Source organism: Saccopteryx leptura, chromosome 2 (assembly GCF_036850995.1).
Source record: "Saccopteryx leptura isolate mSacLep1 chromosome 2, mSacLep1_pri_phased_curated, whole genome shotgun sequence".
NCBI classification, from domain to species: domain Eukaryota; kingdom Metazoa; phylum Chordata; class Mammalia; order Chiroptera; family Emballonuridae; genus Saccopteryx; species Saccopteryx leptura.
Window position 1 is genome coordinate 149,091,128 of NC_089504.1, and position 288,358 is coordinate 149,379,485.

A 288,358-nucleotide genomic window follows, 5' to 3' on the forward strand; every position below is an offset into this window, starting at 1 on the left:
GTTTAGCCTCCAAGTTCGTGGCTGAGCGCGCAGAAACGAAACCAACCAAATTGCTAACTGCGCCATCAGCTCTGCTGCCGGAAAAAGTGGAAGTTGCCATTTCCACATTCCTTGCCAGGGCTCAATGCCCCACCCCAGCCTCTCAGATGCCATTTTCCCCAACATGTATTCCTGCTGCAGACCCATGGGCCAGCCTATACGCCCCATGCACCTTTTTTCTTTCTTTCTGTTTGTCTTGTCTATTTTTTTGTATCTCTCGCTCTCTCTCTCTCTCTCGCCCCTCTCTCTGAAATGACACTGGTAGGACCCAGCCACAGCTCAGTGGCAGGGATCACACCCTCTTCTAATGCAAGGGAGAGGTTATACTTATGTTTTTCAGCCAATTTGGATCCCAGGAATCCCCCAACCTGCTTGACAGGGTTTCTTGGACACCCACTAAGTGGTTCAGTCTTCACTCGTCCAAAGCCAAAGCCCTGGCCTCCACACCGACTACGCCTGAGGGGAAGAGGTCCTCAGTGCTCCAGAAGACGACCTCTCAGCCAGCGTGCGTGCCCCATTACCTTGGAAGATGTGGAGGCTTTGGCGGGACGGGCCCCCAGGCCCTAGTGCTCTGTTCTTGCTTATGTGTGCTATAGTAACTGCTGACTCCCAGACGCAGGCGGCAGCAGCCCGGGGCTTGAGCCCGGCAGTGTGAGCTGGTGTTTTCAATTCATCTTTGGAGGATGAGGAGAATTGGGCTGGAGTTGCGATTCGCAGACTCCAGAAGGTAAACGGTGGCAGCTGTGGCGGGAAGATGAATGAAAGCCAGGCTTGCATCATGGAGTGGCCGCTGGAATGGCAGGGAGTGCCTGCTAAACCGCTGGTGGGTTCATTGACATTTTGGGACATAGGGGTGGATGCTATCATGCTCTCCAGAGCAGAGATGGAAATGCTGACTGCCATTGCCACGTGCTCCTCTTTGGGACAGTGTAAGACCTGCCAGGATGGCAGGAATGAGGGAGGTGGCTGATGCCCCATGTGCATGGACTGATTTCCTGGACTACGACCCGAGTGAGCACTGGCTCCTTTGTTGGATGGACTTCAGCCCATGGCAAGCCACCCTTGCTGTGTTTGGATGCTGGGAACTTTGTGGGAAGGGGGCGTGCATGGACCTACATTCATTTTTTACAATCAAAATGGAACTGTGTTTAACGGCACCTAGAAGGTAACACAATGGGAGGGAAATGACATTCCCAACCCCTAGGAGGAGTCCCCTGTTTAAGACCCCCATTCTATTTCCTAACTAGTCAAACATTACAGAAGCTTGCCTCATTGTTTAATCCAGCTAATCTATTAGCATATAGTATAATAGGTATTATAGTTGTTTTAGTTCTACTAGGGTTCCGTTGCATAATGCGTAGCATTCAGAAGCTACAACAGCAAGCTGTCATTCATCAAGTCCAATTGGCTTTAATTAAAAGAAAAAGGGGAGATGTGGGTGGAGCGCAGAGTGCATTCCTAGCAGCTGTGGCTGATGCAATGCTGTGAGAATACTCCAGCTCCCAGAAGCCTCCTGGGCATATGGAAGCTCGCCCGCTATAAGGAAGTGACTTAGTGCCAACCATGCAGCTCCCTGATCTTTTCAGCCATTGGCTATGAAGGACACACTATAACACCCTATAGGCTGAACCTGTGTATATAAGCTAACTTACTTCCTGAATAAAGTGGATCTGCATCACTGAACCTGGTTCCCGGAGTCGGGTCTTTGTGTCTCTGTCCTCACCCCCAGCAGGACTTGTCCACAGGCATTCAATACAAACATATGAGTAAAAAAAAAGAAAAGGCCCTGGCCGGTTGGCTCAGCGGTAGAGCGTCGGCCTGGCGTGCGGGGGACCCGGGTTCAATTCCCGACCAGGGCACATAGGAGAAGCGCCCATTTGCTTCTCCACCCCCCCTTCTTCCTCTCTGTCTCTCTCTTCCCCTCCCGCAGCCAAGGCTCCATTGGAGCAAAGATGGCCCGGGCGCTGGGGATGGCTCCTTGGCCTCTGCCCCAGGCGCTAGAGTGGCTCTGGTCGCGGCAGAGCGATGCCCCAGAGGGGCAGAGCATCACTCCCTGGTGGGCAGAGTGTCGCCCCTGGTGGGTGTGCCGGGTGGATCCCGGTCGGGCGCATGCGGGAGTCTGTCTGACTGTCTCTCCCCGTTTCCAGCTTCAGAAAATTACAAAAAAAAATAAAATAAAATAAATAAAATAATAATAATAATTTCAATGTGATTAAGCCCTCTAAGACATACATATTCATACATGTGGAAAAGTTTACATTCAAGAATAAGTTACATAGCAAACAAATCATAGCATTTATTCAATAAGGAATATTAAAATAATTGCAGTTAATAGAAAATAAAATAGCTTCAACCATATATAATTTTATCAAGTACATACTCAAAAACCTCCAGAATTTAAATAGGAAGTTTAAAGAACCTCTTTTCAAAATATGTCTTCGGAAAACCAACTAAAACAAATTCTACATTAACTTAGGAAAATGTGCATGCAAATCCTTATTTGACCTATATGTAAAAATTGGATGAAATACAGAGGAAAATAAAGGTTACCAGTTTGCAAAATTTCTGAAATGCAGTATTAGTATTAAGTAAAAACACTTACCTGCAAAATAAAAACAGCTTGAGGTATTTCCATGATCACATGTAAAAACATATCATAGTAAGATGGGGTTCCTGACTGCAACACCCTAACCCAATGGAAAGAGGACTTTTAAACTCTCCTACCTGAGGCTTACCATCTCTTCAGACATGAGCATTAAATCCTACGCTAGACAAGTAAGATTTCAAAGGTAAAATCAAATGTAAGGTTAACAAAGAACTGTACTGGATAAATTAAATTAATTACGTCACCAAAGATGATACTTTAAACCTTTACATACAACATATGAAAAGGATGAAATCTTTTATTTAGATTTGGTCTTTCTTTATCTTTTCGTAACTCTGAATCCTGAAAGGTAGCAAGTCACTATGCTCATACATCTTGTAATCTCTCTCTTCACACAATAAGCACACATAAACAGCATATATGTCAATATAATATTATCAACACGGCATAAACATTGAAGCAGTAGATACATTTTACATGATAAAGGCTCTGTGCATCATATGGCCTGTCCCAACAAAAAGCAAACATTAGAATGCCGTTTCAGCAGTTACAGTGCTGACATGATCAATGTAGCTAATTTGGTTTATACCCGTCATATATTTTCATAGTCATCCATAAGGAAGAAGCAAAAAACAAAGACTGTGTTTTATTTATTTTTTATTTTTTTATTTTTTTCCATTTTTTTTTTTTTCTTAAGCTGGAAACAGGGAGAGACAGTCAGACAGACTCCCGCATGCGCCCGACCGGGATCCACCCGGCACGCCCACCAGGGGCGACGCTCTGCCCACCAGGGGGCGATGCTCTGCCCATCCTGGGCGTCGCCATATTGCGACCAGAGCCACTGTAGCGCCTGAGGCAGAGGCCACAGAGCCATCCCCAGCGCCCGGGCCATCTTTGCTCCAATGGAGCCTTGGCTGCGGAAGGGGAAGAGAGAGACAGAGAGGAAAGCGCGGCGGAGGGGTGGAGAAGCAAATGGGCGCTTCTCCTGTGTGCCCTGGCCGGGAATCGAACCCGGGTCCTCCGCACGCTAGGCCGACGGTCTACCGCTGAGCCAACCAGCCAGGGCTCTTAGTTTCACTTTTATGTCCCACCTACGTATGGAATAATGCAGTTCCTGTTTTTTTCTGATTTACTTATTTCGCTTCGTATCATGTTATCAAGATCCCACCATTTTGCTGTAAATGTTGCGATGTCATCATTTCTTATGGCTGAGTAGTATTCCATAGTGTATATGTGCCACATCTTCTTTATCCAGTCATCCATTGACGGGCTTTTTGGTTGTTTCCATGTCCTGGCCACTGTGAACAATTATGCAATAAACATGGGGCTGCATGTGTCTTTACGTATCAATGTTTCTGAGTTTTGGGGGTATATACCCAGTAGAGGGATTGCTGGGTCATAAGGTAGTTCTATTTTCAGTTTTTTGAGGAACCACCATACTTTCTTCCATAATGGTTGTACTACTTTACATTCCCACCAACAGTGTATGAGGGTTCCTTTTTCTCCACAGCCTCTCCAACATTTACTATTACCTGTCTTGCTAATAATAGCTAATCGAACAGGTGTGAGGTGGTATCTCATTGCCGTTTTGATTTGCATTTCTCTAATAGCTAAAGAAGATGAGTATCTTTTCATATATCTGTTGGCCATTTGTATTTCTTCCTGGGAGAAGTGTCTGTTCATATCCTCTTCCCATTTTTTTATTGGATTGTTTGTTTGTTTGTTGTTGAGTTTTATGAGTTCTTTGTATATTTTGGATATTAGGCCCTTATCTGAGCTGTTGTTTGAAAATATCATTTCCCATTTAGTTGGCTTTCTGTTTATTTTGCTATCAGTTTCTCTTGCTGAGCAAAAACTTCTTAGTCTGATGTAGTCCCATTCATTAATTTTTGCCTTCACTTAGTCAAATTCATAAAATGCTCTTTAAAACCCAGGTCCATGAGTTGAGTACCTATGTCTTCTTCTATGTACTTAATTGTTTCAGGTCTTATGTTCAGATCATTGATCCATTTTGAGTTAATTTTTGTACAGGGGGACAAACTGTAGTCCAGTTTCATTCTTTTGCATGTGGCTTTCCAGTTTTCCCAGCACCATTTATTGAAGAGGCTTTCTTTTCTCCATTGTGTGTTGTTGGCCCCTTTATCAAAAATTATTTGACTATATATATGTGGTTTTATTTCTGGACTTTCTATTCTGTTCCATTGGTTTGAGTGTCTATTTTTCTGCCAATACCATGCTGTTTTGATTGTCGTGGCCCTATAATAGAGTTTGAAGTCAGGTATTGTAATGCCCCCAGCTTCATTCTTTTTCTTTAGGATTGCTTTGGCTATTCGGGGTTTTTTATAGTTCCATATAAATCTGATGATTTTTTGCTCTATTTCTTTAAAAAACATCATTGGAAGTTTGATGGGAATTGCATTAAATTTGTATATTGCTTTGGGTAATATGGCCATTTTGATTATATTTATCCTTCCTATCCAAGAACGAAGAATATTTTTCCATCTCATTGTATCTTTTTTGATTTTCCTTAACAATGCTTTGTAGTTTTCGTTATATAGGTCCTTCCTTTACATTCTTTGTTATGTTTATTCCTAGGTATTTTATTGTTTTTGTTGCAATCGTGAAGGGGATTATTTTTTTCAGTTCATTCTCAAATGTTTCATTGTTGGCATATAGAAAGGCTATGGACTTTTGTATGTTAATTTTGTATCCTGCAACCCTACTGTATTGGCTTACTGTTTCTAGTAATCTTTTTGTGGAGTCTTTGGGGTTTTCGATGTATAGGATCATATCATCTGCAAAAAGTGGTATCTTTACTTCTTCTTTCCCGATATGGATGCCTTTTATTTCTTTCTCTTGTCTGATTGCTCTGGCCAGATCTTCTAGTACCACGTTAAATAAGAGTGGGGGCAGTGAACAACCCTGTCTTGTTCCTGATTTAAGTTGGAAAGTCCTCAGTTTTATGCCATTTAATATGATGTTGACTGATGGTTTATCATATATGGCCTTTATCATGTTGAGATATTTTCCTTCTATACCCATTTCGTTGAATGTCTTAAACATAAAATTGTGTTGTATTTTATTGAATGCCTTTTCTGCATCTTTTGATAAGATCATGTGGTTTTTGTTCTTTGTTTTGTTGATATGGTGTATTACGTTAACCGTTTTACATATGTTGAACCATCCTTGAGATTCTGGGATGAATCCCACTTGATCATGATATATTATTTTTTTAATATATTGTATTCGATTTGCCAGTATTTTGTTTAGTATTTCAGCATCTGTATTCATTAGAGTTATTGGTCTGTAGTTTTCTTTTTTTGTGCCGTCCTTGCCAGGTTTCGGTATGAGGGTTATGTTGGCCTCATAAAATGTGTTTGGAAGTATTGCTTCTTCTTCAATTTTTTGGAAGACTTTGAGTAGAATAGGAACCAAGTCTTCTTTGAATGTTTGATAAAATTCGCTGGTATAGCCGTCAGGGCCTGGACTGTTATTTTTGGGGAGGTTTTTAATGGTTTTTTCTATTTCTTCTCTACTGATAGGTCTGTTTAGGCTTTCTGCTTCTTCTTGACTCAGTCTAGGAAGGTTGTATTGTTCTAGGAATTTATCCATTTCTTCTAGGTTGTTGAATTTAGTGGCATAAAGTTTTTGATAGTATTCTACAATAATTCTTTGTATATCTACAGTGTCCGTGGTGATTTCTCCTCTTTCATTTTGGATTTTGTTTATATGAGTTCTTTCTCTTTTTTCCTTGGTAAGTCTTGCCAAGGGTTTGTCAATTTTGTTGATCTTTTCAAAGAACCAGCTCCTTGTTCTATTAATTTTTTCTTTAGTTTTTCTGTTCTCTAATTCATTTATTTCTGCTCTGATTTTTATTATCTCCTTTCTTCGGCTGGTTTTGGGTTTTCTTTGTTCTTCTTTTTCTAGTTTCTTAAGGTGGGAAGTTAAGTGGTTCACTTGGGCTCTCTCTTGTTTGTTCATATATGCCTTAAGTGATATGAACTTCCCTCTTATCACTGCTTTTGCTGCATCCCATAGATTCTGATATGTCGTATTGTCATTTTCATTAGTCTGTATATATCTTTTGATCTCTGCACTTATTTCTTCTTTGACCCATTCATTTTTTAAAAGTATGTTGTTTAGTTTCCACATTTTTGTGGGTTTTTCCCCCTCTTTTTTGCAGTTGAATTCTAGTTTCAAGGCTTTATGATCAGAAAATATGCTTGGTACAACTTCAATTTTTCTGAATTTGCTGATGTTGTTTTTGTGGCCCAACATATGGTCAATTCTTGAGAATGTTCCATGTACACTGGAGAAAAATGTATACTCAGTCACTTTGGGATGAAATGTCCTGTAGATGTCTATCATATCCAGGTGCTCTAGTGTTTTGTTTAAGGCCACTATGTCTTTGTTGATTCTCTGTTTGGATGACCGATCTAGAGCTGTCAGCGGTTTATTGAGGTCTCCAAGTATGATTGTATTTTTGTCAGTTTTTGTTTTAAGGTCAATAAGTAGCTGTCTTATATATTTTGGTGCTCCTTGGTTTGGTGCATATATATTAAGAATTGTTATGTCTTCTTGATTCAGTGTCCCCTTAGCCATTATGAAATGGCCATTTTTGTCTCTGAGTACTTTTCCTGTCTTGTAGTCAGCATTATCCGATATGAGTATTGCTACACCTGCTTTTTTTTGGATGTTATTTGCTTGGAGTATTGTTTTCCAGCCTTTCACTTTGAATTTGTTTTTATCCTTGTTACTTAGATGAGTTTCCTGTAGGCAGCATACAGTTGGATTTTCTTTTTTAATCCATTCTGTTACTCTGTGCCTTTTTATTGGTGAGTTTAATCCGTTTACATTTAGTGTAATTATTGATACTTGTGAGTTCCCTATTGCCATTTTCTATCTTGCTTTCTGTTAGTTTTGTGTCTTGTTTGATCCTTCTCTTTCGTTTTTCTATCTTTTGTTTTTATTTGGTTGTATTCCATACATCTTTCCTCTGTTGCTATCTTTTTTATCTCATGTGCTTCTGTGGTGGTTTTTTCAATGGTGGATAACTTTGAGTAATGAAAAGGGTCCCTACCCTGTTCATTGTAGCAAAGTATTTTGTGAGTACTTTTGCACTCCATCATCCTTTGCTACTGTTAATCTCCATCTTCTCCCCCTCTTTCTTTTTGTTGTTGTCACAGTTTAAATTTGGTTTTATTGTGTTCTTCTTGGAGCTTTTAGTTGTGGCTCTGTTTTTTTTTTGTTCTTTGTATCTGATTGGAGAACCCCCTTTAGTAATTCCTGGAGTGGGGGTTTTCTGATGATAAATTCCCTCATCTTTTCTGTATCTGTGAATGTTTTTATTTCTCCTTCATATTTGAAGGATAGCTTTGATGGGTATAGTATTCGTGGCTGAAAGTTCCTCTCTTTCAGGACTTTAAATATTGGGGTCCACTCTCTTCTAGCTTGTAGAGTTTCTGCTGAGAAATCTGATGATAATCTAATGGGCCTTCCTTTATATGTTGTATTCTTCTTTTCCCTGGCTGCCTTGAGAATTTTTTCTTTGCTGTTGGTTTGTGTCAATTTCATTATGATATGCCTTGGAGTAGGTTTGTTGGGGTTAAGAGAACTCGGAGTTCTGTTTGCTTCTTGAACTTGAGGCTTTAGTTCTTTCCACAGGCTTGGGAAGTTCTCATCTATTATTTGTTTGAGTATGTTCTCCATTCCATTTTCTCTCTCTTCTCCCTCTGATATACCTATTATTCTTATGTTATTCTTTTTGATGGAGTCAGATAATTCTTGTAGGGCTATCTCATTTTTTTTTAATTTTTGAGTCTCTTTCTTCTTCTCTCTGTTGTGCCTCAAGTTGCTTGTCTTCTATTTCACTAATCCTCTCTTCTATCTGACCTGTTCTATTAGCTAAGCTTGTTACTTCGTTTTTCAGCTCGTGAATTGAGTTTTTCATCTCTGTTTGATTTGTTTTTATAGTTTCAATTTCCTTGGACATATATTCTTTGTGTTTATTGAGTTGTTTTCTGAGCTCCCTAAATTGCCTTTCTGTGTTTTCTTGTATATCTCGGAGGATTTTTAGGATTTCTATCTTGAATTCTCTGTCATTTAGCTCCAAGTTTTCCAATATATTAAATTTTTTCTCCATAGATTTTTCCTCATCTAGCTGTTACCTCTCTTTTTTTGTATCCATGATATTTGATTTTCTCTTCCTTAATGGCATCTGAGGGTGGTTTTGTTGATAGTATTAATGAGATTTAATAAAGAATAAAAAGTTAAAAATATATAAAAAAATAAATCGAAAAGAGTTTTTTTAAAAATTAATAATGAAATAAAGAAAAATAAAATAAAATACAAATTTTAAAAAAAGGAAATTATTCCCCCCTCCTTTTTTCCTCTCCTCTCCTCTCCCCTCTTTCTTGAGAAAATCTTGTGGTGAACTGTGAATTATAACAAACAATGCCTGTGATGGAGGGCCTGAATTGGCAAAAAGTAATAAAGGGGCAAAAAAAAAGAAAAAAAAAAGGAAAAAAAAAAAAGAAAATAAAGAGGGGGGTATGGACTCACAAAAAGCAAATAAGGAAAAAATTATGTCAAGAATAAAATGATTTGCTTTTAGGTGTTTGTTGTCTAAGAGTTATGATGAGAGGAATAAGAGGAAAACAGAAAAATGGGGGGACAAATTAAAAAATTACTATTGTATTTAGTGGAACAAGAACTAGATAAAATGGAGAGCCAGGGATGGGAGCACTGCTAGTGAGTTAAAAAGGTGAAGTAAAAGCCCCCCAAAATGCCACAAACATAAGTTTGAGTCCCAGATAAGATAATTTGTTTGTTATTGAGGTTTGAATGAGAGGAGATGTAAAGGAGAAAGGAAGAAACTAATATAGAGGGAGAAAAGAAAGAGAGAGAAAAAAAGAGGGAACCACTAAAAGAAGAAAAAAGAAAGGAGAGAGAGAGAGAGAGAGAGTTAAGGGTTTTGGAGTGCAACCCTCATAGAGAGAAAGGAAGAAGAGAGAAAAGATAATGGGAGATGTAACACTTATGGGTAGTGTAGTTCAAGGAGAGGAGAGAGTAAGACCGGCAGAGAGTTAATCGGCCAAATTGGAGGAGGAAAAAAAGTATCAAGAATGAAGATAAGAGAAACAGACGAACAAATATAATAAAATGGGATAGGTTATAAGGTCTGCAGATTATTCTTGATTTTGAGAGGTTATCTTCTTGCTTTTTCTTTTCTCTCCCTCTTCCTGGTCGGTGACTCTGTACCCCAGGTTCTGCCCCTTTGGCATGCTCAGGTAGAGGCTTGCAGTTGATAAGTCTCTATGGCAATGTCATGTATTGTGCTTTAGTCTCGTTGGCAGTCGAGGCTCATTAGCATTTATAGGCTCCGACAGTGAGAGAGTCTGTGTTCCTGGAGCCTTTCTCCTAGTCTTTCCTTCCTCAATTAGTAGCCTGATAATCCAGCTATGGGGTTGCTGCTGCCTCTGCCTGGATAGTAAGAGGCTCAAAGAGCTGGCAACTCCCCACTCTATTTCCACTCAGCACAGGGCTCTGGGTAAGGCTCAGTCAGTCAGAGCTGCTAGCATAATCAGGCGGTCTTTCCGCCCACTCAAAGACCTCTGGCTCTGCCACTCTGTCCAGTAACACGGGCGGGCACCCACTTCTGGGGCGCTTGGAGGAAACTCTCGCTATCTGCGTGTGCAGACCAGGATATCTGGCCAGCAGTCTCACGCTCTGAGTGAAACCCCCAACCGCATGGAAAAGTTGCAGCGTTGGAGTTGGCTCTCGCTCCGTCCCCGTGCACGGCTTTTGCAAGGTGCTGGGGCGGCCCGAGATTCCGCTTTGGCCCACACAAAGGCCCCTGACTCTGCCCCTCTGTGCGATAACACGGGCGCGCACTGCCGAGGCACTCGGAGGAATCACTCACTATCTGCGCGCGCAGACCAGGATATGAGGCCGGCCGCGTTTCCCTCTGAGTGAAACCCCCACCAGCATGGAAAATTTCCACCGTTGGAATCAGTTCTCGCTCCCTCCCGTGCGCGGCCCTCTCAGGGCGCTGGAGCTGCCCAGAGACTCTGCTCTCGGCCCACAGAAAGGCCTCCGACTCTGCCTCTCTGTGGGACAACACGGGCACCCACTCCCAGAGCTTAGGAAGAAATCCCTCGCCCACCAACTGCGCACCGACCAGGAGATTGGGTAAAATGGCTGCTCCGCTTGTCTTTCTTTGTTTGGGTTTGGCGCGAGTGTTAGCTTGTATTGCCCGGGTTGCCACAGGATGAGTTTTTTCTCGGCTTGGATCTCCGTGCCACAGCCTGGTTCGGCCGTTTGTGCCGCGGCCTGGATCTATTCACCCCCTTTGCCCGCCTCAGTTTCTATATTCACAGTTACCAGAGAAAGCCGCCCTGTTTAGGTTAGTGAGGAAGGCAGAGCATTTCTTACTCCCTATTTCCTTCGGGGTTTGGTTATATATTTAGCCAATTTTTCACTCGACCATACCTTTGGGTGTATTGTGAAGCATCTGGAGGCTCCAAGTATAAGTTTTTCTGTTTCTGGTTGAAGATCTTGTTGAGTTTTGGGGGAGATTTATCGGTATCGCTTCCTACCCCGCCATTACTCTGACATCATCTTTTTCGCATATATTTTTAATACTTGTTTCAGAATCTGCCTCAGAGAAATGTGGGAATAAGGGTAGAATAAGGCCACCGATTTCTCTAGGATTGACAGATTCAGCAAATAAAAATATAGGATGCCTAGCTAAATTGGAGTTTTATATAAACCATTAATGTTTTAGAGTAAGTATGCCCTATGATGCAATATTTAGGGAATACTAAAAAATTATTTGGTGTTTATGTAGAATCAAACTTATCTGGCAATCCTGCATTCTATCTGGCAATTCCATTCCTGCCATACCTGCTTGTTCATTTCTAGTCTCACGGCTACCATCTAGGGGCTCTTATTTCCTCGAGCTGGGGTACCTGCCTCTGCCTGGGTGGCCTTCCCAATGCTATTCTCCTTTTCTTATCTATCCCATAGTCTACTTACTACACACTAAAATTTTTTTTAAATGATATTTTCATTGTTTCTCTTTCACACAAGTGATGGTGGTTCCTATTGCTTTCTACATGATTTCAATCTGTATAGCTGTATACCAAATTTTTGTGTGTATGTGTGTCTATGTATTTTCCGTGGAGGATTTTTTTTTAATCAGAATCTTGAGGAAGTATTGTCAAGAACCGTGACTTAAAGTGGGGAAATTTAGAAAAATGCAACTCACCTCAATCATGACTTTTGCTTTAGACACCAGCAGCTCAAAATCCCCTTTATTGTATCATTCGACCTCACCAGCATTTTGCAGACTAGACAAGACAGGTATTATTACTTTCATTTCAAAGGTAAGGTAACTAAGTCCCAGAGACATGAATTATAAAGTCATACACGACTGTCACATAGATAGCATAGCTGTAGTTTGAGTAGAAACTGGCCTGTTACAAATTTCTCTCTTCACTTTTATGACAGCCAGCTTTAAAAAATATAAAATCAACATACGTACAATACTTCAAACAATACTTTTTAAACTGCTTTGTATCTATTTGAGCCTCACAAAGATTTCTCTCCATCTTTAAGTGAGATGTCCTCATTCTTATCTGTCTGGTGGACCTTGTCACTCAGCTAGCTATACTTTACACACCACCACTATTGGGTGTCTGGCCATTTGATCCATGGCTTTTCAGTGTGGTCATAGAGGCAGAACACAGCTGAATTCCAGTGCTGCTATTCCTCAGATATTTAGATACTATCTTTTACAGTAAGTTTCAGAGTCAATTCATAAGTCATAAAATCTCCCCCCCCCCATTTTTTTCTGTATTTTTTGAAGTTGGAAACGGGGAGGCAGTCAGACAGACTCCCGCATGCACCTGATTGGGGTCCATCCAGCATGCCCACCAGGGGGCGATGCTCTGCCCATCTGGGGCGTCACTCTGTTGCAACCAGAGCCATTCTAGCGCCTGAGGCAGAGGCCACGGAGCCATCCTCAGCCCCCGGGCCATCTTTGCTCCAATGGAGCCTTGGCTGCCGGAGGGGAAGAGAGAGAAAGGAAGGAGAGGGGGAGGGGTGGAGAAGCAGATGGGCGCTTCTCCTGTGTGCCCTGGCTGGGAATCGAACCCGGGATTCCTGCATGCAAGGCTGACACTCTACCACTGAGCCAACCGGCCAAGGCCAAGTCATAAAATCTTTTTAAATATTTTGTTTACTCCTTTAAAAGCATAAAAGTATAACTTAATTTGGTTATTCAACTACAGTATTGTTTTCTATTTTTTTTGTCTTTTTCCATAAAATAAACATATTTATAAAACAAAACAAAAGCTTCAGTTGCCTTCTAGAGTTCATACTTGCCTGATTTTCCTCCTATCTCTGTAGCCTCACTTTCTTAATGGCCTTTGCTATCCGCCCCCCCCCCCCCCGCCTTAGTCAATCCATGGACTTCTCATGACTTAAATATCTGCTCTCTGCAGCACAGACATGCAATTTCATATTTATTTGTCCAGATGAATAATATCTTGTGTGTCTAAAAGCCATTTCAAATTTAACATGTCCAGGACTGAGCTGCTAATATTACTACCCATCACCTGCTGCTGTCATCTCTCTCAGGAAATGGCAATTCTGTAGTCCTCAGGCAAAAGAAAAGAACAAACAATAAAAAGCATAGAGACATCCTTAACCTTTTTTTCACACCCTCCATTTAATGTCAATAAATATGGCCTGATCTGTGGTGGCGCAGTGGATAAAGTGTCGACCTGGAAATGCTGAGGTCGCCGGTTCAAAACCCTGGACTTGCCTGGTCAAGGCGCATATGGGAGTTGATGCTTCCAGCTCCTCCCCCACTTCTCTCTCTCTGTCTCTCCTCTCTCTCTCCTCTCTAAAAATGAATAAATAAAAAAAATTTAAATATGTGTGCTCTCCTTCCAATCTGATCACCTTCCACCACCTTGTTGCTTTGTTCCCGCTCCAGAACAGCATTATGTCTCACCTGGATAACTTCAAGAATTGCCTAACTGGTCTCCCCTCTGTCTCTGTACTCCTGAACAGAACGGCCAGATTATTCTGTTAAATTTAAATCAGATCATGTCGCTCTTCTGCCTAAAACCCTGTTATAGCTTCCCATCTCACAATAAATGCCAAAGTCCTTATAATGGCCCATGTTTGTCACTTGGACTACATCTTTTAATGTGCCTCCCACTGCCTCCTGACAACCTCAGCTCCCCACCCCAGCCTCCGGACTGGTCCCACTGGCAGGCCTGCCTCTGCCTTGGGCGTGGCCTTTTCTCTTGCTGTTCCTCCTCTCCCAGATACCAGCAGGGCTTCCTTGTTTCATGTCTCTAATGTTTGAGCATCCTTCTCTGCCTTCTTTCTTTTTTTTTTTCTGCCTTATTTCTTTTATTAGCAATTATTATTCTAACATACTACATGTTTTACTGGCTTATTTATTGTTTCTCCAGCACACAATCATTCAGTAAATATGTGTTAAATGAATGAACACAAAGATGATTTCCCTGTGTTTAAGATATTTTTAAAAATTGCATTATATATTTTGATAGCAATTTTAAAGTGGCCTTCACAAATGGTTTGAATAATCATATATTGTATATCCTCTTAATATGATAGCTTTCAGAAAATTGAAACACATGTATAAAAATATAATTACCATGAATAATCTTGGGTATAAATATAAAAAAATAAATCTACTAAGAGGTGATTATAAATACAAATGTAGAACTCTGAGCTGTGAAGAGAAATTGTGAGTCATTTCAGACAAAAAAATCATATCAAAAAAGGCTTAAAGGCAAAGAATGGCTTTGTGGTGACTGAAAGTTGGTAAACAATGATAAAAGTTCATATTAGTACTATATTGGTATTTAATAAGGATTTATCATTTGCTAGCATAGTGCTAAGCCTGCTGAGTGGCAGGTACCTTTATTTTTCCATTTTACAGAGAAGAAAGAAGAGCAAGGCTTAGAGAAGTTAAGTAACTTGTTCCACAAGCTTTAATGGTGGAGCCAGTGGTGGGATTCAAATAATTTAACAACCGTTCTCTGCCCTAATGACTATTTTAAGTATAAAAAACCAATATATCTAAAGGTAGTTTATTTCACACATTTAATACTTAAATAAGAACAATAAAAGAGGTACACAAAACTAGATTGTTATAAGAAAGAGTTTTAAAGTATTAATGAAAAAATATTAAATAATACCTAACAAAAAACCCCAATAAAACTTATTTAAGATATTTTTGTGTGTGTGTGTGTGTGTGTATTTTTCTGAAGTTGGAAACGAGGAGGCAGACAGACTCCCGCATGCGCCCGACCGGAATCCACCTGGCATGCCCACCAGGGGGCGATGCTCTGCCCATCTGGGTGTCGCTCTGTTGCAACCAGAGCCATTCTAGCGCTTGAGGCAGAGGCCATGGAGTCATCCTCACTGCCCGGGCCAACTTCACTCCAATGGAGCCTCGGCTGCAGGAGGGGAAGAGAGAGACAGAGAGGAAGGAGAGGGGGAGATGTGGAGAAGCAGATGGGCGCTTCTCCTTTGTGCCCTGGCTGGGAATCGAACCCGGGACTCCTGCACGCCAGGATGACACTCTATCACTGAGCCAACCTGCCAGGGCCTAAGATATTTTCATATTGCTTTATGATTGGCATCCTCACTTGTAATTTTTTTCACCTATGGAGAGAACAAACATTACTACGGGCGCTTAGAATATGCTATTGCACAGATGAACGTTTAAAAAAGAGTAAGGAATGTGAATTTGTGATTTCCACATTGGGCTGCTGCCCAGGTGCCCACCTTAGAGAGAACCGTGATTAAAAGTGTCATTTTTTTTTTTTTTTTTTTTTTTTTTTTTTTTCTTTTTTTTTTTTTTCCATTTTTCTGAAGCTGGAAACAGGGAGAGACAGTCAGACAGACTCCCGCATGCGCCCAACCGGGATCCACCCGGCACGCCCACCAGGGGCGGTGCTCTGCCCCCCAGGGGGCGATGCTCTGCCCATCCTGGGCGTCGCCATATTGCGACCAGAGCCACTCTAGCGCCTGAGGCAGAGGCCACAGAGCCATGCCCAGCGCCCGGGCCATCTTTGCTCCAATGGAGCCTTGGCTGCGGGAGGGGAAGAGAGAGACAGAGAGGAAAGCGCGGCGGAGGGGTGGAGAAGCAAATGGGCGCTTCTCCTATGTGCCCTGGCCGGGAATCGAACCCGGGTCCTCCGCACGCTAGGCCGACGCTCTACCGCTGAGCCAACCGGCCAGGGCTAAAAGTGTCATTTTAACAACTGGTTTGCCGAACTCAACAAAAATTTGGTATCAGTTTTGCCAAACTGGTGCGAACCCGCTGAGTCCTACCACTGGGTAGAGGTCATGCTTGAACCTAGATCTGTCTGACGCCAAAGCCCAAGTCGCTGACTGCGGGGTGAAGCTGTATCTAGCTTACTCTGAGATCTGGCTCTTACAGTAGCTTCCAGAGTGAAAAATTAGGCAGAGGTGAAAATACTGATGAAAATCCTGTAAGAAGGCACCATTTTGGGGAGCAGTATACCATTTCCCAACAAGCCCAGCACAGCCAGGGGCTCCTCTACTACTGGATCAGATCGTAACCACTTTGTAAACTAAACAAGAAGGAGCTGTTTGCAGTTCCAGACAAGTTATGTGAAAAATACACACCTTTAAACAACGGACACACACACCATGGGGAGAACTGCTTCCTGTATTTAGGAAGCACTGAGGAACAGACTGAGTGGAAGAGTAGAATCAAGTCTCCTATCAGAATCTTTCTATATACGACTTGGAAAGTTTATTCTCGCCCCTCCTCCTCCTCCTCTTTCTTATTCTGTGTATGCAGTTGATTTTGCATATACCACTTCATGTGATGCAATTTTGTCAAAAGCCAAACAGCTTTGCGAGTCTAGAGAGGGTTGCTTAATTCTCTACAAAAATTCTCTGAAAAATCTTGTTAAATATTTACTACTTGTACATACTTGCAGCTAAAGCTGGTAGACTCAGGCAGTGCATCAATCATGGGAACACATACTTCAAATCTCTCCAGAATTAATCAACAAGAGGAATGGGCTTCAACTGTGTAAAAAACATTTATTTTAATATCATCTGAGATGCAGGCAAACCATTTTACCATGAATGGAAAGTAAATACTCACTTAATTCAGTCTTCAGTATTTGTTTAGGGGTCCCACTTGATGTAATGGTGTCGAGTCCTTGACATTTTCTAAGTTTTTTTTGTTTTGTTTTGTTTTTTTACAGAGACAGAGAGAGAGTCAGAGACAGGAACGGAGAGATGAGAAGCATCAATCATTAGTCTTTCGTTGTGCACTGTAACGCCTTAGTTGTTCATCGATTGCCCCCTCACATGTGCCTTGACCGCGGGCCTACAGCAGACTGAATAACCCCTTGCTCGAGCCAGCACCTTGGGTGCAAGCTGGTGAGCCTTGCTCAAACCAGACGAGCCCATGCTCAAGCTGGCGACCTCGGGGTCTCGAACCTGGGTCCTCAGCATCCCAGTCCTACGCTCTATCCACTGTGCCACCGCTTGGTCAGGCGAGTCCTTGACATTTTAGTGCATTTGATGACTGGGGGGCTTAAAGAGTGTCATGGATCAGAATCTGAGAGAAAATGTCAGGTGTCTCCCTTAGCCAATCAACACTGACTTGGTTTCCCTCATGTTGCTGAGAAAGTAGTTTCCAACTCTCTTCCCACCCCAGCACACTGGGGCATGGAACCCACTTCCATCAGTATAAAACAGTGTTCTCAGCAGTGGTGAGCAAGGCAACATTGTACTTCCCAGGACAGGAAAATTGAATTTTGGGAGATTGGATTGAGTGTAGTTTGAAAAATTTCCTTCTGGAGAACCTGTTATATCCTCATAAGAGGTAATTCCCTTACTCTCTAATTGATCATTATTGGTTTAGAAAATGGCAATTGATAAATATTCATTAAGTACCAACTTAGGGGTTTGTCACTATGACTGGGGGTTCTGGAATAGTATCTAGTCCTAATGTGTCCATGCTCTTGTTTGCAGTTGTTGGCATCCTCAGGGGATGTGGAGTGGGGAGTATCCCAAGCTTTGTGTAGTGGATGTCGGGATGTTATTAAGGAGCTGGGAATCTCTGTCAGAGATTATAGCTTGCATGCCTGTCCTGCTTATAGATTCCCTTTGAAAAACTGACCCTAAAAAGGTAGAACTACAGCCTACTATTTTTAAGCATAGGTGACCATGTTGTGTAACATGTGAACCTTTCATCCTAGCCACAGTTGAAGAAGTAGGCCAGGACACTAGCTGCTCAGTGGCTTATGAGATAGTTTCATGCAAGAACCTTTTGAGGGACAGTGGTGATGGAGTCCAATTTTCCCCTTGGGGCTACAGAGAAATGGCAGCTGGTAGTGGGAGAAGAAGTGGAAAAGGCTGTGGTTGTGCAACCTGAATTATTGCTGTGTTGAGACATTTCACTAGGACCTGGGGGAGTGGTGTGCTGGGCTCGTGTCAGATAGGCCCGAGAGCTGGCTGTGTGCATCTCTTCAGAGAATCAGTTTGGTGTATTGACATCACATAAATCGTTTTCTGTTACAATTCAGGTGTCTCTCCTACAGATCTAGTTGTTAAATATTTATTTACTGGCACACCACTAGGTTGGGGGATGGGTGGTATATAGACAGCAGGGAAAGAAGTTAACCTAATCTGTGTCCTTTGTCTTAAAAATAAACAATATTTAAGGTAATATGTTAACATGATTAATACTGTAATAAAAAAAGAGTAGAGAAAACATTGTGGGACATATGATTTAAATATCAATGGTTAAATTACAGAATTACAGAATTCACAGGAATGTGGTGAGAGGATAGAAAGGATAGAACCTTTCCTGTTCCTGGTACCTATCAACGACGCAGATCCTACCCCACCCCTGGCCCACTAAAGATGACCTGACAAGCCGGTTTCTTTACCCCTATTACTTGAGGTAACCCGAGTGCATACCAGTTACTTAAAACCACAAGAGCCCAATGAATACAGTTTTTGAATGCCACATTTTTTTTTTAATTGCAGAGAAAATGGGACAGATCAGTATGGTAAAAAAGTAAAATTAGTACGAACTTTGAATGAGGTTTGAATTCCAACACTACTTCACCACTTCCTATTAGCACAGTTTACTTACCTATGCCTCTGTCTCCTTACCTGTAAAAGAGGGATAAAAAATAAGCTCAGAGGTATCTGTAAGGATTAAATGAAATATCACGTGTAAAACATGTAACACAATGCCTGGCACTTATTATGCACCCAGTAAGTTTAGTTTTCTCCTCTCCTTAACATATGTATTTGAACCTTTAGAACAGCAGCTGGTATTGATGACTGTCAAGTCTGCAGAGTTGATCCAATTAATTAATTCAGTTGAATTAACATGAATTAGGTTGTGTTGATATTGCATTCTTTATTACAAAGTTTACTTTTGTACTTAAGGTCAACTAAAATATTTTAAATATAGCCATAATTATTACAATCATTTGAAACAAGCTTTTCTTTATATTTAGGAAGCTCTTATCTGCTGATCTACAAATGACGTGCTTATTTTACTATTGTTTTAAAATAATTAGACTATGGGCAAAGAACTATGCTAGGTGTTGTGCAGAAAGTAAGGAAAAGAGATGTTTATGTTTATATGATACATGGTTAAATATACAAAAAAAAGAGGAAAGGGAAGTAACTCTCAAGAGTTTCCTGAGTATTCCCATCCCAGCTTCTCCGTACCTAAATTGAATAATAATAATACTCTGTCTTTTAAATCCCTTATTTACTGTATTAGTTTATTTACTGTTAGTTTACTTGGGTCATCTACCCTTAGTCCCATCATTACTCCTAGTATAGTAAGGGTCAACTCTGTCTCCTTGCCAGGGATGTGGTGGGATGTGGTGTTTCTCAGTACCAGATGATTTAAGAGGAGATACTTGTAAATGGACTGGTTTTTGGCATATGGGCCTTAATACTTTGCCAAAATTGAAATTGTTTTGAAATAAAGTTTCTGATTTTCAAATACATACAGCACTTTCAAACAGTGTGATGTACAAATTACCATACTTTAGTTCATGTTAGAATAATCCACACTCTAAATCTGTTTGACATTTACCCCTTAAGTATTTTGCATCAATAAATCATTTCTGTAGCATCTTAAAATGTTCATAAGTAATTACATAACATCCTACATCCCCAGGGCCAGTCCCATGAGTGTGAGTAAAAATAAATAAATTACAGTAATTAAGACTGTCTTGAAAAACTAAGGGTCATTTGGACTTGATTCCTGGAGGAGTTATCAGTGCCAAAGACAAGTCAAGGAACTACTGGCTTAGGCCTATCTGGGACTGAGATTTTGATCATCAGAGGTAGTACCTTTTGAGTAAATTTCAACATTGCCCTTTAGACAAGCTACAATAAATACAGAACTATTGTGACGGGGATGAAGAGAGTTTGGACATAGAAAGAATGACAGAAACATGAGCATTTAGGTAGTGTGAAAAACTATATTGTTACTCAGCCTGCCTCGAATATAAGTTTGGGAAGAGCTCCTTTCTAATTTAGGCTAAGAAAACACACACACCACACATCTGGTGTATAGGGGCCGACTCACCTGGAATGCAGGAGGGTGCCTTATGTATTATAATGCCTGCTTGTTGTGTACTGCATGGCTCGCGTGAGCGTGTGCATAACTGGAAGTGTGGCTCCAGTCTCATCCTCCCACACTTAGAGAAGTATTTGTCAGATCTTTTTATCTCCTTACTACCAAAGCTCACAACTGATTAGGGGTAGCCCAAGAGTCTCCCCAAACCCCATAATCATTTCCCCACAGGTCCCTGGCTTGCTGTCCGGCCTCCTAATGGTGGCTTCTCTCTTTCTTACCCCTTCACGGGGTCTCAGGTGAGACCCGTGGGAGGGATGCTCGGCTCCGCGCTTAGGCCTCCCTGTTGGAAAGGCGTACCCCTGGCTGAGGGCTTCCCTGTCGGGGTCGAGCCAGCGGCCTGGTGCGGCTATGGGGAAGGAGGAGGGAGTTGGCGGCCGCCGAGGCCGGGCAGCGGGCCCCGTCCGCGGCGGGCGCGCTCCGCCGGCCTCCCTCGCTCCTCTCATATGCTCATATTTGGACTCGGCTGCCCGTGCCCAGGAATTTCCCGTCATGCCTCCCGCCGCCCCGTCCGTCGCCCGGAGCTGGGGAGGGAGGAAGAGAGGCTCGGACAGCGGCGGCGGCTCCCGGGTTCTTCCATGAGCCCGCGGCGGACCCTCCCGCGCCCCCTCTCGCTTTGCCTCTGCCTCTGTCTGGCCGCGGCCGCGGCGCGAGGAGCCGCGCACCCGGGTAAGTTTGGGCTCCCTCTCGGCTACCCGTCACCCCTCCCACCCGGACCCTGCTGAGTTGAAGCGGGACCGCGACCCCGATCCCCCGCGAGCGGCGGCTGCGCCCCCCTCAGCTCCTCGGGGACCCCCCACCCCACCCCCACCCCGGAGCCGAGGAGGGGCGCGGAAGGGCAGCGCCCCGCGCGGGCTGTGAGGGGAGGCTGGAACGAGGTCAGGGCTGGCTTCGCCCCCGCCGACGGGAGGCGCCTGGCCGCCGCGCTGACACCTTATCCCGTCCTCGGAGCGAACCTGAGCCGGGCAAGCTCTCGCCCGGCGGGGCCCCGAGAGAGGGGCCTGGCGGGCAGCCGGCCGGAGGCGGGGCAGGGCACACGTCCCCTGTTCCGGAGGGCGCGCGGCGCGCGGCTCGCGGCGGGGCCCCCGGAGCCCCTTGCCCTGAGGCAGGGTGGCCCCACCGAGGTGGCCGCTCGTATAACGGGCCCGGTCGCGTGGGAACGTGCCAGCCAGGCCCGCTCCTCCTGTTGCGCGTCGGGAACGGGCGTGGGGCGCCGGCGGCTCGGGGGGCAGCGCCGGACTGCGGGCAGGAGCCGAGCAGGGGCGCACCCAGGGGCGCACCCACCGCCTGTCCGCCGCGGCTACCGCGCGGCCGGTTCAAGCTCCCGCGGGCCCGGCTGGTGTTTTAATAGGCCAGAACTGAACAAAACCCCGAGTTTGCCAGGTACTAGTTTTGTTTTGTTTTTAAGCGGAAAAAAGCAACCAAGTTTGTTTTAAAGTTTTACACGGCACTATTTCAAGTCAAACAATATGAATGAAAGATGTCATTCTATTATTTGGTTTCGGAATATAGGCTATCAAGCAGGGCAATTTTTAATTATTAAAATGATTTTTAAGTATAGTTTTCTTTAAATCATGGAAAACATCAGTAGAGAAAATTTAAATATAAGGTAATTATAAAAATTAATTATTTTAAAGTACAAATATAGAATTTAAGGTTAATGTGAAATTTCGTCAACTTTTATATTTTGTGATCAGTATATAACTAGTCATCAAAGCTTCTCAGTTCTTTTATCTAGCATAGAGGAACAGAAGTTACAATTCCTGAGTTGAGATTTCTTAGGGATTTTAGTTTGCTTTTGTTATTGCCACCAATAGATCAAACTGTTGAAAATAAGATAATGCTAACGAATAGGACTCATAAATTAGTTGAAAGCTGACTCTGTTAAACTTCAATTATATGTATTCAGCACTCTCTGGCTCTCTCTTCATATTTTCATTTGCAGCATTGTTAACAAAATAGATTTTATTTATTTATTTGTTTATTTAGAGAGACAGGGACAGGGACAGACGGATGGGAAGGGAGAGATGAGAAGCATCAACTCATAGTTGCAGCACCTTATTTGTTCATTGATTGCTTTCTCATATGTGCCTTGGGGGTGGGGGGAAAGAACCTCCAGCCTAGCCAGTGACCCCTTGCTCAAGCCAGCAACCTTGGGCTTCAAGCCAGTAAGTGGCCTTTGGGCTCAAGCCAGCGACTATGGGCTCCTGTCTATGATCCCACGCTCAAACCGGGGACCCTTGGGGTTTCCAACCTGGGTCCTCAGCCTTCCAGGCCCGTGCTCTATCCACCGTGCCACCACTTGGTCAGGTGAGAAAATAGATTTTAAAAGTTAGTTTTTTTTGTTAAAAAAATCTTCAAGATTTATGTTACTTAAAAAACTGTCAATTCAGATTAATGGGAAATTATTAAAATATTTAAGTTTTATTAAGTGTGCAGTTTATAAATATCAATTTAAGTAATGATATCAATTTCATATTTATTTCTGGTTAATATTTTTTTCCAAAAGACTTGCTTTTTTTGTTCAAAAAGATCTACTTTTTATGAATTCCCATTTTAGGAGTAAATTTAATAGCACTTCTTTGGAAACACAAATTCTAACTTCACGTTTTATCATTGGCCTTCTAGAAAATACAAACAATGGATTGTACAGGGAATAAATGTATGTTTTTTGTTTTTTTGTTTTTCTCTCAGTGATGTGTTGACTTAATACTGTGGTAAAGCAGTCCTTGAAGACCAAATCCACCATACTGTGGACTCTTGCCAGCAGTTTTTGAACAAGTTTATATATTTAGATCATTGAAACATTTATTCTTTTAATTTTGTTTCCAGCTGATATATAAGTCTAATTTCCAGTGACTTTTATTAGACCCTTATGTGAATATCTAGAATTTTTTTAATATTAAAATAACTATCAGCCATTTAGAATTTTGTCATAGTGCCTAACCTCCCTGTCTGCCAAGGTTGCAAGCATGCGACAGACATCATGACATCACCACCCATTTTCTTTTTATTTTACTACTATTATTATTTTTTGCTTTTAAAGGTGATTGTTCTAATATCTTAACTAAAATGTTAATCAATTGGTTAGAAATTTTTACTGTTTTGCTAAAATCAAGTAGCAAAATTAAAAAAAATCCCAAAGTAGTTTCTACAAATTTTCTAATACATTTATTCCTTTTTAAATTAAAAATAAAATTTTAATCATTTAAGAGCAACTTTAGGAAATAAAGTTGAAATAAAGAACCAAATGCTTTTTGGTTCTGTCATCATCTGGTCACAATCTTTATGACTTTTATCTCACCTGTGTTACTCAGTATAGTTATGGATTTGGTTGATGAATTTGGTCCTGATGTTTGATTTCTCTGTAAAATGAAGAAGTTGAACATAGTCCTCAAGTCCCTGCTAACATTAGGATCTTATAATATTGTTTTTGTGTCTGTAATCCTGCAGTCACCCACTACACTGATTCAAGTGTCTGATTGTGACTTGTTATACATGTTAAACTGGTCTACTTGTAGTCAGGTCTGATGGGAGTGGATCCAGCTTCAGGGAGCCTGGATCTGCCTCAGAAACATCTTGGTACTTGGCACATGCACACTCCTGGACAGAGGGCCATAATATTAAGCTTCTGTAAATGTCTTCCCCTTACCTGATACCAGAAAGTTCTAGTTACATCATAGGGTTAATGCCTAATCACTCTTTGGGGATAGATAAGCACAGGCCCTAAGATGGCTTGGTACTCAGTTTTGGAATTTGGGTCTCAGGGATACTGCTGGAGAGTGCCAAAACCTTTCTGTGGTTGGGAGAACTGGGGCTAGTTATTTGTGGGCATTCCAGATGAAATGCCCGATATGGGTTTCCACTTTTTGATTATACCTCAGAGAAGAATGAATTGGTCCTACCCATCTGGTTTATTCAGAATTAAATTGGCTTTCAATAGAGGGGTAATCAGATAGCTATTTATTTAATTTGCTAGTTGTTAGCATCTATGATTGCATATCTGATATCTCAAGGTTTTTTCTTAAATATTTTTATGTTTTCTCCTTCGTGGGCATGATGGGTTTGTCTTTTAAAATTCTCAGCACAATCCTGGGTCTCTGTTCATATAGTTGTTTCCATGGGCTACCACAGTCATATTTATGGATTTTGAGGAAATACAAATAAAGAGGAAAGTATAGAAAAGGTGGACCACTAATGTATCAACCAGTTGACCTTATGGAGGATTTTGGTTATTTCCTCATTTAAGCTTCTGCTTCAAGTAAGAGAAATGAACTTGAACTAGCTCTAGGAAAAAGAAAGAAAGTACTTTGACAGAAGCCAAATGCAGACAAAGCCTTATTAGGGACCAGGGACTGGAAAACCTGCAACTTTACCAGTCTCTCTAGTCTTTGCCTTTCTTTGCTTCATTGTTCTCTATTTGCTGATCATTTTATTTCTGCTTTCTTGTACTCATGGTTGAGTGTGGCTTCTCAAAGCCTCCTGAGTATTTACAGAGAGGCTTAATCATTCAGCCTTGATCCTAAACTGATAGAACCTGATAGACACAGTTTGGGTCTCTTCTAATTCTAGAGTTCTTTATAGATGTAGTACAGACATTTTCGTGGTTTTTACATTATCACCTTTTCTATTATGGGGTTATTAGTCCTTAAAATGTTTTTTTCCTCTTTTTTTATGAACTTTTTAAAAAAATTGTTTTATTTTTTATTTATTTTTTTACAGAGAGAGAGAGTCAGAGAGAAGGATAGACAGGGACAGACAGACAGGAACGGAGAGATGAGAAGCATCAATCATTAGTTTTTCGTTGCGCGTTGCAGCACCTTAGTTGTTCATTGATTGCTTTCTCATATGTGCCTTGACCGTGGGCCTTCAGCAGACCAAGTAACCCCTTGCTGGAGCCAGCGACCTTGGGCTCAAGCTGCTGAGCTTTTGCTCAAACCAGATGAGCCCGTGCTCAAGCTGTCAACCTCGGGGTCTCGAACCTGGGTCTTCTGCATCCCAGTCTGATATTCTGTCCATTGCACCACCTCCTGGTCAGGCTGTTTTTTTCCTCTTGATTTCAATGTGTGTGTAAAAGAGTGTGATACCCTCAGTGGGATCCTAGGACGTTAGATCAGTTCATTCATACTGGTACATCAGTGCTGAAGAGAGGGCCTGTAGGGAATAAAATGAGTATAGCACCACATGCAGGAATTACAATGGAGCTTGGGAAAATCCTGTTTAATAACAACTTACCCATCCTCCAGATAATCATCTTCATGGAAGAAGATGATTTTCTGGAATTCACTGAATTAAAATGCTGAGCTCAAAAAGATCTTAAGAGTATATAAACTCATTAGATTTGGTCAAGGTGGCGGCATAGAAAACATGGTACTTGCGTCCTCCCACAACCACATCAAAAGTACAACTGAACTACAGAACAGTGATCCCCCTGAAATCTAGTTGAGTGGAAGTCCTATAACTAAAGATATATAGAAAAAACCACATCGAGACTTGTAGGAGGGAAAGAGATGCAGAATGAGCTGGTCCTATATCCACGTGTGGCAGATAAAAATCAGGAGAGATATCGTGTCTGTGGAGGTTCCCCTTGATGAGTGAAGGGTCTGGGCCCCACATTAGGCACCCCAGCCCAGGGTTCCAGTGCTGGGAAGAGAAATTCCCATAACTTCTGGCTGTAAAAATCAGCAGGGATTGTGGCTGAGTGAGGTGGAGGGCTGCTGGAGTGTCTGGTGTTCCTATTAAAGGGCCCATGCACAGACTTATTCAAACTCATTCCCTCTGAGTTCCAGTGGCCAGTGCTGGGGCTGCAGCTTGAAAAACACCAGGACCATATGAGAAGGAACTGAACTGTTTGGCATCAGACTGAGAACTGGAGGGGCAGCTTTCTCTCAGAGAGAGTGCTGGAAGAGGCCATTGTTCCTTTGCTGAGACCTTCCCCCACAGAGCTACTGAGCACCATCACTGAGTCTCCATCAACCTGGCTATCACTGTTTTCTTCACCCTGGGGATTCCTGAGACCCAGCTTGTAGGCTCACCCAAGTGACTTTTCTATATGAATGACTTGACTGGGCTCATGCTTCAAACTTTCTTAAAATCTCTCAAACAAGCAGCATCTGGCCTCAATGTGACCTATACCTCTTACTAATTTGCCCCAGGCCTGGCATTAGCAGCAGCCAGCCTTGGTTCACAGCTTGTCCTCTCCTGGGCACCTCCAAGCTTGGCACAAGTAGGAGCCATCTGAAGATCATTTTGTAGCTCATTCCAGGAGGCCCCAGGCAGAACATAGGTGGCAGCTGACCTTGACCTGCACTTCCTAGGAGGCCCCAGAACCATTCATTACACTTGGTGGACAACTTCAGACCACTTTGAAGTACCTCTCAACCACCTCCATAAATGACACACTTAAGGGACAGACTCAGTGGGCACCAGAGCCTCACCAAAGTAAGTTCTGCTCCATGGGCAGTCACCAACATAACTGATCCTCCAAGATGGTAGAAGCCTCTCCTCACAGCTGATAGGCCCAGGGGTAAATCCTTTCCGTTGATATGCCAACAGCAATCAAGGCTCAACTACAACAGGAGGGTGTACCTCAAGTGCCCAGCTTGAGTGATTGGGGAGCCTGTGCCATTGGACGCAGCGGGACATCTCCATTAGGCCACTCTACCAAGGTTAGGAGATGTAGCAGCTCTACCTGATACACAGAGTCAGACACGAGGATGCTGCCAAAATAATGAGACAAAGAAACATGTGCCAAATGAAAGAACAAAATAAAACTTTAGGGAAAAACTAAACAAAAAGCCAACGAGTAATCTGTTAGATGCAGAGTTCAAAACACTGGTTATAAAGATGCTCCATGAACTTAGTGAGAACTTTAACAACATAAAAAAGGACATGGAAACAATAAAAAAGAACCAGCCAGGAATGAGGTAATCACTAAGTGATATGGAGAATAATTTATAGGGAATCAATAGTAGAGTAGATCAAGCCAAGAATCAAATCAGTGATTTGAAATATAAGGAAGCATAAAACATCCAATCAGAACAGCAAAGAAAAAGAGTTCAAAAAAATGAAGATAGCATGAGGAGTCTCTGGGACAACTTCAAGTACAGCAATATTCACATTTTGGGGGTGCCAGAAGGAAAAGAGAGAGAGCAAGAAATTAATAACTTATTTGAAAAAATAATGACAGAACACTATCCTAACCTGGTAAAGGAAATAAACATACAAGTCTAAGAAGCACAGAATCCCAAACAAGATGAACCCAAAGAGGCTTACACAAGACACATCATAATTAAAATGCAAAAGGTTAAAGGCAAAGAGAATCTTTTTTTTGGGGGGGGGGGGTATTTTTCTGAAGCTGGAAACCGGGAGGCAGCCAGACAGACCCCCACATGCGCCCGACCGGGATCCACCCGGCACGCCCACCAGGGGGCGATGCTCTGCCCCTCTGGGGCGTCGCTCTGTCCCAACCAGAGCCACTCTAGCGCCTGGGGCAGAGGCCAAGGAGCCATCCCCAGCGCCCGGGCCATAAGAGAGAATCTTAAAAGTAGCAAGACAAAAGCAGTTAGTTACCTATAAGACTGTCACTTGGTTTCTCAATAGAAACTTTGGAGGCCAGAAGGTATTGGTAAGACATATTCAAAGTAATGAAAACCAAGGACCTATGACCAAACTATCATTTAGAATTAAAGGACAGATAAAGAGCTTCCCAGGCAGTAAAAATCTAAAGAAGTTCATCACCGCCAAACCAATGTTACATGAAATGTTAAAGCAGGGGTCCCCAAACTACATGCGGCCCCCTGAGGCCATTTATCCGGCCCCCACCGCACTTTCGAAAGGGGCACCTCTTTCATTGGTGGTCAGTGAGGGGAGCTCATTGACCATCTCATTAGCCAAAAGCAGGCCCATAGTTCCCATTGAAATACTGGTCAGTTTGTTGATTTAAATTTACTTGTTCTTTATTTTACATATTGTATTTGTTCCCATTTTGTTTTTTTACTTTAAAATAAGATATATGCAGTGTGCATAGGGATTTGTTCATAGTTTTTTTTATAGTCCGGCCCTCCAACAGTCTGAGGGACAGTGAACTGGCCCCCTGTGTAAAAAGTTTGGGGACCCCTGTGTTAAAGGGTCGTCTTCAAGAAAAGGAAAACATAAGATTAAAAGTGTGAACAACAACAACAAAAATGTCAATAAATATATATCTATCAACAATTGAGTCTAAGAAACAAAATAAATGAGCAAGCAGATGAGAAACAGACCAACAGAGAACATTTTGTTGGTTGCCAGATGGAAGAGGGGTCGGAGGGATGGGTGAGAAAGGTGAAGGGATTAAGAAGTACAATTAATAGTTACAGAAGTTTTACAGATAAAAAGGACAGCATAGGGACTACATTCAGTAATAAGTATTCTAATTACTATGTATGGTGTCAGATGAGCATGAGATATCTCAGGATAATTACTTAGTAAGTTATATTATGTCTAATCACTGGGGTGTGCACCTGAAACTACAGTAATATTGTATGTCAACTATAATCGCAAAATAAAAAATGAGAGGAGATTGGAGGGAGGTAGGAGATGGTAAAGGGGGAGAAATGGTGATGGAAGGAAACTTGACTTGGGGTGGTGACAATACAATATACAGATGAGGTATTATAGAATTGTACACCTGAAACATAATTTTATTAACCAGTGCCACCTGAATAAATTCAATAAAAAAGAAAAAAGAAAAAAAATTTAAAAAAAGTAAATTTAGTAAAACTTCACATGAAAGATACATTCAAATTAGTAATAGTTTAAGGACAAAAGTTCATCATTTATTTTTCTATTTTGCTCACATGTCTAGCATTTCCACCTCTGCCTTTCTTTTACACTATTTCTGCTGCTTGGAATAATTTTCTCTCACAACCTACAAAATCCTTTAGGCCTCTGTCACATGGTATTTGTAAAGTGTTCTAAGATAACTCTTAGAATTTGTCCTTCCCTTGTTCTTCTAAGACATTTTGTACCTTGATTGGAGCACTATTTTATCATCTTGCATTGTGAAGACCATATGTATCCATCTTTTTTACTACACTGTAAGTTCTATTTGACCAATGAGTTATTGAGAAGAATTCTGATAGGCTGTTAGGATCCACTGTCCCAGGTATAATGATTTCAGCTTTTCCAAATGATCTGAAGCTTTTATGGCATCCTGCTTTGTTGTCACCTTCTTCTTTTGACGTTGGAGCTCAGTCACACCACTCTTCTTTTTCAGTCCTTGTCTATTTCCTAGATTTTATAGGCTTTTCCATGAATATTCTGATTTCTTGTGTGAGGGTCAAATACATAGAACGATAGCATATTTTCCTGAAAAGATGGCTTGGGGAAGGAGAGTATAGCAAACTCATGTGGAAGGAAGTCAACTTTTGTTGAGCACCCAGTATTTACCAGATCATATAGGAGGGTAGGTAAAGAAGAAAAAATGGAGCATATATGAAGGGGAATAGTGTGAACACAAAGTATAAAGATGGAAAGTTAGGTTTGGCTTAGACCATGGAACACTTTTAATTCTTGGCTAAGAACTTTAGACTGGGTTAGTAAGCTATGAGATTGGAATTTTGGGGTCCTTGAAATGTCATAAGTAGAGTCAAATTATATGATTTATTATCTACTTAATTCAGAGAATGAATTGAATTGGGAAAGAAAGCATTGGACCAATATGGAAGGGTTCTAAGAGTTTTTCAGAGAATGAAGACCTGAACTAGAGTAGTGGCCACAGGGTTGGAGATGTGTTACTGGGGTAGATCAGACATAAAAAACCAATTAATTGGATATGGGGAAAGAGGGAATAAAGAAAAGATGATGTTAAGGCTGGGCAATTGATACCTTTATTTATTCATTTTAGAGATAGAGAGAATGAGGGAAGGAGCAGGAAGCATCAACTTCCATAAGTGCCTTGACCAGGCAAGCCCAGGGTTTCAAACTGGTGACCTCAGTGTTCCAGGTTGATGGCAATAGATAGAATGTGAACTCAGAGCAGAGTTGTGGGTGGGGGTAAAAAAGTATAATATAAATGTTTATATTTAGTGCAATTGAGGAGCTAGTAGAACATTCATGTGAAGATTTATAGTAGACTCAGAAATGTGAGACTAACTTGGAGAGATCAGGGCTGGAGATACACATGTGTGAGTAAGGAAGGTTAAAAATAAAGGGAAGAAGAAAACCTGTTGAACTGGGGTAGGGGAAGGGCACAGGAAATGCATCAAAAAGAAGGCAGTTAGATCTGGCTTTAAAAAATGCCCACTCAGTGGTTGGCATTTTGTCTCTGAACTTTCCTTGTTTAGGGAACATCACATTTACTCATTCCAGTACATGGAAAACATTGAACAAAGGATACTGTAGCCAGAATAACCTTCCTAAACTGCAAAATTGTTGCTGCTACTTCAGTGCTTAACATCCTTCAGTGGCTTCCTATCTTTCTTAAGATGAAGGACTACCATCTTAAATGTCTTCATCATCATCAAGCCTTGCTCTCCTTGGCACTTCCAGCTTCCTAGAAGTTGTTCAGTTGGTCTTGAACATACACATTCTGCTCAGTCTCCTCCCCATTCTTCCCTTCACCTTCCCCAAGAATGTGAAGCAGATGTGATTCCCACCAGATGGAGTCTTCGGCATTTTTTTTTCTGTCATTTATGGGCACATTTTATTACCATGACCAGGCTTTTATCCTCTTATCCCTTCAAGTTCTACCTGCAAGATTCCTATACACTTGAGCTGACCACCAGCCACCTGTACCCAGACCTTTGGCACTGCCTGGGGCAGCATTGGTACCTGACGTTTGTATGATTGGGTTACCCAGCTGTGTGCTGATTTGAGAACAGTGGGACATATGTGCACAGACTGTAGAGGTTTGCAAAACATGGAGCTGAAATAGAGGAAGAATGCTGGTGTAGGAAATGAGTTCTCAGGGCCCGGCTTCCTGACCAACAGTAAAGTTCTGATTCTAAGTTTCTAAGAATAATACATTGTTAATAAAATGTCCAAAGAGACAGATTTATATGTAGTATACAGGATTAAGAGTAATTTCCAACTCAGTTTTAAAAAAACTGATCCTCCTCTGTGCTACTTTTCCTCTTTTTAGCTGTGGACTAAGAAAATACATAATAGCAAAAAGCCACTATAACATTTGAAATGGTTTTTTTAAAAATATAAAAGCATTCTCTTATCTTTGGAAATGGAAAGAAAACATATGTGGAAATTATGATTTAACAGAGTTTGTAGACAATACTTGATTTCTTGCTTTGTGGATACTCAGGGACTTTATGCTCCCAAATTTCAGCTGCTCATTGTGGTCTCACTTTTATTTAAAAATTTGAGCCATAACTGAATGACAGGAAAACTCCTCAAGACTCTCTTACATCATTTGCTTGTTTTATGCCAGGCATGTGCTTTATGCCAAGACTGAGCTATCAAACTATCTCACAGATCAGTATATAAATATAAATATTTTTTAAATTATATTTTCAAATATATGAGCATCATTCTTAGGGTTATTATACTGTTTTAAAGGTGGAATTTAGTAGATGTCTTGCATACAGGTATATACCTACAGAAGTCTCATTTTAGCCATGGCATAACTGCCTTTTATTACTATAAATTGCACAATGAATCTTTGTGGTGTCTTGAGTCCACTATTTTATTTAAAGACAAAAACAAACAAACAAAAAACCTCAAAACAAACAAAAACTCCAACCAATCCTTTAGGAAGTAAGTATCTTAAATTTAAGGCAAAATTGAAAATAAGCCTGTGCTACATGTTAGAGTTTTTAAAACAATATCAGGACAGCCCTGGATTTTATGTTTGTTCTGTCGTTTCTCCTGTTTATGCATTGTGTTTGGTTGTCACAGGATCTGGGTGTGGTTGGCATTGGGAGAGATCTATAGTGACTACTACAGATAGATACTTATTTGATCTCAGATTAGTGGTGTGTGAGTAAGGAAGGGTTGGCCATATCTCTCTGTATGGAGTCTAAGGGATTAGTTAGATAGATAATGAGTGGGGTGCCACAATCCGTCAGGGCCTCACAGTAATTGAGAATGAAAAAGAAGTGCATGTGTTGTATGTAGTCTTTGCCCCTGGCTTCTTAGTATGTGAATATGCCTTCTAGTCAGACCACGTTAGGGTCCCGGGAAGAGGATAGGTTGAAGGCAGAAGATGTTTAACTGTGGGCAGAACCATTTGAAAAATTGCATATGCATGAGCATATTTGCATTCTTGTGTATATATTCATGTTGCAAGGGAATCAGTGTACTGTGCTGAAAAGAACATTGGAAGACTGGGTTTTCCTAGTCGAGTTCTTGCTTAAGGCAGTTAAGCTCTTTGTGCCTCAGTTTTCACATCTGCAAAGTGAACACATTGGCTGGGTAATACCTGATGTTGCTTTTGCTTTAAAATTTCTGTAGTTTACAAGTTGTCTAAAGTCTTCAAGTAGCTTTCATAATTTTTAATGGATACCTGGTTAATAAATTCTACAAGATTATGTCTTCTCTTGTTATGTGGGATTCAAGTTGTCTATTTCGTGACACCAAATAGAAGTGTTCTTCTGTGACGAAGATCTTATGTTTGATGAAGATCTTATGTTTGTAGGCTAGTGTGCCCAGTAATTTGATCCATAAGCAAAGTTACATAACCTAAAGATTTAGTATTTATTTAGAGGCTAGATTACAATGCTTTAGAAGCATCATATTAACTATCCCATCAGAAGTAATGTCATTAAGCACTAGATATTATGTCAGTTCTAAAGGTACAGCTAAGAGTTGCTTTTTTAGGCTTGATGATATATTTAAGATGGGGAAAGTTCTCTTTTATTAGGGTACACTGCTAGTAAAATATGCCGTTGACATTGTAGAAATATATTTAACTCTTAAAACTAGTTTTATTATTAATGAAGATTTTCTCATTGAATTTTAAGGCTAAAAAAACCTTTAATTGATATGTTAAAAAAACATATCTTCTTTCTCTTTAAGTATTTTCTTTTGCCTTTAAAATGTATTCGTTTTTGCCCCTTTATTTTAAAATACTTCACACAGAGATTATGTAATATCTACATAAGATATAAATAATAATTTTTAAAAATCTGGGTACCCCCTCAGCAGAAATGAAACAGTGAAGTTGCCTGTCTGACCTCTACCAGCCTCATCTCTCCTTTGCTCACAGGTCTCGACAGTCATGCATTTTTTATTATACTTAATACAAATGATAACTGATAAACTCCTTTCTTTATAGTTTTATCATTGATATACCTCCCTATATTTTATTGTTTATTGTATGTTTTGGAACTTTCCTTTTTCTTTTAGGTGAGAGGAAGGGAGACAGTGAGACAGACTCCTGTATGCGCCCTAACCGGGCTCCACCGGGTAAACCCTGTCTGGGGCCTTTGTTGAATCAACCGAGCTATCCTCAGTGCCTGGGGCCACACTCGAACTAGTCAAGCTACTAGCTTCAGGAGGTGAAGAGGGAGATAAGGGGGAGAAAGAGGTAGGGAGAAGCAGATAGTCACTTCTCTTGTGTGCCCTGACTGGGAATTGATCCCAGGACGTCCGTACACCAGGCCAATGCTCTATCCACTGAGCCCCCAGCCAGGGCCTTGGAACTTCCTGTAAATGGTATCATCTGCTGGGTAACTTCCGTGATTTGCTTTTCGCCCCCCTTGACATTATGTTCATGTAATCCATACTGGGGTATTTAACTCGTTTTTAAAATATTGGCTTTTTAAAAATTATCTGTGTGTTTTTCTACTTTTAATTTATTTCTGCTCCTTGCACATTAGAGTTCTTGTGTTTTCCTGTGGAGTCAAATTTTTGTGTTGTTTCCCATTGCTTTTAGCTTCCTCATCCAAATATCAAATAATAATAATGATACTCCTAATAATAATAGCAAATACTCACATACAGATCTTCCTATGAGCCAGGCACTACTATAAATATTTATTATTTACACATATTATTTAATGCTCATGACAACTTTATCAAGAAGGTACAATAGTGTCATGATAACTCATATATTAAGCCTAGGGCCTGAAGTACAGAGTCATTTAGTAATTTGTATGACTATTGTTTAAATCTAAGCAGTCTGGCTCCAGAGTCTATGCAGTCTTTTCTTTTAATTACTTTTTCCCCATTTAACTTTTGAAGATACTAAATGTTTCTGTCACATTCAAAAAGGAATGACCCTAGTGTGATGTTCAAATTGGTTTTCCTGTACAATAGCAATTGTTTAATGTCATGCCACAGTTCAATTTGCTTCATGGTTAGACTATGACTTTCTTATACAGGTTTCCCTCCTACCCCCAATTCTCTAGGATTTACTATTGCTTTTTATTTCTAATTAGAAGGGAAAACTGCCTGACCAGGCAGTGGTGCTGTGGATAGAGTGTTGATCTGACATGCTGAGGATCCGGGTTTGAAACTCGAGGTTGCCGCCTGGAGTACAGGCTCATCCAGCTTGAGCACAGATTACCAGTTTAAGCCCAAGGTTGCAAGGGGTCACTGGTTCAGCTAGAGCCCCTGGTCAAGGCACATATGAGAAAGCAATCAATGAACAACTAAGGTGCCATATCTATGAGTTGATGCTTCTCATCTCTCTCTCTCTCTCTTCCTGTCTGTCCCTCTCTCTTTCTCTTGCAAAAGAAAAAAAAAGGAAGGGAAAACCAAAACTGTGCCTTCTTCATTATCATTCTAAAGTTTTTCAATTTTTTTACTTTTGGTCCATGGTTTGGAATTGCTTTCATTAATTTCCTATGCTAATTTAACCAGTTTTTTCATATTAAGAAAATGAAATCCTCTTTTAAAAAATATTTATGTGGCCTGACCTGTGGTGGCGTAGTGGATAAAGCGTCGACCTGGAAATGCTGAGGTTGCCGGTTCGAAACCCTGGGCTTGCCTGGTCAAGGTACATATGGGAGTTGATGCTTCCTGCTCCTCCCCCCTTCTCTCTCTGTCTCTCTCCTCTCTCCCTCTCTCTCTCCTTTCTAAAAAATGAATAAATTAAAAAAAAAAATTAAAAAAAAAATATTTATGTGGCTTTATATGAATCTTTTAATCTTTTTGAGCCTTGGATTCTCCAAATAAGATGTATTTGTTTAGTATAATTATTTTACTAAGCAGACATATGTAATTGCGAATCTGAACTCCCTTTCAGTGTTAAATTACCAAAGGAGATCATGAGGGAAAAAAATAAAGAGAAGTTCTTGATGGTGGTTGGAAACTACTGATTTTCTCTAACCTCTCAAATTATAGAATCAAAAGATCTTGTATATAGAGATAAAATTCCTTTGTATCATAACCTCCTTATATAGCTTTATTTTTTCCCCTAAATTGATTAATTTTCTAATTGATTAATTTTTTCTTTTACATTCTGTGACTTTATGATGTCTTCAAGTTTTCCCAAGGTCTTGGGTAATCTCCTTATATCGCTTATTTAAACATACTTACATTTCTCTCACCTTACAAAACAAATAGCCCTGGCTGGTTGTCTTGGTGGATAGAGTGTTGGTCTTGCATGTGGACGTCCCAGGTTCAATCCCCAATCAGGGCACACATGAGAAGTGACCATCTGCTTCTCTTTCCCTTCTTTGCCCCCTTCTCTCTCTCTTACCCTCTCATAGCCAGTGGCTTGATTGGTTCAAGTGTTGGTCCCGAGCGCTGAGGATAGCTCAGTTGATTTGAGCATTGGCCCCAGACGGAGGTTGCCAGGTGGATCCCAGTCAGAACACATGTGGGGAGTCTGTTTCACTATCTCCCCTCCTCTCACTTAAAAACAAACAAACAAACAACTCCCATAAAAAACCCAAACAACAACAACAAACAAAAAGCCTATTTTTTTTTTTACAGTTTTGCTGTCTCTCTTTCTCTGTCATCATCCATCCAAAAATATGTATCATATTAAACTTATATTACATGTCATGTACTAATTAATCTCTGGGGATACAGTATGAAATAGAGAGACTAGGGACGTTCATTTTCATTTTGGAACCAGGACAACCTCTTATAGTAAGAGTGAGAACACCATTTTGTGGTTGGAGCAAGAGGGAAAATGGTTAGAGTTGAGGGCAAAGAGGAGAGCCAGATCATACAGGGCTCTTAGACCAGTATAAGAGTGTAGATATAATTCTGTGTGGTGGAGCTATTAGGGGAATTAGGCAGGCAGTGTCAAGATTTAATTTACATTTTAAAATAATGACTCTGGGCCCTGGCCGACTGGCTCAGTGTTAGAGCGTCGGGCCAGCATGTGGATGTCCCAGGTTCGATTCCCAGTCAGGGCACACAGGAGAAGCGACTATCTGCTTCTCCACTCCTCCCCCTCTTCCTTCTTTTACTCTCTTTCTCTCTCTTCCCCTCCTGCAGCCATGGCTCAGTTGGAGCGAGTTGACACCAAGCGCTGAGGATGGCTGAATGGACTGGGCACTAAAATAGCTCGGTTGCCAAGCAATGGAGCAGCTGCCACAGATGGGCAGAGCATTGCCCCATGGGGAGCTTGCCAGGTGGATCTAGGTCAGGGTACATGCGGGAGTCTGTCTCTCTGCCTCCCTGCTTCTCACTTAAGAAAAATTAAGCAATATATATATATATAGTAAAATAAAAATAATGACTCTGGTCACTGTGTGGAGAGAATGGATTGTGTGTGTGTATGTGTGTGGGGGTTCAAATATGGAAGCAGGTAAACCATTTATGGATAGTTCACTGGTCCCAGTAAGAGTTGATAATAGTTTGGATCACAGTGATGGATTGCTGATGGATTGGATTCAGGGACTAAAAACAAGAAGAACCGTCCACAGTATTCCACTAAAACTGCTCTGATTGGAGCCACTAATGGTGTTCGTTTCATTAAACCCAAAGGACTCAATTTGGTCCTTGTTTTTTCAACTTCAGAGCATTTGATACATTGGCCACTCACTCCTAGAAATTAGTCACTCTCTCTCTTTTTAAAAATTTTATTGATTTCAGAGAGAGAGGAAGGGATAGAGAGAGACAGAGACAGGAACATTGATCAAACTGGTAACTTCTGCGCTTCGGGATGATGCTCTAACCCAGTGGTCCCCAACCTTTTTTGGGCCACGGACCGGTTTAATGTCAGAAAATATTTTCATGGACCGGCCTTTAGGGTGGGGTGGATAAATGTATCACGTGACTGAGACAAGCATCAGGAGTGAGTCTTAGATGGATGTAACAGAGGGAATCTGGTCATTTTAAAAAAATAAAACGTCATTCAGACTTAAATATAAATAAAACGGAAATAATGTAAGTTATTTATTCTTTCTCTGCTGACCGGTACCAAATGGCCCATGGACCGGTACCTGTCCGCGGCCCGGGGGTTGGGGACCACTGCTCTAACCAACCGAGCTATCCAGCCAGGGAAGAAATAGTGTTTTCTCTTGGTTTCTAACACTGTTTTGTTAGATTTGTCATCTTAGGCAAAATTAATTAAATTATCAATGCTCGGTTTCTTCACTTGTAGATAGTATTGTTCCTATTGCATAGGTTGTTGAAATCATTAAATGAGATAATATATCTTAGTTACTTAGCACAGTTTCTTCTGTGGAATTTATTTATGGTAAATGTTTGGTAGTAACATCGTCATCATCAGCCTAGTCGTCATCATCATTGTCATTCTGAAACAACACTTTGCTATCCCTCTCCCTTCTCTGGCTACTGCTCCTTCTTGCTATTTCTTATTTGCTAGTTCTTTTTTCTACAGGTCACCTCTAAGAGTTGAAGTTCCTCAGGCCTCTGACATTGTCTTTACTCATTTTACACATTTTATTAGGCAATCTTATTTGCTCCATGGCTTAAATTCTGTCTGTATAAAATTAGCTCCCCCTAAGTCTACCTGTATACCCAGTTTTGTTTCCTAAGCCACAGTTTAATATACCCACCTGCTCCTATATCATCTCCATTTGGATCGCTGCATCTTCAACATGTCAAAAACGGAGCTTTTTTTTTTTTTTTTTTGGCCCAAGCTTAAGTTTCCCGCCTTGTTCCCTTAGCTTAGTATATAGTATTACCATTTGTGCAGATGCCTGAGCCAAAACTGGAGTCCTCCTAAATTGTCTTTCTACTTTGTTCTCTATATCAATCTTTTCCCTAGATTTCTGCAGTAGCTTCGTAATTAGTCTCACTATCTATGGTCTTATGCCACCCTCATTCATTTCCCACCTTTCAGTTATGGTAATCTTCTAAATTTGCATATGTGATCGTTTACTGTACTTTGCTTAGGTTATTTCCCTTTCTTTTTAGGATGAGGTCCCAAATTCATATATGTGTGTACCTCCATCGGGCTGCCTTGTCAGCCTCCCCCTTTCTTCTTCACACCTTCCAGCCACACTGCTCTTCCTTCCTAACCTTCACTGGGCTATCCTCACTCTAATCTCAGGGCCGATGCTCATCTTTTAATTTGTCTGGAACACTTTTTTCTTAATTTCTTAATCTGGGCAACACAATTCTTAGTTGATTCTTAGTTTAAATGTTAAATACTACCTCCAGGCACACGTTTTTATGCTTCCTAAACTAGACAGCTTTGCTGTTATTTTATTCCTTCTTTGTCTCTCTGTGATCTGTATTGCACTTGCTAATAATGCTTTTCCCACTAATATGTAAGCTTCATGGTGGCAGGGACCAACCACGGCATCTTGTGTCTCACTTCATCCTCAGTATGTTTGTTAAATAGAGTAGGAGATGCTCGTGACATGGGTTTGCCTGGCTTGGTGAATAAGAAGTCTTCCTTGTGGTGTGTTTTTCTTAACCTTTCAGTGTGATAAAGGGGAGAAGAGAAGAGTTTAGGTTTACTGTAGTTTAAATTTCAGACAGCAGTGGCCTCAGGGTAGAGAGGAGGGAAGCAGCATCAATCTAAGGAAAAAGAGGTCAGTGCCCCCTATATAAATAGTCAGGTATTGCATATTTTAAAAATTCTTTTGACACCCCAGTGTGCTGCGGCACACGTATTGAAAATCACTGTGCTAGACAATCACCTCATTCTTACTCTGTTCAAAACTAAACTAAACTCTATTGACACACACATCCATCTCTCATTCTCTAGCTCTATATCTGCATGATATCTCAGACCTCTTCTTACTTTTCCTTCTCAGTTAAGGAAGTAAAATTCACTGAACAGTCTGCTTGTTACTTTCGGTAACGTTATTTCATTTAATTCTTCCAAAACTTAACGAAGTAAGTGTTATGTTCTATATTATGCAGGTAAGAAACCATAATCAGAGAAAGTAACAAGTTAGCTCAAGATATATCAGCTGGTTAAGTGATGGAGTCACAATTTGAACCCAGTTCTGACTCTTTCCTGCATACAGCATACGTAGACTATAGGACTCTAGTCCTGTGGGAATGGACATTATGCACAGAGATAGGGGAAACAGAGGGAGTAACTTGAGTTCAGCTCTATGAAAACATTTGTTGATCCTTTATTTTACAGAGGTGAATGTCACTGACCACTCTCAATGAGTTTATAAGAGAAGCATATATAAACCTAAAATTCTAACATGCAATGATAGATTATAATATAATAGAGGTACCAAGGTAGGAAGTATAGAGAAAGAACTCACTCATTTTTTAATGGAAGAGATAAGGAGAGGGAAAGGTGAGGGAATAGCTCTGAGGAAAAGTTTCTCATGGGAAAAGTTATTTCAACTGGGTCTTGAAAGTTAAAAATGAAGAGTTTATATAATATGGAGTATCTGCGTTTTATGGTGAAGGTAAAAAAAGTGTGTGGGAAGTGATCAATAGTTGGCTATTATCAGAAGAGAATATTTATGTACTCATTCAACAAGTAGTTACTGAGTGCCTACCAAGAGTCAGGCACTGTGTGAGGTACTAGAGATATAGTAAAGAACAAGAGAGTTCACAGAGCATGTCAGGTACCAGAGAGTGTTGGGGACTGATGTAATAATACAGGTAGGGGAAAAAAGCAACCTAACAAGTCTTGGTGCTGAGATAGATTGGCTGAATTTTCCCTTGTAGTTGCTAATGTGTCATGAAAGCACTGGAAGCAGGGTTATGACATGGTCAGAGCCAGTACACAGTGCTTTTGCAGCAGTATAGAGCTGGGGTTGGGAACCTATGGCTCGTGAGCCAGATGTGGCTCTTTTGATGGCTGCACCTGGCTCACAGACAAATCTTTAATAAAAAAATAATAACGTTAAAAATATAAAACATTCTCATGTATTACAATCCATTCATTTCCTACCGCTCATGTTCATGGTTGCGGGTGGCTGAAGCCAATCACAGCTGTCCTCCGGGACAACACCAAAGTTTTATTAGATAATGCATAACGTACACGGGTCGTTGTATGGCTCTCATGGAATTACATTTTAAAATATGTGGTGTTCATGGCTCTCTCAAAAAGGTTCCCAACCCCTGTGGGATAGTTGTGAGACACATCAGAATAGGGACTGGAAGACCAGTATGAGGCCATCACTATATTCTAGATGAGAGATGAAAAGGGTGTGTTTGAGCAATGTCTTGGAAATGAAATGGACAGTGCTGAGTGTTGATTGCCTATGGATGATTAAAATAGAAAACAATTGAGAGGGGACTCCCAGGTTTGAGGTGTAGTGGCTGGGTAGATGTGAGTACTTTTTAACAGGATTGGGAATAGAGAATGAATAACAAATTGATGAGGAAAGAAACAAACTGAGTTTTGAATATGATAAATAGTTTTGAATATAATAAATTACCTACATTCATAAAGAAAATCATTGTAGGACAAAGTAGATGGAATATTTTGCAAATTATTTTATTTCTTCATTTTATAATTTTATTCAGGGCTTTTCCACCCTTCCAAGTTCGACATGGTGTGAAAGGATAGTTGATAGAGGCCATTAAGATTTAACTTCCAGTGGATTAGAAGGAGTCCATTTTCATACCACAGTGTGTCCGTAAAGTCATAGTGCACTTTTGACCGGTCACAGGAAAGCAACAAAAGATGATAGAAATGTGAAATCTGCACCAAATAAAAGGAAAACCCTCCTAGTTTCTGTAGGATGATGTGGCAGCATGTGCGCATGCGCAGATGATGACGTAACACCGTGTATACAGCAGAGCAGCCCACAGCCATGCCAGTCGAGATGTGGACGGTACAGAGGAAAGTTCAGTGTGTTCTGTGGCTCGCTAAATTCAAATCCATGACCAAAGTGCAACGTGAATATTGGTGCATTTATAATGAAGCGCCACCACATAGGAATAACATTATTCGGTGGGATAAGCAGTTGAAGGAAACCGGCAGTTTGGTGGAGAAACCCTGTTCTGGTAGGCCATCAGTCAGTGACGAGTCTGTAGAGGCTATACGGGATAGCTACCTAAGGAGCCCTAAAAAATCTGTGCATGAGCCCACATCGAACTTTACTGAATAGGTATGAAACTGGGAGGGTTTTCCTTTTATTTGGTGCAGATTTCACATTTCTATCGTCTTTTGTTGCTTTCCTGTGACCGGTCAAAAGCGCACCGTGACTTTATGGACACACTGTATGTCTCCTTTATCTGCTATATCAAACACAAGCCACAATGCATACCATCATGAGAATTTTATTTTATAATTTTCTTACTTTTTGTAGCAGAAAGTAAACTTGGAGAGGAGGGATGCTAAACTTTTGATACAAGAGCAAATATTTATTTGCAGTTACAGTGCTGAAATTTTCTATTCCTGGAATGGTGGCAAAGTTCTAATCTGTGTTCTAGTAAGAATACATATTTTTATGGCTCATTAAAAATAGTTTTTAGTGATATAGATACTGTAGTTTATAGTTCAAGGCATAGGATTTAGTCAGCCTGCATTAGCATTTCTTTAGATGAAAGAATTTCAGACAGTATTCAGTTATGAAAAATAAGGATTTATCTGCTCTCTCTTCTCTGTTCTGTTTACTATTGTTTACTGTTTTATTGATTTTTCAATTGCTATGTCATTTATTTTTCTACATTACATATTTGCTTGTCAACTTTGATAGGCGATATGCCAAGCTGTTGTGACAAAAAAGATTCCAAGTAGAGTGACTTACATATGTAGTTTGTCTCCCCTATAATAGCCTAAGGTGGCTAATAGCCCAAGCTTGGATTGGAAGTACAATTGTAACTTTGCTTCATGACCTATTAAGTCTGCCTTCCTCATCAAGTAGCTTTCATCTCAGGGTCCAAGTGTGCTACCACAGTTGTTGACGTTTTCTAGGAGGAAAAAGTCTAAAGCAAGTGACTGTTTTGTGTGTGTGTGTGTGTGTGTGTGTGTGTGTGTAAGAGAGAGAGAGAGAGAGGTAGGGATATACAGGAAGGGAGAGAGATGAGAAGCATCAACTTGTAGTTGTGTCAGTTTAGTTGCTCATTGATTGCTTCTCATATGCGCCTTGACAGGGGCTTCAGCCAAGCCAGTGAGTGACCCCTTGCTCAAATCAGTAACCTTTGGCTCCAGGCCAGTGGCAACCCCTTGCTCAAGCTGGCGAGCCTGCGCTCAAGCTGGCAACCTTGAGGCTTTGAACCTGGGACCTCAGCATCTCAGGTTGACACTCTATCCACTCCACCACCACTGTTAGGCGTGACTCTGTCTTTGAAGGAGCTGACCTAAAAGGTCAAGCATGATATTAACTTGTATTCCATTGGCCAAAAAACTTAGTATCATGTTCACAACACAGCAAGGGAGGCTGACAAATGTGGCTATCTGTTCAGGTATTTCAGAGGGTTCTATTATTAAGACAAAAAAGGAAGAATGGATTCTAAAGATCAATTAGAATTTTCTAATCTAGTCAGTATCTCCTAACTCTCTACTTTAGAAGGTGGAGATCCTGATACTCTCACCATTTCCTCTGCCTTTCTTTCTGGCCTTCTTTACATTTTACTATATATATACATTTTTTTGTTTTAAATTATGACCTTACAGTGATAAAGTTTTAAATTATGAAGAGATACACAATGCACACACACATACATAATGAATACTTACAGGTCAAGAAAGTGGACTGTTATTACAGTTCCTTCTCCTTAGGTCCAGGGTCATGATCATATTTATAGATTGATTATTATTTATTTATTTATTTATTTATTATTATTATTATTACTATTATTGAGAGGTGGGTAAACAGTGAGACAGACTCACGCATGTGCCCTGACCAGAATCCACCCAGCAAGCCCTAGGAGGAGAAGGGGGGGGAGGGGGGAGGAGCAGAGAAGCAGATGGTCGCTTCTCCTGTGTGCTCTGACCAGGAATCGAACCCAGGATTTCCATACACTGGGCTGACACTCTACTGCTGAGCCAACCAGCCAGGGCCTATAGATGAATTAAAACAAAGATGCTTTGGCCTTGGCTGGGTAGCTCAGTTAGAGCATCATCCAGATATGCCAAGGTTGAGAGTTTGATTCCTTACATGAAGGAATCAAACAAAGAATGCATAAATAAATGGAACAACAAATTTTCTTGCTCTCTCTGTCTCACTTTAAAATCAATAATTAAAACTTAAAAAGAAAAAAACAGGATACTTTATTTCTAAGGTCAGCATCGGGGTACTGACTTATTAGATTAGTAAGAGAAGATGCAGTGAATGTTGTTAGTTTCCAGGGAGCTTTCAGTCACTTCAGGAAATGAGACCTTTGTATTCAGTCATTGGATTGTGACCAAGAGCTACTCAGTCAGTTTTACAGCTGAGTGAAACTTTAGTTCTTGAAGGGCTTGGGCCAGTTTGTAAGTTTCAGTGACACAAGGTAAAGTAGTTCTCTCCTAGCCTTTGCTGTCTGAATATGAGAGGAGAGCCATGTCTTTAGACGATGGTAAGAATTTCTTTGGAATATTTAGAAATAGAAGGCATGACTATTGAGAGACTGGGCTTTTCAAGGTGATCTTATTGTTTTTGCATTGGAGTTCTCATCATTTCAGACCCTGTTGTTTTCCCCAAAGAGATCAGCCATCTGGGGTACAAGAGTTCCTGTCCTTGAGGGATTTTTAATGTAGAAAAGATGAAAATAGACTTCCGTTCAAATTCCAACTCGGTCATCTGCTGGTCAGATGACCTCAAGCAAGCTACTCTATGAACCTTAGTTTCTGCTGGAACACATAAGCCCCAAATACTAGTTGTTTAAAACACGGGAAGTTTATTTCTTGCATGTGATATATGTTCATTGTTGGTTAGATGGAAACTGCTCCATGTCTCCTTACTCTGAGATCACAGGTAATGGAACAGCCACCATCTAATTATAGAACATTGCTGGACACGGTTGGAGTGGGAGAGGAAGTCCTGGAGAGTCTCACACCAACAACTTCAAGTGCTCAGGCTTAGACGTGGTACATAGAATCATTTCTGTTCACAACTTATTGTCCAGAACTAGTGACATAGCCTTACTCAGCCACAGGGGCTGGCCAGGAAATGCATTCCTACCATGTGCTTGTAAAATGGAGAGCCAGAAATATTGGGCAAATAGCACTAATGACTACCACATATAGGAATGCCTAGCTCAGGGTTGATGCCAGGATTAATAATATATACATACATACATAGTCAACCTAGTGTGGATGCTCAGAATTATCATTAGCAACAATATCATTATAGTAAGATGTACACATGCAAAATATTTGAATAGCAATATTAATTGGGACTAAGGCTTCTTTCTTAAAGTTGTATAAGACTATATCACAATGCATATAAAAGTGCCTTGTAAATTAGTCCATAGTGTGCAAATGCAAGTTGATATTATTAATATCCAATAAACACTAGAAGATATCGTATTGGAACTTGGTTCAATGTTACAGCTAGATATTTGCAGTTGTCTATCAAGAAATGATAGTTGAAGTTGTAAGAATAGGCGAGCTCTGCAAGAAAGAGATTAAATAGTGAGAAATACAGAGGATACCAAAGGGGTAGCTCTGGAGCATAATCACTATTTGGAAAACAGAAGGAAGTGTCATAAGAGATAGAGAAGCAATTTCTGGAAAGGAAGGAAGAAAATAATACTTTGTAGTGTCATAGAAAAGTCAAGTGAAGAATGCTTTCAAAAGGAGAATCAACCAGGTTTGAGCTCTGGTCAGGGCTCATATAAGAAGCAAACAATGGCACAACTAAGTGTCTGTAAGAAGCTTTGAGTTTCAGTTCTATGAGTTCTGTGGGAAGTTTTAACATAATCAATAGGAAATGTTATTTAAGGAAGAAATAGTAGAATTGCCCTGGCACAGTGGATAGAGCTTGGCCTAGAGTGCCTGGGTCACCATGAGCCTGGAGTGCTGAGGTTGCCAGTTCGATCCCAGGGTCACTGGGTAGATCCTGAGGGCGCTGGCTCAATCCTGAAGGTGCTGGCTGGGCCCTGTGACCAGGACACATAAAAGAAGCAATTAGTGACACAACTAAGTGGAACAAGGAGTTGATGCTTCTCTCTCCCCCTCACCCTGGGAGAAAAAAAAGAAATAGTATTATTTTAGATGCGTCAGGTCTCCTCTAGTAGCAGTTTAGTGAGGAAACTATTATAAATTCCTCATTGATAGATGAGACTTTCAAAGCTCAGAGTAAAATGTGGCAAATGAAATCTAACTAACTATAGAGTTGTTGAGAAAGTTTCAATTTGAAGTCAAGTATAAGAAAAACCAAACCAAACTAACTGTACTATACAAATACAATAAAACAAAAGAATAAAAACAAAAAAACCTGAAAAATTATGCAGGAATTCTTTGAGTTGTCAAAAATAATTTGTCTAAGTGGGGCTTGCTGGGTTTTTTTTTAGAACTTTTTAAATATTGAGAAAATGAAACACATAATGTAGAAGATATGAATTGTGAAATCAATGTACATTTTAGAAGAATAAGATTTGTTTTATATTGGTGTATGGCCAGTAGTTGCTGTCGTCATGGCCATGCACATGCAGGTTCTCATTAGATTCAGGCAGATGGTAAAGAAATAGTGGCCAAAAAATGGTGGGTCATTCCTTTATTAAAGTCTCTCACTGGCTGATGAACAAACACACAGGGAAAACACTTCCCTCTTCATTCATTCAGAGCTCACAAAGCCCTGACACATTATCCGGTTCTACAACGAGAAGAATCTTCTCCAGTTCCTCCTAGAATCCAAGACCCCACCAGTTTCAGCGGAGCTCGCAAAAGCCCCTCACCTCTGGTCCCCATCTGCACACCTTTATTCTCTCTATTCTCTGCACAAATTCTGCAGTAACACCGCTTCCTCCCTTCTCTTTTCAATATTTTCTGGCAAGAAAACCTCTCCTCCAGCTAATATTAGCAAGGCAATAGCCCTTCCCAAGCAGGAAGGTAATTTGCAATTTCACAAATCACATACCTAGCACTGCCCAGCACCATTTTTAACACTAAAAGTGAGCACACTAAAAAAATACAAATTTTACAAACTCATTTGCCCAACAATTGGTGATAGAAGTTTTAAAATATCAATGTGAGAATGAATAAATCCCTGTATTTAACTTTACAAAGCAGGAATCCTGAAAAACATAGCATTTAATAGCATTATAATTAGCACTAGAAGAAGATGTACTTTTGTTCATATACTATTTTAATTATATTGGTGTACCTTATGAACAGACACAGTTGAACACATGCACTGTCAATATTAGGTACAACTCCTTTTGCCCCGTTCTTACTTTATGTGAACCGAATCAGAAAGGAAACGTAGATGCTGCAACATGTAGACAAGAGGGAAGTTAGCCTAATATTTTCTCCAAATGTCTGTCTGACCTCTGATTAATCTCTTTATTTCTGTTTTGTTATTTATAAAACAAGAGGTGTTTATTTTATTCATTCAGTTCATTGTTTCTCCCACTTTTTTTCCCACTGAGCTAGACATAATGGATAATATTTTATGAGCAACATGCTCACATAGTCATACACAGATTATGATTATAGACTGAGGAACAGGTGATCTAGGCTGCACATTTCTGGTGCTAGTTCTGTCTAACTCCACCCTTTTATATCCCACTCCAGAAAATAGGTAAATGAAGGTGACATTGTTAAAGAGATAATTTGAAATACATCCTCGTTGTTTTCTTAAAAAAAGAAACTTACTCTCAAACTTTGGCATCTAAGGACAGTTTCCTTAAAAGCAAACCCAGGAAGTGCTACATTAGCACCAAAAAGTAGAGCAACTGAAGTGATCAGTAACTTTTAGAACAGTATATATAGTCTTTTTACCCTGAAGAATACAAAAAGCGTGATTTGTCGCAGTGTTCTCTATTCTAAAATTTTACAAAGCATACATGTTATAGGTTAGGATTTGAAATAACTCTAAATATTTTAGTGCTTTAACCCTAATTATAGTGAAAAAGCAGCTATTTCTGTAAAATTTATGCAAAGTGACATTACTTAAACACTATTCTAAAAATATGTAGCTGCTATTTCTAAATGGTTGGGAAGATTGACTGAAGATTCCAAATAGCCAGTTTCTGTTATTTCTTATAACAAATACAAAAAGATCTCTGCCTAATAAAATGGATGCCCAATTCAAGCTAATAGCCAGTTCTAGGTAATGGCCTGTTGATTTCAACAAGCAAGGAGTGATTGCTGAATTCATTCAACAAACATTAGTTGAACACAAATGGTGCCAGGCACTGTGCTGATAAGCACAAAAATGTTTTTATAGAACTTTGTAGTAAATAATTAGATTAGTGGTTCACAAATGTTGGCCCATGATGAAGTTTCTTCTTTAATAATGAAATGAGAAAAATGTCAACAGTAAAAAATTTTTCCTTAAAAAGGAACATTCAAAAGAATGTTTTTTAGCTATTATGATGAAATTAGGGTTTGGGGCTTTTGTTTTTTATCCTGTTTTTACTTGACAAAATTCAAATTTGTCAATTCTCTTTTGACCCCTGTAGTTTGTGGGGGGAACATTTTAGCAGCTTGTGAAAAACCACTGATGAAGACATTTCTTTGTCATTTATTGGAAAGGGATTTGACTTTTAGCTTTGACCCTTTAAATCTACTAGCACAATCAGTTCATTTATTCTGGAGCTAATTATCAACTTTGTAAGTTCCTTGGATTCCCTGTTTATACCATCTTTCTTTGGCAGTTTATCGTTCAGTTGTAAGGAGGAAAAAGTAAAAGGAAGTAAAAATAAACCCAACTCGCCTGCAGGTGGTAGCGTAATGGATAGAGCATCGGACTGGGATGCAGAGGACCCAGGTTTGAAACCCCGAGGTCGCCAGCTTGAGTGCAGGCTCATCTGATTTAAGCACAGCTCATCAGCTTGAACCCAAGGTCTCTGCCTTGAGCAAGGGGTCACTCGGTCTGCTGTATCCCCCCCCCCCCCATCAAGGCACATATGAGAAAGCAATCAATGAACAACTAAGGTGCTGCAATGAAGAATTGATGCTTCTCATCTCTCTCCCTTCCTGTCTGTCTGTCCCTCTCTGTGTCTCTCTCTCTGTCTCTGTCACCAAAAAACAAACAAACTAAAAACACCAACTCCAAAACTAACTTTAGTCAAAATTTTGGATGTCAGAGACCTGGGGTAGGAGGATGGGGAAGATGGAATAGAATTAAAAATTGTTGACCAAAATAAGACATTCATATTATCTTGAATCTCAAGTCAGATTCCATTTTCAACCTCTCACCTTCAGAGAAACTGCTAATTCCTATGTAGGGACTAACTGGTTGTAATTCAAATGGTTACCTTTAAGCACCAATAGCAGTTGAGATGGCAGCAGAACAGGGTGGGAAATGATGCACCTGAACAATCAATTCCATAGAATCAGTCATTTGCATAATCATTTTTTTTTTTAAACTTAGTAAATGGTGCCAGGTACTGGAATACAAAGGTGAAAAAGACACCATTCCTGCACTTAAGACATTTATAATCTAGAAGAGGGAGTCAGATATATAAGCAAATCAGTGCTCTGAAACTTGTTATAGGAGATGTAATAGCATGCTTGGTGCTTCAGTGGGCACCCTATTGGAGAGGTTAGGAGTGGTGGGTGGTGGGAGTGGTGACAAGGAGGGTGAGGATATGGAGTGAAGAAAGATAAGGAGGTGAAAGTGAAAAACAGCAGATCTATTTGGGGGGAAGTTATGAGGGTATTGGTAAGGCAGGAGCGTGGCATGGGGTGGGATGTGGTTATGGCAAGAGAAAGGCTGAAGAGTTAGTCAGCAGCTGGATTTAGAACTTTAGTCGCTTTGTTTAAAAATTTTGACTTTATCCAAAAGATTTACCAGAATGTGTTCTGTGGGCTGGTGATAGGAAAGGACTTCTGTATGGTCAGAACTATTTGAGAGGCCCCAACTGAGACACAGTGAAGTAGGTGTGTTTACTGCAAAGCGTCTCAGACCCTTTATATTGGGTGGCATTTCCACAATTACTTGACTACTAACCTTGCTTATAAGGATATTTCATGTTTCTCAGAACATGGGTTAGGAAACCCTGCAGTATGGAGTGGGGAATCATTAAAAACTGTAGAGCAGGCAATTATAGATAATCATATAATTTAATTCTATTCTCAACACATGGTGTGATACTGCTCATTAGAATTGTTCAACCAGTATTTTTCAACAAATATTTTCAAAGTGATGTGCTATATATTCTGGGAAATTAGAAAGATGCATAAGTTATGTGTCTGACCAAAATAAACAAACAAACAAAAAACACATATGGAGCCTGACCAGGCAGTAGTGCAGTGGATAGAGTGTTGGCCTTCGAGGACCCAGGTTCAAAACCCTGAGGTTGCCGGCTTGAGTGCAGGCTCATAGACATGACTCCATGGTCTCTGGCTTGAGCCCAAAGGTCGCTGGCTTGAAGCCCAAGGTCACTGGCTTGAGCCCAAGGTCGCTGGCTTGAGCATGGGGGCACCAGCTTAGCTGGAGTCCCCTTGCTTCCTGTCAAGTCACATACGAGCAAGCAATCAATAAACAAATAAGGTGCCACAACAAAGAGTTGATGCTTCTCATCTCTCTCCCTTGTCTGTCCCTGTCTGTCCCTCTTTCTGTCTCTCTCTCTCTTGCTAAGAAAAAGAAAAAAATATGTTTATTATCAATGTTACTCATCTATTCAATTATTTGAGTCAAAGGGAATACAAAAGTGAGGAAGTTGAGGATAAACTTGAATTAGAGATGTTTTGGGTGACCCTTACTTAGTGCTCATTTCTACAGGGTATTTAATGCTAATTCTTTCACCAACTACTGTCACCACTTAGAAGCAGGAGTTTCTTTTGCTTCTTTTTAGACTAGGATTGTTTCTGGCTAGGGTCCTCACCCAGTCACTTCAGGGAGCACAGTGAGAAGAAAGCTAACAAATTGAAACTTAAATATTTTTGGCAGGGAGAGAGACTATAAGTTTGGCCCTCAAAAGTACCATATCATCAACATATTGAAGCTTTGGTAGATTCAAGTGGAGTCTTTAGGATCATAAAGGTGTATCCAAGGAGTTTGGGGAAAATTTTGAAGGTCAAAGAGAAAGGGAAGTTGCATCTGCTGGAAACAGAAAGATCAAATCTAGAAATCTGAGTATGTCTTAAACTTTTTACTTAACTCCCTACTTTTTTCACTCAGTGCCAAGGGAGAGAATCTTTGAATAATCTTGAATTAGTTGAATCCTTATTAAGTGTTTATTATCAGCCACAACTTCAGGCTTTTAATCAGCAATTGTGTAGGGGTCAAGAACACTGGCTTGGAGCTAGGTGGCCTAGGTTCAAATCTACATATTAAAACATTCAGTCCAGCTTTTTAAGGGACCTGCTCCTTACTAGCTGTAAGATTTTAGGCAAATTATTTAACCTCCCTCTATCTCTCTCTCTTTATCTAAAAATGGGAAAACAATAATATGTATCTCATAAGGCCATAAAAATTAAAAGAGCTAATAAATGTGAAGTGCTTAGTATAGTGCCTGCCACATGCCAAGGGTTTCATCAGCTGTTATTTTGGGGATATTTCTATCTTACTGTTTTTATTAGGATAATTCACTATGGAAATCCATCAAAGAGTAGTTAGTTTTCTGGCCTAAATAGGATTCTGTCTTTGGAGAATGAACTGCTAATTCTAAATAAGATTTGGTATACCCAATTTATAAATGGATTGTTAGAAATATTTAATTTTGTAATTTTACAATATAACCAAATTTGCACACCGGTTGCTGAACCTATACTATGTGTCAAGATTTGTTCCAAGTCCATTTTACCTACTAACTTATTTTAGAGTTGAGGAAACTGAGTCATTGAGAGGGTAAATGCCTTGCCTAAAGTAATACAACTAGTTAGGAGCAATGTTGGATTCAAACCCAGGCCATCTGACCCCAGAGCTCACACACATCCATTATAATAACGCATCTTTCATGCAAATGCATTCTGTGTTTTAGATCGCTTTGCCAAAGTATTTCATTTCATTTACTGCAAATAAATTAAGTGCAAAATACTAGTGAAAAATTAATGTTGTTAAATCATTTCAGCGAAAAAAGATGTCTTTCTCTGTTCTAGAGCTGAGTTGCTTTTGGTGTCACACGTTAGAGCCATTTTAACTCTGATTCTTTTGTTCTTTGGAAGTAGAAGATTATGAGTTTGATTTCATCAGGACATCCAGATGCAAACATCCATTCCTGAGAACTGTTTTTCACTTTACATTTCAGCTACAAATTTTTAGAACAGTGTGTAAGTAATGTCATTTTGCATGCAGTTTGCAGAAATAGCTCCTCTTTTTTTTTTTTTACAGTAATTAGGGTTAAAGCATTTAAAAATTAGGGTTCTATCAAAGTCTTACCTATGAAATGCATCCTTTGAAGGATTTGAAAATGAAGAACATTGTTACAGATCATGCATTTTGTATCCTTCAGTGTAAAATGACTTTACTGTTCTAAAAGTTATTGATTATTTCAGTTGCTCTACTTGATTGGTGCTAATGTAGCTAGCACTTTCTAGGTTTGCTTTGAAAGAAAACTGGGCAAAACTTATTTGCCACTAGATGGAGCCCTGGCTATTTGGGTAAAAATAAATGCACCAGTCAGAACATTAAATCATGCAGTCATGTCTTGCTGGAGGCCCCCAGCATTTGAGGCCCTCAGCTTTTAATTGTAGAATGCATCTTTGTTCTTTGCCTGACCTGCGGAATGACATCACTCCCTTTCTTCCTGTGCGCTGGCTTTGACACTAGCCAGATGGCTGCAGCCATAGGTAGGTGCACAGGCTGCCTGGTACCACAGTCGATGGAACAGAATAGGAAGACGTTTTATGATCAGCTGTGGGAGCACAATGAGGCTGCGGCTTTGCTAAGTAATTACATTTACCGTGCACACTTTATTCCTCACAGAGAAGGTCACAAGGAAAAAATACATTTTTATTTATAGTGTTGTGAGGTATAGACCTTTGATCTTTTATTAGTCAGTAGTCTGCTCCAAAGGAATGCTCTCTTTTCCCTGCTCTGCAATCACTCGTGAAAATGGCATGTTTATTTACATTTAATGGTTCTTTCAGGCTGTGCATTGTGATACTTACCTTCCCTCTTCCTCCCTTTTGTCTCCAGTTAGTCACACAAAAATGTTTTAAGTTCTGTAGTTAAGTTTAGTTTGGAGAAGTCAGAGTTCAGGCATGTTAATACAAGCAGATTTCTGTCAGATATACTCCAGAGTGATTTGGTAAAATATATTACTGTTTATTATGTGTTTGTTCTTCAAGGAGGTCAGAAGAGACCAGGAACAGAATTTTATTTTAGGGGGGGTGGTGAGGCTCAGGAAATGAACTAGACATTAATTTTATATCCATTTTTGAACATTTAGTGGTTAAGGTCACTTACAGTGCTAATTTTAAATAAAAATTAGAAGTTAATATTAATCTATTATTTTCCATCTTCATTTGAAGTTAATCTTTACCAACTGAAAGGTTGTACAAAACTTGAAAAAAAATACTAACTTTTCTCTGAAGTTTATCACTCACATAATTTTGAGATTCTTCCACATGGCTCAATTCTAAAAACTTTTAAAAATACTTTACCATTTTTAAGACTAGCTTGTGAATATTATTGACCTAGAAATTATAAACTGTAAAATCAAATGAAAAATTCATATTTGCTATACTTTGTTCAAACTTAACACTGTTTCTAAAGTGAAGTCTCTTAGTAGTCCCTAGGTTATTTGGCTCTCTAGTAATAAAAAATGAAACTCTAATAAAAGAAATCTCTTAATCTTACAATATTTTACATTCTTCTCCAGGGAGGGCGATTTGCAAAAGTTGTTGGAAGAAAGCAGTGTGGTGTAAGGAAAGAACATGGCTTTGCAGCAGATATAACAGGGTTTTTTAATCCTTTTTCACTGGTTATTTGCTTTTTGCCCTTGGACCTTTGAGCCTCGTTTTCCTCACATATTTATTGGAGGATAAAACCTACCTCCTGCCTGACCGGGAGGTGGCGCAGTGGCTAGAGCATTGGACTAGGATGCAGAAGACCCAGGTTCGAGACCCCAAGGTTGCCAGCTTGAGCGAGGGCTCATTTGGTTTGAGCAAAAACTCACCAGCTTGTGCCCAAGGTCGCTGGCTCGAGCAAGGGGTCACTCAGTCTGCTGAAGGCCCATGCTCAAGGCACGTATGAGAAGGCAATCAATGAACAATTAAGGTGTTGCAATGCACAAGGAAAAACTAATGATTGATGCTTCTCATCTCTCTCCATTCCTGTCTGTCTGTCTGTCCCTGTCTATCCTTCTCTCTGACTCTCTGTAAAAAAAAAACAAAGACAAAAACTACCTACCTCCTAGGTTTATTGCAAGAATGAAATGATACAATATGTTTATTAGGCCCCAGACCAGGGGTCCCCAAACTATGGCCTGTGGGCCCCATGTGGCCCCCTGAGGCCATTTATCCACCCCTGCTGCACTTCCAGAAGGGGCACCTCTTTCATTGGTGGTCAGTGAGAGGAGCATAGTTCCCATTGAAATACTGGTCAGTTTGTTGATTTAAATTTACTTGTTCTTTATTTTAAATATTGTATTCCTGTTTTGTTTTTTTACTTTAAAATAAGATGTGCAGTGTGCATAGGGATTTGTTCATAGTTTTTTTTATAGTCTGGCCCTCCAATGGTCTGTGGGACAGTGAACTGGCCCCCTGTGTAAAAAGTTTGGGGACCCCTGCCCCAGACAGTTCCTGCCACATGGTACGAATTTAGTAAATGCTAATTCCTTTCAACTGTTTTAAAAAGTTTGTCTCTTTTCTGAACTGCTTGCAAAATATAGTCATAGATTATACTATCATTATGTATATTTTATTCGTAAAATATAAATAATCTTGCAGTGCAAGTAAGCTCGCCAGGTGGAAAATCGGTATTTGAAATTTATTAGCTTTGTGTATGAGTGTTCAGTTCCAGATAAAACTATAACCTTCAATTGTGCAATGAATGTCTTTAACATTTGTGATGTTTTAATTTTTTTTCTTTTTTCTCCTACTCAGCTCTTGCCCCTCTTCTTTGCCTCTCGTTTTGTTGAAGATATCACAGTGATGTCTGCATTCAACCTGCTGCATTTGGTGACAAAGAGCCAGCCAGTGGCCCTTCGAGCCTGTGGGCTTCCCTCAGGTGGCTGCTTCTTGTACTGTACCTAGTGAGGGCACTGATCTGGGTGGGTGTTTCTGCTGCAGGAAATGATACACCGTAATACTTTGCTAAATTTAATTTTTTTACTTGGGCCCTAATTTGAAGATGGAAATTGGTTATAAATCACCATTCTACTTTGAGTAATACTCATTTCCACAATCCTTACAACCTTTGGAAACATTGTGCAGTTTCCTAGCTTAGTATATAATTGTCACTAATATTTCATGATATCTTCTTGTTATTTAATGCACACTGCACATCTGAAAATCATAATATTGTTCATAAGAGGCTGGTAGTCTTGATAAGAAACTGCCCCAAATCACACAAAATAGGACATTCATCTTGTTAAAGGATAATTAAATGCTTTTCATTCTACATACAACCACGTAGAAAAATTAAAATGAACAACTTTAGTAAAGTCAGTTAGTTATTATAGTTAAACAGAAAAAAATCTACTTAACAGTGACCAAATCAACAGAACTAATATAGCATGTATCAACTGGTTCTTAAATTAGAACCACTACACTTTTAAAAAAATGTATTTTATGCTTTTAAACAAGTATAGCAGGAAATTCTAAAATTTCATTATGTGTATAATATAAGTTTAATATTTTATTATGAAAATCACAATGGTCAGATATTTTCTGTGAACATTATTGTCAATATTATTTATATTTTCTATTAACATACCTACCTCTATTACTATTTTGGATAGGGAATTTAATTCCGACTCATCAAACATTCATTGAGTGCCAGGCATTGTGTGAAGCAATGAGGATACAGTGATAAACAAGATCAAGCCAATTGCTCTAACTAGTACAAGATGGAGATGGAGCTGTTGAGAACCATTGAACCACACGGTGCTAAGACTAGTCTCAGGGTATTTATATGCTGGGGACTTGAGGGGAATCCAGATGAGGAGGGTACTAGCTCTTTGCTTAAGGGAAGAAATTTTGGAAGGGAAGGAAGGTCTCTGAATTTAAAGAGGACCTCATAGAGGATATGAAGTTTGAGCTGAATCTCAATCTACGAGTAACAGTCAGCCAGATGTCCAAAGATGGGGAAGGATATTTCTAATATATGAAGTAGCATGGGCAAAACATCAAGGTATGCCTGAAAGAGCAAGGTATGCATGCTCAGAGCCAGGCCAGCTTGGGTGGGTGAGGCAAGTGGAAGAGATGAGGAAGAAAGGCTACCAGATGGGGAAGCACCTTAGGTGACGTTTTAAGGAATTTAAATCTTGGGAAGGGATGAAGGGAGACTGGCATGACTTGATTTGCATTTTATGATTATTGAATTAGTATGGTGGAAGGTCAGTGCTGGTTTCAGATGTTTCTGTAAGGCTGGGATGGCAACTTGACTAAAAGGGAGGATAGGGCATTTCTCTTAAAGTTGTCTTTGAATAGTAAATATCTGTTTGTTTGTTTGTTTTTAAGTAGATGTTATATTTGTTAGTGGTGACATGAGAAGCTAAGGAAGCTTAACGCATGGGGGCCCCAATCACTCCTCTCAGTCCCTTTGCCTCCCCCACCAGCCACGCCCTGCATTGCCCTCATAGAGTATATTGGAGGACTTTGAGACTGGAGGGACTCAGAAAGTGCTGAGAGCCTTAACAATGGTCATTACAGTTGGTTTGGAAAGAAGAAGGTTGGATTAGAGAGAGATTCAGGTAGTAAAACTGACAAGGTCTGTCTGTTGAGTTGTATATAAGTTTGAGGGAGAACATTAACCAATGTAGTCCCTGTGCCATGTGGAACTTTCCACAATGATATATTACTCATAATAATTGGAGTATGAAAGTTAATTAACTTATACATAGCTTTGTTCTCCACTGAAAAAACCCTAACGTGAGAGCACCAGCATAGATCTTGTTTTTTTTTGTTTTTTTTTATTCAGTGAGAGGAGGAGAGGCAGGGACAGACTCCCGGGGGGCCCAGACCAGGATCCACCCAGCAAGCCCACTAGAGGCTGATGCCGTGCCCATCTGGGGCATTGCTCAGTTGCTCAGCAACTGAGCTCTTCTTAGCACCCGAGGCAGAGGCCATGGAGCCATCCTCAGTGCCCAGGACCAACTCACTCCAATCGAGCCATGACTGCAGGGGGAGGAGAGAGAGAGATTGGGAGAGGTGGGTGGGGGAGAAGCAGATGGGTGCTTCTCCTGTATGGTGTGACCAGGAGTTGAACCTAGGACATCCAGACGCCGGGCCGACACTCTACCACTGAGCTAACAGGCCAGGGCCTCAGCACAGCTCTTATAACATGAGTATGTTATACACAGAGGAGGCTAAGTATTTACAGAAACAATTTATTATTTAATGGGGTATTCCTTGAAATATGACAATCATGGAATTAAAGAGTTTCATAATGAAATTCTTTAATTGAGATATAAGTGTCTTTAAATTTTGATATCAAAACAATTCAAATATAAATTCAACAAAGCTGATAATTCTTAAGAAGTAATCATAATAATGTAGTGCTTAAGCACATAAATTCTGAAGTTTGACTGGATTTAAAATCTGGCTTTGCCAGTTAACTAGCTGTATGTCTTGGCTTTCTTATTTCTATTGTTATTAGAACAATAATAGTACTCACTGGAAAGGGTTGCTGAGGGAATGAAATAAATTACAGTGTGAAAACCACTTAAAACAGTGGCTGGCATCTAGCAAGCAACATATATAACTGTTCACTAAGTTTACAATACATATCTATAGTTATATATATTTTTGTAATTTTCTAGTACAATTGACATTTTAAATCATTTAAATTAGTCCCATTTTTCACTTAACTATTTTTATTATAATAGGAACCACAAATACACTTTATGTTTGAGAAACAACCATCTCATTATGTTATTTTAACCTCTTTATATTACTTATATATCCTGTGCTGAACCAGAATTCAAGTCCTATAAATAAACAACACATTTCTTTTATTGTTACCCTGTACAGATGGAAGCTCAAAGAAAATCTCTTTTTGGCCTGAAAACCCATTTTACTTTGATAAATGAATTGGCTAGAATAGTATTCCATAATTCCTTAGCCATTTAAGCACCACTTACTTTTTAAAGTGTTATGAAACTCAGTCTTTCAATATTTTCATTATATTGAATATTAGCAAAATCTTTATCATTGATTTCTCAAACAGAATTTTACTTGTAGAAATATATAAATGTTGAAGAAATTATGTTCAATGATAATGAATCAAACTATTAAAATTTTGAAAAATAAAAATAAAATCTCAGTGGGAATTCTAGTCCTTATAGTAGGGAGGGAAGAGGTCAAAATAGGAGATATAGGAAATTAAGGTGAAAGTTTGAAGTCTTGCTTTAATTTACTGTTCCCCAGTCAAAACACATTACAACAAAAATCTCTGTAAATCAAAAAGATTTCTGCTCCTTAGCCAGTACCCTACTAATTTCAGGTATTATTCAATATGAAATAATTCTAGAACTAAAAAATAATTGGAACAGGCTCTTAAAGTTGATTATAACCGTATTGACCTATATTAAGGCCATATCCCAGAAGAGTGATCTATCATTTTTCAGCTTTGACTTCCTTTACTTCTTATTTTTTAATAAAGCATAATTTTAACTTAGAGCTTATTAAGTGCCTCTGAGTTATGGTTTGCTCATGTTTATAATTAAAGGTAATTTTTCTCTCTCAGAATTTCTTCTTAATTTCCTATAACAGTTTCTTTTATGTATTAAAAAGAGCACTGGAATTAGAGTCAGAAAATTCTAACTACAGCTCTGTAATTAACTTCTGTGACCTTGATCATAAGAGTAAACCTTTCCAGATCTTAGTCTCTTTATCTTTAAAACTAGAAATTCAAGTTAGATAATCTATTAGATTCTGAAATTCTGTGATTTTTATTAACTGTCATTTGTTTTTATTTTTGGCTTTGGCTAAAGTAAATCTTAAAACTCAGCACTAATCAGTGGCTGAGAATTTACAGAAAAGTCTGCTAGGTTGTGGCGGAATGACAGGAATATGTTCCATGTTTGAACACTGGAATTCCTTACCTCTAAATCAAGACCAAAGTATTATTTGAGGAGGGATTAAGAGGCACAATATTATACATAGTCTCAATGTTTGATAAAAATTAAGTCTAATTGTAGTTTAGCCTAGCAATCATGCTAGCTTTCAGCCAAGTGAGAGTATTTGTCTAAATAGTACTAATTACAATGATAAGTTATACTCTTCTGTAACATCATACATGTAATATATGGTTGTTACTCTTACTTGACTTTAGTGGCAGTTTGTTCTAATGTAGAAAGTAGAGGTCTTAAAAAGAAATAACCTTGCAAATAGTGTTTGTAAGTCATAGAATATAATCTATATAACTAGAACTCTCTATGAATCAGGGACTTGTGGCTTCAGAGCTTAGCACAGTGCCTGGCACTTAATAAATATTGTTAGATGAATGAATAAACATTTGGAAAGTTTGCATGTAGGTGAAGTGATAGCTGTAACAGAGATACAAATTTATTTGAGAGTCTTTATATGGGAAGAGTCAAAGTAAAGTTGATAGTTTGGTTGCCTTTTGAGTGAAAAACAATGTCTCTTTTCTCACTTTATGGTATTAATATATTGTAGTAGATATTTTAGGTCTGAATCACATTGAAACTAAACAAATAACACAGATTCAATGTGTGTTATACAGATTTGGTTTTACATTTTCTTTCAGTTTGAGTTTTGGTGAAGGGAATAAGTGCATATTATAATTATGAGAATTAAGAATTCTGGCTCTTTTTGATCACTTTTTTCTGGAGCAAATTAATATTGTTTGTTGTGTTTTAAATTCTCCATTTATAAAGAGGAAATGCTGGTAAAAATATATGTACCAAAGCAACATCCATAAATAAGTACTACCTACTATTCTAGTTTGAGTTGGGAGTTGTTCATTACTGGCATCTGACATTATATTTATCTTTTAAAAAGTAATTGAAGTCACCAGTGTGTTTTTTACCTACTGAATAATTGGCTATTTTAGTTTTTAGAAACCTTTTTGGGTCATGCAAAGATGAACTATCTTCATGGTTATTTGATAAAAATTATGACTTCTTTAGAAAAACATATGTATACCTACACACAGTATTTCATATAATTTCAAGTATTTTTGTTGCCCATAGGTTCAGAACCTATGTTTTAAAAGAAACCAAACTGAAACTAAACTGATCAGAACACAATATTTCTGATTTCTCTATTGATACCACCTATGGAATTCTCTTCCACGTGTTTAGATTAATGCCCTCTCTTCTACAGTATCACCATTCTTACATGTTCATCTTACTGTATTTAATTATATTAAAAATCCTTTGGGGTAAGATTTTTTTGGGAATAAAAGAAAATTTGTTTTTTTAAAAAGAGACATGCAAATTTCAACTCACATGATTCAAAAAATAATTTGCAATTAATTGATTGAATAGAATCCACCTTTTCCAGTAGATGGCACTAGATTTACATTCTTTCACAGCATGAAAGGGTATTGATACTAGCACACAGGTGCATTGTGAAAACTTAAACAAAAGTATGTAAAGAATATGCAGTTAGGACCACATGGATTTACAAAGCACAAATTTTTCTGCTTATATTAATGTTCAAACAATATTTGTGGAGTGCAAAACCTTTTTCCATTTTCAGTAGGATTCCAACTCCCTTATGCTTGGACATCTCATTGAAATTGTCTTTCATGTGAAGGCTTTCTATAAACTAAAACAAGCTTTCATAAATTAACTTATCTTGAATCCAAATAGCTGATTTAACAATAACTTATAGTTTTATATGCAGCTAAATTTTCTTCAGCAGACCACCCATGAATTGAAGAAAACTTCACATTTTGTTTTGCTATGTTTTGAATTTTTATAGAATCTTGAAAATGTTACTAGTTTAACACGTTGACTGTTAAGCATGAATTGGTTTTTTTTTCTGCATGAATTAAAATATTTTTGGAAATTAAGAAAATTTATATTTAAAATTGTGATTAATAAGTACTCTGATGTATATGTGTTTTCTAAAACAAAATGTTTTAGAAACTCTATAATATAATAAAGTTTTAGTTAATGTTGAAAACTTGCTATGCAGCATCTAATTACTCCATGAGTTTATAAAATTATTTGTTCACAATGCTAAATATTATAGAACATTGCATTTGTACAAATAATGTGTTGGGCATATGGTTTGTTAAGTGTGGATTTTGTTAATATTTTGTTAACAATGAAATATTTTCATATTATATTTTAATCACAGCATCATAGATAAAATGGACATAAACTAAACATAAAATAAATATTAGTTTTGTTTGAAAAATTCGCTAGTTAACAATGACTGTAAATGTGAAACATGTATGTGTTCTAAAAACAAATGATAATTCTACAGGGTTACATTATCTAGACAATATGGACTTTTCGAGGAATTATATAGATGTTTGTTTATCTAAATATGTTCACAATAATGTTATCTAACAGATCATAGAAGGAGTTATTAAAACAAGACTGAGCCACCTTTGACCCTCTACAAACATGTGCTTAATGAAGGAATGAGGCATGAATGACAAGTCACAAAAAATCACATATAGAGGCTAGATACTTGAGAAATTTTCATTATCAGTTTTTTCTAGTGTATAGCTTCATCCTAAACATTTTATTTAGAGATTAAATTTCTCATGGTTGCTTTTGCTAGATACATTTTAATTTTAAATGTTTTAAATAAATTTTACTGCAATGCAGCTGCAAATCCTTATCTCATTTATTTCACCTTATTTTTTCATATTTAGTAAATTTGCACTTGTATTAGTCACATAAAAATGCATGTTCTGAAAAATATACCATGAGATGATAAAGATATCGGTTATTTAGGTGACTTGTAAGAGCTATACATTTATAGAATTTAAATTTAAAAAACAAAAGAAAAAATAAATTTACTCAATAACTACTATGATAAGCATTTCTTTCAATACTATATATATTTATTATATTCAGCCACATAATTATAAAGAATGGAATGCTAATTTAAATCATTAGATTATTTGAATTTTAAGCAAGCAAAGAAAATTTAAAATTTTATAGTTATATGTTTTAAGATTTTGTTTTGTTGCAGAAATGTATGTTAGCTCCCAGAATGATACAGCTCTTCATATTCTATTCCATTTTGATTAATATTTTTATATATCTTATGCAAATTTTAGATAACATCATAAGTTTCAGAGCTTGCAATTATATTATTGGTATTGATGAAGAAACAGATTGGAAGGCTTAATTTGTATGCAATGGTTTGTTTCTACCACCAACCTGTTTTTTTGACCCTTAGACTCTGTTTTGTACCTTTTATTCCTATTCTTCATCTGTAAACTGAGAATGAAATAACATTCTTGTTAAATTTTTCACAATTAGATATTAGCCTCAGGTGTTAACATTATCTGACATTTCCCAGCAATCTATTCTGTGCAACTTTAATCTCTGGCTGTATGGAACAATAACTAGAAAAAAATTATTTTTCAAAAAAGAGGGTGTGATACATGAAATTAGTCTGGCGAAGATGATGGGTTTAATCAGTTGAAATCTCTTCCTAATACATACAGGAAAACCCTTGCTTACTGCAAAGTAGCTTCAGAAAGACTGTTTATTTGTCTGTCTTTGGTCTATTTAGTTCACTACTACATCTCAGCAACTAGAATTGTGTCTATCATTTAATAGGTGTTCAATACATATTTGTTGAATCAATGAATGGGTGTGAATAAGTAGCACCATTGTATGTATCAAAATAATGCCACATGGTAGATAATGTGATCTCTGTTTTTAAGGAATGTACATTCTGGTGAGAAAGATGGACATTTGGGTCCAAGTTTTGTTATCTATAGGATGAAGGAAGTTATATACTTGATGGTTTTGTGAATCTATATAGAAGCACCTCCTTTTTTGCTTTACTACGGAGGGGGAAGTAGAAGAAATGAGAAGCATTGTGCTTCTGCTCAGAGTGGCATAGGATAGGATTTGAACCAATGACAGTTCTTCTGAAGGACGTTGAAGGAATGTATAGATGTAATTAGCAGGAGTTGTGGGGGTCGGGTGGCCGCATGGGGGTGGGAATGGAATGTGGGCACATGGGTTAGTAAAAGATCGGCATGTTAAAGCACAACAAAGCAGGAGTTCAAGAGAGAAATGTAATGAATGAATAAATTAAGAGAGGAAAACTGCAGACAAGAGAACCTGGCTCTCATTAACCAGGTGTGTGACCATGTCAAGTAACTTCTTTGGGTTTTGGCTTCCTCATGTGGGATTTGGACTAGAAGTTCATCATTTTCTAAATTCTATTCTGAAGGAGCATGAGATCTTGCTCCCCAGCATATGTTGTCAGTTTGGCTCAAATAAACTCATAAAAATTCAAAAAATAACTATGATCTGAGGAACACTAGTTCTATTACTACTCTGTACATCAGACCCCATCATCAAACTGAGAAACTGCATATTACCAAATTTTATAAATTCCGAGATGCACTGCTTTTACATTTTATTTTAGTAATCAGAATGCAGCTTAAAAAATCATTGTGATAATAAAGCATTGTGTCATAGTTTGATTGGCAACTCTTTTTGTATTTTCTGGTAGAGCATAAAATAATGGTGTGTCAAAACACCACATTTTTAATAATACACATCAGAATAAGAGGTCTTAGTTAAGAAATTTATGTGAACTAGATTTCCCTAATCTGTTTTGACTATGGAAGCTCTCCCCCACACCCAAGAGGAATGACTTTAGCATTTATTTTCAGAGCTAGTATACCTTTTGGGGAACGCTGGACTAGGAAATCTCATAATCTTAAATCTAGAGGGTTAATAGAATATTAGTCATAAAAGATTTGAATATGGAACACTGGAGTGGTAATAAAGGACTCAGAGTAGTAGTAGAGGGGAAAAGATTAATCTATCATTTATTCTTTTTACAATTTCACTGATTTATTAAGCAAATATTGTTGCAGTTTTTAAACTAAATTCTAAGAAACATCATTTAGAAAATATCTTTTAGGAAGAGAATTTAAATAGCAATAATTAAAATGTAGAGTTGAATAAATATTTAAATGCAACATGTATTTATTTAGCGCTTATTCTTGCCCAGGCACTCTGCAAGTTGTTGGGCATGCAAAAATGACTGAAATAGACACCTGCACTGTCCCTCCAGGAGACAGTGAATAATTCAAGAGAATCCTATGCATTTTCTTTAATAATCTGGGTGATACAGTTGTAATATTTTTTACTTTTTTTCTCCAGAATCGACTAGATTTTTTTAGAATGTATAGACTAAGATTTAGCTCTCTCATTGATTAACTTGTTTTCTGCTCATTGTGGTTAATTAGATTTTAAATTCTATTTAAATTTACAAAGCCGAGCTTTTGGACAACATAAATTTTATTTTTTTCTAATGAATACTTAATGTTACATTTAAATAAAATTCTGCATAACAATATGAGTGGGGGCTCCTTTCCTTCCTTTATGTGGCTGGTTACCTCTCATCTCCCTAGCAGTCTGTGTTCCCAAAGGGACAAGGGAGGATGGGAGAGAAAGCTGGTTTTTTGCAAGTCTTTTTGATTGCATGTGAAATGCAGAATGGAAATGAACCTGTCTGTTTTTAATTTTTTTTCTCTGTATGGGCTGTGATATTCTAGTGAAGACCCATACTGGGGAAAAAAAAAAATTAAAAACAGGGAACTCCAACTTTGTCAGACGTTTCACATGCAATCAGATAGACTTGAAGTTAAATGACTTTCTCTTCCACTACTGTCATTTGATAATGGAAGTGCCTTTAAAAATTCTCTTTTTACTCAAATGCCTTGCAAGACAAATATTTTCTTAAATACTAGGCTTTATCGTCCACGTTAGTATAAAAAATCATTGCTCTTGGAATTTGCATGACACTTTGAAGAGTTGATGCGTGCTCTAGTTCTTTTTGATACTTAAAGAAAGAATAGCTGATAAAATGACCACTACACATGAACTTAAAAATCTGTAACACAAATAAATGTAAAATGTGGTTTCTATCTTATAGCATCATTCAGGTGAACGTTTCATCAGGATGAATGTAGAAGCAAAGCTCTCCATTGTCTCCTCTCGAGAAAATCATGCCTTTTCACAAATGAGAACTTATTAAAGGCTAGAATTCTAAGTCATTAATGGGCATTAGTTGTGTGAAATATATTTACTCCTATTGATTTACAGTGAGAAAATGTTTGCACATTTACCCCTTATTTTTAAAAACTGCCTTATTGTCTTAATTCCTCATCTAAGAAATCTGAATCTATGTTTTATCCTGTTTTTTTTTTTTTTTTTTTTTTTTTGCTTTGTTAGGTTAGCTGATTGATACCACTTATACAAAAGACTCTGAATTCCTTTAATCAGGATAAGATACTTACCACCTTGACATTGTACACATTTGATTACACTACATCTTTCAGCTTGTGTAGATGGAATTTTCTTCCCTATTTGAATCTCCTCTGGCCCTCTGACCCCATAGATGCTGTTTCTACAAATTATGTGAGTTTTCCACGTCGTAATTGTAACTGGACAGAGTCAATCTAGGTGGGCAAAAAATGTCTTCTTTGTTAAAACTCTCTTTACATAAAATTTTGCATATTCTTTTACTCTAAGACTGCACATTGTGTTGATTGTTTTTCTCATCTTCCTGCTAGAATACTTACTCTTCTAGGGCAGAAACCTTGACTTACTCGTTTTTAACTTTTCAGTGTTCATCATACTTCTCGATTCACTGTTGATGTTTGATAAGTAGTTGTAGAAAGTGTGAATTAATATTAGGCTCAACAGTTTGTATCTTCAAAGAATATAAAGCAGAAATAACTGAGGGCATTTGAGAATAATTGCAAAATGCTCTAGCCTGTGTAAATAGTACCTTGCAGAGTAAATACACTAATACTGAGGGTATCCAGATGAAAGGAGTGAACAGAATAGGGGTGAATTTTTCAGAGTATTTACTTGGAAAAAAAACTTGCTTGAAAATGTTTTTTAGTTTATCTATTTCAGTATGGAACCAGAAGACCTATGTTATCATTCAACTATGCACCACAAAACGTAGGGTCTTGTTTAATTCAAGAAGTTTAAGATGGAAGGTTGCCTTGGCATGCTTATAATGTTCTTTGATGTTAATTAGAACTCTGTGCATGCATCAGTAGAATATAACTGAAACTGATCTATAGAACTGTTTTAGGTGAACTGATAGAAAAACAGCAAAGAGGCATAAAATGTGATTATTTATGACATAAAAATATTATTTTTCTCACATATAGAAAGCAAAAATCCTTATCATAAAAAGGAATAGTTGTCTGCTTTCTGACTCCTAAGATCTGGTGTTTTATTTCTTTGTGTTATATTTCAGACTTGGAGGACAGATAAAATTAAACTGAATATGATTGTGAAAAAATTAAGAATGTTTTTTAAAAGTTGAGGTTCTAATTTTATGCTTTCTTTAGTTATACATGTTCCCTGACATTACCTGCAAGATTACCCTGAAGGGGAGAGTTATTGAAGTGGTTCTGAAGGGTAAGAGCATTGTTTGGCTAAAGGATTTTGCTGTCTAGGTCCATCAGAAATTCAACACGTGGAACATCTATTGAGTATCCTCTTACGCGTGACTCCAGATTGGAAATGATGATCTTCTAGAGTCTGAAAGGGAGTCAATTAGCAAAGCCTGCACTCTGATTTCTGTTTAAAAGTTTAGCTGGATATATACTCTCTGAGAACTACATATTTTGAGTATAGCACTTGGCTAAAAAGATATACACTAAGATTTCTCTTGGAAGTAAAAAAAAAAACTCATATGAGACACTGTAGTTTTCCTGGTTTAAGTGCATATTCTTTGCATGTTTAAATTGTTGCTTATCTACCCCATTCATATTCAGGTTTCATACTTGTGTTGTGGTTACATGTTTCTGTCTCTACTGCTCGAGTGTGAAATTCTTAGTGTATTCATCTCTTGCATTGGCCATTTCCAATGTGTGTTCAGAAAGCACTTCCTTCAGATATCAGCACAGCTGACTTTCTCTCTTCCTTTAGGCTTTGCTCAGATGTCACCTTCTCAGTGAGACCTACCTTGACCACTCTATTTAAGAAGACAGCTCTTATTTCTAGCATGCCCAGTCCTCTTTGCTACTTAGTTTTGCTCTTTTCCTTCATATGCTTATTACCTTCTAACAGACTGTATAATTCACTTATATTTTTTATTATGTTTTAGCTGTCTATATTTACTCCTGCTGCCTTTTAAGGGAGCTTCACAAAAGTAGTATCTTAATTTTGTTCACTGGTATATCCTAAGTACTTAGAATAATGCCAGCATATAGTAAGTGCTCAATAAATAATTATTGAATGAATGAATGAGTATATTTTACTTAGTGTAGTGCCTGGCACTCCGTAAACACTCAATATTTTTTATGACCTAAAAAAAAAAGTAAGAAAAATGTTGGATCAATGGTCTTCAAAGTAAGTCCTGTAACTCTAGTTTCATGGAAACTAGAGTAAGCAAAAGTATCATGACATCTTAGATTGTGTGTTAATCTTAGGAATGTTTTTTCTATATAGTTCTACTTTGAGAAAAAAGAAGAATTGGTTATGCTTCTACAAGCATGGGTTTTTCTTCCCTGTACTTTGCATTTTTTTTCTTAAACCCCCTATTGAATTACTGGCATGTAAAACAAATAAACACACAAAAAAATGGTTTATGGAATATATTTTACATTCTATTTTTAAAATGGACTAGATATGGCTTTATAAATGCCCACTTATTTAGAAATTCCTAATACTAGTATATTAGGAATAAAATTTTATTCAGACTTACAAATTGACAAATGAATAACCAGCTGAAAATAAAAAAGTATTTTTGCAAATTAAAGTATATTATTTTTAATTATAGTAGCAAGATATTTTAACATGAATTTTACTGTTTTAACCTAGTAAACCTGAAGCAAAACAAGATAGTCTTATCTCTTATTTGCTTATTATCTTGGGAGAATATTTAATAGTTTTATTTTCTTTTTCTGATACTAGGAGCAAAATTAAAGTTATGGAATCTTTAGGTTTTGTTTTGATTTTTCACACTGAAATATAAGATTTATGACTTAAAAGTGCTTTAAGATTTAGGTAACAGATCTGATTAACTTCTTAACAGGAAGTTAAAAAGCCTTTCAACGTTTTATAGGCTTTGTGAGAATCCTGTTTGAACCTTGTCACTGACCCTATGCTGAAGGAATGAGCACAGGGAAAACAGACGTTAGCTAATAGACAAATGTATTTATTTTTTCTGGATGTCTGTAGCAATTATAATTTTTCTCCCTTATTATCTTAAGTTGTTAGTGATAGTTTTTAAGCTGAAAGTTATTGCATAATTAAAAAGGTAAATTGCAACTTATTTTTTCCTCACAGGAAAATATAATGACCATAGACTTTGCAGTCTGAAAGCTCTGGGTTTGAGTTAATATACCTATTTGCTTTTTGTCTTTACTGACTTATATTAAACCTATGAGCCTCAGTTTCTATATCTGTAAAATAGGCATGACAGTTACCTCTTAGAATTATTGAGATAATTAAATGTGGTTATTTATTTATTTATTTATTTATTTTTTGTATTTTTCTGAAGCTGGAAACGGGGAGAGACAGTCAGACAGACTCCCGCATGCGCCCGACCGGGATCCACCTGGCACGCCCACCAGGGGCGACACTCTGCCCACCAGGGGGCGATGCTCTGCCCCTCCGGGGCGTCGCTCTGCCGCGACCAGAGCCACTCTAGTGCCTGGGGCAGAGGCCAAGGAGCCATCCCCAGCGCCCGGGCCATCTTTGGTCCAATGGAGCCTTGGCTGCGGGAGGGGAAGAGAGAGACAGAGAGGAAGGAGGGCGGGGTGGAGAAGCAAATGGGTGCTTCTCTTATGTGCCCTGGCCGGGAATCGAACCCGGGTCCCCTGCACGCCAGGCCGACGCTCTACCGCTGAGCCAACCGGCCCTTAAATATGGTTATTTAAAAGTGCCTAGAAATGTGCCTGGCATATAGTAGGCACTAAATTTTAGTTTTCTTCTTTCAATTCCTACTTTAATCATTTTTACTGTTCTGAGGGAATTATTATAGAAAAATAATTACTAGTGCAATATTGCAGCACAATGAAATATCTGACCTGGCTACCTTTTAAAATACAGTTTTAACTTCAGAATTTACTGTACTCAGAATTATAATGTAATGTTATATTTATTCAGACAGTATTTACTAAGTGATCATTGCAGTGATCCTTAGAGAAGACCTGTGGATGTGTCAGTGCAAAGTCAGACTGCCTTGCCTGAGATCACATGCAGTGGTGGTATTTATATAATTTAACAAATGGTTCTCTGCCCTAAGGATCATTTTCAATATAAAACACCAATATATCGAAAGGTAGTTTATTATTTCATGTATTTAATACTTAAATAAGAACAATAAGAGAGGTACACAAAACTAGATTATAAGAAAGAGTTTTAAAATATTAATGAAAAAATATTAAATATTTGACAAAAAACAACAAAACTATAATTTAAGATATTTCCATACTGCTTCTTGATTGGCATCCTCACTTGCAAATTTTTCACCTATGGACAGAATGAACACTACTATGGGTGCTTAGAATATGCTGTTGCACAGATGAGCATTAAAAGAGAGGAAGGAATATAATTTGTGATTTCCATATTGGATGGCTACCCAGCTGCCTACCTTAGAACACTGATCTCAAGTGCTATTTTAACAACTGGTTCGCTGAACTCAACAAAAAATTAGGTATCAGTTCTGCTTAACCAGTGTGAACCAGCTGAATCTCATCACTGGTCACATGACTGGGAAGCAGAAGAGACAAAACATGGACTCTTGCTGTAAGTTTATTACTACTTAGTTCAAAAGTTTCTCATTGGAGCTTCAAGACAAGACTGCTTTTGAGGTAATAACATGGAACAAGTCTTAATATAAAAAGAGACTTTGGGCATAGTTCAGTAAATAAGTACCCTTGGTTTGGGGCCAAGATGGATCTTATCTACAACCACATTACTGTTAGGGAATGGTGCTGTGATTAGATACCAAAGTGGCAGTGTTGCCCTTCAAGTATACTTTGTGTTGCGCGCGCGCACACACACACACACACATACTCCCTTCTTCCTTCAAAGTCCTCTGTTAAACATTTAAATAAAGGGAAAAAATCTTTCCGTAACATACTTCTAAGCCAATTTAGAGGTCATTGAACAGATGTTATATAATACTAATGTTAAATTACCCTGTGTAATAAGAAAATTATAGTACCTAAGTGAAGATAGTAAAGGGAAACCATCCAATGAATTATTCTAGAATTTCAAAATGAAATGATTTCTTCAAAATTAACAGTGGCACCATATGACTTTAGAAAAGTGAGTCTGATAGGAAGAGGGGAAATCAGAGACAAAAGTGAAGCCTTTCTGTGTTTATACGCGGTGGGGCAAAAGTAGGTTCACAATTGTCTGAATGGAAAGTAATACAATAATTCATAAATAATACAAGAACAAACTCTTTCACATACTCCCAATGGTAAACCTACTTTTGCCCCACACTGTATATCCTAATTTTTGGTTATGATGCTAAAGAGCTAATGTTATAGTTTAGCTTTCAATTGTCCAGGAAGCATCTAATTATTAAACGGTGTGGCAAGAAATGTATTAAAATCTAACTTCTTATTGAGTTGTTTCATATAAAACCACAATAGTTGTTTCTAGTTGATACTTCCTTTTGCAATTAGGTACACTTTAAAAGCCTGATTATTTTGAGAACATAGTATGACCAAAGAATAAAAATGTATAAAATTGACAACTTTAAATAAGCACTAGCATTTCTTAAAGAACAAACCTCACTTACAGTTAGGAAACAATATTTATATTTAAGGTTGAAAAGCCAGGATGTAGGAAAATTTTGCTAATTTGGAAGATGACCTTTAAGTGCACCAAAACCAAATAATTTGTAGGCTATGACATAGGGCACATTCCTACAAAATTTGTGTGAATACTGCTTTAGTGGTTCTTGAAAGACAAACAAAGAAAGCTGGAATGAAATCTCTATCCCTCTCCCAAATAAGACGGAGACTAACAAAAGAGTACAGCAGCCCTCTATCAAAGCCTGCCATTAAAACGAGTTAATGAGATGGTTTGTAGTGGAAAATAATCTGTTTTTAAGATTGTTTAGATCAAAAGTAATTTCTAATCTATGAAATAAAGTCTCTTCAATACCCTTCATTCACCAGTAAAGCTTTTATGTTTGTATTTACTTCAATCAGATGTTTTCAATTTTACCTTTTCTCCTTACACAAATACTTGACATGGTTCGTCAATACTGACGAACCAGTTTTATTCTTTTTCTTCAGAAAAGAGAGGTTTTTGAGAGACGGAGAATGAAAAAGAGAGAAACATCTTTGCCTAAACGATTTGCAAGCATCTGTGCTTTAAGCTACTTTTTATGAACACTCCTTAGTAAATGACTCAAGGTAAAAAAGCAGAAAAGCATCCAATGTTAGGAAATTGCAATCCAATACCATGTAATTTAAACCTGCAGTTGCTTCTCTTGTACTAAATGACATACAGATGGGTAGCTTAGTTCTCTCAACTTTGGGAACACAATTGCTCTTTTTGTATGAATGAAAATGTATTAACAAAAATATTTTGGACAGAATTGTTTAATTTTAATTGTACAGATTTTAATTATCCATGCCATTGGGAAGAATAATTTTAACCTAGATATTTTATCGTGTAAAATTTGTAATTAATGATTTTTTGGAAACAAAATCAACAAAGATACAACCCTTCCAACAAATAAAGGAATAAAAACAAAAAATGACGTCTAAGAAGTCTATAGTGAATTGAATAGAATGGGGCCCATCACAGTCAACTGTTTATTTAAGAAAGATCAGTTCTGCATTCAAGCTGTGGAGAGGCTTGTTCTGAGAGGACAAACATTTCTCAGGGAAGCATTTCTGCCTACCTCTTCGAAAATATTAACAGTGTAAGTAGTAGGTGTTTGGATAAAGCCTAGTATAATATGGGGGGTGAGGGAGAGGTCCAGTGAGATGAGAGACCAACACGCCAGCTCTTCCTATGGCTCTTTCCAGGTCAAAGCAGGGCCAGCGTGGGTTGTGTAATGTCAGGAGAGGCGCTGTTTGACAACCCACAGGCCTACTCCAAGGTGCACTTCCTGCCTGCCTCTTGTTCACTCTTTTCCTGCCTTCATATTTTCTCCTAGAGGCTCAACCACTCTATCTTGGTGGCCCTGAATCTGGAAGCTGATATCCTCCTTCAATTCCTCCCTCAGGGTAACAGGTTAGTTAATTTTCTCCTAGTTTAATTCCAGTGAACTTCCATACTATGAACATTCAGTGCCTTAAAAGAAGTAGAAAGCATTTATACTCCTAAATAATATTTCTTTATATTTCAAAAGAAGCTGAGTTTAATATTGAGGAAACTAAGCAAGCTTCCTTTTAGTAATTTCAAAACATGACAAATTTTTGCAGGTAGGGCCATGTGCAAGCCTCTTTCCCCATGTGATGGATGGCAAAGAAAAGCGATTTTACTGCAGCCAGTAAGGTTGCCTTGTCCTGGAGTTATATTTCTTTTCACTCGTTTATGCAGGTAAAATAAAATGCTACATATAAACAGGTGTTGTCTGAACATTTTACTGTAGTTTGTATAGGTTGAAATAAAAGCTTCCATTGTTATTAGAATCACATTAAAATTATTTCACTGTTCAAATACACTTAATCAGTGAAGTGTTCCTAGATATTCTTTGCAAAAAGTAAATGTAGGTCTCTAAAATCACATTCACTTTCTTTCTTCTCTTTGTCTCTCCTCCTCCCTATCTTTATCACCCTTTCTTCAGAACTTCTTGAATCTGCATTAGTGTAAATGCCTTCTCCTGGAGTCTATTAAAAGTTTCTTGCTGCTTGTTTAACATGGTCAGATAATAGTCTTTAAAGAGACATTTGTTTTTAAAAACTCTACAGAACTCACTGAAGTGTCTGACAGAATCACAAAGAACAACAACTCCTAGTTGAGGAAAATAAATCTTTAGGGTTTTTTTTTTTTTAAAAAAAAGGATAGTGTTTAAATGACCCAGAATGCAAATTGAATGATGAAAGGTTCAAGCTACTCACTACTAAGGCCCAAAATTACTGAATGGAGAATTATTGTGTAACATAATATGCCCATCATCTTATTTATACAGTGTAAATTGAGTCATACTTTTAAAATTCATTTAAATAAAAGGATTTCAAGGCACTGGGGGGCACAAAGGATGTACTACCTTCTTGTGTATGTTCAGTGAGTGGTGCTCCCCTGCTGGCAGTTTAGGCTGCGGCACCTTGTCAGTGCTCCAACAAGCGCCTGAATCTTGAAGAACATGTTTTTTTGTGTTTTTAACCAAGAGAAATAATCAGCATCAGCTCAGGTAAGTTTGTGTGTTAGGAACTGATTTGGTCATTGACGAGTGGCTGCAGAAGCTGTGCTGTGGCGGCCAGCCAAAGCAATTATTTAGGATCCAAGCTAAAAGCCTCCTTCTCCCATATCCTTTCTCTTTCCAGGGTCATGTAGGGATAAAAAGAACTGTAAGGTGGTCTTTTCCCAGCAGGAGCTGAGGAAGCGGCTAACACCCCTGCAGTACCATGTCACTCAGGAGAAAGGAACCGAAAGGTAAGGTGAACTATAAGAAAAGTCATTAAGCAAGACTTCACTCCCTCACTGCCCTCTCTGCCTTTGAATCCTCTTCCTTGACATTTAATTTAAAGAATTCTATACTGATTTGCTAATGACTACAAATTAGGATCCTTGAAAAAGGTTTGAAAATGGTATTGTTTAGGTTAAGACTTATGTTTTATTTATTCTTTCCCTCATTTAATGAACACTCTATCTTATGTAAAGTCACAAGGCTTTTATTAAGGGCCTGTTTTTAGTTTACTACAAAATGTGTGGAAGTAATAGTGATTTAGGTACATTTTTTGGGAAGACATCACAGTAAGCAAAACCATGAGGGACATGGCGCTGTGCCAGGATGCTGAAATTTTGAAGGTGGCCATTTTAAGTATAGACGTTTTGGCTGCAAAAAGAAGGTAGCATAATTTAGTTCCTTTTTACCCCACTCCAATTTCTTTTTGAAGCACATGTGGAGAAAGTATTTATTGGCTCATTTGTGGTTGGAATGTCAAAAATTTTCAATAACTGCCCTCACATGGCTTTGGTCCTTGGAAGTTCGCCCTAAGTCCTGAAAAAAGAGTTTGTTCACTTCCAAGACTCTTTTTAGTGAATAAAGTCTCTCTCAGCTGATTCCAGCTCAAAGGTAACTTGCCAAGATCCAACCATTTTGTTGTCTAACTTATACCATGGAGCTTGGCATAAGGCCGTAACTTACCTCTGATCCAAATTTATTAATGATGTAACTTCTTGTTTTCACTCATGAACTGAAAGAGCTCTATACCACACATGGGGTTCTTGTTAATAAGCAACACTCTCTTCCTGTCACAGTGGATACTGTTTACTGAACTTACCAAGTGTTGAATCTCTGACAAAGTTCACCCTCACTACACAACGAGCGAGGGGTGGGCTTCAGTCTCAGCCTAGGAGGACTTCTCCCCGTCCTGTTGTGTACATGACTAGCAAAATGATTTAATGCACACAAACAACTAGAGATTAGGTCATTCTTAAAAATTCTGTTTATAAAAAAATTGGACCTCATAAAGAGGGTGAAAGGATAATAAAAACAAGCTGCAGAGCACATAGACTTTTTGTTGGGCTAGCACAGCTGATTTGTATTAGCTGAATGACCTCCTAGCCTTTAAGATTGTTAACTTAGGAAAATATTCCCTTAAAAGCTGCAATATTCCTTTTCAAACCAAAAAATAAGACTCTTTCCACTTGAAGTCGTTAGATCTTTTTGCATTTTCTGGTATACGCTCTTGGACTACTATAGAGTAGCAGAAATCTTATGTAATAATATATATATATATATATATATATATATATATATATATATATATATATATATATATTTTGTGAATCTGAACTACAGGCATTGTTTTCAAATAGAATTTTTCCCCTGAAGCATTATGTAACTACATGGCTTAATTTTTTTTTTTTTATTTAACCTGCTCTAGTTTGGAGTAGTTATATGCACATTTTATTTATATAGATTTGAAATATATTAGTAATGTTCAGATTTCCATATGTTTGGTCTGTTCTCATTATAGGGCAAAAAGCCCTTGAAAGATTTATTAGAGAAATAAGTTTTAAGCAAATATATTCTATAAGAAATAATGCTAACTTTACTTAATTTTATTTTTAATTCTCTGTTCATTGCTCATCAGTGCCTTCGAAGGAGAATATACACATCACAAAGATCCTGGGATATATAAATGTGTTGTTTGTGAAACTCCATTGTTCAAGTAAGTATGTTAAAAACCTATGGACATGGATATACCACAGATGTCAACAAACGAGTTATTGCTTGTTCATATTAGAATCTTTACATTATTAAATTTTCTTTTTTTTTTTTTGTATTTTTCTGAAGCTGGAAACGGGGAGAGACAGTCAGACAGACTCCCGCATGCGCCCGACCGGGATCCACCCAGCACGCCCACCAGGGGCGAGGCTCTGCCCACCAGGGGGCGATGCTCTGCCCCTCCGGGGCGTTGCTCTGCCACGACCAGAGCCACTCTAGCGCCTGGGGCAGAGGCCAAGGAGCCATCCCCAGCGCCCGGGCCATCTTTGCTCCAATGGAGTCCTGGCTGCGGGAGGGGAAGAGAGAGACAGAGAGGAAGGAGAGGGGGAGGGGTGGAGAAACAAATGGGCACTTCTCCTGTGTGCCCTGGCCGGGAATTGAACCCAGGTCCCCCGCACGCCAGGCCGACGCTCTACCGCTGAGCCAACCGGCCAGGGCCTAAATTTTCTTATTTATATTTCCCTCCCACAAAACAAAAGTAATTGTTGATTTTGCACTATTTGCATCTTTAAAATATCCAACATTAACTTGTTCATTGCAATAAACATGTTGCTTAACAGAGCTACAAAAGAGATTTTGGTAAGCATAAAAATATTTCTGTATTTATTGAATTTTCTATCAGCAAATGATGGTCCTAATTTTATTTATTGGACTATAATGAGAGTTATTCATATGCATCCTTCATATTGAATAATATCCACCAAGTTGGTTATTCTCACTTCGGCAATGAAGGGCAATACCTGTACCGAAAGTGACCTGGGGAATCCTAGCAGATACCTGTGTATCTGTGAGCAAATTACATAATATGAGTTTTAACAGTTTTTGCATTGGTCCAAAATCTTTTTTTTAAAGATCTCAATAGTTTACTATAAAACAGGCAGTGCATATTTTTCTACCAAAATAATTCAGACTGTGTATTCTGGAACTTATGAATCTTATTCAAGAATGGAAAATATTTACCAAAAATTTATCTATCTGGGTAGAGAAAATCCTAGAAGCTCTGTACTTCCCATGGGAATGCTGATTTGGGGGAATAAAAGACAGAAACCTTAATTGACAGTAAATGTCATATATTTAAAACAGAATTACAAATTTCCTAGGGGAAATGAACAAATAAGAATTTAATATATGTAGCATGTGCAACGTAATATCTCTTCATAAATGTTTCCCTTTGAAAACACTTAACACTTACAGATTTTTAAAAGAAATAGCAGGAAACAGTAGTTTCCTTAAAAGTGTTTTTTAAAGTTTAAAACCCTTCTTAACTGGAATAAACCTTTTTGCACATTAGTATTGTTTGAGAATCTGTTCTGATTTCTTAGGTACTTATTCTTCATGTTAAAAAACCAGCTCTTCAAATTGTTACCCATTTCCTTTCAGAAAACACACATCCTTTCTGTTTCAACACCTGTAGCTGGTGTCATAATAGTTGATATAACACTTAAGATAGTTGCTGCACCATGTAAAATTGTTAATATCCCAAATGGTAAAAATTGGCCACATCCCCTTTGCTTTTTACGATTCTCCACCTCTTTTCTTATCATGCGATTCAATAAAGTATGGATATGAGGAAAACTTACTGTTTTAAATAAGAAACAGAACCACTATAAATGAAGGATTTAACCCATGTGAGATTTTGAGTCACAAAAACTAAAAGCAAGAACCTTATCCAAACATAGGTACTGGTGGTGTCAGGGAATTTCACATTTGATGTGATATTGTCTCTATTTCCTTCAGCATTCTTGTTAAGAAAGCTTTTATTTTCTAAGTTTTCACGGAATATGGTTTAATATTGTTATTCTACTTTTTAAAAAATTGTTCTTGCTTGGTTTCCTGTCAATTTTAGGGGGAAAAACACCCCATATCCCTGCTTGAGCCTCTACTGGAGAATGCTAGTTTATTGATTTGGTGTTACTGTCTTTATACTAGAGAACTTTCCCGAGACCACAGGGCATGGATAGTTTTGAGAGAATCAATTTTCTGGTCCTCAGCTTCTGTTTGGACACTTTCCGGAAACTGATGTGTCTGAGAGCATATGTGGTCAGCCACTTCTTCCTTCCCGTCTCCTCTATCATAATCACCCTTCTCCTACTTCACAAAATATGTCATATCTTTCACCCATCCCAAATCTTATTATGATTTATTGTCCCATGGTAAAATCTCTAAGGCATAAAGCAAAACAATAGTATTACTTCTGAAGGAGAGACCTATGAAAGCAAGGCCAAAAAAATTATACACACACACACACACACACACACACACACACACAGAGAGAGAGAGTGAGAGAGAAATATTGAACTGGTGAAAAATTATTGAATTAAGACTCTTATTTATTTATTTATTTATTTAATTTATTTTTCTTAAGTGAGAAGTGAGGAGGCAGAGAGACCAACTCCCGCATGTGCTCCAACCAGAATTCACCCAGCAAGCCTCCTATGGGGCATGCTCTGCCCATCTGGGGCCCTAGCTCTGTTGCTTGGCAACTGAGCTATTTTAGAACCTGAGGCAGGGCCATGGAGCCATCTTCAGTGCCTGGGGCCAACTTGCTTCAATGGAGCCATGGCTGCAGGAGGGGAAAAGAGAGAGATATAGAGAGAAGGAGAAGGGAGGAGTGGAGAAGCAGATGGTAGCTTTTCCTGTGTGCCCTGACCAGGAATTCAACCTGGGACTTCCACACCGTGGCCAACACTCTTCTGCTGAGCCAACTAGCCAGGGCCCTTGTACTCCATCTTGACAAGGCTCTGTCTGCCCGCCTGCTGTGTGTTTATTTATCTTGCCATTTGTTGTCTGTCTGTCTATTTTCTACTAGTTTACTTAAGTGAGATGATTGTCATGAGAACATACATCAATATATTTACATATTCATTCAGATTGAAGAAATGAAAGTCTTTTTTGGAGATAGATAATAAGCCTGATTTGGTTGTTTAGATATGACTGATGGGACTGCCTTTACAAATTAGACTATGTGGTGGCATTCTCCATTTATTAAGTGATCTAAATATATATAAATATATAGCTCTAAGGTTTTAAAAATATTTTAAGCATGTAATCTATATATAAAACCAGAAAATTCATCTTTTTCAATTATTTACATTTTTGCTGAGATAGTTTAGTTGTTACTTTACAATATATGAAGAAGTATATATGAGTTGACACCCAGTCTGGATACAGAAACTACACAGTAATCTGAGCAGGGAAGTTTAATATAAAGAGTTATTTCTTATAACAGAAGATTGTGGTAAACAAGGTATTGTCTAGTATGAAGTAAATGGTAATTGTAAAGAATACAGAAATAGCAAATATAAGAAGTAATCATAACCACTGGGCTGAGATGCAGCTGAAGGAAGTTTCCCTAGCAGTCCCCACTCTCCCTCCCTCTCCTGGGAACTGAGAGCTACGGAGATTATTAGAGAGGGCATGGCCGCACCTTACTGGATAGCAGAGAGGTCATTGTACTGTCATGATAATACAGCTTTCCAGAAATCCACCTTCTGGTATTTGCTGGAAATCTACCCTCTAGGGTGCCGGGGAAAGCACCCTTGGGAGGTGTCTCTCTGAGGCACCCAAATACAAAACTACCAGGGTGGAGTGCCAGGGGAGGCTGCTGCTGACTTCTGGGCACTGAAGCAGCACCTGGCACCAGGGAAGCCACCAGTGCTGAGGGAGCCGGTGCGGAGCAGCAGCATACACTACCAAGGCTGGGGACTGAAGGAGCCGGCTGCGGTGGGAGCGGGGAGGGGAAGCTGTGACACTGGAGGGACTGGGTGCAGGAGCCTGGCACTGGAGGAGCCGCCCACCTTGCCAGGGCCAGGAAGTCCAGAAGGAGCACGTGCTGCCAGAGCCAGATGCTAGAGCCTCCACAAGCTCATAGGAAGCTGGTGAGCAAGCACCCTGAAACCAGGAAGGGAAAACCTATTTCTCCTATATCTTTCTCCCATGCCTTCTACTGACAAAGTCTAATAGCATGTTAATTAATGAGAAAAAAACAAAATACTTAAAGGTCCCTGCTCCATTTTAGCAGAGAAGTCAGGGAATATGAATTTAACAATGTCAATAAATTGACAGATAAGGAAGACTCTGGCACAGAGGAGGTATATATATATATATATTTTTTTTTCTCCCAAAATTCTTCTAAGGGTTCATGAGCAAAAGTGTGAAAATCACTCACTTAGTCTAGTTCAGTGGATTTCAACATTTTTCAACTCGTAGCACACCAGTGAATTATTAAAATTCTGCGGCACACCAAATAATATATTTTTTACTAATTTGACAAAAAATAGGTATAATTAAAAAAATTTTTTTTTATTAAGTGAGAGGCGGGGAGGCAGGGAGGCAGAGAGACAGACTCCTCTATGAGCCCCGACCAGGATCCACCCGACAAAGCCCACTAGGGGGCGATGCTCTGCCCATCTGGGGCCATTTCTCCATGGCTCCACAACCCAGCTATTTCAGCGCCCGAGGCGAGGCCATGACACCATCCTCGGTGTCCAGGACCAAGTTGCTGAACCATTTTAGCCATGGCTGGAGTTGGGGGTGGGGAGAGAAGGGGGAGGAGCGGAGAATCAGATGGTCACTTCTCCTGTGTGCCCTGACTTGGAATCGAACCGGGGGCTTCCCACACGCCAGGCCTACTTTCTACCACTGAGCCACTAGCCAGGGCCAAATAGGTATAATTTTGATTCATTCCCACCTGACGGCTACTGTTGTCATTTTTTAATTTGACAATCTAAGGGTCAAGGGGTCAGTGCCCCTGACTAAATAGTTAAGTATTGTATGTTTTAAATTTTTTTGTGGCACACTGGTTGAAAGTCGCCAGTCTAGTGACTCAGTGGCATTACTATTGGACATCCTCTTGAGATAGCTGGTTTCATACTTTGAACACAGATTGTAGGAAACAATTGAGGTGTGTGTGTGTGGAGTTTTGTTAGCAGGGAGTGAAGGAAGAAAATTAGGCAGAAAATATGAAATAGCAGACAATACGAGAAATAAAAGTGGGAGGGAAAAAGGAAATAAAAGAAAAAAGAAAGAAGTGCTGAACTTGAACATGTATAATCATTAGCTGTATAAAAAAGGTTATTTTCCCAACTGCCATTTCTGTTACTCACACTCACAGTGTGTGTGTGTGTGTGTGCATGTGCATTCACATATTTGTATAATCTTCTTTATTTACTTGACTGATATATATACTTCCTTATAAAAAAGGCCATTCAATTATTCTTATTCCATTTTCTTACTTTACCCTAAATACATTCCTACTCAAGAATATAGTACTTTCTTACTGCTTACCAAGTACAAGAACCTTATTCAGAGACTGCTTATAAACCAAATGTGTAATTTATTCCATGGTTCACATTTTCTTCACATTCACAAATTCTACCAAGCTAGTTTATTTTTCTCATATAGTACTACTTACTTTCAGTTAGTAAATTAACTGACAGAAGTAAGAATGTTCTCTCCTCTGGTTATTTGAACTTCTAAAATTTCATGAAATGAATTTATTGCACATCAGATAAACCAGAGAAGGCACTGGTGAAATAATGTAATTCAAAAAATATACATGACCACTTATATTTTCTTTTGTCTGACACTTTGCCAGGTGTGGTGAAATGAATCTATGAACTATTTTCTCCATAAAGTACTTACAGTTTTGTTGAAATGATAAGAAAGCACAATAAACAATTATAAATGTGGGAAGATAATGTTAGTGTCTATCTGAGTGTGCCTGTTTGAAATGCTTTCATGTATGATAGGAGGTTATGTGATTGCATCAAAGCAGGGCCAGTTTTTGTGAAGGATGTGAGACTTACATTTACCAGGCAGAGAGAGGGTTTAGTTTTTCTCATGTAAGGGATGCCTGATAGAGAATGCTCTATGAGAAGAAGAATTGGAGATAGGATCAAAGGTGGATTTTTAGCCTGACCAGGTGGTGTTGCAGTGGATAGAGCGTTGGACTGGGATGTGGAGGACCCAGGTTCGAGACCCCGAGGTCGCCAGCTTGAGCGCAGGCTCATCTGATTTGAGCAAAGCTCACCAGCTTGGACCCAAGGTCGCTGGCTTGAGCAAGGGATTACTCAGTCTGCTGTAGCCCCACGGTCAAGGCACATATGAGAAAGCAATCAATGAACAACTAAGGTGTCGCAGTGAAAAACTGATGATTGATGCTTCTCATCTCTCTCTGTTCCTGACTGTGTGTCCCTATCTATCCCTCTCTCTGACTTTCTGTCTCTGAAAAAAAAAGTGTATTTTTAAAGGGAATATTTTGGAGACTGGTCCAGTAGGAGTGAGGAGGTGAGTTATGTTGGGAGTAATGGGAGATGTGGCTGGAGAGCTAAGGGCACCCATTAAAGAAGCCCTTGGATTCCAGAGAAGACATTTTATTATAATTTCTACTTGAAATCCTTTAAGCCCTGATATCTTTTTCTCCGGGAAGCCCTATTTGAGCCTTACTGGGTGAACTTTGTTGTTCTTCATCTCTGCTTCCATAATACCGTGTATGCACTTCCATCATTGCACATTCGACTTTGTTTTGTAATTGTCTATACATGCACCCATCTTCCCACTGGTGTGTGAACTTCACACTGGCAAGGTGATGTCTTAGTCACGTTTATTTCAATAGTCCCTAGCCTGTCATAATCACTAAACATTTGTTTGTTGATCAGATGCATGTCTGAATGTTGTCAGACAGATTGTGGAGAAATTTTGAATAAGACAATGCCATGATGAAAATGAGAAGTAAGCCATTAACTGTACAATATAGATTTCTAGGGGTGCAAAGGGAAGCAAATAGGGGTGTAACAGCCTCAGTGGGAAGTTGGTTTTTTTTTTGTTAGCTGATTAACCTCAATATTATCCATGTGTAATTAGCTCCTAATAACTTTAAGACTTTGAGGAACCACATAGGATAGTTTCTATTCTGTATACATTTGCTTGTCAGATCTTGCACTGAATTAATGGCTCACTTTATATAGGTTTACTAATGATTATGATAATGATAATAATAATAATAATATAAGAGCGAACACTTATATAGCACTTACCAGATACTAGGCATGGTTCTATGTACTTTATATATCTTAAGTCTTTTAATCTTCACAACACATTTTATAGGTGAAGAAACTAAGAGAGGAGAAGTACCATGTGAAGATCACATATTTAGTATACGAATGGATTTAGAATAGTAACACTCAAACTTTTAGAAGAAATGAAAGCTAAAGAATCTTAAGAAAATAAAATTTTAATACTTGGCTTTGGTCACTCTAGCCTGGTTATTTTGCTCAACACAATGGGAACAAATGGACAACACACAAATAGACACACACTCAGGTCCTTGAAAAATACATATTTGTCATAGTACTTCAGTGGAAAATTGAAGACCATTCCAATAGGGAAGGCTGAAACAAAAGTAAATATCTCTATCATGCTGATAGGACTCAGCTTCTGGCTGGTTGTTATCCTTAGGGAAGCCCCTGGGAATGCTGACAGGACGAAGTAGACAATGTTAAGTAAGCCGTGAGGTCTTTCAGCATCTGTGAGGTAGAGCAGCAGTTGGATTCATGGGCAGGATTCTGGTTATTGAAACCAAAGATCATTTTATTTCACTTGTTGACTCCTCATTACATTTTCTCAAGTAGCTGTATTCCAGGTTTTTACCACTTTTTTTGAAAAAAAGTTTTTTTTCTGACATGAGCTATCTTAAATGTCTTTCCTCCTCTTGTCTTAAAATTTCTTTTTCTTTTTTAATTTTTTCACTGATTTGAGAGGGGGGGAGAAAGGGAGAGAGAGAGAGGAAGGGGAAGAGAGACAAAATGAAAGAGGGGAAAATGGAGAGAGAAAGAGCAGCATCAACTTATTCCACTTGGTTGTGCACTCATTGGTTGCTTCCTGTACATGCCCTGACCAGGGGTTAAACCCGGGACCTCTGGGTGCGCTAGGTTAATGCTTCATCCACTGAGCCAGCCATCCAGGACTGTCCTCCAGTCTTAAAATCTCTTTGTTTCTTCATTTTCATCAAACAATCAGAACACCCATGCATAGGCTGAAAGCAACTGGTAGAAACAGTTGAATATTAGCCCAGATGTATGACCTCAGCTTCATCACCTATAAAATGGGGAAAATAAAACCAAACAGGTGTCAGAATTAAATGCAGAAAAATTCCTAGTATATGGTAGGTATTCTACAAATGTTAAATTCAAGTGGCCTGACCAAGTTTTAGGAACATACCATGCTATCACAACAGCCTAAGAAATTCCTTATAACGTGAGAAAGTGCAGGCTTGATTGGAGAGTCTGCTGTTAACAGTATATATTAGTGTGATGAGTCACTATTCCAGCTGTGTTGCTACATTGCACATGGAATTCTGCTGCAAAACCATTCACACATGCTACATTTCACATGAGCCTCCTGTGCAATTTTATTCTAAGCTACTAGAAAATTTAAGCTGTTTTTCAACTCTTTAAGAACATAAGCCCTTTCACTGAAGAAATTCCAGTTCAGTGCCACACACAATTTACTCAGCTGTATGATTCAGTGTATGTTACTCCGTTTACCACGAAAGGAGACTTTCAACATAATCTTTTCTCCTTCTGATATAATGGGGTGTGTGTGTGTGTATGTATTGTGTTTGGGGGGCAAAGGCAGAAATGTAAAAGCAGGAAGGGGGAGAGGGGGGACAGGAAAGATCGTTTCTATTACTTTATTAAAATCCCATTTTTTAAGCCCTTTAAACTCTATACCTATGATATTTACTCATAAAACCATTCCAGTCACTATGTAATTCATCTAGGAAGAGAATAACATGAACTTAATTTCAAGCTTTCTTTTTATGGAACTCTAGTTGGAAATTGTGCATAATTCCAGCAAATGTTTCTTAATTTTAACAAAATGCATTTAACCTGAATTTAAAAAATTTGAATTGCCCTTCACTGTTGTTTTAATCCTTTAACAAAGTAAGCTTTCCAGTCCAATGAAGTCACTCTAAAATGAACTACATTTCTGAGGAGTGGCTTACACTTTGGTTATATATAAATACCTTATATATTATTTTGAAGAGAATATAAAATTGACTTCTCTCATCCCATTGACCACTTCCTGTCTTGTCCCCACATTCAGTGATTTCCAGGACAAGTATCTGTAACAGAGGGAGTTTCTTCTCTATATTCATTTCATCTGAAAGCTCAGGGTGAGGCCATGGCTAGATTGAAAGCAAAAAGGTTTCTGGAGTTACCGGCAAAGATAGGCAGCAAAAAATATTATAGAATGCCTGACTCATTAAACCTCCAGGAAAAAAATTAAAAGCATACATAGCATAAAATAAAGGAAAGAACAGCTCCATTTTAAGAAATTGGAAAACTATGACAAGCCATGATTCAAAATTTAAAAAATGTAAAAATTATTATAACTGCATTATTATATTTTATACACATACACATAGAAAAGTTGAAGTAATACACATAAACTCCCTGGATAGTTGAAGGTGTGAGGGTGAGTGTGAGTGTGTGTGTGTATGTGTGTGTGTGTGTGTGTGTGTGTGTGTGTGTGTTTGGGGGGAAGAAAAGTGGAGAAAACACAATGTTGCCTTGTATTACCTAAGTCACAGTACTATTTCTTTAGTTAATTATCCAAAAGAACACAGAAATTGCTTAGATTCTTCTTAGTAAATTAAATGGATAGTTACAATAAACTGGGAAACATAATAGGCAAAAGTTTGATCTATAATTCATGTAAATGTATCTTGTTTGTATAATCAGAAAACTCATGAATCAGAAAATTCTTTTTTATTTATTTATTTATTTTTTTTATTTTTTCTTTCTGAAGCTGGAAACGGGGAGAGACAGTCAGACAGACTCCCGCATGCGCCCGACCGGGATCCACCCGGCACGCCCACCAGGGGCGACGCTCTGCCCACCAGGGGGCGATGCTCTGCCCCTCCGGGGCGTCGCTCTGCCGCAACCAGAGCCACTCTAGCGCCTGGGGCAGAGGCCAAGGAGCCATCCCCAGCGCCCGGGCCATCTTTGGTCCAATGGAGCCTTGGCTGCGGGAGGGGAAGAGAGAGACAGAGAGGAAGGAGGGGGCGGGGGTGGAGAAGCAAATGGGCGCTTCTCCTATGTGCCCTGGCCGGGAATCGAACCTGGGTCCCCCACACGCCAGGCCGACGCTCTACCGCTGAGCCAACCGGACAGGGCCGAATCAGAAAATTCTTGAATATGTATGACATTTCACAGACTTTGAAATTACTTAAAGATTACCTATAAAAAGTTTTATCAATTACTTCTGAGGCAATCCACAAAGCTGCTCAAGTTCTTGTAAATAAATAATCATTTCAAAACATGGTCACTGATTCAATAAGAATTGCATAAATTTTCATTTAGATGCATGTCTTAAATGTGTCTTATATGTGAATTAGTGACCCATCGAATAATATTATCAAAGAATAATACAGAAGCCACCCAGAGTACCAAATGGAAACACAGTGTTGTAAAGTTCCAGCACGGACTTGCTGCTTATATAACCATAAGAAAGTTGCTTAAACATTCCATCTCATTTTTCTTCTCTGTAAAATGGTGAGAATAACAATATCTCTTTCTAACTCATAGAACTATGGTATCACATGAAATAAGTACATAAACATGTTCTAAAGGTATAAATATATAGTATAATATAAAGTTTGTAAAAACTAGAGCTTTAGCCTGACCAAGCGGTGGTGCAGTAGATAGAGCATCAGACTTGGATGCAGAGGACCCAGGTTTGAAACCCTGAGGTTGCTGGCTTGAGTGCGGGCTCGTTAAGCTTGAGCATAGGGTTGCTGGCTTGAGCGTGGGATCATAGACATGACCCCATGGTCGCTGGCTTGAGCCCACAGGTCGCTGGCTTGAGCAAGGGGTCATTCACTCTGCTGTAGCCCCCTGGTCAAGGCACATATGAGAAAGCAATCAATGAACAACTAAGGAGTTGCAACGAAGAACTGATGCTTCTCACCTCTCTCCTTTCCTGTCTGTCAGTCCCTATCTGTTCCTCTCCCTATCTCTCTCTTGGTCTCTGTCACCAAAAAAAAAAAAAAAAAAAAAAAAAAAAAAAGGAAAAATAAATTGTGTAGCTTTAAATTAATTTACATAGTAAAGTATAAACAGCATGCACATCTAAAGTTCTCAAAATTAATGTTGATTTCAACATTACCACGTTTTATAATATATTGTTTGACTCAGTGACCCATCATATCCAAAATATTTTCAGTTTCTGTTGAATAATAGTAAAAAGTTGAATCTGAATTCTAAATTCTCCAAATAATGTGACTCAGATGAGTAACTGAGAGTTTTAATATATTAATTATTTGCAAATCTATAAACTTCTTGAGAGAATGAGTCATGACTTAAGATTTTTGTAACCTCCATCTGCAGGGCATAGGACTTTTGAAATCCTTGGTACTTAGCTATTTGTTAAATAAATGGTTTTGTTCCAGTAAATCAAGAATAGCAAATAGCAGAGTTAAATGATTCAAGTTGATAAGTTGATATTAGAATGGTGGAAGTATAAATAGATAAATAGATATTTGGTTATGGACTTCATTAATTATTATCCTCTACCACACTTCCCAAAGTGTTTTCTGTAGACCACTCATGGAACTTATTTCAGTGGATGCTTATTTCAACAATAGCAAAGCTTGCAACTGCAAAGGAATACGTTTCCCAATTAAGGGAGAGGTGGAAATGTCTATAGCTGGGACCCATAACACAGAAACACTGCAAAGAGCAAAATGTGAAAAAAAAGTAAGGTCAGCTTTCCAAAGTTGTCTCAAAAGCAAAGTTCATAGTCAAATATTTTAATTATTAAATATAAGAAAATTTAAAATAACCTAACTAGTCAACTCAAAATGCTAGAAAACAACAAAAACAATAAGATAAACTGAGATAAAATGCCCACCCTTTACCTGCAGGCATTTGCCAATTCTAGTCATTAGAATAGAGGGAAAGATTCCAGATATTCAGAAGTAGAGATACCAGCGCACCAGAATTTCTCAATCTCAACACAGTTGACATTTGGACTAGATAATTCTATGTTGTAGGGGGCTGCCCTGCATAGGATATTTAGTAGCATCCGTAACTTGTACCCACTAGATGTCAGTGGCAATTGCCCCCCCCCCCAGTTGTGCAAAAATTTCTTCAGATATTTTCAAATACCCACCCTGGAAAGGGGGAGAATCACCTCTAGTTGATAACAACTTATCTAGATCATCAATAGAACAAGTAATCAAGGTCTGATTTATAATGTTTTCAATTTCTGTGGTGTAAATACTTCCACCATGCGCTGTATCAAGCTACATATGTGACATCACTATATGTGGAGTTGGGAAAAGATGTGTAGTAATATTATTATATAGTATTTCCATAATAGCAACATAACAGGTATAAATAACATAGACAACAGTTATTATTTTGTAATATAATTAATTTAATGTAAATTTGTGTAATTCATTTTTAATAATGCCTGTGTTTACCAACTAGCTCCCAAAGTTGCTCAACTTTTAACCCTTGGCTTTCTTGAGCATCAGCCCACCAATATAATGGGGGTAAATCAAGGGTAGACCAATTTAAAAAACTGCAGCTCAGCCTCAAGTTAGCTCAGTCCCTGATTAAAGCAATCTTTCCTTTCTCCTCCCCACTGTAGTTGTCTATCAGAAGATAGGATGAACCCTCTGTAGAAGATGACATTTTTTTCATACACAACATCTGACATTTATCAAAAATTAGCCAGTATACCAAAGCCAAGGACCAAGGGAAATAAATTGACAAAAAGAAACAGGTCTATAGATGGCCCACATGTCCATATATTTAAGTCATCAGACACAGATTTAAAAATAATTGTGATATATTCAAGAAAATAAATGATAAGATGGAGAATTTCACCAGAGAACTGGAATCTATAATAAAGGTTCAAATAGTTCTGGGTTGAGAAAAGCATTAACTGAAGTATAAACACTAGAGATGAATTTAACAGCATGTTGGACATAGAAGAAAGCAGGATAAGTGAGCAGAAAAGGGTCAGTATAAAATATCCAGACCGAAGCTAAGAGAACTAAAAAAAAAAAAAAAAGAAAAAAAAAAAAAAAAGGTTGTTGAAAAGAAACAATCTGCACAGTTAGAGCCACAGAATGGAAGGAAAAAGATAATTGGAAAGAAGCAATATTTGAAAAGACAGTAGCAGGAATGTTCCCAAACCAAGAAAAAAGGAAAAAAGCTAAAGTCACTGATTCAAAAAGTGCTCCAAATCTAGAACAGGATGAGTACAAAGAAAATCACATCTAAGCACAGCAAATATGATGAAAATCAAAAGCAAGGAGAAAATCTTAAAAGCATTCAGATAAAATAACTTGAAAAATAAAAAGTAGAACTATTAAATAAACCTAAGAAGTTGATCTTCAAAAAGACCAATAAAGTTGAACATTTCTGTCAAGTCTAATCAAGCAAAGAAAAGGAAGAAAAGAACATAGGTTTAAGACACTAGGAATGAGAATGGTTATAAAACCAAAGATATGGGAAAAAATACGTTACTACAAAAGAATACTGTATATAGTCCTATTCTAATAAATTAAAAATCTCTATAATTTTCTAATAATAAAATAAAATACAAAATTTGACTAAAGAAAAGTTATATTTGAATTGACAGTAACCTTAGAAGAAATTGAGTTATCACAAACCAGCTTAGACTTTTACAAGAAAAAGAAGAAACATTATTACTATGCTATTACAAACTGTGTCAATCACAGGAAATAGGAGAAAGCCTATCAATTCCTTTGACAAATGTAAAAAACTCTAAAACCAAGACCTAACAAAGACATTACAATCAAAGAAAAATTATAGACCAGTCTGATTTATGAAAATAGATGTAAGGATCTGAAACAAAATAGTAAAAAGAATATAGCCATGTGTTGAAAGAGTGATATTCCCTGACTGGCTAGGGTTTATTTCAGGAATGACGAATAGTTTAGTACTGGAACATCTCAGGAAAACATGTGATCATTTTAATGTATGCACAGAAAAGTTTTTATAAGAATTCAAAGTGCGTTTCTTAATTTAAAAAAACAAAAAAAGAAAATAAAAATATAAATACTGCATTTTATCAAATCAAGAAGCCATCAATTAAAGGATTTATTATTGCTTCAAGTAACACTAAAAAGAAATCTGCAAAATAAATTGTGAAATGCTACTTATTGATTATAGAGAAATTCAGGTTTCAGAGATGTTAACATGTTAAAAATAAAAAAAAGATAAATTTAGATCCTACCCTTAATATGTGACAACCCAGTATCTTATACTACAGTATATTCCAGGTTAAATAAAAATTTTAAATGTTAACAATATTATATAAGTCCTAAGGGAAAATATAAAAGGGAAATTTGTGTAACATTGGGGTGATATAATAAGCCTTTCTAAACAAGATTCCAAAGCAGAAATAAAAAAGAAAAAAATATATTAAGTTGATTTACCTAAATATTTTACATTTCTGTAGATTAGAAACACTAGTTAAAAAATTGGGCCCGACCAGGCGGTGGCACAGTGGATAGAGCATCAGACTGGGATGTGGAGGACCCAGGTTCAAGACCCTGAGGTTGCCAGCATAAGCGCAGGCTCATCTGGTTTGAGCAAAGCTCACCAGCTTGGACCCAAGGTCGCTGGCTCGAGCAAGGGGTTACTCGGTCTGCTATAGCCCCACGGTCAAGGCACATATGAGAAAGCAATCAATGAACAACTAAGGTGTCACAACAAAAAACTGATGATTGATGCTTCTCATCTCTCTCCGTTCCTGTCTGTCTGTCCCTATCTATCCCTCTCTGTGACTCTCTCTCTGTCCCTGTAAAAAAAAAAAAAAGAATTGGGAAACTGGGAAAAATATATCCAACCCACATGGCAGACAATTAATATTTAAATAAATGGAGAAAAAAAATATCTTTCTCCAAAAGCAGAAGATATAAACAGATACTTTTCAAAATAAGCAATATAATCAGTAAATGGGAAAATCTTCTAGCTCTTAGTAATAAAAAATGAAGTAAAAGGAGGAATAGATTTTTACCTATAAAGTTAGTGGACATTTTTTTCTACTTTTATTTTTATTTATTTTTAAATTAAATTTATTGTGGTAAAATAGATTAATAACATTGTATAAATTTTAGGTGTACTATGCAAAGTCTAGTCTCCTTCTGTCATCCTATATTTGATCCCTTTATTCTCTTTGTCCTCCTCCCATCCACTTCCCCTTTGGTAACCACCATTCTGTTGTCTGTATCTATGAGTTTGTCTTTTTATTGCTTTTTGTTTTATATCCCATATATGAATGAAATCATACTGTTCTTGTCCTTCTTCACCTGACTTATTTCACTTAGCATAATATTCTCAAGATCCATTTATGTTGATGAAAATGGCAATATTTTATATTTTTATGGCTGAATAGTATTCCATTGCCTATATGTACCACACCTTCTTTATCCAATCATCTGTTTTTGTGAACTTGGTCCCAAAGGCAAGAGAAGTAAAAGCAAAAACTAATAAATGGGACTACATCAAACTAAAAAGCTTCTGTAAGGTAAAAACAAACAAACAAACCATCAACAAAACAAAAAGCAACCAAATGACTGGAACATGATATTTGCAATAATTCCTCCAATAAGGGGATAAGACCAAAATATATAAAGAACCGCTACAATTCAACAACACTACCAACAACAACAAAAGAAACACACAATTATTATTATTATTTTAAATTTTTCTGCAGTGAGAAGCAGGGAAGCAGAGAGACAGACTCCTGCTTATGCCCAACTGGGATCCACCCAGCATGCCCACCTGGGGGTGATGCTCTGCCCATCTGGACCATTGCTCTGTTTCCACTGGAACCATTATAGCGCTCGAGGTGGAGGCCATGGAGCTATCCTCAGCACCCAGGCCAACTTTGCTCCAATGGAGCCTTGGCTACAAGAGGGGAAGAGAGAGACAGAGAGGAAGGAGAAGGGGAAGGGTGGAGAAACAGATGGGTGCTTCTCCTGTGTGCCCTGGCCAGGAATCAAACCTGGGAGTTCCACACACCAGGCCGATGCTCTACTGCTGAGCCAACTGGCCAGGGCCAGAAACAATTTGATTAAAAAATGAGCAGAGGACCTGAAGATATACTTTTCCAAGGAAGACATATAAATGGCCAACAGATATATGAAAAGATGTTCAACATCACTAATTGTAAGGGAAATACAAATCAAAACCACATAAGATATCACCTCACACCTGGTAGAATGGCTATTATCAATAAGATAAGAAATAATGGGTGTTAAGGAGGATGTGGAGGAAAAGGGAACCCTCATATACTGATAGTGGGAATGTAAATTGGTGTAACCACTATGAAAAACAGTATGGAGGGTGCTAAAAAATTAAGAATAGAACCATCATATGACCCAGAAATTCCTCTTCTGGGTATCTTACAGAAAAATATGAAAAAAACCTATTCATAAAGATATTCAATATATGCATCCCTATGTTCATAGTAGCCAAGACATGAAAAGCACCTAAGTATCCCTCGATGGATGATTGAATATTTTCTTTTATTTTTTTTAATTGGGGTGATAATAGTTTATAAAATTATACAGGTTTTAGCTGTACAATTCTATAACACACCATCTGTATATTGCATTGTGTGTTCACCACCCCAAGTCAAGTCTCCCTCCATCACCATTCATGCCCTCTCTACCCACTTCCACCTCCTCCCATCCTCTTTCCCTCCTGAAATTCCCACACTTGTCTGTGTCTATTAAGGTTTTTTGGCTAATCCCTTTACCTTTTTCACCCAGGCTCCCCACCTCCATGCCCTCTGACAGCTGTCAGTCTGTTCTCTGTATCTATGAGTCTGTTTTTAATTTGTTTCTTAGTTCATTTTGTTTATTAGATTCCACATATAATTGAAATCATATAGTACCTGTCTTTCTCTGACTGGCTTATTTCACTTATTTATTCTATTATGATTGAATATTTTCAGCATTATCAAATTCAGTGTTGGTCAAGGTCTGGGAAGTTAGCACTTTAAAATACTGCTGGGTAGCCTGACCAGGTGGTGGCGCAGTGGATAGAGCGTTGGACTGGGATGCGGAGGACCCAGGTTCGAGACCCCGAGGTCACCAGCTTGAGTGCAGGCACATCTGGTTTGAGCAAAAGCCCACCAGCTTTAACTCAAGATCGCTGGCTCTAGCAAGGGGTTACTCGCTCTGCTGAAGGCCTGCGGTCAAGGCACATATGAGAAAGCAATCAATGAACAACTAAGGTGTTGCAACATGCAATGAAAAAACTAATGATTGATGCTTCTCATCTCTCTCCGTTCCTGTCTGTCCCTGTCTATCCCTCTCTCTGAAAAAAAAAAATAAATAAATAAATAAAATAAAATACTGCTGGGTAGTAACATTCTGGATGATAATTTAGTAAGTATATTGAAAGTCTTAGAATTTTGCATGCCTTTGATCTAACAAATAGATTTCTAGGATTTATGCTTAAATTATGTTTATGCATAACAATAAAGCTACAAGAATGTTTTTAATAATTTTTTTATGATATCAAAAAAAATTTAAATATACAAAATAGATGTTTTGCCCAGGACAGGTAGGCCACTTGGTTAGATCATTGTCTCCATATGTCAACATTTTGGGTTCAATTTCCAGTAAGGGTACATACAAGAATCAACCAATCAATGAATACATAAATGGGTAGAACAACAAATCGATCTCTCTCTCTTTCTCTCTCTCTCTCTCTGCACTCTCCTCCCTTCCTTTCTGAAATCAATAAATAAAAAATTTAAAAATAATATAGGTGTCTAGTTAAAAGAAGTATTAAGTGAAAATATATATGGGCTCTGGCCGGGTAACTAAGTTAATTAGAGCACCATCCCAATAAACCAAGATTGAGGTTTCAATCCCTGGCCAGGGCATGTACAAGAAATAATCAATGAATGCATAAATAAGTGGAACAACAAAATCGATGTTTTTTTCTCTCTCATCTTTCCTCTCTCTCTTTCTCTCTCTCTCTCTCAAAAAAGATCAATCAAAAAAGATCAATAAGTAATTTGAAAATATATATGTGGCATTGCAAATAATGTTGCAAAAAATAATGCTCTGGAAAGAAATTTAAAATATTTAAAAGCTTACAAAACTTAACTACATATGACCTCATATTTATAAAATATACATATCTATAAAGGTATAAACAGAAAACAGTTTAGAAGGTTATGTACCAAATACTAACAGTCATCTCTGGGTTGTTGGATTGTGTGTGATTATTTTCCTTTTTATTTTGCTTATCTGTTCTTTTTATTTACTTTTTAAATGAACATATATATATATATATATAGAGAGAGAGAGAGTAATAAGAAAAATATTTAATATTATTTTAATATTACCTTTACTCACTGTTACTAACATTGAACAATTTACTTTTAAAATTTACTTAAAACATCATCTTTCTATCCCAAATTTATCCTTGCCCAGTGATAATTTGAAGAATGAAATGGAATGTAATTCCAAATTTATTTTTGAGAGTCCAAATTTATCCTATTTATTAATCTCACAATCCAAGTAGATACTTTACCACTGCCTTCTAAGTTTCTTCTCCTTCTTCTCCTCCTTCTCCTTCTCCTTCTTCTTCCTCTTTTTAAAATTTCTTTTATTCCTAAGTGACTGGTAGTGGTGATAACCCAGAAAAGGTGGCCACTGGGAGGTTAGACTTAGCTCAAACCTTCTATTTTCCTACCTTCTGTTGGCCTCCACTTCAAGCATCATTTCAAATTTTCTCCCTCCTCATGACTGCCTTTCATCTTTCTATAATTCTCACATGGTTCTATTCCCAGACATCTGGAGCTAACTGATAAAGAATGAGACAGCAAGGTCAAATGATTTGTATTTATTTCCAAACACATATTTTAATAAACTGTTTATCATGTTTAAATTAGGGATTAAAAAAATCGACTGAGGACTTACAACGTACCAGGCATTATGGTAAACACCTTAAAGAAAATGATCTCCTTTATTCTTTTTTTGTTTGCCTGTTTTGTTTTTTGTTTTTCTTTTTTTCTTCATAACAAATAGAAAATCAAAGCTCACAAATGGTGCTAATTTATGAAAGGTAACACTGACAGTAAAAGATGGAGCTAGGACACAAATTCAGGTCTGTCTGTCTCCAAAGGCACTGCTCCTCTGCCTCTAAATTATGTAATAATGTCTCCCTGTATTCTGGCTTACTGGTCTTTTTGCTGGGTAATTCACCATCTGGTAGCTATCATACTCTGGTGTTAATTGGTGCTAATTTTCTGATGATGGCCAAGTGACTATAGTTGGATATTAAAGTGGAGAAAGCTATGATTAAGGTATGAGACATATGAGGTTAAAGTCACAACTTTCCCCACTTACTGTGTGCTACTTAACCTCTATGAGCCTTAATTTCCTCATTAGTAAGGATAATACCCATGTCACAAAAACTTTAGAGAGGATTAAGTAAATAGTGTTGAAATGTTTTGTTAGTGGAGAAAACACTGTAAGTATGAAGCATCAATGCTAAAACATTATAAGCTCTGGCAGAAATTGCAGCTTTCAGAACTAAAGTTCATTAGCAAAAGAGAGTCATGCTATTTATTTAGACCAGAGACCAAACTGTTAGGTAAGTAATGCTTTAAAATTCTAGGAAGTTTTGTCTGTTTGCTGTTTGATTCATATTTTAATGGTTACTGCAGATTGGTGTTGAGGATAATGAGAAGTGAATTTGATGCAGGTGGGTGGGAGGAGAGTGATTCTACTATTCCAACATCAAGGCGGGTCAGGAGAAACACCCTGGAGACAATAGCTAGTTGATAGTCCTACCGAGATTGGTTGGCCTATACCCAGAGTGCTCTCTGGTTCAGTACAAGACCCCGCTTTTAATAGGCTTGTAGAGAAAATCCACTAGAGAAGAGCAACTGATGGCTAGGAGACTGAAAACCGTGCAACTTCATGAAGAGGAAATGATGGAAGAGAACTGAAAACACTAAGTTTAGGGGGAGGAGAAAAGTTATGGAGCTTCATTATCTACTTTAGCAGTTTGCAGTGGAGCTGTCCACTAGGCTCACAAATTCCAAGCCTCTCCCTCACAAAATTATGATTTAGCAAGATTGTAGTAGAGCCCAGAATCTGTGCCCCCTTTTTAAAGGTTCTTCCCTAATTCTTATTTTAGTTATTAAGTCTAGATGAGAGTGAAGGAAGCTTGACCTTACGGCAATGTCCATAGCCAGGTAAGGAAGGGAACAAACTCTACAGACAATAGAGAATAAGATCTGAAAAGATTTATCAACTGTGAAATTGGTGAAGAAGTTGTTTCTAATGATTAATTTGATATTTCAAACCTGGCTTGGGAGGAAAGATGATGAATTCAGTTTTGGGAACCTGGTAGATTTCAGGTTTTAACCTAAAATTTCAGGTATGTCAATATTCCCCAGTGTGTTACACTGTTATTTGTTTCATCAGGATACTCCTCCTATAGTGAGTTCAGTGACATGTTAATATGTGTTTCTAAAAAAAAAAAGTTATATGCACTAGTAAGACACAGAATTACTTATTGGAAAACACTCAGTTAAAATATGTCAATGGTTGCTTTATCATAAAGATCAACAGCCTCTCCAACACTTGTTATTACCTGTCAGTTTAACAGGTGTGAGGGGGTATTATTCACTGTCATTTTGATGTGCATTTCTCATAAAGCTAGTGAAGATGACCATCTTTTCATATATCTGTTGGCCATTTGTAAGTCCTCTTGGGAGAAGTGTCTATTCAGGTCCTTTCCCTACTTTCTAATTGGATTGTTTGCTTGTTTGTTGCTGAGCTTTGTGAATTCTTTATATATCTGGATATTAACCCCTTATCGGAGTTGTTGTTTGCAAATATCATCTCCTATTTATTTGGATGCCTATTTGTTTTGTTGTCAGTTTCTTTTGCTGTGCAGAAGCTTTGTAGTTTGATACAGTCCTATTGATTTATTTTTGCCTTTACTTCCCTTGCCTTTGGGGTCAAATTCATAAATTGTCCTCTACGACCAAGGTTGATGAGTTTAATACCTATGTTTTCTTCTATGTAATTTATTGTTTCAGATCTTATATTTAGGTCTTTGATCCATTTTGAATTAATTTTTGTGCAGGGGGACAGACTGTAGTTAAGTTTCATTCTTTTGCATGTGGCTTTCCAATTTTCCCACCACCATTTATTGAAGAGTCTTTCTTTTTCCTCCATTGTGTTTTGGCTCCTTTGTCAAAGATTATTTGTCCATATATATGTGTTTCTATTTTTGGGCCCTCGATTCTGTTCCATTGGTCTGTATGTTTGTTTTTCTGCCAATACCATGCTGTTTTGACTATTGTGGCTCTATAGTATAATTTGAAGTCAGGTAGTATGATACCTCTGTCTTCAGTCTTTTTCCTCACGTTTGCTTGGCTATTCGAGTTTTTTTATGGTTCATACAAACCTGGTGATTTTTTGTTCTATTTCTTTAAAAAATGACATTGGGATTCTGATGGGAATTACATTAGATTTATACATTGGTTTGGGTAATATGGCCATTTTAACAATGTTGATTCTTCCAATCCATGAACATGGAATATTTTTCCACTTCTCTGTGTCTTTTTCAATTTCTTTCAATATAGCTTTGTAGTTTTCAGTATATAGGTCCTTCACATTCTTTGTTAAATTTATTCCTAGGTATTTTATTTTATTTTTTTTGCAATTGTAAAAGGAATTCCTTTTTTATTCATTTTTCCAAATTTTCATTGATGGCATATAGGAAAGCAATAGACTTTGTATATTGATTTTGAATCCTGTGACTTTACTGTATTGGTTTATTGTTTCTAATAGTATTTTGATAGAGTCTTTGGAAGAAAATGGAACTCTCATTCATGGCTGGTGAGAATGCTAATTAGTATAACCATGATGGAAGAAAGTATGGTGGTTTCTTAAAAAATTAGGACTAGAATTACCATGACTCAGCAGCCTCTCTACTGGATATCTACCCCCCCCCCAACTCAAAAACATTGGTACATAAAGACACATGCACCCCCATGTTCATTGCAGCATTATTCACAATCGCCAAGACATGGAAAAAACCAAGTGTCCCTCAATAAAGGATTGGTTAAAAAAGATGTAATACATATATACAATGGAATACTACTCAGCCATAAGAAATGATGACATAGCCATTTACGACAACATAGATGGACCTTGAGAATGTTCTACTGAGTGAAATAAGTAAATCAGAAAAAGCTAAGAACTATATAATTTCACTCATAGGTGGTATATAAAACAGACTCATGGACATGGATAAAAGTGAAGTGGGAGAAGGGAGAGGGACAAACATACTGTGATGGAAAATGATTTTACTTTAGGTGATGGATATGCAACATAGTGAACAGTTCAAATGCTATAGAAATGTTTACCTGAAACCTATGTACTCTTACTGATCAATGTCACTCTGTTAAATTTAATTTTTTAAATAAAATAAAATAAAAAAAGATCACACTGAGGAAATCAGAGCTCTAGCAGTAACATGTTATATCTAGTATTTCCAAAAGTCAGTGACCTTGAGCTCAAATCAGCAACCTTGGACTCAACCCAGTGACCTTTGGGCTCAAGCCAGCCACCATGGAGTCATGTATAGGATCCCACGCTCAAGCAGGCGATCCCATGCTCAAGCCACTGAGCCTGCACTCAAGCCGGATGAGCCTGCGCTCCAGCTGATGACCTCGGGGTTTTGAACCTGGGTCCTCTGCATCCCAGGCTAATGCTCTAACCACTGCCCCACTGCTTGGTCAGGCGACCACAGAATCTTTTCTTAATTGAGGAACGTACTGTGAGGCTAATGTTACAAATAATACACATTGGGAAGTGCTTAAGAGGAAGATAAAGGGAGATATATAAGGCTTATATTAGTATAAAAGCAGAAGTTATATGTGTAGATAACCTGGAAAGGATGAACTTGACTGTGTAATACTGCAGAGACTCACAAGAATAAGAACCAGTGGTTGGGTTTGGCAATGTTAGAGAACAGTTTTGGTAGAAGTAATAGTGAAAGTCAGATTGTGAAAATTTTAGGATACAATCTAATGTGGTAAAATACCAGAAATTAGAATAATCCCGAAGAACACTGTCATCATAGTTATGTCACTGTAGTTAAGTAGGAGTGGTGAGGCTAACCCCTTAGTACTGGAGGGAAAAACAACCTCAAGGAAATAGTGTGTTTATTTATTTATTTATGGATACATTGAAGAAAGTTGTAAACTGAGATATTTTTAAGGTGTTAGAAATGAGGGAACAGGATTTAAAGAACAGGTAGAATAAACTGTAGAAAAGGAGATCAAACTATCTTCTGGGAGATAGGTAAAAGATTTTTTTAGATTAATGTCCCTCTCTAAAATGAGTTTTTGAATATTCATGTTTTTGGAATTAGCTAGGTTCCTTGTGCATGTTAAGTGGGCTTGCCACAGATTGGAAGTTTAAGAGATGGCTGGCCACTGTTAATAAGTAGTGTTGCTGCTGTTTCCACTTTCTTTTTATTTTAGATCTTATTGATTCCTTTTTTAGAGAGGAAAGAGAAAGAGAGAAGGAGGGGAAGAGCAGGAAGCATCAACTCCTATATGTGCCTTAATCAGACAAGCCCAGGGTTTTGAACTGGCAACCTCAGCGTCGACGCTTTATCCACTGCGCCACCACAGGCCAGGCCTGTTTCCACTTTTTGAGCAGTTTTTACTGCATTGTACCATCACAAGTGAGTAGATAAAGGAAGGAGAGTCAATTAAAGTCAAACCAGATAACTATGTTTAGTTTATCATTTCTCTATTTTATGATCATGGATTCGCTGACTGTAACTCATGATTCCTTCTGCTATTCATAATTCATCTTATTATCTTGCATTATACTTGGAACAAACTACACTTATGTTCATTTGTGTCTTGATTTGTTTTCCAGTGGTTGTTCAAGTTGCAATATTTCTGCCCAAAGAAAGTTGGCTTTATGCTGCTGGAGATTTTCACATTTTACTTCTATGGACTCACTTCAGTATATAGTGTTAATGGCAGCTGCATGACTCATAGTCTGCATAAGCATAAATTAACTTCAGTACCTCTGTGGTGTGCCCTCTTTGAAATTGCTCTGGAAGACCACCCAAAAGGTGGAATTTACAGAAACTGCAGACGCCCCTTCAGTTTTAGAAAATGAGCAGTACTGACTAAATTACACCTGCGTCCTTCAGGATGAACTAGTTGCTCCTAATGGAGGTTCAAACTGTTGATCTTAAACTATAAAGGACTTTATGGGCTGAATTATGGCTACTTTAAACAAGACTTCTTCCTTCAAATAGAGTGCTTTGCACTTAGTGAGCACTCCATAAATGCTTTTGACTGACTATGACTTAATGTAAGTTCGGATCTTCTAGTGACCTTGTTTTCGTGGTTTCCAGATTTGAGGAACAGCTTCTTTTTTTTTTTTCTTTTCTTTTTTCTTTTTAAGCTGGAAACGGGGAGAGACAGTCAGACAGACTCCCGCATGCGCCCAACCGGGATCCACCCGGCACGCCCACCAGGGGGCGTCGCTCTGCCGCGACCAGAGCCACTCCAGCGCCTGGGGCAGAGGCCAAGGAGCCATCCCCAGCGCCCGGGCCATCTTTGCTCCAATGGAGCCTCGGCTGCGGGACGGGAAGAGAGAGACAGAGAGGAAGGAGAGGGGGAGGGGTGGAGAAGCAGATGGGCGCTGGAGTGGCTCCAGTGGAATCGAACCTGGGTCCCCCGCACACCAGGCCGACGCTCTACCACTGAGCCAACCGGCCAGGGCCAGGAACAGCTTCTTGATATTGAATCTTCGCCTTTCTTACTATGATATATATTTTTGATTGGGGGTATAAAGGAGTATAAGTTTACAGACTACATAAAACACATCTCTTTAGTGGTGAATTTTTTCAAGTGATTTGGCCCATTTTGAGTAATTCATGGAACCTAAGATTTTATTTATTTATTTGTTTGTTTGTTTTTGAGAGAGAGAGAAAGAAGCAGGAAGGGAGAGCAGTGAGAAGCATCAACTTGTAGTTGTGGTACTTCAGTTATTCAGTGATTACTTCTCATATGTGCTTTGACTGGGGCAGTGGGTGGGGGGCTCTAGCTGAGCTAGTGACTCCTTGCTCAAGTCAGCCACCTTGTGCTTCAAGCCAGGGACCTTTGGGCTCAAGCCAGCGATTATGGGGTCATGTCTATGATCCCATACTCAAGCCAGCAACCCCTCACTCAAACTGGTGAGCCTGCACTCAAGCCAGTTACTGTAGGGTTTCAAACCTGGGACCTCAGCGTCCAAGGTCAGCATTCCATCTACTGCACTACCACCAGTCAGGCAGAGATTTTATCATATGATTCATGTGGCCAGCAACAATAACATAAAATCAAGTGTTTTATTTATTTATTTATTTATTTTGTATTTTTCTGAAGCTGGAAATGGGGAGAGACAGTCAGACAGACTCCCGCATGCACCCGATTTGGATGATCCACCCGGCACGCCCACCAGGGGCGACGCTCTGCCCCTCCGGGGCGTCGCTCTATTGCGACCAGAGCCATTCTAGCGCCTAGGGCAGAGGCCAAGGAGCCATCCCCAGCACCCGGGCCATCTTTGCTCCAATGGAGCCTTGGCTGCGGGACGGGAAGAGAGAGACAGAGAGGAAGGAGAGGGGGAGGGGTGGAGAAGCAGATGGGCACTTCTCCTGTGTGCCCTGGCCGGGAATCGAACCCGGGACTTATGCATGCCAGGCTGATGCTCTACCACTGAGCCAACTGGCCAGGGCCAAAACCAAGTGTTTTTAATAAGTTCACCAAGAGAGTGTAAAGGTATTATTATCTTTTTAATTTATTTTTTTGCCCTGGGATTGGGTATTTTTTGACAGATTTTTTACTTGTTTGGTATTTAGTTCAGTGCTCCTCACAAAGGTAACTTTATAATGGTGACGCCTAGCAACTGTGAATGTGGAAGTTTCCACAATGTGACAGGAAATTTTTTACTTCCTCATCAAGCAAATAGTTTGTTTAGGAATTACTAACATAAACAAATTGAAATAATTAGAAGAGCAGGATGCTTTCATATTTTAAATAGGAGAAGTTTTCTTTGCTTTAGGAATGCCATCCAGGTTATGGTTCTCAGTATCATCTGGAGAATTTAAAAGTATAAATTCCAAACTCTATGCTTTTTAAAAGTTTGATATAACTTGAATAAGCATACATTTTCCAGAATCATTGAATTGGACCTGGGCAATCAGTGATTTAGAACTAATTTTTGTCCCAAAATTAGGTCAAGAAACATTGTATATCATCTATTTTTAAAACAGTTATATGCATTTCTGTTGTAAAGTAGGCTTTTAGTATCCTTATGATGAAGAAGAAGGAGGAGGAGGAGGAGGAGAATTATACTACTCTGAGATCCTCTGTGAGAACATACAGCTTGAAACTTTCTTCTTGTTCCTATAGCTCACAAGAATAAATCAGGAATTAGCAATCAACAAGTGACAAAATGACTCAGATGCAACAAAACCTAACCTTCTCTTTCATCCCCATCCCCACTTACTAAATAAATGTAGTATTCATTGACTACCCAGTTACCTGAGCAAAAACCCCAAAAGTCATCCTTGATTATTCTCTTTCCCTTACCCTCCATATCTAATTTGCCACCACATTTTGTGCTGTGCACTTTCAAAATATATTTTGAACTTGACTCCTCACCATATACACTGCTTCACCATCATCTTTATCATCTTTGACTAAAACTACTGTGATAGTTTCTCTGCTTTGGCTTTCCTTTTTCTTAATAAACTTTAGTTTTTGAACAGTTTTAGATTTTTAGGCAAATTGAGATGATGGTACAGAGTTCTAAATACTCCCTAATCCAATTTCTCCTATTATTACAATACAGTGGTATCTTGAGATACGAACAGACCAACATACAATTTTTTTTTTTTTTTTTTTTTAAGATACGAGCTGCGACTCGGTCCGTATTTTTGTTCGAGATCTGAGCAAAATTTCGAGATACAAGTCATGATTTGGGAAGCTGCCACTAGTTGGTGCGTTGGTGCACAGGTCCAGTATCGGCAGTTTGATATATGAGGTGACTGACTTACGAGCTCAGTTACAGAACGAATTAAATTCGTATCTCAAGGTACCACTGTATTACATTAGTATAGTAGATTTGTTCTAATTTGTGAACTAATATTGATATATTTTTATTAGCTAAAGTTCATACTTTATCTAAATTTCCTTAGTTTTTGCTTTTGTCTGTTCCAGGTCATATCCTGGGTACCACATTACATTTAGTTTTCATGTTTCCTGAGGCTACTCTGGACTGTGACAGTTTCTCAGATTTCTCTTAATTTTGATGACCTCTATTGTTTTGAGGAGTATTGATCAGGTATTTTGTAGGAGGCCCCTCTCTTGTTTGTTTTTCTTTTTTAATGTTTTTCTCATGATTTAATGGAAGTTATGGGTTTGGGGGAGAATGAGACATCACTTTTGATATTGTCCTTGGTCACATGGCCGAGATAGTGTTAATTAGGTTTCTTCACTGTAAAGTTACTCTTTCCCTCCCTTTTCTTACTGTACTCTTTGGAAGGAAGTCACTATGCACAGCCAATACTCCCCATCTTGAGCACAGTGTCTATAAAAATTATTTGGAATTCTTCTGCAATGGAGATTTGTGTCTTTTTCTCTCATTTATTTATTTAATTATTTATTTCTATCAATATGGACTCATGGACATTTATTTTATACTCTGGGTTATAATCCAGTGCTACTTTATTTATTTTGTTGCTCATATTATTCCAGCTTTAGGTAATTGGAGCTTCTTTAGTTGGCTTCTGGGTCCTTTTTACATATCTCCATCAATGTCAGAGTTTGTTCATATGTTTATTGTGTTGAGTTCTCTACTTTCTGGTTCTACTTGATGGTTTAGGACAGTGGTCGGCAAACTCATTAGTCAACAGAGCCAAATATCAACAGTACAACAATTGAAATTTCTTTTGAGAGCCAAATTTTTTAAATTTAAAGTATATAGGTAGGTACATTCCTTATCAAGGTAGCGCCCGCATGTGGTATTTTGTGGAAGAGCCACACTCAAGGAGCCGAAGAGCTGCATGTGGCTCGTGAGCTACAGTTTGCCAACCACTGGTCTAGGCCCGTGATGGTGAACCTATGACACGTGTGTCAGCACTGACACATGTAGCCATTTTCGATGACATGCGGCCACATGTGGCCGCATGCCAAGAAGGACGTTTTATCCTCGGCTCCTGCACAGCTAGGTACAGGAGCCGAGGATAAAACATTTGCTGTAGTGTAGACACTCTGTGCCGGAGGTCTATCAGCCAAAACAACAGAACTCCAGCACAGAGTGTCTAGTTCTGAGACTTCCAGTTAGGCCGTTAGGGGATCTTTGACTTTACTTCTGGCCGGTGGAGCAGGGAGCAGTGGAATACTAGAGGGGGGGACGCATCTCTGGGGGCCCTGTGATCGCCATTACCAGCAACCACATAACCACAGCAACCATCTTCCAATCTACTGTTCTGGGGTGTCGAGGTGTCGTGGATTTCTAATTGACCATCATTACTAAGATAAGTGAGGGGGAGGCTGGGAGAGGCGAGAGCCTGTTTTCCACCATTAGAAATAGTGGCAACCATCTTAATTTACATAAGATGCAACTTGCAGAATTTCAAGACAGCATCTGGGCTCAGGTGTTTGTCGACTTGAGGTCAAAGCTTGAGAATCTGGAAAGGTGCCGCTTGGAGAATCAAGAGGAGTGCCACTACGAACAGGAAATTTGGAGTGCCTGGAACCGATTACCAGACACTTTTAGCACCCTGAAAAATATAGCAATGGCTTTATTCACAATTTTTCCCTCTGTACTTTTGTGAGATCTTATTCTCAGTGTTAAATAATATCAAAACCAACAAAAGAAACAGATTGACAGATGAAGTTAGTAGCTCTTGCTTGGGCTTGAAGTGTACAAAATACCAACCTTCAATTGAAGATTTGGCCAATGAAATTCAGCAACAAAAAAGTCACTAATAGGCAGATTAGTTAAGGAATTCCTCCTCCTCCTTACTTATGTTAGTTCAGGGCACCATACACAAGTTAAATAATATCAAGACCAACAAAAGAAACTGACTGACAGAATAACAAAGAAGTCACTAAGCAGGTAAGTTAAATAGTTAGTTTTTGGTTTATTAAATACAGTTATATATTACAATTATACATTTTTGTTATTTAAACTATAAATATTGTGAAATTATGGTTTTTTTCTCGAAGTGACATACCACCCGAGTTACGCTCAGTTTTTTGGTGAATTTTGACACACCAAAAGCTCAAAAGATTGCCCATCACTGGTCTAGGCTTATGTTACATATTTTCTGCCTGTCTTAGAATCAGCTATTTCTCCAAGGGGCCATGATTCTTTTTATTAGAGAATAGTATCAAAAACCAAGATCAGGGTGCTTGGTAGGCTTTCTGCTTTGGCTGTAGTCCCATTGTAGTTCATTCTTCACAAAACAGGGTGAGGATGTAAATAATTTAATAAGATTATAGTTTGTTCTTTAAAACCTTTGGTGATTTATTGTTGTACTTTTAGAAAATACAACTTCTTACATTGGCTTTTAAAGTTCTGATCTGGCCCTTGTCTACTTCTCTGACTTCATCTCTTTCCATTCTGTTTCTCATTCATTTCTTTTTAGATGCATTGGCCTTTGTGTACCCTTTCTTTCCCGCCCCTCTCCTGCTGTCCCCCTTCTCCTTCTCCTCCTTTTTCTTCTTTGTGCTAAGCTTGGGGTTTTGCCTTTGCCTTTCCTCTGGACTCTCTACCAAAGATTACATTTTGCACCCACATTGCATGTGGGCTCCTCATTCTTTAGGTGCCAGCCGAAATATCATGTCTTCCTAAAGCATATACCTGATCACTTTATTTAAAATAGCACTTCCATCCCCATTCCGGGAACTCTCTATCTCTTTGTTCTCTAGATTTTATTATGGAAGGTACTCTAGGTAAGCTTCTATCTGAAATAACCAAATTTATGTAGTTGTTTGCTATCTGACTCTCTTTACCAAAATGTGAGCTCTGTCTTAGTATCCCAGAGCCTAGAACAGTACCTGCACATGGTTGCTGCTTAATACATATTTCTAGGGGATGAATGGAAAGTAGAATCAATGACTTTCTCATCCTTTTGATTTTGAAAGTTTGCTGTAGGCTAGGTTTTAATTGCTTCAACTAGAAATGCTAAATTTTTAAGTAAAATAATGAATGAATTTAAGATTATTATGAAAATTAAGTCACATATTCAATTTAATTATTGAATTGTATGATCCTAAAATGCTCAAGGAAAATTCATTACTATAACATTTTCCTCTGCTTCTACCATTATTTACTTTTTCCCCCAAAATCTGTATGGAGTAGAAAATATTATTACCCTTATTTTCAAAAAACAAAAAACAAACAGAAAAGGCCACACTTGACTTTATAAGATCCAAATGGCCTTTTTTCAGAGCTTTGTAGAAACAGAGAATAGTCTTAAGGCTGGAAATCAGATTTTTTTTCTCCATGGTTTCTTTATTCTTAATATTTCTCTCTTTATAATTTTGTTTTCTTCTTTTGTTTGTATATAGTGAAATGAAGGGCTGTGGATAAATGTGTTATCTAAACAATTAGAACATCTATTTTAACTCTAAAATTATTAACTTATGACTTAAAAAGTATAATGCTACCTAAATTATATGCTTTCATGTCTTACTAAGTGGCATAATTAAATAATTACTTTCATGACTTGTAGCTGTTATTATTAATATCAGTTATTAAACTGTGTTATAAAACAATGATGCGGTTAGGTCCTAATGAACTACGTAGGGCTCTGCTCACCCCTGTAAGAGTTCCTGTAGAGTTCTGTAAGTGTAGAGGATGATCCTCCTTTATGTCATTCCCATGGGCATCTTCAGAGGCTGTCGAGGTATCCAGCCTTGCCTCTACACTAGGCAACTCTGAATTTATTTTGTTTCGGTTTCTTTTACTATCTCTCTAAAATTTTAGATCTGTCAATTATTGTGTCTAGCACTAACCTGCTAGCCACAACTTCTATTGTTCTGTTTCTGATTACAACCTAGAGTAGAAATGAAAATTTCCAGGGAAAATAGGCAAACAAATATTGTGTGTAAAACAGATGTAGGGCAGTAAATTTTACTACCTCCCAAGTTTGCCTCATCCCCAGAGAGTACATGGCAAATATGTTCACAACACTAGTTGTGTAAGGGACCAGGCAAAACCATTGGAAACATTCTCCCACAGCAAATGGAGACAAGGGCCCATTGATCAGAATCTTATGGTATGCCTACTGGTGGTCTCTAGTAATTTACAGAAGCAGGTTGAAAGGTAGGTAAAGCACTTTGGCAGAATATGGTTAAAAATAATGAGAGAGAATAGAGAAATCAAATATATTTAGTACCTAAAATGGGTTTAAAATGTATAAGAGCTGTAGACATTTTTATTTCCAGCTAATTTCTAGGTTTTTGGCTCTTATTGGAGGTTTGAGGTTACTAAATATCTGTTTGAAGAAGAAATGAGATCTGTTGCTTTGCTTGGGCTGCCGTAACAAAGGACCACAGACTGGGTGGCTTCAACAACAGAAATATATTGTCTCACAGTTCCGGAGGCTGTAAGTCTGAGATCAAGGTGTCAGAAGAGTTGGATTTTTCAGAGACCTCTCTCCTGGGCTTGTAGAAGGCTGTCTTCACTCTGTCTTCACATAGTCTTCCCTTTTGTGTGTCTGCATCCTAATCTCCATTTCTCATAAGGTCATATTGGATTAGGGCCCACTTGAATTACTTCATTTTAACTTAATTACCTCTTTAAAAACTTTATTTTCAAAAACGGTCACATTCTGAGGTACTAGGGGTTAGAACTTCAACAGATGAATTTTGGAAGACACAATTCAGCCCATTACATACCATATAGACTTGTTAACATTATTTTCTTTAGCGTTTTGAATTTAGTTAAAAGAATTTTACTTTTAAAGCTTTATTTTCTCTAGAGATATAATATACACAACAAACAATGAAATTATTTTAAAGAAACATATAATTAAGTGTTATAAATTATATAGGCAGGAAATGATTACTGGAATACAAAGAAAGAAGTTATCAATTTGTTCTAGAGAAGAACTGTAAAACCTGGGAGCCAAAAGTGGCTTTAAGAATTTTCTGTGTTTTTAGCCTTATCTATCTGCAGTTTCAAGTTTTACTGATAAAAAGTTTTACACTCTCACATTCACTTTTTCCTCTGGTGTCCCCTATCCTCTTCTCCTTTTCTTCATTTTTGGAATCTGCAGCAAAATTTAGATAGCTAACCTCTCCATGGGATAATTTTTGTGGAGAACATTATTTCAAATGCTTCATATAGCTAATGAGGAAAACGGCGTTTACAAGTTAAATGACTGGTCCTGGTTTCTGAGCTAGAATCCTAGTCTCCAGATTCTTATTTCAGTATGCTCTAGAATGCGTTGTGCAACTATTTTAGTTAGAGAATGTTTCTTTATGCTTTAAGGGCATATAAAGATTCCTTTTCCATATTGTGTAATCAGGTCATTTAATGACTTTCCATTAGCCTTCTCTCTTAACTATTTTCCAGTTTCTTCAGTTATTTTTATTGCTATTTTGTCTTATTTTTTCCATATCATTAGACACTCATATTAAAATTGGATTCCAGCCTGACCAGGTGGTGGCGCAGTGGATAGAATGCCAGACTGGGATGCAGAGAATCCAGGTTTGAAACCCTGAAGTCACCAGCTTGAGCTTGAGCTCATCTGGTTTGAGCGAGGCTCACCAGCTTGAGTCCAATGGAGGTCGCTGGCTTGAGCAAGGGGTCACTTAGTCTTCTGTAGCCCTTCCCCTCCCTGCCCCTGTCAAGGCACTTATGAGAAAAGCAATCAATGAACAACTAAGGTGCCGCAACGGAAAATTGATACTTCTCATCTCTGTTCCTGTCACTGGAAAAAAAAAAAAAAAAAAAAGGATTCCAGCCCTGGCCCTGTGGCTTTAGTGAATAAAGCATCATCCAGGCGCACCAAAGTTGTCAGTTTGATTTCCAATCGGGACACATACTAGAATCAATCAATGAGTTTACAATTAAATGGAACAACTAAGTGAAACAATGAGTTGATGCTTCTCATTCTTTCTCTCTCTTTCCTCTCTCTCTTCTTCTCCCTCTATTCCTCCCCCTCTCTTTTTCTCTCAAATCAATGGAATTTTTTTTTTAACAATTGTACCCCAAGTATGATCTCAACAGGAGTAATAGTTCTTTTCATAATACAGTGTTTTATTTTTTACTTAGCTAAAATATTGCTAGTTGTAATTGTCACCATAGTTAAACTTTATTTAGTATTTTTGCTGTGATAAAACCTACCTTTTCTTCAACTTCTAATATGTGCCATGTCCTGACCTAGGCACTTTATAGTAGCATCTCATTTAACCTACACAAAAATATTAAAAGGTAAATAAATTATTCCCATTCTATATACAGTGAAACTGAGACTTAGAGTGGTAATTAACCTCTCCAAAGTCACACAGGGTAGAACGTAGAAGACCTGAGACTGGACTCAGGTCTGTCTGTCTCCATTGGCTGCCTTTCCCATGACCTCAGCATTAAATGCTTCCCTGCCTGCTCTACTGCATAAAGTCTCCAACACATTAGGGTGTCAGTAGTACCAGTGAAAGTGCCAGGGCCAGTTAAAGGGAAAACAAAGCAAAGCAAAGTGAAAAACAATACCAGCGGGAGCACAAGTGTGCATATGTGGAGCAGGAATTCACACAGGCATGCTCTCTGTGGCACAGTGCCCAGTGCAAGAATCCTTAAACCTTAAACGAAGAGGAAAAATTGTAGGTGCCTCACGGTAATGGAACACGAAGGTTCTCATTAACGAGCTCCTGTGAGCCATCTTCAAACAAAATAGGAGGGACTTTGTAGCTCTTTTGCTCATGATTTCTTAATTTCTAAATTTCTGATTTTCTCTTTGTATTTCTCAGTTTTAAGAAAATTAGGCATGCAGTTAATGGGCATCTTTTGTCTGTTTTTAGTTGGGGCAGCTAACATGTATTTAAATATTCAAATTTATTTTTTTCTTCCTGTGTATTTTTCTGTCTTTTGTATTTATCACATCATTGCCATAAAATATAACATAGACTACTAAATTTTCAACACAATAGATAGTTCATAACCTAATGCTGCTATGGTAACAATACCAGTTAAAATATGTTGGGTTAAAAGTAACAGAAATAGCTAAGTAAAAGCGGCCTGACCGTGCCAGATTTGACTAACTTAGCAGATATTTAGGAAAGGCTGTTCTGGAATGCATGACGCCAGAGTTCTGGGCTGGCATTTCTGTGATTCCCTTGGCCTTTCCTTCAGGGTTACAAGATTTCTATAGCAGTTCTAAGTGTCCTATCCTTACACATAATAGCTTCAAAAGCATGAAACAGTGAGACAGTAGAAAAAGGGCCTTATTCCTAAATCACCCCTGTTCTTTTCATGGAGAAATATCTTTCCAAGAATTACGCCCAGCATACTTACCTGGGCCTCTTACTGCTCAGGCCTGGTTTACATGGCGGTCCTTGCACTGGTCACTGACGAAGGAAACTAGGGTTGCCACCTTTGGCTTCAGCTACTGCTGATTTGTTCCTGGGGTGGATACATTTTTAGGACACCCTTCAAAAACTAGAATTCTGTTATCAGGGTAAAAGGAAGACTGGCCATTAGATAGGCAACAAGTAATGTCTACAACAGTTATTGAACTATTTTTGTATGATCAAATAACCACATGAACACATATAGAATGACTATTTTTATGAGTGCAAAGGAGTGACTGATGATATAAAAGTGTCAATGAAAGGGATTTGAGTCTGGCCACTCTTATTCAAAGAATGAATAATTCAGCTAATATGTGGGAAAAGTTTTAGAAGTTAAATAGGCCAAGGGGTAAAGGGTTACTAGAGTAGGTGATGGAAAGAAGAAGGGATCTTCCCAGGCAGAGGAAGTGTATTATATTTATATAGCAAAAGAAGGCACATAATATTCCTTGCTATTACTAGCCTCTGGTCTGATGAAGGTCTTTGAATTACTTGTAGCATAGAAGAAATACTTAGAGTTAGAAATAGGATCCTGAAATACTGGAATTTCGGAAAAGATTATATGCTTTAAGGGGATAATAGGACAGGTTATTTGATCTCGATTGTCCTAGAAATTCTTTGGTATGGAGTTACTGTGTATAATCAACTTATAGGCAAATATCAGTCTGCCTCTTCTATTCCTTCCCTTTAATAATTTTCTGCAGCTAGAATCTCTAGTTGAGGCCCTAGCCTGTTGGCTCAGTGGTAGAGGTCCCGGGTTCGATTCCTGATCAGAATACACAGGAGAAGCAACCATCTGTTTCTCAACCCTTCCCTCCCATCCCCTCCCACAGCCATGGCTTGATATGCTTGAGGGAGTTGGCCTTGGGCACTGAAGATGGCTTCGGAGCCTCTACCTCCTGCGCTAAAAGAATGGCTCAGTTGCTGAGCAACAAAGCAACAGCCCCAGATGGGCAGAGCATTGCCACCTAGTGGGCTTGCTGGGTGGATCCAGGTGGATCCCAGTCGGGGCACATGTGGGAGTCTATTTCGCTGCTTCCTCTCTTTTCACCATAAAAAAAAAAAAATCACTAACTGATGTTAATTTAAAACAGTAAGAACAGCACCCACACTTTTCCACATGTTGTCTGATATCTTTTGGAACACTGACTTCATTAACCTATAGTTCATATATGATTTCCATCTTAAAACATTTAATACAACTGAACATTAAACAAAAACAGTGTTCTCTGAGATTTTGTGGGTTTCTTATGAGACAATAAATTTTTTAAAAATAATAAAATAAATAAAAATTTAAAAATATTATTTTGCATTAGTTTTAAATGTACAGCATAGAAAAACTTTTCACTTCAGTACACATAGAACTTTCATGGATACTGGATTATTTCCTATAAACAGACAATAGCAATTTTATAAATTTGTCTAGGATTATAGAACTTTCTTTTTTGAAAATCTGCAACCATTATCAAAATGTGTATAATATATATTTTAATTATTTAAAGACTAATAATACTTAAATTTTCTTAACATCTACCCTTCATAATTTTTAGATTCCCCAAATCTTTTCAAGTTTAAAAAATTAGAAGTTTTAATTTCAGTCTTTTTACTGTGGCCATATTGTTACCACTGCCCTGACAAGACTCCAAAATAATAGTTGATTAAACATGGTAACAGTTGGGATTGAGGTTGGGATGGGGCTTCTAGTGTATGTACTTTTGGCCCAAGGGGTGGCCCAAGGCTGTTGCTCTATCAGCGACCCTCTCATGGGCTGTGAGATCTGCTTCAGCTGCTCCAGCTCCTGAGATCACACCACATTGCAGCAATGGGGAGATGTGGTCACAACTAGCTATAAGAGAGGTAGCCAAAGTGTTTGACCTAGGCAGTCCTGTGCTCATCTAAAACTCAGAAATTCTATTTCTAAAATAAAAAGGGGAGAATGGAAACTGGAAGACAGTAATAGTTTATGTGGTATTCACCATCTTTTGGTGTTTGCCAGAGGGCCTGGTTGAACAGGTTTAAGCTTAATGTAAGTGTGTGATCGGGTTAAAATGGGTATCAGTGGAGACTATTGTATTTATGCACCTTATACCTCATATAACCTTACTTTATTTCTTTTTCATCTCCCTATGATCTAGCATAATATAGTGCTGGAAATAAGCACATAAGAAATGTATTTGGAATGAATGAACTCTTTGTCTTTCTTGTATAATCTGCATTGTTTGAATTCTTTTTTTCATACTTGCCATGTGTTTGTTCCTGTCTATATTTACTTATTTTCTTAAGGAGTATTTATGAATAGGGATTAGTCCATAATTGTAGAAGAGTACTTTGTGACTCTGTGTGTAAATGTGTGTATATGAAATCTGATAGAAACCTGAATTAACTTATACCATAGAGCCAATTTTCCCTACCTCTCAAACAGACAATATTATCTTGTATTGTTATGTTTTCATTATTAATAAAGTGGTTTATTTTTTGAAGTTTCAGTACTGTGTTTGAGAATTCTGAAAATACTCTTATTTTATACAAAAAGTGATACCTAATGTTATTAATTAGTTGTGAAGATGTTTTCTCTGTACTTTATGCATATATTTTACACATTGACCAGCTAGCTATACCCAGAGAAGATAACATGGTATGAGGAATACATTTTCTGATAAGATTTTTCATATTTCAAGAGGCATTTATAGAGTTTTTGCTCTCTATGTCTTATTTTTGGCCTTCTTTTAATTTACAGATTTGTTTGTTTGTACTAAAATTTTTTTAATAACCCTTAAATGCCAGGCACTGTGCTAAATGTTGGGAATATGAAGATGGATGAGACTCAGTCTGTACTCACTGAACTTTGTGTCGTCACTCTACAGTGTGGGGGTTGCATGCCAGGCCCTATATTGTGAAGTAACCAAGGGGTGTGAGCAAGGAGCCCTGGGAGGCAAGGGGGGCAGGCAGAGTGCTGAGGGATTGAAGTGAGTCTTGATAGTTGAGTAAAAGCTTGTCAGTGATGAGCTAGGGGGAGGCTGAAGATACTGGATGCAGGCTGTGAAATAAGATGACCATAGTTCTGTTTGGTGAGAGTAAAGGATACAGGGTGGATTAGAGATGGCACTGGAGAGCTGGGTCATGGTGGCCCCCTCATACACCATGCACCAGATTGTGAACTTGATTTCTTTATGTCAGTAGCTTTCAACCTTTTTGTCTGTGGCCCATAGTATAACATACCTTTTTTTTTTTTTTACTATTTATTCACTTGGAGGGGGTAGAGAAAGAATGGAGGGAGGAGGAGCAGAAAGCATCAACTTTCATATGTGCCCTGACCAGGCAAGCCCAGGGTTTCGAACCAGCAACCTCAGCATTCCAGGTCAATGCTTTCTCAACTGCGCCACCACAGGTCAGGCTATAACATACCTTTTTACATGATGACTTATTACCAGGCCTTGGCCCTCACATTTGCAGGGTATGAACAAGAGGACAAATGGGAACATAATTTAGCTAATTATTTTTTAAGTTATAAATTAAGGCAAGAAACTTAGAAAACAATATACTAACCTACCTTGACAAATATGTCTCATAACAAAAACAATACTGTGTGTAAAACCATCAATACCAGATAACTAAGAGTAATGCAAATTTAAAATTAATTTTGTTTTACACCAAAATGCTGTTATTAACCCTGGAGAAATGGAGGGACAACAGCAACAAGGCCAGGTGGGAGGAGAGGAGGAAAAGGCTTCTTAGCCTTCTCTTCCGATGGTTATAGAATCCATAAGAGAAACATCTTCTTTCTTTTCTTCTTTATTGAGGGTGGGGCTCTTTCATCATCCCTTCCCTATCCCCACCAGCCAGGCACCAGAGACACAACAATCTCGTCCAAGGGGGACCCTCTGGCCCGGGGTGCTTGTGGCTCCCGCTCTCACAGGAGGATTTGAATGAAGAGTTCTCTGAGAAGGAACACAGAAGAGTAGGAAAACATATTGCCCTGTCTTTGTCCTTTCTTCCTTCTGCTCTGACGTCCAAGCTTCCTCTTTCAGCTACTAGTCTTTGGCTACCCCTTGGGCTGGAGGTTCATGTGTGCATGCATGTGTGCACGTGCATACACACACACACACACACACACACACACACACACACACACACCACATACCTGACCTGGAGAAAGGGTCCACAGAGGCTGAGGAAGCTGGCTCAGCTGTATGGGTGGGGAATGCTGGGGACCCCGTGCCTGGTGGAAGGAGGCTGCAGCCAGAGGAAGGCCAGAGCAGAGGCTTGGTGCTCACTTGTTAGGGTTATACTGTCCAGTACACACATATGTGACCATGTACACACACACATTCACGCACATATACCTCAAAGTTGTACAAAATTGCACATATTCTCAATATGTGAACTGCATTCTGTCTTCTACTCCATTTCAGTTTTTAAAAAATACTAGTTGTAGTCCACTAAATTGATTTTGTAATCCACCAAGGGATCATCTTGTACCCCAGTTTAAAAAATTCTGCTCTAGCTGTTGGGGTGGTAGTAATGTGATCAGATTAATGTTTGGAAACATCTGGCAGCTGATTAGATGGTGGACTGGAAAGGAGGGGGGATGCTGGTTATGAGATTATTGAGTCAAAGATAGGCCTGAAGATGGTAAGAGTGAGGATAGAGAGGAGGGGAAAATAGTAGAATCAACGGGTCTAAGTGGCTAATTAGATATGGGGATGCAGAAGAAAAACAGAATAACATCATTATCTCCAATTTAAATGATTAAGGAAAGTTAGCAGGAGAATTATATTTGAGGAAAAATAAAATGAATTTAGCTTAGTACATGTGGCATTTGAGGTTGCAGTGTGACATTCAGGCAGTATTTTGTGTTAGTTTGGAGAGGTTTGGTACAGAAGGGACTATAACAGGGCCTTTGAATTTAGCACTAGGAAAACAGTGATAAAAGTTAGCGAGGACAGATCATAAGAAGTTCAAAGAGTGACTGTGTGGGGAGGTCAGGAAAGGAAGACATACAGTGTAGGATATAGTATGTCCTTTCAGTAAACTTGATTGTCAGGAAGAAAGAGGGAGGACAAGAACAGAGCGCAGATTTGAAAGAAGCTTTTATTTAATTCTGGAGCACTTCTAAGAAGGGAGGAGGAACCCATGGAGACCAAGCTACTGAAGATATGGCAGAGAGAGGAGTAATTGATCTCCCCTGGTGTCAGGGAAGATGAGAGAATGAATTTTAAGACGTAAGGAGGGAACCTTAAACAGAAGAAAGAATGCACAGATAAGGAGACAAGGATATGTGTGGAGGCAGAAGTTTTCCTCAACAGGTATTTGTTTAGTATAAGCAGAAGGTACTATGTAAGCACTGTGGCTACAAAGGTTAATAAGATGTAGTTGTAAGGCTGGTGGTTATGGCCATATAGATTCGCATTGGATTTGGGCAGACAGTAAAGGAACTGTGGAGCCAGAAAATGGTGGGCCATTCCGTTTATTACAGTGTTGCAACGCGGACAAGCAAGCAGGCAGGCAGGGAACACTGCTTCCCTCTCTCGCTCTCTCAGGATTCACAAGCAAAACAGAGCAGAGGGTGGGGGAACCCCTTTCTCAGCAAACAATAGCATTGAATGGCCCCTCCCAATGGCAGCAGGCAATCCTCACTCTACAATTTGCGGCCCTGAGAACAAACACCTACAGCCTTACATAGACTACACACACGTGGCGCTGCCCTGTGCTCATGTACCAACCAGGCAAAGTACAAGCGAGCAAGCCTAACACACTTGTTTGCCTAACAGTAGTCTAGTAGGAAAGGTAAAGTAGTCCAGGAAGCCAGCAGGACAGCCTGTGATCAGCGTTGTCTAGAGTTATGCCCAGGGAATCAGGAGCAAGGAGACACGAGGCAGGGCTCTCCAGAACAGAACAAAGAAATGAAAATGGGTTTGCTCCTGAAATAGGACTCAGAGACATCTAAAAGAAGGATTGAGATGCAGACTGTGGTGGGCCCAGGGCTTGGGAAAATGTAGACCTGGGTTACAGTGACGGTTATCGATACCCATGGTTGTTAAAATAATTTTTTGTTTTTACAGTTCTTGATTTTGTTTGAGGATTGGGTGAAACTTTATTTGGGGATACTTGAGAAAATGAATTTTTATGACAAAAGAAGCTGCTTCTTGCTTATTCTCTCCCCATCCCCTCTTTGATGACTTCTCTTGATGCTAATTTAAGTAAAGAAAACCACCTCTTCCAAAAGTGCTTTGGTACCCTGGCATAATTTCAAAGAAATCTCTTTTCCCACTTAGTTAACTACATTTCCCCAGGAAAAAAAAAATCTTCTCTGTCAATGTAACATCCTTTAACAGGACTCCTGCTGGTCGGTTCTTATATCTTGGGGTGGCAGCTGTGAACATATATACTATTGATTGTTAATGTGTGATATAAATCCGACTGGAGCATGCCCACTAATTGGTTTGCGCGCTAGATATAGACAATGCTGTCTTAGAGTAGCTTGTGTAGATAGGCCTCGTCTGAGGGTTAATTCTGCTTGACAGCACATCAGCAGCATCTTGAGAGTAATTACCTAGCAGAAGTTTTCCCACAGCTGAACTGAGAGCTTCAAAGGCTTCTGAATTTACAACCAGTATTAACCTATATCTGAGACATAATGTTCCCACCAGGGCTCAGGTTTTTTTCTCCTACTTATTTTAAACATATGGGGTTACGAGATTCATTTACTCTGTGAAGAACTTAGTGAAAAATTACTTGGTGTTGAATAATTAAGAATGTTTAATAATAAGACAAGAGGATAGATTTAAAATTTTTTTAAATTACTTTATTGAATTACTGAAATAAGTTAGTCTGTGGAGACTGGATACTTTTTTTTAAACATAATTTACCCTCTTTCTCTCAAAAACAAGCTAAAAAGTTAATATCTTTTCCATACTGTGCTATCTCTATGGCTATGTGCATGTTTAGGGGACCTAAGGTAAGGCATGCATTTAAAATGATTAAAATAAATATATATTTACATTTAAAAATCTTTTATGTGTTGTTCAATGTACTGAAATCTATAACTATTGCATCTACCCCCACCCTCCCCATAAAATAACAGTTATTCTTTAATAAGCAATTTTTATATTGTAAAAAATGTCTTTCCCTTTGCAGGTCAGAAACCAAATTTGACTCTGGTTCAGGTATGTTTACATTAATAATGTTATTCTGAGTATATTTTATTTACATTATTCTCTGAGGAGTAATTCATCAGATCAAGAACCATTTTGATTTTAAACAGACGAGGCAGTCTCTTTTCAAAACATGAACCCCACCTCAAAGCAGGGCGATTAGCTGCTTGGAATCATAACTTGAGATATTCACTCTGGGATTCTTGATAGTCTGCAATAAGCATTAAATGCTCTCTATCTGCAGTTTTATTGTAAAAGCAGAGGTGGGGGTTATACATAATCATTTCTCAAAATAGAATATTAGCCTCTCAGTGGACAAAGCACCCTGAATAAGTTGAAGACTCTCTGCAAGTGACTTGTCATCAAATGTGGGTGATAGATACATCTAATCCAGCAAACTATAGAGTTTTAGCCAACAGAAATAGATATTTCTCTATGACTTATTAGTTATTTTTTATTAGTTTTGTTGGGAAGTAATGAAAAATTAAGGTTACCTTATGCCATTATTTTGTGTCTATCAGGACAAAATTTACATTCTCCTAAACAGTGGCATATCAGCCTCATTAGATGTTTTGTTCTCATTAAGCATGAATATAGCCATGTAATCCTTATGTTTGACTGTCTCTATGTCATTTGCTGAGATTTATGAGCTTCAGAGTTTCTGATGGTGTATACTATTAAAGCATAGAAATTGCTTCATGTATGGTACAAAGGAATTATGCTCTTTAGTGAACTGTTAATAGATAAACATGAGAAATAATTTATAGAAAAAAAGATGTAAGGCTTTGTGTGTGTGTGTGTGTGTATATATATATATATATATATAGTGGTATTAAGGAGCCAACATGCTTTTCTTTTTCAAAAGCTTATTCTTTCTTTTATGGTACAGATTTATAAATTTCTCCAACTTGGTGAGACTCTAAATATATAGTCTGTACATTTGACTTAACCATTGCACCTAATTTGAGAACTGTGATTCCAGAAATCTTTCCATTCTCTATGTTCTTGGGCTTCTGAATCACGTGTGACGTTGATAACACAAGCTAAGCATTTCTCATTTACAATATTGACTATATGAAAACTAAAGTCATGGTGGGTCATATCAACTATTCAACTTTTTTTATTGATTTATAGGAGGTGACTCAAAATAGGGTGAAAAATCTTTTTTCATAGTAGTTAAAAATTTTAAGGATAATAAAATTAAATGAATAAAATTGATGAAGAATGAATTTTTACATAAAACTGCATGTCTTTTTATCATTGCTGGTCAGTCACCAAATATTTATTCAGAACCTACTTTGTTATGGATCTGATTTAATTTCCTAAACATTAAGTCAGAAACCGGTTTTAGGCTATGGGATCTGGAACGTAGCTTTTAAAAATGAAAAAATCCACTTGGTTCATTTTGAAGGTGAAACCTGGAAAGAGAGTACAAAACTGAAATATTAGCAGCTATTGTCAAAGTCAGAAAATTTATGTTAAATTTTCAAATCCGAATTAAAGCATGCTGCTAAACTCCTGTAGTGAAGGTTAGTATTTATTCTGAAAATAGTTATAACATCTGTACAGACACACATCTTTCACTCTTGTGACCAAAGATTTTGTTCATGATTCTTATTTTTTTCAAGTCCTATTTTTTTTTAATGTCTATCAGGGACATCTGTGTGTCTTTGAAAACTATAAAGTTCTTTTGTACTCTGAAAAATCTTATGGGGAATATTGATTAGAAGTTCACTTGTTTTTTATTTTTTTAATTTTTAATTTAAATATGTTGTGGAAAGAATTTAGATGGTTTCAAATTAGGAAACGTAATTATTTATTTCTTATAAATTCCTTTAGCTTACTATCTTTGAGATTAGGGAATCATGACAAAGAAAGTTAGAACTGCAGTCTTTGGCATTCTATATCATGCAAGTTCGGGTTAGAAATAAGGCAGCGCCCTGGCTGGATGGCTCAGTTGGTTAGAGCATCGGTCTAACTTGCAGAAATAAGGTAGCATATTGGAACAATTAAATGTATGACTTTAATAGGTTCAGATTCTCTATTGTTCATCAAATACAGAAAGTAAACTATGTTTAATGTTATATTCAGCTATAAAGTGTTCCTGACAAAGTAAGATTTTTAAATGAAGGAAGATGCCATCTTCCTAAGGAGGAAAAAACACCTTAGAAATAAATATTATGGGGGACCTGGCCGGTTGGCGCAGTGGTAGAGCGTCAGCTGGCATGTGGATGTCCCGGGTTTGATTCCCAGTCAGGGCACACAGAAACACTCATCTACTTCTTCACCCTTCCTCCTTTCCTTTCTTTCTAGCTCTCTCTTTCCTTCTTGCAGCCAAAGCTCCATTGGAGCAAAGTTGGCCCGGGCGCTGAGGTTGGCTCCATGGCCTCTGCCTCAGGCGCTAGAATGGCTCTGGTTAAAACAGAGCAACGCCCCAGATGGGCAGAGCATCGCCCCCTGGTGGGCATGCCAGGTGGATCCAGGTCGGGCGCATGTGGGAGTCTGTCTGTCTGCCTCCCCCTGCTTCTCACTTCGAAAAAATTACAAATAAATAAATAAATAAGTATCATGGCCTGACCTATGGTGGCGCAGTGAATAAAGCATCAACCTGGAACACTGAGGTTGCTGGTTGGAAACCCTGGGCTTGCCTGGTCAAGGCACATATGGGAATTAATGCTTCCTGCTCCTCGCCTCCCTCTCTCTCTCTCTCTCTCTCTCTCTTTCTCCCCTCTCTCTAAAATCAATTTTAAAAATCTAAAAAAAAAAATAGTATGGTCAATGACTAGCCATAAAGGAAAAAGTATTTCAAAATAAATTCTACACATGCACACATGCACAAACACACACACACACACACATTTTTTTTTTCAAGTAAAGAATCCAACTTATGCAGAACTTACTGCACATTTGCAGTTTGTATAAATGAGTTTTAGGCTGTGGCGTGAGATTCAGGAGAAAGGAAGGAAAGTTTTCATTGTTAGCATAACATGATAAGAAATGTCAATTGTTGACTATATTCCAAAATTATCAACCTAGAAAGTGATTTAAATTTTTCTTATTAAAATGGTCAGTTTTTTTCTTCAAAATTAAATCCATCAATAACTTTTTTTAAAAAGTATTTTTGTATTTTTCCGAAGTTAGAAGCAGGGAGGCAGTCAGACAGACTTCGGCATGCACCCAACTAGGATCCACCCGGCATGCCCACCAGGTGGCGATGCTCAGCCCATCAGGGGCGTTGCTCCGCTGTGACTGAAGCCATTCTAGTGCCTAAGGCGGAGGCCGTTGAGCCATCCTCAGCGCCTGGGCCAACTTTGCTCCAGTGGAGCCTTGGCTGCGGGAGGGGAAGAGAGAGACAGAGAGGAAGGAGACCTGGAATGGTAGAGAAGCAGATGTGCGCTTCTCCTGTGTGCCTTGACTGGGAATTGAACCCAGGACTTCCACACACTGGGCCAATGCTCTACCACTGAGCCAACAGGCCAAAAAAAAATTTTAATGAAATAGCAACTATATATAAAAGTTAGAGGGTATAGTATAATGAGCACCTGTAAATCCATTATATAGATTTTACTATTGTTAATAATTTGCTATATTTGTTTCACTTTTATTTTGCTTGAAATATTATAAAGTAAAATATATTTCATGTGATTTTTAAAACCTGGAAATTATACATTATCTTGATTTATTGAAAGAGATCAATTCATTTTTTGAGGTTTTCTTCTATCTCTGAAATTCAGGTCACATAAAATTCTTATGGAAAGGATTCTGGCAATTACCATGTCCATATTCAGTTAAAGAAATGAAAAAAAATTTTTTTTTGACAAGAGACAGAGAGAGGGATAGATAGGGACAGACAGGAAGGGAGAGAGATGAGAAGCATCAATTTTTCATTGTGGCACTTTAGTTGTTCATTGATTGCTTTCTCATATGTGCCTTGACCATGGGCCTTCAGCAGACTGAGTAATCCCTTGCTCAAGCCAGCGGCCTTGGGCTCAAGCTGGTGAGCTTTGCTCAAACCAGATGAACCCACGCTCAAACTGGAGACCTCAGTGTCTTGAACCTGGGTCTTCCACGTCCCAGTCCGACGCCCTATCCACTGTGTTACCACCTGGTCAGGTGAGATGAAAATTTTATTTGTGGTGAAGGTTAAGAAAATCTCAACCAGAAGGCAGGGTACTGAATTAATTCTGACTTGAGAACCCAAGGAATGTCCTATCCGCAATTAACTTGATTAAAACTTGAGCTTCCATCTAGCTTCATTCTCTATGTACTCACATATATATTGATTAAACTCCATTATCTGTTGGTTTAGTACAGGGGTCCCCAAACTTTTTACACAGGGGCCAGTTCACTGTCCCTCAGACCGTTGGAGGGCCAGACTATAAAACTATGAACAAATCCCTATGTACACTGCACATATCTTATTTTATTTATTTTTTTATTTTTTTATTTTTACAGAGGCAGAGATAGACAGGGACAGACAGACAGGAACGGAGAGAGATGAGAAGCATCAATCATCAGTTTCTCGTTGCGCGTGGGGACTTCTTAGTTGTTCATTGATTGCTTTCTCACATGTGCCTTGACCGCGGGCCTTCAGCAGACCGAGTAACCCCCTGCTGGAGCCAGCGACCTTGGGTCTAAGCTGGTGAGCTCTTTGCTCAAGCCAGATGAGCCCGTGCTCAAGCTGGCGACCTCGGGGTCTCGAACCTGGGTCCTTCCGCATCCCAGTCCGACGCTCTATCCACTGCGCCACCACCTGGTCAGGCAACATATCTTATTTTAAAGTAAAAAAACAAAACGGGAACAAATACAGTATTTAAAATAAAGAACAAGTAGATTTAAATCAACAAACTGACCAGTATTTCAGTGGGAACTATGCTCCTCTCACTGATCACCAATGAAAGAGGTGCCCCTTCCAGAAGTGTGGTGGGGGTCGGATAAATGGCCTCAGGGGGGCCGCATGCGGCCCGCAGGCCATAGTTTGGGGACTCCTGGTTTAGTACAACTCAATCAGTTGTCTAAAGTTTGCAGCTTTGCCAATTGAGAGTAATCTTTCTAAGGAGTTTTTAGGTTTCTATTTTAGTACTATTTTCTAGTTGATGTATTAGTGTTGTTTGCCTACGATTGTGTGTAGTTGGTGTTTTTATTAATACAGTGTGTCTGTAAAGTCATGGTGCACTTTTGACCAGTCACAGGAAAGCAACAAAAGACGATAGAAATGTGAAATCTGCACTAAATAAAAGGAAAACTCTCTCAGTTTCATACCTATTCAGTGCAGTTCGATGTGGGCTCACGCACAGATTTTTTAGGGCTCCTTAGGTAGCTATCCCGTATAGCCTCTACAGACTCGTCACTGACTGATGGCCTACCAGAACGGGGTTTCTCCACCAAACTGCCAGTTTCCTTCAACTGCTTACCCCACCCAGTAATGTTATTCCTATATGGTGGCGCTTTGTTTTAAATGCGCCGATATTCACGTTGCACTTTGGTCACAGATTTGAATTTAGCGAGCCGCAGAACACACTGAACTTTCCTCTGAACCGTCCACATCTCGACTGGCATGGCCGTGGGCTGCTCCACTGTATACAGTGTTACGTCATCATCTGCGCATGCGCACATGCTGCCACATCATCCTACAGAAACTGGGAGGGTTTTCCTTTTATTTGGTGCAGATTTCACATTTCTGTCGTCTTTTGTTGTTTTCCTGTGACTGGTCAAAAGTGCACCATGACTTGATGGACACACTGTAGAATAAGAGACTTCGTTTTCTGTTCAGAAGTAGCAAGAAGTTGTGCTCATCTCCACACCTCCCAAGAAGGGAAGTTAGTTGATGCTGGAGGAAACAGAGCATTGAGTTTTTACTATAGTGATTAAACATGAAAGCTATATATCAAATCTCAGGAGAAACATGCTTTTGAAAGGGAGAGAACTGTGGAGCATATTGCATGATAGGCTATGTAAACAGAGCCTTGGAGGTCAGTGTGCATGCAAACCAATTAAGTCAAGAACTTACTGGCTTTGCTTTCTATCATTTGGATGGGGCAGGTCACAAGGTAACTTGCGCAGGTTGCAGTGTGAACTTTGAATAAGCGAGGCACCTCTGGGAACTTCATTAACTCTTTCAGTTTACAAACAAGTATTTTTGTTGCTGTTGTTATTTTTAATTTAACTGAAGTTTCTAGGAAGTGTGTGTATATATATATACACACTTATATATATATATTATGTATATTATATATATACACACACACATATATATATATGTGTATATATATATATATATATATTCTCTTTTGATCCCTCTGTGCATACCCATCAGGAAAAGTGCTAGTGATGAGTAGAATGGAAGAGAAAGCAGAGGATGAACGGCTGAACAGACCAGAGTTGGCTGTGTAGGCAGATTCCAAGAACATGCACATGGCTTTTAAAAACAACCCATTTGGAAAAGCAGAGATCTTGCAGAATAACTGAAAAAAGATGTTTTTCTCTTCTGAATTCTGTGTATGAGACAAAGATATAGTTGGAACTTACTAGTCACTACACAACATCAGGAAATTGTTATTTCTGCTCTATTAAAATAGAACAGGTTTCTGACCAAAGGAAAAGGTAGCCTATAACTGTATGTTAAAGACTGCCTGGTGTCTAATTCCATGCCCCTAACTTTCTCAGGCAATGTTTGGGTGAGAAAATAAAATACCAGGTTAAATGGTATAGTTTTATGGTCCATAAACATCCAAAACAAAGATTTTATTTTTTCCACACGAACAATGTGACTCAACAGAGTAGAGTGACGTTGGCTCTGAAAGTGAATAAACTTCTATTTAGTGCTTGTTGATTCTGGGCTGCTTGGAATAGCTATACCAAGGAAATGGACTCATAGAGCACACCAACTGAAAGGTATAAAATTTCATGAAAGCAAATTATGGAGGATTAAGAAACCTAATGAGCATGGTTTAGTGTGTAGAGTGGAGGAGGGAGCTTGCTATTAAATAGAGCCCAAGAATGTAAAAGGTTAGAAGATCCTAAAAGACACCATAATAAAAGGCACAACAGAATATAATTATCTTGAAGGGGGAAAGAAAACTGCAAGGAACAAAAGCAGCTAGTGTTGATTTTAAGATCTGTAGTTAAAAAGGAATTTACACTAGGGTAAGGAAATCAAAGAATATAATCAGTTAAAGCTTGAGGCAAAAACATAAGGGCAGTGACAAATAGAGTAGGCTGATAATGCTTGTCATTAAGTTGAAGGGAAATGAGGAATTTGAATATAGTAAAACTAGAGTTTTGAAAGTTTATAAGTAAATGAGGCAATCTTCCCAACATACTAAGCCTTTCTCAAGAAATATTTATAAGGGAAATATTTTCAGATCTTATAAATGTGAGAATATGTTGACAATACCTTTTAATTGCTACAAACCAATTTTGTCATTTTAAATTTAATTGTGGGGATCTTGTAACAATGAAGAAGAAAATAAAATATAAATCTCTATAAAGGTATTGAGATCTGTCTTTGGGCATCATTCACTAATAGAAATGACTATTTATTCATGAATCTAACATGTATTTATTAAGGAATACTGTATGCCAGATGCAGAGCTTATAGCTGTGAACAGGGTAGATACAATTCCTTCTCTCATGGAACCTTACAGCTAGTTGGTCCATTATACAAATTCTTGTGGATACCTTAATATAGTTAGCTGAGAAAGGCTAACAAAGTAAAATTTAGATCCAGATGATGAATTAAATTTTGATATTTAAACATAAAGTAATGTATTTTAGATTTTGACAAATTTACTTTCTTTATTCAAACCATATCACTTGTTTTCCACTTTGACTTTAATGAGAATGGCCTAATAATGCTAATGATTAGTGTGTAGTTTTTCTATACTTTTTAATAAGGAGTGACAGTTCACATTTGATTATCATTAAAAGAGATTAACTTAGAACAATAGCAAATGTTTGCGAATACTGTTCTTTTTTCACATTCTTTCCTTCATTCACTTATTCTTTTGCTGGATCCTATTCAAGGTTGGCCTGAAAAATCAGGCAACCCTCTCAATAACAGTCTTACTGAATTGTGTAGAAACAAGCAAAGGGGACAAAGCCCTTCATCTCCTTTTATAAACTAATTTAAAGACCAGAAAGCAGCATAATGTCTTAAGTGCAGAGGTTTTGGATTAGATAGATCTAAATGAAGTCTCTCCTTTTTTTTTTCTTTTGTGAAGCGAGAGAGAGAGAGAGAGAGAGAGAGAGAGAGAGAGAGAGAGAGAAAGAAGGGAGAGAGATGAAAAGCATCAACTTGTAGTTGTGGCACCTTAGTTGCTCATTGATTACTTTCTCATATGTGCCTTGACTGGGGAACTCCAGCTGAGCCAGTGACCCCTTGCTCAAGTCAATAACCCTAGGCTCAAGCCAGCAACAATGGCTTGGGCTTCAAGTTAGTGACCTTTTGGGCTTAAGCCAGCAACAATGTAGTCATGTCTATGATCCCACGCTCAAACTGGATGAGCCCTTATTCAAGCCAGAGAGACCTCCGGGTTTCAAACCTGGGTCTTCAGCATCCTAGGCCGATGCTCTATACACTGCGCTACCACCTAGTCAGGCATGTTTTCCCTTCTAATAATTTTCAATTGATTTTCTTGTCACATACTTAAATTTTGTATTTCCTTCTAATTTGGAATTAGAACGTTTAAGACGGTGACTTTTCTTCAATTAAAACTTTAGCTGAATCTCATAGACTTTTTTGTATTGTATTTTAAATAGTTGCAGTTTTGATTTTCTTTTGGACCCACAATTATTTAGGAAAGTGTCCAAATATTTCTACTTTTTACTTTTGTTTGTAATTTTCAGTTTTATTGTTTGGTGGCCAAAGAATGTGACCTTACTACTTTTTTTTTTCTTACTACATTTTAGTAAGCCTATTATTCAGTACTTATATGAGTTCTTTCTCTTTTTTCCTTGGTAAGTCTTGCCAAAGGTTTGTCAATTTTGTTGATCTTTTCAAAGAACCAGCTCCTTGTTCTATTAATTTTTTCTATAGTTTTTCTGTTCTCTATTTCATTTATTTCTGCTCTGATTTTTATTATCTCCTTTCTTCGGCTGGTTTTGGGTTGTCTTTGTTCTTCTTTTTCTAGTTCCTTAAGGTGTGAAGTTAAGTGGTTCACTTGGGCTCTCTCTTGTTTGTTCATATATGCCTGAAGTGATATGAACTTCCCTCTTATCACTGCTTTTGCTGCATCCCATAGATTCTGATATGTCGTATTGTCATTTTCATTAGTCTGTATATATCTTTTGATCTCTGCACTTATTTCTTCTTTGACCCATTCATTTTTTAAAAGTATGTTGTTTAGTTTCTACATTTTTGTGGGATTTTTTTCCTCTTTTTTGCAGTTGAATTCTAGTTTCAAGGCTTTATGATTATTATTCAGTACTTAAAGTTTTATTTATTTATTTATTTTTTTCCTTACTACTTTTTAGTAAGCCTATTATTTAGTACTTAAAGTTTTATTTTTTTGGCCTAATATGTATTTAATTTTTGTAACTCTTCTGTGGGTAATTTGAAAACTATATTCTCTGCAATGTAAAGGGTTTGATGCAATTCATGTTTACTAAATCAACCTGATTCATGATTTATATAATTATTTATTGGTTTCTATTTTATCTGACAAGAACTGTGAGATGACAGCTAGCCTGTCAATCATTTTTTTTTTTTTTACATGAATTGTACTTCTCAAGAGGGCATCACCTTCCCTATGTTGTCAGCTCCACGTACTTTCTGTTTTCTGGTAACTAGCCATCTTGCTTATGAGTACTACTGTCTTCCTGTAGTGAACATTATTCCAAATCAGTGCTCCTGGGAGTGAAGGCTGCTCTAAATAGGAAACTTATGTTCCAAATTCATATATGAAGCAAGTAGTGGTTTTACCACCTGTAAATACCAGTGCTTTCCCCTCCCCTCTTGCCCTGAATGCCATCACATAGCTTTATAAAGAAGGAGGCTCTGAGCAATTATATGATGCAAAGGTTTGTATTTTCTGTTTAGCATCCTCCCCAGTTCCTCTGTCTGTCTGGCAAGATTCTGTTTATCTTTTAAGGCTTAGCTCAAGAATTGCCCCCTAAAATAAATATACTCTTTCTTATCACCTTCCCAGCAGTTAGTAATCCCTTGCTCTGTGCTAACGTTGGATTTTTATTTTTTTAAATTTTTTATTTATTGATTTTAGAAAGAAGATAGAGAGACAGAGAGAAAGAAAAAGAAAGAGAGAAAGGTGGGGTGGGGGTTGGGACGAGTAGGAAGCATCATAGTTGCTTCTCATATGTGCCTTGGCCAGGCAAGTCTGGGGCCTCTAACTGGCGACTTTGGCATTCCAGGACAATGCTTTATCCACTGCGCAACCACAGGTCAGATGGATCTTATACTTTCATTTATTATGATATTTATCCTCTGCTATAATTGTTTGTGTGGATTTCTTCTTTCTTTCCAAGTCTGTGAGTTTCTTGAAGGTAAGAACATGTCTTCTTATTCATTTTAATAACTTTGGTTATTTGAAATAATCAGTCAATAAACAAAAATTGCACGAGTTTGGGAATGTTGGCCTGTTTTGTTCTTTAATTGTGATAGAAATGCTTAACTAACTACCAAAGGTTTATTTTCCGTTTTCATAGTATAGAATTGTTGAGAAGGGGCCACTTGGCCAGGGATTATAATTTCCAGCCTCTTTGCATTTGTAAGGGGACATATGACTAATTCTCTCAGTAGAATTTGGTCATTTCTGGGCAAATGGGGTTAAGTATCCAATACGCTTCCCTACATTTTTCTTCCCCTTCTGAGGTTACGTCAGAGGTACACGTTGAACATGATGGCATCAAAATAAGGGAGGAGTCTGGATCTTGAGTCATACTGGAAGAGATCCACTCAAGAGAGACCTTTACCCTAAAACATCGAGTTTTATATAAAGAGAAATAAACACTGAGATTGTGCCAATTATTTACTATGGCAAGTAGTGTTATATACCCTAACTAGTCCAGGGCCTGGAATACTCCCTAGTAAATAGTTGGTATTCATTGATTATTGTTGGGTAAGACAAAATTAGTGACTAGAGATTACATTATCTAACTTGAAGAAAATTCTTTAAATTGAAGATCATACAAATACAGTATTTTATGTTCTATATATTCACTGAGTCTATCAGTGATTATCACAATAATACAGTATAACAGGACATCTCAAAAAGCAGTGACTTAAAATACAATAATTCATTCTTGTTCACATGTATATGGGTTGATTGGGAGTTGGCTGATATAGGCTGGTCTCAGGTTGTGTCCAGGTCTGCCCCACAGTCTTGTCATTGATAAAAGAGATGAGTGCAAGCCCAACTATGCAAGCACCTTTCAAGTCTCTGTTTACAGCCGGTCTGGTCTGCTAGCATTCCATTGGTCAAGCAGGTCACATGGACAAGCTCAAAGTAAAGGAGTGGGGAAAGAACTGAGATTGTGCTAACCTTAAGTCACATGGTAAAAGGTATAAAGATAGGAAGGGGAGAATCAGAGCCAATAATTTAACCTACAAACCTACAACATTAGAGTATCATGTACTTAGATCAATTATTTAGTAAAAATGTTTATAGAGTTAGAGTGTTTCCATTTTTAAAGTGGTTCCAATTCCTTCTTTGCAATTGCATTATTTGGTAACCTAACCTCAGAGGTGATATTAATAGATGTAACTGTATAGTGATGAAAATATTTGTATAATGCTTTCAAAAGTGCTTCAGTGAATCTTGCCAAGTTTGAAACTCATAACAATCTTAGTAAGATACCCAGAAATACTTTTACCAGAGAAGGAACTGAGAGAAAGGCTAAGAGACTCACTTAAGTCTATATAGCTTGTAGATGGCCAATCTGATTTGGACTTCATATCTCAAAGTTGCAATCATTGTATCCTTTTTATTAGATCATGAGACAGTTCTTTCAATGAGAACTTAGTTTTTATTTTAATTTTTCTATAATTAGGTTTTTATTTTTCTATAATTATTATATTTAGTAACTGGTATACACCATAAGTTATAAAAATTTTTCTCAAAATGAACATAATAATGTTATTATGATCACTCCTTGAAAATACAAAGTGTAATACAGATTTACATATGACTGAAGTATGGCTATTAATAGGCTATTATTGAGGTTTCTGGCAGTTTCCCAAGAGGACTCAAAAAATAGCATTAATTGCCTTGGTAACTTTTCTCTGTTCTACTCTCTGGTATTAAACTTTCAGGCTCAGAAACCTAAAGGTTTCAATATCTCTCAGGGATGGACCCATATTGACAAACCCAGAAAACTGATGGGTAAAGCTAGAATGCCAATGCATTTGCTTATGATGAAAAATAAAATTTTCAATAGCTCAGAACACTTACATCTACATATCAGTGTCTTCCTTATAAGTAGTAAACTATATTACTCACAAAATTACAATAAAAACTAACTCACTTTATCCATTTGCTGAACTAAATATTGGGCCCAAAATTTCCTTCCTATATATAATATATTATCACCCTAACGGCTGACCTACATGGGGAGTCAGATTATAACCAGAAGGCTCCTCTCTTGAGCACTGAAAAAGAACAAAGGAAAATAGACAAATTGAATGTATACGTTCATAAGTTTAGTTTAACATGAGTTATCTATCCATCGCAAGATAGGGATAGTCTTGGCCAGTAAGACCTTGTATAACCTAACTTTCATTGGCTTCAACTTCCTCCATTCATCCACTCATCCATACCTGTAAAGAAGAACTTTGGCCTGACCAGGCGGTGGTGCAGTGGATAGAGTGTCAGACTGGGACATGGAGGACACAGGTTTGAAACCCCAGGGTCGCTGACTTGAGCGTGGGCTCAACTGGTTTGAGCAAGGCTCACCAGCTTGAGCAAGGGGTCACTTGGTCTGCTGTAGCCCCCTAATCAAGGCACATATAAGAAAGCAATCAATGAACAACTAAGGTGCCGTAACAAAGAATTGATGCTTCTCATTTCCCTCCCTTCCTGTCTGTCTCTGTAGCAAAAAGTTAATTAATTAATTAATGAAGAGCTTTGCCACTGAGCATGGAAAACAAAGTACAGGTTCAATACTCAATATAGTGTTTCCAAGTTCTTGGAGCAGGAGACCATGTGTAGCAACTTGAGAGCTTTTAAAGTTATAGTTTAAATGTTTCTTAGCTATTGAAGCAATATTTTAATTTTAGTGCTTTAACATACCATTTCAACATACTAAAATTAAGATAAGCAACATCAATATGTAAATCAAGAGATAGAACATTTCTGTTATTCTAGAATGTTCCCTCATATTTCTTTCAGTCAATCCCTACTCCTCAGAGGCAACCACAAATCTGACTTCAATCATCATTGATTAGATTAGTTCGTTCTTGAACTTCAATAAACAGACTCATACGGTGTGTACTCTTTTGTGTATGTGCTATCTTTATGTAATATTTTTGAGATTTATTCTATAAATACCAGGCATTACTGATGAGTAGTAATGGTTGGGATGCATATTTTGGCTCACATCTGTCTACTATTTATGCAGTTCTGTTTACTGAGTAGTTTCTGTTTCTAACATCCTCAGGTCCCGAATACTGTTGTTAATGCATTGAGCCAGTTTGTAGACGTTTTTACTTTGACTCTGCATGATCAGTCAGTCAAATTGCATGGGCAGATAGGGCACTTACTCTGTTTAAGGCTTGGTGAAGGATATATGAATATGACACAGTTTCTGCCCTCATGGAGCTTATAATGTAATTGAAGATACAAGATAAACACACACACACACACACACACACACGTGCATGCACGCGCTATATCTGTAGGTGCAGGGCAATATGGAGTTCTACTGGAACTTAGAAGAGGAGGAATTACTTTAGGCTATGGTGATTGATTAGGGAGATTCCTTGTTGTAGGTAGTAGAATTTGTCTCTTTAGGGGTAGAATTTGGATAACTATTGAGAGAGGTTATTTTAAATAGAGCCACTTAAAGTCAGGCACAGAGGCTAAGGTACAAAATATATTTGAGGAACATTAAGTAAACCAATTTTTTTTTTTTTGTATTTTTCTGAAGCTAGAAACGGGGAGAGACAGTCAGACAGACTCCCGCATGCACCCCACCGGGATCCACCCGGCACACCCACCAGGGGCGAAGCTCTGCCCACCAGGAGGCCATGCTCTGCCCCTCCGGGGTGTCACTCTGTTGCGACCAGAGCCACTCTAGCGCCTGGGGCAGAGGCCAAGGAGCCATCCCCAACGCCCAGGCCATCTTTGCTCCAATGGAGCCTCGGGTGCGGGAGGGGAAGAGAGAGACAGAGAGGAAGGAGAGGGGGAGGGGTGGAGAAGCAGATGGGCGCTTCTCTTGTGTGCCCTGGCCGGGAATCGAACCTGGGACTTCTGCACGCCAGGCCGACGCTCTACCACTGAGCCAACCGGCCAGGGCCAAGTAAACCAATTTTCCAGGTCTGGAGGACTTTTGTTGGGGAGTATGGTATAGTATGGAATCTATTAGAGACCACAAATTAAAGAATTTAGATCTACCTCTATAGATTAATAATAATAATAATAACAACCATGGCTAACATTGATTTTGTTTACTGACTCATTTCATCTGTGCAAACTATACATTATTATTCCCATTTTATAAGTGAGTAGACTTATAAAAGGCACAGAAAGTATGGGTATTTTGACCAGTCATATAGCTAGTAAGCAACAGAACTGGAATTTGACTTTAAGTAGCCTGATTTCAGAGCCCATGGTCTTAACCAATATGGTATTTTTAAAAATCTCTAAATCCTAGAATATGAACTGAGGTGATGAAATAAATATTTATGAATTTTTACTCATATAACCTTTTACTCATACATACTTGTCAAACAGCTATGCATGATTGTAGAAATTTTCTCCCCCAGAAGTCTGTTGAGAAATGGATCTTGCAGGCAATACAGAATTTTAATTTCTCAGTGCAGATTTTCCTTCCAGCATGAAGTCACTTGCTGAAAAAGATATTTGTGTGGGGTTTGTTATAAAGAAATGATAAAGAAGTAACTAGCTGTGGAGAATTGATAATTGTTTTGTTTTTGACCAGTGCCTTATTTTTAATATAGTTTAAAATTAATATAATTCAATTAATATAGTTTACTGTAGTACTGGTAGGAATTGAAAGTGTTTACCTTACATTGCTAGATATACATTGGTGGAATGAAATGGTGGTCATTCTCAACTTCTTTGGGAGAGTGCATGGATTATTTGTCCCTTCCTGTTGACATATCTTGCTCATTCCTGGGCAGCATAAGATACATTCAGCTATAAAGTATAAGAAAACTTTGCCTGGCCTGTGGTGGCGCAGTGGATAAAGCATTGACCTAGAACACTGAGGTCACTGGTTTGAAGCCCTGGTCTTGCCTGGTTAAGGCACATATAGGAGTTGATGCTTCCTGCTCCTCCCCCCCTTCTCTCTCTCTCTCCTTTATAAAGTGAATAAATAAAAGTTAAAAAAAATAAAAGAAAAATTTGCTATCAACAAACTACTTGGTTGCGAGCCTAAGATTTTTATTGTTTTGCTCCAGCATGAAAATATTTTATTTAGCCTGACCTGTGGTGGCACAGTGAATAAAGTGTCAACCTGGAATGCTGAGGTCACTGGTTTGAAGCCCCAGGCTTGCCCAACCAGGGCATTTATGAGAAGCAACTGCTTCTTGCTCCCCACCCTTCTCTCTCTTCTCTCCTCTCTCTAAAATCAATAAATTAAAAAAATCTTTAAAAAAATAAATAAAAATATTTTATTTTTAGAACAAGTACAGGCCCTGGCTGGTGGCTCAGCAGATAGAGCATCAGCTGGGAGTATGGATGTCCGGGATTTGATTCCCAGTCAGGGCACACAGAAGAAATGACCATCTGTTTCTCCCCCATCTCTCCTTCCCTTCCCTTTCCACAGCTGATGGCTTGACTGGTTTGAATGTGGCCCTGGGTGCTGAGGATAGCTCCATTGGAGCACATTAGACTCAGCTGCTAAAAATAGCTGAGTATTTGAGCATTGGCCCCATAATGGGGTTGCCAAGTGGATCCCAGTTGGCTCATGCAGGAGTCTGTATCACTCTCTCCCCTCCACTCACCTAAAAAAAAAAAAAAAAAGAAAAAAAAAAAAGAAAAAAAGAAACAAGTACAAATGTAGTAAGTAAGCTATCAATTATTTGCTTATTATATCAAAATGTTCTATTAAAATAGTTTTAAATGACAATGACTTTTTAGTTCTTTTTATGTTTCAATAAATGTTGATTCCTTCTTTTGTTTTATAGAACTATACTATAGGAAAAGACATTTTACAAGAGGTTCTTTGGATTTTTCAGGGATTTCACTGGGTAGGAAATTTCAAGTAAATGTTTGCTGATGACCAGTAGTCTTAGTGAATTTTTAATATGTATGTTTTGAAGATTCAAATACTGTTCCTTAGTTAAGAATGTAAGTAACTAGAGGGACTATATGGTATTCAAATGTTGTGACTTAGTAATCTTCTGTTCTAGTTGTACTTTTTGGTTTTGTTGAAATTAAAGGTATATTTAATTGATATATATTAGAGATATATTTAATCAATATTATATTTTCATATAATAGCATGTGGTAATGTTTGTTGAATAAGTGATGAGTGAATGAATGTTAAAGTAAAATGATGCTGAGTTTTGCAAAGAAATGTATTTTGCCATTTCCAAAATAATATAGAATATTCCTACTTATAAACATCATATTTTTCTTTAAATATATGTCTATAACTTATCTTTTTTTTAACAATATCTTTTTTTAAAGATTTTATTTATTGTTTTTACAGAGGAGGAGTGTGGAGCAAGAAGTATCAACTCATAGTTGCTTTACTTTAGCTGCTTGTTATATGTGCCTTGACCAGGCAAGCTCAGGGTTTTGAACCGGGTACCTCAGCATTCCAGGTCAATGATCTATCCACTGCACCACCAACAACCAGGCTATAAATTATCTTTCATCCACATTATTTATAATGGATAAAAGGCCATTATGTATAAGGTGAGAGATGTAGAGGACAAGAAAGTTGACAATGGTTTTAGGCAGAGCATAGCAACTCAAAACAGCCATGCAGAGGTTCAAGATTTATAGCTTATCAGTAGTTTCCCTACCAAAAGTGATAAGCCTTAGGTTCTACAACCAATCAAATAGAGTTTTGGCATATTATTCTAACATTTTAGATTTAAATTTGTTTCAATGCTATAATATTCTATGAAAGTTAATTCTGTTTTCCCCTGTTCTTATTGTTGTTGTTGTTCTAATAGTAAAATGTGCTTTTACTTTATGAAGAAAAGTGAAAAAAATTCATTTAAATGTAATACTTAGAGTTATCTTTGTAGGAATTTCTTCAAATTATTGTATTTTGTGGCTAGCTTTATATTAAATTTTATCTACATATTTGCCTTTTAAATTATACTATATGGAAATTTATTTAGTTTATTTTTATCATGGCCTCCATTTTAGTTAGCAGTAGTCTTTAAAATATTGTCTAGATATGTAACTTTTGCTGATTTATTTATTGGATAGTTTTTGGGTTTTTAAATTTGAATCAATGTACTAATGTGTTTATTTTTCTAGCTATATGAATTTATATATTTTTTATAATTGCAGAATATCTAGAACTTAAAATTGCCTAGTTTCAGTATATATGCCAATACAAAAAGCACAAAAAATTTCCCCCCAAAATCTAATTTTAAAATCATGTTAAATTTACTCATAATGAAATATAATTTTTTCCTGAAAGTGTTCTAACACTAGTATGCATTTTATGTCATCCAAGAATTTCATAAACTGGCAAATATAGTCATGTCAGATATGGAAGCAAATAGAACTACACATTATGATGTTTGGTTAAAAAGATATAAATTTTAATGGAATGAATGAATTACTAAAAGGGAAATTTTAATGTCAAAATGAATACCGTTTCATCAATTAGGAAGTTAAATATAACTATGTTCGACCCTGCAAATGTTTGTTGATTATACAGTCAGGTGTAGCTTTGCATTGAACAGGCTATTTGAAAATTTTTTAAGAATAATTAAGTATCTAACAGAAATAACTCTACTAAGCATGAATGACAGCCACCTCTCTCTGCTGCCTGTTTATTTTTGATTAACAGGGCCAAGGGAGGCTTGTGCTTATCTGGTGGTTGTGTGCCTACACATACCAAGGAAGAAATAATCACAGATCCCAGTGTCAGTTTAATTATACAGTTGGTTTAAATGTTGATTCGACAGCTCATTACTGGTTCACAATATTTTAGTATTTATAAATGTCTTGGTAGTATGGGTGACAGTAAAGTGATAAGTGAATATTTTTTTTCTAAAGTAGAAAATTATATAAATGAACAAAGATGCATTGTTAGTAGAATTATTTTAAATTTAAATATGTGCAGCTCAATAATAACAAACTTTATAACTTAATAAATATGCCTCTATGGATTTTGGGGAAATAAAGATGCTTTAAATATATTCTTACATATGGTTAATTCTAATATCTATTTTGTAACCAGTTTTTAGAAAAATGATCTTTTGTGATTTTTCAAAATACTTTAAGTTGTTTTGTAGAAAGAAATCCAAAATATATTATGTTTTAGCAGTTTCTTTAATAGCCTTTTAGAAATTCCTAGTTTGAAAAGTAGATTAACTCCCATTTCTATCTTTTAAACAGTTTATAATTATATTCTCTCAAAATTCTTCAAATTTGTACCTTAGAAATCTAAAAGATACCATATCTTACTTTTATAAAATGATTGGTAGAAACTTACTTTTCTACTTTATCCTTCTTACTGCTAGATTTAATAATCTTTCCCTTTGGGCATAACTTTTCAAGAAAGATTTTTTTCCTCATTTCATATGAATCTTGATATGTATAGTATCACCACACATATCAGGGGCTCTGTAACAAAACGATCAAGGCTTCTTATTCTATTTGTTATCTGCGTTTCTCACTAAGAGTCAATGGTATGGTTTTATATAGCATTATCAGAAACAGGAAAGCCACGGCTTAGAAATGTTTTAATCTGTTTCAAATAATTTAGCAGGGCAATCTGGTACAAGTGACATGATTAATGACTGAAGAAGATTAAAATATTTTCACATTCTGTTTTTAATGACCACTATCTTAAGTTTCTACTTAAAAATTTATAACTAGTAAAATATTACAGAAAAATATATCATCCATAATTTACTTGAACTTGTGTTTTACCTTATCAAATTGTGCCTGCTTTTTAGCCAAAACAGCCTGTTAGAAACAAATTTTAACTAAAACATAGCTTTTGTGCTATTCTTAAATATATTCATTAAAGTGTTAATATTTAATAGGTTCAGCAGAAAAGAACTAAGATTATTGTTTTCAATTAGACAGAGTAGCACTTCAGTCAGTATGTAGCTTTTAAATTTATCTCTTCAGCTAGGCAGATCTTTCTTATTTGGAAATAGGCCATTTTAGAAAGTTTAAATATAAATGTTTTCTATTTGTATAAGTAGGTGGCAAGTATAGCTATTAATGTTGGAATTTTGCCCATTGATTCCAGTTGTTCTGTATTTTTTTTTTATCCAGAGATAATGATGTGTATTCAGTTTCTGTCCTATTTACCTAGAGGAAGTCTTTTTAATCCCTCATTTTTCTCTTTTACAGAAGTTATATATAAATACTACATAAAATAGTAAATGAAAGAAAGTCTGTTTTGTCTAAAGATACCAGTCATCTTAAACAAACACATCAGTCTGTCTTTGAAAGCATAATGATATGAGTTTTGCTTGGTGGGAGAGGAGGATTATGGATAAGACCAAAGCAAAATATGTTGCAAATTATTTGAACTGGTTTTAAACCCCTTTAAAAATTGGATAAATTTTTCTGATTGTGTCTACTCAAGAGAATCACTCCCCCCAACACTGTTTCAGTGCTTCCTAACTTCCATCACCACTGGAATACCGGTTTTATGAAAACTCTGATTCCTGACAGAAATTTGAAGCTAATCTTTAATTAGATGTCTTGTAGCACAATATTCTAGACAACCATCAATGTGAATTTATAGTTCCAAAAAGAAAAAAGAATACGTTACTTTAATTATATCTATTTTGAAATCTCAAAAAATGGAACCAAATAACATTATTTAACTTTCTATAGTGTAAACTCTTTAGGGACAGGAGCCCTGTCTAATTTCTCTATTATATTTATCCCCAGCACTAAGCATAATTAGGTCACAAGTGATGACAGAATAAATCTTTACGAAGCTAATACCACATGAATGCATCTTAAATTGCTTATATTTGCTTGCTTACATTTATTATGAAAAGTAATATATTTGGTATTGTTCCTGCCATCTTATTTCCTCTTTATGATTTTCTTATCCTTTCCTTCTTTCCCTTTGGTGGGATTGATTAAATTGCTACCCTTTTAAAAGAATTTCTGGTTTTAAGTTAAATAGACTATTTCTTATCTGTCTACCATTCAATATATATATATATATATTTTTTTTTTGCATGCACAGGAGAAAGACAGACAGGGACAGACAAAGAGGAAGGGAGAGGGATGAGAAGCATCAATGCAGCACCTTAGTTGTTCATTGATTGCTTTCTCACATGTGCCTTGATGGGCGGGGTATGAGGGGCTTCAGCCTAGCCAGTGACCCCTTGCTCAAGCCAGCAACCTTTGGGCTCAAGCCAGCAACCATGGGGTCATGTCTATGATCCCACATTCAAGCTGGTGACCCTACAAGCTGGATGAACCCACACTCAAGTCAGCCACCTCAGGGTTTTGAACCTTGGTCCTCTGCATCCCAGACTGACACTCTATCCACTGTGTCACTGCCTGGTCAGGCTACCATTTAATTTTAAGAAACATATTTGACCTTGTATTTTTTCTGTGAATGTTGGGAATTAATTAAAATCTATAACTTCTTTCCACTTCTTCCAATATAAAAACTTTAGTACTTTTCATTTGTCTCTGACCCTGATGCCTCCAATCTGGATTTTTTTTTTTTTTTTACAGAGACAGAGATTGAGTCAGAGAGAAGGACGGACAAACAGACAGGAAGGGAGAGAGATGAGAAGCATCAATTTTTTGTTGTAGCACTTTAGTTGTTCATTGATTGCTTTCTCATATGTGCCTTGACCGTGGGGCTATAGCAGACCCAGTAACCCCTTGCTCAAACCAGCAACCTTGGGTTCAAGCTGGTGAATTTTGCTCAAGCCAGATTAACTCATGCTCAAGCTGGCAACCTCGGGGTCTCAAACCTGGGTTTTCTGCATCCCGATCCGATGCTCTATCCACTGAGCCACTGCCTGGTCAGGCCCAATCTGGAATTTTTATAATACTTTTCATTTGCCTCTACTTTCTTAAAAATCTCATTTCTCATTAATCTTTACAGCCACATTATTAACTTCTATTTAGATATAACTATTTAAATTTACTTAATTATTTATTCATTGCTGTTTCTTATGTCCTGATCTTTCTTAGCTCTATTTTCCATTTTGTATTTATTTAGGTATTCTTTCAGAAACTGTTTTAGATAGCAAACTGTGAGTTATTTTATACATAGGTTATTTATTCACATTTCTCTTGATATAAGAAAGGATTCAAGGCAAAAGACACACACTATTGTGCATTTATTCTACAAGTGCAAAAATTGGTAAAGAGAAATTACATGGTTCTAAGATCCTTGCGTGTGCTTCTGTTAAGTGTGGGCTTCTTATTTTTCTTTTAAGTGCTAAACATTTTTTTTTTTTTAAACAGAAGGCACAGTATTTTTTTGTATTTTTTTTATTTTATTTATTCATTTTAGAGAGGAGAGAGAGAGGGAGAGAAAGAGAGAGAGAGGAGAGAGAGACAGGGGGAGGAGCTGGAAGCATCAACTCCCATATGTGCCTTGACCAGGCAAGCCCAGGGTTTCCAACCGGCGACCTCAGCATTTCCAGGTCGACGCTTTATCCACTGCGCCACCACAGGTCAGGCACTAAGTGCTAAACATTTTTATAGGTATGACTTGAATTTAGTTTAAAATTCATATGCTAAAAATCTCTTCTTGGAGCAGAAAAAGGGAATTAATTAGTTATCATACAGTTAAAAAGATGCACATCAAAAAATACTTAAGCATGTTTCTATGCAGCAAATACCCAGTATTGAGGAGGAGCATATTAAATACACTACTTGGTTAAATGTATTAAAATATACATATTTTTATGTTATAACTTAAATTTGGCCTTTATAATTTTTGAATTTTGCTTATAAGTATATATTTAAATTAAATATATGTAAATTAAAATTTAAAGATATATTATCATCTTTGATCAAATCAGAATACAAGTAGCACCACTTTTTAAACGTCATTATCAGCCCTGGCCTGAAAGCTCAGTAGAGTATCGTCCCAAAGTGTAGTGGTTGCCAGTTTGATCCCCAGTAAGGGCACATACAAGAACAGCCCGATATTCCTGTCTGTCTCTCTCTCTCTCCCTGTTCCTCTCATTCGCTCTTCCTCTCTCTAAAATTAATAAATAAACATTTTAAGAAAATAAAAAATAAATGTCATTATCCATTTTGGCTAATGAGCTAAGTTAACAACGTGTTAGAGCAATTCAAGGCAAGAGAGAATTTCACTTTGTTGTTCTAGTTCACGAAGATTAATGTGGCACAGACCTTTCATGTCAGTTTTGTTGTGAGGGAAGAAATAAAATTATCTGTTATGCAGATAGAAGTACCTTTAATATAGACTATATCTTCTGATATTTCTCAGTCTTATCTCATTATTTCAATTTAAGGGTTTATTTATGTAAGGCTATTGTAGAGTTAATGGATGACAGGATTAGAGTACAACATGAGTATCTTACTTTAAAAGCATTCAGGGAGTGAGTTTGACACAAAACAAAGAACATAGTTTGAGAATAAAGGGCAATGAACAAAGGGAAATAAGGAGGAAATTTGGCAATATGAATATAAAGGTTTGCACATTTTTAAGACTTCTAAGTTTTACTGTGAAGTAGCCTTCCAGAAAAATTGTGCCAATTTATACTCTTACCAGCTGTATATAGTTTGTTTTGTTTTTTCTCCAAATACATTGACCAACTCTCAGTATTACTTTATCAATCTGATAGGTGAAAAGTAGAATCTTAATGTTTTAAATTGCATTTCTAATGACTAGAGAGATTTAACATTTTCTTGCTAAGTATTAATTGATCCGTTATAATTTTTCTTTTGTGAACTGCTTTTTTACTTTTTTGTTGCTTTTTAGTGAGGCTAGGAGTAAGAGCAGGGCTGAGTCAGACACTGTCATTTGGATCCTGGCTCTGTCTTTTAAGCACTGTGTATTTTGGGGCAAGCAATGTAATCTCTCTGAGCCTAGTTTCTTCATTTGTAAAGCAAGAATATTTATATAGGCCTGACCTCTGGTGGCACAGTGGATAAAGTGTCGACCTGGAACACTGAGGTCGCCAGTTCAAACCCCTGGGCTTGCCTGGTCAAGGCACATATGGGAGTTGATGCTTCCAGCTCCTCCCCTTTCTCTCTCTCTCCTACCTCTGAAATGAATAAATAATTTAAAAAAATTTTTTTAAATATTTATATAATTGTAATTTCTACCTTAATGTTGTGAGCACTAAATAAAAAATATATAAAGCAGTTGGCAAACTGCTTGGTACATATTAGTGATGCTGCTGCTGATAAAATATAGTGATAATGAGTTAAATATTTTCCCAATTGATTGCTTGGTGTTTAACTCTTAAAATTTTTTTTTCTTACAGAAATTAAAAAAGCTTTATTGGTAGCATGTCAGTTGTTTTTCTTTTTTTCTTTCTTTTTTTTTTTTTTTTACAGAGATACAGAGTCAGAGAGAGAACAGATAGGGACAGACAGGAAGACAGAGAGATGAGAAGCATCAATTCTTCGTTGCAGCTCTTTAGTTGGTTCATTGATTGCTTTCTCGTATGTGCCTTGACCAGGGTGGCTACAGCAGAGCCAATGACCCCTTGTTCAAGCCAGTAACCTTTGGGCTCAAGCCGGTGACCATGGGGTCATGTCTATGATCCCATGCTCAAGTCAGCAACCCCGCGCTCAATCTGGGAAGCTTGTGCTCAAGCTGGACAAGCCTGTGCTCAAGCTGGCGACCTTGGGGTTTTGAACCTGGGTCCACTGTATCCCAGTCCAGCTCTATCCACTGTGCCACCACCTGGTCAGGTTCAGTCTTGTCTTTTATGATATTTACTTTGGGATCATGTTAAGAAAATAATAGTTCACATTATTTAACAACTTATTATTTTTAAATTTAAAAAATGCTTTGATAATGCATTGTACTGCATTATTGTTATATTTAGGAAGGTTCTCTGCTATTTTATACAGTGCCTTTGTGTCTATTAGAAAATGGTTCTGTCCTTGGGCCAATGAATTAAAAGACACCCCCATCCCCGGCCCATGCCATCACCCCCATGGAGAAACTGTGTATAAAAAATATATGAATTTGAACTAGACTGAACATGAACAATAAGGGTCACAAAAAATGGTTACAGGAATGGCTGATTCATTTACTTAGGGTGGGAGCTGCAGTTTCTCCTGAAGCCAAGGAGGATGTTCTTACCACTTGACTGCAGGCCTAGTCAGTTATTCTGGAATGTGGTGACCTTTCTTTGTTCCTAGAGGCTGTGCATGAAGGGCTCTCATGGAATAGCCTCCAGCCAAAATGTTCCCATAAATAGGTAGGGTCTGAGACTGCCCTTGAAGCTCTAGAGCACTCTTCCTTGTTGATACTCATGGTGGGTGGCCGACTTTGGAGCCAGGCTGAGGCTTCCCGGTCTGGTGGTGTGTTCCCCCACGGTACGGTGAGATCTGTACATACTCATACAGGGGGTCCTCACGACAGTCTTGACATATGTATTTTGAATTTACGACACTCACTCCCATAAAAACTTAAAAAAATTGAGACGTGAGTGTTTCATCTTCTGCATGTTCCTTAGGCAATCCTGACTCACCTGTCCCAGTATCTCCAACACCTTCTGCAGGTTCTCCTGCCTCTCCAGCTTTCTCCTCCCAATAGGTCACTCCCTCCCACCTTGCAATGCCCCTTCTAGTGTGCCAGCCAACTACAGGAATAAAAGTTAGGGATTTTTTTTTCTTTTTCTTAGCAGGAGAGACAGGGTCAGAGAGAGAGTCAGAGAGAAGGACAGATAGGAACAGACAGGCAGGAAGGGAGAGAGATGAGAAGTATCAATTCTTCATTGCAGCACCTTAGTTGTCTATTGATTGCTTTCTCACATGTGCTTTGACGGGAGTCTGGGAAGTGGCTCTAGCTGAGCCAATGTCCCCTTGCTCAAACCAGAGACCTTGAACTCAAGCTGGCAACCTTGGGCTTCAAGCCAGTGACTTTTGGGCTCAAGCCAGAGACCGTGGGGTTAGGTCTGTGATCCCACGCTCAAGCCAGGGACCCCACATTCAAGCTGGTGAGCATGCGCTCAAGCCAGTGACCTCAGGTATTTGAACCTGGGTCCTTTGTGTTCCAGTCCAATGCTCTATCCACTGCACCACCATCTGGTCAGGCAGGAATTTTTTTTATACTCTTTGTTATTTTTTTCTGTTGCTATAGTACAGTGTACAGTTCAGTATATTTATGTCCTTTTCCTTTTTCTCTGGCTTAGTTGTATTTTTATGTACTAAAAGTTATGATTTTACAACTGTGTTAGGATAGGTAAATGACAGGCTAGTGTGTGTTTTGACTTACACCAAATTTCGGGTTACATCACTGTCATAGGAATGGAACTGTGTCATAACCTGAGGACTCCCTATAATTTTCTTTTTCTTAGTCTATTGCTTTAACTAGCTATTACTGTAGCACCTACGCTGATGTTTCTTCATCTGGTGATGTTGTGTAGCTTATCGTTGTGTTGATCCTTTTTCTTTATTCTACTGTAGTTTATGTAAGTTCAAACCCCTTTTGATATTGCCTTATTTTTTATTGTTATTAATCATAATAAATTTCCCCCTAAAATTCATCTGTGAGTAACTGCAACTCTGTACTGAGCCTCCTGCACAGTGTACCCCCTCCCTCCTTACTGCCACTGAATGACTTCTCTGGGTCAAGGTGAGGACACAAGTCACAGGCCTGGGAGTGAGGGGAGCATGAGCTTGAGTTGAGCTCCCACTTGTCTTTTCCTCCAGGTTTGTTTTGTACTGCCCAGACTGCACCATGTTATGAGATGACCCTATCTTTCAGTGTTACCACAATATGGCTTTTGAAATAAGATCAATTTTGAGAAATTCATTATTAATTCTCTACCTACATAATTTAACTGAATTGAACAACCTTTTATATAGTTACTTTTATAAAAGAAAATAAAAAGGCCTTTTGTTTAAATATTGCGAGCAAAAAAATAAGATCATTGGCACCAATCACATAGCCTCTGTTCTTCCACCCTGGGCCTTAATTCATGAGCACTTAAGGGTTGATTTCTTCCTCCTAGTAAATAGTGATGTTAATGACCCATCTGAGGTCATGTATTATTGAATGTTTTTCTTGTTATGGGATAATTGATAGGTATTATGTGGAGTCTCCAGCAAAATGTGCTTAGCAGAAGTCTCACCCTCTTAACTGTACTTAACCAACCTATGGTGCTCCTCTCTTACCATTCTACTCCCATATAGCTTATTATGCACGATTCTTTCTTACCAGCCTTGCAGCCATTTTTGCTATGTTCCTTGGAGCTCTCATTCCATTGTAAATACATTCTTTTTTATCCTCAAATGTCTTAAAAAAGGTTTTCTTCATTTCTTTGCTTGAAGATTTGTTTCTTTCCCATGGTTGTACCTGTAGCTGTAATATTTTTTTCCCAGTAACTCTCTACACCTCCTTCAGAGCCTGTTTTCCTTTCTCATATAAGAATGCCTCTTTTGAGGTTTGCTATCTTATTCACCCTCTTTTTGCCCTTAATTAGTGCCATGATCTGTTAGCTCCCTGGTAATGCCCTTCAGTTATTGAGGATTGTAGTTTTCCACTCTGATTCTTTTTTTTTTTTTTTTTTACAGAGACAGAGAGAGAGAGTCAGAGAGAGGGATAGATAGGGACAGACAGATAGGAATGGAGAGAGATGAGAAGCATCAATCATTAAGTTTTTGTTATGACACCTTAGTTGTTCATTGATTGCTTTCTCATATGTGCCTTGACCATGGGCCTTCAGCAGACCGAGTAACCCCTTGCTCAAGCTAGCGACCTTGTGTCTAAGCTTTTTGCTCAAACCAAATGAGCCTGCGCTCAAGCTGGCGACCTTGGGGTCTCGACCTGGGTCCTCCGCATCCCAGTCCAATGCTCTATTCACTATGCCACCGCCCAGTCAGGCTCCACTCTGATTCTTGCCATCCTCACAAGTGATTTCAGTGATTATGTGGATAGTTCAATCAACAACTAGGTTTCCTCAACCTTCATGTCCTGGCCCTTTATTTTCTTCCCAGTATGTTATGCCCCTCATTATTTTCCTTTTTTCACATTCATCCTAGCTTCTGGTTACCATTTTGTTACTTTTTCTAGTACCCTCTGGGTTCTGGATTTGTTTTCCTTACATTGAATTCCTTGGGTCCTGGCTGGTTTGCTCAGTGGTAGAGCATCAGCCTGGCGTGTGGATGTCCTGGGTTCAATTCCCAGTCAGGGCATACAGGAGAAAAACCCATCTGCTTCTCCACCTGTATGTCCAGTAGTCACCGCTGTCGTGGCCATGCACATGCAGGTTCCCATTAGATTCAGACAGATGGTAAAGAAACAGTGGAGCCAAAAAATAGTGGGCCATTCCTTTATTAAAGTCTCACACTGACCAACGAGCAAACACACAGGGAAAACACTTCCTTCCCTCTTCATTCATTCAGAGCTCACAAGGCTAGATTCTCTGGTTCTACAACCAAGAGAATCTTCTCTGGTTTCTCCTAGAATCAAAGGCCACACCAATCTCAGCAGAGCTCACAAAATCCCCTCACCTCTGCCAAACATGGCTTCTCTCTTTTTAAATTTTCTGGTGTGAAAACCTCTCATCCAGCAAACATTAGCAAGACAATGGCCCTCCCCAAGCAGGAAGGTAATTTGCAATTTCACAGATCACATACCTGGCACTGCCTAGCGCCATCTTTTAACACTAAAAGTGAGCAAACTCAAAAAATACAAATTTTACAAACTCATTTGCCCAACACTACCCCTCCCCCTCTTGCTTCTCTCTCTCTTCTCCTCCCCTCCTGCAGCCATGGCTTAATTGGAATGAGTTGGCCACGGGCACTGAAGATGGCACCATGGGCTCCGCCTCTGGCACTAAAAGGAGCTCAGTTACTGAGCAGTGGAGCAAGGGCCCCAGAAGGGCAGAGTATCGCCCCCTAGCAGGTTTGGGAGGAGAATCCCAGTAGGGGAACATGAGGGAGTCTGTCTCTGCCTCCCTATCCTCTCACTAAATAATAATAAGAATAATTTCTTTGGAAAATTCCCAGTCGTCTGCTTTTAGTTGAATGCTGAGGTTGCTGGTTCAAAACCCCAGGCTTGCATGGTCAAGGCACATGTGAGAAGCAACTATTATGAGTTAATGCTTCCCGCTCCTCTCCCTGCCCCCTCATCTTTCTCTATCTTTTCTCTGTAAAATCAATAAATATGATCTTTAAAAAAAAAAGGCCTTCACTGGTTGGCTTAGTGGTAGAGTGTTGGCCCAGTGTGTGGATGTCCTGGATTTGATTCCTGGTCAGGGCACACAGGAGAAGTGACCATCTGCTTCTTTACTCCCCCCCTCCCCTTCTTTTTCTCTCTCTTCCCCTCCCACAGCCATGGTTCAACTAGTTTCAAGTACATCAGCCCTGGGTGATGAGGATGGTCTTGTGGAGCCTCCACCTCAGGCACTAAAAATAGCTCAATTGCAAGCATGGCCCCAGATGGGTAGAGCATCATCCCTAAATGGGGGTAGCTGGGTGGATGCTGGTAGGGGTGCATGTGGGTGTCTGTCTCTCTCTCCCCTCCTCTCACTTGGAAAAGAAGAAAAAAAACCAACTTCTTGACATGGGACTTGGCAATAACTTTTTTGGTTATGTCATCCAAAGCACAAGAAACAAAAGCAAACAAACAGATGAGACTATATTAAACTAAAAAGTGTCTGCAAAGCAAAAGACACAGTCAGAAAAATTAATAGGCATCCTGTGGAATGGGAAAAACAATCTTTGCAAACCATATGTCTGATAATGGGTTGATATCTAAGATATAAGACACTCATACAACTCAATTGCCAAAAAAGAAACAATTCTATTAAAATATTGGCATAGGATTCAAATAGACATTTTTCCAAAGAAAACATACAAATGGCCAACAGGTACATGGAAAGAGACTTAACATCGTTAATCATCAGGGAAATGCAAATCAAAATCACTGTGAGGTGTTGATTCAAATCTGTTAGAGTAGCTGTTAACAAAAAGACAGGAAACAAGTGTTGATGAGTATGTGGAGAAAGGGAATGCTGGTGCACTCTTGGTGGGAATGTAAATTAGAACTACCATGTGATCCAGCAATCACACTTCAAGGCAGATTTCTGAAGGAAGTAAGATGTTTGCACTCCCATGTCCATTGCAACATTATTCACAATAGCCAGGATATGGAACCAGCCTTAAGTGTCTGTCGACAGATGAATGGATAAAGATGTGGTGTATATATACAATGCAATATTATTCATCCATGAGAAAGGAGGAAATCCTGCCATTTGCAACAACATGGATGAACCTAAAGGATGCCATTTTAAGTGAAATTAGACAGAGAAAAACAATACTGTATGAGCTCACTTATATGTGGAATCTAAAAGAAAAATAATAAAAGCCCTGGCTTGGTAGCTCGGTTGTTTAGAGCAGTGGTCCCCAACCCCTGGGCCATGGACCAGTACCAGGCCGTGGGCCATTTGGTACCAGTTCGCAGAGAAAGAATAAATAACTTACATTATTTCCGTTTTATTTATTGATATATTTAAGTCTGAACAATGTTTTATTTTTAAAAAATGACCAGATTTCCTCTGTTACATCTAAGACTCACTCTTGACGCTTGTCTCTGTCACATGATACATTTATCCGTCCCACCCTAAAGGCCGGTCCGTGAAAATATTTTCTGATGTTAAACCAGTCCGTGGCCCAAAAAAGGTTGGGGACCACTGGTTTAGAATATCGTCTTGATACACCAAGGTTGTGGGTTTGATCCCAGGGCAGACATGTACAAGAATCAACCAATAAATGCATAAGTAATTGGCCCAACAAATTGATGTTTCTCTCTCTCTTTCTCTTTCTTCCTATTTCTCCCTCTCTCTCAAACCGATCAATAAAATAAATTAAAAAGAAAAAGTTGAACTCATACAGAAACAAATTAGAATGATGATTAGTAGGAGCTAGGAGATAGAGAAATGCTGGTTAAAGGATATATAATCCTTTCATTATAAGATGAATAAACTGGGGATCTAATGTGCAACATGGTGACTAGTTAATACTGTGTTAATATTTGATATCTGCTAAGAGAATAGAACTTAAGTGTTTTTTACAACAAACATATAGTTGATGAGTTCAAAATTTTAAATGTAATTAAATATTTTTTTCTTTTATGTATTGCTAGTTTATGTCATTTGCTTATTTTTCTATTTTGTATTTTTCTGAAGCTGGAAATGGGGAGAGACAGTCAGACAGACTCCCGCATGCGCCCCACCGGGATCCACCCGGCACACCCACCAGGGGCAACGCTCTGCCCACCAGGGGGCGATGCTCTGCCCCTCCGGGGCGTCACCAGAGCTACTCTAGTGCCTGGGGCAGAGGCCAAGGAGCCATCCTTGCTCCAATGGAGCCTTGGCTGCGGGAGGGGAAGAGAGAGACAGAGAGGAAGGAGGGGGGGTGGAGAAGCAAATGGGCGCTTCTCCTATGTGCCCTGGCCGGGAATTGAACCCGGGTCCCCCACACGCCAGGCCGACGCTCTACCGCTGAGCCAACCGGCCAGGGCCGGGATATTTATATATTTTATTGCTTTGTAAAGTCTCCTTATATATTAAGGATATCATATATGTTACAAAGAATTTTCCCAGTTGGTTTTTTTTTTTTCTTTTCTTTTTTCTGAAGCCAGAAACGGGGAGAGACGGTCAGACAGACTCCCGCATGCGCCCGACTGGGATCCACCCGGCACGCTCACCAGGGGGTGACGCTCTGCCCACCAGGGGGCGATGCTCTGCCCCTCCGGGGCGTCGCTCTGTTGCGACCAGAGCCACTCTAGCGCTTGGGGCAGAGGCCGAGGAGCCATCCCCAGCGCCCCGGCCATCTTTGCTCCATTGGAGCCTTGGCTGTGGGAGGGGAAGAGAGAGACAGAGAGGAAGGGGGGGGGTGGAGAAGCAGATGGGCGCTTCTCCTGTGTGCCCTGGCCGGGAATTGAACCCGGGACTTCTGCACGCCAGGCCAATGCTCTACCACTGAGCCAACTGGCCAGGGCCCCAATTGGTATTTTATTAGATTTATTTATGCTGTTTTCAGGTTGGCATCAGATCAATAGTTTCTGGGATTTCAATAAGGAGATGTTTAAGAGCACGGACTCTGGATCAAATACCAACTCAGCCATTTGTTCGTTATATAATCTTGGGAAATTATATAATCTCTGCTAACTCATTAAAACTGCTATAAAACAGCCCTGGCCGGTTGGCTCAGCGGTAGAGCGTCGGCCTAGCGTGCGGAGGACCCGGGTTCGATTCCCGGCCAGGGCACATAGGAGAAGCGCCCATTTGCTTCTCCACCCCTCCGCCGCGCTTTCCTCTCTGTCTCTCTCTTCCCCTCCCGCAGCCAAGGCTCCATTGGAGCAAAGATGGCCCGGGCGCTGGGGATGGCTCTGTGGCCTCTGCCTCAGGCGCTAAAGTGGCTCTGGTCGCAATATGGCGACGCCCAGGATGGGCAGAGCATCGGCCCCCTGGGGGGCAGAGCACCGCCCCTGGTGGGCGTGCCGGGTGGATCCCGGTCGGGCGCATGCGGGAGTCTGTCTGACTGTCTCTCCCTGTTTCCAGCTTCAGAAAAATGAAAAAAAAAAAAAAATAAAAAATAAAAAAATAAAAACTGCTATAAAACAATAGTATCGGATTCATGAGTTGTTGAGGGGATTAAATGACTTAAAAGGCTTAGCACAATTCCTGTCTTAATTTAGTAAACACTCACTCATTTCTGGCTGTTACTATTTGTATTTTTCTTAGCAGAGGAATTTAGCTCTTCTTCTTTCTTCTTCTTTCTTCTTCTTCCTCCCTCCCTCCCTCCCTCCCTCCCTCCCTCCCTCCCTCCCTCCCTCCCTTCCTTCTTCTTATTTTTCCAAGTGAGAAAAGGGCAGATAGAGAGACAGACATCCTGCATGTACCTTGACTGGCATCCACCTGGCAAACCCCGTCTAGGTCTGATGCTCTGCCTGTCTAGGGCCATGATCACAACTGAGCTATTTTTAGCGCCTGAGGTGGAGGCTTCACAGAGCTATCCTCAGTGCTCAGGCCAATATGCTCGAAGCAGTAGAGCCATGGCTGTGGGAGGGGATGAGAGAGAGAGAAAGAGAGAGAGAGAGAGAGTGTGTGTGTGTGAAGAAGCAGATGGTGCTTCTCCTGTGTCCCCTGACTGAGGATTGAACACAGGACATCTACATGCTGGGCCAAGGCTCTACCACTGAGCCAACCAACCAGGGCCTTAGCTCATCTTTTTAATAGATAAACTAAGCAGAGCTAAAAATGATGTGGAATGAATTGAGTGTATGACATCTTTGCTACTCTATCTGTCTTCTTCCCATTAATGCTTTCCCCATGTGAAACTTGCTGGAGAACTTTTATACTGTGTCAGTTGGGTCTTATGTAGTTAGCAGAACTACTGCCAGTGGAACTCCCCTCCCTTTTATGAGATAGCATAGTCGCTATACAAGACTGTCCTCATTTTGTTTCAACATTTTGAGAATCTGTTGAGTACTCATTGTGAGGTTTTCAATTAAGTGTACTTTTAAAGTAAATAAAACTCAGCAAAATAGCATACTGTTTTCAGATACAGTACATTGTATATTTCATTAAGTTTGTTTTTCCTACTTATATAATAATGGCAGTTGTAGGAGTAAAAGATGTATATACAGTGAATAATGAGGGGTTCCTATCTCAGAATATGCCATGAAGACATTCTTTTTTGATTAGTGACAGTTTTCTTTCTGAAAAGCTTAGGGGAATGGGGATATGAGCTTTCCATGGGGAAGTCTTACTTGGGTTATTTCTTTTTTTTTATTTAGGTTTTATGTATCTTTTTTATTCTGTGGTTGAATAAAATATATCCTCTCTATGGTCACCCATGTAACCTTTGTACATATGCTACCCATTATACTCAGATATCCTTCTTAAAACTCCACATGTACAAATGAATGCAAACTCTATACTTTTGAAAAACTTGTAATGATCACCATATCTTTTTGATCATTAGATTTGGCAAATGCTTAAATTCTCACAAAATTCCCTTTTATAAACTGTTTTTAGTTTTCAGGTATTTGTTTAATCATAGGTGCCTTTTAGAAAGACAAACATACAGCATGGGCAAAAGTCGGCTTATAGTTGTTTGTGTGGAAAATAATACAATAATTGATAAATAAATATACAAGAATATACTTTTGCATACTTACAAATGTAAACCTACTTTTGCCACACTCTGTATCTGTATGATTATTGATGAAATGGAAGAAAGAATTATTGCTATATTGCTACTCCATAATTTATTGATGCAGTCATTGTGAACTAGATTATTTATATTTATATACTTTATATTTATAGATTTATATTTAGTATGTACTAAATGTATAATATATGTAATATATAATATATAATAAATTTATATATGCATATAAAACAGGATGTGATTTGTCATGATTTGATTTTATAGGGACAGAATGTTAACACTTGAAAAAAGAACATAAAAGATTATATTGTCCAGTGCTCTCTTTTTACAAATGATATGAGCTTAAAAAGGCTACATATGGATTAGCCAAGATCTCATGTAGGAGAACCTAGTCAAGAATTCAGGGCTGTGTTCATGAGAGCATTATTATAACTATATTTTCACTCAATTCCGAATCCTTTTTTATTTTGTTTCATTTTATTTTTAATATCACAGTAATTTTAGCATTGGCCCAGTGAGTGGATGTCCCAAGTTCAATTTCCAGTCAGGGCACACAGGAGAAGCGATCATCTGCTTTTGCACCTCTTCCTCCTCTCTCTCTCTCTCTCTCTCTCTCTCTCTCTCTCTCTCTCTTCCCCTCCCATAGCCATGGCTTGATTGATTCAGAGTGTGTGGCCCCAGGTGTGCAGAAGCTCCATGGAGCCTCCACCTCAGGCACTAAAAATAGCTCAGTTGTGAGCATGGTCCCAGAAGGGCAGAGTATAGGCCCCAGACGGGGGTTGCCAAGTTGATCCCAGTCAGGGTGCCTATGGGAGTCTGTCTCACTATCTCCCCTCCTCTCACTTAAAATAAAATCACATTAATTTCTATTTATTATTATTGCTATTTTGCATGGCTAAACCCATTTTAGTTATTCCTAGTCTGTAATTTGGCAGATTCCTTTATTTTATTTTATTTTTTTACTGCTCCAGCCAACGAAAGAGAAACTTTATTGAGGCTACAGGGTCACAGGGTTCAGGCAGAAGATTGCCCTGCAGGTCCAAGGAGGTAGTGGAGGGGACTTATTTAACCTTCTTCTTGGGGCACAGATTGTTGGTATGGCCGCATTCTTCTTCTGGCAGTCGACAGCATGGGGATGCAGGCAGGCATAACATTTGAGGCAAATCATCTTGTCACAGTTGTACTTTTGGGCAAGTTGACGGAAGGAGGGCATGATGATTCCACCTGAAGATGAATCACCAAGTGTAGGGTGGACTCTTTCTGAATATTGTAGTTTGAGAGAGTGTGACCATCCTCCAGCTGTTTGCCCACAAAAATCAGATGCTGCTGGTCAGGTAGGATGCCTTCTTTATCTTGGATTTTAGCTTTGACATTCTCAACGGTGTCCCTGGGCTCAACCTAGGTATGATGGTCTTGCCAGTCAGGGTCTCACAAAGATCTGCGTCTCTGCGGCTGCTGGGGAGCCTGCTCCGCCCCTCATCTGGCAGGTTCCTTTAAGCAAGAGCCATCATATTAGGCAGCAGGCCTATGAGAAACCACTAAAGTTAATGAAAAAATATTGGCAAGGTTCACTGAAAAAGTTCAAGAACAGCCAACTAGTACCTACAACATGTTATATGTATTTCTGTCTTGTAAGTGCCTATAAGAATAAGTGGTTACTTTCTTTGCCTTCACCTGTGCCCTTCATTCTGCCTATTGTGGGCTTTGAAATTGTATGCCGTGTTCAAAGGTTTCTTAGTTCAAGATCATTATAATTAACTGGATAGGCTTAATAGGACTAAAAGTGATATTTTAATGGCTGTGCCTTTTCATGAAACAGCAAATTAAAAGTACAGCTAGCTCTGTCTAATTGCATGGTATCCCTGGGTAATACTAATTTTCTTTTCCCACTCCTTGTGAGGTACTCAGTGCTCTGTTTTTTACTGTTTCCCATATATTTATTAACAATGTCTCTTAAAATTGAAAATGCTCTCTTTCCTACTTTCTAATCAGGGCACATTTATTCAAATGTTAGATCTTCCTTCCTTCCTTCCTTCCTTCCTTCCTTCCTTCCTTCCTTCCTTCCTTCCTTCCTTCCTTCCTCTCTCTCTCTCTCTCTCCCTGTATTTCTTTTCCTCCCTCCCTCCCTCCCTCCCTCCCTCCCTCCCTCCCTCCCTCCCTCCCTCCTTCCCTCCCTCCCTCCCTCCCTCCCTCCCTTCCTTCCTTCCTTCCTTCCTTCCTTCCTTCCTTCCTTCCTTTCTTTTTCTTTTCTTTCTTTCTCTCTCTCTCTCTCTCTCTCTCTCTCTCTCTTTCATTCTTTTAAACACATGTTCCAATGGGTTGAGTATATATGGTACAGCAGAGACTCAGGCCCTGCCTAATTGAATGGATTTTTAAAATAAGATTACCAAGACAAGATATGAGATATTTTTAAACTAGTGAATCTAATCACATTGCCATGCCCAGAGTTTTTCAATGGCTTTCCACTGGGATGAAGGAAGAAAGGAAGCACTTTCATGACCTGGATCCCTCTGTCCATGTTTAATTTATTCTCTTTGCCTTCTCTCTTGCAATTTATATTTTATAAAATCTTAATGAAGTTCACCCAGAACACAATTGTGCTGCTATGGCTGTTTCTGTGCCTTTGTACATACAGTCTCCTTGGAATAGCTTTTCTTTATTTTTTTCCCTGTTAAGATATACATATGGAAGCTCTTTCTACTAGACTTATGTGCCCACTGTAAAACAATTGTCTTACTATATTATCATTACTTATCAGTATCCATTGTCTTTATAAGGGTTTTGAGGATGAGTCTATCTTTTCATGTTGTTTTACCCTCAGCCGCAAGTAGAGTGTTAAACACATTTATTCACTAAATATTTACTGCTTTAGTGTTGGGAAGATAAAATATATTATGCTCACTTTGTTAAAGATGGCACTACCCACATGGAAGCCCGTCACCCAGGTGATTGCTTTAGGATGGGCATGATTGTATTAATGTGTGTTGGGGGCAGGCTGTGGGCAGGCAGGATCCTTGTAACCTGGTGCTTGGTTTTAGGACTAAGCCTTTCCCACCCTTTTTGATGTGGGGTGGTGCAATCCCATTATGCCCCAGATAAGTGACTTTGTATCAGAGACTTCCTTGTTTGTATGTTGGATTAAAGGTTTTGATTTCTGCACTATAAAGTGGGGCAGACCGGGAGCTTGCTCTCTCTTGGTTCCTGGGATTAGCATTAGAGAGGAGAGCAGAGAAAGGCCATGTGCAGGAGACCAGGAGAAGCAGCCAAGATGTTGGAGTGTTGAGTGAGAAGCCAATTTGTGCAGAGTTTGTGCAGGGAGAAGGAAGGAGATGGGGAACAGAGGTGAGTAAGTCTGGTAAGCTAGAAACCTTTGATTCTAGGAAACTCGGATAAGTCAGTAGCTTTGTGAGCACTGAATGAGTGGGTTTTGGAGCCCAGTGTGTGTTTTTACTTGCCCGCGGGATGCAAGCTAGGACTAAAGATGATGGCCCACCAGTTTTGGCTCTGTTGTTTCTTTACCGACTGTCTGAATCCAATGCGAAGCTGCATGGGCCAGGTGGCTGTGATTGTGGCCACGACAACTGGCTTCACATTTAGGGACAGAGGAAAAGGGACAGGCAGGACTCCTGCTCTTCAGGTGTTTACATTCTAGTGCTTATATGTGTCCGGTACAAAACAAGTAAACAGATCAGTGTGATGACATCTGATAAGAGGTGTGGAGGATAGAAAGGGTCAGATGATAGAGAATGGTGGTGGTGGAGTGGGGTTGGGAGAGGCAATCATTTAGGTAGGGGTTTCTGGGAAAGCCTCAGTGAGGAGGTCTGAAGTATGAGAATCCAAACGAAGAGTTTGGGGGAATGTTCTAAGCAGAGGAGAAAGCAAATACAAGGCACCCTGATACAGCAATGAACTTGATTATGTTAGAACTGAAAGATCAGTGTTGGGAGTGTGTTTGGAGGTGTGTTTGGAGAGGTAGGTAGAAGTTGGATCGTGTAGACTTTTGCCCACCTTCAAATATTTCTGGAATGTGTCAAACCTAAAGTCTAACTCTGCACGTATCGGGTGTCCTCATCCTCCTACATCACTTTGGGCTCCACTTCTGCCGTCAGTGTTCCTACTGGGCCTGAAATCATATTTCTCTCTTCAGCTTAATTGGTGAAATTTCACCAGATCTGGAAACATTAAAGAAATCAACTTACTTTCCAGGTTTGGTCTTCTGAGCAGGCCTTTGATAGGAACTGTATCATAATGAACTCAGGATGCTATGAAGGATGATTGCAGAAGGACTGGACAAGCGCAGGTCACAGACACCTCGTGGTAACACCCGGGATGACACTCTTTTCAGTCATTCCTGGCTTTTCTCTTTATCGGAACCAGTGAAGTTCCATGTCCAGTGACCACCAGTTCACTCTCCTGTACCAGCCGAAAGTTAGAACCCAGTAAGAACTCTAGAAATTTTACTACAATTTTCTAACATGGCAGTTGATTTTTCTTTTTTCTTTTTTTAATATGAGCAATGAATGATGTAGCTGCTGTTGTGAAGAATCTAAAAGGCCTCAGGATAACTGTGAGCGGACTACACATTCTTCCCCCAGCTGCTGCTGTTCACACTTTTGACAGTTAAAATACATCGCACATTCTCTTGTCCTTTTAATGTAAACATTTACTGTTTTAAGTAGACTGTAGAATCAAACCAAAATAAAAGGATGTGCAGACTGATATTTCAGAGGTGAAGCTAAACACTAGACTATCTTAAATAAAAGTAATTTGCAATCTAACGCAAGGTTACATATTATACGTTACATGGTGTTTTGTCCTTGGAAAAGATTAAACAGAGGGCTTTCATTGCTTGCTTTATTTTTACAACCTGTTACCAGAAGGCAATTTCAAATAGAAGAGGTAAAAGTTTGGATTAGAATTAAGTGAGGAGAATATTTTAAAGTAAGGACAGCTTCCTAGATGTTGCATTTCTTCTATGCTTAAGCATTGTCAAAAGCCAAGAAAGTAATGACGTCTAGTTTTTGTTATTATTGGTCTCCCCAGGAAGAAGTTGACCTCTTCTTTATTTTTACATTGGCATCTGGCTCAAGCCTTTACCTTCAACTATTATAACTTCTTTCAAAGTGTATTAAATTTGATGACTAAGAATGTTCGAAATGACCCTATTTGAATCCTGGGCCAACTCCTTAACTGACTTGATTTATTTTTTGAATATGAATATGGAATTTTACTTAAATTCCTAGTAGTTAAAAATGTGGCATTCTACAAAATATCACCCCAATGTGAAATTTTGGTGTTCTTGAAGTTAGTTTATACCAAGAAAGGAAAAATTACAAATGAATTTATTATTTCAAGTTTATTCAATTTCTTGTTTTGCTTAAAATTTTCCTGTACAATACATAAATTTATCAAACTCCTGGTGACAATACTTCATTAGATTACTTTAGTTGAGTATTCAGGAGATTGTAATCTTATGAGTCATAAAATTCTTTAATTCCCCAAAGAATTTCCTGTGTCTGCCTGGAATTTAACGTCTTTGTAGTTTTAGCTGGATTCCTTGAAGCAGTTACTTTCTAAATGACGGTGTTCTTGAGGCCTGTATGGACCTGGGGAGCCGGCTCTCAGATTGACTCCTGTTTTTCAAGGAAATTGAAAAATTAATCTCTTTCATAACTTTAGTCTTAGTAATTTTATTTAAAAGTTTTCTTAAACTTTTTAACCCCTTCCTCTCATGGTGGAGATGTTTTCACTTGCTGCTCACGCAGTTCCCAGCATTAATCTCTTTATGCCCACTCTGCCTGTTTTTGTCTAGTTCTGTGAGTATACCCAGAGACTTGATGTTAGTGTGTTGCTGGCTTGTCCCATCAGGTTTTCATCACTCAGTGGTGTAAAGGAAGAGGAGATAGAATTACAAATATATTGGACCATTTAGCAATTGATGAGAAATATTTTTGGATTTCCTTTTTCCTCCTCTTTCTAAAGCTCATTTTGAAGGTGAAAGTCAGGTTACAGTGGAAAGCCAGAACCCTTGTGTGTTCCTGTTTGAAAGGTCCAGGGAAATGAAGATGATACTTTTTGACATGTGAGTTTCAGAAATGCTTGGTGGTTATTGTGAATACACACTTCAGTGATGTGAGGAGCTTCATCTGTATGTGCATGTCTTTGTGTGTTTTAAAAGGTAATGCCTGTATTCTAATCAGAACTGGCAGGTGAGCATGCCCAGAGGAGACTGAAGGCTGAGTCTGGCTATGCTATTTGGCTAGACTGATCTAGCATGGGACAAACGTAAGACTAGTAGAACATCAGTACTGACAAATGAATTATTCAGGAGTTGATTACCAGGAAATGTTTTACTAGACTTTAGTATGTTCTATGTTTTTAAGGACAAATTTAGAATTTTATTTAAAAAAAACTAAGTACTTATATAATATTTATTTTATGGCTACTCTTTCCATTTTTCAGCACAGGACTTTTTGGAAATTTTAAATCAATAAAAAAAGAGAATCTATTTATAAATCATAAAAGAATATATGTACCAGACTAGTGTTCTACTTGATTAGAATATTATTTATTTTTAAAGCAGAGAAAAATCAGTGCGATACTTACTTGCTATTTACATATATAGAGAAAATATAAGTCCTTGGAATGTAGCACACATTATCATTGCATGATCTATAACGGTATGCTTATAGCAAGCTGAAATGTTACACCTAAGACAAAAGAACCAGATACGAGCACAGGACAATTTTGTGGTAAGGAAAGATGAATGGATTCCAAAATTAAAAAAAAGTTTTTAAAGCTTGATGGTTCCATAGTTAAATATGAGAGTTGAAACAAGAATTATATATATATATATATATACATATGTATATATATATGTGCGTATATATATCGGTCTGTTAGCACAAACTGACATTTAAAAAGCTAAATCCCTTCTTCGTCTGTATTCTCCTGTAGCTCTTCGGATCCTGATGTAGGTAAATGAACTGACTCACCTTCTTAGCAGGTGAAAACAAGAACGAAGATATCTGTCATTATAACCTCTCCCTAACCTCTTATGTGGCTCTCCTTTAACAGTAGTTTTTCCTGACGGTTAAAGGTATGCCTGTATCAGTCAGTGATGTAGTATCTGGAGCCTACTGGCTCCATTGCTGTGAGTATGTTGTTAATGATGCTAGGGCCACGTGTTAGCCAATGTGAGTATTTTCATATAGTGAAAAAGGTCTTTGTCCAGACATATATTGCTCATCTCACCCTTATATAAAATTATATACATTTGAGATAAGAGGATTTTATGAATGAGAGTAACTCATTAAAAATATATTCTAGAATCTAGGCCGTGGCCAGTTGGCTCAGTGGTAGAACGTCAGCCTGGCGTGTGGATGTTCTGGGTTCGATTCCTGGTCAGGGCACACAGAAGCACCCATCTGCTTCTCTACCCTTCCCCCTCTCCTTTCTCTCTTTCTTCCCTTCCCACAGCCAAGGCTCCATTGGAGCAAAGCTGGCTGGAGCGCTGAAGATGGTTCCATGGCCTCCACTTCAGGTGCTAGAATGACTACAGTTGCAACAGAGCAACGTCCCAGATGGGCAGAGCATCACCCCCTGGTGGGTATGCTCGGTGGATCCTGGCATGTGGGACTCTATCTCTCTGTTTCCCCACTTCTCACTTCAGAAAAATACAAAAAATAAAAATAAATAAATATATACTGAGCCCATTAGGGTGGCTATTATTAAATAAACAAACAGAAAAATAGTAAGTGTTGGAGAAAATAGGACCCTTGTACATTACTGGTGAGAATGTAAAATGGTGCAGCCAGTATAAAAAACCGTATGATGGTTCTAAAAATATTAAACATAGCAATTCCACTTCTACATAATATACTCAAAAAAACGAAAGCAGAGAGTCAAACAGGTATCTGTACACCAAGGTTCAAAGCATCATCATTCATAGTAGCAAAAGGTGGAAACAACTTGAATTTCCATCAAAAGATGGATAAACAAAATCCAGTACATACTTATAATGGAATATTATTCAGTCTTAAAAATAAATGAAATACTGATACATACCACAACACTGATGAATCTTAAAAAAGTGGAATAAGCCAGGCACAAAACAATACATATTGTATGATTCCACTTATATGAAGTACCTAGAATAGTTAAATTCATAAAGACCTAGACTCATAGAGACAAAAAGTAGACAGGTGGTTACTAGGGAAAGGGGGTAATGGAGAGTTAGTGTTTAATACATGCAGAGTTTCAGTGTGAGCAGTGAAAACGTCCTGGGAGGCAGATGGTAGTGACGGTTGCCCAGCAATGTGAATTACTTAATGCCACTGAACTGTACAGCTAAAAATGATTGAAATGGTAAATTTTGTTATGTATATTGTATCACAACAAATATATTTATATATAAAGGAAAAGCACACTCCTGTGTGTGTGTCTCTTCTACACATAACATTCTATTACAATACTACTTCACTTCTGATGAGAGACATGGGGTTTTCCACACATCTAGAAATTCGGCAACACCAGCTGGGCTTCCTATAATTTAACTCATTTCTAACACTGCCCACCTGGAGATAGGGTCAGAATCACAGGCTGGTTAAGGGCTCAGTCCTGTAAGACAGCCCCCACTTCAGACACCAATTGCAAGGCCAGGTTGTTGTTATGTGTGTTTCTGACCGACCTATGGTTAATCAAAGGGTCCCATGATCCCCTCCTCAGGTTTGATTAATTTGCTAGATCCACTCCCAGAACTGAGGAAAAACAATTTACTTATTAGATTTCCTTAGTTCTGTGAGTTATAAGAGGATATAAATCAGGAACAGCCAGATGGAAGGGATACTGTTGGGCAAATATAATATATTATACTCACTTTGTTAAAGATGGCACTGCCCACGTGGATGCCTGTCACCCAGGTGATAATATTAGTTGTCCTTCTTGCTTGGGATGGGCGTGATTATACTAATGTGTGTTGAAAAAGGGCTTTCGAGCCAAAAGGTTTTAAAAGGAGGAGAGATCACATTGTTCCGGGGGAAGAGTGATTACGTTCTAGGAAGAGCCCATGGAGGCAGGGCAGGGAAGCCACGTGGAGGAGGCAGCCAGAATGGCGGATTAGGAGAAGGAATGGGGAATAGAGGTGAATAAGACTGGTGAGGTAGAAACCTTTAATTCTAGGAAACTTGGATGAGTCAGTGGCTTTGGGAGCCCTGAACGAAAAGGGAAGTGTTTCCTGCTGTGTGTATTTCTCGCCTACCAGTTGTGAGTCTAGAATAAAGGACAATAGAACACCAGATTTTGGCTCAACTGTTGCACTACCATCAGTCCGATTCAAACCTGAACCTGCGTTGGCCAGGTGGTTTTGATGGTGGCTGTGACTACTGGCTTTACAGATGCTTAGGGTAATTATATGAGAAGTTGGTGCAGAGATTCCATGCCCTCTCTGGGAGCATCACTGTCCCAGCAATTCACATTTAATCAGCCAGGAAAGCTTGCTGAACACATCCTTTTGGATTTTTATGGAGACTGAACTCACTCTCAAGCCCTTCTCTGCTCCTAGGAGGTTGGGGAATTCTAATCCTCTAGTCATGTGATTGATTCTCTTGGCAACCAGCCTCCACTTTTAGGTTACCTAGGGGCTTTCCAAAACTCACTTCATTAACATAAACTCTGGTGTTTGAATATGGGTCTCTTAATAGCAAATCATTCACAAAAGTCACAAGGTACTGACATATTACTAGAATCTCATTTAGTCATTAATAACTATCTAGTATATCATTATATCATGTGTAATTGTGTCCCAGAGAGAAGCCACATGCTTCCATTGGAGGTCTTGTCATGAACAGTGACAGAGACAAAATATATATTTCTTATTTAAATCACAGTATATAAATATATTATCTAATATTATTTACTCTCACTATTGTTTAATAGTAGTTATTTTTTTAAGTCCTATATAAGAATTTTTTCAGACCATCATAACTAGAGATTAAAGAGGGGAAGTTAGACTTCAAGGTACAATGTCAAGATGAAAAGACATCTGTTTCTTCCCTACTCTCACAAATCCCAGTTAAAATAACCAAAGAAATATAAAGAAGTTTTAAACTTAGAGAATTCCTGCCAGATAAGGTAGATTAAGGTGTGCTTAATGGGCGATGCAAGGAGAAGATTTGTCATTCTTTCTAAAGAGAAAGTGCTATAGTTGTAAGTTAGGGTGGTCTTGACAGAACCCAAATAATACTTCTGAACTTGGAGAGTTGAGAGCTTAGAAGCCAGGTTGATCCTTGGGACATGTGGGTTACTTTCGATCTTGGACATCCTTTCACCACTATGGAACAACTCTATTCAGAAGCAGTTAAGTGAAGAGGCAATTACCATTTCATAACATAGGTAAGAATTTAGACTTCTCCTTGATGGGTGAGACAGAAACTAGTAACCAGACGGACATGAAATATAGTTTTATTACATACTTGGAAAGGAGGCCAGGTCAAAGAGTAAATTACATGTGTGTATGGCCAGGGGCCACCATTGTGGCCATTCACATGCAGGTTCTCATTGAATTCAGGCAGACGGTAAAGAAAGGGCAGAGTCAGAGGATGGTGGGACATTCTGTTTATTGGTGTCTCACCAAGAAAGGCAAGCCACAAGAGAAGCCAAGGGAAAAGCAGAAACCTACTTTTCCAATACAAGGCAAGGGGTCAGGGAGGCCTCTGCAATGCTGATAGCAGGAATGGAGAGAGCGAGAGCCGCTGGGCTGCCTCATTTTATAGTGTAGAAAATTAAAGACTTTAAGCCAATATACAAATAAGGAAGTCTCTGATACAAAGCCACTTATCTGAGGTGTAAATGGGATTCCTCATAGGAGTGCACTACCCCCTATAATGCAACAGTCAAGGGTGTGGGGAAAAGCTTTGTTTTGAGAAGACCTTAGTATTAGAAGGGAGGGAAAGGCTTAGTCTTAAAACTAAGCCTTAGGCTATAAGGACCCTGTCTGCTTACAGCCTGTCTTCCATACGCAAAGTGAGCAAACATATACATTATATTTATAAACTTATTTGACCAACAATGTGGAAAAATTATCCTTTGCATAAAAGGTTTGCCAAACATAGTAGAAGGTAAATAGAGACTAATGTCCTCAGTGAGGACAACCTGTAACACTTTCTCCTTCATATTCTGCTCTGTGTACTGGATCACAGAACTGGATCACAGAATTTATTATAAACATAAATTCATGAAATCTCCAGCTCTTCATGTGAGAGGAGATTTCTCACAGTATATAGGTAGACAGTAAAATCATTGAAGGAGAATATGCTCATGAATTCAGGTACAATAGCAGGCCTAAGTATACTTCTTCTGATTGATAATGAGAAGTAGAAAATGAACAAGTGTGGAACTTACAAAATATTCTGCAATGTAAGCAAATAAAAGAAATAAAATGCTGGGGGAAAGCATACATGTTGAAAAATATTTTTATAGAAAAAGTATTTGTACTCAATAAAAGATTTAAACAACTTAATAAAAGAGATGAAAGATGGGCCCTGGCCATTCGGGCTCAGTGGTAGAGCATCAGCCTGGCCTGAGGATGTCCTGAGTTCAATTCCCAGTCAGGGCACACATGAGAAGCAACCACCTGCTTCTTTTCCCCTCCTTTGCCCCTTCTTACTCTCTTCCCCTTGCGCGATCAGTGGATCATTTGGTTTGAGCATTGGCCCAGACACTGAGAAAAGCTCAGTTGATTTGAGTATTGGCCCCAGAAAGGGGTTGCTGGTGTGGAACCTTGTCAGACTATAAGCAGGAGCCTGTCTTACTATCTCCCCTTTTCTCACTTTAAGAAAAAAAGAGGGAGAGATGAAAGATGAAATGTGATCACAGACTAAGATATAACAGAGCTTGTAGAATTAAGAAAATCCTTCAAAGAAAGTAACACTCTTATAGTCAGGTTGAAAACTTCATTAGAAGCAGTGAAGAACCAAACTGAATCTGCTAAAGATATATCAATAGTTAGCAATCTAGAAAGCCACTTGAGAAACTAGGCTGTAATGCAGAGGAAAAGAAGAAAGTGATTGTAAGATTGTCAACCATAAGAAGATAGATGTAAAAGATAGAAAACAGTGATTCAACTAAGTAGATAGTTGCTGCTGTTCCTCAAGAAGTAAACAGAAAAAAACAACAACAGTAAAGTGGTATGTTAAGAAAGATAGGAAATTCATGTTTTAAAGACCACATTTTCTACATCTCTGCTAGAATTAGTGAAAAAATGCCAGCATCTAGACATATCTGGTGAACCTTTTAAATTTCAGAAAGAAAAACCGACAAAAATAGATTTTAAGCTTCTAAATAGAAAAAAAAATCTGAAGGAACAAAATTCAGTTGTCTCAGATATCTACTCAGCCTTATCTATCAGAAGATGATGATACAATTTGGCCTTAGAGTTGTGAGAAAAAGAAGACTGTGATGCTTAAATTCTGTCTGCTCAGTGGTAGAGTGTCAGCCCAGTGTGTGGAAGTCCCAGGTTTGATTCTTGGTCAGGGCACACAGGAGAAGCGCCCATCTGGTTCTCCACCCTTCTACCCTTCCCCCTCTCTTTTCTCTCTATCTCTCTCTTCCCCTCCTGCAGCCAAGGCTCCATTGGAGCAAAGGTGGCCTGGGCACTGAGGACGGCTCCATGGCCTCTGCCTCAGGTGCTAGAATGGCTCCAATTGCTGAGGAGCAACGCCCCAGATGGGCAGAGCATCGCCTCCTGGTGGGCATGTCGGGTGGATCCTGGTCAGATGCATGCGGAAGTCTGTCTGTCTGCCCTCCCACCCCCCACCCCCGCTTCTCACTTTGAAAAAATACAAAAAAAGAAAAAGAAAAAGGTTTCCAATAGATACTGTTTCAGTACATGTAATTTAATACAAGCAAATTTAAATGTATTTAAAAAATGTAAGGTAATCCATTTGAAATTAAAAATACTTTATACAATATATCTACCATTCAACTAGAGCAGTGGTAGTTCACTTGGTCCCTACCGCCCACTAGTGGGCGTTCCAGCTTTCATGGTGGGCAGTAGCGGAGCAACCAAAGTATAAATAAAAAGATAGATTTAACTATAGTAAGTTGTTTTATAAAGATTTATTCTGCCAAACTTAGCGAAAATCTGACATAAAGTACTTGGTAAGTAATTATTATTATATGCTTTAACTTGCTGTAGCTCTGCTTTATAAATTTTATAAAGTAAAGTTACTTCCCTACTTTATAAATCACCATTACTGTGGAACCGGTGGGTGGTTAGAAAATTTTACTACTAACAGAGATACAAAAGTGGGCAGTAGGTATAAAAAGGTTGACTACCCCTGAACTAGAGAAACAGTCAAAGGAGACACTTATTTTGCAGACAAGGGAAATCACCATGATGTAAAATCAGAAAATAAGATGACAGAGTTGAGAAGTAGTACATTTGTTTTTATATAAATTTAAATGGAATAAACTTTCCCTTTAAGACATAGATATACTCAATTTTAGTTTAAAAAATCAAATTTTCTATTTTTATTTTTATTGTTTATTTTTTTTTTGTGGCAGAGACAGAGAATCAGAGAGAAGGACAGATAGGGACAGACAGACAGGAAGGGAGAGAGATGAGGAACATCAATTCCTCCTTGCGGTTCCCTAGTTGTTCATCGACTGATCTTCCATATGTGCCTTGACCGGGGTCTACAGCAGAGCGAGTGACCCATTGCTCGAGCCAGCTACCTTGGGCTCAAGCTGGTGAGCCTTGCTCAAACCAGTTGAGCCTGCACTCAAGCTGGCGACCCCAGGGTTTCGAACCTGGGTCCTCCGCATCCCAGTCCAACGCTCCATCCACTGCACCACCGCCTGGTCAGGCAAGAATCAAATTTTCTAAAAGAGGCACTCTGTCTAAAAGTGGTACTCCAAGCAAAATGACACAGAAAAATTAAAAATAGGAGAGTGGCAAACAAAATGAAGGTAAGAATCACACTTTACTATCAAAATGAAAGTAAGGCAAAACCCATCAAACATTCTGGAGAGTTTTTAAAGAACAGGTTAAGGTTGCAATCCATGATGAAGATGCATTGATGTTGAAACTTTATATGCCAATACTGTAGCTTCAAAATATACACATAAAAATGACTAGGGATAGAAGAAACTTAAACACAAACGTAGGGAGAGATTTGAACATCTCTTTCTCTTGGTATTGGACAGAGCAAACTGGCAAAAATAAAGACATGGGGATCAGACTACTTTACATTACTTAGGGAATGATGTGGTAGAGGTGCATAAGATTTTGTACTCTACAGAGGACATAACTGATTTATCAATTATTCAGAGTTAAGGAAGTATAAATCTTGTAAACTACAATTAGTCTAAACAAAAACTGTACAAATCAGTCTTCGAGTAAAATAGAGGAAAGTCAAAATTAATAATAAAGTACAGTAGTCCCCTTTTATACTCAGGGGATACATTTCAAGATCCCCCAGTGGATGTTTGAAACTGGGAATAGTACAGAACCCTATATATACTACAGGGATCAGGTTATGTCACAGTTTGTTCCTATGACAGTGACATAACCTGAATTTTGGTGTAAGTCATAACACAGCCTAGCCTAAGTCACTTACCTATCCTAACACAGTTGTAAAATCATAATCTAGAACATAAAAACAGAACTAAGCCACAGAAAAAGGAAAAAGACATTAATATACTGTACTGTACACTGTACTTTAATAACAGGAAAAATGAGTGTAAAAAGAAATTCCTTACCTTTATCCCTGAGATTGGCTTGCACATGGGAAGGGGCATTGCAAGGTGGGAGAGAGTGACCTATTGGGAGGAGGAAGCTGGAGAGGCAGGAGAACCTGCAGAAGGTGCTGGAGATACTGGGTCAGGTGAATCAGGATTGCCTAAGGAACATGCAGGAAACGCTGGAGATGACTCTACCTGCACTACAGGTGTTTCATCTCAAGAAGCAGCTGATGTAGAGGATCTGTACAGGATCTGTTGCAGGCCTATCTACCTGCTTAAAGAATTGTTCCAGGCTAGTCTGGAAGCTTGATGACTTCTCTTCCAAAATCTGCCTAAAGCATTGCAAGGAGTTCATAACAGTTCTACAGTACTTACTGAAGCTTTCATTGCTGGGGTCTTCAGCCTGAAATTTTGCCAACTCACCCTCTACCATAGAAAAGCCTTCTGCCAAACCCTTGGTAGCAAATCTCTTGGGTTCTTGGGTTTCTATCTCTTCCTCTTCGATCAGCTGCTTCTCCAGCTGAATGAGGTCCTCAGCAGACAGCTCCTCTCCATGTGATGCTAGTAGCTCTGTGACATCCATCGTGATGGCTCTTCTCTTCTTTGAAGCAGTACCATCTAAAGACTGACTTTTGCTTAAGAGCCATGATAAAAGCTAAAATGTCACCAAACAAAGGAACACTAACAGGACACCTGTGCTTTTAACCATTTGAGTAGTATGAATGTTCATGTACGTCCTCGTGCCTCCTGACCATCCAGAGTAAAAGCATACATGTAACAAAAATTTTAATTTAGGAATGTGTAAGGCAACATTAAAAAAAGGCAAATGTATGTTCTTCTTGTTTCCATAAATTGGTTATCAAACAAACATGATTTTAAGTTAATAAAACTGGAACTGGAACTAATTTTATTTTTTGAAACAAAAAAAAACCTCACTCCTGGGAGTCAGCGAGCATGAAAAAAACTCACTACTCAAAGGGTTAATAGTCCAAAATGGCACAGGTAAGTGTACTGGGGAACACCAACTCCCTCATGCCATGACCCAGCGTGACTAGTAATTCCAGGTCCTGAGGGAGAATGATGCAGAATGAAAATTTACTTAAAGAGAAATAAGATGGGATTGGGAAGCCTCTGTAAGCTGATGGCAAGAACAGACAGACTCTCTACCGCAACCATACTTTATTTTTAGGGCAGAGAGAATCATTAGCAAATCAGTGATATCTCTGATCACATTTCCAAAGCAACCCAGTAATTCTCCCAAGTGCAGAAAACCCCCACCATACATAACATCTTAACTTCATAAACCAAAGAACTATCTCCAGTCTCTCTGATGAACATGGGGGATAGGATGAGTGGAAACAATCCAGCATCACAGCTAACATGGAGGTGTGGGGAAGAACTTAGCCTTTAGCACAGTGGTTCTCAAAGTGTGCGCCAGGGCACACTGGTGCACCCTAGAAGATTTCTGGGTGCGCCCTATGGTATTCCATAGAAATATGTACCTGCTGGAGACCAAAAAAACCAAAAGGGTTTTTGAGTTTAGATTTTTGGGGGACAGAGGTGTGGGGAATTGGTTGTAAGCTGACAGACTGCCCAACCCCCCACCTCACTTGCCTGATTAGGTTGCAAAAGGCTGTTAAGCTGTGGTGCTGGATTGTTTACACTACCCCCATGTTACCCGGAAAGACTAGAGGCAAGTTTCTTCTATCCTTTGTTTGGTGTCAAGTTAAGATGTTAGGTATGGTGGGGGTTTTCTGCACTTGGTAAAATTCTTGAGTTGCCTTGGAAATATGATCAAAGATCTCATTCATTTGCTAATGGCCCACTTTGCCCTATAAATAAAGCAAGATGCGGTTTTTGGGTGTGCTTTGTTCTAGCCAGCAGCATTTACAGGGCCCTCCCAACCCCGTATTTTCTTAATTCCACACCGTTCCCACTCAGGACCTGGAATTACTAGCTGTACTCGTTCGCAGCATGTGCCCAGATATAAAAATAAATATATAGTTACTCTATTATACCATTTTATTATGAAAATACTGCTCTTTTTGTTAATACATCATTATTATATTTATTAACATCATTATATTATTTTTAGATAAATATACCCAAATAAAATGGGTAGATTTCTCAAAAAGAAGCATGATATTGAAGAATCTGATTCTGGAAGTGAGCAAAAGTTAAGTGTAAATAAAATAGATGGGCAGAATTTAATTTATAGTATTGTCCATCACTTAACACTGAACAATATGATTGGATTAGAAACCCATTCATGGAAGCTTCAAGTGATTTTGGTTTAACGTTAACAGAAGAAGAACTGGCAGCTATATCCATTGATCATGGATTGATGATTGAACATAAGGAATTATCTCTTGAAGCCTTTTGGATTTCTATAAAAGAAGAATATGTGGCAATATCTAAAGAAGCTTTGAACATTTTACTACAATTTTCAACATCCTATTTATGTGAATTAAGATTTCCTACCCATAACACAATTAAGAGTAAAAAGAGAGGAATTCGTCAATATATTGATGAGGAAATGAGAGTTTGCCTTTCAAATACAGTGTGTCCGTGAAGTCATGGTGCACTTTTGACCGGTCACAGGAAAGCAACAAAAGATGATAGAAATGTGAAATCTGCACCTAATAAAAGGAAAACTCTCCCAGTTTCATACCTATTCAGTGCAGTTCGATGTGGGCTCACACACAGATTTTTTAGGGCTCCTTAGATAGCTATCCTGTATAGCCTCTACAGACTCGTCACTGACTGATGGCCTACCAGAACGGGGTTTCTCCACCAAACTGCCGGTTTCCTTCAACTGCTTACCCCACTGAGTAATGTTATTCCTATGTGGTGGCGCTTCATTATAAATGTGCCGATATTCATGTTGCACTTTGGTCATGGATTTGAATTTAGTGAGCCACAGAACACACTGAACTTTCTTCTGTATTGTCCACATCTTGACTGGCTTGGCCGTGGGCTGCTCTGCTGTATACACGGTGTTACGTCATCATCTGCACATGCACACATGCTGCCAGATCATCCTACAGAAACTGGGAGGGTTTTCCTTTTATTTGGTGCAGATTTTACATTTCTATTGTCTTTTGTTGCTTTCCTATGACCGGTCAAAAGTGCACCATGACTTTACGGACACACTGTATATGCCCAAACATTGAAGAAATCGCTAGGACACATAAGGCTGTTTCTCATAAACACAAGAATGAAAAGCTTAACACATTTGCACCGGGACCTGCTGAATTTACTAAATCTTACTATGACTGTATCTATATATATAAAAAGATAACTTTTTGGTTTTTTTTTTTTATTTTTTAACCCCTCTTTTTTACGAATTCTAAAAAGCATAACTCAAAAAATGTAACGTAATGTTTTTTAATGTCATAATAAATTTAATTTTGTTATATTTATTTCATTTAATTACCATAAAAGCACGCTTGGACTTTATATTTTTTTCTTTAATATTTGACTTAATTATTATCACATATTTCTCAGAAATTTGTATATAGTGTGCCTACAATTATTTGTAGGATTTTAAATGTGCCCCAACTTCAAAAAGTTTGGGAACCACTGCTTTAGCAACTTAACCAAGCAAGTGAGGTGGGGGTTTGGGCAGACTGTCAGCTTACTGCCAGTTCCCCATACCTCTGTCCCCCCAAAATCTAACCATAAAGACCCTGTCAGCTTGTGGTCCCCACCCCCTCACTCATAGGTCGCGTTACTGCGTATTCTTCCACCATGCGCAACCAAACCAGTTTGTCCACGTGGTCCATATGTATGACACTAGCAGTGTAAGCCAAAATTCTCATGTCTTTATTTTTAAAAGTTTTTATGGGAATGAGTGTCATAAACTCGAAACGCTGTACGTTGAGAGTGTCATAACCCAAGGACCCCTGCATATTTTTTCATGTACATATATATATATATACCCTTTCACTTAAAGGGAGCACTTTACAGCTTCTCTTTGGTGTATCTAAATAGTCAACCAGCGTCACTCTTCTTTCGCTTTGGGCCCATTATTAAGTAAAGTACGGTTACAGGAATACAAGCACTGTGATACTGTGACGTTCACTTGATCTGATAACTGAGATGGCTACTAAGTGTCTAAGGGGCAGGGAGTGTCTACAGTATGGACACACTGGAGAAAGGGATGATTTAACTCCTGGGTGAGACAGAGCAAGACAGCATGAAATTTCATCACACTACTCAGAATGGAGTGCAATTTAAAACTTGTGAATTATTAATTCTGGAATTTTCCATGTCATATGTTCAGACTGTAGTTGACTGCAGGTAACTGAAACCATGAAAAGTGAAACTGTGAATGGGGGGGACTGTTGTAAAAGCTAAAATACCCACAACTTAAAAATAAAATAGAACATCTTGCACAAACCTCTTAGAAGAAGCAGTCTTACATTTTTACCAGGCGCATATATTTAGGAGAGAAACTGTTCTAAAGAATATAAGTAATAGTTTGACAATCCCAAATGATACAATGTAGTGAAAAGACCCAGTTCAGGACTGCAGTTCAATGGAACACTATTTCACTTTTAGTCTGGATTGCATGTTACTGAGAATAGAATCTGTATTTCTTTGAATTTCCCCATCCTATATCCTTCCTGGTATTCTTACGGTCAGTTAAGCACAATAAATAATCTTCACTCAGCAAGCAACCCAAATCACCATCTTCCCATCCGATATAGCTAATAAATTCTAAGCAAACTCTAAACTCTTTGGGAAGCATCCCTAATGGATACCTCACTAGACTGAAGAGCTTTTGGAAGCAAAATAAAATAATCATCTAAAGTTGAGTGTTTTGGGATAAAGGTGACCAGGTCAACACTAAATTTAAAGCCAGTTTGAGAGACATATTTTAATGGCACTAGAAATTATGGCTAAAGGTCAGACTCAGATCCTTTGATGCTCAAGGTCTACAACTGACTTATGTGTAAGATATATTTTTTAGAACATTAACTGTGATTTAAAGTAGCAAGAGACAGTGTTCAGGCCAGGGAAAATAAAGTCCCCATCCCCAAGTATTCCTGTTGAAATAATTTGACTTCAGTAATTTTATTGAACCTGAAAAATAATTATTAATAACTGCCTCCACAAAGAGAAATAAGGAAGATTGCCCCTGTCAATTCCTGCTTAGGAGTTTCTAAGATATTTTGAGATTACAAGAACACTGTGGATGAAATCCATACCAATTTAGAGATCTCATGTGTTTGGAACCATTTAAAAGTGCTGTGCAAGGCTCAAAGGAATTAGCAAATTCTGCCACAACGTGGCTACATTACTAATCTCCAAAGAGAATAAACACCAGATGTCACACAGCCCGAAGGACACCTCAGTGCTCTTGACAGCTTTCAGTCATACTGTCCTTTAATAGATTCAAATGCCCGAGATGTTTATGGGTGATAAGGCTAAGTGGTATTATCTCCATATGAAATTATTAATGGTTAGTTTGAGGAAATGCACTATTTTTGATGGGCAGGAAAATAAACATAATAAATTGGATCTTTGTAAAAAACTGCCTGAAGCAACCTAGTAGAAATACTTTGTCTATTTTTTAAAAATTTCTTCGATTGGCCTAGTGATGGGTATATCCAAACTAAGTGATAATCTTTAAGTAAGTCTACTTTTGTTGTTAAACAATAAAATAAAATATAATATTTTATTTATTAATTTATTCAAAAAATATTTTCATGAGCTAGGCATTGAGGATTTAGTACTAAACAAAGCAACCATGGTCCCATGGGCTTATTGAGATGTTATCTAAATTAACTAAAAAGTGCCCATATAAATAAGTAATTACACATTGCGATACATGCTTTGATGAGAAAGGACTGGGTGCTCTAAACATGTTTGACAGGTCAGGTTTGAGAACCTGACTTAGAGTTCAAGCTCTGAATTTATTTATTCAACCATATTTACTGAGCACCTACTTTGTGCCAAAAAGCAAAAGAGATTACCATGGTCACTTAAAATGTTGCACTCTGACTCCTGGTTTGGTAGAAAAAAAGATATTACAAATAACAAACAACTTAAAAATAAACTCAATATAAAAAGGATTCCAGGGATGGAATTTTATTTTAGTCGTCTATTCTTTCTTCAAAAGTAACTTCAGTTCAATAGCCTAAGGAGCATTTAAGTAATGCTTAAGATTTTTTTAGCACTTCTAAATATTTTCATATCACTCATTTTATTGCAATATTTTCATTAGAAAGTAATATTGTAACATTTTAAACACTTTAGAAAACAGGGAAAGGTTGGGGTCAGTGGGCGGGACCCCAGAATCCAAATATCTTGGCATGAACATCATTATAGCCATCCAGCTAGTTTACCTGCTTTCCCTGCCAAGCTTTGTAAAGAGTAGACTGTTGTTCCTCCAACAGAGTTCAGCTTCTGTCATCGTCACATTGAATAGTTCTTTCTAAAGCCCTCTAGATCAGTGGTCCTCAACCCCGGGCCATGGACTGGTACCAGTCTGTGGGCCATTTGGTACTGGTCCGCAGAGAAAGAATAAATAACTTACATTATTTCCGTTTTATTTATTATATATTTAAGTCTGTACGATGTTTTATTTTTTAAAAATGACCAGATTCCCTCTGTTACATCCGTCTAAGACTCACTCTTGACGCTTGTCTCAGTCACGTGATACATTTATCCGTCCCACCCTAAAGGCCGATTTGTGAAAATATTTTCTGACATTAATCTGGCCCGTGGCCCAAAAAAGGTTGGGGACCACTGCTCTAGATCTCCTAATTGTTGAATTCACCAGTCTCTTCTCAGATCTTATTTGACTTGTCTTTCCTTTAGTTTATGTCACTGCTGTCTGCCCTCTGACCTTAAACAATTTTCTGTTATACAGCTCTGTCCTGGTACCCTTGTCTTCCTCCTATTTCTTGAAACACTCTCTTTTATTTTCCTTCACTGACTCTTATTCCTCAGCTTACCTTTCAAATACCTGTCTGGTCTCTCCTCCGGTTATACCTGCCTCCTACAGTCCTCATCTATAACCTCACTGCCTTCTAGGCCCCGATGACGTTCACGTCTGGATCTTTGCCAGGGTCTCCTTTTTGAGCCCAGAGATTCCTCTGCCTCTTAGAGAGTGCCACAGTAACCTGACTTAATGATTTTCCCTGAAAAATAAATGTATGACTAACATGAGACAGCTGGAATCCGAGTCGTAACTTGACACCGCCCTTTGCCTTTACTCCCCATAGGTGCCTCAGTCAGCGGAATCAAAGAATTCTGCTCCCTTAATCTCTCCCCTCCTATCCAGTCCCTTTGCAAATGTCTTCATTTGGAGCTTCATGAATTCTATTCCTGTATATGGTCTTCCATCTGAAAGACCTGTTTTCATCCTTCCTCTTATCCCCCACCCCCCAGCTGCTTCCAGAGCCATCTCTCTAAAACACAAGTCGGCTTATGTTACTAGTGTGCTTAAAAGCCTTCGGGTGGCCCCATCATCATGATGTCTGAATGGCCGCTGCCATTTAGAACTGCTGGGCTACTTTGACATCAAGTTGAAAAAGCAAGGTAACTAGTAATCAGAATAAAATTAATGCTTGAATAGTACATTATACTTAAATTTTATTAGCATTTTTTATCTTCATGAACTTTTAGAGGCTATAGATCTATGCTAATTTTTATATATATTTTTAACTCCCTGCTTTTTAAGATAAGTATTTTAAATACTGTTTTTATTTGAGGCACTGGTTAATAAAGCTGAAGGAAGCATGGGAGAATGTTTGCCAAAACCAATGATTTTCTTTTGGTCATTATTACTGTTATACTATTTTCTTGACTGGAATAGCTTGCCTCTTGAGATTATTGCTTGTTTGCAGTAATGAAATTATGTCATCAGCATTTAGAGGGATACTTGTCCTTATATTTGCAATGGCAGGAGTACAGAAATACAATAAATTCTCAAACTATATGTAAAAATCAAATACAGTATTAAAAGTAGTCCAACAATTTTTTTTCCCACTGAACCAGTCAGGGAAAAGACTGCCCTGACCTGCCATGATTCTAACTCAGAGGCCATTGCGGATGTCATAATGTAAGTGTTAATCCCGTACACTTAGCCCATAATCACTTTTAAAGCAGAGTCAGATCTGAGCCAGTTAAAGCTGCTAAGCCTTCCATTGATTTTGGTATTTTTATCAGGAAGGTAAAAAATAATATAATTGTGCTTAGCAGAAAAATTATGAAGCCTGAAATCTGTGCCTCCTCCTATAAAATATTAAATCAAGAGAGTAAAATCTGCAGTTTATTAAAAAGAAATCTCAGTTTCCTGTCCAAAGTGATAGACTGAACATATATGTTTGTTTCCTTCTCTCCCAAGTGACCCCTTTAAAGTGAGAGGAAGAAAAACAATAAAAGAGGAGGTGGAGAAAGGGGGTGGGGGAAAAAGACTAAACACATTTCAAGGAGAATTGGAGTGAGGGCAGGGTGGAGGGTGGGTCTTGACTAGTCAAGAAATTTTAACCAGTCTTTCCAAGGAAAAAAGTTGGGTGGAAATGCATTAATGGGTAGGTAAAACTGATTAAAGAAAGCTGTAGCCCCAAAAATGCACAGCTGTCATTGCAGAGATGCCCAGTGGGAATATAAAAAGGCTCAGAGTGCAGAATTGTCAAGAGCAAAATGGAGGACTAACAACTAACTGCGTGTTTAACTGAAAGTCTGAACAACAGCTAGAAACACCTTTATATTTTCCTCACTTTCTTTTTCTTTTTTAAAATTTATTTCATTTTTTCAGACTTTTTAAATTGAATTAATTGGGGCAATATTGGTTAATAAAAGTATATGAGTTTCAGGTATACACTTCTATACTACATCATCGGAACACTGTATTATGTGTTCACCACCCCAAGTCAACTCTCCTTCCACCACCATTTATCCCCTCCATCTCTCTTCTACCTCCCCCTACCACCTTTTTTCTCTTTCACATTTAGAAGGACAGCATCAGTTACTCACAGGAAAAAAAAAAATCCTGGAACATTATTAAATGGCCTGTCTGGGAGAACTGGGGCTGCTGTTGAGGTGTGGTACTCCAGAGTAAACCATTCCCCAGTCAGGGATTCAGGGGACCCAAGGACAAAGGCTTGTCCATCAGCAAATGATGTCAGTATGACCAGAGCTGCCAGTCAGCCTTTCTGTTCAGAGTTAAGACACAGTGAGGAGACAGCCCCTCATGGTACCTGATGACAGAGGGAACATAGAAATGGCTAATCAAGGATCCCCAGAGGTACATAAAGAAAACCAGAAGCGTGAAAGACAAAAAAACCAAGATAAAGAGAATAATTGCCCCAGAAGAGGCAGAGATATTTTAGAGAATAATGGAAAAACTCAAACGAAACAACTCATTTATATTCTCTCTAATCCAATATCAAATATTGATATTTGAAATATTTCAATTGTAAAATAAGGTGATGCTGTAAAAACAACTGGAGACTACAAATAATGTAAAAATAATTGCCAAAAGATACCTGTTATGCAATGTCATTTATATAAACTTCTAAACATTTTTTTTTTGTTTATGGATATAGGCAAATATAGAAAATGAATGAAGCCAAGTGTGGGAATGATACATTATTAGTTATCTTTGGGGACACCAGCAGATATAGGAGTAAGGGAGGAGACTGGAAAATGTAATTTTGTTAGAACTGTAAGTTTATTTTGTTAGAAAAAGAGAAAAATCTATAGCAACTATAGAAAAATGTTATTATCTGTTAAATCTGAGTACCTAGCATCTGGTAAATCATGAATGCCTATTATACAGGGCGGGGCAAAAGTAGGTTTACATTTGTGAGTATGCAAAACAGTTTATTCTTATATTATTATTTATTAATTATTGCATTATTTTTCCCATGAACAACTGTAAACCTACTTTTGCCCCACCCTGCACTCTATATTCTTTTGCATATGTTTGAAATGTGTGTAATTAAAAATTAAAAATTTAAAATGTTGAATTACAGAAAAATTTGTATTTGTATAATAAAATCATGGTTCAAAGAAAAGATAAAAGAAAATATAAGGTGCTTTTTAACACGTGATGCAGTGTAAAAAAGGAAAATCTGACTTTAGGTAGCCTGGGATTACGACAGTTGGACCATTGGAAAAGGTAATATAATTCCAGAACTCTTCATCTCTGCATATAGCCATCATGATATGAACACTGTTTACTAGTTTTCAGCTCCTTAGACTCAATCAGTGGAAAAGCATAGAAGACTTAATTATGGTTGGAGGGGGGGAGGAAAAGATGAGGGGAAGATCAGGGCGCTAAGGAGGTCTTATTGAGTGGAGAGTCAAATGACATTAAGCTATAGGATAGTCATGCATTCATTTACTCATCAGATAGGTTTTTGCAACACCTCTTTATGTTGCAGGCACCATTGTAAGTGGTTGGCAACACAGTGGTGAACGAAACAAACCAGCTCTCATTGAACTTATATTCTAGTTCAAGGGGCAGACCTTGAACCAACAAGGTTTTAAAAGAATTAAAAATACTATAACTATCAAAAATTAGAAGGGTAATTGGAGATTAGTGTAAGTAATAATCAATCCATAATGTCTAAAAAGAAGCATTGTCCAATGGTGGGAATGCCTATATCTGTAGAAATGATAATGGAAATACTCTGTATCTATATCAGTGGTGTTCAAGGGAGTAACCACCAACTGCATGTAACTGTTGAGAACTTGAAATGTGGTGTGACTGAGGAACTGAAATTTTAATTTATTTAATTTTAAGTAATTTAAATTGTGACATGTGGCAGGTAGCACACTATATTGGCCAGTACAAATTTAAAATGAAAGAATGAAGCGATAGCAGCATAAGCATATTTTTTTAGAATTAAACCAAAAACCCATTAACATGGTTGTCTGCAGGGGTGGGGAGAATTGAAAGAGAGTAAGTCACTGAGCCATCTTGCAGTATTTGATCTTCTGCTTACATGCATTTGGTCTATTATTACTTAAACTTTTGGGCCTTTGAGGAAGAATAATCATTCTTTTAAAAATGAGATAAAAGTTATACTTGAAGTGTCATTTGAAGTGAATAATTGGTCAAGAATCAGAGCTCTAAGCTTCAGACAATTCTTTTTAGCAGGGGGTTTCTAAACAGAGTTTTATCATTTGGCTTGAAGTAGCTAATAAGGTGAACTGTGGTCAGTGAGATGAACAGATTCTGATTTTAGAGAGACTAAAAGCTGCACATTTTGAAATATGGTTGGTTCTGGAAGTACAGATTTGTGAGAATTGGTACCACACAAAAATACTGCAAATCTCCAGCTTGTCTAACCAAACCATACTGAAATGTATACCATTGTTATTAAACCATCACCCGAGCCCAACTGGGCTTTATTGTGTTCAAACTTATTTTGCATTTGAAGATAACAAAATATTTGTAATTATGTTTCAAAACAATGAATTCTTTGGCCATAGGTCCTTCTGCTGTGTTCTACTGATGGGTCATGTGGCCAACTTACTGAGGTTTCTAGTTTTTACTTGGGGGTTTGGGGAGTAAGTAGGGGAAAAGAAGCTGTGTAGAGAGCAATCCTTGTTAAATTAAGAGTAGGGGAATGAGGGTCACATTTTCTAGACATGATACAGATGGAATTGCCTTCAATTTTTGTATAGTCTATTGCTATTTTTAACAACTTCAAAGATTTTTTAAAGGAAGCAAGAAAAGATTGGCCTGGAGAGTTGCAAATAGTTTTCTTAGGAGGCAGTTGTAATGAAACATTTAAAAATTGTCAACAGAACACTTTGTGGAGAGCTATGTCGTTATTCAATTATGGGCTCAAGTAGACTCAGAGCAACTTTAATTAAGCCATGTTAGTGAGAAGGATTAAGTCTTTTTATTGCAATTTAAAAACTTAATTCTAGTGTAGATGGTAGCAAGCCCTGAGAATCTAGTGTTACAATTACCGGGATCACTTATTTTTATATTTACAATGTAAATGAGTATATTCTGGACTTGCCTCACATTACACCAGAAGTATTCAGTTATGTCTGCAGATTCATTTGGCCAGATGGTTGAATAAAATGAAGCATATCTGCTTGCTTGTATTCCAACTTGTCTGCTTTAGTTTTACCTGTATTTATTGGCTATCTAGAGATGGGAATTCTTGAAAGAGAGAAGCTATTTATTGACTATAACATATTCTTGATAATAATAGGCTAATATCTTCAAAAGTACAGTTTATAATACACCCAAATCCAACCTCATCTACTTGAATCAAAGGGATGTATTGGGGGTGGGGTAAGCCAACTGTTTATACAGGTTTTCAATCGGCTTTTCTTTTAAAAAGAGCATGGAATGCATCCAAAACTAATAGTGTTTTGTTAGATGAGAAGACCAAAAGAGAAATCCTAAAGGAAGGAGGATGGATGATCTTTCTTTAATGTCAAAACTGACATAAACACCCCCCCCCCCCCTGCTCAAGATAGTTTTCTCAACGAGACCCAGATTGCTTCAGTCTTTGCCTATCACCCTTTGAAGCACTTTCCTTATTAGTAGGAGTGGGGGCAGGGTTTCCCTTTGAGGATTTTTACAGCAGTGAAGAGTTCCTCCTCTAAATATTTTCACATGATGAGGGAATTCCGCTTTCAAAGTGCTGTCATCACTGTGGCTTCTCCGCCACAAGACAATTTATTCCTGGGTGAAGGGCCTTCTTAGTTTGATTGTCAATAGGACTTACCTTTCTGATGGATTCTCTTTCTATAGAGCTGTACTTTTTTGAGAGACCGAGCAAAAGAACTCAACAGTCTCCTGTGTTAACCTTGTTGGTGAAGTTGGCCATGCTTTTCTTTTGAAATATGTTTGTTTCATCACAGGGGGTTACAGTCTTCAACTTGGTATCCTTTGTCAGTCTCCGCTAATTAAGATTTGGGTGACAGGTCAAATATTCCATCCTAAAAAATTATATTTCTGGGGTACTGTGTGAATTTGGGGGAGTTTTGAAATGTCTTTTTTTTTTTTTTAGACTCTTCCAAAGTTTAAATAACACTGTGGTGAACAACAAATAAACTATTCAAGTGTTAACGGTTTCCCAGAAACAATGAAATCTTTTGAGAACTCTGTTCCTGGGAAATTCTATAAATACTAAATTCATGGTTACAAAATGTATAGTATGGTTTAATAGCACATTCAAAAGCAGTTCACTTCATTTAGTCAGCAATAACTCATAATTATTAGGAAAGAATTAGTATTAAGAAATCCTGAATAGAATGGACAGTTTTCTTAATATTATTGCCTATAGGTGAGCTTCTAAGTCTTTGTGATTGTTTTAGATAAATGAATAAAAAGAGCACCCTGTGTCCCAAACTAGATTACATTATTTATGCCATTACTCTTGGACTTTCCCTTTGAGCAGTTTCGTCATTAGAAGCTGAGAGAATCAGTAATGTTTAGGATATATCAGTGGTGGGATTCAAATCATTTAACAACTGGTTCTCTGCCCTGATGACCGTTTTAAGTATAAAAAAATATACCAAAAGGTAGTTTATTATTTTACACATTTAACACTTAAATAAGAACAATAAAAAGAGTACACAAAACTAGATTATATTATAAAAAAGAATTTTAAAATATTCATAAAAATATTTAATACCTGACAAAAAACAATAAAACTATTATTTAAGATATTTCCATATTGCTCCTTGATTGGTGTCCTCACTTGCAATTTTTTTTCACCTATGGACATTACTATGGGTACTTAGAATATAGAATGAACATTACTACGGGCACTTAGAATATACTGTTGTGCAGATAAACGTTAAAGAAGAGTAAGGAAAGTAAATTTGTAATTTCCACATTGGGCGGTTGCCCAGGCACCCACCTTAGAGAGAACCCTGATTACAAGTGCCATTTTAACAACCTGTTAGCTGAATTCAACAAAAAATTAGGTATCAGTTCTGCCAAACCCATAAGAACTGCTGAATCCCCCCACTGGGATATATTCATTATTTGCCCCAGGCCCGTAAGTGTAATAGTTTAACTACCAACTAATCTAGACATGGCAGTAAACATATTTCTTTTTATTTTATTTTTTATTTATTGGTTCTTAGAGTGGAAGGGAGACAGAGAGAAACATCAGTTTGTTTTTCCACTTAATCATGACATGCCATCATTGGTTGATTCTCATATATGCTCTGACCGGGGATCGAACCTGCAACCTTGGCATGTCAGAACAATGTTCTAGCCAACTGACCTACCTGGCCAGGGACTAAACATATTTCCTGAAACCTGCCACCTTCTTCTTGCTAGAGTGTTCAAAGGAACAACCTCTCAGCAATTTGTTGAGGAAGAATGTGGCACATAAGAAGAGAGCTCTAGACTGAAGTCAGAATACCTCTATTCTAGTTTTGGCTCTGGCACTAACTGCCATGTAATATTGGCAAATAACTTGTCCTTCAAATCCCCTTCCTGCCCTCAAACCCTTTGAGGGACCTAAATCATCTTCATGGTTTTACCATCCTAAATAAATAAGTCAACTTCACCTGCATAGGCTTAACTATAATGGTTGAACCAAGTTGCATATTCCAGTGAGAAACCAGCATTGATATTTCTTAATATAGTCGGTAAGAAAAGGAATATAATTATATTGTCTCTCTCCTGTGAAACTCCATAATGTACCAAAATTTTCATCCCATATTTTTTAAGGGTCATTGGAAATCAATTTAATAAACATTTGAGCTATGCCTTTGTGCTACTCCATGAAGGGCAGTGAGACTGCTCAGGTCAGTGAGTTCAGACTCTGCCTTCAGAGTGCTCACCACGTACTCAGGGAGAAAAGCATGCAAACAAGCAAGTCACAAATCCAGTGAGATAAACTGAACAAGATAAGATATGTGATGCTGGAGTAGCATGGGAGGGTGTGTGTGTGTGTGTGTGTGTGTGTGTGTGTGTGTGTGTGTGTGTGTGTGTGTACCTATTTTTAATTCTAGAAATAAGAAAATGTATGTGTGTGTGTGGATGAGGGGTAGAGGCAGCTTTAAGATAAACTAAATACAAAACAAAACAACACTCCTCATTCTTTACCTTTTTCTATCCTAATCAATTATGTCCTCCTATAGTTTTAGTTGTCATAAACTGCAATCAAATAAATTATGACATGGGAGGTTAAAAAGTACAAAATACTCTCTTTTCATAAATAAATTATTTTTTAATGTCATTAAACCTCTCTTTATTAGCCATTTGCACTTCTGCCCTTGAACAAGGAAAAACACTTAAATGTGTCAAGTAATTATTATAAACCAAATACTATAGTCTAGACTCCATTTAGATTCTCTTTAGTATTTAGACAATAGGGAAACTTGAGTTTTCTGAAGAATACTGGTGTGTCTTAGCATAATTATTTTTTGTGGAATGTTATAACTAGAAGGGTAAGGTTTTCTGGTGATTTGCCGCAATCTTGAACTCAAATCAAAGAATTGGGAAGTGTTCAAAGTCTGGGGGTTAAATCTAGCACTGACTATGAAAGCTATATTGTTGTGTAGTGGAGAATGGGAGCTTGGGGGAGTTTCTTATAAAGATTTGGTCTGAGCTAGTTTGTTTTGTTTGAAACTGGAAAGTGTATTGTTGAAGTTTGCATTCTGTTTTCTTTCAGTGGGTGTACTAACACAAAGCACCATGTTTTTAAAGGGTTTCCTCCTTTCTGCAGAAATAAATTTGGCTTCTGAAAAAGAAAAAATTTGCACCAGCAATTCAGCAACATTGCACCTCTTTCATCATTTTGGGGATGCAGGTTTCAGCTCAGTAACTCCCGACATATTTTCTGGAAACATGTAAAAACATGCCCATAAGTACTGAACATAAAACCTGACTTTACACTCATAAACATTTGTATAATCTTATGGTCCATAAGTACTGAACATAAAACCTGACTTTACACTCATAAACATTTGTACAATCTTATGGACCATTTACCATTGAGTTTCTTTAAGCTGTGTGCATATTTTAAAAATCATTAGAATAAATGAAAATTGGAACAAGATGCTATTTGAGAGAAGGTGCTACCCAGAAATGCCTGAAGAATACTTTCTGTGACTTTCTCCTCTTCAGTAAGCCAGCCTCTGCCAAAGAAACAGATAAAGCAATGCTTTCCCGATAACCCCATTTGGAGAGATTAAATTAAGATGGAAACAACAGAATATTCACTATGTACTGAAAAAGCATGCTTCCTAAAGAAGTGCGGAACAGTTGAAAAGTTAACAGCCAGACAAGTTGGGTTGTATTTTGGAAAAAGGCACATTGTAAGACTCATAGTGCTTCAGAGCCATGCTCAGTGACCCTGAAGATAAGAGAGAGAAGAGAAAGTGGAGAGAGAGAGAGAGCTCTGTAAGTCCAGAGGTGCTCTAGGAAACCACTAGATGGTCTAAGCATGTCTCATGAAACAGACAATCCCAATGCAACTATAATCTGAATGTGAGGAAAAGGTTATCCTTAAAAAATAGTTGTACTCTTGCCAATACATTAGCCTTCAGCTTTTCACATTTATTTTTTCAGGTTGAAACAGGTAAGTGTAATTCATATACTAAGGATTTTCATTCTTTGCTTGGTATTCCTTTAAAATTGCATTCTAACCCAAGGCTTTGCATCTTTCTTCTCTTTGTTTTGGCTCTCATGCCTGCTCTGCCCCAGGTTGGCCTTCCTTCCACGATGTGATCAGTTCCGATGCAATCACGTTCACAGACGACTTTTCCTACGGGATGCACAGGGTGGAAACAAGCTGCACTCAGGTCAGTTAAGCCCACCTGAAAACCCAGTGCTCATTCTGCATTGCAAACACTTCCAAGACTCCTCATTTTGCTAAATGCAGAAATTAAAGCCAAGTGAATGACTGATCACTGAAGGGCCAAACAACTGCAGTGAAGCCTCTATAAAGTCTTAATAATATCTCAATCTTCAGGTGTTTAGTAAGTCCAATTCCATGTCAGTTATTGGCTTCAAAATCATTGGTAGGAAAAATCATTGTCAGTCTACTCAAGATACTGGGAGATGGGCTATTTTTAGAACATATGAAGATTTCATTCTGTGGCCTCACATAACCTGATGTTTAGATCATACTCTTCTTCCTGTGTTTCTGTACACTGTTAGTCATCATATCTCTTATGGCAATGATCCAAATACAATGAACAGGGATCCCAGAAGCAGCTTTCCTTGCGTGGGTCTGACGAAGGAGCGTGGAGAATGGCAGTAGGAAGAGGAAGTCCCATGCTAGGCTGTATGTGCACAGAGTGGGAATATGGGATAAGGTCATTTCTTCTCTACTTATCCAGGAATATAGACCTGTCCTCATTTCCAAGAATTTTCTGATTAATTCTGTTTACTCTGCTCTGAACCAAATTTACTTTGCTAGCTCTGAGACAGAAAATGAGCATGTGTTGAGAAGAGGGCAAAAATACTTCATCTGTCATCCCAGTTAAGATACTTGAATAAGTGGGTATCTTAAACCTAGTGGCATAGTTTAAACCTTGAGGCATAGTCAGAACCCTCTTATATATAAAATAAGAGCAACTACACAGTCTATTCTATAGTAGGTAGTCCTGTTCTTATCTGGTTTAAGTACGTGAAATGTAAAGTCTGAGTGTTGTGGCACTGAAATTCATTGATACAAGAGAGTGTTTTGTTGGGGGATATCTGTTGCCTATATTAAAGGTAAAGGGGGCACAATCAGGCAGCTGTAATAGCAAAGTGATATCACGTGGGCCTCCCTCAGCATTCTTCTACCTGCTCTTTAACCCCTCCTCAGGCACAAGAGTTTTAGGGAGTAGGTGGCATATTTACTACAAGCTGGGGAGGGAGATAGGTTTGACCCTAACCATCTGATGAATTTCTGTTTTCTTAAAAAAAAATAAGGTTGGCGAGTTTACTGTCTTCAAGTATGAACACTATTCTCTCCTTTGAAAAGTAGATTTCTTATTTTATGTCATATTTTCAGTTCACTCTCGTTTCTCAGATATGAGTCTCTGAGCAAGATAGTGGAACTTTATAAAGCCGGGTCTCGCCTCCTAAGATTCTAATTTAATTGGTTGGGGTGAGGCCAGAACATCAGCATTTTAAAAGCTCCTCTGGTTAATACAATAACAGTATTAGGTACATACTGTCATTCTCTCTCATTTTACAGTCAGGGAAACTTAGACACAAGGAGGACAATTACCCTTGTGTAAATTTACATAGATTTAAGTGTCAGAATGGATACTGAATTTGGGTGTTTAGCTCCAGAGCTCTTTATAGTGCTTAAATAGATAGACAGACATAATAGATGGATAAATATGATAGATAGACATACCATAAAGTGTCACACTGAAATAAGAAAATATAATTTATGATCTCCCAGCAGTTAATTTAATTCAATTTGATTTTGAATCCAATTGAATTTTACTTGATATTTTTTTTAACTGCCACAAAAACAAATTATGACTATCTACCCAAGAATCTAAAATATTTGACAAAATAGTAACTTGGTAGGATAATATATAGTGATATTATGACTTAGGCACATACAGAATACTTAGCCTCTTTTAAGGCTAGTAGTTTCCTTTTTTCCTTCCTCCTTCTCTCCCTTTCTTCCCTCCCACCTTCCCTCCCTTCCTTCCTCTGCCTTCAAGTCTGTTATATGACTGCTACTCTGTTTTTTCACTTAGGACCCACTTTCAAACATTGAGTTCCATGGAAACCAAATAAAGAAGACATAAACAAAAAACGAGGTATAAGATAACTTTCCTGAAGGCCCTACTCTCTGATGGCTTTGTGACTAATTCTTAAAATTCACAGTTGGAATAAATTCTCTGTGCCAGCCACAGAGATAACATCAGTAGTAGTAAAGATAAGACTATGAAGATGACCAAAGAGAAATGAAACCCACAAACTGTGCCAAAATAAGACAAAATTCATAAAGGGGTACCAAGCTAACTCAGGCATAGCCCTCTGCCCTCAGGTAAAGGCCTGGGTGATTGTAACTATATTATCTGGGTGAAGAGTAGCAGCTGAGTGAAGTACTAACACTAATATCTGTTCCCTTTCAGCTTCTTTTCCCACCACCTTTTAGTTCTCATATTTAAAAAGCATTTGACCCTTTCTTAAATAAGTCTTAAGTATAAAGAGAAGAGGGAGGGAAATTGGTTCCTTAAGGCATATGTAAAAATACATGCTTTGCAAAGTAGGTTCCATGTAGAAAATAATAGGGTTTTCAGCCCCCCCAAATGATACATTTGCTGGGTTCTTCCCCACGTGAACAGAGCAGAGGCTGTCTGTCACACAAGTGTAATAATAGCTCCCTAAGTTAAAGTATGCCAGGTACCTATCTTTCATATCAACTTCTTTGTCTTTTTGTTTCACACACATTTACTTTCTTTTTTTTTTTTTTTTTTGTATTTTTCCGAAGCTGGAAACGGGGAGAGACAGTCAGACAGACTCCCGCATGCGCCCGACCAGGATCCACCCGGCACGCCCACCAGGGGCGAGGCTCTGCCCACCAGGGGGCGATGCTCTGCCCCTCCGGGGCGTCGCTCTGACACGACCAGAGCCACTCCAGCGCCTGGGGCAGAGGCTAAGGAGCCATCCCCAGCGCCCGGGCCATCTTTGCTCCAATGGAGCCTTGGCTGCGGGAGGGGAAGAGAGAGACAGAGAGGAAGGAGAGGGGGAGGGGTGGAGAAGCAGATGGGCGCCTCTCCTGTGTGCCCTGGCCGGGAATCAAACCCGGGACCCCCGCACGCCAGGCCGACACTCCACCACTGAGCCAACCGGCCAGGGCCTACTTTCCTTTTGTTTAACATTTTTCTTTTGTTTTCTCTTTTCCATTTTTTTTTCATTCATCCTTTTTATCTTGACATAAAAAAAACTGCTTTAATGGTTTCCATACTAGAGTAACCACTTGTATTTTACTTCCTAGTTTCTCATTTTTTTTTAGGGAGAGGAGGGGAGGCAGAGAGAGACTCCTGCATGTGCCCTGAACTAGGATTGACCCGGCAAGCTCACCAGGGGGCAATGCTCTGCCCATCTGAGGCCTTTGCTCTGTTGCTCTGCAACCGAGACATTTTTTTAGCACCTGAGGTGGAGGCCACAGAGCCATCCTCAGCTCTGGAGGCCAACTCGCTGGAGCCAATTGAGCCATGGCTGTGGAAGGAAAAGAGTAAAGGGGCGGAGGGTGAAGAATCAGATGGTCACTTCCGTGTGCCCTGACTAGGAATCAAACCTGGGACATACACTCAAACCTGAGCCAGCCACACTCCGGGCATCCACTCAAAGCCGGGACATCCACACGCTGGGCCAATGCTCTACCACTAAGCCAATCAGCCAGGGCCCTAGTTTCTCATTCTTAACATGAGTTTTCATCATCAGCTTATCTTCTTTTGTGTTCTATTCTTTCAGTGTATGGAGTCTCTTCCCCTGCTTGAAACTTCTCCCATCTTTTTATTTTGTTTTGTTTCCTTTTTGATATGACAGGGTGTCAGAAACTTCTCTGATTTTCTTCTCCTCTTTCTAAATTTCTTTTTGTATTTTGAATTCACATTTCTTGTTCTTTTCTCTGGACTCAGTTGCATCAGTGTGGTTTGTATTATGAAGAATCTGTTGGATACTTTTAGTGTTCTCAGAGACATTCTCAGTTGGACCTGTTATGTGAAGTCCTACTTTGTAGTAAAGGTACAGTATCTAAACTTGAAGACCCTTTTGCTGCCAGCTTATACAATTGAACTGAACTTCCATGAATGAAACCAGCAGACTCAACTGGCTTTCCTGCCAACATGACGGGGTTTTGTTCTGTTTTTTTTTTGTTTGTTTGTTTGTTTGTTTTTTTGTCTAGATGTCCCTAATTCTTGCTGTAGTACATAGAATTCTTCTAATTTTTTTTTAAATTGTGATATGGATTACACCATGCAGTGAATTAGGACTCATATTTGGGTAGAAATTACAAACATGTTGGGAGAGCCATAGCCTACTACCTCTTTACACTACATTATAGTGTCCCCACATGAGTTCTTAGGTATAATTGTACAGTAAAAATTTTTTTTGAGAAAGTTAAGCTTGATTCAGTACTATTACCACTTTTCAGAGAAATATTGCGACCAGGTCCTTCTATAAAGAATTTCTGTGTGAAAACTGAGTGTACTGCCTGATCTTCAAGTTCACAACAGGAAACAAGCGAGGCGGTGGAGTCTCTTCACTGACTTCATCGGGACTCCTGCTGGTCGAGGAAATCACACTCTGGTTTTTGTTGCAACCATATTTGTTTTCTTTTACTCTTCTACCTACTTCCAAACAGGATCTTTATCTTAAATTTGCTCACTGTTGGTGGGCACATGCACCTTCCCACTGGCTGTGGCGATTTCCTTAAAATTTTCAGTTATAAAGAGTTTTCTCTAATTTTATTTAATTTACACTTTTTCAGTTAGTGATAAAGTACATTGCTCCTATTCCAGTTTCCCTATTATGAATAATTGTTTGACAGCTTCTCCCTAATCCTCCAACCCTGGCCTGTTAATCAATGCTTTGTCAAGAGTTTAAATTCAGTGCAAAGAGGTAAGATTTGCATGGTTTAAGCTATAGTTCAGAGAAGTAAATCCCTCCTGGAAATATTTCTTTCTTTAGATCAAAATTCTACATCTGAAGCAAATGGGAGACCAATAAATCACATAACTTTTTGTAATAATCTTTAAGGAAACCAGCAGATCCCTGAGTTTCCCCAAGTTGGAGTCTGTTTATGATTGCTGCTATGACTGCTTGAATCTATGGTAGAGCCCCTTAAGTTTGTTTTAGATCATTATTAATTTCTTCTAACTCAGCCAGATCAACAGAAAGGTAAATGTCCACCAATACAAAGTGTTTTTCAAAAGTTAAGCAGTTTTTGGTAAAACCCCAAACCTTATTAATCTTTTGCAGATGACAACTCATATATAGCTGATGATTAAAGATACCCATGTGTTACAATAGGGTTTCAGACTCACAGCCCATCTCTCTTTTTCTTGATCTTTCAGTAAAATCATAATGCTAAACTGGTGACTTTACAATCATTTCCTTGGCAAAAGATTAATATCATAAGCACAGAGGAAAAGAGCCCCACTTACACACAAGTGTCTTCAATAACGGTGGAAGAAAACAGGATACTAGTGGCAAAGTAAATTGCTTTTCTTCTTAAAACTCTTTCTCCTTTCCGTCCTGCCCCATGTGCCCAAGTGTAAAAGTCCTGCTTTGAAACTACTTCATCTTGTAGATCAAACACTTAAGAGAAAATGACAATAATAAAGCTCCAAACATCCTAGGAATAGCTGGGAGAAAACCCTCGAGGACAGTTGGAAATACATCAGTGCAGAAGTATGTAACTATGTTGAATGCACTATTTGTGTTTCTTATGCACACAATTGAGAATTGCAGTCAGATTTTAAGGAATTAGGTTAAATTTGATGCTCAATCACTTATTGGGGAGGGGGGTCCTTTCCCTTGGTTCTCTGCTTGTTCTTTAGTTGCCAGCTTTTCAAGTGGGAGGCTTAGGTGGTAGAGGATTCCTGTGGAAATTAAATTTTTTTCTTTTGAATACTTATCTCATGCTTCTTCAGAATGAGAGCTAAAATAGTCATAGTTTGTATTTTACCTGTAAAATACAGAAATACATAATCCTTTAAAAAAAACTTTCAAAAAGCACAACGAAGATTCTGCCCTGAAATAAATCATTAACAGCAGGTTTCTGAGATTTCTTCATCGGACAACTAGTTTGTTTCAGTTACAACCAGGTGTGCTGAGAGAGCCCAACACATTGCCAGTTGGCGGGGGCGGGGGGGGCGGGCAGAACTCGCAGGCGGCTAAAGAAACAACGCATCACTGACAACTTCCATTCATCATTCCAGCCTTGGGCCAGGGGGAGAGGCTGGAAAGAATGGGCTCCATGTGCGTTCTCAGGGAGGGGCCTTCAGGGCTTATGAACTTTTAAAAGAAACCGGTAATAGTCTTTTATGTGAGACTAGATGTACCTGGGGTACACAGACATGGCGCTGTGTGGTTGGGCTGCCCTCTTAAAAATGGCCTCTCTGTGCAGGCAATAGGGTGGACAGGTAAGTGGTGGCACACATATAATTGAACGCCCTGCTGTGCTTTGAAGTGTTGCTCCTTTCTCAGTTATCTGAGCTAAGTGTGAATCTTCCAGAACACCTTATGGCAAGCATGATGATGTTATCATTCTCCTTTTTACATGTTTTCTGAGGATTTCCCTACCCTATCTCCAACCCATTATAGTTGTTTGCATATGGTTTTTGTTGCCTTTTCCTGACTTTAATTTCTCTTCCTAGGCCCCTGCTCTTTGTCTTTTGCCTGGATTGGGGACATCTAGAACCTCTGTTTTCCTTTCTATTTAGCCAAAAGGCTAGTTCCTGATTGAATAAATGAAACTGCAGACCAATAACTAACCCACTTCAGCAGATTAAATTATTCTAACTTGGAATTTTTACAAATGATTTGGGAAATGAAGACCATACAAATACTCCTAAATGGCTTCAAGTATGTCCTAACTGTGCTCTATTTTTGGAGTAAGGTATCTAGAAGTGTTTTCTGAATATGCCCAAGAGATGATGAATAAAGGCAGTATTATTTCTTTTGCCCAGATGGCTGTATTGAGTCATTAAAAACAAAACAAACAAACAAAGACAACAAAACTATCTGAAGCTTTTATGCGAAAACACCACCTCTCAGATGCCAAGTGCTCAAAGTGCCGGAGCTGCACGTGAGCTCAGTAACTGTGCACACTCACTGGTCAGCGAGGACGCTGGTTCCCACCGGCCTGCACTCTGACTGTTTCAGCAGGCAGAAATCAGTGTTTTCCTGTGTCCATTGGGTAGGCATATATATTTTTTTACTGTTGCATCTTAGCTGCCAATGCCTGAAAATTTGGCCTCAATTGTTTATAGAAAGGAAAAGCAATCTGAGCTGTCAGCCTTGATATTACCTAAACCTACATAGAATGTAGTAAAATAATGCAAGATTTGTTTTTTAGGCCTGTTTCATATTTTCCAGGCAATAGATCAAATCAGTTCAGGGTTCATTTTTAGTTCTTTAATAAGCTGACACAGTATGTTGGCAGTGAAGTAAGAATGCACTTTTAACATGGAAGTGCCGTGGAGGCAAACTTGCTATTTGTGCTATTTATTAATAACTAGAGAACCCTCGAGAACTGAGTGTAGCACTTTCGATGAAGAAACTGAGATTCTAGATCTTTCCCCATTTTAATGAGCACTGTCCCTCAGTTCTCTTTCAACATCTCCATTTGGTATCTTAACTCTATTCCTTTGTGAATTCCTACTTCCTTTTTCTGCAATTTATAAGTGTTTTTGCACACCAAACAAAGTGAGAAGAATTAATAAATCACCTGTACGCCTCTTCGCTCATGTTCTTCCCTAACTCTTGACTCTTCTATGAAATACCCTCCCCTAGACATCTAATTCTTCATGGTCTTCAAGACCACAGTCACCCCAGGGAAGCTGTCTACAATGTCAGCCCTCACTTCTTATCCCTTTTTTTTACCCTTAACATTTATTTCTACTGCCAGACTTTACAGTTCCTTTATGTCCTTGTGTACATATTATCTGTCTCTCCTACTAGAACGTAAGACCCATGAGGCCAGGGATTGCCCTGTATCTCCAGAGTCTGGGGCAGTGCCTGGCATATAGCAGGTGCTCCATAGTTATGAAATGAATGAATGGTAGTAATCTGCCCCAAGCTTTGGTTTCTTTGTTCCACGACAAGTAATGTGCTTTCCCAGCCTGTTTGAATGTGGTACACTGATGGCTCCATATCCTTCACCCCCATCCCTGCTGAGAAAGGTAGGAGGTAGTCAGTGGGACCTGTGCTGTTGTCTCCTGGAGCCGTGCCCAGCATTGAGCAGTCGGTGCAGGGCTTTCTTCAGTGAGCCAGCCTTTCCAGAGTCATGTTCTCTGGGCTGCATTTCTCTAAAATACCATCAAACCAGCCTTCCCTCTGCCTCTGTCTGGTCCTGTGCCTCTTCTCCTTCCCCAGCTTTTTGGATAGTCAGTAACATGGATCTGAACTAACAGCTTATTCCTTCTTCACATAATATAATTCATGTGAGTAAAGAAGCCAGCGTGAGGCCGTGGCCAGTTAGCTCAGTCAGTAACAGCATCATCCTGAAACACCAAGGCTGTGGGTTTGATCCCCAATCAGGACACATATAGGAAGCAACCAATGAGTGCACAACTAAATGGAACAACAAATAAATGCTTCTCTCTCTCTCCCTTTCTATTCCTCACCCTTTCCTTCCCTCTCTCTGTCTCTCTAAAATCAATCAATAAATGCAAAAAAATAAGAAATAAAATATCCAAAAAAACCCCCCAAAAATAAAAAAAAAAAGGAAGAAGCCAGCATGGCACTCCACCTATTGGAAACCAGAAAAAAAGATTGTGTGGACTAGCAATGTTTGCGTTCGCTACACTTGGCAGTCCTGGCGGTCATGACAAATCTGTTGAGCCTTGCCATTGCTTTGCTGGGTTCCGAGAATATCCAGTACTCCTCTGATGTAAAGTTTTACTGCCCATGAAAGCAAACATCACCTCCGTCATGGCCAGTTAAACAGTATCTTTTACAGTGGACTTCTGCATATCTGAAACCCACCCATCCAAAGCCACAAGTAATGCTGGGGTTGGGGGTGAGATTTTATTCTGCCGTGTTTCTTACAAGAGGAGATCAAGGGTCACTCAATTCATAAAATAACTGCAGTCCTTTTTCAGCTGGCTGAGAGATTTCACAGATCAGAAAATACAGTGGCTCCTAAATGATTTCTGATATGCACAATTCTCGTGTTTTTTCTTCTCAGCATGTGGTGCAAAGCCTGCCAGAACCTATCTTTGCAGCTATTGACAGGAGGATTAGAAATCATCCGCGATGGTTTCCATCATTTCCCTACAGCCTGGTCATCCATTTAAACCACTTAGTGTGAGTTCCTCTCAAAGCCTGCTTTGTGCACGCTTTTCGCTTACATTTTGCTCTTCTCTTTCAGTGTGGTGCTCACCTTGGGCACATTTTTGATGACGGACCCCGTCCAACTGGCAAAAGATACTGCATAAACTCGGCTTCCTTGTCTTTCACGCCTGCAGACAGCAGTGGAGCCACCGCAGGCAGTGGGGCCGGCAGCCCAGCCCCGGCCGACAAAACGGAGCTGTAGAGTCTCGGGGAGCAGCGGAGACAAGTGTACTTATGCACAGCTATTCACAGAGTTCAACATTGTCTATCTTAGATATATTTTTTCAAAAAATATATATATAAGGGCAGTTTTGTGCTATTGATATATTTCTCCTTTTGCTTAAACAGAGGCTCTGGCCACATATGTATTTTGCTATTAAATAGATCCGGAACTGTTTATAACTTTAGCCAGTGCAGACAGCTTTGGGAAACTTCTTCACACGCCACTTAAGTATTATTTGGCATTGTTTTCTTCATGCACATAGCTTCTTTTGAGACCTCCCCCCCATTTGCTTAAGAGGCAGAAAGTGCTTGGCCTTCAAACCTGGAAATTGAGGTCTCCTTTCCATGGAGAGACCAGGGCTGAGAAGTGCAGGGTGCAGAGACCTGCCAGACACATGGCCCTGAGGCATTTGTACAGATAAGGACGGAGTGATGTCTTCTGAGACTTCTTAGCTTTGTGGACAGTTTGAGCTAAGGTCGTTTATTCTCACTGAAAGGGTGTGAAGGTCTAAAGTCTTTCCTTATGTTAAATTGTTGCCAGACCTGAGGGGCGCGCTAAGCTTGTGGTGGAGAAGTAAACATTACCTCACGGGTAAGCCTCCATTTGATTTTCCATTGAAAACATTGGAATGTAAGACAACTGTAAAATGTGGAGCCCCGTTTTGTCCAGAGTTCACAAAGAAGAACACCTGCCATTGCCTTTTATAAATCCATTCCCCCACACCTAATACCAGCTGCATCTGGAAGGGCATTCTGGTGAATTCCACCGTCTAGAATAAAGTATTGGGAACAACGCACTTCATCAGGGCAGCAGCAATAAGAGAGCAGGGAAGACCAAAGAGGAAGTCATGGGTACTGAAATATTCAGTACTATGCGGAAGAGCTGACCTGGTACTGACAGTACCAAATAGGACCAGGAGGGCGGGGCTTAGTGCACAGGTTCAGGTGGGGTCTGGAAAGATGGTGGGGGTTCAAATAGAAATAGTCAGGAGCTCCAGTCCCGCCCTCGACACTAATCTGTTGTGTGGCTAGAGACAACCCTTTAGCATCTCCCTGCCTGTTCTTCATGTATAAACTGGCACTTTTAATATTTGTAAAATAATTGACACTCTCAGGGCACAACTATTATATTGCTATCCAGTTAAGATCAGTGTTATAAAATTACTGATCTGGTTCTAATTGCCTCAAAGGCCTAAACCCAGGCATTTGAAATGGAAAGAGGCAGAGAGGAGGCTGACATAGTTGATTGGTATGGAAACAGTTGGGCTAAGAGCCAGAAATTTTCTTTGTAGAAGCATGGCTGGTTTTACTCTGAGAAGCTCTGCTCAGTTGCTGTGTAACATTTAGTCTGGTGGAATGGATGTCATTGTACACACTAAAGTTTTCACGGATATGAGCCATGTGGATACAAGTTGATTTCGCTGTAGCCAGGTGTGAGGGCACAGTTTATGGCTGATATATTTTGTGTTTGTAGCCATGAATACTAATCCTGAAATGTCATTTTTTAAAATTAATACTTTTGTAAATCTTTGAAAACTCATGAAAATTGACATCTTTCTTTATATGTACCAAGACAAAAATAAGAAAGGGGGACACTTGACAGTTTTAAAGAAATAATGAGAAACTAAAATGAAAAGTTGTGGCAAATCAAAATGTCAGTATGGTCGTGTCCACATTCTTATATGTCTCTACCAACTTCCTGGTAAGGCCCTGACATCCTGGTGACTCTTCCTTGTCATGTATGCTACAACTTTGCAGTTCCTCCTAAGTTATGCTCCTCCTCCCTTAGCTCCCAGATGTTTTCCCTCAGGCCCTGGGGGTGACTCGGGAATTTGCAGGTTTCACTCCCCTATAGAAATGAGATACAAAATTTAAGATCATTGAAGCCTCCGCAGCCAGACCATCTTAGAAGCCATTCTCAACCTTTTTCCAACCTCACTGAGGGAGCCCCAGCACTTCCCTGTGACCCAACGATCCCATCCCACATGGAGTCGGCCAAAGAAGTAAGTATCCCAGGACATTTCCTGTCACAGTGTGAAGTCCGTCCTTTGAGGGGGGCCACAAAGCACTTTTCAGATTGCTCCAGTTATATGTGGTGGCCTGCCCCGGGGTTTGTTTGACAGGAGCCACAGTGTTGGGAGAGACAAGGAAGATAAATGAGGGGCTTCTTTCCTCTTCCCAGAGACCCCGGGGTCTCATTGTTCCTTTATTTTTATTGTAAGGCTTAACATTTCCCTCAGAAAACTCTCTTTCTAATCCTACGTCTTTGTTTCATGGAAAGCAGTTTTTATTCTACCACGTTTTCCTGCATCAACTTTAAGAAAATGTAACATCCATCGAAAAAAAATGTGAGGTATATGCATGTGGTTTAATTCCAGATTGCTTTTGAGTTTAAGTGGTATCAAATTTCAGTGTATTTCTGTCTTATGTTAAGGAAATATATTACTAAAATGTCAGTGAGCAATAATGTCAGCTGTCGAGCACTAGATTTATTTTTGCAGGATATGGAGTGCAATGAACTGAGTCAATATGGTGAGGTGTATGTGATCTGTGGGAGTTATGCCATTTAGCATAGGAAATGCATGGGACTTTCCCTCTCTGCTCTCCAGCCCTTACTGTGCCTTTAGGAGATGCAGGTTTCTGCTGGTGTGCAAAGTATGTCCAGACAGTCAATGCAGAATGGATCTGAAGAAAGCACCAGTGTATACTGTATTAGAGAGCATTTCTCTGTGTTTAAATGTTTCACTTCTTAGCTGCATTTAAATTCTTTATGCAAATAACATAGTAATTTAAAAGCCTCTCCATGTTAACTGAATTGAAAATGTCTTGCTTTACATACAGACTAAGATAGAAAGGATTATCAGTTGTTCGAAAGATCAAATATTACTTTTGCCTTAGATAGCTTTGTAACAATTTTTCTTCAAACAATTCAAAACTTTTGAAAATGATATGAAATTTTCATTAAAAAAGCCCTTTTCCTATGTCTATTGTATACAGGAATTATGCAATAAAATTCCTTTATAAAAATGTTTTCTTGTCTGATTCCTAAAGACTCTTTATTTTTAGCACAGATGCATGGACCACCCATTGGAGTTTGCAGTAGGCTGCTCTCTACCTCCTTACCCAGCTGACAACCCTGTAGTTTGTATAGAGAGAGGGCCTTTGCCAGCTGGGGTTCTGACAATGGGGTTGACTCCAATTCTCCATACCCCAAGCGCCAGGAACGGCCTCCAGGGATTCAAAACATTGGAGGAAAGGGAAACATTTGCAGAGTTACTCAACCTTCACCTCACCTCAGCAGAAACTTCAGCAGCTGTATATATGTTTTTGCACTTCAAATATGGACTTTAGGGAGTTTCATCATGATAACTCTATGGATAAAAATACAAGAATGATACCATGCTGATGTGTAGGTTTCCTGTTAAAGGTTTTAACAGGAAACTTTCACTGTTGTCAACAATTGGTCTCCAAGGAAATGCGTTCCCCATGGCTCACGGCTGAATTTACAGCTTTACAGTCATCTCTACAGAAGAGTTTCTTACACACTCTGCACCGCATAATGATGTTTAGATCAATGATGGACCACATATATGATGACGGTCCCGCAAGATTATAGTGGAGCTGAAAGATTCCTATTGCCTAGTGATGACGTAGCAGAGAGCATTACTCGGGCTAGTGGTGATGCTGGCGCACAGTTTATAAAGTCCAGGGCAATGTGCTGGGCTTTCACATTCACTGAGCACTCCCTGGCTCACCAGAGCAACTTCCGTCCTGCAAGCCCTATTCCTGGTAAGCGCTCTGTACAAGTGTACCATTTTTAAATCTTTTTATACCGTATTTTTACTGTACCTTTTCTATGTTTAGATACAATAACACTTACCATTTTGTTATAACCGCCTGCAGTATTCAGAATACTACTGTGCTGCACAGGGTTTTAGCCTAGAAGCAATGGCTAGGAGTGTAGTGGGCTAGGCCATCTAGGTTGGTGTCAATGCACTCTGATGTTAGCACAGCTAATATTACCAAATGATCTCACGATGCATTTCTCAGAAAGCATCCCCATTGTTACGTGGTACAGGGCTGTAGTCTTATTTATTGTTCAAAATTATTAAATCTTTTGGTTCATTTTGTTGATTTGTAATTTTGGGGAGGAGAAATGGGGTGATGAGGGCTTTTGCTTTTCAGCCAGTTCTTGAGAATGGCACACTAACATTCAGAGGCCAGCAGCTTCGTGTCATCTAGAACATGTGGTCCCCAGGTGGCAGCATCAGTGTCACCTTGAAACCCGCTGCTAAGCCAGGATTTCAGGCCCTCTCCCAGGCTCACTGCATCAGAAGGGCTGGGCTGGGGCCTTCGCAATGTGTGTTTTAGTAAGCCCTGTGATTTCAGTTCTTTTTCAAGTTTGAGAACCAACTGCCTTAGAACTTTTAGAGATAAAAATTCAATTAACATTCATTTTAACATCATTTCTATCTAACCCCTCAAAATGGTTTGATTCATCCTCACTGATCGTCTTTCTAGAGAGATGGGCCAAACTGTTTTTTGCAAAGCATCCTGTTTTCAGCTGTTCTTGCCTTCACTACCCATGTGTCCTGCTCTGGAGGACTAGCCAAGCCTCCTCACCCTGTTCATACTTCTGGGCTGACCGTGGGCTGCCTAGTGGTGCTCAGCTGCCTCTTGAGAATGGCAGGATGCCCATGGCAGGGTTCATCTCAGCAATCCCAAGGACTAGAGAGCGGATCTGGATTGAAATCTTGTGTGTGCAGACAGGGTGAGCCACGTGCACAAAGGGAGAGCAGTCAGACCCACAGAGCTCTGTAGTAATCTTTGAGTCATTCTGGAAGATTTTCTTGACCAATAGAACTCCTCCTACCAGCCGTCTGGATTCCCATCTTAGTTAAGGTCCCTGTTGTAAATTTTGACATTTGCCCTTTTGTTAGAAATCTTTCTCAGAAAGTATCACTGATCAGCAGTCAAGTCTTCTGATCTTAGCAGCCTTTTGTCCCTTGATACGAGGAAAGGCCTCCTCATGTTATAGGGAAGGTGGGTGGCCTAGAACTGCTTGTGTCCAGGTTCAACAAGCAACAGGTGTAGAGCTTAACAAGAAGGCTATAGAGCAAAAAACAAACAAACAAAAAAACCCAAGCAACATAACAAACTTTGTATTGATTCCAAGCCAGGAGCTCAAACCAGACAGTAGTGAAACAGAGGTCATTATTGTCGTGGACAGATGGAAGCTTTTGATGACAGATTCAGCAACTGGAGAGATTTCCCCTTTCACAATAGATTGGGAAATACGGACAAGGACACTTGCTGTCTAAGAAAGACAGTATGAGGCCCCAGTAAGGAAAGGCTGTACAGGCCCGGTGTGGCAGCTGGGGAGGCTATCTCCTTCGGATTCTGCCTGCTGCGTGTGCAGTTCCAATCACAGTTTGTGACATTTCTTTAGATGCAATGCATGAATCCGAGAGTCTATTCCCATTTTGCTCTTTAAATATACACCACTGGAACGATGAGAAATCAGCATCACCAGGAGTCTTCTGCAGATTATTGTGGGGGTGGCGGTAGAGGGAGGTGATTCTTCAGCATTAAGCAGTTGTGAGGAGCTTTGTTACTGTAAGAGGGGAGGAACGTAACTGGACTAAGCTTATTACAACATAAAAGAGTTATGTGAGGAGCAGTTAAAAAAAAAAGATGGCTTCATAGGGAGTAAGGTGACTAAGATGCTGGGTGTGGTAACAATTCAGGTGGGCCCTTACTGTATGGGGTGTAAAAATGGTTAAAGGAGACCCCAAAACAATTTCCTTCGTGGCCTTAACCAAAAGGGCTGTGACAGTAATGACTCCAGCAAGGGGGGAGTCCTCGAGACACAGGGTCCCGTTGCTGACTTATAATACCCTCTGGGCCTATGGCCATACCCATGGTTTTGGATGTCCAAGAGCAGATGGTTCATTAAACTCTCCTATGAGACAAGAGCTATGTCATCCCCATAAAATTGGGTTGGGACTGTCATTATTTAGTAAAAAATACAGAAGTTTTGCCAAAGGAGAGATTTGGGATTTAATTTTGGCACTAGCCCAAGAAAGCCTCGCAATTGCTGCTTAGTTACGGACCTTGGGCGATTCAGGACACCAGGGCGCCTGTCTGGGCCCAGGCATAGCCCCTGTTCTGATCATCAGATGCCCCAAATATTGAACCTGGGTTCAGGCAAACTAATTTTTTCTTTAGAGATTTTATTTCCTTTAACGCTAAAAGTTCTAAAAATAGTAGATGCTGTCCTCCTGTGAGCAGACCTGGGAGGAAGAGCAGAGAAGCAAATCATGGCTGCATCACAGCGAAGGAGGACTTCACAGAAAGTGTTCCGTCCTGCAGAGCAGCCTCCGGGTTTCTGAGAAGCAGGAAGGCTCTCAGCAAACCCTGAGGCATTATGTCCAGGTGCATTGCCTCCCTTCACCAGTGACCACAAGAGGGATTGGCTAGCTTCATCAACTGGAATGTTAAATAACACACTACATAAATCATTACAGGAAAGAATTTACTTCCAGTTGGGATGGATTATCCCAACGGTGCGAGGGTTAGGAGCAACAGGGTGTCAAGGGATAGCAATGTTGTTTATTGCTCAGAGGTCCTGGACAAATCTCTACCCTTGGCCCTGGGTTTAATCACAGGTCAAATTATAGGGTCCAGAGCTTTGAGTTCTGTAATTTTTATTATGTCCTTTATACCTCGAAGAACCTCTTTACCTATGGGATTTTGATTAGTTCTGGGAAGAGGTTTTGAGGGGTCTATTTGATATTAATAGGTGGTGTACTGTGGGTTTTACCAGTATCAGTTGAAGTTTTTTCCCATTAAGAGGATGCCGGCTGATCCAATAGGGAAGGATGGTCAGCACTCTCAGATTCAGCTATAATGCTGTCAGAAATGGAGCAAATAAAAGGGGTTGAAGAGTCATTTAGTTCATTTTGATAGTTACTGTCAATAATAGGGTTATTTTCCATCTTCAGGAGAAAGACATTTTGGCATGATACTTCTCTAGGACGTCTCAGCCTAATGAGTAATTAGGGGCAGAAGGACTAAGGAAGTAAGAAACTATCTCTCACAGGGTCTAAACAAAAAGGGATGGTGGGTTCAGAGACAGGAGCCTGTTGAGTTTTACTGAAATCCCCATGATCTGCCCTGTTGTATCACTCAGAGGCAAGGCTGCCTTATGGCAGTGGGGCTGAGCACTGAGAATGTCGGTCTGGTGTCATAAAGAGAGATTCATTCCCAATTTGGAGATAAGTTTCTCCAATCCAATGAAGAGGGAGAATTGGGAAAAGGCCCTGTAGGTCCTCAGAGCCCTGTCATTGGGGTCAGGAAGACCTTGGAAAGGCTCGTTAGAAGGCTGAGGACTCCTGAAGTGCTTCAATTTGTGACAACTTCATTTCCAATATCCTGTCTCTTTGCAGTAAGAGCAGAAGCTAAGAGACTTGGTTTTGTATGGGTGTGATGTGTGTGTGTGTGTGTGTGTGTGTGTGTGTGTGTGTGTGTGTATGAGACTATTTGCTAGAGCTGGAAATACACAATCTTCATGATTTCACTTCTGGGTGGCTCATCAAAGGTACAAGCAAGCTTAGTTACCAAATTAACCAAATCTGGAGAGGCCATGGCTTGCCATTCCATTCTGGTCCTTTTTACTAAAAGGGAAAGGCCTCAGTCCAGCCTATTAATAAAGGCAGAATTAATGGCTCCTTGAGTAGAATCAACATCTGGAGGAATACCAGGATTTCCTGTAAAAACAACATACAGTTGATTGTAATAGTCGTGAACAGATAGATGGGTCAGACTTTTGTGAGCTGGTCTGAATTTTATCCTGATCAATGAGCTTTGGGAAGGCTACTGACGTTGCCTAGTAGAGATCTCCTGTGAATTTTTGAGCATTTTCCCCTTTATCAGAAGTTTGTTTTTTAAAATCTCTTTCAAGATGTTCCCATTGGGCAAGCCTCATTCAGTGCCGAGCCAGGCCTTTGCCCACCCACCAGCATATGAACCAGCTGATGTGAATTAGAAAGCCAAGCTGGTAGGCTTGAATAACTATGTTAAACTCTTCCGCAAATCTGTGAGCTCCTCAGTTACCTTAGAAAATTCTTTAAAGATGGCTCATAATTCAGCTTCAGTCCAAGGAACACGTAAGCCCTGGGGATCCCCAGTGGGCTTAACTTTAAAGGGACAGGTACTGAAGTTCTTTCCAGAGGAGAAAAGAAAGTTAAAGGGAGAGGTTGTTATAACTATGGAGCTTTGTTATAACCTTAGAGGTATTTCTGTAGATCTTTTGTGCCCCAGATAGGGTGTGAGAGCTCCTTCTAACGGCCCTCCAGATTCCTATTTTGGTAAAGGTCTAATAAATTTTGACAACCTGAAAAAGTACTGCATGTCATTTAAGAATAGTCTGGCAAGAATCCTTCCTGTCCACTATCTCCCAGAGGCTTGTTTTGTCCTGGACCAACCTGTGAAGAGATTGGCCAGAAGATGACTTTAGGTTCCAAGTCAGACAGCTCTGATTCTAAACCCCCTGAAAGTCTGTTGTGGACTAGGAGGTTTTTATAGAACCATCATTGGATAGGCCACAGTGACCTGAGTTTTGGGAACCACAACAGAGCCTTAGGCCTATGTGAGGTTTTCCAAAATTTTAGGTTGGTTATAGAACCAAACTAATTTATCAGATTATGGCTGCCTGAGAACCTCATTCTTATTTCAAGATTTTAGTTTCCCTCCCTGCAGAGTCTACCACCCCAAGCCCCAGAAATCCACCCATCCATCCAGGCTGGTAGGTTTTTAGGATAAACAGCAGGGCAAGTCAACTAGTAATTATTAAGTACTGTACTTACCTCAGCACTGTCCTGAACAGGGTAAGGGTGGAGAAAGAAAGAGCTTGAAAGCAAAGTAAGAGAGTGTTGTGGACCAGTCTCAGCCTATGATGATAGCAACCTACCTCCTAGAAATGCCTGGGGGCACTCACCTGGCCCCAATGAGCTTCCCACAGACGTCTCCCCTTTCCAGCCCAGTGTTATGGCTGGAACCGCCCTGTGGTTCTTACTAAGATTGCAATACGCTCTTCAGCAATAACCATCAGGAAACTTTGAAGAAAAAAAGTTAATCACTTACAGGCCTTGGAGCATACAAAGCATGCCAGGGGGCACACAGAGAGGTTCCAGGTATATATATATAGAGAGAGATTGAACATGGGCCTGGGGTCTGCTTTTATTGGCATCAAGGTTGGGAAGAGAGAAAGAAAGAAAAACCAAGCAGCTTAAGTGGCCAATTATCTAAATCAAACAGATTCTCTAAAATAAGAGCCTCCCGATGGGGGGTATGGGATAGCCTTCATTGAAGTGAATGCCCTTTGAGGTAGATGCCTCAGCATTCAAAGCTTATGTCAGGCACTTGTGTTACCAAAAGAAAGGTCAACTGTCCAGGCTCACGCGACAATCCCCCTGTGGTACAGGGCATCAGAGTCCACAGTGAAGACATCAACGGCCTGGGCACTGATGTGCTACAAGTTAGGGGTGGGGCACGTTGCAGCTCAGAAACTGAACATCCTAGTAGGATAATGGTAACAAATTCTATAAAAAATTATACAGGCAATAGTCAAGTCCAGTCCATAGTCACAGTCCCAAACTTAGAAAATTCTAATCATGAAAATAGGTCAGTGATCTCGAGGACCCTTGAGAATCTGTTCAATATTTGGGAAATATTGTGGAATATTCTAACATCTTGGGCCATCTGGTATAAGCAGGTTTGAGTTTGTCCTGAGTCGGTAGCTGGCTCCATACCCTAACCCACCAGTCTCTTAGGCCCGAGGATAGGATGCTTCAGCTAGCTAAAGGGTATTTTATTTCAGGAGGTGGTAATGCAGGTCTTTATGGTATAAGTATTCGGTAAGAGGCATTTCTGCAGAAAGAAGAGAAAAATAAAAGTGAATGATTGGAGCAGGTTATAACCCCAGCTTCTGAATTCTGAAGGCAGTCAGTTGAGATTTCTGGATGTCAGGCTTGAAGCATCTCCAGCCTGAAGTGACGGAGGACAGTGGCATTCTGAAGCCCTCCCTGGCTTGCAGTTTGAATATCTGGTGCTCTTTCTGAGTGGCCCGTTCAACAATAGGCATGAAAATTTGTCCATATGTGAGTTGTTGTGGTGCTTTCTCTGAAATTTAGGTAAAATTGCCCCATTTTAGTTTGCATGGCTTCATTTGGGGAGAGGGCAGTTTTTATTCTAAATAATTCCAAGTCAGAAAGGTGAAAAAAAAATACTGGAAACATTAGCTTGGAGAGGTATGACCAGATATGGGAGGAAATGAGAAGAATTCAGTGTCCAGCTCAATTTATAGGTAGAAAACAAACCTCAAAGACAATTAACAACTGGAATGTAATGTCTGCAAGTGTGTAATTACAGTTTCTATTGAGATATAATTTTTCCTCTACAATCTCTGACATTTCTATCAAAGATAACCATAGTAAGACTAATTTGTTTGCAAATTAAGTCTAGGTTCAATAATCTTAGGCTGATTATTTACATATTTGCAGCAGGAATAGTGATTGATCATATCTCCATTGCTGGAACCTCTTATAAGGAATCTCCGACAAGCCAAGGACTTGCCACCAGACTTTGCCTGCATACACCTGTGGGTTTGGATGAACTCCTCTCTCCTTGAGGTCCTCTGAGATTCCTAGGTTTACTAGGAAGTGACCTTTCTTACTTACTTGGTAAGGCTGCTGGGAACCCTGTCCCCAAGGTACTTGGCGGAGTTCTTCAGTGGGCTTATTGGCTCCATAAAGTCAACAGTAGTTCCTTAAAGCTGTCTGTTCATATCTGAGTCTATGCTTATCTTTCTCAAATATGACATTCCAGTCAAAGCCTTGTTAACATAACCAATGTTTCCAATTGTGTCGTGTTACTTGAACTTATGCAAATAACAATATTGCCTCAAAAATAAGAATACTCATCAAGATTTTATGAATTCTGTTGGGATCAGGTAGGGAGCAAAATTGTTTCATTTTTGTTAACAGAGGTATACTTCTCAAATTGCTGAAAGTCATAGTTACTTTAAGAGAAAAAGCTTCCTTAAATCTGAAAAATGAATTATTAAAGAACCAGCAATGTTTTAACAAAAGGTCATAAAAAATTATAGTCATCAGTCACTCAGTCTTATATAATTAATTCTTGATTGAGATCTTTTGTTAGCAGTTTAATGAATTCAGTTTTTCTTAGACCAGTCAGTGGTCTGATCTGCAAGTTGTCAGAAACCTGGACTTTGCAGCGGCCTTTCCATAAATATCCTTAAAGATGAAACACTTTTGCAAAAAAAGCATTTGAGGAAAATATAACTGTCAGTAAAGGACAAAAGTCTTAAAAATGCCCATGATTAAAGCTCTGAAAAGTTCATTATAATGCAATTGAGAAGGAATTTAGTTTTTTCTGTGACACACAACATTTTAAAATAAAATCTGGAATTATGACAGATAACATTACATATCAGATTTTTAAGAATTTGACAGCATTTCTGGAACATTTTTATTTATAATGTATATACATACAAGGACAGCCATGAAGAAGGTTTAGCTTTATTTCTTATTTGACAATGCTTCCCATGAAATTTAACATATCAAATAAGCCTAATTAGTTTAATGCCTATCTTTTTTGTAAGGTGACAGAAGAAATATTTTGAGATGTTTCTGGGACCCGCTAGAAAAATCCCAAAGTTACTTCCAGGTCACAAAAAAACTTTATTTAGAATTTGATTTTGGGAAGTTTATAAAAAAAATATCAGAAATTTTGGACAGTTGAGTCATCTCTTTCTTTCTCCAACTTTCTATATAATTTTGTCCTTTATTTTTCTCTTTCCTATTCTGAAATAACCAATTTACTTTAGAGAAAATTTACATCTTTATCTGTTAAAAATGTATCTCCATACTTTATACATTTTCTTAGACAAAAATACCTCCCACTTTTCTTGTATATGCGGTGATTTTTCTTATTTCTAGTAGATTTTAATGACATATGTCAATTAGATTTCTGAACCCTTAGAAACTTTAGTTTCTAGTGGAAACTAAGAATTAAGCAATTGTGAACTGTCCATTTTTCCAGCAGTATTTAGATTGGCAAGTTAATGAATATGTTTCATAATTTTTAGAAACATATTTCCTTATAGGAAAATTTTTATTTTTTTATTTTTTATTTTTATTTTTTTAAGGTGAGAGGAGGGGAGATAGTGAGGCAGACTCCCCGCATGTGCCCGGACCAGGATAGACCCGGCAACCCTGTCTGGGGTCATTAGCACAATATTTTAATGTGGTACAAGACATAGTTACTAAAAGACTCAAAATTTTTAGTTCTCTATAATAAGAAGTCAAAGGTAGATAAAGTTAGACTTGTTCACAATTAATGTCTTAGAGTTTTATGTTATTTGAAAATGATCTAGATTTTCAATGAAGTCCTGTCATTTAATTTAATTTAATTTGGCATGTTACCAAAGAGATTTTGGAAACTATTTTTAAGTACCCATACTATAACATATAATTATTGCTGAAAAATTCACTTAAACTCCTGTTTCACTTACATCTATCTAAATTATTTGCTCCTAACAATGACGTGTTTTGCAACCACTGGTCTGTGGACCGGTGCTGGTCTGCCAAAAATTTCATGCCTGCCTGGAAAAGAGTTAACCACCCTGGTGTTGTGTGAAGATTACAGAGTCTATAGTCATCATCTCTACACTTGGGGACCGGTGACCTAGCTGACTGGAAAAGGAAACATACAACAAAATAATTTTAACATAACAGTGCAGTATGGTTCAAGCAGGCACTTGATTTCTGAACTCTGTGTGTATGATGCATTGAACACTACATAAGTTTGTTCGAATGCTTTTTTGTCTATCGTGCATGATTTGTAAAAGCTCTGCATGGTGCAAAAGGTTGTTAGAATGAGCCTACAAGTTCCAAAGACATCTAAGACAACCTCAGTGGTGTTTTAATCAGTAATACACATTGATAAGTGGCAATCACCCTGAGCATAAGTGAATTCGACCAAGACCATTTAGGTCTACAATCTTCATACAACATCAGGGTGGTTAACTCTTTTGCGGACCGGTGGTTGAAAAACACAAGTTTAGACTAATCATCAGAAACTTCATTTAGACAATGAGCAAAATTAGCCATCATCTCAAGCTACTTTTCTTGCTGACACTTTTTTTTTGTGACAAAGACAGAGAGGGAGACAGAGAAAGAGGGACATATAGGGACACATAGATAGGAAAGGAGAGAGATGAGAAGCATTAATTGTTTGTTGCGGCACCTTAGTTGTTCATTGATTGCTTTCTCATGTGCCTTGACCAGGGACCTACACAGCAGAGTGAGTGACCCCTTGCACAAGCCAGCGACCTTTGGGCTTAAGCCAGCTACCATGGGGTCATGTCTATGATTCCACACTCAATCCGGCAACCCTGTGCTCAAGCTGGTGAGCATGTGCTCAAGCTGGAGACCTCGAGGTTTAGAACCTGGGTCCTCTGCATCCCCGTTCAACGCTCTATCCACTGTGCCACTGCCTGGTCAGGCACTTGCTGGCACAGTTTATAATTTAGATAACATGAATTTACTTGATTAATAAACCCATGTATAATGAAAGTTATATATCTGCATTATATTTAATGCCAGTAACTGAAGACGTACCTATTTTTTTTTTTTTTTTTTGTATTTTTCTGAAGCTGGAAATGGGGAGAGACAGTCAGACAGACTACCGCATGCGCCCGACCAGGATCCACCCGGCATGCCCACCAGGGGCGACGCTCTGCCCACCAGGGGGCGATGCTCTGCCCCTCTGGGGTGTCGCTCTGTTGCGACCAGAGCCACTACAGCACCTGGGGCAGAGGCCAAGGAGCCATCCCCAGCTCCCGGGCCATCTTTGCTCCAATGGAGCCTCGGCTGCGGGAGGGGAAGAGAGAGACAGAGAGGAAGGAGAGGGGGAGGGGTGGAGAAGCAGATGGGCGCTTCTCCTGTGTGCCCTGGCCCGGAATCGAACCCGGCACGCCAGGCCGACGCTCCACCACTGAGCCAACCGGCCAGGGCGACATACCTATTTTTTTTTTTTTTTTTTTTTCATTTTTCTGAAGCTGGAAACAGGGAGACACAGTCAGACAGACTCCCGCATGCGCCCGACCGGGATCCACCCGGCACGCCCACCAGGGGCGACGCTCTGCCCACCAGGGGGTGATGCTCTGCCCATCCTGGGCGTCGCCATGTTGCGACCAGAGACACTCTAGCGCCTGAGGCAGAGGCCACAGAGCCATCCCCAGCGCCCGGGCCATCTTTGCTCCAATGGAGCCTTGGCTGCGGGAGGGGAAGAGAGAGACAGAGAGGAAAGTGCGGCGGAGGGGTGGAGAAGCAAATGGGCGCTTCTCCTGTGTGCCCTGGCCGGGAATCGAACCTGGGTCCTCCGCACGCTAGGCCAACGCTCTACCGCTGAGCCAACTGGCCAGGGCCGCGACATACCTATTTTAATTAAACCAAACTAGTTTTTATTTGCCAAAGATTATCCAAGATTATGTGAACTTGAAAAAACATTCGGGTTAGTTCTATATTTCTGAGTTTGGGGAATACTTAACCAATAAGCATTTATTTTAAAGCCAATTAAACAGAGCTCCTTTACAAATTAATTTTGGCAATACTATCTGGAGGTAGACCAAAAAATCACATATACATGATATATATATATATTTATATATATATACACACACACATAAACATATAGACAGTCATAGAAAGCCTTATATTTTCTGTCCTAAAATATTAGCCATCGAGTTCAACAATGCATAACTCACTAGTTTATAAATAACAGTTGAATCCAAAGTGGCAGATGGCACAGGTTAGAGTTACCCACTTTAATAGCTAAAGTATTTTACTGCTATTTGTGGAGAAGACTTTTAAGATTTGTATTTATCTTTGCCATGTAATTTTTTTTATTAAGTGAGAGGAGGGGAGATAGATAGACACCTGAATGCGCTTCAACTGGTTTCCATCCAGCAACCCCCATGTGGGGCCATTACTCAAATCAACCAAGCTATTCTCAGTGCCTGGGGATGATGCTTGCCAGGTAATTTTAAGGTGGTTACAGAATAGACTTTGGGCAAGAGGTCTTTTGGAACATTATATGTATTTAAAGACCTCCATTTATCTTTGGTCTCAAGCAACTGTGGCTGGAATTATGGTTACTTCCTGGGGTGGTTATATTTCAAAGATATGATAAGATTTGTATTTTCAAGAGACAGTATAAATTTCCTTCTAAGAGTTCTAGTGCCTTTTGGATAGTTTTGGCAGTTCCAATAAAATGTAATTGTGCTGCCCTGTCATTAGGGGAAACACCTTGTAAAATCAAATCTCTGGACTCAGGGTCAAATGGGGCCTCTTCAGGGTTAAAATGAGGAGGGGCTCATTTGGGTCACCATGGCCACGAAAGTGATAAACCTGTTGGATCGTGCCAATTTTTCCCAGCAGTAGATGAGCTTCATCTTAACATGTTCCATTCTCAGGGAGCCTGAGCAGTGACCAGTGTGACAGAAGGATGGGTGAAGAACCAGACAGCAAATACTCAAGTGAGGACAGGAAGGGCCCTGGTACAAATACTGGTGGCTCTAGGGAACACTGCCTTCCCATCACCCTCTTCCTCCTCACTAGAGACTTCAGTAACCCTCTCAACATTTCCCTTGGTGGCAGGGACACATTGTAAGTCATGCCTCTAGTTGAACCTTGTTCAGGGTACAGTTGAGAGGGCTCAGGATCTGTAGTATCTTGGAGGAAGCAGCATATAGCCCAGATGAATCTTTAAGAAAGTTACATTTTAAGGCCTTTAGAGCATACCTGCCTTTTGAAGCATTTCGGCAGCTGTCAGTAACAATTCAGAGCCTTCCTGTTGCATAAAATCTTTAAGAAAAATTTTAATTTCAGTTAAGGCATAGTTTTCAATCTTAGTTTTTACTTCTTGATTTTCTCCTGTTCCCTTCATCTGAAGTGTTGTTACTGGAGACATTTGTGATGACATCCTGTTAGAGCTCTTTGCAGGTGGCCTTCTGCTTCTCCAGGGTATCTCAGTCTGCCTCTCGGGGATAGTGGTCTGCCTCCACGAGCTCGGTATGCACAGAGTCTGTGAGAGGAGCCCATAGGCCTGTGGGCAGAATATTAGCACTTTGGCCTGTCAGCATGCTGTGGCACAGGGCAGCGCCCAGCAGGCTTCCACAGGGGCTTCGTGTTCATCCAGGAGCTAGTATAACTTTTTAGGATTCTTAGGAGGCACTGGCACTAGATGTCAGAACATTTACCATATTTCCCCATGTATAAGACGCTCCCCATGTGTACAATACACCTTAATATTGGGGCCTGAAATTTGAAAAAAAATGTATTACATAAAGTTATTGAATTCAACTTCTATTCATCATAAAACTTATACAACTCCTTATCACTGTCAAAACTCCCATCCATTAGCTTGTCCTCATCTGTGTCTGATAACGAATCACTGTCTTCAACGATGAGCACAAAAACAAGCGCGAAAAGCGGGAAATGCAAGTAAAAAACTACAACCACTATATAAGACACACCCAGTTTTTAGATCCCAAATTTTTCGGAAAAGGGTGCGTCTTATACATGGGGAAATATGGATATATTTGCCCATTAATTTTTTAGCAACATTGCACCAAAGATTGGACCCACACTATCCCACGGGCCAGGGCACGAAGAGCTGCAGCAGTGAGCGGGTCAGCGACATGGAGACCGCAGGCTTCCGCTGCCTTTCTTCTCTGGTGGTGCCCTTGGTTTCAAACCAGTTGTGAGGCTAGTTCCTTTTTCTGGGTTGGGACACAGAGTTCAGGCAGGACCCACTGACTCAGTGGTCTCGGGCGGAGGTCTCCTGTCCCCCTCCCCTGTGGGAATCCTTCCTTCCTGCTCTATCCCAGAGCCGGCCCATGGGCAGTGACCATAGCCTTGCAACCCACTCTGCCCTCCTTGATTCTCCTTGGTCTTGAGGCGTGTAGAACCTTCATAACACAATCAAGGCCTTCATAGTTTAGGCCTTTATAATTAGTGGTCTGATCCTCTCGTTGGACCTTATGGCTTTGATCTTGCTGCTCTGGGGAGATCTTTGGATTATCATGGCAGCCATGACTCTTTGGATGTGATACTGTAGACAACACATGACAGAGGCAATTTGTAAAGGCACATAGCAGCAGGTCAACAGACCCCCAGCAAGTAGTCCTCCTTCCCCAGATGGGGTTACTCACCTGAGTTAGGTGGCTAGTAAGCAAATTGCAGGTAAAAGGCATTCCCCTGGCTTAACTGCAAAGTCAATGATGAAATCCTGCCCACTAGGCCAATTGTTGTGGACCTATGATGATAGCAACCTACCTCCTAGAAATGCCTGGGGGCACTCACCTGGCCCCAATGAGCTTCCCACAGACATCTCCCCTTTCCAGCCCAGTGTTATGGCTGGAACCACCTTTGTGATTCTAAGATTGCAATACGCCCTTCTGCAATAACCATCAGGAAACTGAAGAAAAAACGTTTATTACTTTCAGGTCCTGGAGCATACGAGGCATGCTAGGGGGGCACACAGAGAGGTTTCATGGGAGAGAGAGAGAGAGAGAGAGAGAGAGAGAGAGAGAGAATGCAAACATGGATGACCTTGTGTAAAGCCAGCAGCCACGGCCAGGGCCACTATCACAGCAGCCTTCTGGCCTATGTAGGTTCGCATTGGATTCGGACAGTCGGCAAAGAAACAACGGAGCCAAAAGCTGATGGGCCATAGTCTTTAATCCTAGCTTGCATTCGGCAGGCAAGTAAAAATGCACACTGGGCTCCAAAACCCATTCACATTCAGTGCTCACAAAGCTACTGACTTATCCGAGTTTCCTAGAATCAAAGGTTTCTAGCTCACCAGCCTTATTCTCCTCAGTTCCCCATCTCCTTCCTTATCCCAGATACAAACTGCACAAACTGGCATCTCACTCAGCACTCCGCCATCTTGGCTGCTTTTCCTGGCCTCCTCCACGTGGCCTCCTCCCGCTGCTGGCTCTACTCTCTCCTCTGCTGAAAATCTCAGGAACCAAGAGCCCAAACTCCGTTCTGCCCCCATTTTATACTGTAGCTTCACAACCTCTAATCCAATATACGAAACAGGGAAGTCTCTAATACAAAGTCACTTCTCCGAGGCATGATTGGATTGTACCATGTAAAGCCAGCAGCCAAGGCCAGGGCCATCATCAGAGCAGCCGCCTGGCTCATGCAGGTTCGCATTGGATTCGGACAGTCGGTAAAGAAACAGCGGAGCCAAAAACTGGTGGGCCATAACCTTTAATCCTACCTTGCACCCGGCAGGCAAGTAAAAATACACACTGGGCTCCAAAACCCAGTCACACTCAGTGCTCACAAAGCCACTGACTTATCCGAGTTTCCTAGAATCAAAGGTTTCTAGCTCACCAACCTTATTCTCCTCAGTTCCCCATCTGCATCCTTATCCCAGATACAAACTCTACACAAACTGGCATCTCACTCAGCACTCCACCATCTTGGCTGCTTTTCCTGGCCTTCTCCACGTGGCTTCCTCCCGCTGCTGGCTCTATTCTCTCTGCTCTCTCATGCTAACCTCAGGAACCAAGAGGCAAGTTCCCGTTCTACCCCTATTTTATAGTGTAGCTTCACAACCTTTAATCCAATATACAAAATAGTGTAGTCTCTAATACAAAGTCACTTCTCTGAGGCATGATTGGATTGTACCGCCCTACAGCAAAAAGGGTAGGAAAGGCTTAATCCCAAAACCAAGCCCCAGGCTAAAGGATTCTGCCTGCCTTTAGCCCACCCCAACACACATTAATATCACCTGGGCAACGGCCTCTTTAACAAAGTGAGCATAATACATTTTATCTGCCCAACATACCACCCCACATCAAAAAGGGTGGGAAAGGCTTAATCACAAAACCAAGCCCCAGGCTACAAGGATTCTCAACACACATTAATATCACCTGGGCGACGGCCTCATTTGGGCAGCGGCCATTTTTAACAAAGTGAGCATAATACATTTTATCTGCCCAACACCTTGAGTGTCTGCTTTCTTTTTTTTTTGTATTTTTCCGAAGTTAGAAGCATGGAGGCAGTCAGACAGACTCCCGCATGTGCCCGGCATGCCCACCAGGGGGCAATGTTCTGCCCATCTGGGGCGTTGCTCTGTTGCAGCTGGAGCCATTCTAGTGCCTGAGGTGGAAGCCATGGGGCCATTCTCAGCACCTGGGCCAACTTTGCTTCAATGGAGCCTTGGCTGCAGCAGGAGAAGAGAGAGACAGAGAGGGAGAGGGGGAAGGGTGGAGAAGCAGATGGGCACTTCTCCTATGTGCCCTGGCCTGGAATCAAACCCTGACTTCCACATGCTGGGCTGACGCTCTACCGCTGAGCCAACCGGCCAGGGCCAAGTGTCTGCTTTTATTGAAGTAAAATTGGGGGGTCTAATGTTTCATGGGCTCACTCTTTATTAGAAAATTTAAACCCTAAGAGTGGGAATTTAAAGCTTGGGAAGAGAGAAAAAAAAGAAGGAAATCCCAAGTGGCCTAAATGGTCAGTTATCTAAATCAGCCAGGATCTCTAAAACAAAGAAGCCTCTTGGTGGGGAGGGGTGGGGTAAGGTGGGGAGGGGTGGGGAGGCATGAGTCTTGGCTCTTTATCTAGCTGTATGGTTGGCTATATGTTTATCTGGAATAACCTGGAACAAGCAAAGCTTAAATCAGACACTTGCATTACAATAAGAAAAGCCAACTGCCAGGGCTCACACTGGGTTGTATCTATTGGACAGCACAGGAGAGGGTGAGCTAAGGTGTGGATGCCTGAAGCTTTATTCCCAAGGCTTTTGATCTCACAACAGGACTTTGTTTTCACTTTAATGATGTCATGCTTTAAGTAACCTCTGTAAGTTGGACTCTTGGTCCATTACATCTAACATGAAGTACGTACTCTTATCCTCATTTTACAGATGTTGGAGCTAAAGCTCAGAGCAGTTAAGACAAGTGACACAGCTAGTACCTACCCAAGCTCAAAATAAAATCCATGTTTGTTCAAAGGTTTCTAAGCCTGTGCTTTCTACTCAACACTACTCTGCCTCCAATCTAGACATTAGCTATTCGGATAGTGTTAAGTTTACTAAGCGGTTTTACATTGGTGGCAGAGGTGGTGGTGTTTCTATCATTTCTCATTTATTTCCACTTCATTGTAATTTGCCTTTCCAAAACATATTCTGCAGTGTGACTTCCTATTTCAGAGAGGGCTAATTAAGCATTGTACACCTTACTTTTTTTACATTTCAGTGATGGAGATTTTTATTTCCCCCCCCCCAAGAGCCAAATGTAATACTCCTAATAATTTGTAACTAGCACAGAAATAAATAATTTCACATTCTGGATTCATATGTGAAAAAGGAAGAATAGAGGCAATAGTAAAGGTGCATTTGATCAAAATACCTCAATTTCTGGCACAGCTGATCCAGTTCATCTCTCCTGTTCTAGAAAGATGTAGCCCCAGGGGTGAGGGGATGGATGTCCTCACCGATGGCACTCAGTCACTGTCACAACACTCAGCAACTGGAGACTAAAGGAGGGGACAGACACCTCAGGACTCTGGCCACACCCCGAGCAGGTCTGCAGGGCATCAGATGGACCTGTCCTGATGGAATAAAGAGGTTTGTTTCTGTCTGATACAATGTGTGACAGACTGATAACTGCAAAGACATTCAAACTTGGTTTTTTACCCCCCCCCCCCCAACACTACAGATTGTGAGGCTATTCAGGCATCTGGTGTTTGTTAGATGGCTGTGCTGCATCATTCTATGATTGCTGGGGAACATCTCCTAGCATTCGAGCGATTGGAGAGAAGACTATAGGGCACAAAGTGGCCTCATCCGGTTTACATCTTCATTACTGTGCTTCTCACATACCTGCTGACATCTGGAAAAAATCTCCAGGTAAACCTCTTGGGCTCTTTTTCTAAAGAGTAACTGTAATTATTAGGTCTATACCTAAATTCAGCTTGGAATAGCTATGTGGCTGAACTTCAGCCAAAATCCTGTGCCTGTCTAAAAGGAATTTTATTTTTCTTCCTCCTCCTCTTCTTCTTCTTCTTCTTCCTCCTTGTTGGGCAGATAAAATGTATTATGCTCACTTTGTAAAAGATAATGCTGCCCACCTGGAGGCCGGTGCTCAGGTGATATTAATGTGTGTTGGGAGCAGGCAGGATTGTTGTAGCCTGGGGCTTGGTTTTGGGATTAAGCCTTTCCTACCCTTTTTGATGTGGGGCGGTACAATCCTATCATGCCTCAGAGAAGTGACTTTGTATTAGAGACTTCCCTATTTTGTATATTGGATTAAAGGTTGTGAAGCTACACTATAAAATGGGGGCAGAACGGGAGCTTGCTCGCTTGGTTCCTGGGATGATTAGCATGAGAGAGCAGAGGGAGCAGAGCAGAGAGCAGAAAGAGGCCATGTGGCCAGGAGAAGCAGCCAAGATGGTGGAGTGCTGAGTGAGATGCCAATTTGTGCAGAGTTTGTATCTGGGATAAGGAAGGAGATGGGGAACTGAGGAGAATAAGGCTGGTGAGCTAGAAACCTTTGATTCTAGGAGACTCGGATAAGTCAGTGGCTTTGTGAGCACTGAATGTGAGTGGGTTTTGGAGCCCAGTGTATGTTTTTACTTGCCCGCCGGGTGCAAGCTAGAATTAAAGACTATGGCCCACCAGTTTGTGGCTCCATTGTTTCTTTACCGACTGTCCAAATCCAATGCGAACCTGCACTGGCCAGGCTGCTCTGATGCTGGCCCTGGCTTCTGGCTTTACACTCCTTCTCCTCTTCCTCCTCCTCCTCCTCCTCCTTCTCCTTCTCCTTCTCCTTCTCCTTCTTCTTTTTACATACAATTATATAGAAGAGGCCTTTTACCTACTCATGCCCAGTGGGGTTCCTGTTTCTCTACACCCACAGCTTCTTTGTATGTCTTTAGGTAAAAGGCAAAGAAATTTTAAGGAAGAAATGTAAAGATCTACTCAAATCTCCCACTGATTTTTTTTCTTTCAGAATTCTAATATGTATGGCAGGTCAAGTCAAAATTTTACATCTGCTAAGTCTTTTTTCCCTACTAGGCACTATCACAGACTTTACCGTACCAAGTAACAGCATCAAAAAAATTTCTATTTCTACTGTTACCTGCTTATTTCTATGCCCAGGAGTTATCTATTCAATGCACATTTATTGAGTACTCACTAGGGCGCCAATCAGCGTGCAAGACACAGGAAACCTGAAGTTGAGGAAGACTCCTCATTGCTTGTAGTTAGTTGGAAAAGCAGACACAGAGTACATCGCACATAATACCAGGATGTTGCCTAGGGTTACACAGAAGTGTGAACAAAACATTATGAGAACTCAGTTGGGAGAAGACTTAATTGTTCAGTGTTGATCAAATAAGTTTATAAATAGGATATATATGTTTGCTCACTTATAGTTTGTATTGAGTGTGGGGGACAGGCTCTAAGCTGGCCGGGTCGTTAAGGCTTAGTTTTAAGACTAAGCTTTTTCCCACACCCTTGACTGATTGCATGATGTGGGGTGGTGCACTCTTATGAGGAATCCCATTATGCCTCAGATAAGTGACTTTGTATCAGAGACATCCTTGTTTGTATATTGGATTAAAGGTTTTGATTTCTACACTATAAAATGGGGCAGACTGGGAGCTTGCTTTTTCTCTTGGTTCCTGAGATTAGCATTAGAGAGGAGAGCAGAGAAAGACCACGTGGAGGAGAGGAGAAGCAGCCAAGATGGTGGAGTGTTGAAGGAGAAGCCAGTTTGTGTAGAGTTTGTGCAGAGAGAAGGAGATGAGAAACAGAGGTGAATAAGGCTGGTGAGGTAGATACCTTTGATTCTAGGAAACTCGGACAAGTCAGTGGCTTTGGGAGCCCTGAATGGAAACAGAAGTGTTTTCCTACTGTGTGTATTTCTTGCCCGCCAGGTACAAGCTAGGATTAAAGTTAATGGCCCACCAGTTCTTGGCACCGTTGTTTCACTACCATTTGTACGAATCCAATGTGAACCTGCACGGGCCAGGTGGCTCTGATAGTGGCTGTGGCTACTGGCTTTACATTCAGTAAAAAAGGAATGTAGCAGAGAGGGGGGCAGTCAGGAAGGCTTCACTTAGAGATGAAACATAAACCGAGTTTTGAAGAATATGCGACATTTCACATAGAATAGAATAAAACACCGTTGTCCAGAGAAACAAGAGAAAATGAAGCAGATAGTGGGCTGTACAGCTTTCACATGTGTCCTTCTGGCAACTTTGAGTAGTAGTGGTTTTCCAAGGTCACCTCATGATGCAATGCTTTATCATGTTTCCTTTCTCATTTTTAACACACTTATTTTTTGTACAAATTCGTAGTATGTAAAAGGAAGAGGAGCAGGGTCTTAGATAAAGGTCTCAGCAGGCATTTCTGCCTTCTCTGTATCCAGCACATAGAAGGAAGAAGCAGCCTCTGAAAAGTCTTCAGCTGCTGCTCCCACCTCTGCTCTGCTCCCTCTGCTCAGGGCTGGCCGTCATGCGCTCATCCGGACCACTGCAACTGTTGCCAAACTGGCTTTCTGTCTCCAGGCTCTCTCCCTCCCTTCCAGATGCCAAATGTAGCCAGTGATCTGAAAGTATAAATCTGGTCATCTGGCTGCATCCACTCTAGGATATGGCACAAGAGGCCCTTCACAATCTGGCTACATCCTGCCGGCTCCAGCCTTGTCTCTCACCTCTCCTTCCTCTTCCTACCCCTAGGCACTGATGACTTCTTGACACGTTTGCATGGCACATACACTTACACGTTCTGCCTGAAGTGTCCTTCCTGCCTTTTCTGAGTGGTGGACTTCAGTCATCCTACAAATCCAGGCACAGCATCTCTTTTATGAAATGCATTCCCAATTTCCTTTCCTCCTCTAGCACAAATGGAGTCCCACTGTCATTTGTCTATGCCTTGATTCTAGAGTTCATCACATTGAATAACTGTGTCCCTCACCAGATGGGGAGGTCCTGTTGAGGACAGGCACCTTGAATAAGTCATTTTAGTAGTTTCAATGCCTAGAACAAAAGATAGTTAGAATCAGCATTAAGCAAAATAGATGGTGAAATTCATTTCCACTCCTTCTCTCTCATTTTCTTTGCCTTGCCCCATCTTTTCTTCTATCACTCCCCAGATCTGTTCTCTGGGTAATGCCCCTATCCCTAAGCCTCTTTCCCCATTCATGAGCCTTCAGGCAGCTTAATCTGATAGATAACAAATCTTTCCTATGCCTACCATTTATTAGAGGCTAGACTCAGTGTTAAAGTTCATTATCTCATTTGATCTTCTGGGTAGGACAGAAGTCACAGATTGTAAGCTTAAAGTGTATTTTCTTTGCCTATACCTTTGTTGGGCAAACAAGTTTCTAACAGGTTTGCTCACTTATATTTTGCCTAATTATTGCATTGGTGCAGGCAGCAGTGTGTGTGTGTGTGTGTGTGTGTGTGTGTGTGTGTGTGTGTGTAGTCTGTGAGAGGCTGTGGTGCTTGCTCTCAAGGCAGCAGGTTGCAAATTGTGGACTACCTGCCACAATGGGGAGGGGCTAGTGTTTTTGCTAGTGTTTGCTAAAGAAGGGTTGTTTTTGTTGGGGAGTGCAGAGACAGAGAAGGAGCGCTGAGGGGCTTGAGAGCCCTGAGACTTCCACCCGGCCTGTTTGGCTGAGCCCTGCTGAGGCTGGTGGGGGCTTGTGTGTCTCTGTGAGTCCGGAGGGAGAAAGGGAAGCAGTCTTCCCTGCCTGTTTGCTTGTCCACTGTTAGGGGACTTTAATAAATGGAATGGCTCACCATTTTCTGGCTGCACAGTTTCTTTACTATCTTCCCAAATCCAATGAGAACCTGCATATGCATGACCACAGTGGTGGCCTCTGGCCCAAATCTGGCATAGTTGGCAGGATTCAGAACAGATTGGTATGGAACTGCCACTACCCTTGAGGGGTGGGGTAGAGGAGTGGTCATTGCTCTCCAGCATATGTTTCTCCATGGCTCTCCTTTTGGGGACTGTCAGCTGGCTGTTTTTTACAGCCCTACAAAAGGAAACTGAGCTCTGTGCAAGAAGCTGCCTGAGGTCTGCAAACCAAACTGCAGGTATGGTCCCTGGAACTAGAAAGGTCTCTAAAGAAGGAGGCCAAATGGGTTTGTGATTGAAGTTTTCCCTGGAAGTTGAATGTTGGCATCGGCAGTTGTTGGAGGCACCACTGCAGGCTCAGCTTCAGACCAAGAGCCAGCAGCCGCAGGAGCTAAAGATGGAGCTGTGCCAGTGGAGGGGTTCTGAGTTGGTGGGAGCAGGCATTTCCAGCTCCAATTCTGAGGATGAGGAGGCTCGGGCTGATGCTGCCATCTGTGCATTCATAGCTTAGCCAATGATTGCCCAGAAGGTGGAAACCCAGCAGCAACGAGTCCCTCAGGGGTAGCCACAGCCTCTTCCCCAGGTAATGGAGCACTCTGTGGTCTGGCCCTACACCCAGGCAGAGCTGATGGAGTTGAAAACACTAGTAAGGTTACTGCTATTATGGGACATAGGGGTGAATGGCATCATGCTCTCCAGAGCAGAAATGGAGAGGTTGGTCACTGTTGCCACATGCTCCTCCTTAGGGCAATGTCTTCAAAACTGCCATGCTACAGTGATGAGGGGGGGAGGCCTGAGGCTCTATACCAGGGGTAGTCAACCTTTTTATACCTACTGCTCACTTTTGTATCTCTGTTAGTAGTAAAATTTTCTAACTGTCCACCAGTTCCACAGTAATGGTGATTTATAAAGTAGGGAAGTAACTTTACTTTATAAAATTTATAAAGCAGAGTTACAGCAAGTTAAAGCATATAAAAATAATTACTTACCAAGTACTCTATGTTGGATTTTTGCTAAGTTTGGCAGAATAAATCTTTATAATACAACTTACTATAGTTAAATCTATCTTTTTATTTATACTTTGGTTGCTCTGCTACTGCCCACCATGAAAGCTGGAATGCCCACTAGTGGGCGGTAGGGACCAGGTTGACTACCACTGCTCTATATGAACCTATTTGCCTGTGATGGACCTTTACCTTGGTGATTTGCACAGACAGTTGAGCTATCATGGACTGATCACTGAGCAGTGGGATGGACTCTTGGACTGCAAGCAGAGGGGAGCACCAGCTCCCTTGTTGGATGAACACGCCACTTTTGGACAGTATGAGAGAGACACACCAAGAACACTTTAAGGTTTCTATGGACATAGCCCTGGACTATACAGGCCCTGGACTACACACCGTGGAGTAGGGGTCTAGAGATGGGCCTCCAGTTTACGCCTTGGGCAGAGTGCTCAGGAAGACATTGTGAAGGGCACCTTTGTAATTGTTGCAATTGTATAACTTGTGCTGTCACTATAATGTACCTCATTCATCACACAGGGATACCCATGGTGTAGATTGTAAAGTGAGCAAAAAGGGTGGAATGTTGGACAAACAAGTTTGTATCAGGTTTGCTCACTTATATGTATATTTTGCCTAATTGTTGCATTGGCGCAGGCAGCACCATGTGTGTGTAGTCTGTGGAAGGCTGCGGGTGCTTGCCCTGGTGGCAGATTGCAAATTGCAGACTACCTGCCACAATGGGGAGGGGCAATTGTTTGCTATTGCTCGCTGGAGAAGGGTTTTTTCCCCCAGCCTGTTTTTGCGGGGAAGTGCAGAGAGAGAAGGAGTGCTAAGGGGCTCGGAAGCACTGAGATTTCCAGCCGGCCTGTGTGGCTGAGCCCTGCTGAGGCTGGCGGGGGCCTGTGTGTCTGGAGAAAGAAAGGGAAGCAGTCTCCCCTGCCGGTTGCTCGTCCGCCATTTACAAGACTTCGATAAACATAATGGCCCACCATTTTCTGGATGGTTCCTTTACTGTCTGCCCAAGTCCAGTGAGAGCCTGCATGTGCATGGTCACGGTGGTGGCTGCCGGCCTTACAGCCTTATAAAAATAAACATCTTTTTATCAATATTGAAAAATCAGGAGATCACACATAAAAAAACAAATTTCAAGATTCTTTGAATAAAGGGAAAATCTGGTAATTCTGGGTAGTTATCAGATAGTGCTGAATAGCCCCTGAAGTCTTAAGGTGAGGATGACATTTTCAATATTTTGCAGATCAGCTATAAACAGGATGAAGACAGAAACTCAAACCAATAAAAGTAGTCAACTCCAAAGAAGAAATCAACATGTAATTGACCAAATAGTATATACAGTAGTCTGTCGCCATATCATGGTTCACTTTTCACTGTCTCACAGATTTTTAAATTCTATATATCTAATTTTGTATCATGGAATTTTCGCTTTATCGTGGGATTTTGCAGTATATAGGTATTTTTATATATTTATTATTTTAATTATTTTTGCAGTAAAATAAGCATTTTTTAGCCTAAAAATCGAAAACAATATAAAAATATAAGAAATATTAATTAAAACATATTAGAAGAATATTAAATTGAAATAAAACCTTAAAACATATATAAATAATAAAATAAATATAAGGTCACTGCTTTGTGGAGTTTTGCCTATCACGGGGGATTCTGGAACATAACCCCCGTGATAGACAAGGGACCACTGGATAAGCAATGGCTAAGCCTCCCTTCTGGGACGCAGAGCTTTGGATATGAATCTTCTGTGTCCTTTACTTGGCTGCAAGTAAATCAAACTACCTCTTGATACCCACATTTTATATTTCAAATAGAGCACCCAAGCAGTGAACCTCTTGAGTTCTGTAACACTCTGGGTTCTCATTTATCTTCTTAGGTATGCTGTTCTTATTGTTTCTTATAATAGACAAGTGTTTGTGGGGTTTATTTCTAGTATCCTTGTTTCTACCAAAATGAAGAAGTAAAATATAAAATATGGAGGCCACGTGACTTTTTTTTTTGAGCCTACCTACTTCCTGTAGATGTTTGGTTTATGACCTTTGAGGTAGGTAATATTACTCTTGATTTTGCAAATGAGAAAACAGGAACAGAGAGGTGTATGGTTGGGTGCTGTGGCCATGCAGATTTGCATTGAATTTGGGCAGAAGAAGGTAAAGGAACTGTGGAGCCAGAGGATGGTGGGCCATTCCAACTTATTGGAGGCTCACAAAGACAGGTAAGCCAAAAGAAGAAAGAAAAAGAAAAAATACAAAGGGAAAGGAAAACCTGCTTTTCACAGTGGAGGGCAAGGGATCAGGAAACCAACTGCACCTCACAGTGGCTGGCAATCTAACCCCATTGCCCCTGAGGGGAAGCTCTTATATCCTTATAATAGTGCTGTCGTTTGCTCCTGCACCAATCAGGCAAAGCGCAAGTGAGCAAACCTAACACACTTGTTTGCCCAACAGGAGGTTGAATAACTTCACCATGATTATATATCTAGAAATTGTCAGAGCAAAGACAGGACCATTTGACTCCAAAGCTCAGGCTTTTAAATGGAGGAGACTTTTAGATCTCGCAGATCTATAAATAAAAAATTCTTGAGCATGCATACCTAGCATATACATTTACTTTAAAATTGTAACATTCATCACTATTGTAATATAATCTGCACATTCTAGAATATATACAAAGATGGAAGAAATTTAAAGATGAGATAAATTTAAAACAAATATGCAAGTAATTTAAATGTTACTTTAGTAGCACCAAAATATTTTTATCTTTACTAAAATATTAAGATTAGAAGTAACATTTTTAGTGAGAAGAGTGTGATTTGAATATATCACTACTTTTTAAAGTCTGGGTTTAACAGATTGTGAAATATGTAGTGTTTGAAGGTCTGGATCTAATTTCAATTTATATTAATATTTGCTTTTTGCTTATGTGGTTGACATAACCAAAAACTACATTCCACAATGACATCCCAAAGGAAAAGGGCATTATGGGATCACTTATGGCTCATCATATTCTTTTTTTTTTTTTTTTTGTATTTTTCTGAAGTGAGAAGCAGGGAGGGAGAGAGACAAGACTCCTGCATGTGCTCGACCAGGATCCACCAACAAGCCCACTAGGGGGCATCATGATATTCATTTTTAAATCCCAAGCAGTTGTGTACAAAAGCATCTGTGAAATTTTGGTTAGCAGATCTTCATATTCCCAGATGTCAATAAAGTATTATTACAAATGAGTCACATATTCAAAAAAAATTAGCAGATGTGAAAATCCATTAAACAGGGTTAAAATTTTTTAAATTCTGGTCCTAAGTTTTTTTTAAGTGTTCAGATCTGAAAGATTTTTAAGGTAAGACACATTGTGGGAACCTGACAGAAAGACCCAGGATGTGGGCTCTGGTTAACATAAACTGCAGAGGCAGTCCTGCTCCCATGCTTTTCTGGGCAACAGGCTCAGCTCCTATGCTTTTTCAGGCTGCCTTACTCAGCTCTGGTTCCTATGCCTTTTTAGGGAAGCCACACCTTTTTGGGCTGCCTGACTCAGCAACTAACATCACCTCACTAATATTGGCCCCATGATAGTATTGTCCTTAAGTAGTATATCTGCTGCACCAGCACTACTAGTTTAAAACTCTAGGACTCCAGGACCACATGACAGCATGGAATGAAAGAGAGGACTGCAAGACTAAGGAAGGAAGGAACAAAGCATTGCAGCATATCTCATATTACTCTGGCTCCTCATGCTTTCTTCACCTTGGGGATCTCACCTCCTGAACCAGCCTTTGCAGAGCAGGTAGGCTTCAACATCGGTGCAACAAACAGGATGCACACCGACACACACAAACACACATTTTTTGCAATAAAAATCACACAAAAATGAAAACAGTTTCAAATAGCCATTGTCAAAATGCTCCCTTCAGAACCTGAAGTTTTTTCTTTTTCCTTTTATTTATTTATTTAAGATTTTATTTATTGATTTTATAGAGAGAGGAGAAAGAGGTATGGAGAATGTAAAGTATCAATTTATAGTTGTTTCACTTTAGTTGTTCATTGCTTGATTGCTTTGTTGTATGTTCCTTGACCGAGCAAGCCCGGGATTTCAAACCAGGGACCTCAGCATTCCAGGTCAATGCTCTATCCACTGTACCACACTACAGGCCAGGTCAGAACCTGAATTGCTTTTATTTTATTTTATTTTTTATTGTATTTTTCTGAAGCTGGAAACAGGGAGGCAGTCAGACAGACTCCCGCATGCGCCCAACTGGGATCCACCCGGCACGCCCACCAGGGGGCAATGCTCTGCCCATCCGGGGCTTTGCTATGTCGCGACCAGAGCCTAGTGCCTGGGGCAGAGGCCAAGGAGCCATCCCCAGGGCCTGGACCATCTTTTGCTCCAATGGAGCCTTGGCTGCGGAAGGGGAAAAGAGAGACAGAGAAGAAGGAAAGGGGGAGGGGTGGAGAAGCAGATGGGCGCTTCTCCTGTGTGCCTTGGCTGGGAATCGAACCCGGGACTTCCGCATGCCAGGCCGACACTCTACCACTGAGCCAACCTGCCAGGGCCCTGAATTGCTTTTAGAAGGCGTTGTTGGGATGTCACTTTTACCTGAAAGGAAAGGACTGAGTGTATTTTTCAAAAATAATTGTTAGCTAGCATACTAATGGAAGCTCATCATCACAGAAAATGTTGGAAAAATTGGAATTTAAAAATAAAACCATCTTTAAGGTTGACGAGCCTTCCATGAAAGAGCAAGCAAGTATAAAATATTTTCATAGCTATTACCTATTTCACTGCAAGGTGTTATAAAAACTGACCATATTTCCATGCCTTGTTTTTACAGAATTAACCATACCAATGACATACTACAACACTCTGGCTTTAGTCTTTTAGCGAGAGGGTTTGTCTATGCATCAGCAATGAAGGGGATGACTTTCAGGTCCAGTGCCCTTTCTGTAACTTTCTCGTAGAATCCATTCTTTTCATTCTTTTCCCCAGCACTCCAGTCAAAGCAGCCACAGCTTTGGTGGTCACGCAGAGTTCAACATAAAACATTATGTTTATTAAATCAGTTATTTCCATCTTTACTTTATTGGCTCATGGAAAAGTAGTTTATTTTTGAAACAAAGTCTAGCAAATACCAGAAGCTGAGAGGTGACAGAAACATCTATACTTTCACGCACTGTAGAGTAAGTAAGCTTTCATGCAATGTAATTTGTTGTATTACTTGTTTCTTTACATCTTCAACATGTTTTCTCTGCATCTTCTGATAACATTTGCTTTCTGTAAATACATTTTTATTTATCATTTTCTTTTTATATTACTTTAGGTACTTTCATCAGGGCAAGAAAAACAAATGGTATGTGGTCTTTCGCAGTTTACTAAATATGAATCCTTAAGTTTATTAAAAGTCAGTGAAGTAGTGTACTGAGTATTGTGATGCTAAACATTACTGAAAAAAGTTGTAAAGTTTGTTTTCATGTTTGGAGCACTTGGTAATTAAATGTTGGGTTCACTGTGATGGTACAACAGTATCAGCTGCTTATAACTCAAGGCACAATATATCCTTAGGGAAAATTCACTGTTAATAGCAGTAGGTATGGATTGATATTTTATGTACTCATCCTAATTGCTTCACATTTTTTGCTGACTTCTTTACTGATTTATTTATTTATATTTTTATAGAGACAGAGAGAAAGAGTCAGAGAGAGGGATAGTTAGAGACAGACAGACAGGAATGGAGAGAGATGAGAAGCATCAATCATCAGTTTTTCCTTGCGACACCTTAGTTGTTCATTGATTGCTCTCTCATATGTGCCTTGATCGTGGGCCTTCAGCAGACCAAGTAACCCTTTGCTTGAGCCAGCAACCTTGGGTCCAAGCTGGTGAGCTTTGCTCAAACCAGATGAGCCCACGCTCAAGCTGGTGACCTTGGGGTCTCGAACTTGGATCCTCCGCATCCCAGTCCGACACTCTATCCACTGTGCCACTCCCTGGTCAGGCTTTTGCTGACTTCTTGATGGAGCTGGTTATTTGCTAATACCTTATAACACGGCTAACAGAGAGCTCAAATCAAAAGTAGCTTCTTTTGGGGGTTTACATTTTTATTATCTTCAGTTTGCAAATTTCAGTAGTGGAAATTATCTTTTTTTTTAATTAAAAAAATTGTTTTTCCCACTGATTTGAAAGAGAAGAAGGAGGGACAGAGTGAAGGGGGAAAGAGAGAGAGAGAGCAGCAACAACTTGTTCTTCTACTTAGCTGTGCACTCATTACTTGTTTCTCATGTGTGCCTGACCAAGGCTCTAACCTGTGACCTTGGTGACTGCTCTATCCACTGGGAAACCCAGCCAGAGTCTTTTTCTTTTTTTTTTTTTTAATTTAAAAACATTCTAAGAAATTATTGATTAGGCTTTGGCTGGTTAGTTCAGTTGGTTAAGAGTGCCATCCCAAAGCAACAAGGTTGTGGATTCAATCCCTGGTCAGGGCACACACGGGAAGCAAACAATGAATGCATGACTGGGTGGAGCAACAAATCAAAGTTTTCCTTTCCCCTCCCTCCCCCCTCTCTGTCTTTAAAACAAAACAAACAAAACAAAACAACAAAAAAAGTCCTGGCCAGGTAGCTCGGATGGTTGGGGTGTCATCCCTGAGTGCAGAGGTTGCTGGTTTGATTCCCTGGTCAGGGCACATACAGGAGCAGCTCAATATTCCTGTGTCTCTCTCTCTCAAAAAATTTATTGATTTTAGAGAGACAGGGCAAGAGAGAGAGAGAGAGAGAGCAAGACATTGATTTTTTGTTCCACTTATTTATGGATTCATTGCTTGATTCTTATATATGCCCTGACTGAGGATTGAACCCCCAACCTTGGCATATTGGGACAACATTCAAATCAACTGAGCTACCTGGCCAGGACCGGTAACAGTTTTTTTGTTTGTTTTGTTTTTAAACCAGTGAGAGGAAGGGAGGCAGAGAGAGACTCCCGCAGGTGTCTAGACTGGGATCCACCTGACAAGCCCACTAGGGGGCAATGCTCTGCCCATCTAGGGCATTATTTTGTTGCTCAGCAGCTGAGCTCTTCTTAGCACTTGAGGTGGAGATCATGGAGCCATCCTCAGTGCCTGGGGCCAACTCGCTCCAGTTGAGCCATGGCTGCAAGAGAGGAAGAAAGAAAGAAAGAGAGAAAGAGAGAGAGAGATGTAAGAGGGGGAGGGGTAGAGAAGTAGATGGGTGCTTCTCCTGTGTGCCCTACCCAGGAATAGAACCTGGGACATCCACAAGCCAGGTCAATGCTCTACAACTGAGCCAACTGGCCAGGGCCTTTTATTTTTTTCTTAAATCATGAATCAGTGTTGAATTTTATTCAATTCATTTCAGCATTTATTAAAATCATGGTGTTTTTAGTTTTTAATGTTATGTTGGCAGTTTATAAGTATAGGTTTTCTAGTGTTAAAACATTCTTTTATTTCTTTTTCTTTTTTTAATTTTTATTTATTGATTTTAGTGAGAAAGGAATGGAGAGAGAGAGAGAGACAGGAACATTGAACATTTCCTGTATGTACCCTGATGGGGAGAAAACTGGCAACGTCTGCGCTTTAGGATAATACTGAGCTATCTGGCCAAGACCATTCTTTTGTTTCTAAGATAAACTCAACTTGGTATAATTGGTTCCTCAGTTTTGGGGGGTGAGATTTGGGCATCTGGCTTCATGAGTGAGAGTACCCTGTACTTTTCCTTTTCTTTCTGTCCTTCACTGACTTTGGCATTACAGATCTTATACAGTTATTTAGGGAGTGTTCTCTTCTGTTCTTCAGAAGAGTTGTGTTAGATTGGAATGATTTGTTCTTTGGTAGTTTGGTAGAATTCACCTGTAATAACACTTGGGCCTCATGTTTTCTTTGTGGGATTATTTTTACTACCGATTTTATTTCTTCAGTGGTTATAACATTTTTCAGACGTTTTACTTCTCGATTTTATTTCTTATGAGGCTTAATTTTTCTAAGTTTTTGTTCATTGTGACTATGCTTTAAAATTTATAGACATCAAGTTGTTCATAATATTCACCAACTGATTTTAATGTCCACCATGTCTGTATTTAAATATTTTTTTTCATTCCTATTGCACTTAATTGTGCCTTCTTTTCTCTTAACTAAGATAACCAAAAATTTGTTTATTTTATTTTATTCTTTGAAATAATCAAGTTTTAGTTTTGTGACCCTATGTATTGTATCTTTGTTTTCTAGTTACTATGTTCTAGTTACTAGTACTCTTATTTGTTATTTCTTTCATTCTACTTTATTTAAGTTTTTTCCTAACTTTTTAAATCAGATGCTTAACAATAATTTTCTTTCTTCTTTTCTACTATAAGAATTTAACACTGTAATTTTTCTTCAAAATAGTATTTTATTTGTATCCTAAAAATTTTTGTTTTTATATGTAATAAGTTCATTGTTATTCACTTTTATTCAAAAACATTTCCATTTTGATTGCCTCTTTGATTTACGAATTCTTTACAAGTGTGATTTCTCATTTATATTTTTTATTATTTTTATTTTACCTTCATTGTGGTCTGAAAGCAAAGCCTGTGTGATAGTTATTCTTTAAAATTGCTGAGGTGCATTTTATTGCCTGGAATGTGGCCAATTTTTATAAAAGTTCCATGTGTGCTTGAGAAAAACATATATACTCTAATTGCTAATTCTGTTATGTATTTCTTAATTACATCATTCAATACTTTTATACCTTTACTAATTTTTTGTCTGCTTGACCTACAATAATTGACAGAGATAGTTTGAAATCTCTTAGTATAATTGCAGATTAGTCAGTATCTCTGTGTAATTCTATCTTTTTGAATTTTGTATATCTGGGGCTAATTTTTGGTGATACAAATTTAGAATAATTATTTCTGCCAGGTGGGTTAAACATTATCAGTATATAGTGATCCTCTGTATCCTAAATAATGGTTTTGATTAGCATCTATTTTGTTTGGTTAAAAAATATAGCAACTCTACCTTTTATTGTTCAGAGTATATGTATTTTTATTCACTTTTCACATTTAACCTTGCCATTGCATTATATTTTAGTGGGTCTCTTTTAAACAGTATATAATGAATTTTTTCTTTTTTTAAAAATCCAGCCTGACAATCACTTTTAACCAGTTTTATACATATACATGTGTTAGAATTATTGCTATATTTGGACTTGTTTATTCCATCTTACTTTATGCTTTCTACTTTTCCTGCTCATTTTATGCTCCCTTTTTCTTTAAATTGATTTTTGTTGCTTGTTTATTCATTTTTTGTTCTATTAGTTTGTAAATCACAGTCTCTTTTTAAATAATGTTACCCTGGGAATTTATAATGTGTATTTAAATTAACAACATCTAAATTTTTCAGTATCTGAATAACTCAATGACTTTAGTCTACTTTAATGTTGATCATTCACCTCCTAACTTAGATATTCTTGTTATATAATTTTAATCTGTTACTTTGTTCAGCTCATAAAATATATTATTATTTATACTGACTATATATACAGATAATGATGCCTTGTTAACATGTGTACTAATTTAGTTGCTCACAATTCTCTCTCGCTTCTTAATCTTTTCTTCTGGGGCTATTTTTCCGATTTCTGAAGTTCATTCTTTAGAAGTTTCTTTGGTCAATGTTTTTTGAAGGTAAATCCTATTGCTTTTATTATTTATCTAAAATAAAAAACCTTTTATTACTCTTATCTTCAAATGTTTCAGTTGGTACACAATTTTAATTTGACAGTTATTTCTTCCAGTGGTTTAAACATTTTATTTACCCTTTTGTAGCTGTTCTAATTCTTATCCTCTTGTAGGTGGCTTCTCTCCTCTCTGTGGGTGTGTTTTGTTTTGTTTTTAGAATTCTTCAGTTCTATTATATTTCCCCCCTTTTTTGGCCTAGTATATATAATTTTTCTTATATGTGTATATTTGTCTCTTCTATTAGTCTTAGAAATTTCTCATCCTTTATTTCTTCATATGTTGCTTCTCTTCTATTTTCTCATATTCCAATTATAACTGTATAAGTACTTCTGATCTACTACTCTCCATGTTTCTTCATTACACTTTCTTTCTTCTTTTTTTATTTTTTTCTTTTAGGTGAAGAGAGGAAAGATAGTCAGGCAGCCCTGCATGTGCCCCAACTGGGATCTACCTGGCAACCCTGTCTGGGGTCAATGCTTAAGTATGAGCTCTTTTAGTGCCTGAGACCGACACACTCTGACCAACTGAGCTATTCTCAGTGACCAGGGCCAACTTGCTTGAATCAATTGAACAACTGACTGCAGGAGAGGAAGAGAGAGGGAAAGGAGAATGGGGGAAGGGAGAAGCAGATGGTCACTTCTCTCGTGTGTCCTGATCAGGAATCAAACCCAGGATGTCCATAAACCAGGTGTATGCTCTATCCACTGAACCATCAACCAGAGCCTACACTTTTTGTATTTTCTAATTCCTTGCCTCTTTATGCTGCATTCTGGGTAATTTTTTAGCTCTGTCTTCCAGTTTATTAATTTTTTCTTTAGTTGAATCTAGTTTGTTGCTTAATTTACTCATTTAGTTTAAAAAATGTCAATAATTATATATTTCAGTTCTAAAAGTTCTTTGTACATTCTTTAAACATGGTTAACAATATTTGGTAGTCTCTTGTTCTTGGCTCTTTTTAAAAAAATTTAGCCTGTTAAATTTTGTACACTTGGTTATTTTATATTCTATATCTGCTAATTTTAATGTCTGAGGTTCTTAGGGTCTAAATTTGAGTTTGTTGCTTCAGCCATTTCTCGTAATACCTTCTTTCCTTTTATGTTTAGTTAATTTGGGATGGTGTACTCATATTATGTAGAATTGATTTGGGAGTTCTAGGGTGCCTTTCTCCAGAGAGAACTGTGTATACTAGACTGGAGCCATGTTTGTACTTTCACAGCCCTGGGTGAATTGAGAGCATCAACTCTCTCATCTTCACGTGGAGCCATGATTAGTGTCCCTACTCCAACTCTGGCAATTTTGCTTGCATGACCCCAGGGAAACTGACTCAGAAATTCACTTACTAGAATTTACTTACTTTTGTGGTTCTGTTCTCAGGTTCAACTAGCTCATATTTCCTCCCACCCACCCCCTTCCCCTGCCCCAGAGGAAGGTGCAGAGAAGGAAACTGGAGATTTCTTACTTTTTAGTTATAACAAAATGCATTTACATGTTCTTTGTGTAGTTTATCCAGGCTCTAATTGCATTTTGGCAGGAGAAAACTCTATTGTATCAAATCATACTGTTAGACGCCAAAGTCTCCTCCTATTGAGCCTTTTAACCAATTCCTCTGTTTCCTATTTCCCTCTCTGAGTAAGAATAATCTCGTCTGGAGTACCTGGAGCTTCCAATTCCTGTGTCTTCTCTTTCAGGACAACTTTTTATCAATATCTCTTTTGAGGATCCTTAGGCTCAACTCTCCTCCACTGTGCTATGTCATTTAACCTTTCCTGTTTACTTTGGTCTTCATATATTGTAATGTGTGGTTGCATACATCCTCTCGTTTTATCAGAGATGGAGGCTTTGTTTTTCTGTTTCTTGTTCTTTATTTTTCTATTAGAGTAATTTTTGAGAGGAGAAAAAGGTGGAAAGAACATTACTCTGACATCTTCAAAATTCTGCTTTAACCTGAAAGTTTCTTGGGACTGATTGCTCACATAGCTTGAAAAAATTTTTTGTAGCCTCTATGTAGTTCATATTCCTGAAAAGTAGCCTCTTCAATTCTGGAATCTTTTCAAGTGAGAGGTAGATAGTTGGTCAAATAAAAGGAGATGCTCTGACTTTCACAGATGAAGTCTTAGACATTTGTCTTGGTGATCAACATTGCATACTTCTAACTGACCCATGGAGATAGAGCTCTCAGAAGGGAAGCCAGAACAAACGTCTGTCTTTCATGAAATTATTCTGCAATTACTGTCTTCTTGACCTTTCGTTTGATTACCTCTAAAGAGACCTGTGAGTAAAGACTTTCACATTTGCCCTGAATGAATATCAATGCTTTCTATAAGTTCTTATCTCCTCTCCAAGATTTTGTATCACTCTTGTTTCATCCTTGAATTTGACTATGCCCCATCATGTCAATGCTTCTCCTCTGTACACAAAAGATCGAGTCCTTAATGTTGTTTTATTTGGATATTCCTTAGTGCTGTAACTCTTACAAATTAAGAACTCTTTTGAGGATTTAAAATAAAATCTTAATTTCCTTGAAACATGAAGTCCACTATAAAAAATTAAATTTTATAGACTATTCCAGTTTCAGCTCTTTGGATCACCAACCTAAGAAATGAGAAACTATACAAGCATCATTATATTTATATAAGTATGGGAAACTTGGGCTTCCCACTAATAAAAATATTTTCATGGATGTGACTTAATTTGAGTTCTTATAATTCTGAGGGAAAATTGCCAGCTTTGTTTAAGGTATGATAGGAAGATTTTTATAGTGAAATATTTCAAACTTGTGGTAAAAAAAAAAAAAAAACAAAACAAAACCAACCCTCTTAATTCAAAACAACAAAAATGTCAGTTATAAAGATGTACAACATTTTTCAGGAAGTCTTGTCCATCTTGAGCAAATGCTTTTATACCAAATAACAATTCCATTATAATCCCTGTTATTGAGAGACATCACAAGATTGCCAGATGGAAATATGTTAAATATGTTCTGAAATCCAATCTAATAGAATCTCAACATTTGAGCTCATTCATGGGAAGGCATTCAAAGGCAATGCAATTTTCATAAAATATGTCTGTCTAGGTAATCATGAATGCTGAATATTGTCAGGGTTTCTCAGGAATTCTCAGTCTGGTGGAAAACCTTTCCAACTGGACTTTTAACCACCAAGAAGAAATAATAATAACTTGGAATTTAAAATAAACAGTTCTGGAAAAATACTATAACTCCCACCCCCAAAAGCAACAAGAGGAATTTAGTGCTACTTGTAATATGACACAGGATTTGGAAATGAATGTAAATACTAGGCCTGGGACTGACTGCTGAGGCATAGACAGGCATGTGAATAAAAGAATGCTCCTCCAGAAATTACCTACTCAGGCAAGCCTACCATTACCCCAGCAGTTATGGGTAGATGTATAAATGGCAAGAATGTATAAGTGACTCAGTAATGAGCTCATCACTGCGCATGCTGCTGGTTATTAGCAGAACTTAGTTCTCGCCCTGGGTCTCTACCCCTTGGGAATGCAAGAAGAAAGGAAATGAGCCAGCAGAAGGTCACACCTATGGGCACAGGTTCTGTCTGCAAAGCTTCCCTGATTTGGAGACCTCTCAAAGAGTGGACAGAGGAAGAGAATTGGATCTGGAGTCTAATGGTTTCCTGCAACAGTTGCCTTTTTACATTTTGTTTCCACAGTCTCCTATAACAGAGCAGGGACTATATCCCAACATAATTTTTTTGCCAAGTTGAATCTGTTGGAAAATGACTCAGTGTTGAGGAGAGTGGGGTTTTCTGGCTTTTCCTCATACATCTGAGTCTTTTTATTCTGATATGTTAATCCTTCAAGTCATTTGATCTGCCCTAGGCAATATAAACAACATTTACAGCAAGTCTTGCACTCTATCCGTCATGTGCAAACGGCCTGCTTTTCCCATTGCCACATGAAAGTGAGAGATTCAAATGGGGCCATTCAGACTTTCCTGCTCAGAGACAATTAGACAGTGTCAGTTTCGAGCTTTGGCGTCACCAGTTCTCCAGGAGCTGGAATCTGATGGGGGAGGGAGGGCTAGTTTGTTTCAGCATTTCCCACATAGCGAAATGAGCAGATCTGGGGTCATGCTGAGCCTGAAGGGTGCTACAGCAATGGCAAAGCCCAGGGCACTGCATATTACACAGTAATTGTGGCTGAGGAAGGGGAGACTGGGGAGACTTTGGGCCAAAAATTTACTCTCAATTGGTTAAGTAGATTGTACTTGGTGTGAAATTGTCCTTTAAATGCCTTTATTCAACAAAATTTTTAAATTGATTTTAAACAGAGAGGAAAGGGGGAGAGAGAGAAAGAGAATGACATCTATTTCTTGTTCTATGTATTTATACATTTATTGATAGATTCTTGTATATGCCATGATTGGGGATTGAACCCTCATCCTTGGTGTGTTGAGAAGACACTCTAACTAACTGAGCTACCTGTCCAGGGCCAACAATTTTTTTTCTTAAGTGAGAAGCAGGGAGACAGAGAGACAGACTTCTGCATGTGCCCTGATGGGGATCCACCGGCAAGACCCTTTGGGGCATTGCTCAGCCCATCTGGGGCCATTGCTTCGTTGCTTGGCAACTGAGCTATTTTTAGTCCTGAGGCAGGCCACGTGCCCTCCTGGGGTCAACTTGCTCAAACCATTTGAGCCATGGCTGCAGGAAGGGAAAAGAGAGAGAGAGGGGAAGGGGTGGGATAGGGAAGCAGATGGTCGCTTTTCCTGTGTGTGCTGACTGGGAATCAAACCTGAGACTTCCACATGCAAGGCTGACACTCTGCTTTGAGCCAACTAGCCAGGGCCAAAAAAATTTTAAAAATATTTCTTTTGTTCAAGATCACTTCTACTTTGTGCATGTATATGTGTTTTTTAACCATAATTGTCAGTTTAGACCATTAGCTTGCACCAGTCACTTAAAAAGACTTAATTTTAGGAAGTTGGAGAGAGACCCACCGAATACACTTAGTGGTAGGTAGTGCACCTGAGAGTGTAGGAAGGTTTGTAATGAAGGCTTTGTGCATCATCACACTCCATAATGAGCCGAAGTGTAGAACTAGAAGAGAAGTCATGAATGAGTCTTCACCAAAACCCACCACCAAAAGAAGCCAAGGGACATGGTCTTTTCTCAGCCACTACTTGAAAATGAGATGTTGGAACTTTCCTATGATGCTGGTGGAAATGTAAACACATCCAGTCACTTTGGGAAATTATCTGAAAATACTGATAACTGAACAGATGCATATCTTATGACCCAGCTATTGCACTCTTAGATATACAATAACCCCTAGCAGAAATGCCCACCAAAAGACATATTCTAGAATATTCCAAACAGTAAGGTGAAATGACTAAATAGAGACATATTCACACACCGAAGTACTAGATAGCACTGAGAATAAACAAACTACAGCTCCACACAGCAACGTGGATGAACCTCACTAACATAAATACTCAGAAAAACAAGCCAGACACAAAAGAGTTTATATTACACAAGTCTACTTATATTTAGTTCAAAAACAACCCAAGTAATCTTTGAGCCAGAAATCAGACAAGAGGTTCCATTCCCTGTGGCAGGGAGTTTGGCGGTGGTTAGTGAGTGGGTGGGCAGGGAAAAGCAGAGAGCTTGTACAGGTGCTAAGAATGTTATATTTCTGATTCCTGCTGGATGCATGGGTGGACTCACTCTGAAAATTCTTTGAACTGGACAGTTATGAAGCATTAACTTTTCAAATATAGATGTGCTCCCCATTTAAAAAATAATTTAAATCTAGAGAAATTGTTTTTTTTTTTCTAGTTACCAAATGCAATTCAGAAATCAGCAATTTTTTTTGGGGGGGGGTCCCATAAGTTCCAACTCATAACGGATCACCACCGCCCCAGTCCCATGTTGTGCTATCCCAAATATTTCCAATAATGTGCACATGCAGGCTTGTCTCCACTTCACAGATGAAGAAACAAAGGTCCACAGAGGTTAAGTAACTTGACCCAAATCTGGAGTCTCATTGACTCCACAGCCTTGCTCTTTCCCATAGACTGAAGGCTTCTTCTCCTTAAACCAGAAGATTGCAGCTTGTTAAAGTAGGAATGTTATAGTCCATCTGCCACTGTTTACAGACGAGAAAGCAGAGGGGAAATGACTGGTCCAAGATCCCATGCTGATGGCTATCACTTCATGTATGAGGTGTTCACTGTGAGAAATATGTAGAGAAAAGTATACAAGTAAGAACAAAGTTTAAAGAGCTGTGAAATAATACACACAGCTGGATGCACTGGTGCTGTTAATTACAATTTTATGATTTAACCTAAATGTTCTTTGTTTTGCCTTGAGGGTAATCCAGAACCAGAACCTTTCTTGTATCCAGGTGAGATGGTCCTCCTTTGGGTTTTAGGGGTCCCCCACACATCATAAAGGCTATAAACTTTGATTTCTTTGTTTTTTCTTTTTCCAGGTGAGAGGAGGGGAGATAGAGAGACAGACTCACTACCATGTGCACTAATGAGTTCTTTTCAGTGCCTGAAGTAGAGGCTACATGGAGCCATCCTCGGTGCCCAGGGTGATGCATTCAAACCAATTGAGCCATGGCTATGGGAGCAGAAGAGAGAGAGAGAAAGGGGAGAAGCAGATAGTCACTTTCCTGTGTGCCCTGACCAGGTATTAAACTTGGAACATCCACACACTGAGCCAATGCTCTACTGCTGAGCCAATGGGCCAGGGCTGAACTTTGACTTTTTAGAATGTGACCCCAAGTGCTTACATAACATAGCTCATCACCCCAAACTAAACCCATTCTCATGATTTACAATGTTTAGGACTCAGGGAACTGATTATCCATATTACATATTTGCCCTTGGTTGTGGCAAAAAAAGTGACAGTTCACAAGCTATGAAGGTCTGTGGTTTCTTCTACAGCTGGGATTCTGACAGGCACTCTGTCTGAGTGTGGGAAGACCTGGGGCAGCAGAAGCACCCAGTTAGAAAAAACACAATTTTTACTAAGTTGTCAAACCCTTCTTTTACTGCATGAGTGCAACAGATTTTGCATTAAAGAAAAAAAAATCTGCCCTGGCCAGTTGGCTCAGTGGATAGAATGTTGGCCCGGTATATGGATGTCCTGCATTTGATTTCTGGTCAGGGCACACAGGAGAAGCAACCATCTGCTTCTCTCACCCTCCTCCCCCCTTCTCTCCTTCTTCCCCTCCTACAGCCAGGGGCTCAGTTGGTTTGAGCCTCACCCTGGAAGTGCTAAGGATAGCTCATTGGTCGAGTGTCAGCCTTAGGCACTAAAAATAGCTCAGTTGATTTGAGCATCAGTCTCAGATGGGGGTTGCCGGGTGGATCCAAGTTGGGACAATGTGGGAGTCTGTCTCACTATCTTCCTTCCATTCACTTAAAAAAAATCTTTTCGTAATCTAGAAGGTCCATTTACTTGCTTCCTTTTGTGTTATAAAAAGTGGTTCCACCTGTGTGCACTGTTGTTGAGAATGCAGATTGGTGCAGCCACTAAGAAAAACAGTATGGAGGCTCCCCCCAAAATTAAAAGTGGAACTGCCTTATGACCCCTGGAATCCCACTTCTGGGGATTTATCTGAAGAAACTCAAAACACTAATTTGGAAGAATATATGCACCCCTATGTTCATTACAGTGTTATTTATAATAGACAAGCTATGGAAGCATCCTAAGTGCCCATCAATAGAGGAGTCGATAAAAAAGTAAGTGATGGTACGTATTTACGATGGAATATTACTTGGGCCTAAAAAAGAATGAAATCTTATCATTTGCAACAGAATGGATGAATCTAAAGGGTATTATACTCAATGAAGTCAGTCAGACAGAGAAAGACAAATACCATATGATTTCACATAGATGTGAATCTAAGGAACAAAATAAATGAACAAACAAAATTGAAACAGACTCATAGATGCTGGGAGTGGACTGGTGGTTACCAAATGGAAAGAGGAGTGGAAGTCTGGGTAAAAGAGATGACATGATTAAGAAGTACAAATTAGGCCCTGGCCAGTTGGCTCAGTGGTAGAGTGTTGGCCTGGCATGCAGGAGTCCTGGGTTTGATTCCCAGCCAGGGCACACAGGAGAAGCGCCCATCTGCTTCTCCACCCCTCCTTCTCTCCTTCCTCTCTGTCTCTCTCTTCCCCTCCTGCAGCCAAGGCTCCATTGGAGCAAAGATGGCCCGGATGCTGAGGATGGCTCCATGGCCTCTGCCTCAGATGCTAGAATGACTCTGGTTGCAACAGAGCAACGCCCCAGATGGGCAGAGCATCGCCCCCTGGTGGGCATGCCAGGTGGATCCCAGTCGGGCACATGCGGGAGTCTGTCTGACTGCCTCCCCATTTCCAACTTCAGAAAAATACAAAAAAAGAAAAAAAAGGAAAAAAAAAAGTACAAATTAGTAGTTACAAAACAGTCACAGGAATGTAAAGTACAGCATAGGGAATATTGTCGATAATATTGTAAGATAATATTGTGCTGCCAGGTGGGTACTGGAAATATCAGGGCAATACTTTCTAAAATATATGACTAACAACTATGCTGTACACCTGAAACCAATACAAAATAATATGGAAAGTAAACTGTAATTGAAAAAAATGTGGTTTGAGAGGTACTCATGAGCTATTGTGTATTTATAAGAGTTGCCATGATGGCTGAGTAATATTTGTGACATGAAACAACTCATATTACTATTGAATTTGTACACACATGCATACACATTGAGACTTGACATGCACAAAGCAAAATAAGAATTCTTTACATTGACACTGGATAGGCTAGAATTGGAAATAGTTTTTATTTTATTTATTTTATTTTTATTTTTTTTGTATTTTTCTGAAGCTGGAATGGGGAGAGACAGTCAGACAGACCCCCGCATGCGCCCGACTGGGATCCACCCGGCACACCCACCAGGGGGCGATGTTCTGCCCACCAGGGGGCGATGCTCTGCCCCTCTGGGGCGTCGCTCTGTTGCGACCAGAGCCACTCTAGTGTCTGGGGCAGAGGCCAAGGAGCCATCCCCAGCGCCTGGGCCATCTTTGCTCCAATGGAGCCTCGGCTGTGGGAGGGGAAGAGAGAGACAGAGAGGAAGGAGAGGGGGAGGAGTGGAGAAGCAGATGGGCGCTTCTCCTGTGCCCTGGCCGGGAATCGAACCCGGGACTTCTGCACGCCAGGCCGACACTCTACCACTGAGCCAACCAGCCAGGGCCAGTTTTTCATTTTTTTAAAAATGTTAAGTAAAATTTTCAGAAAGTTAAATAAAAAGTCAGCTTTATATAAATATGACTTAAAACTTTAAAATTTATTAATTATAATTTGAATTTTGCTTTTAATTTTAAGAGATAATATCAATATTTTAAGTAAAAATAAATTCACAAGTGGAAAATAATTTTAACATGTTTTACATTTAGCTTAATTTATATTTTGATTATAAATATGCAAGTTTTGTACACATTGCATATAATTTTATTTGTATTTTAATCCTTCATGACATTATTGTCAGTTGAACTTAAATTTACTTAAATGAAAGTATAGACTATTTATTTTATGGAATGAATGCATAATAAGTTATAAGTTATTTATAATTCCATTTCATTACTCAGCTAAACCTCAATGGCCATCAACAAAATACCCAAACCTCAGCAATAATAATGAAATTTAGATTTTTGCCATTTTTCTGACTTTCAGTCATATGAAAACAATATATTTGCATTTATTGTTTAATTTTGTTGCTTGAATGTTGTTAATATGAGGGAATATTTTTCAAATAGAAATATATTAAAAATATTTTATTTATGTGTCTGTGAACTTGATTTAAAACATTAAAATATTTATACCTAAGGTATATAAATGCCTCTGTTGTCACTCGTGCTCTGAGCCCCGCAAATGCTAGAGGCGGTTCTGACCACTGCTTGCTTTCACTGTGGTTACTGAAGAGCCATGGCTATTACCAGATGCCTCCTCTTTGCTACTGCAGCATTCATTAAATCAGCATTGGTTCAATGGTCCTTGTACTGTAAATCAGTGTTTGCCTCTTTCTCTCTCTCTAAATCATAGGCCTTTTGTTTGTAAAAGAGTGTTTTAGTAGCAACAGGGAAAACTTCACCATGCCTTTCATCACATCCTTTTCTCTTTTATTTATTTATTTTTAAATTTTATTTATAGATTTTAGAGAGAGGAAAGAGAGAAAGAGGGGAAAAGCAGAAAGTATTGTTTCTCAACTATACCTTGATTGGGCAAGCCCAGGGATGGATTTGAACTGGCGACCTCAGCATTTCAGGTCGACCACCTTATCTGCTGTGCCACCACAGGTCAGGCCCTTTTTTCTTTTAAAACAGCAACATAAAAATGGATTAAAGTAAGAAACTTTGTTACCTTTATTATTGGTCTATTTGAAAAGCCCTCTGTAATTTCTTCTTCTTTGTCTCCTTCCCCTTTTCCTTTCCTTTTTCATCATTTTCTTCATTTCCTCCTCCTCCTTCTCCTCCTCCTCCTCTTCCTCCTCCTTCTCTTTTTCCTCTTCCCTCTTCATTTTAGAAAGGAAAGACTTTTGGTAATTTTATTACCATGTCATTTATTTTTCTCTACTCCCTCTTCCTTCTTCATCAGTGCTTATTTTGCTCAAACCTTAAGTGTCAAAAATTCTTTTCAATCTGACTTTCTGCCACAATTCTTTAAATAGATCAACCCCTTTTATTGCCTAATATTGTAAAAATTCATTTGCAAAAAAGAGAATTGGAAGGTCCTACAGTATGGTTGTTCCGTGTTTTCCTCATGATGAACAAAGAAGGTTATTTCACTTGACAGCATTTTAAGTCCACTAGTGATGGAAGTTCTCCCTTTTCTATAAGTATCATAGGAATAAATAAAGAATCTGGAAATACTGCTCTTGGCATTTCTTCTGGATCTTTAGATAAGAGTCTTTTTTTTTCTTTTTTTAATCAGATGAGATGCAGAGCGGCAGAGAGACAGACTCCTGCATGTGCCCTGACCAGGATCTACCCAGAAACCCCTGTCTGGGGCTGGTGCTCTGCCGATCTGGGGCCGCCGCTCTGTTGCTTGGCAACTGAGCTATTTTGGCACCTGAGTTGAGGCCATGGAGCCATCCTTAGCACCCGAAGGCAACTTGCTCATTCGAGCCATGGCTGTGGGAGAGGGAGAGAGAGAGAGAGAGAGAAAGCAGAGGGGAAGGGTGGCAGATGGTTGCTTCTCCTGTGTGCCCTGACTGGGAATCAAAGCCAGGACATCCACAGGCTGGGCATCTGACAGTCTACTATTGAGCCAATAGGCCAAGGCCTAGATAAGATTCTTATCTCAGTATTTTGCCCTTCATGAATTTTCTATGTGCTTGCTTGCTCAGTAAGTGGTAAGGAAGTGGGTTTCCCACATCAGGCTACAAGTTACCCCTCATTTTTTGCTCTCCCACTGACCCCATATTTCCACATATTACTCTGTGTGGGGTGAGGTGGTTGCCAAGATAGGCAGTCTAGACTATAATTAAAACTAAGATTTTTTTCACTCTATAAATTTAACAGTTTATTTCTTGAAATCCGCCTGTTTCTCTTTAACATGGCTCTGGGAAAACAAACCACATGCGACACGTTTCTCCATGTGGTTTCCTCAGGCACTGTGGCCATCCTCACGTGGGGTGTTACGGTTTACAACAGCCTCAGACCCAGGTTGGGTGACAGTGGTGAGTATCAGAAAGTCTTCATGGCTGTAACCCCATTTGAGTAAATTAATAAAAAAAATGTATTTGACAAGATGTAAAAGCTCTTGGAAATTGCCAGGGCCAAACTACCAAAGTTCCAGACTGTTCTTATTTATAATTTAATGGAACAAACTAGACTCCTATAAGCACTAGGTGCTCTCTGGGCAGCATAACTGTGCCAGGAGCTAGACAGAACCAAAGATGGGCTCCCCAATGAAGACTTTAAAGTGTTCATAAGAAAGTGTGAATTTAAACATGTGCAGTGTTGCAAAAATCCTTCCAGAGTGTTTTGTTTTTATCTTTGAGCACTCCCCACTGATGTATAGTTTGCAATGTACATCTTGGTCTCTCCCATTAGTTTGCAAACCCTTATTGCTCACTGTGGTATCATGAAACTACTGTCCATGGAGAATATGTAAGAAATGAAAGGTTTGGGGTTGGCCCGTGATATAATCCCACTCCCTGTTCTGCCCATACGAATGCTCAGAAATCTTAAACTGTAACTCAGTTTTCTTTGGAAATTGATCACATCATGTTGTCTTAGGAGATGTGGCAAAGCTGCTGTCACAGCTTATTTAACAGAACCATAGGGCCCAGAGACACTAGGGCTGTGTGATTATGCAGAGCACATCTTGTAACTTTTAAGACACTTGGCTTTCCCTTAATCTGGATACTGCCTCGCTTCACTGGAATAACAAAAAAGTAAAATGATAACCACAATGAAATAAATGACCCTTGTACTATATGGCAGACACTGAGTTACGCGTATCATGTGCATTGTCTTATTAATTCCTTTCAACATCCCATGAGATCCCTGTAATTCTTATCTCCATTTTATAGATGAGAAAACTGAGGTACAAAAAAGCTAAATAGTTTATTTGAGGCCTGCCAGCTAGAGAAAAGTGGAAGAGAGAATAACACACTAGGTAGTCTGCCTTCAGAGCCCACATTCTGGGTCTCTTCCCTCTCCTGGGGCAAATATATTTGATCATCTATTATCAAGCAATTGGGGAGATCAAGATATACTCCAAGGCAGATTTTGTTGCCTTTTGAGTCCTTAATCATTCTTTCAAACTTTTCAGTTGGCGTGGCTCTCTGCTCATAAAAAGACGTTTCGTGTACCTAAGCACAATCCGGCAGTCTCATAATGCAGCTGGCGTGTAGCGGGTAAGAAGGAGTTAAAGTGCTGGCAGCCCTTCCTGCGCGTGTCCAGCCAGCAGCAGTTCATCACAAATACGGGACTTTGATCCTGACAGCTTTCCTTTCACTTAGGGGGAGCAGGGAGGGTTTGACATGAGGAAGCAGGAAAGACTATAGAGAAAAGGGTCTTGTTTGTTTCCTGGGTGGATTGCCTCCTTCTTGGCACACCTCCAGGAAGCAAGTCTTTTCCTGCCCTAAAACTCCAGGGAAATAAATCTCTCTCCTGTAAAACAGACCTGCCAGAGGCCCAGGGGGCAACTGCATGGATTCCTTCAGGTCTAAGGTCTGGGTTGTCAGGGTGGCCAGTGTGTGGCCTGGCGGGTTGCTACAGCCCCTGCCCAGGGTGAGAGGGTCGGGGATGTCAACATGACCCAGGGAAAAGAAGGGATGATGCTAGTGTGGTCTCTGATCCCAGGGGCCACACGGTGGGCGCTGTACAGAAATAGGTGTCCTTGCAGCTGATCAGCAGGGGAAGGAAGCCACAGAGAGAGGGCAAATTCGAGAGCATTTGTAGAGGGGAGGCTGAGAGGCAAGCACAAGGGAGACTGAGCTCAGTGCACCAGAGGCCAAGGTAAGACTGCCTTGTACAAACCTAAGAGAGGATCAGGAAGTGCAATGGATACAAGCCCATGAGAAACAGCCCCAACAGTAAGAGCAAGAGCAGGAGGACCAAGTACCTACTCCCTTTATGGCGCCTCATAGCCCAGGATCCTTTGTTTTTCTTTCTTCTTCTTCTTCTTCTTTTTCTTCTTCTTTTTTTTTTTTTTTTGCGACAGAGAGAGGGGACAGATAGGGACAGACAGACAGAAAGGGAGACAGATGAGAAGTATCATTTCTTCATTGCAGCTACTTAGTCTCCTTAGTTGTTCATTGATTGCTTTCTCATATGTGCCTTGACTGGGGGGGAGGGACTACGGTAGAGTTAGTGACCCCTTGCTCAAGCCAGCGACCATGAGGTCATGTCGATGATTCCACACTCAAGCTAGCTACCCCACGCGCATGCTGATGAGCCCCTGCTCAAGCCAGATGAGCCTGTGTTCAAGCCGGCGACCTCAGGATTTCAAACCAGGGTTTTCCACGTCCTAGTCCGATGCTTTATCCACTGTGTCACCACCTGGTTAAGCTAGTCCAGGATCCTTTAATTCTTGTAACCACATCCTGGTTTCTGTCTGTGGAATTTAAACCATGCCATTTGAAAAAGATGATCTATCGCCCCAGCTCTAGTCAACACAGGTGACTCCGTTTGTCATAGTAACTGGTATAGGGACAGGCGAAGATGCACCTGAGCTAGTAAGAAATAATTTTCTGAATCTTTCTTTCTTTCTGTTTTTCTTTTTTTAGAAAAGCAGGGAGAGAAAGACAGAAACATCTAGCTGCTCCTGTATGTATGTGTCTTGACTAGGGAATCAAATTGTCAACCTCTGTGCTCCTGGAGGATGCTCCAACTAACTGAGGCATCTGATCAGGTGGCCAGGGCTTAATTTTCTTATTTATTTATTGATTCTTAGAGAGACAGAGAAAGGAAGGGATATAGAGTGGTGGGGGGTGGGGGGCGGGAGGAGCATTTATTTGTGTTCCACTCAATTGTGCATTCATTGGTTGCTTCCCATAACTTTGTCCTTTCAGGCTGATGCTCTTAACCAACTGTGCTAACCAGCCAGGGCCAATTTTCTAGATCTTGAGGCAGGTATTCTTCTCTCCAAGGAGAAGTTGGTTAGAAGTAACTAGAGTTGACCCTTGAACAGTTCCAAGGTTAGGAACACAACCACTTGCACAGAAAATTCACATATAACTTAAGTTGGTCCTCCACATACTTGGCTCCCCAACTGTGGATAGAAAACACATATGTAAAGTGGTATCTAGTTGGGATTGTGATGGGGGAAGGATTCTGTGTTAGGTTTTATTACTGTTCAAACATTTATTTTTGCCTGCCCACTTTCCTGAGACATTTTCATTACACTGACCTTGGCTTTTGCCATATGCTATAACCTTACCAGTGAGTAGACCCAACTCACATTTGGGCTCTGCCATGTGACTTGCTTCAGCTAAAGGGATGTCAGCAGTTGCAACACAGACAAGAAGCTAGAAATGTGCTGGTGCAGTTGGGCTTGCTCTCTGTGCCTTTCCTGTGGCCAAGAGAAGAATCTTTCAGCCTACCTGCTCCCTCAGTAGCCCGATCTCAAAATGAGTCCCCAACCTGCATAGAGAAGCCAAGCTTAGCTGGAGTCCTGCGTGAAGCAGGGCCACTCAGAGCCTATATCAGCTGATTCTCAAAGGGGCTGAGTAACCCCAGTTGACATCAGCTGACTGGCAGATGTGTGACAAAGAAATGCTTATTGTTGCCTAACCAGGTGGTGGCACAGTGGATAAAGAGTTAAACTGGGATGCAGAAGACCCAAATTCAAAACCCCGAGGTTGCTGGCTTGAGCACAGGCTCAGGCTCACCAGCTTGAGTGCAAGGTCACTGGCTTGAGCGTGGGATCATAGACATGGTCACTTGCTTGAGCCCAAGGTCATTGGCTTGAGCAAGGAGTCACTGGTTCAGTTGGAGTCCCCCAGTCAAGGCACATATGAGAGAGAAATCAATGAACAACTAAGGTGCTGCAATAAAGAATTGATGCTTCTCATTTCTCTCCCTTCCTGTCTGTCTGTCCCTATTTGTCCCTCTCTCTGACTCTCTCTGTCTCTGTCAAAAAAGAAAGAAAGAAAGAAGAAAGAAAGAAAGAAAGAAAGAAAGAAAGAAAGAAAGAAAGAAAGAAAGAAAAGAAGAAAAGAAAAGGAAGAAATGTTTATTGTTGAATGCTTCTGATATTGTGTGGTTGCTGGTTTGGCATCATCATTGTGATCGTCACTAACTGGTGCAGCCTCTTTCAGAATGAAGCCAACATGGCAGTGACAGAACTAAAAGACAGAGTGAGGGAAACAAAACAGGCCCTGGTGACATCATTTGAATCCCTGATCAAGCTGTTCTTAGAGAGAGATTACTTTTGAATTTTCCCATTCTGTGAGCCATAGAATCTTTTTGCTTAAACCATCTCAGGTCAGATTTTGTCATTGAAAATAGGCCCTGATTGGACCAAATATAGGCTAAATGTAAAAAGGATCTGTATGACCCTACAACACAAGCACACAATATATACACATACTTAGAGATAGAGATACCTGTGTGTGTGAGGCAATAATAAGTAGACAGCTAATTAGAAACCAAACAGCAGTAGGAGGAAGGAGCTTATGATTAGTTCCCTGGGATACAGATTCAGAGATGAAAATTTGTGTACCAGTGAACACTGAGGAGTGTTTATAGGAGTAATACCCGTGGGGTTTTGAAGAAGCAGAAAGCTCAGGAGATGCCATGGGAAGCCCTGGAGAAGGACTGGCCCTCAGACTTGTCTCCATGGAGGCAAAAGAGCTAGACTTTTGTACCCAGCCAATTGCCCAGGCATTGGATGTGTTGGGCGCAAGGAGGCACTATAACTTTGGTGAGGTAGTTCCCTTCAATAGAGGACAAGTCATGAAGATAAGATCAGCTGTGATATCAGCAACCACATTCTGATAGTGGAGGGTTTTTAAGCCTTGATCCTAAAGGGAGGGATGGCAGTCTTGATGGGGTACCAGAGCAACCACTAAGAGGGCCACAACCTGATGCAGGGCTTAGGATGGTTCCTGGCTGAAATGATCTAACAGGTGAGAGCAGAATATTACCCCAGCAATCATTATTTGACCTACTTTGCTTTGTATTATCAGGAATGGAGAAGTAATTAGTCTGTCAACAAGTATTTATTTACTATGAAGAGGGTACAAAGGAGTCCCATATTTATATAATCAGAGAGACATAAGAGTGACAAGAGTTGTTCTATTTCAGAAAAGTCAGAAGAAATTTGTCATGAAAAGCCATGCCATAGTCAATGTTTTACTTCTCACAAAAATGATAGTGGACAAGAAGGATTTGGTTCTCTGACATATGGGTTCTTGTGGTGATGGTGTACATGACTAAAACATCACCACGTTACCAAGAGGTCTAAGAATTGAATTCTTACTAAGTGTGCCCCTGCAAAGCTGGAGGGACTCTCTTGATTCCAGAGTTGGCTAGCACTCACCATGTTGGGAAATGGGGGCCATTCTCCTCCCTTCAGCATCCTTTCTGTCCCTTGGAATACCCTTATTTTCTCCATTCTGTCTTTCTCAATAGTGTACAGAGCTTCTTGGGAGGCTAGCTTAGAAGACCAAGGAAAGCCCCTTTAACTATAGCTCCTCTTGCTGAGAAATTCTGCTTTTTGACTTTTCAGCACCCTTATGTGGCAATGTGTTACTCACAATGCCTAAAATATTTGGGGTGGAAGAAGTGGAAGCAGGGAAAGTAATAATATTGGGAGCACATCATAAATCCATAGAGACAAGGATGCTGAAAGTGGCAGAATTAAGGACTTTGGAAAGCACACAAGGTCAGCTGAGAAGAGGGCACTATTGTGAAACATTCAAGGACTGTTTTCTTAATCCTGGTGTGCAATATGGTAGAGGGAGCATTCAGGAGGTACACCATTAGAGCACTGATTTCACATGAGTTTAGTGTTTCATGTTAATCGTTTTGACATTTCCAGACATTGGCTAATATTGGTCCCCATTCTATAACAGCCTATTTCCCTCTTCTTCACATGAAAGGTAAAGCTGTTGAGTGTTCCATCCCTGTTGGGTCTGGATTTTTACCAATTGTTTGTTTTAGGTGAAGTATGATTTCTAGGTATAAAAGAGAACTACAATTTTTCTTTCTAGCTGGTCTTTTTTTGAGACTAAGCCAGGGAGCCAGGAGTTTGAGGGAGATAAAATGTATAGTGAAAAGAAGATTTTAAGACTCAGAATAAGAACATTTATTAGATTTATAAAGATAGGATTTGAAGTTTTCTTCTCTTGATCAGACCATGAAATGACATCTATAATTTGAGTTTTAGTACTCAAAATTTTTATTATTTTTTTTGCTGGTTTTTTTTTTTTTGTATTTTTCCTAAGCAAGAAGAGGGTGGTGGGGAGGCAGACAGACAGACTCCCGCATGCGCCTGATCGGGATCCACCCAGCATGCCTACCAGGGGGCGATGCTCTGCTGCAATAGGAGCCATTCTAATGCCTGAGGCAGATGCCATGGAGACATCCTCAGCGCCCGGGCCAACTTTGCTCCAATGGAGCCTTGGCTGCAGGAGGGGAAGAGAGAGAGAGAGAGAAAGGAGAAGGGGAAGGATGGAAAAGCAGATGGGCACTTCTCCTGTGTGCCCTGGCCAGAATCAAACCCAGGACTTCCACACGCTGGGCCAATGCTCTACCACTGAGCCAACTGGCCAGGGCCTTTATTAATTTTTATATTATTCTGTTATCATGGATTCCACTTAGAACAACGTTTCACTTTTTATGTCATCCCCTGCTAACAACTCTAAAATAGTGGCCCCACCATGATAAAAAGGCCCACTTTCCCCAAGGACATTTATTTATTTACAAATATTTTGCTACGATATTGACCAATTTGGAAAGGTTGTAAAAGCATGAAAGCTGTGGTAAGATAAACTTTATTCTGAATTACCAACAACTGATATAAAACCCTGCGTTTCAGGAGGTTTTGCATTTGATAAAATTCAGTAGCTTTTCTGGTAAGAAATCTTAGCAAACTTAGGATAAAGGATCTTTTATATTTTTTCCTTTACTTCATAAAGAGTAGCTACCATGAAACTACTGAAGCAGACCCTAAATGCAGAAATGAGACAATGATCCCAGCTGTCACTGCTCTTATGCAGCACTGTGGGAAGGCCCTAGCCATGGCAATAAGATTGGAAAAACAAATGTAGAAAGACTGGTAATAAAGAGAAAACTATTTAGCTAAAAAATCCAAGAAACTCAAATAAAATGCCATTTGAACCAACAGAATAATCCATCAAGGTACTCAGATATAAGCTATTAGGGGTATAGTGATGCTCAATTATAAACTCTAGAGGAAAAAAAGTCCCCATTCACAGAATCAACAAAAAATATAAAGCACTAGGAACAAATCTAGCAATAAAAACCTACATGAAGAACATGATGATACCTTACCAAAGAACATGCTTGAACCTTGAATAGATGGCAAGTTACATCACTTTCTTCAATGAGAAGATTCAATATTGAAAAGTTGTCGATTATCCCCAAATTAACCTCTTAAGTCACTGAATTTCCAGGCAAAACGAGGAACAGTTCTGGCTTCCCTGGCAGATTAAAAAAAAGGGTTTTTCCTTATCAAAGCCACATTTCAGTCTCCAACGCTTTTGGAGGTAGTGTCAGAGCTGCCACTTCTGAGGAGAACAGCTAGCTCCAGTTCCGCCAGAGATGACAATGCATGACTTACTCACTCGCTGCAACAGACTGCTGGCTGGCCAGTGACACCATGAGGCAGCAGGATGCCTTCAAGGCCAAGTCCTCTTCTGTGGATTCAGCCCAGTTTCTCTGGAACAATTAAGATCAGAACTGACCCTCAGTTCTTGTATTTATCACAAGATGGGAAAGGATCTCATGGAGTGGAGGGTTGCTCTCTAGATAGCAAGATGGGGCATTTTTATTTGAAAACTTAAAAAGTGTATGACTTTATTTCGCTTCCCACGCTAATAAAGTGGGCAAAATCAATTCTGTAATAATAAACATACGGATAATTAATTTGCTAACTTTCTTCTTTCCTCTAGACATTATCCTCTTTATTTAGAAATACATACAAATCAGTGCCTGTTCCTTCCCTTAATTAGATCATGGCATCTCTGAGAACATGTACTGTGCACCCTTCTTTTGGAAATGCTGATAAGTGGTAAATGAATTTTAAAGTATAAAAGGTCCAAAACCAGAAGGTCCGAAGGATGGTCAAGAGTATTGATGGAATCAGTTATTATATGTATCCATTCACTTAAAATTGTTTTTGAAAAGTCCAGGAGAACAGAGTAGATGCCAGGAAATTAGAAAAATGCAGCTATGGTGCAAATCTTCAAAAGGCTTAAGTTGAGCAGTCCTTTCAAATTACTCTCCCTCACCGTCAGTTTGGAAGATTTGGGAATAATTGTATAAAGCTGAATATGAAAATGGAGACACACAAAAAAGTTTAACAAAGCAATTTGAACTTGAGTATGTGCCTATAATAAAGGAATAAGGAGACTGGTCCACAGATGGTCACTGTGCTTTGCTCAAGCATATTGCCTGCCAGGACCCCACACAACTTCATTTATCAAATTCCTTAAGCTTAAAAGAGAAACTGTGATGACTTCACTTTATACTAGCCTTGAACACAGTGAAAAAGATCAAGGGGGGAAAGCCAGGCTATATATACCCAGAAGCAACAATGCCAGACAATTTGGAGAGGTTTGATATTATTCTGAGTGATCAGGAGTTCGCCAGGCCAGAAGACTGCAATCTAGGAAAGGCTCCTGTAGATTTGGGAGTTTTGGACACACCAAAAACACAAACAAAGATCTGAGAATTGATGCCAACAGGAAGTAAGAAGATGAAACCAGTGCCAAGAAAAAAAAATCAAGCCGACTCATCGGGAAAATAGATTCAAGTATTCAGAGTCAAGAGTAATCTGGAAAACCACAGTGACATATGTGATGTCATGAGGATAGTGACAACAAATTAGATATGTAATCAGTGTGTCTCTTCCTCAAGCTGCCTCAGGCATTCTACGTTATGCCTTGAAGTCCTAACACTTAGAGAGCAATCTGGGGCCATGTTTTTTGGGTTCAGTATACGAGGACACAGACATATGACCGTCCCCTTTAACAATCCCTGCCATTCTTCCACCCTCTTCTAACAGCCAGGATTTGGCTCATAAAAATTTGTCCTGAAAAATCTTAGAAGATATGGTACTTCTTGCCCTGCCATAAGGACATAGTGGTTTCTGGAATGTGACAAGGATGTTTGCAAGTGTCCAGAATCTTTTCTCTCTACTTTCCTCCTCCTGACCACCAGATGAGGAATTTGGAAAAGCAGAACCATCTTTTCAATAATCTCCTTTCAGAAATCACATTCCCGGCTGGGTTTGCCATTCATTTTTCTACCAAAAACTTTATGAAGTGGAAATGGCTGAATTCATCTGGCAGGGCTTGATTGCAGACGGCCAGTTCCCAAATCCCTGAGGTGTGAGGGCTGGGTTCTCCCCAGCATGTTCTTTTCAATAAACATTCCCACACTTGGCCTTTTACTCTAGCCGCCCCTTCCCTGCCCCCCACCCCCACCTCCATCCCAGCGTCTGGAGCTTTCCACCTTGGCTCTGGCTCCTTGGAGCCTGCGCTCAGCCTTCCAATTTCAGGTTGACCTTGGCTGAGTGCCCCACATGGTCATTCTTCTTGTAAGAGTAGAAAATCTCAGGCACAGATTTCTGCACTTGGCCTCTCTGCAGAACTTTTTAGTACTTGAGCCATATGCAACCTCCAGCTGACACTGAGTGCACTTGATTGCTAGAAGTCTGTGTTTACTGAATTGGATTTGGCCTTTGGCAATCCTGCTGCTGAGTCCATGGTGAGAAAAGCCGGAGCTGGGCCAGGTCTCAGGCCTAGCCTAGGCTTGTTTAGCACCTATGGGCATGTCGGGTTCTCTCACTGACATTCTCATACACACTTTACTTCCCACCCTGTAGGACAAACCCCTCTCAGAGTGTTCTTGACCATCAATGCATTCCTAGGCATTTTACTTAAAAATCATTGCATGCCTCATTTCCCTCCTTTGAAAAATAGTCACAATGAAAGTACCTACCAACTAGGATGGTTGGGAAGATTCAATGAGATAACTATTTAGCTTAGCTTTTGGCTCCCTGAAAATTATTGATTATTGATTGATTCAGACAGGTCAGATAACATTGATAAGGAAACACAGTGTGAGAGCAAATCAGAGAATCAGTTGATCTGGGAAGCTTCGAATCTCTCATTTTTCCCCTAGCTTTTACCTTATGGACAATCCTTCTATAATATAACCCATGGGGCAGCAGGTCTCACCTCACTGCTCGAGGGCTGGGGGCTTGGAAGAACCTCCAGTCCTTGCCATCTGAGAGGCCTGCAATTAAAGAGAGCTCTGCAATTTCTAGCTGTGTGACTACAAAATCTTTGAGCCTCAGTTTCCTTGTGGGTAAAATAGGTACCATAATCCTACCATACGAAGGAGTTGGGAAGATTATATGCTTCCAATACTTGACAAATGCTTGATTATCCTTATTCTAACTCCTGGTATCAGTCCCTTCCTTGGTCCCAACCGAGATCCCTCAGGCCCTGGCTTTTCATGACCTCTCAACACATGGCATGAATTATGTGGTTTAGTCCTCCACTTTCTATCTCCAGTCTAATCTAGTTGACTTTCCAGTTTTTCTTCCTTATCCAGTCAGTCCTTTGCTGGCTGCTGGCCATGGTTTGGTGAGACATGCTATATATTTATAAGTTAAATGTTTTAGTCCAATTTCTGGGAACTTCCTTGAAATTTTTCTTGAGTAAATTTACCATTCTTTGATTCATTGGTCACCCTTATCACTAGTGTCAGGGATGGCAAATATATGCTGCACATGTTGCCAGCACACTCTCTGGAGTCTGTGGCAGACATCACTAATTGATCACAGCACGCTTTCCCACAAGCTGGGCCAGTCTCACAGTCCCTTTGAGCACACCATGCCATCTTTCTGCACCTTTTACTTGTTACCTCTCTTGCGTTCATTATCCCCGTAGTGATCTGAACTTCCCCTGTCTTCTTTGTTTGACTCAGTATACATACATAATTTTTCAAGGTATATGTATGTTCACTAACCATTAGTCTAACTCTGTCTAAAAGACAAATTACATAGCCAATAGCCCTTACCTTGCCGCTATAACCAGAATCTGTCATTGTAGGTTATATAATTAAACAAAACTATGTTTTATTATACTTCTTCCTTTTTCTAGTTAATCATAATCATCTCCCATGACATTAAATAAGTATTCCTTAAAAACATGATATTTAGTGACTGTGCAAATAATCTATCAAATTGATATATTCCTGTTTATTTAACAAGTTCCCTGGTGTTGGACCTGGTATTTGATTGCTACTGGTGTCTAACTATGATAAGTCACACTGTGATGAACTTCCTTATATCTGTGTATGCCTGCATCTCCAATTAGTTTATTTATTTATTTATTTTAAATTATTGAATTTATTCAGGTGACATTGGTTAATAAAGTTATATAGGTTTCAGGTGTACAATTCTATAATACATCATCCTTGTTCTGTGTGTTCACCACCCAAACACAAGTCTTTTTCTGTCACCATTTATGTCCCTTTACCTTCTTCTAGTCCCCCCACACACACCCCTTTCCCTCTGGTAATTATCAGGTAGATTTCTAAAAATTGGAGCCATTGTGTCAAATGGTTAAATACAGCTTTAAGGTTCTTGATACACATTGCCATATCGCTTTCTGGAAATACCAGGGCTATTTACACACACACACACACACACACACACACACACACACACACACACACACACACACACACCCCCCACCCAGGAGTAGACAATAATATTAACTAGGTCCTGGCTGGTTGGCTCAGCTGTAGAGCGTCGGCCTGGCGTGCGGGGGACCCGGGTTCGATTCCCGGCCAGGGCACATAGGGGAAGCGCCCATTTGCTTCTCCACCCCCTCCCCCTCCTTCCTCTCTGTCTCTCTCTTCCCCTCCCGCAGCCAAGGCTCCATTGGACCAAAGATGGCCCGGGCGCTGGGGATGGCTCCTTGGCCTCTGCCCCAGGCGCTAGAGTGGCTCTGGTCACGGCAGAGCGATGCCCCGGAGGGGCAGAGCATCGCCCCCTGGTGGGCAGAGCGTCACCCCTGGTGGGCGTGCCGGGTGGATCCCGGTCGGGCGCATGCGGGAGTCTGTCTGACTGTCTCTCCCCGTTTCCAGCTTCAGAAAAAAAAAAATAATATTAACTAATTTTATCCTCATCAGTCCCTTATTTTACAACCTAGGAAACGGAAGCACAGAGTGGGTAACTAAATCTAGGCGCTACGTGGCAAAGCCTGGACTTGAGCCCATTCACCTACCTGGATAACCTAAAATACTTTACTGTGCCTTCAACACCTTGAATGCCATTGGATTTTTTCTACTGAAGTAAGCAAGGATCAAAGAAAATTTACTTTTGCTGGCATGCCTTGACCGTAGTCTTCTCCAGAAGCCGAAGGATGGCCCAGGTGACACTGTTCGGTCTTTGTTACACAACAAAATCTTACAAAGAACTGAAAGTATTTGGTGCAGAGTAACTGAAAAATTTATTATAACCTTACATGCACGGAGAGATAAAAGTGTTATCATTCAAAACAAGGACAGTATTTTTCTGAAAGAGGATTATCCATTTTCCCAGGAAACTCCTCAGTGGTCTAAGGCGGCTGTTAGTTTCACTTCAGGAACACACGTGCCCAGTCATTTTCGTTCAGGAGTCCAGGTGAACCAAGAACTGGCTATTTCTAAACTGGAAAGTGGTCCTAGGGACTTCTGCCCCTAATAAAAAAGGAATTACTTCAAAGCAGTCCAAAAATGTGTCAGCTGGACCACAGCACAACTCTAAGGTTATTGTACACCCCAGTTCTGTCTTTTTCCTTAAGTTAAAATGATTCTAATGCTAATTTAAACATGATCAGCTGTTAGAAGGCATCATTTTAGAACGTGTTTCTCCCTCTTCCTGAAATCTAAAGTTTAAAATCTCAACTTACAGGGGTTCCTGATCAGCAAAGGGATGTTTTTTCTTTTCTTTTGAGTCTTAGGCAAATGATTGATTTCCTTCAGAGTCTTGTATTCCTGTGATTTCTCAAAATTAGGATATGGCCAGGTGGTGGGGGTTAGGGTTGCCAGGTTTAGCAAAGAAAAGTACAGGATGCCCAATTAAACTTGAGTTTCAGATAGACAACAAATCATTTTTTAGTACAAGCATGTCCTATGCAATATTTAGGATATACTTACAATAAAAAATTACTTCTTGTTTATCTGAAATGCAAGTTTATCTGAAATGCAAGTTTAACTGGGGGTTCTGTCCTTTACTGGCACCACACTGGGGGAGATAAACGAGGAAGCCTAAGGAAGTCCAGGGAAGAGAGAAGAGGAGAGGGATTTTAAAAAATAATAACTTTGTTTCTCTTAGGTTGAAAAGGAAGCATGAACAGTGTCTGCTATCCTATTCATTGCTGCCATCCCTCAGGGTTCTGGAATTGTCTACTTCCTGAAGCGCATGCTGCTTCCTGAGTCGAGCTGTCCTGATGCCCAAGGGGAGTTTCTCAAGGTTGCAGATGTGCCCTTAGCACTTTCCCTGGAAATCACATAACGTCAGGTAAACATTACCATTCCTATTCTCTCAGTTGTCCAAGTACAGTTTTGATGTTGAGGGTTCCTTATGCAGAGGGATGTTCCTGAGACTGGCATTTCCCAGTTGCAACAGAAAGACTTTTAGGTTATTTTCGAAAAGGCAGTACAAATTGCAGCCACTTTGGCCGGAGTGCGTTTGGTGGTGGTGTTGAGGTTGTTTGGTGAAGAAGGGCAGAGGGTGGGGAAGGTCAAGGTGGGAGAAGTAATTATTAGAGGTCATCAGAAGCTGATCACAGCCTCCTAAGCCCTGTCTGTGCTGTCTACCCCACCTCTGCCTGTCTCCATCTTCAGCTGCCCTCTGGGAGACAGATCCATTTTCAGAGTTTCTGAGCCACACAAAGCTGCTGTTTGGATACTGGACCTTGACAAGTTAATCAAATCAAGGTACTCAGGAGACCCTGTGTAGACATCTCTTGGGATCCCTTCACATTTCCTACCTGAGGGCCTCCCTTTCTTTGATCTTCTTTGGGGGCAGTGCCTCACAGAGAGGGACAGAAGATGCCACAGTGGTCAGTGCAGTGGCCTGGCACTGGGATTCCCCCGGAGGAGTGAATGGGACAAGGAGGTGTAGAAATGACTGGGGTGCTAGTCTTCCCCAGATGTAGGAGATCATGGGCTTTTCTTGTGGTGGCAGAATTTAAATACAGGCCTTAAAAATAATCAAGTTACAAAATGGAAAGCTAATGATGCTTACTTTTACAAGAGTGTTAAATGACTTGCCCTAATTTAGTTGGCAGGTGAGTGGTTGGAGAAAAAAAAGCAACGAAGCCTTGTTTAATCACCAATAAGGATCTTTTTCTCTCTCTCTTTTTAAATCTTTATTTTCTAATTGTTCATTTAATTACAAATAGATGTGCATTTGTAATTGGCAAAAATAAATGACTAATCATAGGAAAATTTAAAAATGCCAAAAAATGTCAAGGTGAAAGGAAAATCAGCTTGATCCTTCATCCTAGAGATAATCACTGTTAACGTTTTTGTGTATTTCTTTCCAGTCTTTTGCATGTATATATTTACATCACTGGGTTCATACTAATTATATAGCTTTATATACTTTATCGGTACCCTCTGAGTGTTCCTCTGTGCTGTTAAACTGTTTTTGCATAGTACTCACTGAATAATGCCCTCCTGTTTGGATATATCAGGGGTCCCCAAACTTTTTACACAGGGGGCCAGTTCACTGTATCCTCAGACCATTGGAGGGCCGGACTATAAAAAAAGCTATGAACAAATCCCTATGCACGCTGCACATATCTTATTTTAAAGTAAAAAAAAAAGAAAACGGGAACGAATACAATATTTAAAATAAAGAACAAGTTAATTTAAATCAACAAACTGACCAGTATTTCAATGGGAACTACGGGCCTGCTTTTGGCTAATGAGATGGTCAATATGCTCCTCTCACTGGCCACCAATGAAAGACGTGCCCCTTCTGGAAATGTGGCGGGGGGGGGGCGGATAAATGGCCTCAGGGAGCCGCATGCAGCCTGGGGCCATAGTTTGGGGACCCCTGGGTTATACCAAGAACTATTTGATCATGTCTTTTAAGTTGCTTTCAAGTTTTCATTCCTACAAACAGTGCTCTTATACATCAAACTTTGTGCATTTCTAATTATTTATTTTATTTTTAAGAATACATGCTGCGCCCTGGCCAGTTGGCTCAGCGGTAGAGCGTTGGCCTAGCGTGCGGAGGACCCGGGTTCGATTCCGGCCAGGGCACACAGGAGAAGCGCCCATTTGCTTCTCCACCCCTCCGCCGTGCCTTCCTCTCTGTCTCTCTCTTCCCCTCCCGCAGCCAAGGCTCCATTGGAGCAAAGATGGCCCCGGCGCTGAGGATGGCTCTGTGGCCTCTGCCTCAGGGGCTATAGTGGCTCTGGTCGCAACATGGCGACACCCAGGATGGGCAGAGCATCGCCCCCCTGGTGGGCAGAGCTTCGCCCCATGGTGGGCGTGCCGGGTGGATCCCGGTTGGGCGCATGCGGGAGTCTGTCTGACTGTCTCTCCCTGTTTCCAGCTTCAGAAAAATGCAAAAAAAAAGAAAAAAAAAAAAAGAATACATGCTGCTTCGAGCATGCTTGGGTTTCCAGTTTCTTGAAATCCTGGCTATTGAGCCTAATTACCATGACTCCCAATATCTCCTTAGAAAACATATTCCTGACTTCACACAGGGCAACAGGAACGTATTTTTTTTGCCCCTATGGCCTCCCACCCCAGGCAGTGAGATGGGCAACCTCCTCTCTCTCCTTCCATGGTGTATCTAATGGAACAATGAACCTGGGGACTCTGTCAGCTCAGACACCATGAATGATGAATCTAAGGGCTTTGGGTAGAAACTCCAGTGGGGCAAACACAGTGGGGGGAAGGCGAAGAGAATTCTGCTGAAATAAATGCCCATCTCAAGCCCTTGTCTTCTGCTCTTTCTTTCTCTCCTTAAGATCTGAAGAAATGAACCACCTGCCTGTCTTCATACCGCCCCTACCTGTTGTTCAGAGGAAGACCAACTGGAGGATGTCCTGTGGCAATGACCGGGCAGGTTGCGGCTAGATTCTCCCTCTTCCTACTTCTGTGTCCACCTCATCCTGGGTTCAAAGACTGAAAACGCCCCCTTGACGGGTTTTTCTCAAGCTCGGGGACACCCTGTTCTCAGAAATGCTCAGGACACCTAGCACTTTGCTTGGCACATGATAAGCACTCCGTGCACATTTGTTACTTCATGGCAAACGCGATCACTTCAGCGGTGATTTTTCACTTTTCCAAAAGATCCACGGCAGGGTTTCTTTAAATGGCCGGCTCCCCTAGTGCCTTTAAAACGCGGCTTGATTTATAGGAATTCGATGTACATGGTTCTGCAGGGCCACATCAATCGTGTAAATTGAGATACATGTGCTGCTGGGTTCCCACTGACCGAGCGTGTTGGCAGCTCTCCTCCACCAGCTTGGAATGCACACAAACCCGGGGTCTGCGCTGCTCCCGGCTTTTATCACAAAGGAGCTCATTTTGTGAATGAACAGCCACTGCCAACAGCGTGATGCTATTCCCAGTGACCTTTGCCCGGGGATTGGATTCCCGCCCAGCGGGGAGACAGAGCCTTAGGAAAAGGTTAGTTCATTGATTGCCACAGCCTGCTGGGCTGAGGACCCGGGAGGAAAGGGCCTGGGGAACTTTTCCTTTTCCCTGAATCACCTCGAGAAGCCACCCTTGCCGCCTCCGTTGCTTTCTGTCTTCTTTGTGTGGGCAGATTGGATTCTGTTCAGCAGGGAAGTTTTATTGCTTCTGCTTGTGCTCCTGTTCCCTCCCACCCCCTTTTTGGGGGTAGCTGTGAATAATAATCATCCTAGTTTGCCTTGCTGTTTCCCAACAGCAATTCTGGGGTCCTCCCGAGCTTCCGCCTCTTCCTCCCCCTCCCCCATTTCCTCCTCCTCCTCCTCCTCACCAGACTTTTTCAGTTTGATGTTTTTAGGTATCAAAGGAAGGTCTCTAGGAACCCTGCAACTAAAGACTTTAATGAGGACCATGCCCAAGAAATCCTGGCTGCCAAAGACATGATGATGATTTATGTCGCTCACTCACTCCCTAACAGCAAGAGGACTATTTGTAAAAATAAAAAAGCTGCTCATATGGAATTAAACAAGAGTATAGCTGCTTCCTTTCAGACCCTGGGAGCTTAACAAAGAGCATCCACACTTCGTGGCCAGCAGCACATGGCTCCACGCTGATATTAGTCTTCCTGTCACATAAAGCTAAATCCTGTTAGTCCGGGCAGCGGCACACACTCTCCCTGTAGGTGGACCTCAAAAGGCACATTCCCAAGCAAGGACAAATGTTTCTCAGACACAAAAGGGTAGCCGCCTGACCTTGGGAGACGCTGAGCCCCAAGCAGCTAGATCTGTGTGGCAAGGGCAGCGGAGCTGCAGGGCTGCTGCTGTCAGGCACACAGTCTGGCGGCTGGGTCTTTAGGATCTCTTATTTGTTCCTGGAGTCAGAGAGTTGAGCGACTCGTGGATGCCAGTTGGGCTCTGGCCAGCTCAGTGGAGAGAGTGCTGGAGGGCGCTATCAACACTAATGCCTCTATTTTCTCTTTTGGTAACTGAGGTTACCTCATAGTATTGTTGTGAGGAGTGATGAGCTCGAGCATAGAGACCATGTAACACGAGGCTGGCACATGCTAATTATTTATTTATTTATTATTAATTCTATATCATGGCTGCCATGGAACCATGCCATTCAGACCTCTGGCTGCAGACAGAGGGACTGTTCCACATTCTCTCATGCAGTGCGGTGGTCAGGCAGCTGTGGCCACAAGAGGGGACACAGGAGGCACAAGGAAACAAGGTGAATATTCACAGGTCTTTGAGAGGAGGTCTCCACATGCCATGCGAGGTTACAGGGGGAAAACAAGGTTTTGTTGCGTCAGAGAGTTATCCTTGACCTCACCTCTTCTCCCTCTGAGGTGAGAACAAACAGAGGCCAGCCTCATGCGCTCTCTCTCTGTTTTCTAACAAAAATGGGCAATAGACAAGGTCTGAGAAGCCTTCCTCTTTAACCCCACTGACCTCTCTTTCTCACTCAGACCCCCTTAAGGAAGGAATAAAGGTACCCAAGGAACAGCAGTGGTTGTCCAGGAGACATGAAGGCCTGAAGTTGCATATACGGCTGGTTAGGGGAACACAAGACTCAGCTGTCTTCTGGACCTTTCCTCATAGGAATGGAGGGCGTATAGGAGCAAAGGGGTGAGGAGACAAGCCAGGCTGGGCCCAGCCTGTAGGTGTGGGATGCTCCACCATGTGGATCCAAGAGGGACTTGAGCTGGTGTTAGGGATCACCCTTCCAAGTGCTTCTCTTTTCTTCCCTTCCCCTTCACTGCTGGTTCTAACCCCTAGGGAGTGTGGGCTTGAGGGGCACGGCTCCCAGGCAGCGGAGAGAGACAGCAAGGTAGGAGTAGGAAAAAGGGATAGAAATTTTAGACAATAACAATCTGAGAGAACAGAAACTTTCTTCTAGAACTAGATGGAGGCAGAGAGGAGGGGAATGGAAGGGTACTTGATGATTATTGCAGTCACAACGTGAGAGAGGTGGAAGACACTGCTTGCCTTGGGGGGTGGAAATATCAGTCATTGCCTGGGACGTTCCCATGATAGACTTGAGCAAGAACTAGGAGAAGATGACAAGGATGCAAATAAAGGTGATGATGGCTACCTTTTGTTAGGGTTTCTGTGTGTCAGACCACGTGTCAGCACTATGAGTGAATTCTTTGTATATCATCTTTATCACAGCTCTGTGCAGTGGACATTGTCATCGTTACTTTGAAGATGAGAAAGATGAGGCTCAGAGGTATGAACAAAGCTTGCCTAAGGATAATAGCTGGTAAGAGCAAAGGTAGATTCCAAACTTAGCTGGACTATCTCTAAGAGCCATGCACAGTATCCCGCTACTGCATTCAATTCAACAGCACTTCACAAAGCATGAACTGTAAGCCAGGAATGGGAGGCTCATACAAAATAAAGTGGGACAACATTCACCCGTATTTTTTTAAATCTTACATTCCAGTATATTTCCAGAAGACTTCATTACTTCATTTCTATTTCTTCCTTGCACTGAGTCCATGTCACTTGACATCAAAGCCCCTTTTTAGGTTTTGAGAGCCTCATCATTGGTTTCTCTCAGGTGGGTCATTGTCTTCTCAAAGGAGGCATTAACATCCCTCATCACCTAGCCAGTGGCCTCATTGCCTGTCTTGAGCTAAGGGAGAAGACAGATGAGAACCCAAATGACTGAATTGTGCCTTCCAGTGTGGGTCTTGGTCTAGTTTTCTGTCAATCTAGAGCCTTGAATTCAGTCCCAGGAAGACAAGCAATGCTCCGTGTTTTTGTAAGGCCTGAAGCAGGAGGCTATGGTCAGGGGCTCAGGGAGAATACTTGGACCTCCTATCAGAGAATATAACCCTCTTCTTATTTTCAGTGTGACTTAATGGATAAATAAAAAAAGAATAAAAACCCATAAAAGATGCAACATCATGCCCTTCCATGGGCTTTCCCCTCCCCTTTCATTGCCTCTTATAATGGTGGTAAAGTAGCAATAATTATCCCATGAATTTGCAACATATTTCACTTTGCCAAGATGGAAGAAACACAAATGTCATGCAGTTGTCCATGTTAGATGGGTTGGTCAGCCTGAGGGGCCTCATGGAGCAGAGCACAGCACACGAGTTGTGTATCAGGGAGGGGAGGTGGAGATGGTGCTCATTCCAGGCTCAGCCAGACCCCAGATCTGGCCTCCACCTCTGAGTGCGAAAGTGTTATGTGCTGAAGTGTGCCCTCCTCAAAATTCAGACGTTCGAGTCCTAAGCACCAGCACCCCAAAATGTATTGATATTTGGAGTTAGGGTATTTACAAAAGTAACCATGTTAGCGAGGACATTAGGGCAGGCCCTAATCCTATATTACTGGTGTTCTTCTAAGAAGAGGAAATTTGGATATAGAGATGTAGACAAAGGGAAGATGATATGAACAGACACAGGGAGAAGACAGCCATCAACAAGCCAAGGAGAGAGGCGTGGAACAGATTCTTCTCTCGTGGCCCTAAGAAGAAACCAACCTTGCCGACATCTTGACCTTGGCCATCTAGCCTCTGGAACTGTGAGATGACAAAATTCTGTTGTTGAAGCTCCCTGGTCTGTGTACTTTATGGCAGCAGATCAGACAAATAACACTCTTCTCCTTCCTTGAAGATAGAATCGACCCCATTCTTCTTCCAACCTTTACACAGAATGGTGATGGGGGCAAGATGGCATTTTTCTTTCCTAGAGAACTGAGGATTAACCTTTGCCCATGGGAGGGAGAGCTGGGGAAGTGAGGCTTGAGGAAAAACAGAGAGAGCCAGGCTTCCCAGGTTCCGCAGTGAGCACTTGGGTCATGCAAGAATAACTGATGGAATAACACAGGTCCCAGAAGCATCAAAGGCAAAAACTGGGAAAGATACACTTTGCCCCTTTGATTTTAATGCATAGATGCTATTGGAGAGCAAAGAAAGTTATTTTGCAGGACTAAAAATAGATATAGGCAGTCTGATAAGAATCAGGGTAAGATCAAGCACACTGCAGTCCAAAGGAAAGAAAAATGAGGCGAGAAGGGGGACATGCTTAGGGACTAGAACCTAAACAGCAATTTATATGAAGCCTTTGTTTTGCCCCCCAAGAAGCCTGAAATGGGAATTCATGAGAAAGGGCTGAGTGATACCTCAAACTCACATCTTGACATTGCTAGAAAGGAAGGTTTCATTGGCCCTGGGTCAGAACCAAGAAACATGAGCAATTTTAACTTGCAGGGTGTGATGTGACGATCCAGTCACTTTCCTGGGGGCAAATCAAGTCAGACTGTGACAGATACTACATTATAGCAAATCGTGTCTGTCGAGGAGCTAACCAATGCCCAAAGCAGGGGCTGCAATATCTTAATGTGCAAACCATCTCCCAAAAGTAAAACATTGCATGAAATTGCTTTATTCACCCTGGTGTTTTTTGACATACTGAGGGGTAGTTTCCTGCTAAAACATTTTCTTTTTCATTTTTATATAAACAACAGAAACGTGTGGGGTTATTAAAGATAAATCTCCCAACTCAAACATACACACTGAATGCATGTGCCTCTTTTTAACATCCTTGAGGTGAGACCAAGTGGTCCAGTACACCTAATGTGACTTTAGACCTCTTTCTTTCAACTTAACTTGTGGAGCTCCCCCACCACACCCCCATCTGTGATTACAGGATAGGACAAAATAGCAGACAATGAAAGGCAAGAGAGAATTAGGCTCTAAATTATGCAACAGTATCTCTGCTTCCATTCATGCCAAGGGAAGTAGCTTACTGAGAATCCACACCCTTATTAGAAGGGAGCAGCCCTAAAGGGGGGCAAAGAGCAACCTTGGGGTCTACAGGAAGGGTGAAGAACTGCCCAGCCTCAAGAAACCAACAGTAGAAGGCACAGCTGAGGGGAGGGGACTCTGGGTGACAGCTATACCTGCAGAAGAGATAGTCACTTTTCAGGAGAATTCATTTATTTTTGAGAACCAAACAGGCATTAAGGGAATGAGGCTCAAGGACTGGAGAACCAATGGGATCACTCTTTAGATGCTAATTGTGATCTACAGCTTTGAAAGACTGCCCTGCTTACTTGCACTAGCCTAGGGAAGCCCTGTTCTTTTTCTTCTCATTCTGCTCTTAACCCTGTCTTTTCCTCTTACCTTCAGGATATCCTTAAGTAGAGAAAGTCCTAAATTGTATTTGCTACCCTCTTGCTAGAATAGCAGAAATGGGCATTTCCACCTGGGAATCTTGCTGACATTTTAGACTCATCATCTTTCCTCAGCAATCTCTTCCATAAAAACACAAAACCCCAAAGAAGCTCCTTAACACAACACAATTCTTCACTGTGGGTCAAAGCCTCGAACTCCTTGAATTCCTCCCTCATCTTCCAGTTCAGTCAACTACAGTACCATGTTATTTTTGACTACCTCTACAAAGAGTATGGACGATGCTTTTCCCTTCCTATCCCAGCTGACACCATCACTCCCCCTGCCATCATCATCTCTCAAATGAATTACTGCAACAGTCTTCTAACTGATCTTCTTGCCTTCGTCAAACTGTACCCCTGTCCTTTAACTTTCTCTGTTATTCCATGGGTGGAATTCCCTTTGAAATGTTAGCTCAAGTGCCAGCCCAAATGCCACCATGTCCTCCAGGAATCCTCCAGAATATGTCCAGTGAGATGTGGGCTCTCCCTCTTCTGAAATCACACAGCCAAGATTTATTTTAACTTGTGTACATGAAGATGCATCCAAGGTTTATATTATGTATTTTGTGCTCCATGCAGACCTGCCCAATATCTTATTTAACTTCTCCACTTGGCTAAGCTATAGTCACCTCAAATTAAATGCTTGATTTTCTCCCTCAAAAGCACTCTTCCCCATTTTGTAAATAGTGACATGATTCTCTCTGTGAAACTAAAAACCATGGATTTATCATAGATTCTTCTTCTTCATTCCCATCAAATCTATCAAATGTTTCTACATTCCAAATATGGTATTTCTTGATTTAAAAAACCTCCTGTCACCTCTTTTATTATATTAGTGTGAACCAACATTTTTCCAGGATAATTGCAATTGATTCTTTTTTTTTATTTTAATGGGGTAACATTGATAAATCAGGGTACATATGTTCAGAGAAAACATTGCTAGGTTATTTTGACATTTGATTATGCTGCATTCTCATCACCCAAAGTCCAATTGTATTCCATCACCTTCTAACTGGTTTTCTTTGTGCCCCTCCCCTCCCCCAACCCCCTTCCTCTCCACCCCCCAACCCTGTAACCCCCACACTCTTGTCCATGTCTCTGAGTCTCATTTTTATGTCCCACCTATATATGGAATCATATAGTTCTTAGTTTTTTCTGATTTACTTATTTTGCTCAGTATAATGTTATCAAGGTCCATCCATGTTGTTGTAAATGATCCGATGTCATCATTTCTTATGGCTGAGTAGTATTCCATAGTATATATATACCATAGCTTTTTAATCCACTCGTCCACTGACAGACACTTGGGCTGTTTTCAGCTCTTCACTATTGTGAACAATGCTGCCATAAACATGGGGGTGCATTTCTTCTTTTCAAACAGTGCTATGGTGTTCTTGGGGTATATTCCTAAAAGTGGGATAGCTGGGTCAAAAGGCAGTTCGATTTTTAATTTCTTGAGGAATCTCCATACTGTTTTCCACAGTGGCTACACCAGTCTGCATTCCCACCAGCAGTGCAGGAGGGTTCCCTTTTCTCCACATCCTCGCCAGCACTTATTCTGTGTTGTTTTGTTGATGAGCGCCATTCTGACTGGTGTGAGGTGATATCTCATTGTGGTTTTAATTTGCATTTCTCTAATGATTAGTGATATTGAGCATTTTTTCATATGCCTATTGGCCATCTGTATGTCCTCTTTGGAGAAGTGTCTATTCATTTCTTTTGCCCATTTTTGGATTGGATTGTTTGTCTTCCTGGTATTGAGTTTTACAAGTTCTTTATAAATTTTGGTTATTAACCCCTTATCAGACGTATTGTCAAATATATTCTCCCATTGTGTAGTTTGTCTTTTTATTATTCTGTTCTTATTGTCTTTAGCTGTGCAGAAGCTTTTTAGTTTGATATAGTCCCATTTGTTTATCCTGTCTTTTATTTCACTTGCTTGTGGAGATAAATCAGCAAATATATTGCTGCGAGAGATGTCAGAGAGCTTACTGCCTAGGTTTTCTTCTAAGATGCTTATGGTTTCACGGCTTACATTTAAGTCTTTTATCCATTTTGAGTTTATTTTTGTGAATGGTATAAGTTGGTGGTCTAGTTTCATTTTTTTGCAGGTAGCTGTCCAATTTTCCCAACACCATTTATTAAAGAGGCTGTCTTTACTCCATTGTGTGCTCTTACCTCCTTTGTCAAATATCAGTTGTCCATAGAGCTGTGGGTTTATTTCTGGGTTCTCTGTTCTGTTCCATTGATCTATATGCCTGTTCTTATGCCAGTACCAGGCTGTTTTGAGTACAATGGCCTTGTAGTATAACTTGATATCCGGAAGTGTGATACCTCCCACTTTATTCTTCCTTTTCAAGATTGCTGAGGCTATTCGTGTTCTCTTTTGGTTTCATATAAAGTTTTGGAATATGTGTTCTATATCTTTGAAGTAAGTCATTGGTATTTTAATTGGTATTGCATTGAACTTAAAAATTGCTTTGGGTAATATAGACATTTTAATGATGTTTATTTTTCCTAACTATGAGCACAGTATATGCTTCCACTTGTTTGTATCTTCCTTGATTTCTTTTATCAATGTTTTATAATTTTCTGAGTGCAAGTCTTTAATCCACCTGGTTAAATTTATTCCTAGGTACTTTATTTTTTTTGTTGCAATGGTGAAAGGGATTGCTTCCTTAATTTCTCTTTCTGACTGTTCATTGTTAGTGTATAAAAATGCTTCTGATTTCTGAGTATTAATTTTATATCCTGCCACCTTGCTGAATCCATTTATCAGGTCTAGTAGTTTTTTGACTGAGACTTTAGGGTTTTCTATATACAATATCATATCATCTGCAAATAATTATAGTTTTACTTCTTCTTTTCCAATTCGGATGCCTTTTATTTCTTTTTCTTGTCTGATTGCTGTGGCTAGGACTTCCAGAACTATGTTGAATAAGAGTGGTGAAAGTGGGCACCCCTGCCTTGTTCCTGATCTTAAGGGGATTGCTTTTAATTTTGCCCATTGAGTATGATGTTGGCTGTGGGTTTGTCATAGATGGCCTTCATCATGTTGAGGTATGTTCCCTGTATTCCCACTTTGCTGAGAGTTTTGATCATGAATGGGTGCTGGGTTTTATCAAATGCTTTAATTGATTCTTATAAGACCTTTCTGGTAAGATGATTTATAGAAAATGCAAATTAGATTATGCCCCTTACCTGCTGAATACCCTAAGAGGCTTCTCATCACACTTAAAATAAAACTCAAATTCTTCACTCTCTCCTTTAAGGCTCTACCAGGCGTTCCTAAACTATGTCCTGCGGGCCACCTGTGGCCCCCTGAGGCCATTTATCCGGCCTCCTGCCGCACTTTCAGAAGGAGCACCTCTTTCATTGGTGGTCAGTGAGAGGAGCACTGTATGTGGCAGCCCTCCAGTTGTCTGAGGGATAGTGAACTGGCCCCCTGTGTAAAAAGTTTGGGGACCCCTGTGACTCAGAACTTATCTCCTCCTGCTTTCCTCCTTTCATACCTTGCTCTTTCTGTTCATTCTTTGAGTGTGTCACACATTCCCCTGCTTCAGGATCTCTGCTCTTCTTTCTTCTGTCTGGGGCATCATTTCCCACTTCTTTGCATGGCCAGCCCCTTCTCTTCATTGAACTCTTAGTTCACATGTAACCTTCTCAAAGAGGCCTTCCCTCACTATCTATTAGAAAATGGAACTCTTGCTCACTTCACCTCATCTCACCTCGCTTTATCTTTTCCACAACATTAACCTCTAGGGGAAATTCCCAATTTTTTTATTTTCTTGTTTTTTGTTTGTTTGTTTGTTTTTTTGTCTCCTTTTACTTTAAACATGAACTCTATAAAAGCAGGAATCATATCTGTTCACTAACAAACTTTCAACATAATGGTTCTTGGAAAATTGTATCATCTGTTGTATCTAGCCTCCAAAATAGCCCCAAATGATTGTCTCCTGGTATTCATCCTCTTGCCTCATCCATTCCCACACTGAATAGAGATGACCTACATAATCAAAAGAATATTTCAACAATGATGAAGCATAAACTTCTGAGGCCAGATCATAGAAGACATTGTGACTTCTGCCTTGTTTTCAAGTTCAACTCATTCTGGAGATAGCCAGCTGCCATATCATAAGGACACTCAAGCAGCCCTGTGAAGAAGTCTATGTGGCAAGAAACTGAGGCTTGCTGCCCATAGCCGTCATCAGCTTGGCAGCCATGTGAATACAGCATTTGGAAGTGGGTCACTGAACCCCATTCAAACCTTCAGATGACTGCGGCCCCAGCCAACGTCTTGACACAATTGCAATTTCTTAAGAAACCCCAAACTAGAACTATCCAGCTAAAATGCTCCTGAGTTCCTGACCCACAGAAATTGTGTGAGATAATAAATATCTAATTTTAAATGTTATAGGTAGTTTTAATACACTTTGTTTTTTTGTCTATGAGTTTGTTTCTTTTTACTAATCCTTTCACCTTTTTCACCAAGGTCCCCAGCCCCTTCCCTTCGATGTCTGTCGGTCTGTTATCTATGAGTGTTTCTATTTTGTTTCTTAGTTTTCTTTGTACATTAGCTTCCACATATAAGTGAAATCATATAGTACTTGTCTTTCTCTGCCTGACTTATTTCACTCGGCATAATGATTGCCAGGTCTACCCATGCTGTTGCAAAAAAATAAGATTTCCTTCTTTTTTTATGGCCAAGTAGTATTCTATGAAGCCACTACATTTTGACGTAATTTGTTATATCACACTAGATAATATACTACAACAGTTGTTGTTATGATCCTCCACCCCCAAATATAAAAAATATACCATACCATGCCCTGGCCAGATAGCTCAGTTGGTTAGAACATCGCCTGAAGCCCAGAGGCTGCTGGTTTGATCCCTAGTCAGGGCACATACAGGAACAGATTGATGTTTCTGTCTCTCCCATCCTCTCCCTTCCTCTCTCTCTAAAAGCAATAAATAACCTGACCTGTCATGGTGCAGTGGATAAAATGTTGACCTGGAACACTGAATTTGCCAGTTTGAAACCCTGGGCTTGCCTGGTCAAGGTACATATGGGAGTTGATGCTTCCTGCTCCTCCTCCCTTCTCTCTCTCTCTCTCTTCTCTCTAAAGTGCATAAATAAAGTCTTAAAAAATAAAAGCAATAAATAAAAACATATATATATATATATATATATATATATATATATATATATATATATACATAACATTACAATTTTGGCCAAAGAAAAACTCACAAACTTATTTAACACAACAGTACCTAGTTAAGGAATATCATATGGACAGATTTCAATTGTGTGCTATGTTTGAACAAACCTAGAAATTTTACTTTCCGTACCTGAGTCATACAAGAGAGTTTAGTACCATCTATTACTTTTCAGTCTGTTGTGAGCATGCCGCTTTCCATGTGCTCTTGTGATTAGACATTTTAAAGATGTGTTCCCCAAAATATTTTTTGTGCTAAAACTTTGTTTATAAGTACAAACTTCTGACACTCATAAGAATATCTCAAATCCCTCAAACTTGGTGAATAAAATGATGCAAAAAGAACACATGATTTAAAGAGTGATTCCGTCACACCACCAACTACAATGTAACTCTTACATTGCATTTATTTTCTTATAAAGTTTATGACATAAATACTTTTTTTATTGTTCAATTGTATATTTTTATATCTGTGGAAATTGTTTGGTATCTTAGATAGAAATGGAACACATCATAACTTTTCCCTTTAATATTAATGAAAATATTTTTTGCATTTAACTGTTTTTCATTTTGTGGCAAGATTTTGAGGAACAAATTAAAGTTCTTAAGTGAGGGATGAGATGGAGATACATGATTTATAGGAGGCAGCCAATAAATAGTCAAATAGATAAACAAAAGTTTCTACTGCTTCTTAAGCCCTGAGCAGGGCTGGTCCCTAAATCTCATAGCCAGTATACTTTCTTTATTGTGTCCTGCCTAAGATGGTAATTATTTGTATACAAATCTTGTCCTCTAATTCTTGAGTACAATCTCTTTAAGGTCAGACTTTCTTTATTCTGGTTATAATTAAAGTGACCTTCCTGTTCTCAGTGTACTTTATTAGAAATTAATTGTAGCCTTACCCATCACATTTATTTATACAGCAAGCATTGACTGAGTGCTCCTTCTGATGTTGGGGCACTGTGCTGGATCCTGGGTATCCAAAGATGAAGGCAATATGGTCCCTGATATCAAGCTGCTCTGAATTTAGTAAGAAAAAAGGAAAAACAAAGAGTTAAACATAGGGAAAAGAAAAAGTTAAATGCTTTCATGGAAAGATGAAGGAAACATGATGGTGGGAATGAATTGACTCTACCACAGGGAAAGAAGGATTAGAGAAATCTTTCAGTGAAAGGGACGCTTAAGTTAGATCCTGAAGAACAAGTGTTAGTAATCAATGAATGTTGGTTGACACTGCCTCCAAGACACTGTTGGCACGAACCCTGAATTGTTCTTGAGGTTGGATTATCTTTTTTCCCTGGTGGAATGTAGAAATTAATGAGAAAAGAGAGGAAGCATTGACCCCAAAGCTGGGAAGAATTTATTCCTCATGCATCTTAGATTAATTCAAAGAAAATGAATACAGAGGATTTTCAATAGTACTTCCTTGAGTTTTTCCTTTTCTTTTTAAACTTTGCTAAACAAAAATTCTCTTAAAGACTTTCAAACGCATAGGAGACTGTCAGTTGGTTGTTATGACTGAAATGGAAGGGCTGGAAGCATTTTCAGAGGTATCCAAGTGCATAAGGTGCAACTATTAGGTAATGAGTTGGAATTTTAACAGTCCTGAACGTATACATCTTAATGAGCATAGTCCCCCAGGGAGGAGGTCAACTGCTATTCCAATGATTTTGCCATTACTGGAAACATTCTGAGAATGCATGTCTTTCTGGAAATTGTCTTCAAACCTACAGCATATTCTTTTGAACTGCCTTTATGATGGGTAAATTTGAGTCCTTTGAGTCTGAATTCTTAGTTATTTCTAATAGGTAACTTTCCAGGCCATACCAGCCTGGGGGAATAGTTTAATAATAAGACAATGACATAAGCCCATTAGTCCACAGCTCAGCTCTACCAGCTGGGTTGCTAGAATTCTGAACCAGCTCATTCAGCCTCCAGGAGTATGTTGGGGAGTGAAGTGCAACATGTAACATTGGAATGAAGAGAGAGGAGGGTGAAGATAAGTTTAGGTATATATATTTTTAACAAATAGGCTTATCTTAACTAATTTATCTATTATTTTCTTCATAGCTTTTCAATTGTTTTGCAATCAGTCCAGTTGCTCCACTGAATCTAAAAGATACTTTCTGGAGATATTTCATGTGGTTGTTTGTCTTACAAGTTGGCTGTTATCAATTCTTTCTCTCCTAAGCACTTTCTACTTCCTTATTAGGACATGAAATCTAGCCCTGACCATATAACTCAGTTGGTTGGAGTGTTGTCCCAATATACCAAGGTTGCAGGTTCAATCCTAGGTCAAGGCACATACAAGAATCAAACAATGAATGCATAAATAAGTGGAACAACAAATCAATGTTTCTCTCTCTAAAAAAATTAGTCAATAAATATATTTTTAAAAAGAAGTGAATTTACCCTCCATTGCTTAAATCTGTGTGGATGTGTGACTGCTTTGACCACTAGAATACAGCAAAAGTGACTTTGTACCAATTGGGTGCCTAGCCTTTAAGAGGACTGGCAGCTTCTAATTCCTGCATCTAGAATTACTCCCTCCAAGGAACTCAGCTACTAAGCATAAGCCATGTAGTGAGGCCACAAGTAGTTACTCCAGTTGACAGCCCCCAACTGAGCTTCCAGTCAACAGCCTACATCAACTGCAGCCTTCAAATAACTCCAGCATGAGATACTCCAAGCAAGAACCACCCAGATGAGCCTAGTAAGCCCACAAAATCCTGAAAAATAATATTATTATTGTTTTAAGCCAGGAAGTTCCGGAGCATTTTGTTATGCAGCAGCACAGAAGTAGACTCTCCCTGTTCTATTACACAATCCCTGCACCAGTATTGTTGACTCACTGGTGTTGCTGCTGCTGACATTCCCCCAAGCAGCCCACTCAATGCAGTCCCTTTGATAGTTACCAAAACTGAGCTCCAGCTTGTCTGTTGAGATGGTAGTTGAGACTGTCAGCCAGAAATGAGTTTTCTTCTTCTTTCTTTATTCTCGCTCTACAGCTAAAACCAAGCCAGCAGGAAGAAGTTACATCATTTGTTCTCAGTACTAGGTGAGACTTGCCAGAACTTTGGCCATTTGGGTGGTGATTCTCCAAATTCTGTTCACTGAGATAGGACAGAGAATTCAAGTCCTTGCCTTTTCATCCATCCACACCACTATGAACACTTTTTCTCTCCTGGACTTTTAGCTGTCTTTTTCTCCTAGAATTTGTCCAGATGATTCAAACAAGTTTTACTTATTTTTTAATTTTTTCAATGATTTGGGAGAGAGAGAGAGAAAGAGAGAGAGAGAGAGAGAGAGAGAGAAGCATCAACTCGTTTCATTTAGTTGTTCCATTTAGTTGTGAAATCATTGATTGCTTCTCCTATGTGCCCTAATTGGGGGTCAATCCTGTGACCACTGATGTGCTAGGTTGATGGTTTTTACCCATTGAACTAGCCAGCCAGGGCCAGAAGATTCAAATAAGTTGTAAAAAATAAGTGCAGTACTGCACACAGACAAAAGGCTTCCCCAGCTCTGTTTGCGGTTCCCCTTACTTGTTCAGCAAGCATTCATTTAGATGCTTGCTTTATGTTTCAAAAATTTTTAAATGTATATGGGTGTGCTGGAATGGTGAGAAGAGGAAAGGCAGGAAGCTTTCACAAGAGGTAGAAACAGCAAAAAGCCTAAAGGAGCTAAGTCTCAAGAGAGAGACAAGTGACGAAGCTGTGGAATTTTATTTTTAGTAAAAAGATGTCATTTATATAATAACAGACTGGCTTTCTTTTGAGGGCCAGGTATCAGTCTTGAAGGCAATTTCAAAAGTGTATGTATCACTATGGTGACAAAACTTAAAATTTTGTTGATTTGGATCTGGGGTGTTGAGAGTAGGACATTTTTTTACTAAAACATGATTTGGGCCCAAGAGGTAAGGGATTAGGCAGGAAAAGGGAAGGAGATTAAGAAGTACAAACTCCTAGTTATAAAATAAGTCATAGGGAATAAAGTCAGTAATATTGTAATAACTACATACAATAGATGGTCACTAGATTTATTGTGGTGATTACTTTGTAAGGTATATAAATGTTGAATCACTATGTTGTACACCTTAAACTAATATAATGTTGTATGTAAACTATAATTAAAAATAAATTGCAAAATGTGTATGCATGTGAAATATTTATATGTCTGGAGCAATAGCAATATAACTGGGAAGAGCATAGGCTCCCAGGGTGAGTTTGAAAGAGACTGTCCCTTGGCATGGTCTTAAAAAAAAAAGCCAGTCTCACCATATCTACATAGTTTATAATGTGAGAAACGGGAAATGTGTAGGTGTGCCACATGGTTCTGCCCGGCCCAGCAAAGGGATCAGAAGTGTCTGCAGTGTGACTGCTTCTCCACTTCAAGGAGATGGGTCCTTCCGAGAAAGGAGATTCCTCCTGGGGTTTCTCTTACCTGAGTTTCAGTGGGGGCTGTTATTGTACAGATCTTTGCTCCTCGACTTTTCTACCAAGTCATCATCATCTCTCCCTTTGCAATAGCATCCCAACTGGCCTCCTTGCTTCTGTTCTTGTCCATCTCCCATGTGGTTATTCTACTCAGCAGCCAGAGGGATTCCTGTAAAATGAAAACTCAAATCACATCATTTCTACCCACAGAAACTTCGAGTGGTTCCCCACTTCTCTCAGAATAAAAGTTTGTGCAATGGTCCCTCCGATGGCCCAGGGTCAGCCTCCGGTCCCCAGCCACCTCTTTGACCTCATCTTCTCGCACTCTCCTAACCCATCACTTAGACACCTTGCTTCCCGACAGCTCCCTGAACAAGCTTTTACATGTGCTGTTCATTCTGCCTGGCACCCGCTCCCCTGGGGTAGCCACATGGCTCACTCCCACACTGCCTTTAGTCTTTGCTCGAATGTCATCTTACTTATGAGATTTTTACTCTCCTTTCTTTTAACAAGAGCAACACTTACACCCTTCTTAGCATTTCTGATGCTTGCTCTACTTTTCTCAATAGCAGAGAAAGGCACACTTGATTTTTTGTTCACTGCCACCACTCCCCCCGCCCCCAGCTAGAATGTGAGCTCCAAGAGGCAGGTAATTTTTGTTTCCTCACAACTATATCTCCAGCAATGACAGCAGTGGCCGGCACAAAGTGGGCATTCAACATAGTTGTTAAGTGAATAAGTTAGTTACTCCCGATGGCAGCGGAAGGGGAATTCATAACTAGAGGAATGGCATCAGAACCTGTATGACCGACCCAATGTGTACATGTTTTATCTTAAAAAGTTTAAAGACTTTCATATCCTCTTCTAGATTAGAATCTGTCAGATAGAAAGGACAATCCTGGAGTCAAATTGATGTTCCAAAATGATGGATGATGTCACTCATTCATTCATGAAGGAAATTTTGTTGAGCGCCTGCAAAGTGCCAGTTCCTGTGCATGGCCCTGGAAGGTAGAGGTGAACCCTTTCCTATGTCACTTTGTAATCTTTCTAGCACCATGTGCCCTCAAGGAGAATGTGTCCTGCAGGTAGCTAAGTTCAAAATTTAGGGGGCACTTGTAACATTCTCCCCAAATGCTGCTAGTAATTTTTTATCAAGTAATAATCGCCATTTCTTTTTTTTTTTTTTGGTATTTTTCCAAAGTTAGAAGCAGGGAAGCAGTCAGACAGACTTCCGCATGTCGGACCAGGATTCACCCGGCATGCCCTCCAGGGGTTGATGACCTGCCCATCTGGGGTATTGCTCCGTTGTGGCTGGAGCCATTCTAGTGCCTGAGGCGGAGGCCATGGAGCCGTCCTCAGCGCTGGGGCCAACTTTGCTCCAGTGGAGCCTTGGCTGCAGGAGGAGAAGAAAGAGATAGAGAGAAAGGAGAGTGGAAAAGGTGGAGAAGCAGATGGGTGCTTCTCCTGTGTGCCCTGACCGGGAATCGAACCTGAGACTTCCTCAGGCTGGACCAATTCTCTACCACTGAGTCAACCAGCCAGGGCCAATAATCGCCATTTTTAAAAAGTTTATTATGTGTTCTGATTTTTTATTCTGTATAACAAACCACCCCAAATTTTGTGAGCAGAGAGAATGCAATATTTCTGGTCAGGATATGGGCAAGGCACTGTGGGGACAGCTCCAGAGCTCTTGTCTCTGTTCCACATTGACGGGGGTCTCTGAGTGATTGGCTTGCTGAGGATTACATGTCTGGGGACTTGATTCTGAAAGTTGCCCTGGTTCTTTGGTTCTTCTCCCAGTTATATCTTCTGGACCTGAAATGAATGTTCTTTAAGTACCTGCCTTGTGCCTGAGCTGGAAGAATTGGGCTGGCCCAGCCTCTCCCTTTCTCCACTCAGCTTTGCATGTGGCCGGCTAGCTTGGGCTTCCACACAGTGTGGTGTCCTCAGGGTAGTCAAACTTCTCACATGGCAGCGGGTTTCCACAGAATGAGTCTTTCAGGCAACTAGACAGAAGCTGGAAGGTTTCTTATGACCTAACCTTGGAAGTCTCAGAAAGTCAATTTCACCACATCCTACTTATCAAGCAGGTCACTAAAACCAATTTGTATCCAAAGAGAAAGGAATTCCACTCTACCTCTCAGTGAAAGGGATAGAAAATTTTTTTTCTGGCCATATTTAAGTTACCACATTATATGTAGCAGAATGCTAAGTGGTGTACTTGTGGTATGTTTTTTGACCCTATGACAGCTCTATGAAGTAAATACAATCATGGTTTTCATTTCACAGATAAAAGAATTGAGGCTTTGAGGGAAAGTAACTTCCCTTTGAACTATGGAGCTAGTAGGGGAGCCAATAACAAATTAAAGCTCAATTTCCTTGAATTTATCAAACAAACATATAGCATTCGGCCTATGTAGAAATGGCTGTAGGGTGCACAGAGCAACGTGAGTGGCGGTGAGAGATTGGCTCTGATGGTAAGTCCTTGCCACTGCTCATCAGGAAGGACCGCGTCAAAGCACTGGCTGCATAACCAGCCCATCTTTGAGCTCAGACCAGAGAGAGAGTTTGGGGCTCCAGAGAGAATGTCGGCAACTATAAAATAAAGCAACTATGCCTCAGGGCGTGTGTGAACCACAGCTGGGAACCCCAGACTGGGATATTGATTTCTTCAGGGCAAATGAAAGAGAACATGCATGCCAAATTGTGTGTGCACATTTTTTTTTTAACCTAAGAAAAATAGTGGCGAGTTTTTGGACCAATGCTAACAATCCCACATTCATGAAGTAGCTCAAACCAGCAGGACTGTGTTTGGAATGGAAAGACCGGGGCCAAGGAAAAGGAGAGTGGAATTTCTTTTTGGAGTTTTGAAGTCCCCCCTTACCTCATGACTTTGTGCTGCCTGAAAAGCTTGAAGGGAATTTCCACACTTAGCACACTTCCCGTGGCTCCCGCCGCCTGGCTCCAAAGAGCATTCTGTGGGGTTTAAGTGTGTTCCATCCCTTAGCAATACAATAGATGCTGTCAGTAGGGATGGATTCGGGCCGTGTAAGGCAGGTCCCCCTGGAAGGGTTACCATGGCCCTGTTTCTTGACTGAATGCTTGGTTGATGGTATCTTGTCTGATTCATATCCTATTGGAAACAGTGTGAAACAGGGCTCTGGAGTAGATCTGGTTTTAGTCAATCTGGCTTATACAGCTATGTTTGACAGGCAGCAAGGGTTGGGCAGCTGGGTTTTAAAAGAAAATCCTACTTTGGGGGTAAGATTTTTTTTTCCCTTCAATAGACTGAGAAACATAACCATTGCTTGTGGCTAACGCAGTGCTGAACCCACATGATGTGCTTAGAAGAAAATAATCTCTGTTTGCTTATTTCATTTGTGTATGCACCAAATGTTCATTTAGATGCCTTCTTAATGTCAGGTATTGTACTAGGTGTTAGAGAGACAATTATATGAAAAATAGTATTGTTCCTGCCCTCATGAAGATTACAATCTAGTGGGAAATACAGAAATTGAACAAACTCAACAAACCTGATATAAATAGGTGCTGCAAATGAAAGATCCAGGTGCTAAGAGGGAGTATAACTGGGGGTTTGATGATGATAGAAGGCTCGGGAACAGAGAACAGATATCCAGGCACAGAGTTGGGGTAACAGTTTTCCAAGACAGAGAGAACAGCAGGGGTGAGGGCAAGTGACTTAAATCGGGTTTGAGAGAGAGCCCAGATCATGAGGAACCTGATGGTCAAGAGCAGGATTTTGTATTTTGAATTCTTTCTCCAATCCTTTTGTTTAAACCACTTTCTACTATTGTCAGTTTGATTAGAAGCAAGTACCTATCAGGCACTGAGCTAATTAGATCCTGAAACAGCCACTGAGGAGTCAGGGATGTCACTGCCACAGCTGCTGGCATCCTCCACTGCAGGGGTGGATGGGAGGGTCAATATGAGAGCACTACCTTGGCAGAAAGGGTAGGATTCCAATGTGGATTTATTGTTGGTATAATTTTCACTACCTTTATCCATTTGTTCTTCCATTTGATCAAAAATTACTGAAAACATCATACATCATATACGCAAAATGTCTTAAAGATTCAAAGGGGTCTGCAACACATCCATCCCTTCTCTCCAAGAGTTTATGACCCAGTAGAGGAGCTGGCTCTGTGACTCACACCATGAAACCACACACTCATGCAGAGAACAGACAGCGTCTTACACATCATCTGGTCCAGGTTCACAGATGGAGTCCCCAGGGTCAGAGAGCTCTATAGTGATTGTCTTATAATTTTGTGATTTTCATTTAATTATAATTTAAAACGTATTTTACTGGTCATAAAGGAAAAAAATATTCTCTTGTTCACACAAGTGATTTACAATCGAAAAAGTTTTCATGGAGTGAGACTTTAGTTCCTTCAGTTAATGTTTATCAAACAGGGGTCCCTGGAGAATTCAGGGGCCACAGATATATTTCCATGAACCCAGGACAATTTTTTCCCTTAAAATTTGTCTTTAGGTCTCCAATTTTGAAAAACTAATCTATCCCAGCATCTCACTTTTACAAATAAGAAAACTGGGGCAGAGGAGGGCAAAAATAAAATTCCTACAATATTTACATTACCTTCTATTAATTAGTGATTATTGTTTTCAAGGTCCTTTTGTAGTCTTTATCTCATTGCTTCTTTGTAAATATTCACAAACCACAAAAGGTAGACAATATTATCGTCCTTTTCTTAGAGATGAAGAAATTGAGTTTTGTAGCTGTTAAGTAACTTTCCCAAGTTTAAATAACAGTCAATGTAAATAGTAGAGTTGGAATGAAAATATTTTGATTTCCAGCCCTGTGCTCATCTCATTGTACCACCTGCCAGAACTCATGACAATGGATACGATCCATCATAATCTGCAAACCCTGTTCCAGGAGTGTGGTTTTGTTTTGCTTTACCATTTTCACAAAGATTCCTCATTTAGTCACAGTCATCCCATGATTGCTTCATGATTTTTTTCTGCTTAGCTGTGGCAGTTTTAAAATATTTACAAAGGTAAATATTTTGAATTTACCTTTGAATCTGGTTGACCCCTAGTGTGGGGTAGATGTGACTTCTGAGGCTAGGTCATAAAAGGTGATACAGCCCTGGCCGGTTGGCTCAGCGGTAGAGCATCGGCCTAGCGTGAGGAGGACCCAGGTTCGATTCCCGGCCAGGGCACATAGGAGAAGCGCCCATTTGCTTCTCCACCCCTCCGCCGCTCTTTCCTCTCTGTCTCTCTCTTCCCCTCCCGCAGCCAAGGCTCCATTGGAGCAAAGATGGCCCGGGCGCTGGGGTTGGCTCTGTGGCCTCTGCCTCAGGCGCTAGAGTGGCTCTGGTCGCAATATGGCGACGCCCAGGATGGGCAGAGCATCGCCCCCTGGGGGGCAGAGCACCGCCCCTGGTGGGCGTGCCGGGTGGATCCCGGTCGGGCGCATGCGGGAGTCTGTCTGACTGTCTCTCCCTGTTTCCAGCTTCAGAAAAATGAAAAAAAAAAAAAAAAGAAAAAAAAAAAAAAGGTGATACAACTTGCACTTGGTTCTCGTGGGATGGTTCCCCTTGGAACCCAGCCATCATGCTGTGCACAAGCACGGGCCACATGGAGAAGCCATGTGTTGGTGCTCAGCAGACACCTCCAGCTGAGGTTCCACCACAGCCAGCCTTAGTCCCAGACTTGAATGAGAACCTCTGAACCACTCTGGCCCTGGCAGCCATCCAATTACAACCGCAGGCAAGAGGCTGTGTGAGAACCATCTCACTGAGCCCAGATTGCTGGAAGATGATAATAAAACAATTCCTAGGCCACAAAGTCTCAAGATGATTTGTGAAGAAGCACCCGTGGCTGGAATTTGAGTGGAGCCCCTGCTGGGTGGGGTGAGGGGCTCCGTCAGGGTTTCTCCTGAGAGGCCCCACACTCTGCATGGCCCTGGGAGCTTCCGGATTGACTCCCTGAAACCTGAAGCTTGTCACTTACGGCTTGACTGTCCCTAACCTTTCTGGTCCTCTGACTAATATGTTCTCTTTTCTGTTAGAAAATACCGTACTGTGCTTTGGACCCCAGCTTAGTGCTGCTTTTGGAAACAGGGAATCTGCTCAGTCTTGAGTAAAAATCCCATGTTTCTTAGAATTCCTCCTGATGAAATGTCTCCATTTGCAAGTGCTGAATGGGTTTTCTCCCAGATCTAGGGATCTGTGAGCCAGCTTCCCTGGAGGAATGGAGGATCTCAGGCAGAGAGATGGGGAGTGACGGGCAATGAGCGTCTTCAGGGTTCGGGAAAGATGTCTGCATCTCTGGCCCTTGCTTCTGCCTCCCAGTGCAGTGCCTACCCAGATGGATCTGGGTTTTCTGAATGAATGTACCGAAAGTTGCAATAGCTTCTCCTGCTCTGATTGAACTCACAGGGCTGTGAATGAAATAATCACAGTACATACTCTCTATAAGAGAAAAGTTCCCCATCTTCCTCTGCCTATGTGGGGGGTACAAGGGAACAAAATCATTTGGAATTGAAGGTAAGTCAATGAGCGAGTAGAAGACGACTTTTAAAATGAAATATTTACCAGGGGAAGAATCAGCTTAATTTGACTGATTATTTTCTAGCTTACATTCACTGAAATGCAATGTCACTTGGAAGTAAGAGTCAAGAGTCAAAACGTCATTTTGTACAGGCTATGTGTTATCTGCAGAGATCTCTCCTATAGAAAGCAGAGATGCCTCCTGCATGATGCATCTACAGGATCCAGGAAGGCCTTGGCCTAGAAGTTCTTGCAGATGACCACACAGGCTGGGCACCACAAAACACTAGTGGGCACCATTCACAGAGACCAGAGCTTCTCAAGAATTAAAAGGCTACTTAAAAGAGATTAAGGTGAGATTCTAAGGTCTCCAGTCTGAAGAAGCTGAGGCATATAAATAAATGACAAACCACATATAATTGAGGTGTGCAGAACATATCATGAGAACTCAGAGGAGGAAGAAGCTGGTGTTACTGTGGGAGGGTCAGAGGCAGCTCCCCATAGTAGGTGATGTTTAATTGGGTCTTTGAAGGCTGAATAAGGGTTAGTCCAGTAAAGAAGGGGGCAGGGACATATAGTCAATAGGAACAAACTACTCCAAAGATGGGTAAGAACTGCAGAATATTCCAGATGGCATGAGCATGGGGACCCCAATGGAGGACAGTGGTAGGGAGGCTAAAACAATAGGGTGAAGCAAGCCATGAGGAGCTCTAACACCAAACTAGGGACTTCAGACTTTAACCTGTAGGCAATGTGAAGCCATGGTTGGTTTTTGTACATGGAAGTAACAAAATAGAGTGGCAAGAATGGACTTAAAGCTGGGAGACCATTTAGAAGACTTATAATAATTCGGCCAATAAGTGAGAATCTGAATTCTGAATTCCAAACAAAACAAAAAGCAAAGCAAAACAAAAACACATTAACTCCTGGCAAGCATCTGCTATGTTCTGAGAAGGTATGGTAGAGATTTGAAAATAGCATCGAGAAGTTGTCTGGATGGGAAGACAGACCCATAGATGAATAATGTGTTATGGGGCAAAGCAAGTGTCTAATTTGACTCAAGAAAGTCTAGGAACATGCACCAGGGAATGTAGCTTCTGAGTAGAGTTTGCGAAGAAGAGCTTTCTGGGTAGGAGACACACCATGTAAAAAGTCTTGTGAGTGTGGAGGAGCAAGACTTATCTGTGGGAAGGATTTCTGGGGAAAAATCTGGAAAGATTAAGTGGACACTTGACTGCAAAGACTGTTGCAATACTAAGGAGTTTGGCCCTGACTGTCCGGGTGCCTTTTCTGTTGACAGAGGGGAACATGGAGGGCCCAGGGAAGGCAGCCATAAACACATAGCAAGGAGTCTGAGCTGATAGACAAAGTCCAGTCCTTCTCCTGTGTCTCTGTGAGGTTCCAAAGATGGGAAATGACATACATGCAGAAGACTTTAGTCACAGAATGTGGGCTGTCCTGTTAAGACTAGTTTCTCAGTTCCTTGTATCTCAAAGTTGGTGAGCTCAGGAACGGGAGGAAACAGAAAGGCCCAGAGACTGGTTCAATAAGTGTTTATACGTGTTTGTGTGTGATGGTACCTGGCGGCGGTGTCTACAGTTGGGGTGGGAGGAGCACTGTGGGTCATTAGAGAATTAAAGATATTTGTGAATTCGGTCAAGGGTTTCTGATAGATAGAAACTAGAAAGTAGAACTTGGCTCCACAGAAGAGGACTTGGAGCCCCCACCCCAACCTATGTCACAGTTTTCATTGGACTCACGCTGAAACATATATATTTGGACATTTTCAAAGGCAAGCCAGTGCACTCTTGTAAGAATACTACTAATCTTGGTAGTAAAAATAACATTAGTAACAATAGTTAATTGTTAATGTTCATGAAGTGAACATAGTTAATGTTCATGAAGTGCTTATGATAGGCAAGTAACTGGTACAAGTGTTAGTCACCATTATTAGTGCTATACATTTATTAACTCAATCTTTAAAGTAACTCGATGAGACAAGTGCCATCATCTCCACTTTCCAGAAGAGGATACCAAGGCCTAATACCCTGCCAGAGATAATGCAGCTGGTCTATGGGGGGGGGGGGGGCAGATCAAGACCCAGCAGAGGGCCCCAAAGACACTCTCCTTGATTGACACTGAACCATCTCTAACCACTGGTTGCGATTTTGACAACTTGATTAGGCCAGTGGCAAGAGGCCTCTTTGCCCCTGTGTGTCCCCAGCTGGGTGGCTTGATCTTTCCTTCAGAAGGGTTGGAACCTGTGATCCCTGGACCTGCCATGGATATTGCCCGAGTCCCACGACAGCGTCTGCTTCTATTTCCTCAGAAAGGGCAAGCGTTGTTCACTTACCCCACTCTGCCTGCACATTAAGGAGATGGGAACTGAGAGTCAGAAGGAAACTTTAAAGAGCCAAGGAAATAATTTTTTTTTTTTTATCATTTTGGATCCATTCATCCATTAGCCAGTTGAGAAAACTTTGCAGAAAAGCCATTTCCTAATATGGCACTTTGGCTATATAGTGTCAACATTTGTGTTCACGAGACAAATAGGCTTGAAACGTTGTTGTTAAACTCTCTTGAGACACATTATTCTTTCTATTTTCTTCTCTGTGACGTGATATGACATTATACAGTGTTGGAGATGTGAAGAGACTTATGTATTTATGCGTTTTCCCATTGATTCACTCATGGTATTTCGATCATGCATTATTTTCCCAGAAAAATCATCATAAGCTATTTGGAATGCTCATGTTTTTAATAGGTGCTAAAGATTTTTCTCTCCAGCTTTGCCATCAGAAATAGAGACTCTGAGAGGGTCACTATCTCACAGTGAAATGGTGGTAGAACTAAGAATTTGCACTCTGAGCTCCTACTTCCCAGTTGCACTATCTCCACCCAACAACTATTCTTTCTTTCTGACCCTGGTTCTAACCTATATTTCAAAGTGGGAAGATCTGGCAAAAACCTGACACTAAATACCTTTGTCCCTTCACTTTGCATTAAGTATTCTTCTGCTTGATGAAGTGCTGGCTGACATAAAGCCAAAAGCTGACCACGTGCTCCAGAGGTCACTGAACTTGGCCCCGCATCAGACCTCAGAGTGAGTTTAGAAAGCCAAATCTTTTCACTAGGCTCTTCCATTCCTGGGCAAGGAGCACTTACTAGGACCCTCAGGGTCCTACAGAGCAATTGTGTAGATCCTTTTGGTGGGCTATGCTGACTTGACCCTCAACTTTATCCAGAAAGCCATTTGCCAGCCTCCCCTGGCTCTTCTGCAGGCTATAACCCCTTTCAGATCAGGTGGGCTTTGTGGGGGTGTGGGGCAGTGGAGACAGTGCCCTGGAGAGAGTCAGTGTGGAGGGCAGCCTGAAGCAGCAAGAGAATCCAGGCCGAGGTGGGAGAGCCTAGGCAGGCAGCCTCTTGGTTCTTCGGCCAAGTAGCCACAGAGCTAGTGGAAGGGCTCAGGTCTCCCAGCTCCTAGCCAGGAATATTTCCCAGAAAAGATCCCCTCGTTTTGCAGGCCTACCAAAATATCAGTTCCCTGAGGGTTTGGGGGTCATTCATCTCTAATCCTGCTGCACTCCTAGTATGGGAATAGCACATGGCAAATAAGCAAATATCCATAACTGAAATAGGGACTAAGTGCTGAATGAATGAATGAGAAATCCACTTTTTTCCTTCATGAGTTTCTTGTTCCTGTTTCCTACAGCCTCCTCAGTCCTTTCTTGGATCCAGGACTGGATCTTAAGATTTGCTATTGTATATGGGAGCAAAAGCATTTGTGTTTGAAAGAGCAATGTAATTCTTAAACTGAAGAAATGAATTCCAGTCAGTAAAAGTTTCAGTCTGCGGGCTTGTTATTGCATCATGGGAAAATAGCTGGATTGGCTGTCACTGGGCTCTGAGGCTATGTTTAGGATGGTCTGACTTACAGCTAGATTATGAAACACACAGCCAGTTCTTCAGGTAGAGGTCAGAATCCTCCTCCAGAGGATTTTCAGGCCTTGATGTGCAATCAAGCTGCTTTTCACAGCAGCATTTCCATGTGGTCGAGTTCAATGGTGAACAGCCACAGATTTATTTTTTTCACTGCATTAATGAATCCTAAGAAAGCCTTAGGGAAGCCAGCTCCTCACAGATGGCAGGATGACCGCCCCTGGTGAGGAGGGTGGGTCTGAGAGCTTCCTAGTCTCCCCAGAAACACAGAAAATGATCTACTTGCTAGCCCAACCTACTGCCCCCCACTCCTCCTTGTTTCTTATTTCTTCTGTAGGAAAACAAAACTGAATTAGGATGCTTGCTAGACAACACAACACATGCTGCTCTGGGTGAGAGGAAGGCAGAAGGGGAGCGGAATGCAGGAAGCAGAAGTCAGATTAAATTGTGGCTGCTCCAGGGGGGACATGATATTCAGGGCCTCACAGGAAGTGGGCACAGCGCACCCTGACTCCCTCTGCCTCAGGCCTCATGCCAGCTCAGGAGGGTGCAGAGGGCTCTCTGGTCCTAGGGAGCGGGTAGCCAATCAAAGCACTCTGGCTCTCCCTCCCCCACCCCAGCTCCAGGTAAATCTGTGCTTTTAACTAAAACCACAACCATGGAGGCCTCAGTCCTTAACATTTTCCTGGAAGCCAATTAAAGCACGGAGAGGCACAGTAGTAGATAAAATTAAACTATGTTCCAATTCTCTTGGCTTACAAGTCCCTGAATTGTTTGTTTACACATTAAGAGCAAAAAAAGGACTGTAGTCCTTCCTCTTAATTGCTGTAATTATACTTGTGCCACCCACAAGAGAGGCTGTTGATCTTGTTTCTAAAGGGCAATTGCTCTAGCCTCACTCTTCTTAGTGCTTTACAAGGTTTTTCTCATTTTCTGATTACCACTGGCCTGTTGAGCTGCCAGTAGGAATTTATTCTCCCTAGCCTAGTGCACCCTCCCTCTTTTTTCATTTTCTTTCTCTCCTGCTTCTTTCTTTCTTTCTTTCTTTCTTTCTCTCCTGCTTCTTTCTTTCTTTCTTTCTTTCTTTCTTTCTTTCTTTCTTTCTTTCTTTCTTTCTTTCTTTCTTTCTTTCTTTCTTTCTTTCTTTCTTTCTTTCTTTCTTTCTTTCTTTCTTTCTTTCTTTCTTTCTTTCTTTCTCTTTCTTTCCTCCCCCCACCCCCTGCCTTTTTTGCTGCTGCTGTGGCAGTTACCAGGAAGAGCTGACTTCCTCGGGATCAAAAGGGATTGCAATTTCTGTGATCAATTGTATGTGGTTAGGCATTCTTAGAATATCCTGAATGTGGAAGTACTCAAAAGCCCATAATCTGGATAATAGTGGTCTGTGTTGGCCACATCCCTTAGGAAAGGCTCAGGAAACCTGGGTCAAAAAACTTGCAAACTCTTGTCTGGCTCATGTGCATTCAATGCTGAATTGGGCTGAGCGTTTCCTTTGGGTTACTTGATATGGAGCAATTTGAAGTATTGTTGTAGCCTTCTATGCTTATCCCTGAAAGTCTTGCCTGAATCCTTTCCCTGTTTAATCGTGAAGGAATGCTGTTCCGAAGACTGGGGGTCAGAAGGGCACAATAAATCAATCCAGATACACCCCTAATGAATGGCAAATTAAATAGCATTTGTTTTAAGTTCAGAGGTCCTCTTGGAAGATGCCTTTTTAGTACAAGCAACATTCCTGGGTTGCAGGTATGGAGGGCAAAGGGTGTGTGTGTGTGGAGGTCTTACAGTTTCTGGTATTTTTAGCCACAGTTTAAAAAAGTACAACATATATCCCCAAAGTTTGTTTCCCCATCTGGCTTTGAATGTACAGTGCTTTTTGTAGCCCTTATCCTGGGAGAGAATTTTCTGATTACTGCGAACACTGGGGTGACCAGACTCTTGGTCCGGTTTCCCCCTTGGCTCATTCAGCTGGTGCTGGTGGCTGGATAGGTGTTTCTAAAAACCTGCCATTCTCAAGGCCGCGAAAATTGAGCTCAAACAAATCTGCCAGCCACACACAACTCGAATATAATCAGGGAGACATAGCATGTGGCTTTGAGAAGATTAAAGCACCAAGTCTAGTTGAGTCCTCCACCTCCAACCAATGACTGGAGTAAACTTTTAAGAGCTGCATCAGAAGGAATAGAGGAGTCTTTAGTCTCCCATGGCCCCTAAGCATTTTGGAAGTAAGTAATAAAAGAATTCATTACATGTTACAGCAACACTGAAATTCAAGTGCTGTTAACCATCACACTTTCTTCCTCAGTTGTTAAAAAGAAAGAAAAAAGTGTTTGGATTGGGAGGAGAGGACAGTAGAAACAGCAATTTTAAAACCCAAAGAACATGGTCAAGAGGGCCTTGTATATTTTTAATAGTCACACAATGCTGGAAGAGAGTGGGAGCGGACACAGATGGGAAGTCGGGAGATGAGGTTTCAGGCCTGCTGTTGCCACTGTCTGGCTGTGTTACTACCTTGGACAAGATAACTATCCTCTCTTGACTTTGGCTTCTCATTCATCATATAAGGTGGTTGAACACCTTCCTGTTTTATCAGCAATTCCTTCAGCTCTCTCATAAAACCACTGGGCTCTCCTTCCCTGAAATTCAGGGACATGTGCTTCTGAACCATGCTACCTCCACCCAGAGGGCTGGGCACAAAATAGGTTATAGGCAGGCAAGGGATGAAGCAACCTAGTTTGTGTCCTTGCCTCAGTTTCCTGTATGAACTGGGACCTTGGGCAAGTTACTTGGCTGAGCCATTGCATCGACATCTGGAAAATGGTGGTAGTAATTCCTCATAGGCATTTTTTAAAAAGTACTAAAAAATTAATTAATTAATTTTTTAAAAAGCTTATTTCAACCTCATACCTTCTCATAAGTGTATTTTGAATACAGAATCTGAAAATGAATGACAGGGCCTAGCATAGTGCTTGACATATAAGCTCTCCATTAATGGTAGCGGGAGAAACCAACAATAACAAAATATATTTCCTAGGCCTTAGTCTCTTTCTACCAGTAACTAAAGATAAATGGTGACTAGGAGCCAGAGAGAAGAATGCACTGGTTTTCATTCGGGACCCTCTGCCAAGCATGCATCAGCTGCTGAGGTGCTGGCAGGGGAGATATGGCAGCAAATCTCAGCATCCATGCCTGAATTTGAGAAAGGACTGGAGAAGCTGCAGGAAAGAGAAACAAGAGACCCATTAAGGAAAAAAAGGTGGATTTGTCATTCATTCATTCATTCATTCATTCATTCATTCATTCAGCACTAAGTGCCTATTCCAGTTATGATTTTTGCTTATTTGCCACATGCTATTCTCGTACTAGGAGTACAGTGAGATTACAGAGAGGAATGACCTGAAGCCCTCAGGGAGTTAATAGTCTCCAGGGCCATAATTCTTTGCAAAGAACCTTCAATTATATTAGAAGACCTTAAGTCTGGGGAGGTAAGCACAGGGAACATGGGAAATAGGAGGACTATTCCAATTTGCCTGGGACTGTTCTGATTTTAATACCAAAAGTCTCACATGCTGGCAAGTCCCCAGTCCTCAGTCCCAGGCAAACAGGGATGGTTGGTCACCCTAGTGGGAGGAGCCAGAAAAGCAGCACCTAGCCTAATCTTGCCAAGTCAGGGAGGGCTTCTTGGCAGAAGGAATGGCCTACAAGGATAAGTAGAAATTGACTAGGCAAGGTTGGTGAGGAGTGAGGGGCAGTGAGGATCTCAAGTAGAAGGAAACATGTGTACAAAGACCTAGAGGCAAGAGAGACCACGAAGAAGTGGGGACCTGGGGAGAGATGGTAGAAGGCCTTCCATTGCCATAGGCACAGATGTGTCCCACTGCCCCTTGAGCTGCCCCCTGACTCGTGGTGCTTGAGAATGTAGATCTGGAAAAAACTGTGGGAGATGCTATTTAAGCACCTCTCACATTAAGTAGGAAGGCAGAGAAAACTAATTCTTTGCAAAGAACCTCTCGACTCTTCTATTCTAAACTAGGAATCCATACCACCAGGCCATCTACCAGGGAAGCAGTCATTCTATACAGAAGATAAGTGGCCTGCACTTTCCCTATCTACTGCAGCCGCCCATTGAGAACCACAGGTCATCACACGGCTGACTTGCTGGCAGGGATGTGTCCATGTTACAGTGGCCAGAATAGATTGCATCACCACCACGGTGATGCAAATTTATTTATTTTGTTTTTCTAAATGAGGCATTTCACTGTTTTTCATACTTATGAGGGCCTAGAGAATCATCTGGACTTTTTCTTTTCATTATTCCCTAAATCGGCGATTTTCAATCAGTGTGCTGCAAGAATTTTTAAAATGTGCAATACCTGACTATTTAGTTAGGGACCCTGACCTCTTTTCCTTTAGATTGTCAAATAAAAAAATGACAACAGCCAACACAACAATAGCTGTCTGGTGTGAATGCGCTGTCTTGAACCATAAATATATGTCATATAATAGGGTTGCATTGTATTGGTCATGTCGCATGATAAGGTTGCATCTGATTGGTTAATTCTTGGTACCAGAAATCCTTGTATACAAGTATAGGTACCTAATTTTTTAAAAAAGTAACTCTGAAGCAAAAAGGGTAGGTAAGTCTTCTTATTATATATTTGCAAATCAATCAAAATTATACCTAACTTTTTGTCAGATTGGCAAAAAATATATATTTTGGTGTGATGCAGAATTTTAGTAATTAGCTTATGTGTGCCATGAGATGAAAAAGTTTGAAAATCACTGCCCTAAATGTTTGTTCCAAGGAATGCTCTTTGCCTTAACTTGTTTCTGTCCTTTGTAGTCTATTCTGCAAATATGAACAGTATTAAATCAAGAGGGTGTTTGTTTAATTTTTCAGCACTTCTTTCCCAAAGCAAATCACTTTGAGAAGGGTAATTTCTGAATTGCTAATCCTCCAGGTGTATGTTTACCTTTAATATCAGGCTGGTATAAACACATTGGGAAAAACAACTCAGTGTCTTCTCTAAAGCCTTTCCCAGAACAGAAAAGAGCATTATAAAAAAAGAGCCTTGACATCACTTAATAGTAACTCCTTTGCTACTATAGATAATGTTGCTAACGCATAGTGCTCAATGAGAGAAAATGTCCCAGGCTGCATTTTACGACAGGCAGGAAACTGAGCTGTCTTGCCAATGCTTTATACTAAGTGCCAAATCCTTATTACTTTCTTAGGCATTTATTGTAAGAACATGAATCATGATGCATCACTCTGGTATTCGTGTGGCTGCTCAGTGTTAAGTCCCCAGGACCTCCGTGGAGTTGACTTTATTTGGTTTTCCACTTCCGTTTCTGAGTGAGAGCCACATGAACTCATACGTGAAGGCTCACAGGGGCCTGAGTGGGAGGCCCTTTTTGTTGCTGTTTTGGTCTGCCTGTACTCATTTGGTGGTGGTGGTATGTGCAGATCTGAACCACTTCAGGGGACACTCAGCTGGAATTGCCCCCACTTCCTCAAATTTCCACTGAAACAAGAGGCGTGGGATGATGCTCAGGAGAGCTCAGACAGTTGCAAACCTCTGGGGCACTTGGGAGAAATGTGGCTGGAATTTTGGAGCACTGACATGTATGTTTTCAAACTTTACATATATAATCCTGAGAGTTGAGCTGGATGTTAAAATCTGGAGATAGGGGATTTCCTAGAGGACAGTTACTGTCCAGAAAGCTGTCCAGGATTTCAGTGTCAGGTTTTTGACTTGATGGAGAGTGTGGAGAGAAGCCTCTAAATATGAAAATTAATAGTGCCCATCTCAAAGCCTAAATGAAATGTTATATGCTTCTCTTACTTTGTGGATGTTCAGTTAACGGTCATTCTGTCTACCTTGAAAGTCTTCATTATGCTGGCACATCACTGGGGCACATACTTAGCACAGGCACCAATGAGCAGGATGAATGTCATTAGCAATGATTTTAGCACAGGGATTATGACTGTCACAACAGTAAGGCCCATCCTGTGTGTCTCCGCTGAGTATGTGCTAAGCACCAGCTGCTTGCAATGGCTGTGGCACCGACATTAAAACTGATGATTCATTCATTAGTTTGTTCAATAACTACTGTGGGCTTACTGTGTGTCACTCTCTTTGCTAGGCACTGGGGGTACAATGCTGAACAAAACCAGGCACATTCCCGTCCTCCTGGAACTGAAAGTTTATTAAGAGAGACAAATATTAATTGAATAATCACATTAAAATACCAGTTTTGATGAGGAATTGCATGAGGTAGTATGAGAGGCCTTTACCTAGCTGGAGATACTAAAAGAGCTGAGGCCTAGGAAGTAATTAGCTAGATTGAATACTACGGGAGAGAAGAGTTCTTTAGGCAGAGGAAATAGCATGTACATACATGTAAACTATGCTGTGAAGAGGCATTTGCCCAGTCATATATTTAATAACTGGCAAAGTCAGAGATGTGTGGGGTGCTCCAGGGGTCCCAGATGGGGTCTTTACTAGTCCTGTCTAATAGAACTTTCTACAGTGATGCAAATGTTCTAATGCTGTACTGTCTAAGATAGTAACCACTAGTTATATGTGGCTGGCTATTGACCACTTCAACTGTGGCTACTAATCGCCTAAACTGTGGTTTATGCGACTAACATATTGAAAAGTGCAGATGTGAACCAAATTCTGAGTTAGTTTGGATTACATGAGGCAGAGAGTCATTTAAAAGGGAGGGAGGAATGTTCTTTGAGAAGATGAAAAGTGTATTGACCTAAAGGTCTTCATTTATTCACTTACTATCTCAAAAAGAGAAATATACTGGGTACCCACTGTGTGCCAGGCACAAGGCTAGGCCTGGAGATTTCCCAATTGGTCGTCTTAGACCAAGTCCCTGCTCTCGAGGCATTCACAGTCTAATAGAGGGAACAGGTTCAGAGGCCTAATGGCCACATGCTGTGACTGAGGTGACAGGACTTGCTCTTTTAAGGTTGCTGTTAATGGGAAGAACTGAGGCGTAAGTCTCCTCTCACCCTGAGTATTCTCAATTCCATAGGCAAAGGTAATGGTTCTTCGATTTCAACTGCTCTCATAC

The 288,358-nt window shown here is 39.7% G+C and overlaps 1 protein-coding gene across 2 annotated transcripts; it reads left to right on the top strand.

Annotated features, from left to right (window-relative positions):
- Positions 1–20,785: 20,785 nt before the first annotated feature.
- MSRB3 (methionine sulfoxide reductase B3) lies at positions 20,786–194,876 on the top strand. Of its 2 annotated transcripts, XM_066369043.1 has the most exons (7): positions 20,887–21,023; positions 54,733–54,856; positions 73,469–73,577; positions 75,245–75,322; positions 117,211–117,239; positions 182,304–182,401; positions 191,662–194,876. In XM_066369043.1, exons 2-7 carry the CDS (start codon positions 54,781–54,783, stop codon positions 191,824–191,826), a joined length of 555 nt encoding a protein of 184 aa, XP_066225140.1. In that variant the 5' UTR covers positions 20,887–21,023; positions 54,733–54,780; the 3' UTR covers positions 191,827–194,876. The 2 variants fall into 2 exon arrangements, with proteins under 2 accessions (XP_066225139.1, XP_066225140.1); XM_066369042.1 differs by lacking the exon at positions 54,733–54,856 and having other exon boundaries at positions 20,786–21,023.
- Positions 194,877–288,358: the final 93,482 nt, after the last annotated feature.

What these genes read in the sequence shown, in the direction of transcription:
- MSRB3 (XM_066369042.1), top strand. Translation starts at nt 20,801, where the DNA reads ATGCTCATATTTGGACTCGGCTGCCCGTGCCCAGGAATTTCCCGTCAT. An exon ending in CAGGAGAAAGGAACCGAAAG is followed by an intron (nt 73,578 to 75,244) that starts GTAAGGTGAACT and finishes ATTGCTCATCAG; the next exon opens with TGCCTTCGAAGGAGAATATA. An exon ending in CAAATTTGACTCTGGTTCAG is followed by an intron (nt 117,240 to 182,303) that starts GTATGTTTACAT and finishes GCTCTGCCCCAG; the next exon opens with GTTGGCCTTCCTTCCACGAT.